The sequence below is a fragment of the Pongo pygmaeus genome, chromosome 15, assembly GCF_028885625.2.
Source record: "Pongo pygmaeus isolate AG05252 chromosome 15, NHGRI_mPonPyg2-v2.0_pri, whole genome shotgun sequence".
NCBI lineage: Eukaryota > Metazoa > Chordata > Mammalia > Primates > Hominidae > Pongo > Pongo pygmaeus.
In genome coordinates this window covers 69,256,137-69,540,826 of record NC_072388.2, presented here as the reverse complement: position 1 = coordinate 69,540,826, position 284,690 = coordinate 69,256,137, and the positions used below count along the sequence as shown (strand labels likewise).

The 284,690-nt window shown below is 39.7% G+C and overlaps 6 protein-coding genes and 2 non-coding genes across 18 annotated transcripts; 5 read left to right on the top strand and 3 right to left on the bottom strand.

Annotated features, from left to right (window-relative positions):
* Window positions 1-6,490: 6,490 nt before the first annotated feature.
* On the top strand, window positions 6,491-23,790 carry MED6 (mediator complex subunit 6). The gene is made up of 8 exons (XM_054447397.2): window positions 6,491-7,423; window positions 10,250-10,409; window positions 11,325-11,416; window positions 14,663-14,745; window positions 15,043-15,151; window positions 16,635-16,750; window positions 22,248-22,275; window positions 23,087-23,790. The coding sequence occupies exons 1-8, from the start codon at window positions 7,312-7,314 to the stop codon at window positions 23,215-23,217; spliced, it is 831 nt and encodes a 276-aa protein (XP_054303372.1). The 5' UTR covers window positions 6,491-7,311; the 3' UTR covers window positions 23,218-23,790.
* Window positions 23,791-68,285: 44,495 nt separating this feature from the next.
* Window positions 68,286-81,367, top strand: ADAM20 (ADAM metallopeptidase domain 20). Of its 2 annotated transcripts, none has more exons than XM_063651744.1 (2): window positions 68,286-68,324; window positions 78,798-81,367. In XM_063651744.1, the coding sequence occupies exon 2, from the start codon at window positions 78,824-78,826 to the stop codon at window positions 81,152-81,154; it is 2,331 nt and encodes a 776-aa protein (XP_063507814.1). In that variant the 5' UTR covers window positions 68,286-68,324; window positions 78,798-78,823; the 3' UTR covers window positions 81,155-81,367. The 2 variants fall into 2 exon arrangements, with proteins under 2 accessions (XP_063507814.1, XP_054303361.2); XM_054447386.2 differs by lacking the exon at window positions 68,286-68,324 and adding an exon at window positions 75,743-76,045.
* Window positions 81,368-101,365: 19,998 nt separating this feature from the next.
* On the bottom strand, window positions 101,366-101,469 carry LOC129013511 (U6 spliceosomal RNA). The gene has a single exon (XR_008493970.1). It is a non-coding gene; the product is annotated as a U6 spliceosomal RNA (small nuclear RNA).
* A 15,841-nt stretch (window positions 101,470-117,310) lies between these two features.
* LOC129012082 (disintegrin and metalloproteinase domain-containing protein 20-like) lies at window positions 117,311-122,757 on the top strand. 2 transcript variants are annotated; one of them, XM_063651745.1, is made up of 2 exons: window positions 117,311-119,125; window positions 122,702-122,757. In XM_063651745.1, the coding sequence occupies exons 1-2, from the start codon at window positions 118,619-118,621 to the stop codon at window positions 122,741-122,743; spliced, it is 549 nt and encodes a 182-aa protein (XP_063507815.1). In that variant the 5' UTR covers window positions 117,311-118,618; the 3' UTR covers window positions 122,744-122,757. The 2 variants fall into 2 exon arrangements, with proteins under 2 accessions (XP_063507815.1, XP_054303364.2); XM_054447389.2 differs by lacking the exon at window positions 122,702-122,757 and having other exon boundaries at window positions 117,311-120,957.
* An 8,165-nt stretch (window positions 122,758-130,922) lies between these two features.
* On the bottom strand, window positions 130,923-172,580 carry ADAM21 (ADAM metallopeptidase domain 21). Of its 2 annotated transcripts, none has more exons than XM_054447387.2 (2): window positions 172,363-172,580; window positions 130,923-133,477 (listed from the first exon to the last, which is right to left on the bottom strand). In XM_054447387.2, the coding sequence occupies exon 2, from the start codon at window positions 133,324-133,326 to the stop codon at window positions 131,158-131,160; it is 2,169 nt and encodes a 722-aa protein (XP_054303362.1). In that variant the 5' UTR covers window positions 133,327-133,477; window positions 172,363-172,580; the 3' UTR covers window positions 130,923-131,157. The 2 variants fall into 2 exon arrangements, with proteins under 2 accessions (XP_054303362.1, XP_054303363.1); XM_054447388.2 differs by lacking the exon at window positions 172,363-172,580 and adding an exon at window positions 138,583-138,733.
* On the top strand, window positions 171,598-223,165 carry SYNJ2BP (synaptojanin 2 binding protein). The gene is made up of 4 exons (XM_054447391.2): window positions 171,598-172,651; window positions 200,744-200,880; window positions 213,844-213,939; window positions 216,495-223,165. The coding sequence occupies exons 1-4, from the start codon at window positions 172,588-172,590 to the stop codon at window positions 216,633-216,635; spliced, it is 438 nt and encodes a 145-aa protein (XP_054303366.1). The 5' UTR covers window positions 171,598-172,587; the 3' UTR covers window positions 216,636-223,165.
* A 3,984-nt stretch (window positions 223,166-227,149) lies between these two features.
* On the top strand, window positions 227,150-263,503 carry LOC129012084 (cytochrome c oxidase assembly protein COX16 homolog, mitochondrial). Of its 8 annotated transcripts, none has more exons than XM_063651748.1 (5): window positions 227,150-230,195; window positions 246,942-247,013; window positions 250,732-250,878; window positions 260,437-260,499; window positions 261,373-261,490. In XM_063651748.1, exons 1-5 carry the CDS (start codon window positions 230,079-230,081, stop codon window positions 261,385-261,387), a joined length of 414 nt encoding a protein of 137 aa, XP_063507818.1. In that variant the 5' UTR covers window positions 227,150-230,078; the 3' UTR covers window positions 261,388-261,490. The 8 variants fall into 8 exon arrangements, with proteins under 8 accessions (XP_063507818.1, XP_054303370.1, XP_063507816.1 ...); XM_063651746.1 differs by lacking the exon at window positions 261,373-261,490 and adding an exon at window positions 263,131-263,503 and having other exon boundaries at window positions 229,406-230,195; XM_063651747.1 differs by lacking the exon at window positions 261,373-261,490 and adding an exon at window positions 263,131-263,503 and having other exon boundaries at window positions 229,612-230,163.
* LOC129013481 (U2 spliceosomal RNA) lies at window positions 228,619-228,815 on the bottom strand. Its single transcript, XR_008493950.2, has one exon. It is a non-coding gene; the product is annotated as a U2 spliceosomal RNA (small nuclear RNA).
* Window positions 263,504-284,690: the final 21,187 nt, after the last annotated feature.

The window sequence follows — 284,690 nt, the reverse complement described above, 5'->3', positions numbered from 1 at the left end:
GACAGGTCACTTTCTTCTGGCAGGAAATGGAACAAAAACCCAGAAATTTTCTTCCTATTAATAAATATCTTGTAAATGTTCTCATATAAATATACACTATACATGAGCCTATGAAAATAAAATATTTCTTTATGTCCACATATTGTAGGTTTAGAAATAAATGTAAACTTCAGGAAAACTCAACAGGAGATAATTATAAGAGAATACAAACAACATAATTACTAGGAAGACAAGCCTGGGATCAGGATTACCAGGTGACCAAACCCAGGGGAAAGTAACATGAAGGTGAATTGGGATATAGAGTCATCCATATAGAGTTATCCAATTAGCCAAATGCCTGGGCAGCTAGGTGTCTGAGAAGAAGTGGAATTGAACATGATATTTTATGGTGGCTTAAGAAAATTTCCTATCAAGTCAACAGAGAAATGATGAAGAGAAGGGGACTATATGCTGACATGTTATTTCCTGTTTCCTGCCTTCTCCCTACCTACCTATTTGTCTCCAACTAAAATTTCATTAATCATCAATTGTCAGCATCTACAGAATAACAAACCTTTTTTTTAAGTTTTTTTGTTTTTTTTTTGAGACGGAGTCTCGCTCTGTCACCCAGGCTGGAGTGCAGTGGCATGATCTCGGCTCACTGCAAGCTCCGCCTCCCAGGTTCACGCCATTCTCCTGCCTCAGCCTCCCGAGTAGCTGGGACTACAGGCGCCTGCCACCAGGCCCGGCTAATTTTTTTGGTATTTTTAGTAGAGACAGGGTTTCACCATGTTAGCCAGGATGGTCTCGATCTCCTGACTTCGTGATCCGCCTGCCTCAGCCTCCCAAAGTGCTGGGATTACAGGTGTGAGCCACCGCGCCCGGCCAGTTTTTTTTTTTACGTAGTCTAATCTTGCTTGCACATGAGTAGAATTTTCCAGATAAATTTATGTTTGTGTGTATGCGTGTGTGCATACACATTTGCTCTCCTGTGTGCTGGGTTAAGGGTGTGAGTGAGGATAGAGACACAATAGCATTCCAAGTTTCCAGGTAGAACCATGTCCAAAGACCCAGAGATATAAACATCTCAGACAGTCCGGGGATCTGTGAGAAGCTCAGTGTTGCAGGGGTTCAGTGTGTGCAGTGGTGATTTGGGGTTGAGAGATAATGCTGAAAAGTAGGTTGGGGCCCATTTACATTTCATGTTGTGGGCTGAAAATAGAGTCGGTAAAGCTTTTAGAGCGAGAAAACACTATTTGTGGAAAAATTACCCTGGCAACAATGTTCAGGCAAGACAGAATGGGCATTGGGATGGGAAGAATAGCAGTGGAGATGCAGAGGAGAAGCCCTATTCGAGAGAGGAGCCTGAGAAGAATGGACAAGACTTGGCACTAGATTAGTGTGGGAGGTAAGGAAGAGGGAGTGGCAAGGTTTCTTAGTAAGATCAAGAATACAGGTAAGAGTGAATCTCTTGTACTTTGAAACAGAACAGCAAGTTAGAGCTATCCAGTATGCAGTTACAAATACGTTCCTGGGACTCAGGAGAGAGGTCTAGATTAGGCTGTTTTGTGAGCCATGATAACATAGACGAAAACTGCAGCCACAGTGTGAATTAAATCATCCAGAGAGGAGAGTGAAAAGCAGGAAGATAGGAAAGATGAGGGGCGGGTCTGAGGATTAGAGGTCTTATAGGTAAAACAGAGGAAGAGAAGCCAGTGTAAGGAATAGAAAAGGAGTAGTCTGAGAGGTGGCAGAAATACTAGTGGAGGGTAGTGCCGTGGAGACCAAGAAAAGACAGTATTGAGAAGCTGGGGTGTCTAACACTGCCAGATTCTGTATCCAGCACTTAGAGAATGCATTGCTTTCTTAAGCACACATGATCATATAAGGCATGAAGCAAAACCAAATAAAAATTAAAGAATAGGTATTATGTAGAACATGATCCTTGAAGACAACGCAATTGAGTTAGAAGTTAATAACAGGCCGGGCATGGTGGCTCATGCCTGTAATCCTAGCACTCTGGGAGGCTGAGGCAGGTGGATCACCTGAGGCCAGGAGTTCGTGACCAGCCTGGCCAACATGGTGAATTCCCGTCTCTACTAAAAATACAAAAAATTAGCTGGGTGTGGTGGTGCGCGCCTTTAGTCCCAGCTGCTGGGGAGGCTGAGGCAGGAGAATTGCAATGGAGCGAGATTCTGTCTCAAAAAAAAAAAGTTAACGAAAAGATAAATTTTAAAATTCCATATACCTGGGAATTAAAAAATAACTCACAAATCAAAGAAAAAATCAAATCAAAACTTAAAAAAACACTTAGAACTAAATGATAAAGGAAATATTATACATCAAGACTTAAGGTATACAATGAAAGTGTTTCTTTGGGGGAAAATTTATAGCCTTACATGCTTACTTAAGAAATGAATAAAAGGCTGGGAATGGTGGCTCACGCCTGTAATCCTAGCACTTTGGAAGGCCAAAGTGGGGGCAGATCACTTGAGGTCAGGAGTTCGAAACCAGCCTGGCCAACATGGTGAAACCCCGTTTCTACTAAAAATACAAAAAAAATGGCCAGGCGTGGTGGTGGGTGCCTGTAATCCAGCTACCTGGGAGGCTGAGGTAGGAGAATTACTTGAATCCCGGAGGCGGAGCTTGCAGTGAGCCAAGATTGCACCACTGCACTGCACTCCAGCCTGGGCAACAGAGGGAGACTCCGTCTCAAAAAAAAAAAAAAAAAAAAAAAAAAAGAAGCTGAAGATTAATTGATTAATGTTCATCTCAGTAAATTAGAAAAAGAACAACAGAATAAAGCCCAAGGAAATAGAATAAAAATATGAACAAAAAAATGAACAGAAATAAGTGAAACAGAAAAAATACAATAGAATGAATTAATCAAGATAAAAGTTCATTCTTTAAAAATACAATCAAATTGAATAAATCTTTGGTGACATTCATCATGAAAAAAAGAAGAAAGAAATATAATTAAAAAGGGAGACGTGGGTTTAGATATAGCCCAGATTAAAAGGACAATATGAGAGTACATTGAGCTACCTTATTACTGATAAGGTCACAGAATTACTACTTTCTTCCCTGCATTTTTCTTCAGGAAACCGTCTAATCCTCTATCCACAGATCCTTAAGAGTAAAGCAAGAACTACCAGCAGATTTCCAAGATACTGCCACAGCCACCTCCCTTTTGGGGTTTGCTGGGATTGTTACTTCAGATACAGCAATTTGACTTTGAGCCCCTACCTGCCGTATTGAGTTGGCAGTCAAGGATCTTCCTTGGGATGCTTCTCTTTGCTCTGCTCCAGAATTAAGCAAGCATCTCAGGGGCATACTCACCCCAAAGAATGTGGGGGTTATTAAATATTTTCTAACCCCATACTGGAGTACGATTATCTAGTTTGCTTTTGTTATTGCTTTTTGATGCCTTGATGGAGTCTCGCTTAAAGTTAGTGCTGTGTAATCTCATGGGCCCTTGACAACTATCCTGCAATGAGAGGAAAATCCACAAAGGTTCTTTGAGGGAAGATAATTCTGTTTGGACTAAGCTTATTTGTACTCTATGTTTAGGATTCTAGGGTTAAATCTTTGTGATTAGATTTTTTTTGTTTATGATTACAGCCACTTCCTAAGGTGAACAGCTGCTTTCAGAATTACTGCCACAGGTCAGGTTTTGGCATTTGCCTTAAGGGGTTGTGTAGCTTTTCTTGTAACCCTTAAATCACAAAAAAAAAATGGTACCATACCTCTCCCTAGACCACTGGGGCCAATCTCAGAGTTTCCAAGGTAACTTTTCAGAGATAATTCCTCAGTATTTCTAAGGCAATTTTCTGCTTTGTATAATGAAGTAGCTGGACTTTTCCTCACTAAATAAGAAGGAAAAACACCCCACACATTTGTCATTTGCTAAAATACTTTCCTGATAGGACACCAAACAAAATATAACCATGTTGTTTTTATTTAGAATATTAGTATAAATAAAGTTGTGCGTTTGGCATTATTCTAACATCAGGAGAGATTTTAAGAATTTTCTTATAACTTCCCATAAATCAATTTCCATCAACAATTTCATATTCCATTTATTATTGAATTAATGAAGTTTATTATTTATCTGAGGGCCATCATATCATCCATTCATTTATACATGAATTTGTTCATTCAACAAATATTTGTTGAACACCTACTATATCAAAAACACCCTGCCAGAGACTAAGTAACACCAGGCAAACACAGACATGACCATGTCCTCACAGAGTTTACAGTCTAGAGAATTTTTTTTTAGAAAACAGCCTGAATTCAGGCCATGCAATTATAGAGGTATTCCTATAAGGAAGGGCACACATTTCTATAGGTACAGAGTGGGATGACATGACGTGTAAATTTAGAAGATTGGAGAGAATGTTAGAGAAAGAAAAACATAGTAATGAGGATCATGGTGTCAGGTATTTAAAGGGAGCGTGTGTGAAGAAAAGCTGTTTTTCTAGATGGTGATCTTATGGAGGAAGATGAGTACCACACATTATCAATTATCCATGAGCATCATTTCATCTTTAACCAATCAGAAATCATTCCCACTTCCATACTGAAGATCTTGTTTTTTCTCTTTTACTTGCATTCTCACACTTACATATTAAATTATCTAAGTTTCCAAATCATAAAGCCTCAAAAGGTCATACTGCATATAGCGGAGGCAGGTACACATTTTAATATATCCTACAGAAAATAGATTACACCAGTATTACTGATTTTATGGAAGAGACGGTACATAGCAATTTTGTGTGCATGTGTGTGTTTTAACACAATAAAGTCTTATTTCTTGCTTTGGATCCAGTTTAGGTCAGCAAGGTGGCTCAGCACCTGTGGTCAGTCATTCAGAGACCCCAGCCCCCCAACTCCCCATCACCACCACTTTCAATCCATGAGCTTAGGTTTTTCTGGCATCTAGCTGGTGAATACAGAGGGAGAAAGTGAAGATGGAACCTGTGTTTTTCACTATCTTGGCCTGGAGGTAACACTTATCATTTCCATTCACAGTCCCTTGATGAGAACTGGCTACGTAGCTCCATCCAGGTGCAAGGGTGGTGGAAAATATAGCTTAGCTGTATACCCAAGTAGATAATAAGTTTGGTGAAAAGCTAGCTCATCTGCTTCAGTCAGTCTCCTCATTTAAAAATGGGAGTAATAGCTTCTGCCTCATAAAATTGTTTTGAGGGAACAACTAGATAGTTCGTCAAAGTGCTTAGCACAGTGCCTCATCCATTGTAAGTGGCTCAATAAGCACAACAAATACTTTTGACATCCATAAACAAATTTCTAGTCAGAACTAATACCTTTGTGGCATTCTACTCTTTCAAATCTTTTAATAGCTTCCTATGTTCTTTGAATAAAAAATAAATTATTGACCAGGCTCTCTATCATCTGGCCCCTGCCTTCATTCCCAGTCTCTTTTCCCATCATTCATCCTTCACTCATACAACCCGGCTTACACTGGCCTTTCTATGGTTCTCAGACCAACCCCTTACCCACTGTAGGGTCCATGGTCCCCTCTGCCTGATATGCTTGTGCCCCAGCTCTTCACATGAGTGATTTGCTTTCATCTTCCAGGTCTCATCTCAGGTATCACTTCCTCAGAGAGGCCTGTCCTGACTGTCCTATCCAAAGTAGCTTCCTCCCTATCTTGTCTTCTCTTGTTTTTGTTACCACAATCTTTTTTATTTATATTTCTTTATTAATTGAAACAATTAATATAAAAGAAATAGAGATGGGATCTCGCTATGTTGACCAGGCTGGTCTCCAGCTCCTGGGCTCAAGCAATCCTCCCATCTTGGCCTCCCAAAGTGCTGGGATTACAGGCGTGAGCCACCTCGCCCTGTCTTCCTCAAGTTATCTTTCTAAAATGGAAGCTTGATCACATTTCTCCCATTGCCTATAAAATAAAGGTTGAGCTTCCAGGTCTCATTTACCATGCATACCATATGTTTTATTATCTACAGATCTGCATTCTGTCACTATTCTTCCTAATCTCCTTCTAGCCTAATCAAAACACAAGGAAACAAAAAACTAGAAAAACAAAACAAAAAGCTTTATGTATCACACTTCTTATTGGACACGATACTCCTCCTTTTTGCAATGTCTTCCCACTAGGCTCCCAACCAGGCCCTCCTGAAAAATTCTCTCTCAAAACTGTACTCTGTGCATGCACATACTTCTGTTGGGACACCTATTTTATACATACCATCTCAGGCAGAAAATTCCCAAACTGAAATGTACAGGCAATGTACTTTTATTCTACAGAGTTAAAAAATTTTGAATTCCTTGTCTATGAGGTTGAGAATCTCAATTAAATTTATGGTCTTCCCCTCTTGCTCCTGGGTTGTGGTTAAATTCTTGGGGAGTCTTCACAGTACCTAAGTTTTGGAGAAGATGTAGGCGCCTGCCCTCATCCCTCCTTCAGATTTTGGCATCCTCTTCCTAGTATCTGCGTGTTGTTTGCGTATTTCTGTATCGTTTTGCTTTTACAGAACCACAGTGAAGCTTGAGATTCTGAGGCTTTCTGTAGCTTCCCCGTACACAGAATCATTCCCTCTTTGGAGTCTTGCTACCTACTCCAGACTACTTGGAATGCAGACATTTGCTCATTACTCTGGGACCCAGGGGTATTCCCTTTCTCTTAATCTTATTAATATTTCACTTCAGAAGCATTTCCTGTGTTGTGAAATTTTTCTCAGAGGCTTCTTTAATTGGTTTAGATTTTTAATGGATTTAGTCACATAAAAGCCAATGACTCCCAAATTCTTAAGTCCTGTCCCATCCCAATACCTGATGCAGGGAGAAAAATATAAATGACCATCGTTCCTAAATCTGATAGCTCAGTGGATACACCCGAGCAGCTTTTAAAATTGAGACGCTCCCAAGCACAACTCTACAGCATCAGAATTTGTTTTCTTGACGATCACAGACGATCAAGACAGAATTCTTCCATCAGTGGTGGGCGTGGGGCGGGACTTCACTTGGTCTTTCTGTCCCCTAAGTCTTCTAATTTTTTCCCAGTAATCCGCCCTCCCGTTTTCCTTCTTTGGCCCATCCCTCTTCTAGTCTTTCCCTGCTCCCCTGCACCAACCTTTCTGCGTCCCGTCCCCTCCCATCCCCCTACCCCACCCCACCCCACCCTACCCTACCCTACCCCGCGTTTCCCGCCTCCCCCGCCTCTCCCGCTTTCCGCTCCCTCTCCTCCCCTCCCCTCCCACCCGCACCTCCCAGCCCTGCCTCTCTCCTGCCCGCCCCGCCCCGCCCCGCCCCGCCCCCTCTTCCGCTCTACGTCCCTCCTCACCCATGCGCACTCTCTTCAACCCGCTGCTTCCGGCGGCCGAGGCTTACGTTTACTTTGCGCCGGAAAGAGAATCTGTGAACGCTTTCGGAATTATGGCGGCGGTGGATATCCGAGGTATACTGTATTGCTATATTTTGTCTCTTGATTGTCTGTGGACTAGTTTGGGATGTTATAGCTCGCGGTTTCAAGGTTTAGGTTCCTTTGTGTGAGGTCTCAAGCTTTTTTGAGTGGTTTTTGTGGACAACCCAAGGCTGTGATCTAGCGAAACGTTGACGAGTTTTTTTTTTCCAAGTTCTTGGAGCGTCTCTTGGAAGCGTCGGAGAGAAGGGGTTGGAAGAAGCTCTGGGTTTTGAGCTTTCAGAGCTGGAGTATTGTTCTACACACGTATCTCTGCAACAACATTAGGGCTATTCTATTGGAGTGAAGGAATGGCGTTTAGGCAGAGAAGGGAATGGGATAATGAGCCAACTTTATTTGATTCATCTCTTGGGGCTTGGCATGGTGGCTGCCTAATTCTTTAGACCGCACCGCACGGGTCCCTGAGCATGAATCCCAGATATTTTCTTTTTTTTTGAGTCGATAATACTTTACATCGAACGTCCGGCAATTATTATGGGCAGGGGTCGTATTTTTTTCACAGCTGAACTGTAGAGGTACTCAAATATTGAATCAGTCAGTGAATAAATGTATGGAGATGTCACCCCTTAACTGCTGCTTGATCTTGGGGAGCACGTAGAGTTGTTTTTGTGTATACAGTACTTGATTTTTAAAGGGAGGTGTTTGAGATGCCTTTTTTTAATATTAACTGGATTGGGGTCTAACACATTTATTACAAATATTCTCATTTATAGTTATCCGGTGATCTTCAGCACTTCTGGATCATGATTTTACATACGTGTCTTTCATTATTTATTTCATCACTTGCTGATGGTTAGAATGCTGTCAGAATGCTTGGGCTATGTCAACATGTTGCCTTGCTACAGAATAAAAAAGAGAAACATTTAGTTTATAAAATGTTTTACTTATAATTCAGATTGTTAGGATCATGGCAAAGACTCTAAAATAAGAATGTGTTTGGTGTGTTAAAGGAACAGCAAGGAGGCCAGTGTGGCTGGAGGGAAGTGAGAGAGGGTGTGGGAAGGAGATGAGGTCAGAAAGGTGTTGAAAGCTGTGATAACGTCTTTGGCTTTTCCTCTGAGTAAAACGGAGAGCCATTGGAGGAGTTTCCATCAGAGGAATGATGTGATCTGACTTTTTTTTAGGACTACATTGGCTGCTGGGAACAGTGTAGGAGGGCAAGGGTAGAATTAGGAAAACCGGTTAGGAGGCCATTTCTGAAAATGTTATTTCCTGGCCTGTTGTGTATTTGGTTATTGCATGATCCAGTTATGATGAACTATCTAAATGGTCTATACTAATTATTTGGTTATTAACGCACTTTATCTGTCTCCTCCTTTATTTTATAGCACACAAAGTACATTTTACCTTTATATAATTTTTCTCAGTTGAGTCACTTGGCTCAAAACTGCCTGTCACTTAGGTCTGACTTCTTTGAAGATGCCTGAGGTAATGACAGTATAAGAGAGAGAGAAGTTTTTCAACCAGTATTGTATAGGCATTTTGATGTTCATGATTTACACCTAGTGATGTTCAGTACAGTCAGTGGTATGAAGCATCATGAAAGCCAATAGCCAGTACAAGCTCATTTATTAAAAGTATCTAGCTTTATCATGTCTTTTTAAAAGCTATGATTTAATTCTACTCTAAATATGAAACCGTGTGGCTGTAGTTAAGGGAACTCTACTTCCTGTTTATCCCTTAGCTTTTACATCATTATCATCTCATCTACAATAATAGCTTCCTAACTTCTCTATCCATAATTGAGAGATCTCAAACTGGTAGCTATAGATGTGTTCTCTTGGGCATACATGTTATTTGAAAATTTTGAATTCCTTGCCAGCATTAAGGATTTCCAATTAAAAAAAAAAAGTCCTTTCTAAATTTTAAATCTTATCACTTCTTCACCTAATGAAATTATTCTCTAAAAATATAATATACTTTATATTTTTACACCTCTGTATATACATTCTCTCTGCTTGGAATTACTTTGCCCTTTTCTCTGTGTAAGTTTCTATTTATTCTTTAACATATCATGCTAAAACCCACCTTCTCACCACGTGAAAAATGATTTTCGTTTCCCCAGGTCCTCTGTAGTCTCGTAACACATTTCTTCATGTCTTTTTTTTTGAGACGGAGTCTCGCTGTGTCGCCCAGGCTGGAGTGCAGTGGCGCGATCTCGGCTCACTGCAACCTCCGCCTCCTGGGTCCAAGCGATTCTCTTGCCACAGCCTCCCGAGTAGCTGGGATTACAGGTGTCCACCACCATGCCCGGCTAATTTTTTGTTTGTTTTTTTCTTTTTTTGAGACGGAGTTTCACTGTTGTTGCTCAGGCTGGAGTCCAGTGGCGTGATCTCGTCTCACCACAATCTCCACCGTCTGGGTGCAAGCGATTCTTCTGCCTCAGTCTCCCAAGTAGCTGGGATTATGGGCATGCGCAAACACGCCCGGCTAATTTTGTATTTTTAGTAGAGACGGGGTTTCTCCATGTTGGTCAGGCTGGTCTCAAACTCCCAACCTCGGGTGATCCACCTACCTCAGCCCCCTAAAGTGCTGGGATTACAGGCGTGAGCCACCGCGCCCAGCCAGAATTTTTTGTATTTTTAGTAGAGACAGGGTTTCACCATGTCTTTATCATAACACTTAATCATGTTATTGCTTTCTTGCATAATCTCTTCTGTTACATCATGAGAGTGTGTTGGTTAGGATCTATGTCATCCTTATATTCACAGTGCCTACTACATTCGATGTATAATAAATGTTTGTTGGATTGGATTCTTTCTGTTTTTCTAATCCTTTATCATTTTGTTTTTTTTCCCATAGACAATCTGCTGGGAATTTCTTGGGTTGACAGTTCTTGGATCCCTATTTTGAACAGTGGTAGTGTCCTGGATTACTTTTCAGAAAGAAGTAATCCTTTTTATGACAGAACATGTAATAATGAAGTGGTCAAAATGCAGAGGCTAACATTAGAACACTTGAAGTAAGTTATTTTAAGAAGGTAGCACTTTTTCCAAATACAAGTTTTGCAATGAACAGTTCTTTCAAGCTGTGGATCATGAAGTGCAGAGTAGAACTTTTAGAAGAAAAACTGGAGTTTTGTTTGGGTTTATGCAAATTTGACATGCAAGGTAACTATTAGTATTCACTTTTAACAGAGATCTTTTCTGTATAACTTCATAATGTTTAATTACAATATAACAGGTTTAGATTTGGATCTGATGAGTGATTTTGGCAATGCTGTTATTCTCAACCAGGCAACTATAATTATTGTCTCTTTTATATCTAGTTTATATTACAAAAGTATTTGAAACAACTGTTCATATAATTTTCCTATTGTCAGCTAAATATTGAGGAGGAGCTTATAAAATTAAATATCTGTTATATTTTAAATGGCTTTTGTTATGGGGCAAATACAGCTATTGAGACAACTTATTGTTGCTTTTAACCATAATATGTCAGGTAAAAAAATTTGTTGGGATGAGGATAAAGTTTTTGATGTTTTCTAGTTTGGTAGTATATATAGTTGTATCTTCATGTTTATTTTTATATTTTGTATGTATTCGTAGATTTGGTTAGGAAGCATCATGGCATTTTGATTGCCTTTTTGAAACGGACACTCTTCGGTGTACTTTTCTGACTGAAAATACTTAGATTTAAATTTATAATACATTTTTGTAGAGAAATTTTGTTGTTTAAAAACAAATCTTACTTTATCTATATGCCACCTGTCTGGGAAAACAGCCAGTTTTACTCAACAGCCAGATTATAGCACCAAACATAGGGAGTTTTAATCCTATTTAAAGTGTTGCTGCATTTTTATATAATAATTTGAATGTCTTATAAAATTATTTGTAGGGCATTTATAGATCTTTGGATGTCTGTGTTCTGTTTTCAGTCAGATGGTTGGAATCGAATACATCCTTTTGCATGCTCAAGAGCCCATTCTTTTCATCATTCGGAAGCAACAGCGGCAGTCCCCTGCCCAAGGTAAAATGTGTAAACTTTAGGCATTGTTTTCTTTTTAAAATACCATAATTTATTTACTTCCTGACCTAACTTGTTTTTTTGATTGGTTTCTGTTTCGGGGGTCTCCAAGACCACATACATGTTCAGTACTATGCTGGAGGACTCACCAGACTTAGCATGTGGTTGTACTTACAGCTAAGATTTGTTATGACAACACAGTAAGGGTACACAGCCAGATTAGTACTGGAAAAAGACATGTCAGGTGGGGTCTGTAGGAATCCATGTGCAAGTTTCTTATGCTTTCCCTCTTGCTTGTGAAGGGCCACAGAGTGTGCCCTCCATCCAGCAGTGAAATGCAGCTGCATTCAATATGTCTGCTCAGGGAAGTCCATTTAAGACTCTGAGCCAGGGATTTTTATAGAGGGTTGGTTGCTTGGACATCCTCTGCCCACCAGATTTTTAGATTTTCCAAAAGAAATCTGGTGTCTACTATAATCACATTGTTTGTACAAATTGTCTGCAAAGGCTGGTACAACCAGCATAACTATCATGTAGGAAATGTTTCAAAAGCCAAGTTCCACTAGTTGTATACTTGGATACCAGGACTCTTCGAGCATGCCCAAGGACAACTCTTCAAGCACTAACAGTCAGAGCAACTCACTGCATCAAAGGTACCTCTTTCTGTGAGCACAGTTGGTATACCGACTGAATGTCAAGCATCCCAAGTAACTTTGTTTTGTTTTTTGACCTCTGAACTTTTTATTGGCCTCCTGCTCTTCAAAGGGTACCCTGCTTCTGCTGGCTTAATGTCTCAGAACTTTGATGTTGTTGGTCTCAGACACCACTCTGCCATCCACTACCTGGCAGGTGGGGTCTTTTGGATGGTTTGCAAGGAGTTGCTGCTGTCCAGGGCATCACCAAGATTGAAGTCCTGGCTGTCTTCCAGCAGGCGGCGGTAGGTGGTGATCTCAGCCTCCAGCTTGACCTTGATGTTCAGCAGGGCCTCGTACTCCTGGGCCTGTGCTCCTGCCTCTCTGCCCCGGCCTGTGCCAGCTCCAACTCCAGGTACGGCAGGATCCTGTTGAGCTGCTCCATCTGCAGGGCGTAGCAGGCCTCCACCTCCCTCAGGCTGTTCTCCAAGCTGGCCTTCAGATTTCTAATCGAGTCCAGGTCTGTCTCCAAGGACTGGACCGTACCTCTCAGCTCCGTGAGCGTCACCTCAGCAGCTCCAACCTTGGCAGACTGCATAGTGACCACTGTGGTGCCCTCCTCAGTCTGCTGAGACCAGTACTTGTCTAGCTCCTCTCAGTTCTTCTGAGCCAGCTCTTCGTATTAGGCCCAGATGTCTCCTGTGATCTTGGCAAGGTCCTGAGATTTGGGGGTATCTACCTTCATCGTCAACCCAGAGCTGGCAGTCTGGGCTTGTAGGCCTTTACTTCCTCTTCACGGTTCTTCATGAAGAGCAGCTCCTTCTTGAGAGCCTCAATCTCTGTCTGTAGCTGAAGCCGAGTGACATTGGTGTCATTGACCTTGCAGAGCCCATGGATGTTGCTCTCCACGGACTGATACATGGCCAGCTCTGTCTCATACTTGACTCTATCAGCAGCAAGATGGGCATTGTCGATCTGCAGAACAATGTGGGCATTGTCCACAGTATTTGAGAAGATCTGAGCCCTCAGGTCCTCGATGGTCTTGAAGTAATGGCCCCAATCTCTGACCTGGGGTCCCTTCTTATCCGGGTGCTCCTGGATTTTGCTCTCTAGCCTCTGGTTCTCAGTTTCCAGTCTCCTCACTCTGTCCAGGTAGGAGGCCAGGCATTGAACCAGGGTAGGTTCAGGCTTTGCATGGTCTCCTCCTCGTTCTGGATGCCTCCCATTCCTGCTAGAACCCTGGCCATCCCATGGCCAGGCCCCTGTACCCCAAGCTACCCTGAAAGCTGGTGGAGCGGGACATGGAGATCTGGGAACCAGAGCCTCCAGTGCCTCTATAGACGCAGGCCGTGCTGCTGACTGGCTGGGTGCCGCGGCTGGGTGCCTCGATGGAGCCCAGGGACCAGTAGTTGGTGGAGAAGGTGGAGTGAGTGGTGAAACTCATGCTGTCTGGGGAGGAGAGTGAGAGGACAGGACTCAGGCTTTGCTGATAACCACAATTAACTTTTTTTTTCATCTCAGTCCACTGAGTTAATTCTTTTACAAAATGTGTGGTAGATCCGGTCATATCAAATTAATAGAGGATCAATTGAAAATCTTCAGTGGTGCATTCAACTAAAAGCCTTGCCTGGGTTGTACTACCTACTGAAAACTTGATTTAGAAACAACAATGAAGAGTGTAGAGTCCAGATTTGGTTTTGAATCAAAGAGCTAGACACCTTTTCCAGTGATGACCAGAAATTGAAGACATTAGAATCAAGCCAAGACCATGGATAAGGTCATACTGAAGAGAAGATTCAAGATAGGGGAGCCAGATGGGTGTTATTCTAGCTACATCTCTCAATTAGATACCCTCATTAAGACATTTATGGACAACCTTTAACTTGGCATTGTTTTCAGAGAATGACTTGATTAAAGAAGTTGTGATTCTGGAATCCAAATTTAGTTTCAAAATAAAGATCTAGAGTCCCTGCCCAGAGTAAAAGAGAACCTTAGAACCAAGGCAAACCAGCGACAAGACAAGATTTCCATGGTGAGAGAATTCAAGGTATAGAAATTACACAAGATGGCAGTAGCCTCACTAGCAGCTATCTTATTCCTTAGGACCCAGCACTGGGGCACAAAAGCAAGCTCATTGCATTTGATATCTTTACACTGGACCCCCAGTCTGTCTTGCTCCAAGGTCTTACTCCCTTAAGTAAGGTTGACTGACAACAGTATTGGCATCTTTTGGGAACTCGTTAGAAATGCACTATCCCTACTGAATAAGAATCTAATTTTAACAAGGTCCCCAGGTAATTCAGATGCACATTAAAATTTGAGAAGCACTGCTGGAGGGCAACAGTGGGCATACTTTATCTGAAAAGGGCCAGTGACTAAATACTTGGGGTTTGTGGGCCTCGTAGTCTCTGTGACAGTGCTCAATTATTGCCAGAGCAGCCATAGATAATATGTAAATGATTGGTTGTGGCTGTTTTCTAGTACAGCTTTACCAAAACAGTAATTGCTAAACCCTGCCTTATGGGAAAATGTCAGATTTTAGTTCTTTTTATGAGAATCTGTTTAGCAGTTTGTGTCCGTAGCTGTATTTATAAACCTTTTTTCCCCACTGTTTTAGTTATCCCACTAGCTGATTACTATATCATTGCTGGAGTGATCTATCAGGCACCAGACTTGGGATCAGTTATAAACTCTAGAGTGGTAAGTGTCTTCACATTCTTTAAGCACTAAAGAAAACTTTTAATTAGCTACCTTGCTTCCAGTAATCAAACTGGAGCTCCTCTGCCTTGTGTAAAGTATTGACTATTAGAATGTCTTGAACTTTGGTTACTGTGAGCCAAGTCGGTGCTCAAAGTATATTTCATAGTCTCAACTATATAGTAATTTAGGTTCTGAAAAATAGGTTCTGTCTTTGCATATGTAATATTTTGTGAGTATTTACTTTGGAAATTTTGGTCGACCTAATGATAAATTTAGAATTTATTTTCCTTTTACAAGCTTACTGCAGTGCATGGTATTCAGTCAGCTTTTGATGAAGCTATGTCATACTGTCGATATCATCCTTCCAAAGGGTATTGGTGGCACTTCAAAGATCATGAAGAGCAAGGTAAGTAGAACATCCAGACCCTCCTAAAACACTTTTTGATCCTCTGAGAATGAAGCTGTTTTCTTTAGGAAAATGGCTGTTGATCTTTTCTAAGTGTGTTTCAGTTTTTCATGGGATGATGGCTTTGTTGCAGCTGAAATTCATGTAACTAGATGTGGTAATAATAGCTTTCACATAGGAACAGATGCAGGTTCACTCACTCTGTTAGGTAACTGGTAGTCTTTGTTAAAGTGATTCAAGATTTTAAAATATTTGGGGCCAGGTGTGGTGGCTCACTCCTGTAATCCCGGCACTTTGGAATGCCAAGGCAGGTGGATCACCTGAGCCCAGGAGTTCAAGATCAGCCTGGGCAACATAGTGAAACCTGGTCTCTACAAAGAAAAAAAAAAGGAACATAGGAGAGACATTGGTATGGAATGAGCAGAGATGATATTCCTTCCTTACCTGACTGTTGAGTTATCTTGGTATCTGGAACTCTTTATTCCTCCAGTCTTCAAAACAGAGGAGATGAGAGAGATTGCTTTTTAGAGCCCTATCCCCAGATGGCCAGTCTGTTTTCTGATCTTCCCATCTCATCACCTCTTGTGGCTCCAGGTCCTCTAAGTTTCCATGTAATCTGCTACTGTCTTCATCATATTTTACTGTTCGACTACCTCCAGAAATGTGCCTGTAACAGCATACTTGTATTCTCCATTTCCTTTTCTGAGAAATAGCAACTCAGAATAAATTACTGAGGGAAACAGCATTTGAATAGAATTCAGACCTGTATCTTCTTAATAGTAGGTATAAGCAGGAACATTTGATGAAGGAAAGTTTGCCTTTGTTGACTAAAATTGGCCCAATGGCTCTTTTCCCCTACGATAACCAAGTGTTCGGAGTAACACTTATCTGGAATCCTTTGCTTAGAGACAGTTTCCCAATACACCTCCCTCCCAAGGGCAAATCCCACATGTGATTAACTTCAGAATTTCTCTTTCAGGTTCTTTTCTTTTTTGTCTTCATGATTTTCTGTTTTATTATTTTTTTTCAGTGAATTACAGTCTTAGTAATTGAATATGGTAGCTTGAGTTTGTGAAACCTGCATTTCCATTTGTTCCTAGTAGGTTTTGTGGGAAAAGACCATTTAATACACTTAAAATAACAAAGGTAATTTCAAGCCAATAATTTGGATTGTGATTTAGGTAATTATGAAAAACTTTAGCTTTAAAACTCTTATGGTTGTGCATGCTTATATACCAAAACTGAAGTATCTTTAAAAGACATATGTATCAGCTTAAATGTTAGAATTTAACTTCAGTTAAGAGGGAGAGTTAACAACACTTCTGGTATATGCTGTGTTTACCTTATTTTGGGAATTATCTTTGGTACAGCAGCCATTAAAAATAATGAAGTTTGGGTATATTCATGGTGGATTAAGATTTGTAAAATATGAGACACCAAACTAAGTAGGCAATGTTTTGATTTGGACTTCATATTTTAATAGATAAAGTCAGACCTAAAGCCAAAAGGAAAGAAGAACCAAGCTCTATTTTTCAGAGACAACGTGTGGATGCTTTACTTTTAGACCTCAGACAAAAATTTCCACCCAAATTTGTGCAGGTAATGAGAATATGTGTGGTTAATCTTGATTTGACACTTCTTTATGGCATATATATTTATTTTTAATTGAGAACTGTTTCAGAGGTGACCTAAAATTACGATTTTCGTCATTAGTTAAAAAATGATCTCTGTATCAAAGGAAAGGTTTCGAAAGACTTAATGGAAGAAATGGGTAAATGGAATGGAATTAACACTGTTTTGTGTTTCTTACTGAATCTTCACAAACTATGAGGACTGCATGTAGATAATATTCTCATTCAAAAGGTTGCTGAAAGTGTCACAGGTGGTAACAAAACTAGAATATGAAACTCATGCTGTTTTTACTCTACGTGCCACCTTCCAGCCTGATGTAGTAGATATCTGAACAACCTAAATGATAGAATAGTTAACACTTGTGTAACAAAAAGAACAGAACATCTGAGGTAGAGTGTTTGGCATAATAAACAGAGGAGACAGGAGTGATTAATAGATACCCTATGTTGGGGTTTTAAGTTATATGAATTCCACTGTGTGATTTGGAGGGGCAGGGAGATTTCTAACAGCAATAGCAAATCCACCTGCCATTCTACTAAATGAGCTTTTGGAGTCTAGTAGATATGGAATGGAATAGATGAATATGCTGTTCTCATGGCTAGTCTCAATTCTTCTGGACCTTTACAATGTACATACAAGATCATATACCCTGTTTTTGTTAGGAGCTCTTTAAGGGATTTTCAAGGGAAATTTTAAACTAAATGAAATTTTTCACATGAGATGACTTTAGAACAGGCCTCCCCTTCTCTCTTCCCTAACTCTGCTGTAGTGAGAGATAGGTGCTATTGGAATTGTGATGTAGTGGTGAAGAGACCAGAGGACATAAGATGGAACTCAGGACAGGAAAGCCAGTTTAGAGGAATCTCATCAACTGCACTTGAAGATGGAACATTGTCTGTTGAATAAATAAATAAATGAATTATAGCTGTATGTAGGGTGATGAGTGACCTCTACAGAATGTAAGAAGTTAGGTGTAGTTGACCATTCATTTGGTGAATACCTACCTAGCATACATAGTGTATGCTAGGTAGGCCAGGGGAAGACACCTAGACATGTGCTGTCCAGTACGGTAACCACGAGGCACATGTGACTATTAGCATTTGAAACACAGCTAGCCCAGATTGAGTTGTGATGTAAGTGCAGTATACATACTGGATTTCAGACTTGTATGAAAAAGAATGTATGTAAAATATCTCAGTAGTTTAAAAATACTGATTATATGTTGAAATATTATTTTAGGTATATTTAGTTAAATAAAATACATGTTTCTTTTTAAAAATGTGACAAGAAAATTTAAAAAATTACATGTATAGCTTGCATTTGTGGCTCACATTTCTTTTGAACAGTCGTGATCTAGAAAATGGTAATAGAACATGCAAAACCAGAAACATGAGTTAGTGAACATATGTTCAGAAACCAGAAAAATCCTCTGAAGGTTTACTCTGTGTTTGTGGAGGGGAAGAGTAATGGAAGATGAGACTTAAAAAATGGATTAAGGTCAGTTGAGAAGGATTTTGTATGCTATGCAAAGGAGCCGGGATTTAATCCTGGAGGCCTATGTTTCTTCTCTATTTTAAACTTACAACCCATTACCACTCCCATAAACACAACAGGCCTCCAGATGCATTCAGAGTTATTTTAAGTTTTAAACCAACAGCTATCATAACCAAAGACAGACCAAACCAGGAGAAATTTTGTATAATGTTTTTCAAGTATATACTCTAGGAGTGTATTCTCACTAAAAACTCCTCTACCTCATCTTCAGGTGACTAGTTGAGAATTATTGCTAATGGTGATAAGGACCCATTGGGTATTTAAAAGTAGTTGCAAGGGAGTAGTGTAGTCAGTTTTGTGTTTTAGGAATGTAACTAGTAACAGTATGGGGGGGATGCTTAGGAAATCACGTGAAGTTTGGAGTCAGGGCACTTAAATTGTGGAAAGCTTGAATTCTGTGGCCATAGGATAGAGAGGAGACAGATTCAGGAGGTATTTCAGAGTTAGGATTGCGTTAATTTGGTGGTTGGATTTGGAGAGATTGGACAAAGGGTGATTCTGGGGTTTTAGGCCTAGAATTAGACTAGGTATTGTTAACTAAAATTCAGAATACAGGGAGAGAAACAGGTTTTGGTTGAAATACAGTTGTTAGGGGTTTGGTTTTCATTGACTGACCTAAAGAACATTCGGTAGTTTGCTGTTGTATTTGAGTCCTGAGGTACTCCAGTGAAAGACAACTTTTTTTCCCGCCCCCCCCCCCCCCCCCGTCTAGGGATGCTGCCTTGATTCTTGTTTGCTGTCCTGTCCTGGTGGGCTAGGCTAGACATTGTAGAAAGCTCAAAGACTCTCTTGATTCTTAAAATAAAAACTCTTTACTTTATAGAAAAGTATGGTAATTTTAAAAACATGAAAGCAGAGAGAATAATTAAAAATAAAACCCCCTCTACCCTTTAGCCTGCCTCAACAGTTACCAAAATGGCCAAGCTTGTTTTATCTCTTCTTCCCCTACTTCCTCCCAATTATTATTATTATTATTATTATTATTATTATTTTTGAGACGGAGTCTCGCTCTGTCGCCCAGGCTGGAGTGCAGTGGCGCAATCTCAGCTCACTGCAAGCTCCACCTCCTGGGTTCATGCCATTCTCCTGCCTCAGCCTCCCGAGTAGCTGGGACTACAGGCACCTGCCACCACGCCCGGCTAATTTTTTGTATTTTTTAGTAGAGATGGGGTTTCACTGCGCTAGCCAGGATAGTCTCGATCTCCTGATCTCGTGATCTGCCCACCTCGGCCTCCCAAAATGCTGGGATTACAGGCATGAGCCACCACGCCTGGCCCCTCCCAATTATTTTTAAGCAGACTGCAGATTTCATATCATTTCAGTGAGTTTTTTACCTTTTTCTTTTAAAGGTTTAGCCACATTCATACTTATATCATCATATTCCTGAACCCTGCATTTCTTTTACCATCCAAGGGCCAAAACCCAACTCCCAAAGATAGAGTATATCCAGCTCTGTGTAACATAACTAGGAGAAAGATGGCTTTCTCTAGAACTATTAATAATCTTTTTTGCTTTTCCTAACAAAAAATTTTCCAGCCTCAGATCTAGAGAAGAAAATAATCTACTTCAAGTCTCCCAGAACTTCTTTTAGTTCATATGAACTCCTCTTTACCCATTGCATCCTCCAGAACTATTTGTAGTTCGGATAAGGATACAGCAGGTATTCCTACTAATCAATTTTATCGAGCAATTGGGCTTGTGGTACCCAGGGATGTTGCCCCTATAAGGGGATGCTCAGGAGAATATTGGAGAAGTCCTGTCTGCTTCTTTGAAGCTCCTTTTTCCATATTTTAATTCTTGTTACTGCTGGAAGTTGCACTAATACTGATGTGATGAGAGTTTCGGTCCTTGGAGCCTTTTATGAGGACTGTCTTTTTATTGCTGGTTTTAGAAGCTGCTAGAATACCATAGGATATTACTTCAACTAGGATTATCTAAACCAAAGCCACCTGATTAAATTTGCTCCAAGAAGCACTCTTGTTATATATCCCCATCTCAAACCATGTTCTACTAGTCTGGCAGGATTTACTAGAAAAGATTAGACAGTGTATTATGTTGGGTAAATAATGACATTATTCCAATGTCCAAATATAGTTCAGTGTCCAGTGTAGTTTAAATGTAGTTCAGTGCTGACAGTAGAAAAATCCCCCTTTTCAATTTTTTTACTCTCCTCAATGTTCCTCCCTATGTTTCCTCTCCTATTTTAAAGAAAAACAATTTCCCTCAAAATTACTTTGGACATGTTTAAGTATTGATATTTTCACAAGATAATGTGATATGTGGCTTTGTTGGGGGTTCTCATGATGACTCCCGTATTTGGAGATTGCTAGCAGGACTCAAAGGACTCAGCATGTAGTTGTACTCAGCTAAGATTTATTGCTATAATATAGTAAGGATGTATATAGCCAGATCATAAGGGAAAAGAACGCAGCAGAGTCTGGAAGAATCTGTGTGCAGGCTTCCTTATACTTTCTCCTTCCCTTAAGAGGTTACACAGAGTGCACTCTTCTCTCAACAGTGAAAATGCAGCAACATATGTGTGATATTTCTGCCCAAGGAGATCCATTAGAGACCTGGTACCCAAGTTGTGTTTTTGGAGTTGGGGGAGCTCTTCATGTAGGTATCCTCTATGTAGCACATACCAACATTCCACAACCTCTGAAGAAAGCAGGTATTCAGCCTAAATTGCATTGTTTGTGCAGTCTAGGCACAATGAGCCACTATTATCAGGGAATGGTGGGAACCCTCCAAAAATCCAAGTTTCTAGACACTAGCCAAGGGCCAACCTTGCAAGCAGGCCTTTCTAAGTATAGCAGCCTCAGGCCTTCTGTAGTAACCTTTTTATTGCACAGTGGATAATAATATGAAACTCAGTTTTGGTCTTGTTAAGTGTAAAGATTCCCAGGACTTGCAGTTGGAGTAGGATAGTTGGCAGTTGTCAGCATGAACCCGGAACATGTAATATCAGAAAATTTTGTAGTTGTTAGGAGTGGGAATAGGTAAGAAGGCCTAGGGAGGGCATGTAAATCCAGAAAGATTCAGCACACAGATGGAGGCATTAGAAATGAAGAGACTGCTTTTTTCTTCTAAGATGATATGGAAGTAATAAGGTATTTTAAATATATATGTGTATATGTATATAAAGTTATAATAAGTTTGAAGATAGATGGTAAGGAAGTTGGTGGTGTTGGCATCCTGGTTTTGTTGTTGTTGTTTTTAAACATGGGAGACAGTGTCATCGGATGAGAATGAGGGGTAGAAGAAGACAAGGATGTTGTAGAGCATTTATCTTGGGGAATGGGGCAAAGGAGATGACAGAGCTTAATCAAGTGAAAGAATTGCTCTGCAGAGTGAAGGACCTGACCTTGTTTCTAACCTCTAATGCTCTTACCTTTTTTTCCTATAGATTGGTTTTTAATAATAGACTCATCGGAAATCTCTTTTCCCTCCAAATTTCCCATGCCTGCCAACTTTAAAAGTCATGGTTCATCCATACTTCATTCTCCCTTCCCATAATTCATAACCCCTAAGTAAATAAGACTCTGGAGTATTGAAAGACTTCATTATTTGTTCCCATTGGATTCTACTGAACTGCTTTTTATAAAGCATTGTAGCCTGGGTGTGGAGGTGGAAGTCTTTGTTAAATGTTCAAGTGTTTTTATGGTTGGTTGACTATCTTGTTCTAGTTTTTGATTTGTGTCTTTTCTGGAATGGGGAATAAGAAGTAGAAAATGATAAATTTACTTTATAGTACATAAATAGTAGTTTTTCTTCACAAAGTCATTTGAAATGTAATTTGGATGAAGCTTTCATTTTATTAATATGACATCAGGAAGAAGAAGTTTTGCCAACTTGACCTGTTTTCTTCTTTTTCCTCTTCCTCCCCTCCCTTTTTTCTAAAAAATTATAGCTAAAGCCTGGAGAAAAGCCTGTTCCAGGTATGGTTCATGTAATATTCTTACTACGCTTGAAATAAGATCAAACAGCCTGTAAATCAGTAACAACTATAGCATGTGAAATGAGCTGTGGTCATTTTGTCCTTCTAGAGCTGGGGCTGGGTCTCATTGGAAGAAGACTTGTCTTGGGTCACATGTAAAATAACACTAATGATGGCTGATGAGCTGAAAAAAAAAAAAAGAAAAAAAAGTCTCATAATGTTTTAAGAAAGTTTACAGATTTGTGTTGGGCCACATTCAAAGCCGTCCTGGGCCACATGCTGCCCGTGGGCGGCGGATTGGACAGTCTTGTTCTAGAGTCTCCCATTGTAGTTTTTTACTCTTAATCTTTGAGATCTGCTGAACTGTCAGCAGGTGGTGCCATTGTGGTAGTGACTGTGGTAGTGAAAAGATGAATTGGGAGGGAAAAAGTAGGTATTGAGGAGGTGTGAGGGAGCCACTGTGATTCGAGGTTTCTTCATCAAATCTGTATTTTTACACAATGATGTTTTCTGTTACATTATTGAAAACAGGTATTGAACCATCATGGTACTGGGTTAGAGTAATTATATATCTTGTTTTTCCATACTGTCGTACTTAAATGCTGTGTAGTTTCATTAATTTCCTTGAGTTATCAGGTTGTTAGGTTTGTAACGGGGTTGTTGTATACATCTGCCTGGGGAAACAGCTAGATCTAGAACTTGAGATAAGCAGTTAAAAATGAATTTGAAAATGTGAACCATTCATATTAACCATTTATCTCATTCCCCCCACCCATATCTCCCTCCCCAAAAAATCTACTTTTGATATCTAGTGGATCAGACAAAGAAAGAGGCAGAACCTGTACCAGAAACTGTAAAACCTGAGGAGAAGGAGACCACAAAGAATGTACAACAGACAGTGAGTGCTAAAGGCCCCCCTGAAAAACGGATGAGACTTCAGTGAGTACTGGACAAAAGAGAAGCCTGGAAGACTCCTCATGCTAGTTATCATACCTCAGTACTGTGGCTCTTGAGCTTTGAAGTACTTTATTGTAACCTTCTTATTTGTATGGAATGCGCTTATTTTTTGAAAGGATATTAGGCCCGGTGCGGTGGCTCACGCCTGTAATCCCAGCACTTTGGGAGGCTGAGGCGGGTGGATCACTTGATCCAGAAGTTCAAGACCAGCCTGACCAATATGGTGAAACCCCGTCTCTACTAAAAATACAAAAATTAGCCGGGCGTGGTGGCGGGCGCCTGTAGTCCCAGCTACTCGGGAGGCTGAGACAGGAGACTTGCTTGAACCCAGGAGGTGGAGGTTGCCCTGAGCTGATTATCATGCTGTTGCACTCCAGCCTGGGCGACAGAGCGAGACTTTGTCTCAAAAAAAAAAGAAAAGATATTATTCCCATCATGATTTCTTGTGAATATTTGTTATATATCTTCTGTAACCTTTCCTCTCCTGGACTTGAGCAACCTACACACTCACATGTTTACTGGTAGATATGTTTAAAAGCAAAATAAAGGTATTTGTATATATTGCTTCATCATGACTTTTTTCTTCATCATAACTGATATTTTTCAGATGCACTTTGACGACACAAAAGATGTTAAAGTAGTAACTAAGCATATTTCTTTTTGTTCAGTTACATAATCCTCAGTATTAAAATAAACAGTTGCTGACATTTTGGAAGATGAAGAAAAGGAAAAGCCTCACTCACCAATACCATTACCCTATAAATACTGTAACAGTGTTGTGAATTTTAATCTTATTCTGTGTGTAGATACTTTTTTTTTCAATAAAGAAAAGGAATTTATTTTTTTAAAAGTTATGGAGGCTGAGAAGTCCAGCATTGATTGGCTCCATCTGGTGAGGGGCTTCTTGCTGGTAGGAAGTCTGCAAAGTCCCTAGGCAGCACAGGGTATTTCATGGCAAGGGGGCTGAGTGCTTGCTGCATGTAGATGCTTTTAAAAATGTACTTTAATCATTCCTTTCATACAATTTTACTTTATTATATCTGTTGTAAGCTTTTCCCCATGTTTATGTAGTTTTTATAGACTGTTTTAGTGTCCGAATTTCTGTAAATGATTGTATCTCAGTTTTCTTTCTGTGTTATATTTGGGATTTTTTCCCAGTTTACATTATTTTAAATAAGACTGCTGTGATTATATCTTTGTATAATGCCTTTTCAATGTTTGGTATTTATTTCCTTAGGGTAGAGTTCCAGAAGTGGAATCACTAGAGTCTCTGCATTTTTATTGCTCTTAGTCCATATTGCTAAGTTGTTCCTCAAAATCTTGGACTAGTGATCACTCAAACAGCGAAGTTTGAAAGTATGTATCAGGTTTTCCAGAATTGCTACCACTGAAATTTTGTCATTTATGTTTTTAGTGTTAATTAAGTAGCAAAAGTGGTATTTTAGTATTTAAAGTGGTTGAAGAATTTCTCATCTTTGTTTTCTGCTTTTATGAAATGTCTAATTTTATGTATTGTGTGAGATTTTTGTCTTTCAACTTCTTATTTTGACATAATTTCCGGCAAACAGAAAAGTTGTAAGAATAGTACAAAGAATTCCTATATATACCTTTTACCCTACTTCTCTGTTACCATTTTTCTGTATTTTAGTCTTTATTTTCTTTCTCTCTTCTGTCTCTGACTCTTGCTCTCCTGTCACTTGCTGTTTCTTTCTCCCTCTCTCTTTCGATGTTATTTGTGTTTCACCAGTGGTGCCAATAATGCCATTTACAACAGAAGAAAATCCTGAGTTATGGGCCACATTTAGTTGTCCTGTCTTTTCAGTCTCCTGTAACCTGGAATAGTTCTTTAATCTTGCTTGTTTTTCATAACCTTGATATTTGTAGTTGAAGCCATGTGTTTTGTGGAATGTCTCTCAATTTGGGTCTGTTTGATGTATTCTCATGATGAAATTCACCTCATGCATTTTTGTGAGGAATGCCATAGAAAAGATGCTTACGGAGGCACATGCTGTCAATTTGCTCCGTTTCTGGTGATGTTAACATTAATCACTTGGTTAAGTTAGTGTCTATAAGGTTACTCCACTGTAAAGTTATTTTTCCTTTTATAAGTATCTTGGAATATTTTGAGGCTCTGAGTATCCTGTTATTTCTCAAACTTTTACCCACTAGTTAGCCTCCATTGATAAGTCTTGCCTGAATCATTTATTACTCTGATGGTTGCCAAATGGTGATTTTCTGATTTCATTGTTTTATGTTATTAGTTAGCTTTCTGCTATAAACAGCTTTCATTTCTCCCCCCTTTCTAAAAATATCATTGTGGACTCCTGGATTCTTATTTTCTTCAGTGTTTATATTTCTTTACTATCATTCATATTGATGCCCAAATTGTCCTAAATCGGGCCAATGGGAGCTCCGTCAAGCTGATCCCGTGTCCTTTTGATATGACTTCATCATCCATTGAGTGATTTCTTTGCTCTTTAGCACAATCAGATATTCCAGGCTCATTTCAACCCTGGAGCCAGGCACTTCTATTTCTTTTAGTGGAGAATAGCATTTGGAAATCAAGATCTGTGTGCTGGGTATGTTCATTGCTACTGGGGTGTCATTGCTTCTAGGCCTTTTCAACTGACAGGGTCAGTAATGGAGTAAAACTCATTGTAATTGTGTAACTTATGTGGGTTAAGAAATTGAACTTTGCTAGTACCCCAGAAGCTCCTTTATGTCCCCTCCTGATTTTAACGCTTAATCATCTTCATCCTCAGTTTTATGGTAATCACTTGTCTTTGCAGTTTTAGTCTGTAACCATGCATCCCTAAATAAATGTTTAGATTGCCTATTTTAAAAATTTAATATAATTGGTTCAGTGTGTGCATTTCATGTATGGCTTCTTTTATGTCTGTGAAGTTCATCAGAGTTGTTTCATTTGTAGTTATTTTAACTTCTGTGTAGTATTGCATGAACATATTACAACTTTAGAATTCATTCTAATGGTGATAGACATTTGTGTTGTTCATAGTTTTTGGCTATTAAAATTGCTTGTATGAATATTCTATTTTTATGAACCTGTAATATGCAATTTCAGGAATATTCTAATCGTGTGAATATTATATCGCTTTTTGGTGTATATTATGGGCTGAATTGTGTCCTCTTCTTCAAACAAGGTATACAGAAATCTTAACCCCCAGTACCTTAGAATGTGACCTCATTTGAAGACAGGGTAATTGCAGATGTTATGGGTTAAGATGACGCCATACTGGAGTAGAGTGGGCCTCTTATCTGATATGACTGGTGTCTTTATAAAAGGAAAGCTGTGTGAAGAGACAAAGGGAGAATGCCATGTGAAGATGGAGGATCAGAGTGATGCATCTACAAGCCAAGGAATGCCAAAGATTTCCGGCCAATCACCAGAAGCTAAGAGGCAAAGAAGGATTCCCCTACAGGTTTCAGAGAAAGCATAGCCCATAGCCCTGCTGACACTTTGATTTTGGATTTTCAGCCTCCAGAATTTTGAGACAATAAATTTATTGTTTAAGTCTCCCAGATTGTTGTACTTTGTTAGGGCAGCTCTAGGGAACTAATGCAGTGTACATAGGCTCATTTTACTATTTTATTCAAATTGCTGGCTCATGAAGCTCCCTTTATTCAACTTTAGTTGATGATGTGAAAATGCTTACCAAAGTGGTTATACCAGTTTATACTCCAGCCAGCAGGGTATAAGGCTCCAGTTGTACCACACCTTTGTTGACCCTTGATACCCAAGGAAAAATTTAGTCATGTGTTCAGTGGTATCTTTTTAGGGGTGCAATTTACATTTCCTGGTAATTGGTGGTGAACATTTTTTCATATGTTTGGCTACTTGGATACTCATTTTTGTGTTTTCAGGTCTTCTGCACATTTTTTTTATTGGTTCATCAATGTGAAGTACATTCATGTTTGTACTTTCACTTCAACATTATTCATCTCCAGAACTTTGTTATCCCAAATGGAAACTCTGTACCCATTAAACAGTAACTCCACTTTCCCTTTTTCCTCCAGCTCCTGGCAACTACCATTCTACCTTCTGACATTGACTAGGTACCTCATATAAATGGAATCTTACAGTATTTGTCCTTTGACTTAGCATGATGTCTTCAGGGTTATTCTGTGTTGTAGCGTGTGTCAGAATTTCCTTTTTAAGGCTGAGTAATATTTCAGTATCTATGTGTGTGGACACACGTTGTGTTTATTCATCTTTCAGTGGACATTTGAGTTGTTTTCCACCTTTTGGCTATTGTGAATAATGCTTCTATGAACACTGATGTACAAATATCTGTTTGAGTCCCTGCATCCAGTTCTTTTGTGTATGTATTCAGAAGTGGTAATTCTATTTTTAACTTTTTGAGGAACCACCATGCTGTCTTCAATGACAGCTGTACCATTTTACATTTCAACCAGCAAACCCTGAAGGCTCCAGTTTCTCCACATCCTCACCAATTCTTGTGATTTTCTGTTAATAGCTGTCCTAATAGGTGCAAGCTGGGATCGCACTGGTTTTGATTTGCAATCCCTAATGACTAGTGATATTAAGATTTTCATGTGCTTTTTGGCTACTTGTTTAGCTCCTTTTGAAACATCTATTCAAGTGCTCTGAACATTTTTTTAAATTTAATTTTTTAGACTGGATGTGTGTATGTTTATTTTTTATTATTGTTTATTTTTGTTGACTTTGTCAAATAATTGATTGTAGGTGTGTGGCTTTATTTCAGGGGCCTCTATTCTGTTCCATTGGTCTATGTGTCTGTTTTTGTACCAGTACCATGCTGTTTTGGTTACTGTAGTCTTGTAGTATAGTTTGAGTTTGAATAATGTGATGCTTCTGACTTTATTCTTTTGTTTAGGTTTGCCTTGCCAATCCATGATTGTGGAATGCATTTCTATTTATTTGTGTCATCTATGATTTCTTTCAGTGATGTTTTGTGGTTCTCCTTATAGAGATCTTTCACCTCCTTAGTTGGATGTATTCTTAGGTATTTTGTTTTGTGCCTATTATAAATCGAATTGCATTCTTGGTTTGGTTTGCAGCTTGAACATTATTGGTGCATAGAAATCCTACAGATTTTTGTATGCTGATTTTGTATCCTGAGACTTTGCTTAAATTATTTATTATGTCTAGGAGTCTTTGGCAGAATCCTTAGAGTTTTCTAGGTATAGAATCATATTGTCACTGAAGAGAGATATTTTGACTTCCTTTTTTCCCTATGTGTATGCCTTTTAATTCTTTGTCTTGCCTAATTGCTCTGGCTAGGACATTTTGAACAGACACTTCCAAAAAGACACACAAGCAGCCAAAAAACAAAAAAAAAGCTTAATATTACTAATCAGAAATGCAAATTAAAACCACGACGAGATACCATCTCATGTCAGTCAGAATGGCTATTATTAAAAAGTCAAAAAACAGATGTTGGCAAAGATGTGGAGAAAAGGGAACACTTACACACTTGGTGGGAATGTAAATTATTTCTGCACCTGTGGAAAGCAGTTTGGAGATTTTGCAAAGATCTAAAAATAGAAGTCCCATTCGACCCAGCAATCCCATTACTGGGTATCCTACCAAAGGAAAGTAGATCATTCTACCAAAAAGACACCTGCATTTGTATGTTTATTGCAGCACTATTAACAACAGCAAAGGCATGGAATCAGTCAAGGTGCCCATCAACAGTGGATTGGATTTAAAAAATGTACATATACACCATGGAATACTATGCAGCCATAAAAATGAATCAAATAATGCAGCAACATGAAAGCAGCTGGAGGCCATCATCCTAAGCAAATTAACACAGAAATGGAAAACCAAATACCACATGTTCTGACTTACAAGTGGGAGCTATACATTGAGTGCACATAGACACAAAGATGGGAACAATAAGCACTTAAGATTCCAAAAGTGGGGAGGGAGGGGGGCAAGAGTTGAAAAACTTATCAAGTACTATGTTCCCTACTTTGGCAACAGCATTGTTAGAAGTCCAAACCTCAGCATCACACAATATACCCTTGTATCAAACCCCCATGTGTACCTCCTGAATCTAAAATTTAAAAAAGAGGCATCTGTTCATGTCCTTTGCCCACTTTTAATGTTGTTTTATTCTTGTTCATTTATTTAAGATCCTTATAGGTTCTGGATATTAGTCCTTTGTTGGATGCGTAATGTGCAAATAATTTCTCTCAGTCTGCAGGTTGTCTGCTTATTCTGTTGATTGTTTCTTTTGCTGTGCAGACGCTTTAGTTCAAGTAAGTCTCATTTGTCTATTTTTTGTTTTTGTTGCATTTGCCTTTGAGGTCTTAGTCATAAGTTCTTCACCTAGGCCAATGTCCAGAAGAGTTTTCCCTAGATTTTCTTCTAGGATTTGTATAATTTGAGGTCTTACATTTAAGTTTTTGGTGCATCCTGAGATAGTTTTTGTATTTGGTGAGTATTAGAGGCCCAATTTCATTCTTCTGCATATGCCTAGTCAGTTTTTCCTGCACCACTTACTGAATAGGGTATCCTTTCCCCAGTGTTTATTTTTGTTGACTTTGTCAAAGATCATTTTTAAAAATGATTTTTTTTGGTGGTTTTGAATTGTAGAAGTTCTTTTATATAGTCTGGATGTGAATTCAGTATTAGTTTTATGATGCACAAAGATTTTCTCCTATTCTGTGTGAGTTGTTTTTCATTCTGTTGATAATGTCCATTGATGTACAAAAAACTTTAATTTTTCTAACGTCTAATTTATTATTTCTTCTATTGCTTGTGCTTTTGGTGTCATCCAAGAAATCACTGCCAAATCCAATGTCATTAAGTGCTTCCCCTATGTTTTCTTCTAAGTGTTTTGCAGTTTAAGCTCTTACATTTAGTTCTTTGATCCATTTTGAGTTAATTTTTGAATATACTGTGAAGTAAGAGTCCAGCTTGTTCTTTTGCATGTGTATATCCAGTTTTCCCAACTCCATTTGTTGAAAAGACTATTTCTCCATTGAATAGTCTTGGCACTTGTCAAAAACCTTTGACCTTGTATTTGAGAGACTCTGTTGTATTCCATTGGTCCATATGTCTGTCTGTATACCAGTACTACGCTGTTTTTGATTACTGTAGTTTTGTGGTAAGTTTTGAAATCAGGATGTTTGAGAACTCCAATTTCGTTATGTTTCAAATGAATTTTAGGGGTTATAGTTCTGCGCCAACCATTTTTCTTTCAAGGCTTGAAAGTAGTTGTTTCATGTATTTGTTCTAGTGTTCTAGTTCTTATGATGTAAGGACATATTTGGTGCCAGTTACTCCACTATGGCAGAAAGTGGAAATCTAGTAGTTTTCAATTTTATCAAACACATTTTATATGTACTTTTTTGGGAGGAGCATCTGTTGAGATAACAGATGATAATTCTCTTTTCTTCTGATAATATGATGGATTACACTGTTTTCATTTTCATCCAAATGTTAACCGATGTTGTATTTCAGGAATAAACCCCACTTTTTCATGATACTATCTTTTTATGTACTATTGAGGTTAATTTGCTGAGATTTTGTTTAGGATTTTACGCTTGATTTAGCATTTAAGATTAGCCTGTAATATTCTCTTTCCTGTAACTTCTTTTTTATTTTGGTAGCAAGGTTATGTGAGCATTATATGAGTTGGGAAATATTCTCTTCCATGAAAGAGTTTGCATACCAAACAGTGTGGTTCCTGGAAGGGCTTCTAAGACCTTTATGCCTTTGAATGCCTGTTCTTGTACCTAGGCTTTCTTACCCTTCTCTTTGTCTTCCTTCTTCTTGCTTATTCTTCACAGCCCAGCTCAGAGAACATTTACTCTGGGAAACATTTCCTGAGTTTTCTGGTCTCACTGGGTTGTGAATCCCCCTTCTGTCTGTTGTGAAGGCAGCTTAATCCTAGCACTTTCTCTAGTGGGAAAACGTTAGCAAGTCATCCTATTATTTATTTTTGTAAGTGCTTCAGTGGCATGCTTAACACAGGGCACTGCTAATACCTGCTACAAAGCCCATTCTCCTCCTCCATCGTGTCCCTCTTCAACCCTCTTTATGTACCCTACGTAGTTCTGACCTCCTTCTGTTACCCTGCTCTCTGTGAATTACTCCATGCACATGGCACATGTCGGATATTGCCATCTGCTTGTTAGTATCCACTGTTGATCTTGAGTTTCTGAGGGTCAGTTGTTGGCTATTGAGTACATGAATGAATGAATGAGTTTTATTATTTCTTCCTCATACGTAGTAGAATCTACCAATGAAACCTGTATTATATTTGGATAGAAGACTTTTAGTTATAGATTCATTTTCTTTCCTATTCAGATTTTTTTTAAAAAATTTTATCAGCTTTCGTAAATTGTATCTTTCTAGTTAGTAATTTGTCTATTTACATTTAAAGTTAAGGCTAAATTAAAGTTAAGGCTAAAGGTTGTTTGTAATAGTGTGTGATATTTTAATGTCTGCAGAAGCTGTTATGCCCCCTTTTAAAATTTCTGACAGTTGCATTGATAGTTGTCTCTTTTTCTGATCAGTGTTAGTAAAGTTTTACTTTTTTTTATCTTCGAAGAACAAACCTACACTTTTGTTGATATCTCTATTTTATTTTATTAACTTCTGATCTTTATTATTGCCTTAATTCTACTTTCATTTATTTTAATTTTTATTCTTTTTAAACTTTTTGAAATGGATACATAGCTTGTTGATTTTGCCAGCTTGATTTTCTTTTGCACTTTTAGAATTGAGTTAAACATGCTAACTGCATTCTGTAAGCTTTAGTCTGTTGTATTTTCTGTAACATGTAGTTTTAAATATTTTTGAAAAATCTCACACAACACTGTTAATTGACTCTACTTGGGTCTTCTGTCTATCCATATTGTATATTCAAATTTTTGTCTCTTTTTTAAGGCTTATTTTGAAATGCAACCTTTTCTGAAAAGCCTTTCCTGAAAACTTTCCCTCTTCTAAAGATCTATAGTTTTCTGGTAATACCTTCCTTATGACACTTATTTTTACCTAGAATTATAGTTACTTATGTATATCTCAGATCTCACTTTGAACAGCATGTCCCTTGAGAACAAACTCTCACCTGAAAATTTTAATAATATGCATATTTTTTAGTTTTACTGAGGTATAATTTTAAACAAAAAATTTTACAACTGTAATATGTATGTCTTGTTTAGTTTGTATATATGCATATACTAGGTGATACCATTACCACGAACAAGGTATTAGACATATCTGTTGCCTCTAGATTTTTTTGTGTGTTCTTTTGTGGGTGTGGGTGTGTTGTAAAGAATAGTTAATGTGGGATCTATTCATTTAATATATTTAAAAGCAGACACGGGGTTTCACCATATTGGCCAGGCTGGTCTCGAACTCCTGAAACCCCATCTCTACTAAAAATACAAAAATTAGCTGGGTGTGGTGGTGTGCACCTGTAGTTCCAGCAACTTGGGAGGCTGAAGCAGAAGAATCGCTTGAACCTGGGAGGTGGAGGTTTCAGTGAGCTGAAATCACGTCACTGCATTGCAACCTGAGTGACCGAGCAAGACTCTGCCTCAAAAAATATATATATATTTATATTTTATATATAATACATATATATATTTTGAAGTACACAATACAATATTGTTAACTGTAGGTACTATGTTGTGCAGCAGATCTCTAGAACTTATTTATCTCGTCTTACAGAAAATTTATACCAATTGAAAAACAATTTCATGTTTCTTACCCCTCTATCCTCTGGCAACTGCCATTCTACTCTCTGCTTCTGTGAGTCTAGTATTTTTTTTAGGTGCTTCATTAAAGTAGCTTCATCTAGTATTTGTGTGTGTTTGTGACTGGCTTTTTTTACTTAGCATAATGCCCTCTAGGTTCATCTATGTTACTGCAAATGGCAGAATTTTCTTATTTTTTAAGGTTGAATGGTATACCATTATATATATATGCTGCGTTTTAACAATTCACTTGTTTCATTTGTTTTTCTAGTCTCTATTTCATTTATTTCTGCCCTGATCTTTGTTGTTTCTTCCTTTTGCTAACATCAGGCTTTGTTTTTCTCTAATTCCTTGAGATGTAACATTAGCTTGTTTGTTTGAGATCTTTCTTCTTTCTTTTTTTTTTTTGAGACGGAGTCTCGCTCTGTCCCCCAGGCTGGAGTGCAGTGGTGCGAACTCCGCTTACTGCAAGCTCTGCCTCCCGGGTTCACGCCATTCTCCTGCCTCAGCCTCCTGAGCAGCTGGGACTACAGGCGCCCGCCACCATGCCCGGCTAATTTTTTGTATTTTTAGTAGAGACGGAGTTTCACCGTGTTAGCCAGGATGGTTTCAATCTCCTGACCTTGTGATCTGCCCACCTCGGCCTCCCAAAGTCCTGGGATTACAGATGCGAGCCGCCGCGCCCGGCCTCTTCTTTCTTAATGTAGCATATATTGCTATAAAATTTCCCCTTTGTACTGCTTTTGCTGCCTGTTATAAATTTTGGTATGTGGTGTTTTCATTTGTCTCAAGACATTTAAATTTTTTTTCTTTGACCAATTGGTAGTTCAGGAGTATTAATTTCCATATTTGTGAATGTTTTACCTTTCCTCTTATTGATTTCTAGTTTCATATAATTGTTGAAAAAATATTTCAGTCTTCTTTAATCTGTTAAAACTTGTTATGTGGCGTAAGGTGATCTAAAGAATGCTCTGTGTGTGCTTGAGAAGAACTGCTGTTGGCTAGACTGTTGTGTATATAATCTGTTAGATCTATTTGATTTAATGTATTGTTCAAGTTTGCTGTTTCTTTATTGATTTTCTGTCTGGATGACCTTTCCATTGTTGAGTGTGGGCTACTGAAATCTGTTATTGTATTGGTATCTACTTTCCACTTTGTTCTGTTAATATTTGCTTTATATATTTAGGTGCCCTGATGTTGGGTATATGCAATTGTGTCCTCCTAATGAGTTGACCTTGTAGTCATTATACGATGATCTTTTCTGTGTCTTGTGACAGTTTTGGATTTAAAGTCCATTTTGTCTGATATAAGAATAGCCACCTCTCTGATCTTTTAATTACCATTTTCATGAAATATCTTTTCTATCCCTTCACTTTCAGCTTAAATGCACCCTTATAGCTAAAGAGAGTCTCTTGTAGGCAGCATCTGGTTGGATCTTGTTTTTGTAGTCACTCAGCCACTCTGTCTTTTTAAAAAAAATTATAAATTCAGGTGATGCTTGTTATGTTGGCGTATTGGGTAATGCTAGGGTTTGGGCTTCTAATGAACCTGTCACCCAAATAATAAACATAGTACCCAACTCTCTCCCATCTTCATCCCCCACCATTGGAATCCCCAGTATCTATTGTTTCTATCTTTATGTCTCCTGTGTATCCATTGTTTAGCCAACTGATAAGTGAGAGCATGCAGTATTTGATTTTCTGTTTCTGCATTAATTCTCTTAGGGTAATGGCCTCCAGCTGCATTCATGTTGCTCCAAAGGACACAATCTCATTTTTTATGGCTGTGTAGTATTCCATGGTGTATATGTACCACATTTTCTTTATGCAGTCCACCTTTGACAGAAACTTAGGCTGATTCCATGATTTTGCTATTGTGAATAGTGCAGTGATAAACGTACAAGTGCACATGACCTTTTGATAAAATGATTTCATTTCCTTTAAGTATATACCCAGTAGTGGGATTGCTGGGTCAAATGGTAGTTCTATTTTAGTTCTTTGAGAATTCTCCATACTATTTTTCTAGAGGGTTGAACTAATTCACATTCTCTACCAACAATTTATAAGCATTCTCTTCTCTACAGCCATACCAACGTCTATATTTTTTACTTTTTAGTAATAGCCATATTACCAGTGTGAGATGATATCTCATTGTGGTTTTAATTTGTATTTTTATCTGATGATTAGTGATGTTGAGCATTTTTTCATATGTTTTTTGGCTGCTTGTATGTCCTTTGAGAAATCTCTGTTTATGTCCTTTGCCTACTTTTCAATGGTTGTTTTTTTTCTTGTTGATTTATGTTCCTTATAGATCATAGATATTAGTCCTTTGTTAGATGTGTAGTTTGCAAATATATTCACCCATCTGTAGGCTGGCTGTTTACTGTGTTGAAACTGTTTCTTTTGCTATGCTGAAGCTCTTTAGTTGAATTAAGTCTGATTTGTTTTTGTTGCATTTGTTTTTGAGGTCTTAGTCATAAATTCTTTGCTTGGGCCAATCCAGAAGAGTTTTCCCTAGGTTTTCTTCTAGGATTTTTATAGTTTGAGGTCTTACAGTTGAGTCTTTAATCTGATTTGAGTTAATTTTTGTATATGGTGAGAGGTAGAAGTCCAGTTTAATTCTTCTTTATATAGCTAGCCAGTTTTCCCAGCACCATTTATTGAATAGGGAGTCCTTTCACCATTGATTGGTTTTGCCAGCCTTGTCAAAGATCGGATGGTTGTAGAGGTGTGGCTTTATTTCTGGGTTCTCTATTCTATTCCATTCATCTATGCATCTGTTTTTGTAGTGTAGCAGTAAAATTTGAATTTGGATAATGTGATGCCTCCGGCTTTATTCTTTTTGTTTGGGATTTCTTTGGTTAATCAGGCTCTTTTTTGGTGCCATGTGAAGTTTCCATAATTTTTTTGTAGTGCTGTGAAAAATGACATTGGTAATTTCCTAGGAATTGTGTTGAATCTGTAGATATCTTTTGGCAGTATGGCCATTTTAGTTATACTGATTCTTCTAATCCATGAGCATGGAATGTTTTTCCATTTGTTTGTATCATCTATAATTTCTTTCAAAAGTGTTTTGTAGTTCTCCTTGTAGAGGTCTTTCGCTTTCTTGGTTAAACATATTCCTACTTATTTTTTTGCGTGTGGCTATTTCTAGGTGGAATTGAGTTCTTGATTTGGTTCTCAGCTTGAACATTATTGGTGCACAGACATTCTACTGATTTTTGTACATTGATTTTTGTATCTTGAAACTACTGAATTTGTTTATCAGGTCTAGAAGTCTTTTGGATGAATCTTTAAAGTTTTCTAGGTACAGGACTGTGTCAGCAGTGAACAGAGATAATTTGACTCCCTCTTTTCCTATTTTGATGTCTGTTGTTTCTTTCTCTTGTCTGATTGCTCCAGCTAGGACTTTCAGTACTATGTTGTATAGGAGCGAGGAGAATGGATGTATTAGTCAATTCTCATGCTGCTTATAAAGACATACTTGAGACTGGGTAATTTATAAAGGAAAGAGGCTTAATTGACTCACAGTTCAGCATGCATAGGGAGGACTCAGGAAACTTACAATCATGGCATAAGGGAAAACAGACACATTCTTCTTCACATGATGGCAGGAAGGAGAAGTGCAGAGAGAAGGCGGGGGGGAAGCCCCTTATAAAACCATCAGATCTTGTGAGAACTGATTCACTATCCCGAGAACAGCATGGAGGTAACCACCCCCATGATTCAATTACCTCCTACCGGGTCCTTCCCACAACACATGGGGATTATGGGAACTACAGTTTAAGTTGAGAGTTGGGTGGGGACACAGCCAAAGCATATCAGTGGACATCCTTGTCTTGTTATCATTCTTAAGGGGAATTCATTCAAATTTGCCCATTCAGTATGATGTTAGCTGCGGGTTTGTCATAAATGGCTTTTATTATTTTGAGGTATGTTCCTTCGATGTCTAGTTTGTTGAAGGTTTTTATGAAGGGATGCTGGATGCTATTGAATACTTTTTCTGTGTCTGTTGAGATGATCATACGGGTTTTGTTTTTAATTCTGTTTGTGTGGTGAATAATATTGATTTGTGTATATTGAATGATCCTTGTTTCCCAGGAATAAATCCCACTTGATCATGATGAATTATCTGGTTGATATGGTGTTGAATTAAGTTTGCTAGTGTGTTATTGAGGATTTTTGCATCTATGTTCAAAAAGTATATTGACCAGTAGTTTTTTTTTTCTGTGTCCTTGCTAGATTTTGATACCAGGATGATGCTAGTTTTGTAGAATGAATCAGAGAGGAATTGTCCTTGATTTCCTATAACAGTTTCAGTAAGATTGGTGCCAGCTTTTTGAACATCTGGTAGAATTTGGCTGTGACTCTGTCTTGTTCAGGGCTTTTTTTGGTTGGTAGATTTTTTATTACTGATTCAATTATCTAACTCATTGGTCTGTTCAAGATTTCAGTATCTTTCTGGCTCAGTCTTTGGAGGTGTGTGTTTCCAGGAATATATCCATTTCTCCTAAGTTTCCTAGTTTGTGTGCATAGAGGTGTTCCTAGTAGTCTCTGGTGATCTTTTGTCTTTCTGTGGTATCAGTTGTAATGTCACGTTTATCATTTTTTATTGTGTTTATTTGAATGTTCATTTTTTTCTTGAGTAATCTCGCTAGCACTCTATCAATTTTGTTTCGATGAACCAACTTTTCATTTCGTTGATGCTTTGTTGTTGTTGTTTTGGTCTCAGTTTCATTTAGTTCTCTAAGATTTATTTGTTTTTTTCTTATACCTTTGGATTTGTTTTCTGGTTTGTTTTCCTAAGTCCTTTAGATATGACCTTAGGTTGTTAATTTGAGATCTATCTTTTCACGTAGGCATTTAGCACTATAAACTTTCCTTTAAACACTGCTTTTGCTTTACTCAAGAGGTGTGGGTGTGTTGTCTAAGAAGATAATTTGATATGATTTCAGTTTTTTTGCATTTATTGAGACTTGCTTTATGACCGAGCTTGTGGTCAAATTTAGAGAACGTTGCATGTACAGATGGTTAAAGAAGTGGGTATTTCCGGTTCTTGGGTGGAATATTCTGTAGATGTCTGTTAGGTACTTTTGGTCAAGAGTCCAATTTAAGTCCAGAGTGTTTTTTTTTTTTTTTTTTTTAGTTTTCTGCCTCAGTGATCTGTCTAGTGCTGTCAGTGGGGTAGTGAAGTCCCCCACTATTATTGTTTCACTGTGTATCTCTGAAGTGCTACTAGTATTTGTTTTATAAATATGGGTACTTTGACATTGGGTGCAGGTATAGTTAGGATAGTTAGGATAGTTAAGTCTTCTTATTGATTGAATTGAATGTTTTATCATTAAATAATGCCATCTTTTTCATTTTCTTTTTTTAGCTTTGTTCATTTAAAGTCTGTTTTATGTGCTACAAGAATAGCAACTCATCCTCTTTTTTGTTTTCCATTTGCATGATAGATGTTTCTCCATTTCTTTACTTTTAGCGTGGGAATGCTGTTCCATGTGAGATAGATCTATTGAAGGCAGCAGAATACTGTTTTTTAAATCCAATTTGCCATTCTGTGTCTTTTGAGTGGAGTATTTAGACCATTTACATGCAAGACTAATATTGATATGTGAGGTTTCATTTCTGTCATAGCTTTCTTAGCTAGTTGTTTTGTAGTCTCAATTGTGTAATTGTTTTGTAGCATCTGTGCACTTTATACTTATGTGTTCTTTTATCGTAGCAGTTATCATTTCTTTCGTTTCCATCTTTAGAACTTCTGTGAATATTTCTTGTAGGGCTTGTCTGGTGGAGACAAATTCCCTTAACAGTTGCTTGTCTAATAAAGGCTTTATTTCTCCTTTATTTATGAAGCTGTTTGGCAGGATATGAACTTTTTGGCTGCCATTTTTTTTTTCTTTAAGAAGGCAAAAATAGGCTTCAGTCTCATCTGGCTTGTAAGGTTTCTGCTGAGAAGTCTGCTGTTAGTCTGATGGGACTTCTTTTATAGGTAATTTGGGCCTTTTCTCTAGCTGCCTTTAAGGTTTTTTTTTTTTGTATTAAACTTGGGGACGGTTGTGTTGTATAGTATTTCTCAGGTGTACTCTCAGTTTCTTATATCTGGTTCTTCACCTCTCTAGCAAGATTAGGGAAATTTTCCTGAATTATTTCCTCAAATATGTTTTCCAATTTGCTTGCTTTTTCTTTGTATTTCCAAAGGCTTTGTTCTTTTTTTCACTTTTATCTGGGTTAATTTGAAGGACCAGCCTTCAAGTTCTGAAATTCTTTCTTCTGCTTTGTCTAATCTGTTATTAAAACTTCCAGCTGTATTTTGAAATTCCTTTAGCAAAATTTTCAATTTCAGAAGTTCTATTTGTTTTTTTCTTAATATAGCTATCTTGTCTTTCATATCCTGAATTATTTTTCTAGTGTCTTTGTGTTGGATTTCAATTTTCTCTTGGATCTTATTGAGTTTCCTTGAAATCCTTATTTTGAATACTTTATCATTTCAAACTTTTCAGTTTGGTTAGTATCCATTACTAGAGAGTTGGTGCAATCCTTTGGAGGTGTCAGGACATCCTGGCTTTTTATACTGCCAGAGTTCTTGCTGATTCCTTCTCGTCTGAGGAGCTGCTACTTCTCATTTTTGAGTTTGCTGTCATTTGCATGGGATCTTTTAATTTTTCAATCCTTTTTTCCCTTGAGGGTATGACTGTGATGTATGTTGTGTGTGATCTTTTTGTTTCATTTATTGGCACTTTCAGGGGGCCAATGCTGTATATGGGTACCTTGGTTGCGGACAGCCTCTGTGTAGTGATTTTCTTAGATGCTGATTGTTGTAGCAATGTATTGAACATATGAGTGGACATACTATTTCCTGTGGGGTTGAGAGTGCAGGTGCACAGGTCTCAGGAAACTTATCTCAAGACTAGCACTAAGCCCTTCTGGTAGCAGGTTTTTTTTTTTAATTATACTTTAAGTTTTAGGATACATGTGCACAATGTGCAGGTTAGTTACATATGTATACATGTGCCATGCTGGTGTGGTGCACCCATTAACTCGCCATTTAGCATTAGGTATATCTCCTAATGCTATCCCTCCCCCCTCCCCCCACCCCACAACAGTCCCCAGAGTGTGATGTTCCCCTTCCTGTGTCCATGTGTTCTCATTGTTCAATTCCCATCTATGAGTGAGAACAGTGAAAAAAAAAAAAAAAAAAAAACCAAACACCGCATGTTCTCACTCATAGATGGGTAGTAGGTTTTTTGTTTGGTGGTGCAGTTCAGGCTGTAGTCCAGTAGATGGAGATGACACTTAAGAGTAGGAGACAGCTCATGCTCAGGCTGATGTCAAGTGGTAGCACCTGTGTTGACAGGAGGCGTGAGAGGGGTTAGGGGGCCAGTGGGGAACAGGAAGCAATCTTGTTGGGGCCTGCTGAGATCTTGGAGGAAAGGTTGGGAAGGTGCACCAGGTCCTTATCCTGAGTCAGCAGGAATGCCATCTGCTTCCCTATCTTGCCCCTGTTGCAAAGCTCACGACCTTAGTTCGTAAATACTTTTGGTTCCTGGTTGCAGAGCAGCTGTGGGCCACCGAAACACCCTGTTGAAGGCTGGGACAGAGCCTCTTCTCCCAGTGCAGGGCAGGAAACTCTGTGATTTCTCTGTTCTCTGTTGCTGGGATGCTGCCATTCTGTGTAGGGAGGGTGAGTTAGGCCCCGCCATTCGAGTAAACCCCATGCAGCATGGGCTTATTTTCGGTAGGGATGGAGCTGCGGTGAAAAGCTTAAAAAATGCTTTCTCTGAATGCATTCCCCAGCCCCCAGTGGAAAGAACCTCTGCTGTGTCTGCAATAGTGTATGGCATTGGGTGGGTGGGAGATGTCCCTCTCTCCATGTTCATTTCCTGGTGTTGGCACTGCCTCCTTCAGCAATCAGTGCTGCATCCACATTCCCTTTGTCCTAAGGGGACTTTGGCAGGCTGCACTCCCTTGTTGGTAGCCCATGCTGCTGGTTAGATCTCCAGGGGCCTCACAACTTCCTGGGGGCCCATCAGTCTCCTTTGCTTGCCAAAGCCAGAGTGGGTTGTAAGTTATATTTGTGAGGGTTCTGCTGGTGTAATGACTCAAGGGCGGAGAAACCCTAGGCAGGGCAGAGGTCCACTAGGTGTCTACACCAGTATTGCACCTGTCATCTCAGTTTGGGTCAGGGGAGTACATGAATTCCTACAGGAGCTAGCCAGCTGGTTCTCTCTCCCTGCGAAATTCTCAAGTCACCACCAATAGCTTTGCCCTAGGTCATGAGGACAGAGGGGTTCCCAACAGTTTGGTGGTCAGCAGATTGTTAGAGGGGTGAAGGGAACAGAGCAGCATTCCCACCTCCTGTTTTTTTTTTTTTTGGACGGAGTTTTGCTTTTGTTGCCCAGGCTGGATTGCAATGGCATGATCTTTGCTCACTGCAACCTCTGCCTCCTGGGTTCAAGCAGTTCTCCTGCCTCAGCCTCTTGAGTAGCTGGGATTATAGGCGCCTGCCACAACGCCTGGCTAATTGTTTCGTATTTTTAGTAGAGATGAGGTTTCACCATGTTGGCCAGGCTGGTCTTGAACTCTTGTCCTCAAGTGATCTGCCCGCCTCGGCCTCCCAAAATGCTGTGATTACAAGCGTGAGCCACTGCGCCCGGCCTCCCACCTACTTTTTCTGCAGGACTCCAAGTTTCTCTGGGGTTGATCTCTGCCAGATTCTTCCTCTTTGTCTTTTGTTTGGGGAATTTAATTGATTTACATATAAAGTAATTATGGATGGGTAAGGGCTTACTATTGCAATTTCATTAATTTTTTTCCATCTGTTCTGTAGTTCTTTTATTTCTTTCTTCTCCTCCCCTTTTGTCTTCTTTGGTGACTTGCTTTTTGTAGTGTTATGCTTTGATTTTTTTCTCTTTCTCTTTTGTGTATCTCCTATAAGGTTTTTTCTTTCTGCTTACCATGGGACTTACATAAACATATTTCTAACAGTCTGTTTTAAGCTGATAACAACTTAACTATGCTCACATACAAAACTACCCATTTACTCTCCCCTAATTATTTGTTATTGATGTCACAATTTGCATGTTCTTAAATTGTGTAACCATTAATTGTTATAGTTCTTAGTACTTTTGTCTTTTAACATTTATATTAGGGTTAAAAGTGACTTACATACTTTACAATATTAGAAGATTCTATATTTACTTATATATTTACCCTAACCAGTCAGTTTTATACTCCTGTGGTCTTTCATGTTGCTATTTAGTGTCTTTTTGTTTCAACTTGAACAACTTTGTGTAGCGTTTTTCTTAAGGTAAACCTAGTGGTGATGAACTTCCTCAGCTTTTGTTCGGGAAATTTTTTTCTTGCCTTCATTTCTGAAGGACAGCTTTGCTGGGTATAGCATTCTTGGTTAGTAGCTTTTTTTTTTCTTTCAGCACTTTAAATATGTAGTGATCCCCCAGTACCTGTGGGGTTATTGGTTCCAGGAAACTCCACAGATAATATAATCCACAAATTCTAAAGTCTGTTGTATAAAATAATGTATTTGCATATAGACCATGTACATCTTCCTGTATACTTTACATCAGCTGTAGATTACTCATAATACCCAATAAAACGTAAATGCAACATAAATATTTGTTCTATGTTACACTTTATTTAAATTTTTAATTGTTAGATTGTTTTTGTTTTGCTATACAGTTGCTTGAATCTCCAGATGCAGAACATGTGGATATGAAGGGCTGACTGTATATATCATCTCACTCTCTTGGCCTGCATAGTTTCTGATGAGAAATCTGCCAGTAGTCTTAGGGAGCTCCTTTGCCTGTAATGAGTCACTTTTCTCATGCTGGTTTGAAAATTCTGTAGTTGTCTTTGATTTTTGACATTTTGACTATAATGTCTTGTTCTAGACCTTTTTGGATTTATTCTGTTTGGGCTTCGTGAATCTGGATGTTCATTTCCATGCCCAGATTTGGGAATTATTGAGTCATTATTTTTTTAATTAGGGTGTTTACCGCTTTATCTTTCTCTTCTCCTCTGGGCCTTCCATAATGTATATATTGGTTTGATGGAGTACCATGATTCCCTTAAGATTTCTTCACTGCTTTTCATTATTTTTTCATTTTGCTGTTCTGACTGTATTTTCAAATTGCCCATCTTCGAGTTTTCAAATCTGTCTTCTGCTTGATAAAAGTTTGCTGTTGAACCTCTCTTGTGATTTTTTTAATCCAGTTATTCTTTAATAAAATCCAATTTTCATAATAAAAAAATAAAAAAATAAAATCCAATTTTCTAGTATTTTAAAAATTTAATTAAATTATATTTATTTTATTTTATGTTATTTTTGAGATGAGGTCTTGCTGTGTTTGTTGCCCAGAGCTGGAGTGCAGTGGTGTGATCATAGCTCACTGCAGGTTCAAACTCTGGGGCTCAAGCAATCCTCCTGCCTCAGTCTTCTGAGTAGCTGGGACTACAGGCATACACTACCATGCCTGCCTATCAAAAAAAATTTTTTTTAGACAAGGGGTCTTGCTGTGTTACCCAGGCTGGTCTTAAAATCCTGGCTTCAAGCAGTCTTCCCACTTCAGCTTCTTGAGTAGCTGGGATTACAGGTGTGAGCCACTGTGCCTGGCTAAAAAAAAAAAAAAAAAAATTACGTCTATCTCTTTGTTGATATTCTCAGTTTGTCCATGTTTTATTTTTTGATTTAGTTTAGTTGTCTATCAACATTATCTTTTATCTCACTGAGCTTCTTTGGGATGATTAATCTGAATTATTTTCAAATACTTCATAAATTCCCATTTATTTTGGGTCAGTTGGTAGAGGTCTATTTTTTTTGCTTTTTTTCAATGTTTTCTTGATTCTTCATGTTTCTTATATGATTGTATTCATGCCTGCACATTTGATGAAACAACACCTTTTCCCTGTGTTGCAAAGCAGTGTAAGCTGTAGAGAGGCACCCTCCCTTCTTCTCTTGTTCCTGACTGGTCCAGTCATCTAACTGTCCCAGGCATCTAGATTCTACTGTTTTTAATGCTAAGTATGAGATAAGATGGAAATCAGGCCCTTGGAAATGCACTGAACATTTGGGGACAAGGCTCAGTTTGCTTTTCCCACTCCCTCCTGAAGAGAAAGCCTTAGTTCTCTGACATTTACCAATCTTGCTCGGCAGTGCTGGTGTAAGAGGATACTTGCCCCCTCTCTTTTGCTCCTAGTTGTCTCAGGCTCACAGGCTCTACCAGTCTTTCGGTGCTTCAAATGTGAGATGACAGAAATTAGCCCTTGGGGAGTACACTGAAATGGCAGTAGGCCAGGCAGCTGGCACACTCTTCACTGTCTCCTTCCCACTCATGGGAGAAGTCATGGGCTGAGGTGATCCTCTGGCTCTGAACTAAGCCAGTTTGGGGGACGGACTGATGCGGGAAAATTAAGTTTGCTCTTTGTATTAGGCCCTTTTTGCATTGCTATAAAGAAATACCTGAAATTAGATAATTGATAAAGAAAAGTGGATTAATTGGCTCATGGTTCTGCAGGCTGTACTAGAAGCTGCTGGCATCTGCTTGGCTTCTAGGGAGGCCTCAGGAAGTTTTACTAATGGCGAAGGTAAAGTGGGAGCTTGCAAGAGATAGAGTGGAGGGGGGCAGATGCCACACTTTACAGCAGCCAGGTCTTGGGAGAATACACTCACTATTACAAGGATACCACAAAGCCATAAGACATCCAGTCCTGTGACTCAAACACCTCTTAACAGGCTCCACCTCTAAACTGGGGATTACTTTTCAACATGAGTTGCAGTCGGGGACAAATGTCCAAACTATATCACTCTTCTTCCTATGTTGGTTGCAAGTTTTCTCAGCTTTGTTGTTGTGTAGAGTAACAGTTTTTTAACTGGATTAAAAGTTTCTCACACAGGTATTTCAGTCCAAATATTATTTTTGTGTTTCTGAGGGTAAACCAACACCAGAGTTCCTGCTCTGCCATCTTGATGTCATCTCTACACATCTACTTTTTTTCCCCCAGAATGTCTCTTCCCTGCCTGCAATATAGCAAACCTTTTCCTTTGGGGAATTGTTCATTTCTGTGTACTCCAATCGTGTGGTTGTAATGAGGGCTGCTAATTACCTGTCACTCTCCTTCTGGCTTCAGGGAAGGGTTGTGTGACTTAGACCTGGCCAAACGGGTCATCTCATTTGATCCAGTTATGGTCATGTGACTCAAGCAGTGACAATGTGTTCATTTCTGGATTTCTAAATGGTAATCATGAGAATTCTTTTCTTCTCAGATTGCTAAGGAATATGAATCCAAAGCTGATTGAAAGTTGTCAAGTTTCATTAATGAATATCCTACTGTAGGGAGTATGGTTGGCAGACATTGAAATAGATGTAATTTAGAGAAATGACAAGCTACCAACATTGAGAATTCTTACTCAGAAACATATATTTCTCCATTTATTCAGAAGTTGTATTAGTTTGTTCTCACACTGCTATAAAGAACTACCTGAGACTGGGTAATTTATAAAGAAAGGAGGTTTAATTGACTCACAGTTCCACAGGCTTAACAGGAAGCATGACTAGGAGGCCTCAGGAAACTTACAATCATGGCAGAAGGCGAAGGGGAAGCAAGCGCTTTCTTCACTTGGTGGCAGGAGAGAGAGAAAAAAGGGGGAAGTGCTACACACTGTTAAACCATTGATCTTGTGAGAACGAACTCACTATCATGAGAACAGCAAGGGAGGAATCTGCCCTATGATCCAGTCACCTCCGACCAAGCCCCTCCTTCAACATGAGATTTGGATGGGGACACAAATCCAAACCGTATTATTTCACCCCTGGCCTCTCTCAAATCTCATGTCATTCTCACATTGCAAAAATACAATTATTCCTTCTCAACAGTCTCCCAGCCTTAACTCATTTCAGCATTAACTCAAAAGTCCACAATCCAAAGTCTCATCTGAGACAAGGTGAATTCTTTCCATTTATGAGCCTGTAAAATTAGAAACAAGTTAGTTACTTCCAAGATACAATGGAGATACATGCTCCCATTCAAAATGGGAGAAATTGGCCAACACAAAGGGGCTACAGGCCCCATGCAATTCTGAAACCCAACAGGACAGTCATTAAATCTTAAAGCTCCAAAATAATCTTTTGACATGATGTCTCACATTCAGGGCATGCTGATGCAAGGGATGGGCTCCCAAGGCCTTGGGCAGCTCTGCCCCATGGCTCTGCAGGGTACAGCCCTCCTCCCAGTTGCTTTTGTGGGCTGGCATTGGGTGCCTGTGTCGTCTCCATGTGCTCAGTTCAAGCTGTCTGTGGATCTGCCATTCTGGGGTCTGGAGGATGGTGGCCCTCTTCTCACAGTTCCACTAGGCAGTGCCCCTGTGGGGACTCCAATCCCACATTTCCCCTCTGCATTGCCCTAGTAGAGATTCTCCATGAGGGCTCTGCCCTTGCTGCAGACTTCTGCCTGGACATCCAGGCATTTCCATACATCCTCTGATATCTAGGCAGAGGTTTTCAAACCTCAACTCTTGCCTTCTGCATCCTGCAGGCCCAACACCATGTGGAAGCTGCCAAGGCTTGGGGTTTGCACTCTCTGAAGCCATGACCCGAGCTGTACCTTGGCCCCTTTTACCCATGGCTGGAGCTGGAATGGCTGGGATGCAGGATGCCATGTCCTAAGGCTGCACAGAGCAGTTGGGCCCTGGGCCTTGCCCACAAAACCATTTTTCTCTCCTAGGCCTCCAGACCTGTGATGAGAGTGACTGCCAGGGAGGTCTCTGAAATACCCTGCAGACATTTTCTCCATTGTCTTGGCTATTAACATGCAGCTCCTCTTTTCTTATGCAAATTTCTGCAGCAGGCTTGAATTTCTCCCCAGGAAATGTTTTTCTTTTCTACTGTATGGTTAGGCTACAAATTTTCTAAACTTTTATGCTCTGCTTCTCTTTTAAATATAAGTTCCAATTTCAGACCATCTCTTTCTTCAAGAATATGTGCGTACAGTTTTAGAAACAGCCAGGTCAAATCCTGACTGCATTGCTGCTTAGAAATTTATTCCACCAGATACCCCAAATCATCTCTCTCAAGTTCAAAGTTACATAGATTTCTAGGGCAGGGGCAAAATGCCACCAGTATCTTTGCTAAAGCATAGCAAGAGTGACCTTTACTCCAGTTCCCAATAAATTCCTCATCTCCATCTGAGACCACCTCAGCCTGGACTTCATTGTTCATATCACTATAGGCATTTTGGTAAAAAACCATTCAATAAGTTTCTAGAAAGTTCCAAACTTTCCCATATCTTCCTGTCTTCTTCTGAGCCCTCCACATTGTTACAACCTCTGAATGTTAACTAGTTCCAAAGTCACTTCCACATTCTCAGGTATCTTTATATCAGAGCCCCACTCCTGGTACCAGTTTTCTGTATTAGTCCATTCTCACACTGCTATAAAGAACTACCTGAGACTGGGTAATTTATAAAGAAAAGAGGTTTAATTGACTCACAGTTCTGCAGGCTTAACAAGAAGCATGACTGGGAGGCCTCAGGAAACTTACAGTCATGGTGGAAGGTGAAGGGGAAGCAAGCACTTTCTTTACATGGTGGCAGGAGAGAGAGAGTGAAGGGGGAAGTGCCACACACACTCTTAAACCATCAGATCGCATGAGAATCACTATCATGAGAACAGCAAGAGGGAAATCCACCCCATGATCCAATCATCTCCCACCAGGCCCTTCCTCCAATTCAACATGAGATTTGGATGGGGACACAAATCTTAAACCATATGTTTTCTGATTTTTGGAAACATTTTATAATTTTTTTCTATGAGTCTGTCACGTTTCTTTTCAGGTTTACTCATAGGTATTTTATAATTTTACTTGATATTGTGAATAAGATCTCCCTCCCCACCCCCATTACATTTTCTAAATGGTTTTTGGTATGTTACTGGAAAGCTGCTGGTTTTGGAGTGTTTATTAGCATCTTTATTCAGCCATGTGCCTGGACCATTATAAAATCTTTTTTGATTGAGCCTTTTTTGTATTCTAGGTAGACTATCAGAAAGTTCATAAATAGTGATAGTTTCATGTTTTTATTTCTATTTCCTTTCTTTTTGTTTTAGTAATACATTTAAGATTGCCATTAAAATATTGACAAACAGTTATTCCAGGCAACATCTTTACCTCATTCATGAATGTCTTTTAATACTCCAGATTATTTTCTATGAATATTTTTTATTCACAGCTTGTAATAAATTTTATATTGGGTGAGTATTGAGTTGGATGAAAACATATTTTGAGAATGCTTTAGATTTTCCTACATTATCTCCCCTTTATTCTTAATGTAGTGAATTAGACTAATGGATGACACAATAACATAATTATTATTATTAACACAAGAGCAATAATAGAATAACCTCCTTATCTTGGTCATAGGCTAGTCATTTAAATGCATTCCTTTATTCAAATGGATTTACTTTATGGATCATCCCTCCCTTGCTTTCTTCTTTCCTTTCTTCATCTTTACCTCTCTCCTGCTTTCCTTCCCTCCATCTACACAGGTCAAAGGAGCAACAAAAATAAAGACCCTGAGGTGGGTGTATGCTTTGGTCTGTTAGTGGATCTGCAAGGAGACCAGCTGAAATGAACAAAGGGAAGAATAAATAGGACATGAATTAGGTAAAAAAGGAGAGACCGATAGTGATGGCAGGAGGTATATTGGGTACAACCTTGTAAAGCATTGTACAGACTTTTACTATGAATAAGATGGGAAGCCACTGGAGCATTCTGAGCAAAGTAATGATACGATATGATATGACTCATATTAAAACAGAATTTCCCTGATATGTGGGAATTGAGTGTCGAGTATAAGAATGGATGCAGGAGACATGTTAGGAGGCTAAGGCAATAATCAAGGTGGGAGACAATGGTGAATTTGACCAGGGTGATAATGGTGGGGTTGGTGAGAAGTGATCAGATTTTGAAGGTCAAAACAACAGGATTTGCTAACAGATCAGTTGTGGGGTATGATGAAAAAAAAAGGAATTAAGGATGACTATAAGCTTTTTTTTTTTTTTTTTCTGGGCAACTTGAAGGATAGAATTGGGATTAACTGAGATGGGGAAGGCTGTGTGTTGAGCAGGTTTAGGGAGGAGGTGGTGGGAGGAGGGAGCTAAATAATTCACTTTGGACATATTTATTTTCAAATGCCAATTAGACATTTCGAGTGATGATGCCATGTAGGCAGTTTTTAGGTTGAATTTAGGTTTTACAGAAGTCCCAGGCTGGAGATATACATTTTGGCATCATAGAATATATATGGTCTTTAATACCATGAGATCGATGAGATCATCAATAGAATGAGTACAGAGAGAGTTAAAAAGATGTCCAAGGACTGAGCACTGGAACTCTAACAACACTTAGTGTTGGGGAAGATAGGGAAGATATAAAATAATAGCAAATGAACATGAGAAGTAGCAGCTACTGAAGTGATCCCATGGAAACCAAATGAAGAAGTCAATTCAAAGAGGAAGAAGTCATCAACCCTGTCAAATGCTGATGATAGTTTTTTGTTTGTTTGTTTATTTGGCAAATGTTTTTCCCTTTGCCTGAAATGTGTGTATTCTGCCTCCCCACTTTTATTTATTTATTTTATTTATTTTTACTTCATTTTCATGTCTCCAGTAACTTGTACTTCCAAGAACACTGTGCACACCCATGTTATAGCATTTACCCCACTCCACTGTAGTTCTGTACTCTCTTATCTGTTTCTCCCAGCTAGACAGTGAGCAACTCTGAGGGTAGGAGAGTCTCTACAACTCTGAACACTGTACTTGGCACCACCCACACACACACACACACACACATTCATACATGTATAACACACAGACACACAGATATATATGTTTGAAAGTTAAGTAATTCACCAGCATCATTATCCAGACATCTAACTGGCAGCTAAAGACAGCTAGAATCTCCAGGGTTCCTTTTTAGTAGCCAGGGTAGTAAATATCAAATCAAATATCAAATCTGATCTATTTATGTTTTCTTACCAGATTCCTTTTTGAAACTACTTCACTGGAGATCCTGGGCTTTCTACAAAATCCTTGTATTTGACTACAAGACTTTTTATATCTCTTTATAATTTTTTGTCCCTTTATGGCTATTTTGTTATCCTTATTCTTTGCTTTGATTACTTCTACCATTTCTCTTTCAAATTTTACAAAGGGAAACTGTACCTATCAATATTCTGTCTCTGTGATTGTGCCACACACTTGTTACCTTATATCTGGTTAAAGGGTATATCCACAGAGCTAATATGATAAAAATAGTGGAACACATTCCAGGATTTCCTACTGAGTGCAGTCCTTCCTTAAATGGAAAGACATGAGTCCTTTTTAAGGACAAGATGTTTAATTTCAAAAATTCAGCACCTGTTTGTCTTTCAATTAAATACAAGGAACCAAGAAAATCTGCCTTTGATCTTATCTTCTTAATCAATCCAATCTTTTGGCTTCCCTGGGTCACACTAGAAGAAAAATTATCTTGGGCCACACATAAAATACACTAACAATAGCTGATGAGCTAAAAAAATTGCAAAAATCATGTTTTAAGAAAGTATGAATTTGTGTTGGGCTGCATTCAAAGCCATTCTGGCCCACATGCAGCCCATGGACAAGCTTGTCTTAATTAATAACCTGGAAGTCACTGGACAGTGATCATGCACTATCTTCTCTTTCCAAAAATGTTTTCTTTGAATCAGTGAATACTTTGTAATACTTCTATTTCCTATTTAAATTCTAATGACATTTTCTTGAGTAAAAACTTTGTTGAAAGCAGTACTCTGATAAAAGTGTAAGATAATGAGGCAAGGCAAAAGAGTGTGAGTAGAATTACTGTGCAAAGAATTGTTAATAGTTGGGGAAGGAGACTACCCTGTAGAGCTGAGCCACTGTTTGAGCTTCTTCCATAGCCGGTAAACTCACAGTAGGTAGGGTCCACCCATATAAACCTTGGCAATCTTATGACATTTCTCCAATTTGCAGTCATATATAGAATAATTGACATAGCCCCTTCTCATATGTATCTTTTCTAGACCACACAAAGTGCCATCTTTTACTTGCCCAGTATCAACTATATCTCTTCCAAAGTAATAGTTCCCCAACACCTGGGACCATTAACTGATTTTTTAATTATAGCATTATGTTGTTTTACCTTGGAAATTGTTTATATATTTTCACAGTGCACTCTCACAAATTATTTGACGAAGGGCATCTTTTGTATATTAAACCTTCCATGCCACAGGCACTGAAATGATCTCATTGTATATTAATTTTTATAGCAGCTCAGGCATTCCTTGCTGTCTGGCCAAAAATATATCAACATTGTTTATTGTGACTGTTGCATATTTTGTGATAGGAGTAGACACTGTAGACCACAAAGTGTCCTATCTGATACACAGGGATCCTCAGGGCACCACGTTGCCCTTTCTTTTTTTTTTTTTTTTTTTTTTTGAGATGGAGTCTCACTCTGTCTCCCAGGCTGGAGTGCAGTGGTGCGATCTCGGGTCACTGCAAGCTCTGCCTCCTGGGTTCACGCCATTCTCCTGCCTCAGCCTCCTGAGTAGCTGGGACTACAGGTGCCTGCCACCACGCCCGGCTAATTTTTTGTATTTTTAGTAGAGATGGGGTTTCACCGTGTTAGCCAGGATGGTCTCGATCTCCTGACCTCGTGATCCGCCCGCCTTGGCCTCCCAAAGTGCTGGGATTACAGGCGTGAGCCACCACGCCAGGCACCACCTTGCACTTTCATAGCACCATTCAAGAAGGTCACATGCACTGATGTGTGCTCTACATAGCTTTCCCAGAGAAGCAAATTTACATTTCATACAACAAGGCCCCAAATCACAGTCTGCCCAAGGTTTTAATTTACAATTAGAGTCATGGCAAGGATCCTTTCTGCACTGAAGTTCTGACTACAGTCACACTCTTCTTCATCTTCCAGTATCTGGGTACCACACTGTTCCAGTGGGTTAACATTTCAAGAAGACAGTGTGTTTATCAGACTCCTCTGTGGTTCATGAGGTTAACCACAATGCCTAAACGCTGGTATTTGTATTATAGGCATTCATGATGCAATGTTTTTTTCCTGCATAAGCAGAATTCCTCAGTGTGAGACATACCAAGATTATGGCCCAGTGGGTGAGCAGTGGTTACTGCAAAATGAAAGAAATCTCTCTTTTTACAAACTGCTGACCCAAAATGAGGGGAGCATATTCCTGGATCCAAGCCAATCCAAAGATTAAAAATTACTGCCCACAGAGAGTCCCAGAATCACATGGCAAAATGAGGATAAAGATGAACACTTCTGCATTCACTGAAACTGTCAGGAAGTTGACTTACGCCTTGTTCAACATTGATAAGATTCCCATTTCCAAATCTCAGTCTCAAAGAAACTTGAAGGCCTAACTGTATTGAAGTAGAATCTACTAAATTGATCACATTTATTTTTTGTTGCCTTTGAGTAGCTGAAACTATAGTTACCCACCACTACAACTCCACAAAGGGCCAGCAGTGAGTCCACCAGCCGACAAAGTTGTGGTGATTTTGAATTCTCTACCTCAAACCGCAGCTTCTGATACTCTATACAGTTGTCCCTTGGTGTACCATAGAGATTGGTTCCTGAACTCCCATGTATACCTAAATCCATGCATACTTAAGTCCTGTAGTTGGCCCTGCAGAACCTGTGTATACGAAAAGTCGGTTTTCCATATATGTGGGTTTCACGTTCCGTGAATACTGTATTTTCTGCCTCTGCGTTTGCGGAGGGCTGACTTTATTGAAAAAGTCGCACATGAGTGGGCCTGTACAGTTCAAACCCACGTTGTTCAAGCGACAACTGTATTTCCTCTTTTATTAAGCCAATTTCATGGCGACAATTGAATCCTATCTTATCTGGTGTTCGAACATATGTGGTAAAATGCCTTATGGGCTCGATTTCATAAGTTTGCTTGGTTATCTGTATCTGTGCATCCCTCCAAAGTTTTCCAAAGGGGTGCTGAGAACTCCCAGAGACTCGGGGCTGGGGGCTCCATATAACCGTGATAGTAGCAGTCATCTTGGACGAAGGGCTGATCCTCGTGGGGAGCGTGCTGCTCCGTGCAGGTGAACACTAGGAGGTGCCTGGAAAGGAAGAGCGTTTTAGGCCTTAAACGAATGATGTGGCTATGGCGCCGCAGGTGCAGGCCATTAAGACAGCCCTCAGACTTGTTGAAGGCCCCACTTCGCCGGGGGAAATTCTGGGGAATCACCACTTGGGCGGGGGCAGAGCGCCAGTAGGGCCTGGTTTGTGAGCCGCTGGCAGGGGCCAGGAGCGTCTCCTGAACAGCAGGAGAGCGTCCTGCTGCAGGCTTCCGGCTGCACATATTTCAGGCAGCTGCCTTCTGGAAAGACTTGGTTGGTGACTGCTAGGAAAGTGGGCGTTGGAGACTGGAGTCGGAAAATGCTCTTCGGAGGAGGGAGCCCTGCCTCCTGGGTTTGTTGGCCGACACCCCATCCGGGGAGTGGTTTCTCGTCCTTGGTCCGTTAAAAGGAACTGTTGCAGGTAAGGCCGGGATTCTAGGGACAAGAAGCTGGCAGGAGAGAGGTTTAACGGAAAAAGTAGATGGTGAAAACAAGAGGGAATTGAACCAGAAACTAAGTGGTTTGGAAGGGAGAAGTAAGAGGGTGCAGAGGGACGAGTAGAGACAGCAGAAAAAGTTGCACTGGGGTGATGGAAATTAAAGTAAATTCAGAAGAGAGAAACTTAGGGAATCTTGGCCACACTGTAAGAGGCTATGGAAAATTAGAGCCAAGGCTGGTTCACCCCTTAATGTCTGTCGTGAAAAAAAGAAGGTAAAACTAAATTTTCAGTAAGTTGTTTCCACAGAGAACTGATAAAGGTTTGCTAAATCTAGCTGCTGGCTGTCCCTAAAAGGGATTTAATGCAAGAGTTTCCCAAGAAAGACTAAGAGGGTGTTCGTATATTTTCACCAAATTCCTGCAGTAAATAGTGTGCGTGTTACAGAAAATTCTCTAAACAGTGTGATTTTTCACCTTTTTTTAAAAAAATTGACAGTTAAAATTGTATATATTTAAGGTATACAACTTGATGATTTGATATACATTTGCCTTGTGAAGTAATCACCACAATCAAGCTAATTAATGTATCTACATCTCACTCAGTTATCATTTTATTTCTTTTCTTTTTTTGTGGTGAGAACACATCAGATCTACCTGCTTAGTAAATTTCAAGTATAAAATACAATACTGTTAACGATAGTCATATTGTTTGTTGTACATTGGATTTCCAGAACTTATTCACTTTCATTACTGAAACTGAAGCAGGTAAATAGGGTCTGGAGGCCAGGAACATAAGGGCGATTCACACTTCAGCTATAACTGGAAATACTCTCTCCGTCGAGTGTATGCCGTAAATGACTTTGTAACTTTACTTCATCCTCTCCATTTACATAGGGCATACCCGAAGCAACCAATGGAATACTCTGGGGGGCATTTAAACTCCTAAAAATTCTGTCACGGGGCCTTTGGGCCCCCATACTCGGGCCCTCTCCCACACTGTGGAGTGTACTTTCATTTTCAATAAATCCCTTCGTTCCTTCCTTGCTCTGTTTGTACGTTTTGTCCAATTTGTTCAAGATGCCAAGAACCTGGACACCCTCAACTCTTAACAAAACTTTGTACTCCTTGACCAACGTCTTCCCATTTCCTCCTACCCCTAGCTCCTAGCAACCACTATTCTATTCTCTGCTTCTGTGAGTCTATTTTAGATTCCACTTATAAGAGATCAAGCAGTATTTGTTTTTCTGCATCTGGCTTATTTCATTTAGCATGATGTCCTCCAGGTTTATCTATGTTGTTATAAATGGCAGGATTTTCTTCTTTGTTAAGGCTGAATAATATTCCCATGTGTGTGTGTGTGTCTGTGTGTGTGTGTCTATCACAATTTCTTTATCCATTCATCTGTCGACAAGACATTTAGATTGTTTCCATATCTTAGCTATTGTGAATAATGCTGCAGTGAACATGAGAGTGCAGTTATCTCTTTGAGATCCTGATTTCAGTTCCTTTGGATATATATTTATAAGTGGAGTTGTTAATGTTCTAGTTAGTAGGTAGTTCTATTTTTAATTTTTTAAGGAATCTCCATACTGTTTTCCATAATGGCTATGCCAATTTACATTCCTTCCAACAGCGTACAAGGGCTCCATTTCTCCACATCCACACCAACATTTGTTATCTTTTATTTTCCTGATAGCAGCCATTCTATAAGGTATTTTATTTTATTTGTGGCTATTGTAAATGGGATTACTTTTTTATTTCATTTTCAGATTGTTCACTGTTAGCATATAGAAATGCTACCAATTTTTGTACCCTGCAATTTTACTAAATTTGTCAGTTCTAATAGTTTTTTGGTGGAGTCTTTAGGTTTTCTGAATATAAGATAATATCATCAGTCAACAGTAATCATTTGACTTCTTCCTTTCCAGTTTGGATGCCCTTTACTTCTTTCTCTTGTCTAATTGCTCTAGCTAGGACTTCCAATACAATGTTGAATAACAGTGGTGACAGTGGGCATCCTTGTCATGTTCCAGACCTTCAAGGAAAGGCTTTCAGTTTTTCCCCACTCATGATGCTACCTGTGGGTCTGTCATATATGGTTTTTTTTATGTTGAGGTATGTTCCTTTTATACCAGTTTTTTTTTTATCATGAAGGGATGTTGAATTTCATCAAATGCATTTTCAGCATCAGTTGAAATGATCACATGGTTTTTGCCCTTCATTCTGTTGATATGATGTACCACATTGATTGATTTGCATATGTTGAACCATCCTTACATCCCAGTGATAAATCCTGCTTGGTCATGATGAATGATCTTTTTAATATGCTTTTGAATTTGGTTTGCTGGTTTTTTTTTTTTTTAGGATTTTTGCATTAATATTGATTAGCGTTATTGGCCTGTGGTTCTCTTTTTCTTGATGTGTCTTTGGTGTTGGTATCTGGGTAATACTGGCCTTGTATAATGAGTTCGGAAGTATCCCTTTCTCTACTTTTTGGAACTATTTGAGCAGGACTGGTATTAGCTCTTTAAAGCTTGAGTAGAATTCAGCAATGAAGCCATCACATCCTGGATTTTTCTTTGCTGGGAGACTTTTCATTATGGCTTAAATCTCATTATTTTTTATTGGTCTCTTCAGGCTTTGGATTTCTTCATAGTTCAATCTTGTAGGTTGTATGTGTCTAGGAATTTATACGTTTCTTCTAGATTTTCCAATTTATTGGCATGTAGTTGCTCATAGTAGCCACTAATGATCCTTTGAATTTCTGTGACATCAGTTGTGATGTCTCCTTTTTCATCTCTGGTTTTATTGATTTGGGTCTTCTGTCTTTATTCCTTAGTCTTGCTGAAGGTTTGTCAATTTTGCTTAACTTTTCAAAAAACCAGCTTTTTGTTGTTTTTTTTTTTTTGTATTTTCTTCATTTCAATTTCTTGAAATGTTGATCTTTTGTATTTTCTTCATTTCAATTTCATTTATCTTTGCTCTGATCTTTATTATTTTTTTTCTTTTACTAATTTGGGGTTTGGTTTGCTCTTGCTTTTCTAGTTCTTTAAGATGCATTGTTAGATTGTTTATTTGAAGATTTTCCTTTTTGTTGATGTAGGTGCTGTGAAAGGAAAGTATCTTGGACCCCCAAAATCACTAAGCTAAAGGGAAAATTCAAACCCAGAACTGCTCAGGGCAATCATGCCTTCCATTCTATTCAAAGTCATCCCTCTGCTCACTAGATAGATGCATATTCTGATTGCCTCCTTTGGAAAGGGTTGTCAGAAACTCAAAAGAATGCAAACATTTGTCTCTCACCTATCTGTGACCTGGAAGTCCCCTCTTTGCTTTGAGTTGTCCCCGCCTTTCTGGATGGAATCAGTCTACTTCTTACATACATTGATTGATGTTTCATATCTCCCTAAAATGTATAAAACCAAGCTGTGCCCCAGCCACCTTGGGCACATGTCATCAGGACTTCCTGACACTGTGTCATGGGTGCACATCCTCAAACTTGGCAAAATAAACTTTCTAAATTAACTGAGACCTGTCTCAAATTTTGGGGGTTCACAGTGCTTATATCTGTAAACTTCTCTCTTAGTATGGCTTTTGCTGTGTCTCATAGGTTTTTGTATGTTGTGTTTCCATTACCATTTGTTTCAAGAAATTTTGCAATTTTCTTAATTTCTTCATTGATCACAGTGGTCATTCAGGAGCTTATTGTCAAATTTCCACATGTTTGTACAGTTTCCAAAATTCCATTTATTATTGATTTCTAGTTGTATTTCATTGTTGTCAGAGGAGATATTTGATGTTATTTCAGTTTTTTGAATGTTTTCAGACTTGTTTTGTGGTCTTGTCCTTGAAAATTATCCATATGCTGAGGCAAAGAAGGTATATTCTGCAGCCATTAGATGAAATGTTCTGTAAATGTCTTTTGGGTCCATTTGGTCCATACTGCAGATTAAGTCTGATATTTCTTTTTTATTTTCTGCCTGGGAGATCTGTCCAATGCTGAAAGTGGGGTGTTGAGGTCTCCAGCTATTATTGTATTGGAGTCTATCTCTTGCTTTAGATCTAATAATATTTGCTTTATATATCTGGATGCTCCAGTGTTAGGTGCATATATATTTACAATTGTCATATCCTCTTGATGAATTGACCCCTTTATCATTAAATAATGACCTTCTTTGTCTCTTCTTTTTTTCTTGAAATCTATTTTGTATGATATATGCATAGTGACTCTTGCTCTTTTTCGGTTTCCATTGGCATTGCATATCTTTTCCCATCCCTTTATTTTCAGTCTCTGTGTGTCTTTATAGGTGAAGTACATTTCTTGTAGGCGGCAGATTATTGATGCTCCCTCTTTGGTCAGGTGTCAGGTGAGCACAGCCCAGTTCTGCTTTCTGCTGTGACAGGGAAGCACTGAGTTCAATGCAAAACCTCACAATCTCTGCACTATCCCTCTCCCAAGTGCACAGATTCTCTGTGCCAGGTGGGATGGGGGAAGGGTCATGTCAGCAATTCAGGATTGTCTTTCCTACCCTCTTCAGCAATAAGAAGTCAAAACGGGGCACTGTGAATGCTCACCTGATTTTTGGTTCCTATGAAGGTGCTGCCTTTGTGTAGATAGTTGTCAAACTTGGTGTTTCTTCAATGGGGATGTTTGGTGGAGTTTTCTATTCAGCCATCATGCTCCACCCAAAAATCTTTTCATTGTATTTTTAAAGATATTTTCTCATGTTGCTTAAATTTTCAAGTTTATTGCCATAAAGTTGTTCCTTAGTACCTTCTCATTGTTTTGAAAATATGTATAGAAACTAGTACTTAAAATTTGTTTTCCCTATTAATATTGATCAATATTGCTAGATATTCATAAATTTTATTATTCCTTTCAAGAACCAGCTTTTGTCTTTGATTTTTAAATATTTTTTAAAAATTTAAACATCTATTAATGTTGAAAATTTATTTTTAATTGACATGTAATGACTATACATATTTATGGGATGTAGTGTGATGTTGATATATGTTTATAATGTGTAATAATGAAATTAGTGTAATTAGCATATCTATTACCTTAGACATTTATCATTTCTTTATGATGAGAAAATTCAATATTTCTAGCTATTTTGAAATTTACATTATTGTTAACCCTACTGTGTAATGAATTATTTTGTACTTTCATTCTTAGTTTTTATTTTATTCTGTTAAAAGTTTAATTAGGTGTTTTCTCTGTTATTTTTAAAAATCACTTTTTATATAAAATATTTTCAGTCTTTCTCCTTTCTCATATATACCCTGAAAGCCAGAATTTTCCATGTAAGCACTGCTTTAGCTACATCCTACAAGTTTAATATGTAATATTTTCCTTACTAGTTATAAATTTTCTATTATGCATTTTGAATATATTTGGACCATGGTCATTTAGAATGATGTTCTTTAATTTTGAGGCATGTAATTATTTTCTAGCTGTAAGAGTTAAAGAAAGAGGAAAGAAACATGAAAAGCGGCTCAACAGTCAAAGACAGTTTTATTTTGGAGAATAAACCTGAGAGGGGCTTCTGGCCGATTTTTGGTCAGGAGTGCTCTCTCTTACAGACTAAGAGTTTCTATTGGTTTTAGGATAAGAGAGCTTATCACAGGCTTGGAATGTTTCTGTGTAGGGGAGAAGTTTATGGCGGGGTTGAAATGTCTCTGGTCGGAGGGGAGGTTATCTTGGGGCTGACATCTCTCCAGCTGGAGGGGAGGTTATCTCGGGGCTGGCATGTCTCTGGTTGGGGAGAGGTTTATCTTATGGTGGGAATGTTTCTGGTTGGAGATGTCATTTGTGGTTTATGGTCATGCTGACCTTAGTCATTAGGCTGATGCACTTTGGATTTAGGCAGTTTTTGATCAAGGTGAACCTTAAAATGGCAGTGCTTGTCCAAGATGGTGATGCTCCAGCTCTGTCAATCCAGACCCTATAGTTATAAAAAGGACAAGGGGTGGCGTGTTCTTTCTGGCTACTTCCTGTGGATGAGGGATTGGAGAGTTTTCTGGTCTCAGAGTGACTGTAGGAGTAATGCCACCTCTAGATGTTTTTGAGTAGTTATCTGTGAAATGGCCATGATCCTGTCAGTTAAAAATCTTAGAAAAAGGTTTAGTAGGCAGGGTAAGAACATTAGTCCTGGGCATATTATTAGGAAAGGGCCCAGGAATGGGATGACCCATGCTATTGTTTTGTTCCCAAACCAATAATCTATTTGGTTGTTTTGGTATTCCTTTAGCTTTTTAGCCCTTTCTTTAAATTATATAGCAGTGTTTCATACTAGACCCAACTGGTTGAGATAGAAACAACATTTCTCACCCAATAAGAGGCAGAGATGCATGTTTGGAAAGGCTCATGTATTATTTTCTATTAATAATTGTTATTCCTACTACGAGGATAATAATTAAGCAAAATGCTACAGTAATTGAGATTCTGTCTGCTATTCCACCCTAAGGGTGCTACAGTATATATAGTCCTACTGCAAATAGTAGAGTTGGTAAAGCATTCCCAAGGGTAGCATAGTAAATAATTTCCATTAAAAAGTTTTAATATTTGGCTTAAAAAGAGAGGTAGGAATGACAAGAAGTATTTGGTGAGGTAGGGGGTACTGGAATGTAATTTAAACATTAGAAAATAATAAAAATTGAAGAACATTAGGCAGCACTAGAATTTAGCAACAGGTGTGCAATAGTTTTTGAAACATAATTTTCTTTCTCCAGTTTCCCATTTTTATTAAAAGACAAATCACAGTAGGACTGGTTTGCTTTATTATACTTTGTTTAATTATTTGCATACAATACAGCAAGAGTAATTATTTGTTAAATAGGCCTCTTTTTTTTTTTTTTTTTTTTTTTTGAGATGGAGTCTTGCTCTGTCCCTTAGGCTGGAGTGCAGTGGTGTGATCTTGGCTCACTGCAACCTTCACCTCCCAGGTTCAAGTGATTCTTCTGCCTCAGCCTCCCAAGTAGCTGGGCTTACAGGCATCTGCTATCACGCCCAGCTAAGTTTTGTATTTTTAGTAGAGACAGGGTTTCATCATGTTGGCCAGGCTGGTCTTGAACTCCTGACCTCAGGTGATCTGCCAACCTTGGCCTCCCAAAGTGCTGGGATTACAGGCATGAGCCACCATGCCTGGACATAGGCCTTTTAAATTGGCTTTGATGGAACTTTTTTCCATAGATGGAATCTGATAAGACCATTTTAAAGCCAAGCCCAGCCATGGATTTGTACCATCAAATACCTATGAGTTGGGTGAATTCCTCTCGTCTTGAGGTTCCAAGATAACTTGGGGTTCCTGGCCTGTCAGAAAGTGACATTCTTTACTTATCACAGGTCAGAAACCCTGTACAGGGACTGTGTACACAAAATATGAGGCCAGTTTCCAAAGGGGTTTATTAGCTTCATAAGTCAAGTTTGATTCCTTAAAGGAAAGCCACCATTCCATTCAAAGCTTTGGTAAAAATAACCAGTTTTTCCAATTGTGTCCTCTTATAAAAGAAAACAGATTCTTATTAAACTTATGCATGTAACTATATTGCCATAACTTAAGAATACTCACAGATAGTTTCCAAATTCTGGAGAAAATCAGGTAGAGAGAAACAAGTATGCTCCAAATTTTGTTCATGGGAGTATACTACATTTTTAAAAGCTGGCAGTAGCTCAAAAGAAAAGTTTATTTGACTTTGAAAAGCAAAACAAAGGATTAGCAATGTTTTAAACAAAACATCAAAAAGATCACTCTAGTCTCCCTATTAGTTCAGTTCATGCAGTTAATTCCTGTCCTACTTTTTATCAAAATCCTTCATTCAAGGGCACCTGTTAGAGCTTCACAGCAGTTATAAAACCACCTTCTAAAGGGTGGTTTTATATAAACCAGACAAGAATTGTTTATGGATGACAAAAAGTTTTAGGGTAGCCAAAGTTAAAGACACAATTACCTTTGTGGCACACAATAATTTGAACATAACAATTATAATTATTACTGTACTGATAATGTACAGTGTAATTATTACTGATAATGTACAGTAAGATATCAGAATTATGAGTCTTCCATAACTTTGGAACACATACCAATAACATATTTATACAAATATAGCCCAAAGAAAACCAAACACTATTTTATATTTGACAGTGCTTCCTGTATGCTTTTATACCAAATAAGCCAAGTTTTACCTTTATATTAGTGTGCTATCAATGTTAAACTCAATTTTTAATAAAACCTTGTAGACACATGTACCTCATTTTAATGTTAGACCATAAGGTAAGACTTTTATAGACCTTTTTTTAACCCTGTATAATTTTTGTAAAAGAGCAGGTTAGTGTTTTAAAAAAACCCATTGTGCTTTTAATGCTCAATTTACAGAATTTCCTTTACAATTAACCTTTCAAAACTCGCTTAACCCTCCATTTTTATTTTACTCAACTTAAAGCAATTCTTTAACCTTTTAATCTAGGTAAAAATGTGTCCTAGGTCTTACCTAGCTGCAAAGCATGCAAATTTTACAGCTAAGCGTATTAGTGGCATTTTATAAAGCATTGAGGGGCCTAATCACCTTTAAATTGTACATTTCTTGCATAAATTGCCTTTTATAAAATTTTTCGTGACCTTCACAGACAATCTCTCACATGCCTCGAATTTCTGACTTGTTGTAAACATTCCTTTCCTTAAACAACCAGTTAATTTACTTTAGGACAAGAATTTACCATATAAGATTATTTTTTGCCTGGGTGTGGTGGCGCACACCTGTAATCCCAGCACTTTGGGAGGCTGAGGTGGGTGGATCATGAGGTCAAGAGATCAAGACTATCCTGGCCAACATGGTGAAACCCCATCTCTATTAAAAATACAAGAATTAGCTGGGCATGGTGGCATGTGCCCATAGTCCCAGCTACTCAGGAGGTTGAGGCAGGAAACTCTCTTGAACCCGGGAGGTGGAGGTTGCAGTGAGCCAAGATTGCACCACTGCACTCCAGCTTGGCAACAGAGCAAGACTCTGTCTCAAAGAAAAAAAATTATTTTTTATATAAATTCTCTTTAATATCAAAGATGATGATAGTCCTTTGCCAAAGCAAACTTCCTTCATGTCTGTGGACTAGACTGCCTAAGGCCACAAGATTAGAAGTTAGGGCATTTCACTAAATAGTTCAAGATGTAGCTATCTTTATTAAACCAATATTAATGTTTCATTTGTTAAAAAAAATTACACAAGCAAAGATTATTCTGTTTGGGCTGAGTTATAGTCTTGTAGCCTCTATGACAAATTTTGATACCTTATAGTATTTGGCAGAGATAAGTATAAAATTGCTTGATCGATAAATGCAAATAAAAATGTATGGTGGCAACTCTTAAGACATTTCTAATCTTACTGTGCCAGTAAGTTTTAAACGTTAAAGTCATGTGAACTGAAAGTTTCCATGGCTTTTACTTTTCCCTTAAAAATATTTGATTCAAGCACTTATTTTTCTTAGGCCAATTAATTAGAGCTTTTTTAAAATAGACATTGTACACATAACACATATATAGCCACACACACACAACCAGAAGAAGATCCAATAGTTATAATTTTTTTTTTGGTTAATTACCCAATTGGATTATTGGCCTTTGGGTGAGGCCCTTTAAGAACAGGGCTAGGGGCCAGGCGCAGTGGCTCACGCCTGTAATCCCAGCACTTTGGGAGGCCAAGGCAGGCGGATCACGAGGTCAAGAGATTGAGACCATCCTGGCCAACATGACGAAACCCCGTCTCTACTAAAAATACAAAAATTAGCTGGGTGTGTATTGCGGGACCTGGCCAGCAGCCCACAATGCAACGGGGCTCTCTCTTTGTTCCCAGGCGGATCGGCAGATTGAGAAATAATAGAGACACACAAGATAGTGAAAGCTGGGTCCAGGGGGGTCACCACCTTCTGGTCCCACAGTGCTGCCAATGCACTGAATATACCAGCATTTATTATTAAGTTTAGTGAGGGCAGGGGTAGGTTAGTGAGGGATTTAGGGTCATTTGATTATGAGGTGAGATGGTCACATGGGGATGAAGTAATTCTTTAACATAACATCTGTATGCAGAAGTACAGTATACAGAGATAAGAATTTACAGTATAGTGTGTGCATCAGTAATTTCTAACAGAGCCTTAAAACAGAAACAGTCTTTCCATAACCTATGATTAGCAAGATATTAATCAGCAGTAACAGTTGCAGCAAAAGCTGGTTACAAACAATCCATAGAAACAGGATGTGAAGCTAGACAACCAGTTAGACCAGAAATTCTCAGAAGGGAGTATGTCTTAACCCTAAAGAGGCCTAGAAGAGCCGTGGCAAGATGAGGGCGTTTGTAGCCTTATCTTATCCATATGGACAGGCGCCCCTCATGCGTCCACTTATAAGCTCTCCACAAGGGTTGCATTCCATTCCCAGAGCTATGAACATCTGCTTTTCTGGGATAGGAATCTTGGTGATGTGAAACCTCCCTGACTGCACGTCCATTCATAGGCTCTCTGCAGGGGGAAGCACATCACACACTGTTGGCTCGTCTGGCAGTCCAACCTGGCATTGTCTTTACACAATCCTGCATGCAATTTTGTATTTACAATAATCAGGAGCATTTCACCTTTTATTTCATAGCAATAGTTTCAGGGGGTCTCCCTACAGGCATGGTGACACATACCTATAGTCCCAGCTACTTGGCAGGCTGAGGCAGGAGAATCACTTGAACCTGGGAGGTGGAGGTTGCAGTGAGCTGAGATCGTGCCACTGCACTCCAACCTGGTGACAGAGCAAGACTCCATCTTAGAAAAAAAAAAAAAAAAAAAAAAACACCAGGGCTAGGAAAACAGTTTCCAGGGCCTAATAAACAAGTATAGCTGGAAGACAAAGATGATTCTGAGAAGTACTTATCCACCTCTAATTCCAGGGGTTCTGTGAAGAAAACAGATTTTTCCTGAAACAGGATTTTTGGTGCCTTTTCTGTTTTCCCAACGAGTCCCAGGACACCAGAAGTCATTTTAGTGTTCTTCATACATGCACCAAGAATGGGAAGACAAAGTGGAAAAAAGTAATTCAGTTAACTGGGAAAAAACCTTTTCCAGGAAAACAAGATTTATGAAGAGAAAAACATAAAGGCCTTTTGAATATACTCAGCTTGGATATTCATTTTAATTAATCTGAGCACTCTTTTTCATCGGGGTGAGGGTGGAAGTTAGAATTATATAAATATCATGCCAAGTTAAATTAAAGGATTAGCTTATGTGCCAGGAATTCCCTGAGATAATGAGGGGAATTTTCAGAGAAAGATCCCAGATGCTGTTTGATCTGTGACAAATCAGACATGGAAAAAGCCATATGAATGCGAGTAGTGCCTTCAACCCCAGCCACTTCTCAGAAAGGGAGAATAGCAGAGATGGTTTTTGAATGGGTAGCAGGTGGAGAAGGAGGAGGAGTGGGATTTGGGGCTGAAGGCTTGGGGGCAGGGCGGGACACCGGGGCAGAGAGTTCAGACAGGTGAGGAGCATCATGATGCAGGGGGATGAGAATACAGAGGGGATTCATCTGCAGGGTCAAAAGGGATTTCGGAGGAAGGAGTTTTGAAGGAAGAAGTTTTAAAGGAAGGAGAGACCCAGGGAGGGTTTTCATTAAGAAAAAGGATTTCATGAGGGGTACAAGCTTGACACAGGGAGGGTTGGGATCTAAGGTAGAAGAAAGCCTGAATATAGAGAACCTCTTGCCGTTTACTGTTCCTGGTTATAAAGTTGTCAAGGTCCCTGAGAATTTGAAAGTTAAAGGTGCAATTTTTGGGCCATCAGCTGTCATTATCTAATTTGTATTGGGTCCAGGCCATGTTGCAATAAAAAACTAAACGCATATGTCAAGTTTGGCGAGGTTGTGAAGGAGACAGTCCAGTGGAGAGGACGAGGAATGTGGGATTGTTTGGCACCCATGTAGACTGGCAAGAAGAACCCAAGGGTGTCTGTTTTTGTTCCAGTTGTCCCCAGACAAAAGACAGAAACCTGGAATCCTCTTTCTCAAGAGGACGTCAAGCTGAGAAGAAACTGGACGTACCCAAGATTTCTTCTAGCTTAGTCCCACTGGTCCTCCAAGGACTGGGACAGCAGACCTGACCTTCCCCAGGTACTGTAAGAACAGCAGGGGAGGGCAGATCTTACCAGCTGGCTGAATTAGTGGCCAATGTTGGATGTTCCGGTTGGAATCAGCAAAGGGCCTGTTGGACTGGAGCCGTACAAGGAAGAGAGTGAAGGAAGGATGAGGAAAGAGGAGAGGAGAAAGCGAAATACCCGTTATGGGTGGTCAGAGGTGGATTCCTGAGACCTGAGGATTTTGAGGGCTCACTGGAGAGTAGCCCCAACCTGAGCCCTCACAGTCCCCTTGAGGTTAGTTGTCCTCCTCATGCAAATTGCTCAAAAAGTGAAGTGAGAGACAAGACAAGGTAGGTGGCCAGAGGCTCTCAGGATCCGGTGGGATGAGCAGCTGCTGTCCACTGCTTCCTGGGTTGCATGACAGCCTGTATCTCCAACACCCATCCCGGGTTTCAGCACCAAATGTAAGAAGTAAAGAAAGAGAAAAGAAACATGAAAAGTGGCTCAACAGTCAAAGACAAGTTTATTTTGGAGAATAAACCTGAGAGGGGCTTCTGGCCGATTTTTTTTTTTTTTTTTTTTTTTTTTTTGGTCAGGAGTGCTTGCTCCTATGGACTAAGAGTTTTTATTGGTTTTAGGGTGAGAGAGTTTATCACAGGCTTGGAATGTTTCTGTGTGGGGGAGAAGTTTATGGCAGGGTTGGAATGTCTCTGGTCGGAGGGGAGGTTATCTTGAGGCTGACATCTCTCCAGCTGGAGGGAGGTTATCTTGGGGCTGGCATGTCTCTGGTTGGGGAGAGGTTTATCTTATGATTGGAATGTTTCTGGCTGGAGATGTCATTTGTGGTTTATGGTCATGCTGACCTTAGCCATTAAGCTGATGCACTTTGGATTTAGGCAGTTTTTGATCAAGGTGAACCTTAAAATGGCGATGCTTTTACAAGACGGCGATGCTCCTGCTCTGTCAATAGCTCTTTGTATTTATATAATTTTCTTTTTAAATTCTGTAGTCATTAAGGGACATACACTGTGCAATTCTTTTTTTTTTTTTTTGAGATGGAGTTTTGCTCTGTTGCCCAGGCTGGAGTGCAATGGTGTGATCTAGGCTCACCGCAACCTCTGCCTTCTGGGTTCAAGCAATTCTTGTGCCTCAGCCTCCTGAGTAGCTGGGATTACAGATGCCCACCACCATGCCTGGCTAATTTTTGTATTTTTAATAGAGACAAGATTTCACCATGTTGGTCAGGCTGGTCTCGAACTCCTGACCTCAGGTGATCCACCTGCCTCAGCCTCTCAAAGTGCTAGGATTACAGGTGTGAGCCATCATGCCTGGCCCCAATTCTTATTTTTAGGATTTGCTGATACTTCCATTATACCCATGGATATTATGTATTTTGGTATATGTCCTATGAACATTTGAACTTCATAACTGTGCTGCAATTGTTGGATGTTTTTACATGTGTACATTGGGTTAATTTGATTAACATTTCTTAAGTTTTCTATTTCCTTACTAATTATTTTTTAAATTGTTCTATCAGTTACTGAATGAAGCATGTTATACCAACAAGTAGACTTTGAAGTTTTCTATTTATCCTTTTATATCTCTTAAAATTTCGTTTATATATTTTGAAGCTATTTTGTTAAATACAAATTCCTGTTGAATTTCATTCTATGAGGTATATCCACTTTTGTTGCTGCTTCATCATTTCTGTTATTAATATGGTTTCTTTGGCTTTGTTTTGCTAATATGAATTAGTAAAATGTTGCAAATCTTTTGGAGTAGAAGTTATTTCCTTCCAATTCAGATTTGGAAGTTTTTGCTCTGGAGCGTGTTGAGATCTGATTTTTCTTTGCATCTAGAGCCATAAGGGGTGGTAGGAGTATGTCTTGAGGAGTCTAGGCATCCGTTTTCAGGATAAGTTCCCCAGCTGAGCTCATTGTAAGGTCTGAAGCTTGAGGTGCATAGACTTCTCAGACAGGAGAGCTCTGGGCTCTTTCACTAGTAAAGGGGACTCAGGGATATTTTGGAGTGTTTACATGTTCAAAATCATCCAAATTCACCAGGAATTCTCCATTTCAAGTCTCAAGGTTTTCCCCCTTCCCAATCAATGTCTTCCCTTTCCCTTGACGTATCTATGTATTCAACTTATGTTGTCACTCTGCAAGCATTCCAATTAAATTTTGTTTTCAGTGAGCTTGGTTGTATGGCTAAAACAAAGGAGAGATTCTTTTAGGTGAATTTCAAGCCTTTGGCCGCATCATGTAAATTTCCCAGTATACTTAAATATAGCTATTTCACCTCTCAGTCTTTGAGGTACTCATAGTAATTATCACAGCAGTCACTTCATCCCCTTACACACTTGTGTCAATAGGGCAGTTCACTGCAATCAACATTGAGTAGTAACTAATTGTGATGTCATTACATGCCATTCTCCATTGGATGGGAGTTCAGCAGTGTGTTTAAGACTAGGGTCATGCCCACATCAATCTCAGATTCCCATTTTATCTTTCTTTTTTGGTATCACTCCTAGTACCAAGTCTTGTGTCTGTCAATATCCTGTCCAAAAAAGAAAAACACACCAAGGAAACTTAATATAGGAAAAATTTAAAAAGTTATTAGAGGACTGAAAATATAAAAATGGAACACTGAAAGACACAGAGGTAAGATTTGCTAGAAGGAGCTACAGTATTATTAACTATATGCACATTATTGTACAGCATATCTCTAGAACTTTTTCATCTTGTATGACTGAAATTATATATCCATTGAATAGGAACTCCTCATTTCCCTAATCCCTCAGCACCTGGCAACTAACATTCTGTTTTTTTTCTTCTAAGAGTTTTACTACTTTAGATACCTCATAAGTGGAATCATTCTGTATTTGTCCTGTGACTGGCTTATTTCACTTAGTATAAAATTCTCAATGCTCATCCATGGTGTAGCATATGACAGGATTTCCTTCCTTTTTTGGGCCATGCATCTGTTGGGAAACATTTACATTTTTTTTCCACCTTTTGGTTATTGTAAATAATGCTGCAGTTAACATGGGAATGCAAAGATATCTTCAAGAGCCTGATTTTGATAATTTGGATAAATACCTAGAAATGGGATTACTAGATCATATGGTAGTTCTATTTTTAATTTTCTGAAGAACCTCTATATTGTTTTCCATAGCAGCTGTGCCATTTTACTTTCCTACTTCCAACATTAGAAGTCACATTTTTTTAAGCATGAGAATTTTATGTGATACATGGGAAGGCTTTTATAAGTATAAAATAAAACATAAAATAATTTAGGATAAGATTAATACATTTAAATGGTTTTTTTTTTTTTTTTTGAATCCTGATTCAAATAAAACAAGTTTATTTTTTTAAAAAACTACAAGGTACTCACATAAATGTAAACAACTAAATGAAAATTTGATTATATGAGGAAACTATTTTTTCAGTATAATAATCTTGTGTGTTATGGCAGTTATGTCATTGTTTTAAAAGAGTCTTTAATCTTTAAGGCTACACACTGAAATTTTTTTTTTTTTTTTTTTTGACAAACTATTTCAATGGGTCACAATCTTTACTTCAGAAAGTGTTTTTGTTGTTTTTTTTTTTTGTTTTTTTTTTTAATTTATGAAGTATTTATTGATGATTCTTGGGTGTTTCTCGGAGAGGGGGATATGTATGGCAGGGTCACAGGATAATCGTGGAGAGAAGGTCAGCAGATAAACACATGAACAAAGGTCTCTGGTTTTCCTAGGCAGAGGTTTTTTTTTGTTTGTGTGTGTGTGTGTGTGTGTGTGTGTGTGTGTGTGTTTTTGAGATAGGGTCTTGCTGTCTCGCCCAGACTAGAGTACAGTGGCCCGATCTTGGCTCACTGCAACCTCTGCCTCCCAGGCTTAAGCGATTCTCCTTCCTCAGCCTCCTGAGAAGCTGGAACTACAGGTGCCCACCACCATGCCCAGCTAATTTTTGTATTTTTAGTAGAGATGGGGTTTCACCATTTTGGCCAGACTGGTCTCAAACTCCTGACCTCAGGTGATCCACCCACCTTGGCCTCCCAAAGTGCTGGGATTACAGGCATAAGCCACCGTGCCCAGCCTGAATGTTATTTTTTCTAAGAGGGTTTTTTTTTTTTTTAATTTTAAGTTCTGGGATACATGTGCAGAACGTGCAAGTTTGTTACATAGGTATACATGTGCCATGGTGGTTTGCTGCACCCATCAACCCATCATCTAGGTTTTAAGACCCACATGCATTAGGTATTTGCCCTAATGCTCTCCCTCCCCTTGCCCCCCATCCCTCAACAAGCATTGGTGTGTGATGTTCCCCTCCCTGTGTCCATTTGTTCTCATTGTTCAACTCCCACTTATGAGTGACAGCATGCAGTGTTTGGTTTTCTGTTCCTGTGTTAGTTTGCTGAGAATGGTGGCTTCCAGCTTCATCCATGTCCCTGCAAAGCACATAAACTCATTCTTTTTTATGGCTGCATAGTATTCCATGGTGTATATGTGCCACATTTTCTTTATCCAGTCTACCGTTGATGGGCATTTTGGTTGGTTCCAAGTCTTTGCTATTGAAAATAGTGTTGCAGTAAACATATGTGTGCATGTGTCTTTATAGTAGAATGATTTATAATCCTTTGAGTATATACTCAGTAATGGGATTGTTGGGTTAAATGGTATTTCTGGTTCTAGATCCTTGAGAAATTGCCACACTGTCTTTCACAATGGTTGAACTAATTTACACTCTCACCAACAGTGTAAAAGCGTTCCTATTTCTCCACATCCTCTCTAACATCTGTTATTTCCTGACTTTTTAATAATTGCCATTCTAACTGGCATGAGATGGTATCAGAAGTCACATTTTAATGTGAAATTTGGAGCATACAGAACATCCAAGCTAGAGGTGAGATCTCTTTGTGCTTTTGATTTGTATTTTCTCATGATTAGTGATGTTGAGCATCTTTTCATATGTTATAACATCATTCATAAATGGTGTTGGCCATATATATATATTTTTGGATAAATGCCTATTCAGGTCATTTGCCCAACTTTGTATTTTGAAAAAACTTAATTTATTGCTTTTGAGTTTTATGGGTTTCTTATATATTTTGGATAGTAACACTTATCAGGTACCAGATAGATGTTTGGCAAATACTTCTCCCATCATGTAGGCCACTGTAAATTTAGGGCCTTGGGCCTTATCATGTAAAATGCCAATATGGTTAAGTATAGCTATCTCACCCCTCCATCCTTGATGTACTTATAATTACAGCAGTCACTTGGTCACCCTACATACTTGCATCAATAGGGAACTTAATCACAATTAACATTGGGTGGTAATTTAAATAATTATGATGCCACTACATGCCCATCTGTTTCCACTCTGTTGATTGTCTCCTTTGCTGTTAAGAAGATTTTTAGTCTGAGGTAGTCTCATTTTTGCTTTTATTGCCCGTGCTTTTGGTGTCATACCCAAGAAATCATTGCAAAAACAAATGCTGTGAAGATTTCCTCGTGTGTTTTTTTAGAAGTTTTATAGTCTCAGGTCTTATTTTTATGTTTTTATTTCATTTTGAGCGATTTGTGTGTTGTATAAAGGTTCAATTTCATGCTTTTGCATGTGGATATCCAGTTTTTCCAATACTGCTTATGGAAGAGACTGTTTTTCCCCCATTGTGTAGTTTTGGCACCTTTATCAAAGGTCATTTATTCATACATGTCTGGGTTTACTTCTGGGCTCTGTATTCTGTCTGTTTATATGTCTGTTTTTATGCCAGTACCATGCTGTTTTTATTACTGTATATTTATAATATATTTTGAAGTCAGATAGTATGAGGCTTCCAGCTTTATTCTTCTTTCTCAAGATTGTTTTGGCTGTTTGGGCCATTTGTGCTTCTTTATAAATTTTGAATTGTTTTTCTAATTCTGCTAATAATGCCACTGAGATTTTGTTAGGGATTCTATTGAATCTGTAGATTGCTTTGGATAGTATGGACATTTTAACAATATTAAGTCTTCTAATCTATGAATGAGATGTCTTTCCATTTATTTATGTCTTCTTTAATTTTTTTCAGCAAGGTTTTGTGATTTCAAGTGTACATGTCTTTAATTTTTTAAAGTTAAGATTATTCCTAAGTATTTTATTCTTTCTGATGCCATTGTAAATAGAATTGTTTTCTTATTTTTCAGGTGATTTATTGTTAGTATATAATTATGCACGTGACTTTTGTAGTTGATTTTGTATCCTGCAACTTTGTTGAATTCATTTATTAGCTATAACAGGTTTGTTTTTGTAGAATCTTCAGAGTTTTCTACAGATCAAGTCATCCGTGAACATAGATCATTTTACTTCTTCCTTTCTGATATGGACATTTTAATTTCTTTTTCTTGTCTAATTTCTCTGGCTAGGACTTCCCATACTGTTTTATAGAAGTGGATAAAATGGGTATTCTTGCCTTGTTCCAGATCTTAGAGGAAAAGCTTTTAGTTTTTCATCATTGAGTACAATGTTAGCTGTGTACTTTTCCATACATGCCTGTACAATGTTGAGACAATTTTCTTGTATTCCTAGAATGTCAAGTATTTTTTACCAGAAAAGTGTGTTGGATTTTGTCAAATGCTTTTTCTACATCTATTGAGATGATTATGTAGTTTTTATCCTTCTGCCTGTGAATGTGATATATCACAATGATTGGTTTTTGAATGTTAAACTATCCTTGTATCATAGTAATTTCTTTTAGACCTTTTTATTTCTGAGTCATTAGTTATAATGTCTCCTTTTCATTTCTGATTTTTGTTTTGTTTTTCATTTTCTCTTAGCTGCTCTAGTTAAAGGTTTGTCAATTTTGTTGATCTTTTCAAATACCAATTTGTATTGATTTTTAAATTGTCTATTCTCTATTTTATTACTGCTCCAATGTTTATGTCTTTTGTCTGTTGACTTTGAGTGTAGTTTGTTCTTCTCTCCCTCTAGTTCCTGAAGGTGTAAAGTCAGGTTGTTTATTTGAGATTTCTCTCTCTCTCTCTCTTTTTTTTTTTTAATGTCAGTATTTATCTCTGTAAACTTCTCTTTTAGGACTGCTTTGCTGCATCCTATAAGTTTTGGTATGCTATGTTTTCATTTTTATGTCAAGGTATTTGCTAATTTCCCTCTTAGTTTCTTCTTTGATCCGATGGTTGGTGTTGTTTAGTTTCCATCTGCAGTCATGAACCACATAAGAATGTTTTGGGCAATGATGGATCGCATATATGACAGTAGTCTCATATTACAATGGAGCTGAAAAATTCCTACTGTCTAGTGACTTTGTAGCCATCTAATGTCACATCGTAATGCATTACTCATGTGTTTGTGGTGATGCTGGTGTAAACAAACCTATGCATTACCAATCATGTAAAAGTATAGTACATGCAATTATGTATAGTACATAAAGTTGATAATGATGATAAAAGATTTCCTATACTACACTTTTTATCATTATATTAGAGTATACTTCTACATATATTTTTAAAAAGTTAGCTAACTGTGAAACAGCCTCAGGCAGTTCATTCAGGAGGTGTTCCAGAAGAAGGCATTGTGATCATAGGAGATGACAGCTCCATGTATGTTATTGCCCCTTCCAATGGGACAAGATATGGAGGGAGAAGACAATGATTATTGATTATCTTAACCATGTGATGACCTAGGCTAATGTTTGTGTTTGTGTCTTAGTTTTTAATAAAAAATTTTTAAAGTAAGAAAAAATAATTTTAAAAATAGAAAAAGCTTATAGAATAAGGATATAAAAATTTTTGTATTTTTAGTAGAGATGGGATTTCACCATCTTGTCCAGGCTGGTTTTGAACTTCTGACCTCATGATCCACCCGCCTTGGCCTCCCAAAGTGCTGGGATTACAGGCGTGAGCCACCATGCCTGGCCTACGATGTAAAAATTTTTGTACAGCTGTACAATGTTTTTATGTTTTGAGCTAAGTGTTATTACAAAACAGTCAAGAAGTTAAAAAATTAAAAGTATAGGAAGTAAAAAAGTTACAGTAAGCTAAGTTTAATTTGTTATTAAAGAAATTTTAAAAAATAAATTTATTGTAGCCTAAGTGTGCAGTGTTTATAAAGTTTACAGTAGTGTACACTAATGTCTCAGGCCTTTACATTCACTCACCATTTACTTACTGACTTACCCAGAGAAAGTCCTAGTTCTGCAAGCTCCATACATGATGAGTGCCCTAAACAAGTGAACCATTTTTTATCTTTTATGCCATATGTTTACTGTTTCTATGTTTAAATGTGTTTATATACACAAATACTTACCATTGTATTCCAGTTGCCTATAGTATTCAGTATAGTAGCATGCTGTACAGGTTTGTAGCATAGGAACAATAGGCTATCCAATATAGCCCAAGTGTATAGTAGGCTATACCATTCTAGGTTTGTAGAAGTACACTCTATGATGTTTGCACAATGACGAAATCACCTAACAACACATTTCTCAGAATTTGTCCCAATTGTTAAGTGATGAATGAGTGTATTTGTTAATTTTTCAGATTTCATTACATTATTGATAGCTAGTCTCATTCTATTGTGGTCAGAAAGATGCTTGGGGTGATTTCAATCTTAAATTTGTTAAGACTTGTTTTATGACCTAATATGTGAACTATCCTGGAGAATATTTTGTGTGCCCTTGAGAAGAATGTGTTTTCTGATGTGTTGGGTAGAATGTTCTGTGTGTGTTTGTTAGGTCCATATGGTCTATAGTGTGGTTCAAGTCAGTTTCTTAAATTGATTTTCTGTCTGGATATTCTATCCATTATTGAAAATAGGGGATTGAAATATCTTACATTATTGTGTTGCTATCTATTTCTCCCTTAAATTATGTCAATGTTTGCTTCATATATTTGGGTTCTCCAATGTTGGGTGTGTATATTTCTAATTGTTATATCTTCCTGATAAATTGAGCCCTTTTATCATTATATAGTCTCATCCTTTGTCTCTTGTAACAGTTTGTTTTGCTTTTAGATGCATATGAAATTATTTTTACTACAAACAAGATGTAGTCAAACCTGCTTTAGGAAGCTTCAGTCATTGTCTAACACAGATGTTCCAGGTGACTGCCCATTCTGTCAGACTCAAGGAGGCTCTCTCTTTTCATGTGGCCATCTATCAGCCTGTTTATGGTTTTCTCTTCTCGATAGCATCATCTACTGTGTCCTTGTCAAAACCTTTCCAGGTTTGGGTTTGTGTATTTTCCCAAGCCTCTCATTTCTTGGACAATTTCTTTCATCATTGTCAGTCAAATCTGGCATGGTCAGATTATCTCCACTAAGCTCTAGAATGAGGAAACCTTTTTGTTTAACACATCCTAAGAGAGGATTCTCCAATTCTACCTGGACATATGGAACAGTTCAACCCCCTACACATTAGGGGAAACTTATGTATCCAGTGATTAATATAATCATGAAAAGAAATAAAGTATCCAGTTACTAATACAATCATGAAAAGAAAATGAAAAGGACTTTCTTAGAAGATGGACCTAATCAATCCTTATCTATTCACTTTCTGATCCATTTCCTCACAACCATATCTAAAAAAGAAGATAGTAGATGGCAAAGATATAAAATTATCTCCCAATTGTTGTTCCAAAGCCCCCCCACTGCGAGTGCATCATCATTCAGTTGCTTTTAATATTGTATTGAACTTCACATTCACCTTTGTTTTATGCAGGTTTAACATAATTATATTAAAGATACTAAGCTTTCTTTAGCCAAAAATATGAACACTTTACATCAGTAACAATACTTCTGCTATATTTTTCTACAAAATTATAGTTTAACTGGTGATGCGGTAGAACCATATATAAAAAAAGCGGACCATATACATAAATATTTCAAACACAGGATATGATGCTTATTCAGAAGTTTACAGAATATTAATGATGCAAAGCAGAAGTTGAATTTAATCTAAACATTGAAGGATACTATAATGTGGTTCAAGAATGAGGAAAGGTTTTGATGATTTAGATAAGGGTAGAATGTGAACAAGGTTCCTATAGCAGAAGTGAGCATATGTTGTGTGTGGAGCTCATAAGATGGTGTTGAAGAGGCTGACCTGACACTTGCATGTGGGGGAGGGATGGAAAAAGAAAACTGGATAGAGGTGGTGGAGGCAGAGTCAATTGACTTTAAGAGCCACATGGTGTGATCTGTAACTGAGAGGACCTTGTTGCTAAGCAGTGAGATCAAGAACTTAACCCTCTGTGAGATCTACAGAGATTTGTTTACTTTTGACATGTGAGATGTCAGTTCTTATATTTGTTTTTTGAGAGGGGCAGTACAGACCACTGATGAGCATGGCCATTAAAAGAACTATGGGCATAGTTGTTCAGTTTGCTGGTAAGTGATTTTTGTCCACTGAAGAGAGAAAGTTCTAGTGGCAAGGTGGAAGCCACGGGAGTATGTGAGAATAAAGGAAGATAAGTATTTTAAGGTTAGTAGAGATTTGAGCATGTTCATGTACTGGAGGTAAAGAGAAAGTAATGAAGGAAAAGTTGAGGATAAATCTGACAGTCGAGTCAATCTTCAAGTAGGTAAGGCTGTAGGATTCATAGCACAGATAGAGGAGCTATGAGCTGGAACTGGAGGAAGACACATCTTTCACTGAAATTGAATCCAAGATCCCAGGGAGAGATAAGAATGACTGTAGTTTCAGATAGGATTTTATTTTCAGAAAAGAAAGAGGGACAGAGTTTTCCCCAAAATCTTTCATTTTCATTATTTGGCTACTGCTCTTCCAGTGGATTTTGACTGTGACCCACAATAAGAAATTTAGCTTAGTTTACATTGAGACTCAGTGAGCATGGGAGTGTGCAGATACAAACACAGACACAGAAAATTAAATATAAACTCTGGTTACAGTGTGTGAAGGTCTTGCTAAGGATCTGTGTAAAACCCTCTGATATTTTCTACACAATTGTGTTTCCTTTGGTTGTGGCCCGCTACGTTGATTTACAGTTTGTGACCTGAGTTTGAGAAACACAAAATTAGGCTGTGACTGTGAGTGAGGGGACAGATCATAAGGTAGGGTGTTGATGAGTTTTAAATTGTTACTGGAATTAGAAGAAAGAGTTAATAACTGATGCAGAGGAAGATTCTCACAGTGGTTGAAATCCCAGTAATATTAGAGGGAAGGCCTTCGGAATACACCCGTTCACAAAATTAATGGGAAGGCAATGTTCCTTTAAGACTTGGCTTTGGAGTAATGCATTGATGACAAGGACTGGCCTATCACAGATTCTTTGGAATAAACTTTTGTATTATAACCTCATCATATTTCTGACTGTATGTAATATAGGTTTTATCTTCTCTACAAGGCTTTTTCTTTCATGATCCTCTCTCAATTCACCCATTTCCATCTTAATATTCCAAACTCTATGACACATGCCAAGGATATTATGAGGAGAGCTATGGAGAGGAAATCTAAATTGGGATTTCACCTCTATCAGATATACTTTCCCTAAGAGGTCTCATCTAGTGATCCTGATTTCTCTTTGTGGCATCTGGTGGCCATTAGTTCTGGATACCTACACGGAGGGATACAGGTTTTCTTGACATCATAATGCTAAGGATGTTGCAGATGCTCATTTGTGCTCTTAGAATATTGAGGCCACCAGTATGTGTTAACAACGTGTCTCCAAATTTGTTTTAACATTTTGGTTTCAAATATTGAGCAAATCATTAACAACATTTTTTTTCCTTTATTTATTTATTTATTTTTTTTATTATTATACTTTAGGTTTTATGGTACATGTGCGCAATGTGCAGGTAAGTTACATGTGTATACCTGTGCCATGCTGGTGCGCTGCACCCACTAACTCGTCATCTAGCATTAACAACATTTTTAAGTGAAAGTCAGGAACTGAGCAAAGTTAGCTTTTACTTGAGCCAAAATTTGTTTTCAACAGTAATGAGGTTTTTAAATCTACTCAAATTGTGGTCTTCTGAACATTATAATGAATGGACTCTAGGCTTAAGCTCCTCTGTGTAGGCTTTCTTTGGAACATTGAGATTGAAATGTATAGATCCAGGTAACTCATCAGCCATGTGAAAAGTAGAATCAAATGTGTATTGACATGACCAGGAGGAGCCTCTTATGATAGAGATCATGATGCTAGTTGGCTGTGTGCCCTGTCCCAAAACAGCTGCCTCACTCCCTGTTACCCCATCACATGCCTTCCTTCCTTGGAATGCCCAGGGCTTTTCTGCAGATAAGAATATATTATAAAATTAAAAAGTCTTGTTTGGAGGAGGTTTCTCAATACTAATAAGCCCTTTTAGTGGGGCTTTTTTGACTATCAATTTAGAGCAGAATTAGGTATACATAAAATGTCTGGGATAGGAGAGGGGAGATGGAGCAAACTACACGAATAAAGGAACAAAAAATGGTGGATTTTGGATGTGTTGTCCATATACTTATTGAATGTGCAGGTTGCCAATAGGTTTTTGGTTCGAAGAAAGATTTGTGTCAGAATCCAGTGTCTTTAAAATGAACAATTTTGCCCAGTATGACAGCTCATGCCTGTAATCCCAGTACTTTGGAGGCTGAGACAAGAAGATCACTTGAGACCAGGAGTTTGAGACCAGCCTGGGTAACATAGTGAGACTCCATCTCTATCCCCCCCCAAAAAAAAACAAAAAGAAAAATTAGCTGGCTGTTGCAGTGCATGCCTGCAGTTCTAGCTACTTGGAGGCTAAGGTGGGAGGATCTCGTGAGTCTAGGAATTTGAGGGTGCAGTGTCCTATGATTGTGTCACTGCACTACAGCCTGGGCAGCAGAGCAGTACCCCATCTGTAAAATAAAGAAATAATAAAAGAAATACATACATTAAAATAAAATGGAAAATTTCTAGCCATTTTACAAATTTAAAGAACAGTATGTAATGAATCTTTAGGTATCCATCATGAAAATTTGGTAATAACTCACCTATGTGCAATCTCCCCCATCTGGAAATCTTCTTGGCCATATGTATTAAGAGAATCCCATGCATTTTATTGCTTCAAATATGGTCCAAATGCAGTAATCACTTTGCCTTTTTTCTCTCTCTCTTTCTCCCTTTCTATCCCACCCACCCCATCCTGGCTCTTTCAGTTTTTATTTTTAGCACTGCAGCTCTGATGGTCCAGCTCCACCAGGACACAGATCGCCAGATCCCTAAAGGTCAGCCATGCACCCTGAACAGCTCAGAGGGAGGAGCCAGACCAGCAGTGCCTCACACCTTGTTCTCTTCTGCTCTAGACAGATGGCTCCATAATGACAGCTTCATAATGGCAGTGGGTGAGCCCCTGGTGCACATCAGGGTCACTCTTCTGCTGCTCTGGTTTGGGATGTTTCTGTCTATTTCTGGCCACTCTCAGGCCAGGCCCTCCCAGTATTTCACTTCTTCAGAAGTGGTGATCCCTTTGAAGGTGATCAGCAGGGGTAGAGGTGCAAAGGCTCCTGGATGGCTCTCCTATAGCCTGCGGTTTGGGGGACAGAGATACATTGTCCACATGAGGGTAAATAAGCTGTTGTTTGCTGCACACCTTCCTGTGTTCACCTACACAGAGCAGCATGCCCTGCTCCAGGATCAGCCCTTCATCCAGGATGACTGCTACTACCATGGTTATGTGGAGGGGGTCCCTGAGTCCTTGGTTGCCCTTAGTACCTGTTCTGGGGGCTTTCTTGGAATGCTACAGATAAATGACCTTGTTTATGAAATCGAGCCAATTAGTGTTTCTGCCACATTTGAACACCTAGTACATAAGATAGACAGTGATGATACACAGTTTCCACCCATGAGATGTGGGTTAACAGAAGAGAAAATAGCACACCAGTTGGAGTTGCAATTGTCATATAATTTCACTCTGAAGCAAAGTTCTTTTGTGGGCTGGTGGACCCATCGGCGGTTTGTTGAGCTGGTAGTGGTCGTGGATAATATTAGATATCTTTTCTCTCAAAGTAATGCAACAACAGTGCAGCATGAAGTATTTAACGTTGTCAATATAGTGGATTCCTTCTATCATCCTTTGGAGGTTGATGTAATTTTGACTGGAATTGATATATGGACTGCGTCAAATCCACTTCCTACCAGTGGAGACCTAGATAATGTTTTAGAGGACTTTTCTATTTGGAAGAATTATAACCTTAATAATCGACTACAACATGATGTTGCACATCTTTTCATAAAAGACACACAAGGCATGAAGCTTGGTGTTGCCTATGTTAAAGGAATATGCCAGAATCCTTTTAATAGTGGAGTTGATGTTTTCGAAGACAACAGGTTGGTCATTTTTGCAGTTACTGTGGGCCACGAGCTTGGTCATAATTTGGGTATGCTACATGACACCCAGTGGTGTGTGTGTGAGCTACAGTGGTGCATAATGCATGCCTATAGAAAGGTGACAACTAAATTTAGCAACTGCAGTTATGCCCAATATTGGGACAGTACTATCAGTAGTGGATTATGTATTCAACTGCCTCCATATCCAAGGAATATATTTAGACTGAAGTACTGTGGGAATCTAGTGGTTGAAGAAGGGGAGGAATGTGACTGTGGAACCATACAGCAGTGTGCAAAAGATCCCTGTTGTCTGTTAAACTGTACTCTACGTCCTGGGGCTGCTTGTGCTTTTGGAATGTGTTGCAAAGACTGCAAATTTCTGCCATCGGGAACTTTATGTAGACAACAAGTTGGTGAATGTGACCTTCCAGAGTGGTGCAATGGGACATCCCATCAATGCCCAGATGATGTGTATGTGCAGGACGGGATCTCCTGTAATGTGAATGCCTTCTGCTATGAAAAGATGTGTAATAACCATGATATACAATGTAAAGAGATTTTTGGCCAAGATGCAAGGAGTGCATCTGAGAGTTGCTACCAAGAAATCAACACCCAAGGAAACCGTTTCGGTCACTGTGGTATTGTAGGCACAAGATACGTAAAATGTTGGACCCCTGATATCATGTGTGGGAGGGTTCAGTGTGAAAATGTGGGAGTAATTCCCAATCTGATAGAGCATTCTACAGTGCAGCAGTTTCACCTCAATGACACCACTTGCTGGGGCACTGATTATCATTTAGGGATGGCTATACCTGATATTGGTGAGGTGAAAGATGGCACAGTATGTGGTCCAGAAAAGATCTGCATCCGTAAGAAGTGTGCCAGTATGGTTCGTCTGTCACAAGCCTGTCAGCCTAAGACCTGCAACATGAGGGGAGTCTGCAACAACAAACAACACTGTCACTGCAACCGTGAATGGGCACCCCCGTACTGCAAGGACAAAGGCTATGGAGGTAGTGCTGATAGTGGCCCACCTCCTAAGAACAACATGGAAGGATTAAATGTGATGGGAAAATTGGGTTACCTGTCACTATTGTGCCTTCTTACTTTGATTGCTTTTTTATTATTTTGCTTACATGTGCTTTTTAAGAAACACACAAAAAGTAAAGAAGACGAAGAAGGATAAGAGAAATGGGAAAAAGGAGGAGACTAAACTTCATACTTCATTTTTAATATCCAATTTTTCTTAATAGAAAAATATGAAGGCATGTCTCACTGTTTAAGTAAAACTTCGTGGACATTTCATGTCAGGATTGCAAGCATTAGCTATCACAGCAAAGGATTCCTAGCCTATTCTTACTTCCTCTACAGTGTCTTAAGCAATATTAAAGGTTCCTTTTCCCAGAAGTTGTATCTTTATATTTCCTGAGCAAAGGCACAGAAAAGATAGTTTCAAGCTTTGTCCCTCAGTTTTAACCCTCCTCTCTCTCTCTCTCTTTTTTTTTTTTTTTTTTTTTGTCTGTACTATGTAATGTTCAGGATGTGCCTATACACAACTCATTTCTGTTTGGCACATTCAGCTGTGCCAAAGGGGGCAGTAGAAGTAGCCTGGAGTGATGAGGGAAGAAGGGAGCTTTCTTTCCTGTGTGCTTACCATGAGTGCCACTATTATTTTGGCTGGAAACATTCACTCTGGCAGTCATATTTGGTTTCAGATTCCAGTTCTGTTGTCACTTTTAGAACCACCCTCATTTTTCCTTAGAAATACCAGCAGCAGTTGGACACTGACCTCCTCAGGGGTCCGGGAGTGAGCAGGGTTGTGGTCCTCTGAGTTCTTGAAGCAGCAGCAGCTGTTCACTGTACTGTCTTTAGAGGTCTGGGTCCTTGCTCTGCAGGGAATGTTCTTTAATCATCTCCACTCTAGTAAACCCAACTTCTTTCTTCTCTTCTCCTGGCCCTAGGAGTGTTAGGTGCCTTCTGTAGCTACTTTGTTGTTGGTTGAGTTCTCCAGAAGCAGATACTGAATTGGAGTTTCAAGTACAAGATTTTGTTAGGGACCAACGGCTGTGAAAAAAGGCAAGGAAGTTGGTTGTGCAGATGAGAAATACAAGTACAGGCGTACCTTGGACATAATATAGGTTCAGTTCCAGACCACTACGATAACAGGAATATCATAATAAAATGAGTCACACAAAATTTTTGGTTCCCAGTACATAAAAAAGTTATATTTACGCTATACTGTAATCTGTTAATATGTAGCATTATGTCCAAAAATGCAATACCTTAATTAAAAATATTTTATTGCTAAGAAATAGTAATAATCCTCTGAGCCTTTAATGAGCCATATGTTTTTGCTGGTGGAGGTTCTTGCCTCATTGTTGACAGATGCTGACTCTTCAGGGTGGTGGTTGCTGAAGGTTGGGGTGACTGTGGCAATTTCTTAAAATAGGACAACAATTAAGTTTGCTGCATCGATTGACTCTTCCTTTCACAAATATTTATCTAGCATGTGATGCTGTTTGATAGGATTTTACCCACAGTAGAACTTCTTTCAAAATTTGAGTCACTCATCTCAAATTCTACCACTGCTTTATCAACTAAGTTTATGTAATATATTAAGTCCTTTGTTGTCATTTCAACATTGTTGACAGCATCTTCATCAGGAATCAATTCCATTTCAAAAAACCATTTTCTTTGCTCATCTATAAGAAGTAACTCCTCAACCATTCAAGATTTATCATGACATTATGGCAATTCAGTCACATCCTCAGGCTCCACTTTTAATTCTACTTCTCTTGCTATTTCCACAACATCTGCAGTTCTTTCCACCACTGAAGTCATCTGTGAAGGTTAGACTCAATGTCTTCCAAACTCCTTTTAATGTTAATATTTTGACCTGCTCACATAAATCAGGAATGTTCTTAATGACATCTAGAATGGTGAATACTTTCCAGAAAGGTTTCAATTGATTTGCCCAGATCCATCAGTGGAATTACTATCTATGGCAGCTATAACCTTATGAAATATATTTCTTAAATACAAAGACTTGAAAGTCAAAATTACTCCATCCATGGGCTGCAGAATGGATGTTGTGTTAACAGGCATGAAAACAACATTAATCTCCTTGTACATCTCCATCAGAGCTCTTGGGTGGTCAGGTGTATTGTCAGTGAACAGTAATATTTGAAAAGATACCATTTTTTTTTTCTGAGCAGTAGGTCTCAACAATGGGCTTAAAATATTCAGTAAACCATGCTGTGAACAGATATGCTGTCATCAAGGGCTTTGCTGTTTCATTGACAGAACACAGGCAGAGTAGACTTAGCATCAACCTTAAGGGCCTTCAGATTTTTGGAATGACAAAGGAGCATTGGTTTCAATTTAAATTCACCACCTGCATTAGTCCCTAACAAAACCATCAGCCTGTCCTTTGAAGCTTTGAAGCCAGGCATTGACTTCTCCTCTGTAGCTGTGAAAGTCCTAGTCTTCTTCCAATAGAAGGCTGTTTCATCTACACTGAAAATCTGTTGCTTGCTGTAGCCACCTTCATCAGTGACCTTAGCTAGACCTTCTGGATAACTTGCTGCAGCTTCTACATCAGCACTTGCTGCTTCATCTTGCACCTTTATGTTATGGAGATGGCTTTTTCCTTAACCCTCATCAACCAACCTGTGCTAGCTTCAAATTTTTTCTCTGCAGATTCCTTACCTCTGTCTGCTGTCATAGAATTGATGAAAATTAGGACCTTGCTCTGGATTAGGCTTTGAGTTAAGGGAATGTTGTGGCTGGTTTAATTTTCTGTCCAGACCACTCAAACATTCTGTATATCAGCAGTAAGGCTGTTTTGCTTGCTTATCATTTGTGTGTTCACTGGAGTAGCACTTTTAATTTTCTTCAAGAATGTGTCCTTTGCATTCATAACTTTGGCTGTTTGGTACAAGAGGCCTAGCTTGGCTTTTGACATGCCTTTCTCATTAAGCTTAATCATTTTTAGCTTTTGATTTAAAGTGAGAAACGTAAGACTCTTCCTTTCACTTGAACACTTAAGCTATGGTAGGGTTATAAATTAATGGGCCCAATTTCCATCTTATATCTTAGGGAATAGGGAGGCCCAAGGAGAGGGAAAGAGATGGGGAAATGGTCAATTGGTGGAGCAGTTGGAATACACTTAATTTTTTTTGCTTAAGTTTGTCTTCTTATATGGTTGGGATTTGTGGCACCCCAAAACAATTATTATGGTAACGTCAAAGTTGACTGATCACAGATCACCACAACAGATATGATAATAATAAAGATTGAAATATTGTGAGAATTACCAAAATGTGACACAGAGACACAAAGGAAGCACTTGCTATTGAAAAAATGGTGCCAACAGATTTGCTCAACAAAAGATGGCCACAAACCTTCAATTTGTAAAACAAAAGCAAAAGAGTATCTGTGAAGCACAATACATTGAAGTGTGATAAAATTAGGTATACTTGTATATTGCAGCTTCGGCCAATCTGGCAGTGAGCTCTGGACTGAATATTGCTTGACAAATTTGTCTGAGTTGGGCCAGAATGGTCTGGTCTTCCTCCCTTCAGTTTGTTCATTCCCGTGGATGTGGGAGAAGGGCATGAGCTTGGTAGGATGCCTCTTTGTAACTGACGCTGACCCCAAAGAGCTAACATCTGGATGCTGTCTTCTGATCATAATTCCTGCAGATGGTCAGAAAGTCCTCTCTTGAAGGAGGAACCAAGAGGCATATTTGTGTATTCTACAGTCCAATATTTGCACTGCTCTGACCCACTTTTTTGATATATATTGTGGGAACAATGCTTCCAGGGTTATGGTGGACATCCCTTTCTGTGGGGAACCTTAGAAGAAGGAAGTTAATGGGATAAACCATTTGGTTTATGGTTATATAAATTTATGGTTATATAAAAACCACCCCAGTGGAAGGCTGTTTGCATCACAACCTGGACCTGGTTTATATAACCATAAAGTTAATGGGATAAACCCTCTGTAGCATTTGGGATTGAGGCTGAAATGGATACTTATTGTCTCACTCCTCCACTGTCCATTCTAGTTTCCTTGACTGTGTGATATGACCCAGGTCTTTATCTCCAAAAGGCCTGAGCACCGGGTCATCATGCCCTTCTCAGGCTGTGATTGCTGAACCTGTCCATTTATATTCACAATCAGGCTGGGGAGTACCATTAGGCACCTAAGGAGATCACCTGGGTTCTGTGCATACACCCTTATGTTTCCATCTTGTAACAGAAGCCCTGCCTCCTCCTGATGATTAGGGTCAATCACTTCTGTCAAGAATGAGATCATCTTCTTGGTTGGTGCAAGGACACAGTGAGTTCTAGTGGCAGCTTTAGCTTATAATTTATTGGGACTCTAGCTTTGCCCTGGTGACAATATGACCCGTTTAGGGACCAGGACCTTTGGGCCACAGAATCCAGAGTTGCAGTAGGCAAGAAGCACAAACTACCCCAATGAGTCACTGTGAGTGACAGTAAGTGGGGCCACTTCTGTTTCCAGGCCTTGGTTCCCAGACCCATGTAAAGATCTGTAGTTCAGTGCACACAATTCATTCTGTGAAAAGGTAGTATATTGCCTCTGAACAAGTGCTTCAGCTTTAGCTCAGTTGCACCATCAGTAGATATTTCCAATGCTTTATTAGGCTGGCAGCCCCTAGATTATGTTGTCTGATATACAGCCAGTATATACCATGTTCCTTGGTCCCCTTCCAAAACTTCTTCACTGTAAAGTGGTACCTTGGTCTGATATGATATTATATGGAAACACCAGACCAGTGGGTCAAATACTCCAAATGTCTTTGTATATTGGTGCTCACTGAGGCTCACTGCCTTACCTCAGTGAGATAAGGCAAATTCATATCAAGAATATGTGTTTATTACTGTAAGAATGAACCACTGGCCCTTCCAGGATGATAATGACCAATTGTAGTCAATTTCCCTCTACGTGTTCTTCTAGAAATTATGCCAGATTAGGGGATCAGCTTGGTCTTTATTGTTAGTTGGCTGATGGCATGCCTCTGCTGCAGAATCCCAGAGGCATACACTGTGATTCTTTCTCTGGGGCTTACCATAAACTCCACTCAACAACCTTTTCTGTCACAGATACTTTCAACATCATAGGGTCTACTAGAGAGTATGACCCCAGTGGAAGGCTGTTTGCATCACAACCTGGACCTGGTGCAGAGCTCTTTCCTTCTATGGTTTCCACTCAAAGATGACATCATTATATGTTACCAAATATAAGGACCAGAGTTGTGGTCCTAGGTGTCAAATTTGCTGCCTCCAGGAACCAAAGCAATCCCCAGGCACTGTGTTTCCTTCTTCATGATAGGAGATGCACAAAGGAATAATTTGGCCTTACTTTGGAAGGGATAACCCAGCATATTCCTGGCTCTTAGAAAACTAAAAATTTTACTGACACAGCATGTCCTTGATTACAATGTATTATTTTTCACAGAGCTTATCTTCCATTCTCAGAGCTCATGTGTTTTACCAAGGCCTTCAATGTCATTACCACGTCTTGTACACCTGGCTTGATCAACATAATGTCATCAATGTACTCGATCAGTGTGATGTTCTGTGGGATATCCAGACAGTCCTCTCACTATACTATGTTATGACAGAGGGTAGAAGAATTATCATAGCCCTGTGTCCATAAGACCAGTAACCCACTGTAAGTCAGAGTGTTGCTAAGACTTTATTTATTACCCTGTCCTCATATATGTCTTCATTCTAACAGGAAGGCCATCAAAATGTTTTGAGTACTTGGACATTAATGTCAACTCAGTCCCTGTGTTCAATAGTCCTTGAAATGTATAGATATTCCCCCTTCCTTATGCACAGCTATGTAAGTGGCCACAGTTCCCTTTGGTGAAGGGCTGGGGGAATCATTATTATTTATATATTTGCCATGGTTTTATAGCATCCTGGGCCCAAGGCTCTGTCTATGTCATCAGGGAGTGAGTTCCAGGTTTGAAAGAAGTTCAAGTCCATAAACTGGAAAAGTGATTAACTTTTGGGGAGGCAACTGCTTTTTGCTTCCCAGTCATCTGTCTTTGGCTTCTTCTGTTGGCATAAAGTAAGTATCCTTGTTGGCTCCCTATCTATTTTGCCCTTAAGGATTCTAGAATCCTTCTACTACCATCTCCTTAGGTCTTGGCTGCCATTCTGACCTTGCCAGTCTTTATGACAATTGCGACTTCTTATTCTTATTCCTTGGGATGGTTATGTATTGCTTGCTGACCTCTAGGTGTCAGAGTCATATTAACACCAATGCTATCAGCGAGCAAAGTTCTGTAACACCCTCTCCTACTCTGAGCCTGGCTTGCAAAGACTCAATAGTGGACCTTTTGGTAATCCCAGTGCTCCTCTTATTAGCACATTCTTTATGCCTTTGGTAAATGGTGTATTTTCTGGACATTCCTATGGAACATTATCTTCTGAAGGCCATGTATAATTCCATTTCAGCATGCCCATTTCCATGAACGTTTTAATCCCATAATCATTCATTATGGCAATTCTGGCATTTCAGCTTCTCTGTATGAGCATTACTTTTTCCATGCTTCTAGCAGCCATCCCAGGAACAAATTTACAGCATGCCCTAGGGTCCTTGCCAAGGTGTAAAATCCTATATTTTGGGAGAGTGAACATTTTTCCCTTCCCAATTTAATGTTTGCCATTTGATTATGCATCTCAATGTAGTGCCTTTTCTCTGAGCATGCTGAGCACTTTTCCAGTTGATTATGCTGTGACTCAATCCTAGCTTTATGCCTAGTGGCCAAAAAAGGAGGTGGGGGAAGACTCTGCAAAAGACATCTATTGCCTCATGGTGGAGTGGCGTCTGCATTCTCCTTCACTATACAGGGGTGAATCACTCCCGTGGATGAGTATATGGAGCATGAGTGTTCAAAGGATCTAGTCAGATGTTCCCATCCTGTGTGTTAGAGTCTCAGGTTTTCTCCACCAAGGTCCTGATTACAGCGCTCCCTTGGTTGGGCATTTAACTTTTATTAATTTATTTATTTTTAGGTTCAGCCACTTGGATTTCTTTACCCTCCCCGGGAAGGAAATGAGGATCACTTTGTATGCAGTCAGAGAGGACAGGGACATTCATGCCTGGATTTTAATTGCCTGTTGCTCACCATCAGCTGTTCACTATCTTGCTGTAGTATATCAAAGGCACTTAGCAATCCAATGCTTTTATTATTCTAGCTCCGATTTCCTCCTTACCTCTTGTGATAGGCAGAATTCTAAGATGCCCCCCTTGCATCCCATCCCCCTGGTATCTGCCTTTATGTATTCTTCTCCCCTCAAGCTTGAGTGAGACCAGTAACTTGCTTCTAACCAGACTATGGCAAATGTGGGAATTTTGCAGATGTCATTAAGGCCCTTAACTAATTGACTTTAAGTTAATCAAAAGGGAGATTTTCCTGGGTAGGACCAGGTGGTCCCTTTTAAGAAGGGTCTGGAGGTAAGACTTAAAGCTGCAGACACTTCTGTTGGTGGCTTTGAAGAAGCCAGCGGCCATGAGTTCTACAACTGCCAGAAAATGAAACCCGCAACAACCTGAGTGAGCTTGGAAGCCGATCTTTCCCCAGTCCAGCCTTTGATGAGAATGCAGCTCAGCTAGTGCCTTGATTGTAGCCTTGTGGGACCCTGAGCCAAAGACCTAGCTAAGCCTGCCCCAACTCCTCACAAATGGAAACTGTGAGATAATAAATGTATTTTGCTTAAGACACTGAGCTTGTGGTAATTTGTTATATAGTTTAGAAAATGAATACAACTCAAACCCTTGCCCTGTCTCCTCTGTCAGTGATTTCTTCCTCAGTGGCACATATCCCTAGTCACTACTTATGAGAGTTTTAACCATTGGAATGTCCACCTTGTGCCAGGGGCTGTTTGTGCTCCACCTATCACCAGAAATAGAGTCCCTGTTACCAGTTCTTGGGGGCAGGCTAACTCACTGAAGCTGTGTCAAACCGTGAAGTAGCTGAAAGCTCAAGTCTGGCTGCTGACCCCTGGGGACACCTTGCCTTTCCATGAGAGGGAAACTGGGCTTCTCATCTTCTGTTACATTTTTGTTATCTTAGTGTTTCCTTTCCACGTTTCAGTCCTCTGATACTTGTTTAGCCACTTTTGTATTTAACCATTCTGTATATTGAATTATTGCTTTTAAAGTAACTGACATGTTTTGGTTTTCCTATCTGGGTAATGACTCATATAGCATCTTGAATATATTCTTTCAATTTTTAGCAGGCATGATGTCCTTTTGTCACTCTTTGGCTTCATGGTGCTCTTGTATAATCCTTGAAGTCCACAGACATGCATGGAGAATTGGCTTCTAGGAAGCCTGTCATTAGGTAGCTGGGATTCACCCATTCAATTCTCCTCAAAGTTTATATGTAACTCAAACTGATAGAAGTACATAGGTCTTTAGTTCCTCAGAGGTCCTAATCTTAAAGTGACTAGGGTACTGGTGTCATAACCTTGATGGGGACTCGAGCACAGTGAGCAAGGTAGAACCCCACTAATCAACATTAGGGAACAAGCTAGCCTCTAATCTCAGGAGAAAGCAGAGAAAATAAAACTTACACATAAGTGCAAGGAACAGCTGGCTAGGAGGAAGAGGAATTTTATATCGAGCCCAGGATGTTAGTCTAAAGCTGTTTAGCCAACATCAGTCTCCATTCTAGAAAGAGGTGCCAGCGTTGGACCTTCCTGCTTGGGTTACAGCTGGAGCTACAGGAAGAATGCAGAGACTGGGGAGACAGGGACTGACAGAATAGGGAAACCACTCACTTTGGACATGGGTATAGGTGGCTAAGTGACCAAAACAAAACAAAAAAACAAAAAACCTTCCCTTCCATTCTCATGTGAATTTCTTTTTAAAAAGTTTTTATTTAGATTCAGGGGGTCCATGTGTATGTTTGTTACATGGGTGTATCTCATACTGATGGGATTGGGCTACTAGTGTGTCCATTAGTGAACATTATACCTGATAGGTAACTTTTCAACTCACCCCACTTCCATCTTCCTCTGTTTTGGAGACCCTGGTGAGTATTGTTTCCTTCTTTATGTTCATGTGTACCCATTGTTTAGCTCCCACTCAAAAGTGAGAACATGCAATATTTGATTTTTTGTTTCAGTTAATTCACTTCCTCCTCCCTTTCACCCTCTGCTTTCTTTCTCCTCGTCCTATTTTTCCTTTTTCTCCTCTGGCTTCCCTTTCTTCTTCCTTCTGTTCTTTACCTTCCTTACGCTGTTCCTCTCTGTCTTCCCTGTTATTTTTTTTATTATACCAGAAGTAAAGACATGAACATTCGTTTTGTGAAACATTAAAATTTTGTAGATAGAATTGTAATCCCATTTTACTGTCCGCCTGTCAAGAGGAAACTTTATCAGCTATTTGGCAAGATTCCAGACTATTTCCTTTATACATACATTACAAAATAATACATAATTTTGATGGACATGTAGATGTCCATTATTTGGATTATTTTTGTTATCGTTATAGATTTTCATAGTACCCAGACTGTTCTATTTTATACTATCTATGCTTTTTCACCAGATTAAAAAATATCCTTTACTTTGTTTATGGTGACAGAATTTAAAATTTGTTAAGTAGTTGTATTTATTTTCTCTAACACTGAACTTTTTAAAAAAGATTCTTAGACAAGAATTTTTTTTTTTTTTTTTGAGATGGAGTCTCGCTCTGTCTCCAGGCTGGAGTGCAGTGGCACAATCTCAGCTCACTGCAATCTCCGTCTCCTGGGTTCAAGCGATTCCCCTGCCTCAGCCTCCTGAGTAGCTGGGACTACAGGTGTGCACCACCATGCCCAGCTAATTTTTTGTATTTTAGTAGAGACAGGGTTTCATCATGTTGGCCAGGATGGTCTCGATCTCCTGACCTCGTGATCTGCCCCCCTCGGCCTCCCAAAGTGCTGGGATTACAGGCGTGAGCCACCGTGCGCAGCAGGAATTATTTTTCTACCTCAGATCATAAAGACATTCCTTATTTTTCTAGTAGTTTAAGAGTAGTTTTTTTTCATATTTAGGTCTTTATTCTTTTTGAAATACATTGTGTCTCTGTGATGTATAGGTAGAATTTTATTTTTCCATATGGAAAGCCAATTTTGCCAAACCCTGATTTTATATGTGTGTGTATATATATACATGACTATTTCTAGGGATTTAAATCTTTTTTTCTTTTTCTTTTTCTTTTTTTGAGATGGAGTCTCACTCTGTTGTCTGAGATGGAGTCTCACTCTGTTGTCCAGGCTGGAGTGCAGTGGTGAGATCTTAGCTCACCACAGCCTCTACCTTCCGGGCTCAAATGATCCTTCCACCTCAGCCTCCTGAGTAGCTTGGACAGCAAGCACATGCCACCATACCCGGTCAATTTTTCGTATTTTTAGTAGAGATGGGGTTTCACCATGTTGCCCAGGCTGGTCTTGAACTCTTAGACTCAAGCGATCTGCCTGCCTCAGCCTCCCGAAGTGCTGGGATTACAGGCGTGAACCACCTCACCCAGCCTATATTTTAAATCTTGATGTATGTTTGTCTGTTCCTATACCAATTCCACATTGTTTTAATTATCATACATTAAAAATAAATCTTGATATGTAGTTGGTATAGATGCCAATCCCCTTGTCTTGATTTTCTTTTCAATTTGTTTGGTTTTTACTTAATGTTTTACTCTTTCAAATATATAATTTTAATATTTTAAAATTTTCTTCAGGTTTTTTTGATTGAATGATTGAAAAAAATTGCATGTATTTAGGGTATACAATTTTTTTTTTTTTTGAGACAGAGTCTTGCTCTGTTGCCCAGGCTGGAGTGCAGCGGTATGATCTTGGCTCACTGCAGCCTCCACCTTCCATGCTCAAGCGATCCTCCCACCTGAGCCTCCCAAATAGCTGGGACAACAGGCATGCACCACCACACCTGGGTAATTTTTTTTTTTTGGACTTTTGTAGAGATGGGGTTTTACCCTGTTGGCCCAGGCTGGTCTGGAACTCCTGGGCTCAAGTGATACACCTGCCTCAGCCTCACAAAGTGCTGGGATTACAAGCGTGAGCCACCACACTTGGCCTGATGTTTTGATATAGGTATATATTATGAAATGATTACCACAATCAACTTAATTGGCATATCCATCACCTCACATAGTTTGAGTAAATTTGTCCATCCTATGAAATATTCCCTTGGGATTTTGACTAGAATTTGACTTGTTTTAATCACCAATATGATACATATCTCAATTTCCTAAATTCTTTTTTGTGCTTCAATAGTGTTTTAAAATATATCTCTAAAGGTATGCACATCCTTTTAAAAAATATTTATTCCTCAATAAGTGAAGACATTTTATTTTGCTAATGTGTGTATTTTTTTCTACTGCATTTTATAATTATTTCTTTTGTATAATAATGGTATTTACATTTGCATGTTGGTCTTGTATTTAGGAAATTTGTTTAGCTCTCATTAGTTTTAATGGTTAGTTTCAAGCTTTTTCTGTTTGATTTCCTATGTGGACAATCATATTATCTGCAAATAATGATATGTTTTCCTTCCACTGCAAGCATTATACCCCATTTTGTGTTCTTGGCATGTTTGTCAAAGGTCAATGGACCATAAATATGTGTTTATTTCTAAGCTCTCTATTATGTTCCATTGGTCTATGTGTCTGTTTTTATGCCATTACCATACTGTTTTGATTACTATACCTTTGTAGTATATTTTGAAATCAGGTAGTATGATGCCTTCTTCAGCTTTGTTCTTTATGCTCAAAATTGCTTTGGCTATTCTGTTTGTGTGTGTGTGTGTGTGTGTGTGTGTGTGTGTGTGTGGTTCCATACAAATTTTAGGGCTGTTTTTCTATTTCTATGAAAAATGCCATCAGGATTTTTTTTATTGTACTTTAAATTCTGGGATACATGTGCAGAACATGCAGGTTTGTTACATAGGTATGCACGTGCCGTGGTGGTTTGCTGCACTCATCACCCCGTCATCTATATTAGGTGTTTCTCCTAATACTATCCCTCCCCTAGCGCCCCCACCCCGCAACAGGCCCTGGTGTGTGATGTTCCCCTCCCTGTGTCCATGTGTTCTCATTGTTCAACTCCCACTTATGAGTGAGAACATGAGGTGTTTGATTTTCTGTTCCTGTGTTAGTTTGCTGAGAATGATGATTTCCAGCTTCATCCACGTCCCTGCAAAGAACAGCTGAGAATGATGATTTCCAGCTTCATCCATGTCCCTGCAAAGGACATGAACTCATCCTTTTTAATGGCTGCATAGTATTCCATGGTGTATATGTGGCACATTTTCTTTATACAGTCTATCATTGATAGGCAAAAAATGCCATTAGGATTTTGAGAGGGATTGCATTGAATCTATAGATTGCTTTGAGTAGTATGGACAGTTTTTAATTCAATTCATGAGCACAGAATATCTTTCCATTTATTTGTGTCTTCTTCAACTTCTTTCATCAATGTTTTATAGTTTCCAAGGTACAGATTTTTTTCACCTCCTTGGTTAAATTTATTCCTAAATATTTTATTTCTTCATAGCAGTTGTAAATGGGATTGTTTTCTTGATTTACTTTTTCAGATAGTTTGCTGTTGGTATAAGAAATGCTACTGATTTCTGTATGTAGATTTGTATCCTGCAATTTTATTATATTCATGTATTAGCTTTTGATCAAGTCTTCAGGGTTTTCTGTACATGAGATCGTGTCATCTACAAACAGAGATAATTTAACTTCTTCCTTTCTAATTTAGATGATTGTTTTTCTTTTGTCTGATTGCTCAGGCTAAAAGTCCCAGTACTCTATTGTACTGAATTAGTGAGGGTGGGCATCCTTGCTTGTACTGCATCTTAAAGAAAAAGCTTTTAGTTTTATCTTACTGATTATGATGTTAGCTGTGGGCTAGTTATACATGGCCTTTATTGTGTTGGGGAAATTTTCTTCTATATCTAAGTTGTTGGAATTTTTAATCATGAAAGGATGTTGAGTTTTGTCTATGCCTTTTCTGCATTCATTAGAGAATCATAGTTTTTACCCTTCATTCTGTTAATGTGATGTATTGCATTTACTGATTAGTGTATTTTGACTATCCTTGCATCCCAGAGATAAATCTCACTTGATCATGATGAACAATCCTTTTAATGCGCTATTAAATTTGCTTGGCTAGTATTTTGTTGAGCATTTTGCACCCATGTTCATCAGATATATTCGTCTGTAATTTTCTTTTCTTGTAGTGTCCTTAGCTGGCTTTGGTATCAGGGTAATGCTGACCACATAAAATTAATTTGAAACTATTTCCTCCTCTTCAATTTTTTTGAAGAGTTGGAGTAGCGTTGGTGTTAGGTCTTTTTACATGCTTGGCAGAATTCATCAGGGAAGCCATCAAATTCTGAGGCTTTGATGGGAGATTTTTTATTACTAATTCAATCACCTTACTTATTGGTTGTTCAGATGATCTTTTTTTATGATTCTCTCTTGGTAGGTTGTAATGTTGTAGGAATTTATCCATTTCTTCTAGGTTATCCAATATTTTGGCTTATAAGTGTTCATAGTAGTCTCTTATGATCCTTTGTATTTCTGTAGTACCAGTTGTAATGTCTCTTCTTTCATTTTTGATTTTATTTATTTGAGTTTTCTCTATTTTTTTTTTAGTTAGTCCATCTCAAGGTTTGTCCATTTTGTTTATCTCTTCAAAACCCAACTCTCAGTTTTGTTGGTCTTTTCTATTTTCTATTTAATATATTCTAGTATCTATTTAATTTATTCCTCTCAGATGTTTATTATTTCCTTTCTTCTGCTTGCTTTGGGCTTAGTTCTTGTTTTTCTAATTCTGTCAAGTGTCAAGTTAGGTTGCTTTTTCAAAATCCTCCCCTTTTTTGATAAAAGCATTTATTGCTATAAACTTCTCTCTTAGAACTGCTTTTGCTGCATTCCATAAGTTCTGGTATGGTGTGTGTCCATTTTTGTTTGTCCCAAGATATTATTTAATTTCCCTTTTTAATTTCCTGTTTGAAGAGCCATCAGTTGTTCAGTAACATGTTTAATTTTCACGTATTATGTAAATTAAAAAAATTCCTCCTGTTATTGATTTCTAGTTTTATTTTTTATTTTTTTAAGGACTGTTAAAAATTTCATAATAGTTTTAACATTAATATGGCTTGTCTTTTGGATACATTTACTTTTTTCTTTTTTATTTATTTATTGTACTTTAAGTTCTGGGATACAAGTGCAGAACATGCAGGTTTGTTACATAGGTATACATGTGCCATGGTGGTTTGCTGCACCCACCAACTTGTCATTTAGGTTTTAAGCCCCACATGCATTAGGTATTTGTCCTAATGCTCTCCCTCCACTTTACTCCCACCCCTGACAGTCCCTGGTGTGTGATGTTCCCCTCCCTGTGTCCATGTGTTCTCATTGTTCAACTCCCACTTATGAGTGAGAACATGCGGTGTTTGGTTTTCTGTTCCTGTGTTAGTTTGCTGAGAATGATGGTTTCCAGCTTCAGCCATGTTCCTGCAAAGGATATGAACTCATTCTTTTTTATGGCTGCATAGTATTTCATGGTGTTTATGTGCCACATTTTCCTTATCTAGTCTATCATTGATGGGGATTCGGGTTGGTTCCAAGTCTTTGCTATTGTGAATAGTGCTGCAATAAACATACATGTGCATGTGTCTTTATAGTAGAATGATTTATAATCCTTTGGGTATATACCCAGTAATGGGAATGCTGGGTAAAATGATATTTCTCGTTCTAGATCCTTGAGGAATTGCCACACTGGCTTACACAATGGTTGAACTAATTTACACTTCCACCAACAGCATAAAAACATTCCAGTTTCGGCCGGGTGTGGTGGCTAACGCCTGTAATCCCAGCACTTTGGGAGGCTGAGGCGGGTGGATCATGAGGTCAGGAGATCGAGACCATCCTGGCTAATATGGTGAAACCCCGTCTCTATTAAAATACAAAAAATTAGCTGGGCATGGTGGCAGGCACCTGTAGTCCCAGCTACTCGGGAGGCTGAGGCAGGAGAATGGCATGAATCCGGGAAGTGGAGCTTGCAGTGAGCCGAGATTGCGCCACTGTACTCCAGCCTGGGCGACAGAGCGAGACTCCATCTCAAAAAAACAAAACAAAACAAAACAAAAAAGTTCCAGTTTCTCCACATCCTCACCAACATCTGTTGTTTCCAGACTTTTTAATGATCACCGTTCTAACTGGTGTGAGATGGTATTTCATTGTGGATTTGATTTGCATTTCACTAATGATCAGTGATGATAAGCTTTTTTTCATATGTTTGTTGGCCACATAAATGTCTTCTTTTGAGAAGCATCTGTTCATATCCTTCATCCACTTTTTGATGGGGTTGTTTGTTTTTTCTTTTTTATATATATACGTTTTTATTATACTTTAAGTTCTAGGGTATATGTGCACAATGTGCAGGTTTGTTACATATGTATACATGTGCCATTTTGGTGTGCTGCACCCATTAACTCGTCATTTACATTAGGTATATCTCCTAATGCTATCCCTCCCCGCTCCCTCCACCCCATAACAGGTCCTGGTGTGTGATGTTCCCCTTCCTGTGTCCAAGTGTTCTCATTGTTCAATTCCTACCTTTGAGTGAGAACATGCAGTGTTTGGTTTTTTGTCCTTGCGATAGTTTGCTGAGAATGATGGTTTCCAGCTTCATCCATGTCCCTACAAAGGACATGAACTCATCCTTTTTTATGGCTGCATAGTAGTCCATGGTGTATATGTGCCACATTTTCTTAATCCAGTCTATCATTGTTGGACATTTGGGTTGGTTCCAAGTCTTTGCTATTGTGAGTAGTGCTGCAATAAACATACATGTGCATGTGTCTTTATAGCAGCATGATTTATATTCCTTTGGGTATACACCCAGTAATGGGATGGCTGGGTCAAATGGTATTTCTAGTTCTAGATCCCTAAGGAATTGCCACACTGACTTCCACAATGGTTGAACTAGTTTACAGTCCCACCAACAGTGTAAAAGTGTTCCTATTTCTCCACATCCTCTCCAGCACCTGTTGTTTCCTGACTTTTTAATGATCGCCATTCTAACTGGTGTGAGATGATATCTCATTGTAGTTTTGATTTGCATTTCTCTGATGGCCAGTGATGATGAGCATTTTTTTATGTGTCTGTTGGCTGCATAAATGTCTTCTTTTGAGAAGTGTCTGTTCATATCCTTCACCCACTTTTTGATGGGGTTGTTTGTTTTTTTCTTGTAAATTTGTTTGAGTTCTTTGTAGATTCTGGATATTAGCCCTTTGTCAGATGAGTAGATTGCAAAAATTTTCTCCCATTCTGTAGGTTGCCTGTTCACTCTGATGGTAGTTTCTTTTGCTGTGCAGAAGCTCTTTAGTTTAATCAGATCACATTTGACAATTTTGTCTTGTGTTGGTTTTCAAAGGGAGTACTTTCAGCTTTTGCCCATTCAGTATGATATTGGCTATGGGTTTGTTAGAAATAGCTCATATTATTTTGAGATATGTTTCATCACTGCCTAGTTTATTGAGTGTTTTTAGCATGAAGGGGTGTTAAATTTTATCAAAGCCTTTTCTTCATTCATTGAGATAATCATGTGGTTTTTATCATTGGTTCTGTTTCTGTGATGGATTATGTTTATTGATTTGCATATGTTGAACCAGCCTTGCATCCCAGTGATGAAGCTGACTTGATCATGGTGGATAAGCTTTCTGATGTGCTGCTGGATTCTGTTTGCGAGTATTTTATTGAGGATTTTGGCATTGATGTTCATCAGGGATACTGGCCTGAAAATTTCTTTTTTTGTTGTGTCTCTGCCAAGTTTTTGTATCAGGATGATGCTGGCCTCATAAAATGAGTTAGGGAGGAGTCCCTCTTTTTCTATTGTTTGGAATAGTTTCAGAAGGAATGGTACCAGCTCCTCTTTGTACCTCTGGTAGAATTTTTCTGTGAATCTGTCTGGTCCTGGGCTTGTTTTTGTTGGTAGGCTATTAATTACTGCCTCAATTTCAGAACTTGTTATTGGTCTATTCAGGGATTCAACTTCTTCCTGCTTTAGTCTTGGGAGGGTGTATGTGTCCAGGAATTTATCTGTTTCTTCTAGATTTTCTAGTTTATTTGTGTAGAGGTGTTTTTAGTATTCTCTGATGGTAGTTTGTATTTCTGTGGGATCAGTGGTGATATCCCACTGATGGGGATCCTTTTGTAGGTGACCTGCCCTTTCTCTCTAGCTGCCTTTAACATTCTTTCTTTCATTTCAACCTTGGAAAATCGATGATTTTGGGGATGATCTTGTGTAGAATCTTGCAGGAGTTCTCTGTGTTTCCTCAATTTTACTGTTGGCCTCCCTAGCAAGATTGAGACAATTTTCATTCATGATATCCTGAAATATATGTTCCAAGTTGTTTGGTTTCTCCCCCTCCCTTTCAGGGATGCCAGTGATTCATAGATTTGGCCTCTTTACATAATCCCATACTTCTCAAAGAATTTGTTAACTTTTAAAATTCTGTTTTCTTTATTTTTGTCTGACTGTCTTATTTCAGAGAATCAGTCTTCAAGTTCTGAAATTCTGTTTGTTTTTGTTTTTCAGTTTTGTTTTGTTTTGTTTTGAGACAGTTTTGCTCTTGTTGCCCAGGCTGGAGTGCAATGGCGCAATCTTGGCTCACTGCCACCTCTGCCTCCCAGGTTCAAGCAATTCTCCTGCCTCAGCCTCCCAAGTAGCTGGGATTACAGGCACCTGCCACCATGCTCAGCCAATTTTTGTATTTTTAGTAGAGAGGGGGTTTCACCATTTTGGCCAGGCTGGTCTCGAACTCCTGACCTCAGATGATCTGGCTGCCTCAGCCTGCCAACATGCTGGGATTACAGGCGTGAGCCACCATCCCCAGCCTGAAATTCTTTCTTCAGCTAGGTTTATTCTGCTCTTAATACTTGTGATTGCATTGTGAAATTCTTGTGTTATTCAGCTCTGCCAGACCTGTTAGGTTCTTTTTTATACTTGTTATTTCATTCTTCATCTCCTATATCACTTCATTGTGATTACCATTTTCCTTGGATTGGGTTTTGCCATTGTCTTGAGTCTTGGTGATCTTTGTTCCTATCCATATTCTGAATTCTATTTCTGTCATTCCAGCCAGTTCAGCCTGGTTAAGAACTATTGTTGGAGAACTGCTGCAGTCATTTGGAGGAAATATGACAGGTACTGAAGTTCTTACCTTGGTTCTTTCTCATCTGTGTGTGTGAGTGTTCCTTTAACTGCAGTGCAGATTGAACACAGTCAATAGATTTCTTTTCTGGATGTTTTCACTGGACCAAGACTTTGTGTAGGGTCTTTATTTGAAGCTGACTTCTTGTCTCTGATTTCAGAGGGGGGTATGTTAATGAGGTATTTTTGGTGTTGAAGCCTTGGGGTGTGATCCAGCAGGTGACACTTAGGCTTATTGGTCAGTTGGTAGACTCTTGCCCCGTTGTGTGGCTCCCCTATGTTTTCCTGCAGTTGCAGTCATGTTCCCTCTCAGTGCTCTGAAAATGTGGGTTCCTCTCCCCCTTAAGTACAGGCTGTAGTTCACGATTTGTCAGTCCTGGGCTGCCCACTGCAGCTCTTGGGTGATTTCAGTGTTTATGTTCTTTTCCCAGCTTAGAGGCGCAGAGGAAGAGATCTTAGTAGTGGCTGTGGCCAAGGGTCATTTGCTTGATTCCTTGGGGCTCCAACTCAGAGAGATGCAGGTCAGCAATTGCTCAGTGCAGTCAACCCAAGATGGAGAGTTTGTGCTGTGGGCCCAAGCCAGGGGTTCCCTGTCTGGTGACAAGCCATGGGGCTATATGGGACCCATGTGAGATGGACTGACCTCTTCCCCTTGGGTCAACTGCAGCTCATTGGAGGTATGAATAAGATACTTAGGGTCTCTACTTCATTAATCTGAGGGTGGCAAGGGCAGTTCCCTTGGGAGCTTTGTCAAGGGAGGTATGGACCTGTTGCTGGCCCAAAGACACCTATAGGAAGTGGCTAGAGACCCCGGTTGGGAGGTCCTGCCCAGTAAGGAGGAATGGGATCAGGACCCATTTTAAAAAGCAGTCTGGCCACGTTTTTGTAGAGCAGCTTTTCTGTGCGGCACTGGGGGTCCACTTCAGTGCCCAGTCACCCCAGATGCTCCAAAGCCCAAAGGCTGGAATAGCTAAGTCACCCAAACAGTAAAGATGGTGGCCTTCCCCTCCCTCTGAGAGTGCCATGCCAGGAGTAATTCAGATTTCTGTTGGTTGGAGTGCTTAGGTGGGTTGGCTTGAGGCCTGAGTTGGGAGGTCCTGCTCAGTAAGGAGGAACAGGATTGGGCACCTGCTTAAAGCAGCAGTCTGGCCACATTTTGGTAGAGTGGCTGTACTGTTCTGGGGGATCCCTTCTGCCCTAGGTCAGCTCAGACTCTCCAAAGCCTGAAGGCTGGAATGACTAAGGTGCCTGAACAGCAATGATGGCAGCCCACCCCAACCCCGGGGAGCTCCTTCTTAGGGAGGTGCAATGCCACTACTGGTAGCTGCTGGAATTCCAAGTCAGTGGGTCTTATCTTGTGAGGTGCTGTGGAAGTGGGGTCCGTGGGCTGTTGCTGCTCAGCCCCCTGGATTCATCCTCTTTCCTAGGGGTATGCACAGGAGTCTAACCTCCCACTTTGCTGGAGCTGCAGCTACGTTTGCTAGAAAGCCTCAGCATCTAAGGCTGCAGGGTCTCCATGCATGCCTGAACAGCTGCTATGCCAAGACTCTACCTAGTTCTGTCTGTCAAACTGAAGACTGAAGGCCCTGGTGGAGTGCGTTCACAAGGAGACCTCTTGACCAGCAAGTTGCAAAGATCTGTGGGAGAAGCATGGTTTCCCAGGGCTGCTCATTCACTCACTGCTTCCCTGGGCAGGGGGGAATCCCATGGCTCCATGTTGCTGCTAGGTGGGCCCTTGTCCTGTCTTGCTTTTGTTTGTTCTCTGTGGGTCAGGCTGTTTCCTTGATTAACCCCAGTGCGAGTACCTGGATGTTTCAGTTGAAGGTATTGTATTTATTCACCCCTTCTCTTCCTCTCCATGAGAGCCATGCACACTATCTGCTTCTATTCGGCCATCTTGGCCACTCCTTTTTTTTTTTTTTTTTTTTTTCTTTTTACTATGCTATAAGAAGCAGTTCTTACAGCATTGGTCTATTTTTACTTTTATTTTTGGAAATTAAAAATTATTTATTATGTTATTTTTCACTATGGGCTACTTAGAAACTATATTGCATGTTTTTCCAAACTGTGTATTAAAATTCTTTAGTTTTTAAAAATTTTTAAATAATAATTTTATTTAATATAAAAAATATAGAGCACTTCACAAATTTGTGTGTCATCCTTGTGCAAGGGGCCATGATAATATTCTCTGTATTATTCCAATTTTAGTGTTTGCTTCCAAAGTGAGCACTGCTAGTTTTTTTAGTTTTTTTTTTGTTTAATTTTTGTGGGTTCATAGTAGGTATATGCATTTGTGGGGTACATGAGATGTTTTGATACAGGCATGCAATGTTAAATAATCACATCATGGAGAATGGAATATCCATTCCCTCTAGCATTTTTCCTTTGTGTTACAAACAATCCAATTATGCTTTTTAAGTTATTTTAAAATGTACAATTAATTTATTATTGACTATAGGCACCCTGTTGTGATATCAAATAGTAGGTCTTATTCATTCTTTCTATTTTTTAAAACCTATTAGCTATCCCAACCTCCCCTCCACCACCATGTCCCCTTCCCAGCCTCTGGTAACGATTCTACTGCTGCTCTATGTCCACAAGTTCAATTGTTTTGATTTTTACATTCCACAGATAAGTGAGAACATGCGATGTTTGTGCCTGGCTTATTTCACTTAACATAATGACCTCCAGTTCCATCCATGTTGCTGCAAATGAAAATGACAGGATCTCATTGTTTTTAATGACTGAGTAGTACTCCATTATGTATATGTACCACATTTTCTTTATCCATTCATCTGTTAATGGACACTTAGGTTGCTTCCAAATCTTAGCTACTGTAAGCAGTGCTGGAACAAACATAGGAGTGCAGATATCTCTTTGATATACTGTTTACTTTCTTTTGAGTATATACCCAGGAGTGGGATTGCTGGATCATATGGTAGCTCTATGTTTATTTCTGTGCGGAACCTCCAAACTGTTCTCCATAGTGACTGTACTAATTTACATTCCCACCAACAGTTACGAGGTTTCCCTTTTCTCCACATCCTCACCAGCATTTCTTATTGCCTGTCTTTAAGATAAAGGCCATTTTAACTAGGGTAAAAAGATATCTCATTATAGTTTCGATTTGCTGATGATCAATGATGTTGAGCATATTTTCATACACCTGCTTGCCATTAGTATGTCTTCTTTTGAGAAAGGTCTATTCAGATCTTTCGGCCATTTTTGAATTGGATTGTTAGATTTTTTTTCTATAGAGTTGTTTGAGCTCCTTATATATTCTGGTTATTAATCCCTTGTCAGATAGGTAGTTTGAAAATATTTTCTTCCATTCTGTGGGTTGTCTCTTCATTTTGTTGATGGTTCCTTTGCTTTGCAGAAGCTTTTTAACTTGATGTGATCTCATTTGTCCATTTTTGCTTTGATTGCCTGTGCTTGTTGGGAATGCCTCAAGAAATTTTTGCCCAGAGCATTGTCCTGGAGAATTTCCCCAATATTTTCTTGTAGCAATTTCATAGTTTGAGGTCGTAGATATAAGTCTTTAACCTGTTTTGATTTTATTTTTGAATACGTTGAGACATAGGGGCCTAGTTTCATTCTTCTGCATATGGATATCCAGTTTTCCTAGCACCATTCAGTGAAGAGACTGTCTTTTCCCCCAGTGTATGTTCCTGGCACCTTTGTAAAAAATGACTTCACTGTAGGTGTGATGATTTGTCTGTGGGTTCTTTATTCTGTTCCATTGTCCTATGTGTCTGTTTTTACACCAGTACCATGTCATTTTGGTTACTATAGCTTTGTAGTATAATTTGAAGTCAGGTAATGTGATTCCTCCAGTTTTGTTATTTTTGCTTAGGATAGTGTTGGCTATTCTGTGGTTCCACATAAATTTTAGGATTGTTTTTTCTATTTCTCAATTTTTTTTTTTTTTGAGACAGGGTCTTGCTCTGTCACCCACGCTGGAGTTCAGTGGTGCGATCCTGGCTCACTGCAACCTCTGCTTCCCAGGCTCAAGCCATCCTCCCACCTCAGCTTCCTGAGTAGCTGGGACTACAGGTGCATGCCACCACACCTGGCTAATTTTTGTAGTTTTTTGTAGAGACAGGGTTTTGCCATGTTGCCCAGGCTGGTTTCAAACTTCTGAGCTCAAGCAATTCACTCACCTCAGCTTCTCGAAGTGCTGGCATTACAGGCATGATCCCCTGCATCCTACCTTTTTTTTTTCCTGTGAAGAATCTTCATAGATGATAAAAATATAAATTCCATATAAATTTTATGATTTTTTTATTTCTGTGAAGAATCTTATTGGTATTTTGATAGGCGTTGCACTGAGTCTGGAGATTCCTTTGGGTACTATGCACATTTTAACTATGTTGATTCTTTCAATTCATAAACATGGAATATTTTCTATTTTTTGGTGTCCTCATCAATTTATTTCATCAGTGCTTTATAGTTTTCATTATAGACATCTTTCATTTCTTTGATTAATTCCTAGGTAGTTAAATTTTTGTTGCTACTGCAAATGGAATTACTTAGTAAATTTCTTTTTCAGATTGTTCACTGTTGGCATATAGAAATGCTACAGATTTTTGGATGTTGATTTTGTATTCTGCAATTTTACTGAATTTGTTTATCAGTTCCAACAGTTTTATTGTGGAGTCTTTAGGTTTTTCCAAATATAAAATTATATCATCTGTAAACGAGGATCATTTGACTTCTTCCATTTCAATTTGGATGCCCTTTCTTTCCTTCTCTTGTCTGGTTGCTCTAGCTAGGACTTCCAGTACTATATTGAATAACAATGGTGAAAGTGGGTATCCTTGTCATGTTCTAGACCTTAGAGGAAAGGCTTTCTGACTTTTCCCATTCAATATGATACTAGCTGTGAGTCTGTCATATATGGCTTTTATTATGTTGAGGTATGTTCCTTCTATACCTAGTTTTTTGAGTTTTTATTATGAAGGGATATTAAATTTTATCAAATGCTTTTTTAGCATCAATTGAAATGATCATATGGTTTTCATCCTTCATTCTACTGATCTGATGATGTATCACATTGATTGTTGTGCATGTATTGGACTGTCCTTGCATCCCAGACATAAATCCCCCTTGGTCATGATGAATGATTTTTCTAATGTACTGTTGAATTAGGTTTGCTAGTATTTCATTGATGATTTTTGCACCAATATTTATCAGAGATATTTGCCGGTAGTGTTTTTTTTTTTTTTTAATGTGTCTTTGGTATCAGGGTAATACTGGCATTATAGAAAGAGTCTAGAAGTATTCTCTTCTCCTCTACTTTTCAGAATAGTTTGAGTAGGATTGGTATTAGTTCTTCTTTAATGTTTGGTATAATTCAGCAGTGACACCCTTGAGTGCCAGGTTTTTCTTTACTGGGAGACTTTTTATTACAGCTTCAATCTCATTACTTGGTTTTGTTCTGGACAGGTTTTGGGTTTATTCATGGTTCAATTTGATTTTTTTTGAGACAGAGTCTCACTCTGTTGCTCAGGCAGGAGTGCAGTGGTGTGGTCTCAGCTCACTGCAACCTCCACCTCCTAGGCTCAAGCAATTATTGTGCCTCAGCCACCCAAGTAGTTGGGATTACAGGCACGTGCCACCATGCCTGGCTAATTTTTTGTACTTTAGTAGAGTCAGGGTTTCACCATGTTGGCCAGGCTGGTCTCGAACTCCTGGCCTCAAGTGATCCACCCACCTTGGCCTCTCAAAGTACAAGCATGAACCACCATGCCTGGCCCATGGTTCAATCTTGTTCTCATAATAGTGAGTGAGTTCTCACAAGACTTGATGGTTCTATAAGTAGAAGCTTCCCCTGCTCTTGCATCTCTCACCTGCCCCCATGTAAGATATGCTTGCTTCCCCTTCCCCTTCTGCCATGATTGTAAGTTTCCTAAGGCCTCCTATCCATGCTTCCTATTAATCCTGCAGAACTGTGACTGAATTAAACCTCTTTCCTTTATAAATTACCCAGTCTCAGGTAGTATCTTTAAAGCAATGGGAGAATGGACTAATACAGAAAATGGGTACTGGTAGGATAGGGTACTGCTATAAAGATAACCTGAAAGTGTGGAAGCAACTTTGGAACTGGGCAATGGGCAGAGGTTGGAAAGTTTGGAGAGCTGAGAAGAAGACAGGAAGATGTGGGAAAGTTTGGAGCTTCCTAGAGACTTACTGAATGGTTTTGACCAAAATGCTGATAGTGATATGGACAATGAAGTCCAGGTTGAGCTGGTCTCAGATGGAGATGAGGAACTTATGTTTAAAAGGAAATCAGAACATAAAAGTTTGGAAAATTTGCAGTCTGACCATGTGGTATAAAAGTAAAACCCATTTTCTGGGAAGAAAGTCAAGATGGCTGCAGAAATTTGCACAAGTAATGAGGAGCCAAATGTTCATAGCCAAGACAATGGGGAAAATGTCTCCAAGGCATGTCAGAGACCTACTGGGAAGCTTCTCCCATCACAGGCCTGGAGGCCTAAGAGGGAAAAATGGTTTTGTGGGCCAGGCCAGGGACCTGCTGTTTTGTGCAGCCTCAGGACTTGGTGCTCCATGTCCCAGGCACTCCAGCCTTAGCGGTGGCTAAAAGGGGCCAAGGTATAGCTTAGCATTGCTTCAGAGGGTGCAAGCCCCAAGCCTTGGCAATTTCCACATGGTGGTGGGCCTGTGGATGCACAGAAGGCAAGAGCTGAGGTTTGGGAACCTCCAACTATATTTGAGAGGATGTATGGAAATGCCTGGAAGTCCAGCCAGAAGTTGCTGCAGGGGTGGAGCCCTCATGGAGACCCTCTGCTAGGTCAGTGCAGAAGAGAAATGTGGGGTTGCAGCCCCCATCAGAGTCCCCACTGCGGCACTTCCTAGTGCAGCTGTGAGAAGAGGGCCACCATCCTCCAGATCCCAGACCCACTGACAGCTTGCACTGTATACCTAAAAAAGCCACAGACACTCTGGGTTTTGAACTTGTATGGGTCTTGTAGCTCCTTTAGTTTGGCCAATTTCTCTCATTTGGAATGGGAACATTTAACCAATGCCTGTACCCCCACTGTATCTTGGAAGTAACTAACTTGTTCTTGGTTTCACAAGATGAGACTATGGATTTGGACTTTTGAGTTAATGCTGGAATGAATTAAGACTTCGGAGGATTGTTGGGAAGGCATGATTGGTTTTGGAATGTTAGGACATGAGATTTGGGAAAGGATGGGGCAGAATGATATGGTTTGGTTCTGTGTCCCCACCCAAATCTTATCTTGAATTGTAATCCAAATTGTAATCCCCGTGTGTTGAGGAAAGGACCTAATGGGAGGTGATTGGATGATGGGGTGGTTCCCCCATGCGCTTCTCGTGATAGTGAGTTCTCACGAGATCTGATGGTTTTATAAGTAGATGTTTCCACTGCTCTCACGCTTCTTGCCTGCCACCATGTAAGATGTGCTTGCTTTCCCTTAGTCCTGATTATAAGTTTCCTGAGGCCTCCTAACCATGCTTCCTGCTAAGCCTGCAGAACTGTGAGTCAATTAAACCTCTTTCCTTTATAAATTACCTAGTCTCAGGTTTTATCTTTATAGTAGTGTAAGAATGGACTAATACAGATATGGACAGTGAAGTCTGGACTGAGGAGGTCTCAAATGGAGATGAGGAACTTATTGGGAACTGGGATAAAAGTCACTCTTGTTCTGCTTTAGCAAAGAGACTGGTGGCATTATGCCCCTGCTCTAGAGATCTGTGGAACTTTGAACTTGACAGAGATGATTTAGGTTATCTGGCAAAAGAAATTTTTTTTTATAAGACAAGGTCTCACTCTGTCACCCAGGCTAGCATGCAGTTGCGTGATCTCAGTCACTGCAACCTCTGCTTCCCAGGCTCAAGCAATTCTCCAGCCTCAGCCTCCCAAGTAGCTGGGCCTACAGGTTCACACCATCACACAGAGCTAATTTTTATATTCTTTATAGAGAAAGGATTTTGCTGTGTTGCCCAGGCTGGTCTCAAACTCCTGAGCTCAAAGTGACCTACCCACCTTAGCCTCCCAAAGTGCTGAGATTATAGGCATGAGCCACCATGTCCGGCCAGGTGGAAGAAATTTCTAAGTAACAAAGCATTCAAGCTGTGGCCTGGCTGCTTCTAAAAGCTTATGCTCATTTGCATAAGCACTGAAATGAATTGAAATTTGAACTTATATTTAAAAGGAAGCAGAGCATGAAAGTGTGGAAAATTGCAGCCTGGCTATGTGGTAGAAAAGAAAAACTCATTTTCAGGGGGGGAATTTAAGCCCAAGCTGGCTGCAGAAATTTGCATAAGTAAAGAGGAGCCAAATGTTCATAGCCAAGATAATGGGGAAAATGCCTCCAGGGCATTTCAGAGACCTTCACGGCAGCCCCTCCCATCACAGGCCCAGAAATCTAGGAGGGAAAAATGGTTTCATGGGCTGGGCCTCAGTCCTCAGGCCTCACTGCCCTGTGCCACCTAAGGATACTGCTCCCTGCATTCCAGCCACTCCAGCTCCAGTTGTGGCTAAAAGAGCCCCAGATATGTCTCAGATCACTGCTCCAGAGGGTGCACACTGGAAGCTGCCAAGACTTCTATGTGATGTTAAGCCTGTAGGTGCACAAAGGGCAAGAGTTGAGGCTTGGAAGTGAAGTGACACAAGCACCCCTGTGGCCACCACCACTATGACTTTGTTGGGTCAGATGTGCAGCCAGAACAGCACTGGGTCTCACCCAAGGCCTGCTGTAACCAATCCCTTGCTACTGTCTGTGTTTACACAAGGTCCTGGGACTGTACAATTAGCAGGTGGAAAAGCCACCCAGGCCTGTGTTTTTTTTTTACTTCAGGAAGCAAGTTCCTCAAAACCCCAGGTGGGTCCAGAGATGCTCTCTGGGAGTTGAGGACTAGAGTCAAAAGCTTTAGCAGCCTACCTGGTGTTCTATTTTACTGCAGCTGAGCTGGGACTCAAACTACAAGATGCAATCTTTTTCACTATTCCCTCCCCTTTCCAAAGGCAGGGGAGCCTCACTCCATAGCCACCACCATCACATGCCACAAGGAGTACTGCCAGACTACTGGTAACGTTCCCTTAAGGCTCAAGGGCTCTTAAGTCAGCTGTGGTGAATGCTGCCTGGCCTGGGACTCACCCTTCAGTGGGCTCCCCTCCAGCCCAGGGCAGGTCCAGAAATGCCATCCAAGAATCCAGTCCTGGAATCAAGGACCTCAAGAGCCCACTTGGTGCTCTACTTCTCTGTGGCCATGCTGATACTTAAGGTAGAAGACAAACTCCCCTTTACTTTTCCCTCTGCTTTTTTCAAGCAGAAGGAGTTTCTCCCAATAGCCACCACAACTGGTAATGTGCTATGTCTCACCTGAAGCTGGGAAGTCTCAGAGGCTCACCCAAAATTCTTGACATAGTACCTGGGTATTGCTGCTGGTTATTCAGGGCTTAAGGGCTCTGTAGTTAGCAGGTGATGAATGCTTCCATGTCTGGGCCCTTTTCTTCAAGGCAGCAGGTTTCCTTCTGGCCCAGGATGTGTCTAGAAATGTTGTCCAAGAGCTAGGGCCTGAAACGGGGGCCTCATGACTCTGGCCAGTGCCCTATCCTGCTGTGGCTGAGCTGATATCCAAGTTGCAAAACCAGTCCTCCCCATTCTTCCCACTCCTCTCCTCAAGTGGAAGGAAGGACAACCAGGTGTCTTGCAAGCTGTGAAGTGTGATTTTAGAGGAGTGATGCCAGCTCTCCCCTAGCCACCCTGGCTGGTGTCTCAGTTGGTCACGTGTCCCCAACACCCCCCCTCCCCGCCAACCCAGTCCACTGACTCTGGGCCTAGTTCAGTGCTAGGACTTATCTTAGAGTTGCAGTCCTTATAGCCTATACTGCCTTTCAAGTTTACTTAGAGACATACAGCACTGTAGCCCCCAGTGGTGAGGTTTGCAGGTACTCAAGTACAGACTGCTGGGACTAGCAATTCCCCTCTGGCTAGGGCTTATTTAAATGCTCCCTCTATGGGCAAGTGTCAGCTGAGTTCAGTCTGATTTTCCTTTCTGCTTTAACAGGACAGCACTGAGTTTAATCCCTCCAATTGCTGTGCTCTCTCTCCCTCAGCATCCAGAGATGCTCTCTGCACCCCACTACAGTTGCCTGGGGCAGGAGTGGTGGTGTCGGGAATTCAAGACTGTTTTTTTCTATTTCTTCGGTCCTTCTTTCAGGGATACAAAGTGATATGAAGATAAAACCAGGTACTAGGAGTGCTCTCGTGATTTTTGGTTCTTATGAAGGTTTTTTTTTTTTTCTGTGTAGATAGTTGTTAAATTGGTGTTCTTGCAGGGGTGACAATCGGTAGAGCCTTCTGTTCCACCATATTGCTCCACCTCTGCTCCTGCTTTCACATTGGGTTATTTTTTAATTTTTTAAATTAATATACTTTATTTTTTGGAGAATTGTTAGGCTTACAGAAAAACTGAATAGAAAGTACAGGAAGCTTCCATTTACTTCCTGTCTCCCCTACCCACATTCTCCCCTATTATTAATATCTTGCATTGGTAGGTACAGTTGATACAATTGATGAATCAATATCAATACATTGTTACTAACTCAATTCATAGTTTACATTGAGGTTCACCCTTTGTGTTGTACATTTCTATGGATTTGAAAAACACATGGCATGTATCTACCATTGCAGCATAATACAGAATAGTTTCACTCCATAAAAATCCCGTGTGTGCCAGCTATTCATTCCATCTCTTTAACACTGCCCCCCCAACTCTGGAAGCCACTGATATTTTTAATCTCTATAGAATCACCTTTTACAACATTGGAAACATAAAAGTATGTCAGCTTTACACCTATTCAAGGATATCTTTGTTGCTTTCAATTTTTGAGTAAATCAGCTATAGATATATGTACACAGATTTTTGTGGACAAGTTTTCAATACATTTGTGTAAATACCTAGGAGTGTGATAACTGGATTATATGGTAAGACAATGTTTAGCTTAGTAAGAAACTGCCAAAATGCCTTCCAAATTGGCTGTATCATTTTGCATTCCCGCCAGCAATGAAGGAGAGAGTTTCTGTTGCTCCACAACCCTACCATCATTTCGTGTTGTTGGTGTTTTAGATTGTAGCTATTCTAATAAATTATGTGTGGTGGTATCTCGTTGAGGTTTTAATTTGCAATTCCCTAATGACATGTGATGTTGAGCATCCATAAATATGCTTATTTGTTATCTGTATATCTTCTTTGGTGAAGTATATGTTCAGATTTTTTACTTATTACTTAATGGGTTGTTTCTTCTTACTGTTGAGTTTTAAGAGTTCTATCTATATTCTGTTTCTATCTATATTCTATATTTGTTTCTGATTAAACAAATGTTTCATCAGATATGTGCTTTGCAAATATTTTCTTCCAGTTCATGGCTTGCCTTTCCATTCTCTTAACAGTGCCTTTTACAGAACTGAAGTTTTTCGTTTTAAAAAAGTCCAAATGATCATTTTGTTCATACAAGGAACATTCATGCTTTTTGTATGGTATATAAAACTCATTGCCAAACCCAAAGTCATATACGTTTTCTCCTATATTAGTTTCCAGAAGTTTTAAAGTTCTTTTAAAAAGTTATTTATTTATTTAATTGAAATGTTGTAATTGTATATATGTATGGGGTACAATTTAATGTTTTGATACATATCTATGTTGTATAATGATCCAATCTGGGTAGTCAGTGTATGTATCACCTCATGCATTTACATTCCTTAAGGTGAGAACCTTCAAAAGCCTCTCTTCTAGCTATTTTGTAGTATACAATATTTTAATGTCAACCATAGTCACGATACTGTGCAATAGAACACCAGAATTTACTCCTTCTATCTAATTGTAACTTCGTACCCATTGACCAACTTCTCCTATCCTCCTCTTTTCCTCCGTCTGAAGTCTTTGGTAACCACTGTTCTATTCTTTGCTTCTATGATATCAGCTTAAAAAAACAGATTCCATGTATGAGTGCGATCATGCAATGCTTGTCTTTTCTGTGTCTGGCTTATTTCATGTATCATGATCTCCTCCAGGTTCATTCATGTTGTCTCAAATCATAGGATTTCATTCCGTTTTATGGCTGAATAGTGTCCCATTGTGTATATATACCACATTTTCAATGTCCATTCATCCATTGATGGACACTTAGATATGTTTCATATCTTGGCTATTGTGAATAGTGCTGCAATAAACATGAGAGTGCAGATATCTCTTCAACATACTGATTTCCTTTATTCTGGGTATAAACTCAGCAGTGGGACTGTGAGGTCATATGGTAGTTGTATTTTTACTTTTTTTCTGAGGAACCTCCATACGATTTTCCATAATGGCTATACTACTTTACATTCCCACCAACAGCATATGAGTATTCTTTCTCTCTATCCTTGCCAGCATTTTAAAAAAATCTTTTTGATAATAGCCATCCTAGCTGAAGTGAGGCGTTATCTCCCTTTGGTTTTGATTTGCATTTCTCTGATGATTAGTGATGTTGAGCATTTTTTCATATACCTATTGACCATTTGTATATCTTCTTTTTAAAAATGTCTATTCAGGTCTTTTTGCCCTTTATTAGGTTGAGGTATTTGGTTTTTAGCTGTTGAATTGGTTAAGTTCTTTATATATTCTGTATATATTAACCTCTTGTCAGATAAATAGTCTTAAAATTTTTTTACATTCTGCAGGTTGTCTCCTCACTCTGTTAGTAGTTTCTTTTGTAGTGCAAAAGTATTTTAGTTTGATATAATCCCGTTTGTGTATCTTTGCTTTTTTTGCCTGCGCTTTTGAGGTCTTATTTTTCAAAATTCTTGAAAAATTCAGCCCAATATTGGGAAGCATTTTCTTTATGTTTTCTTCTACTAGTTTCATAGTTTTTGTGTTCTATATTTAAAATTTTAATCCATTTTAAGTTCATTTTTGTATATGGTGAGAGTTAGGGATCTGGTCTCATTCTTCTGCATATGAATATCCAATTTTGCTAGCATCATTTATTAAAGAGACTGTCTTTTCTCCAATGTGTGTCCTTGGCACCTTTGTCAAGGATCAGGGTTGTTGATTTGTTTCTGGGTTTTACATTCTATTCTATTGGTCTATGGATCAGTTTCTATGTCACAACCATGATGTTTTGGTTACAATAGCTTTGTAATATATTTTCAAGCCAGGTAGTGTGAGGCCTCCAGCTTCACACTCCAGTGGAATCTTTTATGATTTCACATAAATTTTATGGTTTGTTTTTTCTTTATCTGTGAAGAATGTCATTGGTATTTTGATAGGGATTGTATTAAATCTCATTGCTTTGGGTAGTATGGCCATTTTAAAAATATAAATTCTTCCAATCTATGAACACTTCTACTTATCTGTATCATCTTCAATTTCTTTCATCAAAGTTTTATAGTTTTCAGTGTAGAACTCTTTCACCTGCATGGTTATGTTTATTCCTAGGAGTTTGTTGTTGTTGTTGCGATTGTAAATAAAATTGTTTTCTTGATTTCTTTTTAAGATAGTTCACTATTAGCATATTGAAATGGTAATAATTTTTATGTTGATTTTGTAGCCTGTAACTTTTCACTGAATTTGTTTATTATTTCTAGAGGTTTTTTGGTGGAGTCTTTAGGGTTTTCTCTATACAAAATCAAGTCATCTGCAAACAGGACCAATTTGACTTCCTCTTTTCCAATTTGGATGCCTTTTACTTCTTTCTCTTACCTAATTGATCTGGCTAGGACTTCCAGTACAATACTGAAAGTGGGCCTTCTTATTTGGTTCCTGAGCTTTTCCCTGTTCACTATGATGTTCGCTGGGAGTTTGTCATATATGGTCTTTATTGTGTTTAGGTGCATAACTCTATACCTAATTTGTTGAGAAATTTTGTCATGAAAGGATGTTGAATCTTGTCAAATTATTTTCTGCATCTATTAAAATATCACATGGTTTCTGTCACTCTTTCTTGTAATGTGGTGTAGTGCATTTGTTGATTTGTGTATGCTAAATCATCTTGCAACACTGGCATTAATCCCACTTGATCATATTGAATAGTCTTTTTAATATGCTGTTGGATTTGGATTGCTAACACCTTAATAAGAATTTTTGCATGTACATCATCAAGGAGTTTTTGTTGACCTGTTGTTTTTGTTGTTGTTGCTGTGTTGTTGTTTGGTTTTGGAATCAGGGCAGTAGTGGCCTGGTAAAACTAGTTTGGCAATACTCCTTCCTTTTCAGTTTTCTGGAATAGTTTGAGGAGAATAGGCATTAGCTCTTCAAATGTTTGTAGAATTCAGCACTGAAGCCATTAGTTCCTGAGCTTTTCTTTGGTGAAAGACTTTTTATTACTGATTCAGTTTCCTCGCTCATGTATTACTGATTCAATTTCCTCACTCATCACTGGTCTGTTCAAATTTTCTATTTCTTCATAATTTAATGTTGGTAGGTGGTATCTGTCCAGGAATTGATCCCTTTCTTCTGTGTTATGAAATTTGTTGTCATAATAGTCTCTTATGACCCTTTGTATTCCTGTACTACCAGTTGTAACATCTCCTTTTCATCTGTATTTTATTTATTTCAGCCTTCTCTCTCTTTTTTTCTTAGTCTGGATAAAGGCTTTTGGATTTTGTTTTTTAAACCAGCTCTTCATTTCATTGATCTTTATTTTATTAGTCTTTTTTTGTTTGTTTCTTCTCTGAGCTTTATCATTTCCTTCCTTCTGCCAATTTTGAGTCTGGTTTGTTCCTGCCTATCTCTAGCCTAAGTCTTAAAGATTAAGAGCTTGTGAACAGAATATTGGCAGAAATATGGACAATAAAGGCCTTTCTGATGAGGTCTCAGATGGAAATGAGGAATATCTTATTAGAAACTGAAGGTAAGGTCATCCTTGTTATAAAGTGGCAATAAACTTGGCTGAATTATCCTCATGACAGAGGACGTTGTGGGAAAAATAATGAAAAAGCAATGAAGCAATGCCCTGGCCAGGCCTGGTGGCTCATGTTTATAATCCCAGCACTTTAAGAGCCTGAGGCAGAAGAATTTCTTGAGCCAGGAGTTCAAGACCAGCCTGAGCAATATAGTGAGACTTCGTCTCTACAAAAAACAAAACAATCAAATGATAGATAGATGGTAGATAGATAGACTACATATATACGGTATATATGTACACATGAATATATAGACAAAAATATTTTATTAATATTTTGCTTAGATATTTCTGTTATACACATACACACATACACACACACACACATATATATAAAAAAGACATATATAAAAAACAACAAAATAAAAGTAATACATAATATATATGTATAGACATCTGGCCATAGAAATATCTAAGCAAAATATTAATAAAATAATCTGTATGGCTTCTATCAACTGCTTAGAGTAAATGCTAGAAGAAAGAAAGAATTTAAAGACAGAGTTTATCACTAAAAGGGAAGCAGAGCATAAAGACTTAGAAAATTCTCAGCCTGGATTTTCCTCTCCATCTAAGACTCCTATAATGCACATGTTGTTTAGCTTGATGGTATTTCACTATTTCTTTATGTTCTGTGTACATTTCTTCATTCCTTCTTGTTTCTTCTACTGAGATCAGATAAGTTCAATTGTCCTATCTTCAAGTATTTTCAAGAAAAGAAGACTTTTTTCCTCTTTGAACAAATCTGCTGTTGAGCAACCCTACTACATTTTTCATTGTAGTTACTGTGCCTTTCCAATCCAGAATTTTCATTTATTCCCTTTTTGTAATTTTCTTTGTTAAAAATGCTCATTTTGTTCATATATTAGTTTTCTGATTCTTCTGGGTTGTTTTTATTTTTGTCCATGTTTTCCCTTAGCTCTTTGACTATACTTCAAACAGTTGTTTTATGGACTTAGTCTAGTAAGTCTGATGTCTAGGTTCTACTGGGGATGATTTCTGTCAATTATTTTGTTCTTTTGAATAAGCCATGTCTTACTGTTTCTTTGTATACTTTGTACTTTTTGTTGTTCATGACAATAGGGTATTTGATTATTATAATGTGGTAACTGAGAACATATTCTCATTCCTTCCGGTAATGCTTTTGAAAAGTTTAATTGTTGAAGGATATAAGGCATTTGTTTAGATATTTTTCCAAACAAATTTAGTCAAGACTGTCTGGTTGTGTATGCTCAGTAAAGATGCTGTTCCTTTAGCTTGCATTAACTAATGTTTTGGCAAAGGTTTCTTTAATTATTGGAGTATTTTGAAGATGGCATTTTCTTGATGTCTGTTTGTTTGTTTGTTGTAAAGCTTTGAAATTTTTTCCAAAGCTCTTACACAGTTGATTCAGATAGCTGAATTTCTAGGTTTTTTTCTTTTTCAATGTTTCTGTGGGGGAAGGAGAGCTTGCAATTTTCCAGCCTGATATTTTACTGATGTCACTTTCGCTTAAAACTTTTGAAAACATCTATGATTTCAAAAATAATACATACTAATTCATGAAAAGCCAGATGAGACACACAAAGATAGAACTAAATTCAAGAAGATTTTTAAAAGACTAAACACAATACACACACACACAAACGATTACTCAAACATAACTCATTTCTAGAACTTCTCTGTACCCCCAAACAGTCCTCTTCACATCATTGAAATAGTCTGCTAATTTATACAACATTGTGACTAGGGGGTTTCCTGGCTGTATCTTTTCAGTATCTGTGATATTATGATTTTATATATATACACACACACACACACACACACACACACACACACACATACACACATAGGTTTTCATCCATAGTTCCTGGCTTACAACGCCCACAACCTTGTTATAGTTTTGTTATAATTAATGTTGGAGTGCTTTAGGCCTCAGAAACAGACCTGAAGAAACAGAATCCCTCTCTCTCTCTCTGACCTTTTCCTGTCCTTTTTCACCTATCCAAGGCAGGACTAATCTGATTATGGGGCAGAAGACCCTCATTCCAGAGGGGGTCCTGCCCAATATCCTAAAGGAAGAATGATAAACACAGAGGCCAAGACTGAACAGACAGGCCTTGCTGGGTTTAAACCACGCAGTTTTTCCAATCACATTTCTGTGTGGTTGTCAATCATGCCTATGTAATGAAGCGTCCATACAAACTCAAAAGGGTAGGGTTCAGAGAGCTTCTGGATAGCTGGGCATGTGGGGGCTCCTTGATGATTGTGCACAAGGAGGGCATGGAAGCTCTGTGCCCCTTGCACCATACCTCACCCTATGCATCTCTTCTTCTGTATCCTATATAATACCCTTTATAATAACTGGGTAAGCGTAAGTGTTTTCCTGAGTTCCATTCCAACAAATTAACCAAACTGCAAAAAGGAGTCATGGGAACCCCAAATTGAAGCTTGTTGATCAGACGTTCTGGAGGCCTACACATGTGACTGGTAGCTGAAGCTGGGGACTGGACGCCTAACCTGGGGAATCTGACGCTATACCCAGGTAGATGGTGTCAGAATTGATTTGAAGGACACACACCTGGTATCTGCTGCTTGGTGTGTGTGAAAAAAAAAACAAAAACACTTTTGGTCACAGAAGTCTTCTTTAGTGTTGATTGTTGTTGCAGTGTGAGAGCAGAGGACAAAAACGGTTTGACAGTTTGCTGAAAACAGTACCTGAATATAAAAAGCAGCCTAATTATCTTTCTAATATCACTTCCCTCATGTCATCCCCATTCTTACAGATTTCAGTCAAAATTTCCCGTCATGTCAAATAATAAATGGATAACTAGATATTACTCCTCCCCAAAGGGCTCAACTCTTTTTATCTGTTCCTACTTTTCAATAATTCTTAATATACATATAATGTATAAATTAGTACATTTTATAATTCTTACCATTACAATTACTTTTATTCCTCTTTCTACTTTTATTACATTACTTTCTTCTAGAAATTATTTTTTTTTTATTGTGGCCAGTTTATTTCAGGCTGAGATCAACTCATTCTTGTACTTTTAAAGTATTTCCGACTGCACTGAATTTAAAACAAATCTTTCAATGTTGCACACATTTAAATATTAATATATTCTTCTTTTCTAAATATTACCTTGTATAAATCCTCCCAACTAAAAGGTATGACTCATAAGAGGAGAAAAATAAATGAGGTAAGCTGCTGTAGGTAACTTCCTTATACCAAATGGAGTCTGTTTTCATGCAATTCTATGTTAAAACTATTTTTGAAAAGGAAAGGGAGATGGTTTCTGAGATAATTTCATGATGTGCTAATTCTGGATTGAGTCAGAAAGAAGCTAAAGTCAGATCTTTTATAGAAAATTAACTGTTGAGGTGTACTTAGCTTATGATAAAATACACAGATTTTAAGGGTGCAGCTTGATGAGCTTTTATTTGAAATCACCATTGCAATCAAGATATTTGACTGATACTTTACCTTTTTCCAGAAAGGTCCTTTTATGCCCCATTCCCCTGCTCACATATCTAGAAACTAATAATTACATTTCTATTTCCATAGATTAATATGAAGTATCCTAGAACTTCATACAAATTAAAACATAAACTACTCCATTTGGTCTGGCTTCTTTGTCTCATAATTTCTTTGAAATTCAACCATGATCTTGCATGTTTCAGAAGTTTGTTCATGTTATAACAGAGGAGTATTTCAATGAATGAATATATCAGTTTGTTTATCCATTCACCTATCAAGGACTGGTTCTTGGTTTCCAGATTGTAGAATACATTTATGAATAATACTGCTATGAACATTCATAGACAAGACTATGTGGTAAGTTCCTAGGACTGGAATTGCTGGATCATAGCGTAGGTATATGTTTAACTTGATAAGAAATTATAGTTACACACCCTAATTTTTCTCATAACATTTTACTCTCCAGTCCATCCATTACCCTCAACTCCATTTGATTTCCATAACCTCTAAGTCTATCCTCAAAATTCTTTTAAGAAGTTTCTACTTTCCTTATCATTGTATACGCTTCCCTCTTTTAATTACATGTTGAATCCTTCCCTCATTTAGGTTTGAGAAAAATGTCCTTAAGTGTCATAAACTTGCATCAAACCCACTTACTCATCAAATCCCACTTATGACTTCCCTTAGAGGACAAGGGACATTTCAGCTCAGTTATACACTGCTATTCTCAATTCCTGCCATTTTTTTCTCTTCCTTTGCCCCCTGGCCTAGGTCTCCAGCTCACTGAAAACAGCCTCCCCTGATGAGCACACCATTGTTATGTAATAGCCTAACCCTTACCTCTCACCTATCAGGGGGTGCCAAGCCTGCAGACTCACTCTGCTTTCCTCATAACTGCCCTGAGGAGAAGGCTGAAGACTGAGGAGTCCTCTTCCTGCCTCCCATTTGACTGCCTTTTCTTTGGTCAAAGGCTTCCTTATTCATGGGACCTGCCTGGGTCCAGGACCCCTTGACAGGTGCTCTCTGGCTGCCTGTCCTCTGGGCACTCTTGTCCCAGGTCTATTGTTTTCATGACCCACCAGGATGGCGCTTCACTTCCTCAGAAATTGTGATCCCCAAGAAAGTGCCTCACAAGAGGGGTGGAATTGAGATGCCAGAGCAGCTCTCTTACAGCATGCGTTTCCGGGGCCGAAGACACGTGATTTACATGAAGCTCAAGAAGAACATGATGCCCAGACATTTACCTGTTTTTACTGATAATGACCAAGGGGCCATGCAGGAGAACTACCCTTTTGTCCCACAAGACTGTTACTATGACTGCTACCTGGAAGGGGTTCCTGGGTCTGTGGCCACATTGGACATCTGCCGTGGAGGTCTGCATGGCATGCTGCAGGTGGATGACTTGACTTACGAAATCAAACCCCTGGAGGCTTCTTCCAAATTTGAGCATGTAGTATCTCTGCTTGTGTCAGAAGAAAGACCAGGAGAGGTTAGTAGATGTAAGACCGAAGGGGAAGAGATAGATCAAGAATCTGAAAAGGTAAAACTGGCTGAAACTGCCAGAGCAGGCCACGTTTATTTGTGGAGGCATCATAGAAAAAACTTGAAACTTCACTACACGGTTACCCATGGATTATTCATGCGCAACCCTAATATGTCACACGTAATAGAGAATGTAGTGATTATTAACAGCATCATACATACCATTTTCAAACCAGTTTATTTAAATGTCTATGTACGTCTTTTGTGCATATGGAATCAAAAGGATGCAGTAAAATTAATTGGCAGGCCAGGCCACGTTGCTGTAGATCAGTTTGGTTTGTGGAAATATTACACGGTGTATCAAAAAATTTCACATGATACCTCAGTTGTTTTTACATCAGCTCGACTTGAAGACAGTGAGTGTTATGCCAACTTTGATGGAATATGCAACCCCAACTGGGGAGCAATGTTTGTGTATTTAATGAGGTATCACCTATTTAGGGGGGCATGTGTTACAGCACATGCACTAGGTCATAACATGGGCTTGAGACATGATTCTGTTGGTTGTTATTGTTTTCGACGAACCAACTGTCTCATGGCTCCTGTTCCTGATCTTAATGATATGATGAGCAATTGTTCTTATGAGGTAATTCAACACAAGTTTAATCAATGGGATCCTTGTCTGAGTCCTCCAAATGTTCCATACACTAATTTTCCATACGTAGCTCCTCGTTGTGGAGACAAGATCAAAAATCAGAGGGAAGAATGTGACTGTGGCTCCCTTAAAGACTGCGCCAGTGATAGATGTTGTGAGACCTCTTGTACCCTTTCTCTTGGCAGTGTTTGCAATACAGGACTTTGCTGCCATAAGTGTAAATATGCTGCCCCTGGAGTGGTTTGCAGAGACTTGGGTGGTATATGTGATCTACCGGAATACTGTGATGGGAAAAAGGAAGAGTGTCCAAATGACGTCTACATCCAGGATGGGACCCCATGTTCAGCAGTATCTGTTTGTATAAGAGGAAACTGCAGTGACCGTGATATGCAGTGTCAAGCCCTTTTTGGCTACCAAGTGAAAGACGGTTCCCCAGCGTGCTATCAAAAATTGAATAGGATTGGTAACTGATTTGGAAACTGTGGGGTTATTCTTCGGTGAGGGGGAAGTAGACCTTTTCCATGTGAAGAAGATGATGTTTTTTGTGGAATGTTGCACTGTAGCGGTGTCAGCCACATTCCCGGTGGAGGTGAGCACACTACATTTCGTAATATATTAGTATATGACATAAAAGAAGAAAAATGCTTTGGCTATGAAGCACACCAGGGGACAGACTTGCCAGAAATGGGGCTGGTAGTGGATGGTGCAACCTGTGGCCCAGGGAGCTACTGTCTTAAACACAATTGTACTTTTTATCAAGACCTGCATTTTGAGTGTGATCTTAAAACATGCAATTACAAAGGAGTATGTAACAACAAAAAACATTGTCACTGTCTGTATGGGTGGCAACCACCAGCATGTGAACTGAGAGGAAAAGGGGGTAGTATAGATAGTGGACCTCCACCTGACAAGCAATATCGTATTGCAGGCAGCACACTTGTAAATACAAACCGAGCACTAGTTTTAATGTGTATTCGTTACATCCTTTTTGTGGTTTCGCTTCTCTTTGGTGGCTTTTCACAAGCAATACAATTTTAGGGAAGAGAAAGAGAAAGAGCCCACACAATGGAGTAAATTACATTGACACTTACTGGGAGATATAATCAATAGTCACTCTGACAATTACATCATCTTTTAGCAATTCTGATGTCATCTTGAAATAAAATCACTTGGCAATTTAAAAAGGTTTGTGTGTTTAAATTTACTTAACACTTCATGTCTGGTCATATTCTCAGTACTTCTATAGATGATGGCAGAAACTCCTAGATTCACTAACAAGAGGACTTGTACTCATTTAAGATTTGAGGTCTAATGTTTTCTAGATACCCCTGTGGCAAATCCTGTTTGTACTAATATACATTTGCTTTGCTTTAACACTCTTAAGGTCTTTTTCTTTTTCTTATTTTTTGAGACAGGGTCTCACTCTGGCGCCCAGGCTGCCAGGCTGGAATGCAGTGGTGCAATCTTGGCTCACTGCAACCTCTGCCTCCTGAGTTCAAGCAATTCTCCTGCTTCAATCTCCTGAGTAGCTGGGATTACAGGCACACACCACCACGCCTGACTAATTTTTGTATTTTTAGGAGAGAGAGGGTTTCACCATGTTGGCCAGACTGGTCTCAAACTCCTGGCCTCAAGTGATTCACCTGCCTCGGCCTCCCAAAGTGCTGGGATTACAGGCGTTAGCCACCGCACCCAGCCTTAAGGTCTTTTTCTGATTGGTTACATTTGAGATGTTTGTTATTTGTCCATTTTATTGTTAGTGTTAAACAAATAAACATAAAAGGCTACTTTGGCAGTTATACAGTAGGAAGATTTTAAAAATCTTTTGTGTCATAGGCACCTTGAATTTCAACAGTGGTTCTACCAACTGCTGATTATGTGATTATAGGCAGTCTTAATATTTCAGAGTTTCAAGGTCCACATTTTACATTCCCAGTTGAAATGTACTTTTCCAAAGCATTGTGACAATCAAAAGAAAGCACTTAGAAAAGCCTGAAACATTTTCGGCACTTGGTACCTGCTGTCTGCTATCATTTTCATTATTCTCAGTATTTCTGTATTGTGTTAAGTCTGGGGAATCCCATATGTAGTTTCTCTGGCTTTTTGTCTTTACCGTTAAACTATTACAGAAAGGGTCATTAGTCACTGATAAATCACTTCTCAATTTCTCTGGAAATTAAAGGTATGGGACATCATATTTTAAATCTCCAGGAATTGCCTAAGCCCAGCCTATCTATAAATTACAGGATGGAACTGACAGTCTGATAAATGTACAGACACAAAATCTTACCTAAAGGGAAACAGGAAGAATCACTTCAGAAATAGTGCACTAAGGTCGGGCACAGTGACTCATGGCTATAATCCCAGCAATTTCGGGGCCTGAGGTGGGAGGATTCCTCGAGGCCAGGAGTTTGAGACCAACCTGGGCAACATTGTGAGAATCTGTCTCTATAAACTATCAAAAAAAAAAAAAATACCCAGGCATGTTGGCATACACCTGCAGTCCTAGCAATTCAGGAGTCTGAGGAGGGAGGATCAGTTCAAGACCAGCCTGGGCAACATAGTGAGACCTTGTCAACACAAAATATAAAGAAATTGGCTAGGCATGGTGTCACGTGCCTGTGGTCCTAGCTACTCAGGAGGCTGAGGCAGGAAGATCACTTGAGGCCAGGAGTTCAAGACCAACCTGGGCAAGATAGCAAGACCCTGTCTCTAAAAAAAATTTAAAAATCATCCAGGTGTGATAGTGTATCTCTATAGATCCAGCTTCTTGGGAGGCTGAGGCAGGAGGATCACTTGAGACCAGGAGCTGGAGGTTACAGTGAGTCATGATCCTACCACTGCACTCCAGCTGAGTGAAAGAGTGACACACTGTGTGTGTGTGTGTGTGTCTGGGTGTGTTTTAAAAACTTTTCCCTTGTTTTTAAGGCTTGTCATATCCAACAAGAGGTGATGTTCCAGGTCAAATAATAAGAGGGAGCTGGAGATGTGGAAGAAAAGAAGCAAGGGGGATTTTAAGAAGATAGGGATCGGGATAGAAGGGAGGTGAGAATCAGAAGCATAAACTGAGGTAGACAGAAGGGAGGAGGCCTTTGGGAAAGGAAGACCATGGAAGTTGTTGAAAACAGGACTCAAGACCAGAGACTGTTCAAAATATTTCTTTTCTTGGTTTCTTCATACCAATTAAAGTAAGTTATTCATGGAGTGTCAGCTATTCTGCTACCCTTTTCTTCTAAGGTGACACAAAAATGCACAAGTTCGACATGCCCCAAGTAACCAAAGGCAGTGCATTTCAAATTTATACCTGATGAAATCACGCCACTTAAGAATTTAACAGATCGATCAACACTGCACCAGACCATATGTCTACACAGATCTGGCCGGGTGTTTGGGTTGAATAGGAGTTTCCATAGTAGAAGAAATTTGAGATAATAGAAGAGTCTTGTCCCACCTTAGGAAAGTTGCCTAAACTCTGCACATCTAAAGAACTCTGAAAGACGGAAGGAAAATGCTGACTTCAGTCTGACAAAAGGGTACCTAGAAAAAAGTCAAAGCATGCAACCACCATGCTCGGAAAGAAAGTCAGGTGATGGGATGATCTGTGCGGCAAACCACCGTGACAGTGTTCACCTATGTAACGAACCTGCATGCCCTATCCTGCACATGTACCACTGACCTTAAAATAAAAGTTGGAAATCAAGAATAAAAATTTAAATGAGGGAAAAAAAGAAAAGAATCAGAGACCAAGAGCAGGGCTTATCTCTCCACCCAAGAATATATATATATATATATATATATATATCACTTGAGACCAGTTATTTTTAAGTGACTCAGACAGAGGTTAAAGGCTTTATTCAATTGAACTACATGAGGGAGTACCTGAAGACCAGGTGATATCACAAGTGAAGCAGGGTCAAGGTTTTTACAAGATGGGAATGTTTTGGGTAGCTGTCCTTGTCCTTTCAATTTTACCATCAGTGTTCACCTTAACCAAAACTCATAGATGGAGACTATTCGTATTTCCTTGTCCCTTCTTTGGAGTCTAATAACCAACAGAACAATAATTCTGAGAACTGTCTTTACAAACCTTGTGGGTTTTTGGATAGCCATGGGCTGTGAGAGGTATATAGTTTTTTGTTGTTGTTGTTGTTGTTTTTTAAAGGGTTGTGGAGAGGGCGCTGGGCATGGTTGCTCATGCCTGTAATCCTGGTACTTTGGGAGGCCAAGGTGGGAGGAATGCTTGAGCCCAGGACTTTGAGACCAGCTTGGGCAACATAGCAAGACCCCATCTTTATAACATTAATTTTATTTTAACTTTAAAAAAATAAAGAGAAGAAGGAAAAAGAAAAAGGTCAAAAGTGGGAGTCAGGGAGGACCCAGAGCACTTGCTATAATGTTTGTTTTAAATCTTTTGCACCTTCATCCCAGGAGGTCAACACTGCTGCACATATCCATTCACAGTTACCATTGCGTTGGGTGGTTCCCAGTGGCTCCCAAGTGAATCCCCTAGTTTCTCCATATAATCCTCCATGCCTCTACTGGGGCTCAGCAGCCTTACCTCCCCCTGCTATCCAGGGTCAATTACTCCTGCCAAAATGACTCTTCTTTTTACCTGCTTGTCCTTGAACAGAAGATGTCCCAGATGCCCTCAGGGCAGCTTGCAGGTCTGTGGAACTTATACTGGGTCCCCTGGCAAAGATGCATTCTCTTTGTGGACCAGGACCTGCCTAGAGAACAGATAGTTGCAGAGAGGGAAGCAGATCAGTGGATCATCAAGTGTGATGATAAGTGAGGCCACCCAGCTTCTCTTCCTTGGTCCTGGGCCCCATATATTCTTTCTATTGCATATACAACACCTTGTAGGAATCTCTGACTTAATATACACAATGCATTGTGAAGGCTGGCACTCAATTCTATTCTTTCAGAATATTGTTTCTGAGCTGGCACTCTGGCCCTGCCTTCTGCAGGCCATTCTAAGCAGTCTAGAAGAATAGATGCTACTAAATATTTGATATATGATACAAACAATATAATTCATTGCTACATACCATTCTTGCACCTCATACACTAAAGAGTGAATGAATCCTCTATTCATATGCCAAGTTGCATGAGATTCCATGCTTAAAGATCCCACAATCCATATACCCCCAGTAGTGATGCTGGCTCAAGTTCTGCAGACAATATCATAACTAGAATATGTATATTTTCTTGTGTGAACTAATCACTGGCCCTCCCAGGATAAAAGGTGCACAAAGTAGTCAATGTCTCACTAATCTGCTCTTTGGTTTCCTCGAAGAATAGTACCTTCCCAGAAACTCAGCCTTGATCTGTGTCACTGGCAAGTTGGACATTCATGGCAGAAGTGTCTTGATTAATTCTCTTGGCAAGTGGGAGTCCATGCTATTGAGTCCAATGTACCTGTATCTCTGCCACCATGGCCACTTGTTTGTGTGCCCCGTGAAGAACTCATATATATAGATATCCTCTCAAGAGTGTGAATACCGAAAATAATGGCTAAAGCAGAAAGCTTTTTTACCTTTAGAAAAAGAACAATACATTTGTGAAGAAATGACAAAAGGATCTAAGCTAGGGACAGTGAATTCCAGGGAAGTCACTAGGAGATATATTGGTAGGGAGGAGGAGTTATAAAGCTAGGGAGAGATAAGAGTTACTTTATTTGTAGAGGTCTATTGAAGCAACAATTTCCAATCTTTGGGGATAGGGTTATTTTCTTGTCCTGGTACAGGGAAGGCATCTTTCTCCATGGAATTTTCTTTTTTTATTATACTTTAAGTTTTAGGGTACATGTGCACAATGTGCAGGTTAGTTACATAGGTATACATGTGCCATACTGGTGCACTGCACCCACTAACTCGTCATCTAGCATTAGGTATATCCCCAATGCTATCCCTCCTCCCTCCCCCTACCCCACAACAGTCCCCAGAGTGTGATGTTCCTCTTCCTGTGTCCATGTGTTCTCATTGTTCAATTCCCACCTATGAGTGAGAATATGCAGTGTTTGGTTTTTTGTTCTTGTGATAGTTTACTGAGAATGATAATTTCCAATTTCATCCATGTCCCTACAAAGGACATGAACTCATCATTTTTTATGGCTGCATAGTATTCCATGGTGTATATGTGCCACATTTTCTTAATCCAGTCTATCATTGTTGGACATTTGGGTTAGTTCCAAGTCTTTGCTATTGTGAATAGTGCCGCAATAAACACACATGTGCATGTGTCTTTATAGCAGCATGATTTATAGTCCTTTGGGTATATACCCAGTAATGGGACTGCTGGGTCAAATGGTATTTCTAGTTCTAGATCCCTGAGGAATTGCCACACTGACTTCCACAAGGGTTGAACTAGTTTACAGTCCCACCAACAGTGTAAAAGTGTTCCTATTTCTCCACATCCTCTCCAGCACCTGTTGTTTCCTGACTTTTTAATGATTGCCATTCTAACTGGGGTGAGATGGTATCTCACTGTGGTTTTGATTTGCATTTCTCTGATGGCCAGTGATGGTGAGCGTTTTTTCATGTGTTTTTTTTTTTGCTGCATAAATGTCTTCTTTTGAGAAGTGTCTGTTCATGTCCTTCACCCGCTTTTTGATGGGGTTGTTTGTTTTTTTCTTGTAAATTTGTTTGAGTTCATTGTAGATTCTGGATATTAGCCCTTTGTCAGATGAGTAGGTTGCGAAAATTTTCTCCCATTTTGTAGGTTGCCTGTTCACTCTGATGGTAGTTTCTTTATGGCTTGCTATATGTGGGAAAAGGCAGGTCAGATAGTCACTTCTGGAAATAGTTTCCCAAGTGCTTTGAGCTTTGAAGTAATCAATATACTAATTTGGCATATTTTAGAGAAGCAAACTTTTAACTCCTTTATTTTCCCTGTCTGAAACTTCCCTAACAGTTTCAAATTGAAAGCTGAGTTAGTGTTTGTGGAGAGAAGAGTTGTGTTAGTAGCTGAGTGGCAAGGGGTCTGAAAAGGGTTAGAAGAACACAGATTAGAAGGAGAATTAATAAGCAGAAAAGAACAACTCTAAACACATTTACCCATACTGCATTCAACCAGTCTCCTGTCACTGGCCATGGGTCAGTCCAGTTGAATGGTTTAGCCTCATTTATAAGATGAAGAGTGTTTATTTTGTCTTTCAAATAGTTCAGATTAGATTCTATTTGTCCCTAGTGATTTACACATAAGCAGGGTTCCTCACCAATGATTGCTCAAGCTCCTCCTTCTTGGGCTGTCATTGTATCAGGACATGGTGATTCTGAAGTACAACAGAGGCTAAACTGTTAACTTCTGATTGAAGTCTTCTCAGTGCTTGCATAGTAATACTGACTCCTGTTCTATTAGTATGGAAACATTGAGAATTGCCCTTTCCCTCTCATAAGTTCCAAAGCCTGGGAAAATGGATCTCAGCATGGAAAGGAACTTAGAATTGTGACATATAAGTGGATTTTCTATAAAATCTCATTTAGTACGCGTGTGTGGCACTACTTTATAAACGAAGGAGCCCAAGTTTATAATTTGGCTGGCATTGAAGGAGGAGTACCTGGTGGCAAAGGCGTTAGGTATCTGAGTCCCCATCGTTCTGACCATGTAGGTGGGAACCCTTCATAGACCTTGTCACCACACAAGATAAAAAGACCAGTGTGGTTCACAAATAACGTCAGAGTGAAACTCGTGACCCTACAGATTGGGGTTTGTTGTGCTTTGTCTTCCGTCATATTGGCATCTGTGTATCTGTATGTGCCCCTGTCAATCCGAAGGAGTAGAATAGATTGCAGAATATCAATTTAGTTTGGTTTTGGGAGCTATAGGGCTTGATTTTGTCACCTGGCCAAGTTATTCCACGTTTTTTGAATACTCACCATGCTATCACCATGTAATCTTTGGTGCCTATCAGTCTAATGAGAGGAGCAAGCGAGCGAATCCAAGTTGCACAGGGCTGACTTCTGGGCCATCCATAACATGTGGTGATGTGGCAAGTGTTTGTACCATAAGAGTCAGTGTCAGGACCATTTGTGACCTTTGTGAGAGGCTTATATGTGTCATCTGTGGCATCAAGTCACAGGGTTTGATTGTACTACTGCCTTGGGAAGTTACCTATGAAAGGTCCTGCACCATCTCTGCTTTCAGTACAAAGGGAAAAATTCCTTTCTAATGTCTTTACCTAAACAAATGACAGTCCTCAACCTTCTATACAGGTGTCCAACTCACCAGAAAGAGAAGTAGTGTGACGTTGTTTTCTTTTCATGGAAGCCATACCTTTTCATGCGTCCGTGCTCCAGACTTGACCCACCAGGCATTTGCATCAGCAGGAACAAAAATAAGTTCAGATAATTTTGCATAATCTAGATGCTGATATACCCAGCAATCAGATGGCTTAGTTCACGTGGCCAGGGTTTGGAAAACTCATGCAAAGCGATGTCAGTTCTGTGCCTAAACTGTTAAGAAAACAGTAAGGGTTAATAACAATAAGACACAGTTTGAAAGAAAGTCCATAGTGGAGGATCACAGGGAGAATTGAATAGACTGAGACAGTCTCCAGTCAGCTTTTTCAATAGGTGCTCAAAGAACAAAGAAGACTTTGTGAAGAAAAGAATAGAGTTTTTTGAAGTTTTCTTTGGGGGGAAAGTAGAGAGACCCAGTTCCTGTTATACTAACAATGTACAGCCTCACTTGGGCCCCAACACCACAGAGAAGTTCCATGAGGACTGGGGAAGCTGTCATGCTCATTCACACAACATTTCTCATCAGTTGAGAGTTGTTTTCACATGCGTTAACTCCTTCTTGCTTCCAGCCTGCTCCATGAATGGGCTGAGCTCACCCCCGTAAAGTAGAATGCCATTAGTGTACATAGTTGTCATCAGTACTACAGACAACCTCAAGGTTCAGCCTAAGAGGATACAGGCAGGTACCACTAGAATCTGCTGTACCATGCTTTCCAGCCCTAAACACCTTTACTTTTACTCTCATTTCCCTAGGATTGTATTTTCCAAATAAACCATTTAGATTTATTCCTTGCTTCAGCATATTTTGTCTAAGGAACCTGGGTGCAGTAGATGCTGAAAGCCCACCCTACATCTTCTTGTCCCACTTGAGTTCACTTGCAGCCACAGTAGACAGTCTCCATGCTCTGAGAGTTTACTACTTCACGTGCTTATATCTCAGATATTCCTTTCCTTACAGCTTTCTCCTGAACCATGGAGTATTAATCAAAGGTGTGTTTCACATGACTTCTCAGAAAGCCCACAGGGATGACTCCAGTAGTACACAGAGAAAAGTTGTTCATTAGTCTACCCTGTTTTGTGCTTCTCCAGAAAACTAACTCCACCTAAATCCTGTCTCTGGGTCTGCTTTTTGGGCAATCCAAATTAATACAGGAGGTAAGACTCTATGCTTGTTATAAAAGGGTTAATTCTACCCACCAATCCTGATATAATTGACTGATATAGCTGTAATTAATTCAATGAATATAAAATAACTGTGCAGCTTTTCTTAAAATAAGAATATTGCAAAATGCACTGCTTCTTGTAAAAATTTACAAGTAAAATAAGGTGACTCTAACAAATTAACTTTAAAATACAATACAGGATACCAATTTACCAGCAAAGCAGTGATAAAGGATTTATTCTATGAAGTGTATCAGGACAACAGGCTACCCATTTGGAAAAGTATACAATTAGATACCTATCTCATTCCTTATAGCAAAATAAATTCCACAATTAAGCATAAGAGCTGAAACCAACATAATCCCAGAAAAGTAATCTCAAGCAGAAATACAAAACTCAGCAAATATAAAAGAACATTAGGCTGACAAATTTTACTGTAATCAACTTCAATGGCTTTTTACCATAAAGCTTTTCAAAAAAGAACCAATAAACTGGAGCAGCTATCTTTTGTCTCCATATGGATGTGTACTCTTACAACATGTGGAGCTTTCTCTGATTTGACCAGATTGTATTCTTGATTCACTCCTCCCTCCTTGTATGGCTCCAGTAGCTGTCCTCTGCTTCTTTTTGCTAGCACATTGTTGGACCCTCTCCATCTCTAATTCCTAGAGGACATCAAATCATAAAGGGGTGACCACAAAGTGACGGGGCACACAAGTGGAACACTTACCATTTCATAAGGAATGCTTCTACGAAGATATAACATTTAACCTCTATTGAGAGAAAATAGGAGTTTTCCAGGGCAAGGGAGTAGGGGCAGGGTGGTAAACAGCATTTTGGGAATGGGGATTTCATGTACAAATATGCAGAGAATGACACAGCCAAATATATTCTAAACATGAAATAGATAGAAGATGCAAAGTTGGCAAAGCATAATGAAAAATGATATGCAAAAAGTATTTTGACTCAATTTACAGAGTGCCATTCAGAAGTTAACTGATCAATACAAAGGGTATCTGACTCACTCTGTGTTTTCAAGAGACAGGCTTTCCAAAAACACTGAGAATAGGCGGAGAAGATACATTGGGGGAAGAAAAGACCAGCAAAGTGCGCCAGGTACAAACAGCAGCATTTTAAATATTCAAAGTTTAATTTTGAGCAAGAGCCCCAGTAGTTTAAAAAAGAGGATCAGAATGACATCCCAAGGTATCAAAATATTATTTTTACTTTTCGTAATTTCATTTATTTAATACTCCATTCAGATTCATGATTTCATTTAAGTATTTATTGTGTAGTAAGCACTGTGCACTGTTCCGGCTATCGAGGATACAATGATGAGCATCACAGATGAAAACAACCTCGCCCTCATGGAGATTATATTTTGGTATGTGAAGCAAGCAAATGCTCCAAAAGGATATCCAAACTGCCAAATTAAGACAAAGAGCTAGGAAGCACACAGGGAGCAAGATCAGGAGATTTCATCAGATAACAATCTGTTTATACTTAACAAAAATTCACTTATTTCTCTCTTTTGGTTACCAAATAAAACCAAAAAGTTGGGTGGGACAAATATTATTATCACCCCTACCCCTTTTCAGATTTTGAAGCAGAACATCAGAAAATTTAAGTAATTTTCCCACATTGATAAATGTCAATAGAGAGGTAAGCCTCACCCCTGGACACTCAGGCAGACACATCTCATACATTTCCCATAAGTCATCTCTATGCACAAGAAACACAACAAGGACTAAAGGGAGGGAAGGATGTAGCTTTATTTGCTGCTTAAAACAATGAACAATAGATAGAAACATGTTAAGAATAACTTGAACTTAATGACAATGTTTGTGGTACTAATGTAAGGGAAGATCTTTGCAGCTTTCTGGAAATGGTCAGAAATGTGCTCAGTTTCAGGGATGTACTAACGTTTACTGCCAAGAGACTAAAGTGTACTAATGCATGGAATATTAAGTTAGAGACATTTTCTTAACCTGATGAATGAGCCTTAGTTTCTCTGGGACCAGAACATTGTCGTAGATACATAAGAAGCCCGACACTAAACAGGAAAATCAAAACAGACAAAGAAGGAATCACAATCAGCGGCAAAAAAACTCTTCTCTTTGCAGATGCTGGGCCACTGTCAATACTGCCCCCATAGCCTCTGTGCTGGCAGTAGGGCGGGGACCACCCATAGCCACAGTGGCAGTGATGTTTGTTATTGCAGATCCCCTTCATATTGCAGGTCTCAGGAAGGCAGACATGTGACAAGACAGACAGACTGACACACTTCTTGTGGATGCAGATCTTTCCTGGGCCACACACAGTACCATCTTTTACTTCACCAATGTCAGATATGTTCATCCTTAAATGATAGTCAATACCCCAGCAGGTGACACCATTGATATGAGTGTGCTGCAAAGTAAAATGATCTTGGAGAAGAGGAATGTCTCTCACATTCTCACATTGAACTCTCCCACAAAAGACATCAGAGATATGACATTTTAGGTATGTTGTGCCATTTATACCACAGTGACCAAAACGGTTTCCCTGAGAGTTGATTTCTTTATAGCAATTCTCAGATGCACTTTTTGCATCTTTACCAAAAATCTCCCTGCAATGCTGGTCACGGTTATTACACCTCTTTTGATAGCAGTAGGCACTGTCACTACAGGGGATCCCGTCCTGCACATATCTATCTTCTGGACACTGATGAGATGTTCCATTGCACCATTCTGGAAGGTCACATTCATTGACCTCTTGTCTACAGAGTTCCCCTGATGGCATGAACTTGCAGTCTTTGCAACAAAGCCCAAAAGCACAGGCAGCCCCAGGCCTTAGAGTGCAGTTCAACAGACAACAGGCATCTTGTTCACACTGCTGTACAGATCCACAGTCACACTGCTCTTCTCTTTCAACCACACCATTCCCACAGCGCTTTAGCGTAAAGATTTCCCCCAATCTTGGAGGATTATGCAGACATGATCCCTGGTTTAAGGTGGTCTTCATAAAATCAGCGTAACTGCAATTGGTGAACTTCTCTGCTGGCACTCTAAAAGTATTCATGATGCAACCTCTTTCCCCACAAAAACAGAATTCTTCATCATGCTGCATACCCAACGTATGACCTAACTCATGGGCCACAGTGTTGGCAAAAAGAGACCAGGTATCTCCTTGAAAATTGTCAACTCCACAATCAATAGGTGGATGACATATTCCTGCAACGTAGGCTAGGCCAAGTATACTTATAAGTGAATTTTTAATGAACATATGTGCAGCATCATGCTGTAGCTGGGAAAGACTGATTTGTTTCCATTGAGAGAAATCGTTCAGGACCTGTTCTATGCTTGTCATTGGGAAAACATTTCCTTGATTCCAAATTTCAATTCCAATCAAAATTATATAAGTACCTAACTGCTTATACATGGAATCCACTATGTTGACAACAAGAAATACATCCTCTTGCACCTTTGAGATGTTGCTTTGAGAGTAAATGAAGAAATCATGGTTCACCACAACAACTAGCTCCAGAAACCATGCATGAGTCCACCAGTCACCAGCAGATTTTGGTTCCAGAGCTAAGTTCTCAGCCTCTTCAAATTCCAACTGTTGGTGTGCTACTTCCTTCTCTGTTAAGCCACATCTCATAGCTGGGAATTGTGTCTCATTACTGTTTATCTTATAAACCAGGTGTTCAAATGTGGCAGAGTGCCTGATGGGTTCAATTTCATAAGTGAGGCCACTTATTTTTAATACTCCTCGAAAGCCCCCAAAACAAGCACTGAACACAACCAGAGACTCAGGGGCCCCCTCCACGTAACCATGATAGTAACAGTCATCTGGGATGAAGAGCTGATCCTCCAGGAGTGCACGCTCATCTGTATAGGTGAACACTGGGAGGTGTCTAGAAAGTAAGAGCTTCTTGACCCTCACATGAACGACGTGTTTCTGGCCCCCAAACCGCAGACTATAGGAGAGCCATCCAGGAGCCTTTGCACTTCTGCCCCTGCTGATCACCTTCAAGGGGATCACCACTTCTGGGGAACTGAAATGATGGGAGAGCCCAGCCTGACAGTGGCCAGAAATGGACAAAAACACCCCAAGCCAGAGTAGCAGAAGAGTGACCCTGATGTACACTAGGATCCCATCCACTGCCATTATGAAGCTGTCGTTATGGAGCCATCTGTCCAGAGCAGAAGAGGACAAGGTGTGAGGCACTGCTGGTCTGGCTCCTCCCTCTAAGCTGCTCAGGATGCAGGGCTGACCCTATGGATCTGTGTCCTGGCAGAGTTAGATCAGAACTGCAGTGCTGGAAGTAAAAATAAAAAGATGAGTTGGAAAGGTGATAAGTAAGGAATCAGGAGAGAAAAAGAATGGAGTGGTGAAAAACTGGTTGATGAATCAAGAAAATGCTTTGGATTTGCTTTTAGTAAATGAGGGTGGGGAGTTAGGGGGTATAGAGGAGACAACATTGGCCACATGGTGATAATAGTTGAAGTTGGAAGATGGGTACTTAAATAGTTATCTCAATCTTTACAGGCAGTATGAAAATGTCCATAATAAAAAGTAAAAGCAAAAGTAAAGAAACTTAAGAGTAGGGTGGCTCTATATATCAAATTGTCCAAGATAATATTAGTTTCTGCCTGTTGCCCTTGCAATATCTATTGATAGTGTCTCCTTTGACTGTCAAAACTGGAGACATCAAAAATAATCACAATTCTGTGTCAAGTTGCATAGTCTTATGATTTACTTTAGTTTATCTCAAAGTTATTTACTATTCCTCATTGTATTCATCTTTACTCATAAGTTCATTAGACTGAAAGATTCTTGACTGCAGGGTTTATGATTTTCATTCATTTTAGTATCCTCTGTAATGCCTCATATAGCTCTATGTACAATGAAAAATGGAAAAACGGAGGAGGGATTGCGAAATGTCTTGGATTATAAATGAATGCTACCAAAATGTGTTCATACTGTAGTATAATTTTTAGAAAAGAAAAAAAAATTCATGAAACACTGACATCATTTAAGGGTATGGAGAGAATAATGTTGTTCTCTCCAGTTAGCTACAGGAGAAACCCAAAGACAAAAGGAAAAGCTTTCAGAAGAGAAAATGAGAATCTGTGCAGTTTAAAGGTCTTTGGAAAAGGAACTCTTTTCTTATTAGGGCAAAAACCATTGTAGAGTCTAGTATTTTAGGATTGCCAGGGAAGGGTCTGAGTGTTTGCTCAAATATATTTACCAACAGTTTTTGAAAGTGGGGAATTTCTGCACCTGTCATACAGTCTGGCTGGCAACACTTATCCATTTCTTTTTCTATTTATTAAACAAGTCTTTATGTGTTTGGAGCATACAAAGTGCAGGACATTGTGCTAGATATTAGAGAAAGAAAATCAAAATACAGAGCATTAAATAAATTATCAATTTAGTGCAGAAACTTGTGGCAGGAGCAAGAATAAGCTTTAGGAGGTCTATAATATTGTATTCAATATTTTATGTATTTCATGACTTTTTTTGCTGAGGAGAGTGTCCATATATTTCATCATAGTCTCAAATGACTGTCAAAAGTGAGGCTAATAAGCACTGAGCATGTGTAGAAACAAACAAAAAACAGATAATTATAATATAATATGATCAAAACCAGACAAAGTTTACGCTTCAGGGATCCTCACTGTACAGACCTCTATAAAGACCCTGTAAGGGGCTCAGCAATGGACTTTATGAAAGTCATATAATTATGAGTAATCAAAATTAGTCACTATACAAGAAAAATCTCAAACACCCTGAAATATTACATCGCATACATAAAAGACTTAATAGAGGTCTTCTAAAATTTGACAATAGTAAATTTAATTATTTATCTCATTACCAATAACAAGCGTGAAACTGAATTTTCTTTTCTAAACTATTAATAATACAAAATGAATTTTTATTAAACACACTAGGGAAAGGCAAATGCCTTTCAGTTCTTGCCTTAGAAATTATAACAAAATAATTCTCTTAAGGGAGGTAATTAAATAAGCAATTTAAAAACTGTAGGGAAAAGGTATCATAAAAGTGAGTTAGGAAGTTGATTAATAATGAGGGGATTAAATTTTGTGATGTTTATGGTGTTTTCAACCTTTTAATATTTACAATTTGTTGCAGCTTCTTTCTTATGCTAAATAAATCCTGATTTTCATACTTATTTTCTGCAATTGTAACTTGGTATTATTACCAAGTTTCTTAAAGTGGGCTCCTCATCTTGCATCAGGCCCAAAAACTTAATTTCACCTCTGACTGTGATCAACATATTGATGAAGGTAGGTGCTGTTTCTTATAAGAACAAAAAGGAAAAGCATTTAAATCAAGCTAATCTAAGAAGACTTACACAGAAGATATAAAAATGAACATGCCTGACCCAACACCAATCATCTCCTGGATTTTGAATCCATTTCTAATCAATGCTTTCTTTGCCCTGAGTCAAGTTTCCTTATATTATCTTCTTATACCTTCCCTTGTGCTTTCCAGAGTCTTCCTTTAAAGACAAAAGGAGAGAGAGAGAGAGAACCAACTCCATCCTGTACCTCTTCACAGAAAGCTCCTTACATCTACTTACCATATTAAACCTGAGCTTTAATAGAATTTACTGCTGCCTAAAGGCTTCCTCTTGAGAAACCCCATCCTCAGAAGTCACATGCACCGCAAGGTCCAGAGTTCTGTTCTCCACAGCCCACAACATCAACACCAAATCATTTATCCTGCAATATCTGACTACACTATTTTTAGATGTCTCTTCAACCACCCTTATCACACTTGGACAAAATTCAAAGGCTCTGGCCCCTGACTGATAAAATTATTCTCCACCAAAATTCCTACCCTCAACTTAAAGTAATATTAGCAAGTATATAGAAAACCCATCTGAAAACAAGACAGGGTTTTTTAAAGTTTTTTTTTTTTTAACCTCTTCAATTCATCTTCAGTGTAATTCAGCCCACCCACTCATAGTCATAATGTATACCTTGTCAACACACAAAAAATTTCATATATCCTAATCAATTTACCAACAATTTTAGTTCTCCCAGCTGTCCCCCTTACTTCTGCTATACCTGTTTCTCAAACCCAAAGAAAACCCAAACACTTTTCTTTCATCATCCGCCATTTCTCTTAATGTTCTTGTCTTCCAATCCATTCAAGCTCTGCTACCAGTTTCATCCCTTCAAGCACTGTATGCCAAAATCTTTAACTCTCTAAAGTCCTAAATGTGACAGAGATTGTCGGGGGATGGGGGTGGGCAGGAACTGCATTAATCCTTCACATACTTTCTCCACTCCTACATCAAAGCTACTAATGCTGCTCTGAAAAAAAAAAAAAAAAAATCCCAAAACCAATGTGTTTGTGAAAGGCTTAAAAAGAGAATATAGAAATCAAAACTGAAATGGCTTGTCCTGGATCCCCAGCCTAAGGAATAGAGATATAAAATCCAGTAGATATTTCAAAACTTCCTATGCCATATTGCTCTTTTCTTTATTCTCCTGGATATTGCATTCGCACCTCCTCAGTCTTCTGAGTTTTCCTCATTTATGTATAGTGCCAGCAGCTGAAAATCCATTCTCATTGTCTCTTAATCACAGTAGAGTTAGTTAACCGAGTACCTTTCCTTTCCAATATAAAGTATTTAAGGTTTTTTTCCTTTTCTTGTCCTAGATTGGCTATGTGGATGCTGGAAGATGGGGAAAACTTGTTTCAAGCTGAACATTATCCTTGCCATTAACTTGCCTAAAGAGGCTGGATTCATCTGGGCAGTTTTCACTGCTGCAAGTTAGGCACCTTATTCCACAAGGTGCAAGTAGCATGGAAGAGAAAAGCAAAGTTCATAGGCAAAACTTCCAAGAACAAAGATCTCTGAATTGGGATGAAATTCTAACTGCCAGATTTGCTCTCTATATCTCTCTTGATATGTTTTCTACTTACTATGGAGTGACAGTTGTTGTGGATGGCAGGATTGAAAATGGGAAGAACTAATCAAAGATATAATGTGGAAAGGACTGATGAGCTACACAAACCTGTGTCATATTATTCTTTTTCTTGGAGCTCAGCATGACAGCAGGCAATAACAGGAGAATAACTTCCAAAAAATCTTTAAAGCCAGACTCATTGTCTTCATTCCTAGGACTTACAGAGACCAAAGCTCCTGAAGTACCGTCATTCTACCATGGATACTGTGAAGTGGTACCACCGTAAATCCATGTCCTCTAACGTCAGTGGACTGTCAAGTGAGCCAACAGCCCTCTTCTGCATGTTTGATAAACTCTTCCTTTCCCCACAGCTATTTCAAATTCATCAAGACCCCTCTCTACCCATCTTCCCTCTTATTCCAGTGCCCTAATGCACTGTTTTCCTATCTGTCTGTCACTAATACCTGTCCCATTAGAGTCATGGAAGTAATTCAGCTGGCTATAGCCTGCAGTTTTTTTCCTTAAGGAAATAGAACAGAAATATCAGAAGGCATCCCTAGAAGATCCTTAGCAACTCTTGCACACACAGTGCCAAATATGTGGGGTCTAAGTGTGTGTAAGGCCACAATGTCACAATGTAAAATGGATTTCTTTCTCTGGAATATGATACACACACACACACACACACACACACACACATATATATGCCAAATTCAAAGACAAAATGAGTTTCTGGGCCTTTCACCATCTGAATCCGCCTATATCTACCTCTTCTCTACCTTACTACCTCTCTAGTCTCATTAGCCCCTCATGGTTCCAGATCATCTCTCCCACCTACTTGAGGACTGTTTCTATCAATTTTCCCTACTCTCAACTGCATCTTCATCTTCTACTACTTTATCTATTCCTTACTGGCAATTGAGGTGACTGCCTCATCCTGATTTTCCCAGAACTGTCCTGGTTTTAAAACTGAAAATCCTGCACCCAGCAATCCCCTCAGTCTCAACCAAACTGGAATGGTTGGTCACCCTACCTACACCCATGCTCAAGTCACTCACATCTTTAAAAATGAAAACATGCTGGGTGCGGTGGCTCACGCCTGTAATCCTAGCACTTTGGGAGGCCGAGGCTGGCGGATCACGAGGTCAGGAGATCGAGACCATCCTGGCTAACATGGTGAAACCCCATTTCTACTAAAAATACAAAAAAATCAGCCAGGCGTGGTGGCAGGCACCTGCAGTCCCAGCTACTCAGGAGGCTGAGGCAGGAGAATGGTGTGAACCCAGGAGGCAGAGCTTGCAGTGAGCCGAGATCGCGCCCCTGCACTCCAGCCTGGGCGACAGAGTGAGACTCCATCTCAAAACAAACAAACAAACAAAAAAATGAAAACAAAACAAAAATTAAGAGACTTCACATTATCCAGTGGACTACTCTGGATACCAAATTATGCATAGAACGAAACTTTTGAATGACTTACCATCAGAAGAAACAGTAGTTTCCATGGCCATTTCTGTCTAGATGGTTTATACCATATGCTTTATCAATGGTTTGTAGCCGAGGCTACAGAACAAAGGGAAACATAAGCCCTCTCCCTTTTGTCTCTCAGGTGACTAAATTCTAGATGTAGCTACTTAGCAACAAGGAACTTTCAATTCTACAGAAATAATAATAGGCTCTGAAGAATATCTTGTTCTCATCCTGCCATTTCTATACTCATTTCCAAATTTAATACAATTGGAATTGGGTTGTCTCCTCACCTCCAGTCTATGTCCCCTGACAGCACAGGTTTGTAATTTTGCTGGTGCCATTGCATTGGTCTAGACTGTTTAATCACTTTTCCCATTGAACTGAATTATGGTAACTTTCTAGGGCAAGATCAAATTCCACTTCCATTATCAAATCCTTCCTAAATAATCCAGAAAACATTAACATCCTGTAACTCTCCTTATAACTTTAATATGCAATACATTTTTGTGTGACAAAATTTATATCCTTGCCATTTTCTGTTTCATACATGAGTTTTAAAAATTGCATCTCCTATTAGACTATAATGTTTTGGAGAAAAGTATGCTCAAAATGGTTGGTGGAGAATTTATGGTATAGTGTTTGGTAAAATATATCATCAATAAGATGAGTTCAATTTATAAAAACTACATAGGATAAAGACTAATTTAATAAAATATTAACTCTAACTTTGGGAATTTCTGTTTTAGATTTTTGTCAACTCCTAATTTACCTGGTAGAATCAGAGCCTCATGAGATAACCATCAATTAGAAGCAGTTTTAATTACAGACCCCTTCCATTTCCTGCCAGGAAAAGATTCTACTATTTATGCTGGTTTCTTTAGAAATCTGACAAGGTTCCTTTTTTAAACTGTTTTGCTCATACATGCAAGACTGGAGACACCTCTGCCTTAGGAGGGGTAGATACAAAGAGGTTTGTCTTCCGCTGGACTCAGTGGATAACATCTACTTCTATACCAGACGTCATTTACTATGAAGTATACATAGCCCCAAAAAATTAGAGTAGAGGAAACCACATACATTCAATTATGGAAAAAGCTTAGTAGCAAGCCAGTAGCACTAGGAAGCAGAGCGAAGGAACTCTATGCAGGGAGAAAGATAATTGAGGAAAAATAGAATGCCTGCTTCAGGCAGAACAAATAGTAACCTGCAAGATCCATAGGTGGGAAAAGAATGAAAGCTTCCAAAAGCAGCTTGGCTTGATCTCTCTAGCTGTAAGAAGGAGTAACATTTATTTATTCTTCTTCTTTTTCTTTTTTTTTTTTTTTTTTGACAGGGTCTCACTCTGTCACCCAGGCTGGAGTGCGGCTGGTTTTTGTTTGTTTGTTTGTTTGTTTGTATCTTTTATAGAGATAGGGTTTCTCCATGTTGGTCAGGCTGGTCTCAAACTCCTGGGCTCAAGTGATCTGGCCTCCCAAATTGCTAGGATTACAGGCACCCTGACAACATTTATTTCTTTGTAGAATCAACACTAAGAACTTCTGGTTCCAGAAAAGATAGAGTAGACACATTTCTTCCTATTACTCCTAGTAAGTACAGTAAGTCCTCAATGTCATGAATAGGTTCTTGGAAACTGCAACTTTAGGTGAAACAATGTACAGTAGGTCCTGAAATAACATTGTTTTGTCCGATGTGTTTCATTATAACAGTGATGAGACAAATAAAAATTTGTTTTGTTGTATGTTACTTTGCATTGTTAAAGTCACAGTTTCTGAGAACCTATTGCTGATGTGAGGACTTACTGTGCAAGTAAAAACACTGTAGTTTAAATAGAAAACAAACATAAGAAGGTTAAGAAAGGTAGAGAAAATCATGCAGAGAAGCTACCTACCCTGGGATCTAAGGAATAACATGGTGGTGCATCCCTGAGTCTTCTTTTAACCTCAAGCAATCTGGAGAAGCCTGTAACATTTTAATGCCAACAGACATAGAACAAAAAGACTCAAGAAGTTTGCTGTCTCTAGCCAAAGGACTCAGAAATGAGCAGTCTGGCGAGACAGAAAACTTTTAGAAAATAACCATCCTTCTCCACCCAAATGTCATGGGAAAACTTGTATCCCCACATGCACTTCATCAGCAGAAGCCACATGGGGAGCTTAAACTTTCAAATCTTGCCAGCTGTAACATGGCATCCCCTCCCCCACGCCACTCATTGGGGTGGTGTCAGAGAAGGTCAAGTTGAGTTCTGAGACTTTCCTCCTTGTCATGCAGTAAATGAGGCCCTGATATAGTTTGAATGTTTGTTCCCTCAAAATCTAATGTTAAAATATGATCCCCAATGTTACAAGTGAGTGTGATAGAAGGTGTTTGGCTGGATCCCTCATATATGGCTTGGTGCTGTCCTTGCAGGAATGAGTGAGTTCTTACTCTATGAGATCACATGAGAGCTGGTTGCCTAGCCGAGCTCTAGGAACAGGGCTACCACCCTTCAGACCCCTGAATGATAGAGCCACCAGCAGCTTGTACCCTTAGCCTAAAAACACTGCAGGCACTCAATACCAATCTGTGAGGGCAGCCACAGGCGCTGCACCCTGCAAATCCACAGGGGCAGAGCTGCCCAAGGCCTTGGGGAGCCCGCCCCTTGCACTAGTGTGGGCTGAATACAGGACATGGAGTCAAGGATTATTTTAAAGCTTTAAGGTTTAATGTCTGCCCTGCTGGGCTTCAGACTTGGATGGGGCCTGTTGCCCCATTTTCTTTTGGCCAATTTATCCCTTTTGGAATGAAAATGTTTGACAAATGCCTGTGCCACCATTTAATCCTACAGGCACATAGGTGGAAGAAACTTGCCTTGAGTATCAGATGAGACTTTGGACTTTGGACTTTTAATTGAATTGATGCTAAAATGAATTCAGACTTTAGGGGACTACTGAAAAGGGATAATTGTGTTTTGCAATGTGGAAAAAAAAACACGAAATTTGGGGGCCTGTGAAAAAATGATATAGTTTGGATGTTTTTACCCTCCAAGTCTCATGTTAAAATATAATCCCCAGTGTTAGAGGTGGGGCCTAGTGGGACACGTTTGGAGCATGGGGGTGAGTCCTTCATGAATAGATTGGTGTTGTCCTCATGGTAATGAATGAGTTATTCCTCTATGAGTTCATGTGAGATCTGGTTGTTTAAAAGAGCCTGGCATCTCCTCCCTCTCTCACTTTTTTCCTCTCTCACCATGTGACACACTGGCTCCCCTTTGCCCTTTGCCTTCAGTCATGATCATAAGCCTCTTGAGGACCTCGCCAGGAGCAGATACAAGCACTAGGCTTCTTGTACAGCCTGCAGAACCATGAGCCAAACAAACCACTTTTCTTTATAAATTACCCAGTCTCAGGTTGCTTCATAGCAACACAAAACAAACACTGGCTCCTATTTCACAATGTCAGTGGAGGTCACTTGGACAGCTGTAATGAGGCATCTTTCAACTTCCCAGCTAGGAAGGCGTCAACAGAGGCCTAGAGAGGAGGCTGAACTTTTCCATTTGAACAGCAGATGTGAGCTGCCCTTTACCCCTGGCATATCAACAGAAATTAAGTGGAGAACCTGGAAAGATGCCAGCGTTTAGCAACAGCAAAATAATGCCATTCTTACCCTACTGGTGCAACATCATAAGGATCCTGATAAAAGAAAAAATTTAATAAAATCTAGGGCCTCACAACATAATACCCAAAGTGTTCAGAATACAGTGGAGGCCAGGCGCAGTGGCTCACGCCTATAATCCCAGCACTTTGGAAGGCCAAGGTGGGCGGATCATGAGGTCAGGAGTTTGAGACCAGCCTGGCCAATATGGTGAAACCATGTCTCTACTAAAAAAAAACAAAAAATACAAAATTAGCCAGGCATGGTGGTGTGTGCCTGTAATCTTAGCTAACAGGGAGGCTGAGGCAGGAGAATCACTTGAATCCTGGAGGTGGAGGTTGCAGTGAGCCGAGATCATGCCACTGCACTCCAGCCTGGGCGACAGAGCAAGACTCCATCTCAAAACAATAAAAAAACAGAATACAGTGAAAAATCACTGGTTATTTATAAAACCAGGAAAATCTTAACTTGAATGACAAAAAGACAACAGATGCTGACTCTGAGATGATGCAGATGTTAGTATTATCTGATAAGGATTTTGAGACAGCCATCATGAACTGCTTCAATGAGCAATTACAAATACGACTAAAATGAAAAAAATAGAGACTTGGAACAAGAAAATGAGAAAGTCTCAGGAAAGAAATATAAAATATAAAGATGAAAATAATAGAAATTTTAGAACTGAAAACTACAATAACCAAATCCAAACTCACTGGATGGGCTCAACAGCAGGACAGAGAATAGAGAAAATTATCAGCAAACTTGAACATGGAGAAAGTTAATACCAAATCTTTTGTTAGATTTATACCTAAGTATGTCACTTTTGGGAGGTGTTAATATAAATGGTTATATTCCAAAGAGATCAGATCTGTAGAAAACTGTTTATTGTGGGATAATGTGTACTACCAAAGTTTGTGCACAATTCTAATTCCATCATTAGAAAGCTATTAGGTAAACAGCAATGCTTCTACATCATGAATAATGTGCAATCATAAATGAAAAATGATTATCTCTTTACATTAATATTCAGTGATTTCCAGGGTCAGTAAGTTTAAAAACCAAGATTAAGAGAAGTATATATGGCATACTACATTTTGTGTAAGGAAGGAGAAAAAGGAGAATTCTGAGAAGATGACAATGATGAGACTTCGATCCATCTATTAGGAAAGATAGAGCTGACAGATGCAGGAGGCAGATACGGGAACCTGCCCAGGATCTTGCCTGGGCATGCTCACAATGAACTGGGGGCCCGTATGTTCACTGGGAGAATGGGGTGGAGCCACCAGGAATTCACACCTTATACTGGGGGAGGGGCCTGGCCTCTTCAGCTTGTGTGAAGTGGTCTGGTCTTCAATCTGTGAGGTGGTAGCATGTTGGTGGGACCCCTTCTTTCTTTGCTGAGCTTTCTTTTTGCCTAATAGATCTACCCTCCTCATCCTTCAATTTGTCCATGTGCCTAATTTTTCTTGGTTGTGAGACAGAAACCTGGATTTTAGCTGAACTAAGGAGCAAAAAATCCTGCATCATTTGGTAGCCTGTAGAGGGACATGAGGAGGGGTGAGTAAAGTGCGGACCCAAAAATCTCTTTCCCTTTCATTTCTGAGCCTTTTTGTCCTCACACTTCTTCTGACGGTAGAGGAAACTGCTCCCCCGCCCCACAACACCCATCGCTCTTGGGGGTCAGGAACTTTGGCCCTGGTCCAACCCAGTCTTTTCTATGGCATTTTCCTTCTTTTTGGGGGAACTGTAATGGCATCTATCATTTATTTTACAATATTGGGGATGTTCCACCCCCACCCCAGTGGCCTCAGGTACACGTACAGGATTGACAGGTGAGCAGTGGCTCCCTGCCCCCCTTCCCTTTTGGCTGGGGCACATGGCCGTGTCTGCTGCATGTGCGTGCCAAACACACACACACAGGGCAACAGCCACGCAGGGCAAAAATGAACCACAGCCACTACCCAGGCCCCAAGGCAGCCTCAGGGTCCCATGCCCTGCACCGACAGCTGGCCAGCGTTCCCCACCACATACCCCTGGAGTCTTCCCCTCCCCTGGCCAAGGGGTCCAGCTCAGTCCAAACCCCAGGGAAGAAATAGCAATTAAAAATTTCTCTCCCAGTTGAAGAAACTCATTTGCATAAGAATAAGAGTTTCCTTCTCCAGGCATCTTTTTCTTTTCTCCATTTTTCAGCAATTAACACGGCGCTGTATTTAGGTTTTTTTTTTCCTTTCTCCACCAGGTCAGAAGTTAACTTTTATGTGAGAGGCATTTTTTTTTTCCTTTTAGAAGATGTTTTATTAGGTTGGGACCCCAATTCACAAGACACCCTTTTCTATCCTTTGTTGGAGGAAGACTCAAATCCACAGCTTCACCTTAGCATTCTGCTTATAAGGAGTTCATGCAACCCAACCCGCCAGAGACATTTTTGTCCCAAATTCAATTCCAAGTTCAGGAACTCAAAGGCTACTGACAGCAGGGGAGATAGGGCATACGTGGGCAAGAGAGGATGATCCCACCCCCAGACCCCTCTGTTAACATGGGTGAAAGCTGCTTTGATACCCATGGGTGGCAACCTGTTGTGATTGCTGGAACTCAGAAATATAAGGATGGAATAAAGAAAGAGACATGGCTTGCTTTCTCTACCTCACGTACCATGGGTATTTGCTAGGAAAAGAAGGGAACTGGGGACACCTTGCTCCTCTCTTACTAGATGAGTAGCCATTCATCTTCCATCTGTACCTCTTTGAATGCATCCTGAGTCCTGGGTCTCCTTTGAAAAAATGCCATATTTTTCCTTTTTCCTCCTCTGTTCACAGATGTAGCCTCCAAACTGGGAAAAGTTAACTTCCCAAGCTTTAAACTAGTTGTCTTGGGATTGAGCTCAGTGGGGAGGGAACACAGAAGCCTGACATGCTGGCAAAAGGGGCCTGACATGCTGGCAAAAGGGTAAGAGGTGTTTTTTTTTGTTTTTTTTTACCAGTTGAGCTTTTGGCCCCACTCTCCCTGTGCAAACTGGTAAAGGGAATGATAAGGATCACTGTTTATATTCTCTGTAAAGTTTTAATTATGAAAAAGGATTCAGGAGGTTGGTCTTAAGCTGTAGCCAATCTGGTGTGCTTTGCATGCTTCTCTATATGGTTCTGTAAGAAAGAGGGGTACCTTAGATTGGGATGTGGGCCTAGGACTCCATAGGCCTTCTGCTCAAGCCAGCCTGGAAAACTGGTCAGTGGCAAACTTTGCTGAAGGCCTCCATCATATTTTATGTACTTGGAAGCATGACCTGTAACCATGTGGCAGTGCTTTGTTTTAGCCTCTGCCATTTTACAATGGTGGCCCAGGTTCAATCCTGGCTTAGGGAATGAGTTCTTTCTGGTTCGATATCTGTGTGACCTTTACCATTTGTTGATTCTCTTCCCCTCCATGAACTACCTTGAATTTTCCTTTCTGTGAGCACCTGGGAAGTTACCTTTCATAAAGTTCAAAAGCTAGAAATATTGGCTGCTTGGCATGGCTAAAGTTGCGTAATAAGGGATTTAAAAGGACTTTCTTAAAGAGTGCTCATCTTAACTAAAAGCGGATATCCAAGTTATAGGTATATTTAAAAGGCTTTTATGTTTTTCTCTTCTTGGATCTTGTTTTGCTGGAAAAAGGTTTTTTTTTCTCAGACAGCTGAATTCTTTTTCTCCCTTAAGGCATGCATGAGAGGCCCTAAAATAATTTCTGATGGCCTGGGGCTGCTTGGGAAAAACAGAAAAGGTGCCACAGATTCCATTTTGGGAGAGACCTCTATTTTCCTCATGGAGCCCCAGGAATTGGAGGCAGATGAATCCCTCTCAAAATCTGATTTTGTCTTCCAGCTATACCTGTTTTTTAGGCCCTAGAAACTGCATGCTTTCCTAGCCATGCTCTTAAAGGGCCCACTCAGAGGTGAACAGTCCAATTAGGAGATTGCAGAACAGAAAATCTGATAACTATTGGATCTGCTTCTGCTTGTCTGTGTGGTTACATAGATGTAGTGTGTGATGTCTATTTTAAAAAAGAGCTCTAATTAATTGACTTGAAGGATAAGCACTAGGATCAAATATTTGTGAAGAAAAAATAAACGCTGTAATGCCTTTTAGTTCATGTGACTTTAATCATCAATAAATAAAAAGAGACTTATGGATTCTGAACCCCAAAAATTTGAGACAGGTCTCAGTTAATTTAGAAAGTTTATCTTGCCACGGTTGAGGATGTGGCCATGACACAGCCTCAGGAGGTCCTGAAGACATGTGCCCAAGGTGATTGGGGCACAGCTTGGTTTTATACATTTTAGGGAGACATGAGACATCAATCAATATATGCAAGAAGTACATCAGTTCCATCCAGAAAGGTGGAGACAATTCAAAGTAAGGCCCCCCCACCACTGGGGGCTTCCAGGTCACAGGTAGGTGAGAGATAGATGGTTGCATTTTTTTGAGTTTCTGATAAGTATTTCCAAAGGAAGCAATCAGAATATGCATCTATCTCTGTGAGCAGAAAGATGACTGAATAGAATGGGAGGCAGATTTTCCCTGAGTGGTTCCCAGCTTGAGGAGGCCAAGATATTTTCCTTTCACATTTCCCCCCTTTTCTTTTTAAAAATCTTTTGGACAAAGTATTTTACAAGGAAATGAGTCTGTGGTCTTGTTTCATCTGATCTCTCATGGCTAGGATGGTTTATTTCTAGATGTGTAGGTTGCAATAGCTCATTTTTAGCAGGTTGTAAAGTCTCATGTCCTGTGAAGAGAAAACAGTGGTGTGATGGTTAATACTGAGTGTGAACTTGATTGGATTGAAGGATACAAAGAATTGATCCTGGGTGTGTTTGTGAGGCTTTTGCCAAAGGAGATTAACATTTGACTCAGTGAGCTGGGAAAGGCAGATTGGGTGGGCACAATATAATTAGCTGCCAGCACAGCTAGAATATAAGCAGGCAGGAAAATGTGAAAAGAGAGACTGGCCTAGCCTCCATCCTCCCGTGCTGGATGCTTCCTGCCCTTGACTATCAGACTCCAGGTCCTTCAGTTCTACAACTTGGACTGGCTCTCTTTGCCCCTCAGCCTGCTGATGACCTTGTGATCATGTGAGTTAATGAAGCAGAAAATGTAAAAAGAAAAATAAGTAAAGGGAAACACAAGTTTTCCTGTACTTGGCTAACTCACTCCAAGGCCAGCAATAGGCAGAGCCCTAGTGGGGCCTTGATAAAACTATCTGAAAAGCCGGAGCCCAAAGGAATGAGCTCCAGAGACTCTCCCAACACCTCCCCCACCCAGAGCAAGGATAAGAAAAACAAGTTCTTCTTATCAGTTTCCCCCTTTGAAATTCTTTCCCTATACCATTATCCTTTGATCTCTTCTCACAACTACTTTTGTAACTATTTCTGCAAGTTTGCAAGGATTTTGTAAGTTCCTGTTTTCCAGCTGTGCAGTATGGCAACGGTCACAAGACATGCCTGAGTTGTAAAACCTGTCACTGTTTGAAAAACTGCCTTTGTTCTGCTTCTGTAAGCTTGCTTACCTACCTTACAGGTTTTGCACCCTTTTCAGATGTATGTATAAAAGTCAAGCGCTGTCTTTGTTTGGTGCTCAGCCTTTGGATATGAATCCGCTGAGTCGGTGGCCACCTAAAAAAATCCTTCTGTTCCACCCATTGGTCTCTCTGGTCTCCTGATTCCTGCAACATTTTGGTGAGCCAGCCAGGGGCGGAGACAACAGGTTTGCTGTCTCCTTTGCCTGTAGGTCTGGGCTCCTGGGCTGGGGGAGACCCGTGACCTCACGTGCCACTGGGGGAACTCAAACCCAGAGAAGGAAGCAGCTCTCCCACGACTTGGTGCCCCTCCCTGACATGGTGTTAATCCTTACCATCCCGCAGGCTGAGGAATGGAGACCATACACAAAAAAGACACAGGCCCAGACCTGCCTCATATGCTGGGGATAGAGGAATTGTTTGGGTTACTTACTAAAATTCCTGGAGTATGGGCTGAAGATAACCCTCTGGGATGGCTGTAAATTAGGCACTGGTAGTAGAAGAATTAAAACGAGGAGCAACTCTGGTTCAGGTTCACCAGTACCCACTCCCCTGAGAAGCCATTTGGGGCATTTACAACCACTTAAAGTGGCTCTATGATCCTGGAATCTTAGTCCAATACCAGTCACCCTGGAACACTCCACTTACTAGTACAAAAACCAGGGTCTGGTGAATATAGGCTGGTGCAAGATTTACGTGCTGTAAACCAGGCTACAGTTACCATCCCTCCAGTGGTACCAAACCCGTATACTTTAATGGGACTCATTCCGGCAAGTGCTGCTTGGTTTACTTGCCTAGACTTAAAAGATGCCTTTTTCTGCCTTTGCCTAGCACCAAGTAGTCAGCACCTCTTTGCATTTCAATGGGATGATTCAGTCACAGGCACAGGGGAGCAACTCACCTGGACTAGGCTCCCACAAGGATTCAAAAACTCTCCCACAATTTTTGAGGAAGCATTGGCCTCAGACCTCAAGGCCTACACCCTGCCAAATAATAACTGTGCCTTGCTCCAATATATAGACGATCTCCTTTTAGCAGCCCCAACCCATGAGGACTGTTACCAAGGAACCCAAGACTTCCTCCACCTCCTATGGAAAGCTGGTTATAAAGTATCCAGAAAGAAAGCCCAAATTTGCCAGGAAAGAGTTAAATATTTAGGCTTCATAGTGAGTCAAGGGGAATGCCAGCTCAGCAATGAACAAAAACAGCCTGTTTGTGCACTCCCAACTCCAACAACTTGGCACCAAATAAGAGAATTCTTGGGGGCAGCAGGGTTCTGCCGTATCTGGATCCCAAATTTCTCATTAATGGCCAAGCCCTTGTATGAAGCCACAAAGTTGGGGGGAAAGGAACCCCTCCTCTGGGAGGCTGACCAGGAGAAGGCATTTAAACAAATTAAAGAAGTCTTAACCCAGGTCCCAGCCTTAGGACTGCCAGATATAACTAAGACTTTCTTTCTATATGTCCATGAACGAAAGGGAATAGCTATAGGGGTCCTGACTCAAGTCATGGGATCATGGCATCGCCTGGTGGCACACTTATCCAAACAATTGGACTCTGTGGTGCTAGGATGGCCTCCTTGCCTCAGGGCACTAGCTGCCACTGCCCTATTGGCACAAGAAGCTGACAAAATGACTCTAGGGCAGCAACTAACCATCCAGGTACCACACTTGGTTATAACGTTAATGGATCAGAGACGGCACCATTGGTTATCAAATCCGAGGATGACTCAGTACCAGGGGCTCCTACGTGAAAATCCCCACATAACTTTGGAAACAGTAAACACCCTTAACCTGGCTACCCTGCTCCCAATCGAATGGGGATCCCCCTCCATGACTGTGTGGAAACAGTAGATGAGGTGTTCTCAAGCCAGGGAGACCTTACAGACCAACCCCTCAGGGACCCAGATGTTGAATACTTTACAGATGGAAGCTCTTTTATGCTGGAGGGGGTCCGCCAAGCTGGGTATGCAGTAGTAACACTGGACTCAGTGATAGAGGCTCAACCTTTGCCTACAGAAACTTCCACTCAGAAGGCAGAGCTAATAGCCCTGACAAGAGCTCTTTTGCTGGCAAAAGACAAAAAAGTCAATGTTTATACAGATTCCAAGTATGCCTTTGCCACATTGCATGTTCATGGAGCTATATATAAGGAGAGAGGACTAATAACTTCTGGGGAAAAATAAAGTACAAAGAGGAAGTTTTACAGCTCTTAGATGCTGTATGGGCCCCAAAGAAGCAGCTGTTATGCACTGTATGGGGGCACCAGAGGTCCAGGACACTAGAGGCCAAAGGAAACAGAAAGGCAGACAGGGAAGCAAAACAGGCTGCAATGACTACTTCACATCCTGGAGAGGAAGCCCTGGCTATGCCTCTCCTCCCAGAACCTCCCCTCCTGGAGGTCTCAAGTTACTCTCCAAATGAGAAGGCCTGGTTTGCCCAAGAATCCGGAAAATATATTGAGGGAGGATGGTGGAAATTCTCTGATGGGAGACTAGCCATTCCTGAAATGGTGGCTTCCAAATTTGTAAGACAATTCTATCAAGGAACTCACATGGGGAAAACAGCACTAGAAATGTTACTGGGACACCATTTCTATGTGCTGCGGCTCACTGCCATCACCTAAGCTGTTTGTGAACAATGTCTAACTTGTGCCCAGAACAACCCATGACAGGGGCCCACTCGGCCCCCAGGGATTCAGGAAATGGGAGCCACAATCTGTGAAAATCTGCTTATGGACTTCACTGAGCTGCCCCGAGCAGGGGACTATCGGTACATGTTAGTACTCATCTGCACCTTTCCAGGATGGATTGAGGCTTTCCCCACCAGAATAGAGAAAACATGAGAAGTGACTAAAGTACTGTTAAGAGACATTATCCCCAGGTTTGGACTGCCCCTAACTCTAGGGTCAGACAATGGACCAGCATTTGTAGCCGCAATAGTTCAAAAACTAACACAGCTGTTAAAAATAAGAGAAATTACACACAGCCTACCAGCCACAGAACTCAGGTAAAGTGGAGCACATGAACCAGACACTCAAACAGCCACTGAAGAAATATTGCCAAGAGACCCATCTAAGGTGGGATCAGGTCCTACCCATGGTCCTCCTCCAAGTCAGGTGCACCCTTACCAAACAAACTGGGTATTCACTCTATGAAATCTTGTTCGGCCGGCCACCCCCAATCATAGGTCAAATTAAGGGTCATCTCCGGGAGCTAAGGGAATTAACCGTAAGAAAGCAAATGCAGGGCTTAGGGATAGCCATGCAAGATGTTCATGGCTGGGTACGGGAAAGAATGCCCATAAGCCTGGCAGACCCAGCACACCCCTTTAAACCCGGGGACTCTGTTTGGGTCAAGAAATTGAATCCAACCACTTTGGGACCCCTATGGGATGGGCCCCATACTGTAATCTTGTCCACTCCCACTGCTGTTAGAGTTGCAGGAATTGTTCCTTGGATCCACCCCATTTGGCAGAAACCAGCAGTCCAAGACAAGTGGACCAGCCAACAGGACCCAGACCATCCAACCCGGCTAATCCTATGATGGGACTGAGTTGCCATTAAGGATGGTGACAGCCCTGCTCTGGTCACTCCAGAAGCTGACCAGTCTACACATGGCTGAAGCTTGAGGAGACAACAGCCGTGCTCTAGTTACCCTGGAAGCTTACTAGTCTATGCATGGCTGAAGCTTAAGTTGTCATCAGGGAAGTAATGTGTCTAGAGATCTTAAGCCTAGTAATTTTCCTTATAATATTAATTGTTTTACTGTTGTTCTGTTGCTTTGCTCAACCTCCTCCACTGGGTAAAAACCTCTTTTGTCCTTGCTGGGTATAAAGATGCTGCTCTTTACTTTGTTCCTACTCCTCCCCATCAGGGCACTCCCTTTACCTGTGCCAGGGGATGGGCCCATAGAAGGGTGCCCCCACTGTACTCACACCACAGGTTCGGGGAGCACAGTAACTAGAACCCTGTTATATCACACTTACTGTAAATGTACAGGGACTTGCCGAGGAACTTGTATTCACAATCAGATGACCTACTTAGTCTGTGACCTGGGAAATGACCAGCCTTATATATGTTATTATGCTAATTCCCCACCTTATGAGTCCATCTGGTTTGAGGTCTATGTTGGGCTAAAAGAATGGAACCTTCTAACCCTAACCAAAAAGGTCCCTCCCTCCTACAGGGGGCCTATTTCCTTGTATTTTGATGCCTGCCAAGCTGCATACATCAGCTACTCTTATCCTGTAGTTTCTTGTGACGGCCTATCATGGGAAAGATACTATAGTAACTGTCACAAGTATATATGCGCACCAAGGAGAGGAAGCTTTCAAGAGAAGACCCCTCTTTGCTCCCTGAGATCTCTGGAAGCAGACTGTCAGGCCAGCATGATGTGGTCCATTGACCCTGTAGAAAGTCAGGGACGACCACAGGAGACAGTCAGGCTTACCAAAATGCCAGCAAAACCATATTGTAAGACGAGAACCTGCAATCCTTTAAATTTTACCATCTTGGAGCCAAATCTGCCCATATGGACTACAGGTTACCCCATGACATTATGGATCAGTGGTCAGGGAACTGACCCAGGAGTCTATTTATATATTATAAAGAAAACTCGGACCCATTCAACCCAACAATTCTGGGTTTTTGAGTCATTCTATGAGCACATCCACCAGGAGTTGCCTGAACCTTCTACCTTGGCCAGATACCTCTTTCCCCAACTAGCTGAAAATATAGCTAGCAGCTTGCATGGCTCCTCATGTTACATTTGTGGGGGAACCAACATGAGAGATCAATGGCCATAGGAAGCAAGGGAGCTAATGCCCCAAGATAACTTTACTCTGAATGTCCCCTCCCCCAAACCAACACTCACAAGCTCAAGCGTCTGGCTCTTAAAAACTTCTATTGTTGGGAGACTCTGCATTGCTCACTGGGGAAAAGCCTTTACAGACCCAGTAGGAGAATTAACTTGCCTGGGACAACAATATTCCAATGAAACAGTAGGGAAAACTTTATGGTGGGACGGGAAATATAATTCTGCATTGCCCCACCCAAGCCCGTCCAGTTTCCCTTCCTTAAACAACTCTTGGTACCAACTTAATGTTCCAAATATCTGGCAGGCACCCTCTGGCCTCTATTGGATCTGTGGACTGCAGGCATATTGGCAGCTGCCAGCTAAATGGACAGGAGCTTGTGTACTAGGAACAATTAGAACGTCCTTCTTCCTAATCCCTCTAAAGCAGGGAGAAGCCTCAGGTACCCTGTTTATGATGAAACTAAAAGGAGAAATAAAAGGGGGCATAGCCATAGGGAATTGGAAGGATAATGAATGGCCCCCTGAGAGAATAATCCAACATTATGGCCCAGCCACCTGGGCAGAAGATGGAATGTATGGATACCACACCCCTTTTACATGCTCAACCACATCATAAGGTTGCAGGCGGTGCTTGAAATCGTTACTAATGATACTGCAAGAGCCTTAAATCTGCTGGCCAAGCAAGCCACGAAAATGAGATACGCTATTTATCAAAATAGATTGGCCTTAGACCACCTCCTAGCCCAGGAGGGAGAGGTATGTGGAAAGTTCAATCTAATTGTTTCCTAGAAATCGGTGACAATGGAAAAGTCATTGAAGATATAACTGTAAAAATCCAAAAATTAGCCCATGTTTCAGTCCAGATGTGGAGGGGATGGTCTCCAGACTCCCTCTTCGGGGGCTGGTTTTCATCCCTCGGAGGATTTAGGACCTTAGTAGGAATAGTTCTGGCCATATTAGGAGGTTGCTTAATACTCCCTTGTCTCTTACCCCTCCTTGTCAAAAACATCCAATCAGCCATAGAGGCTCTTGTAACAAGCCAAACTACTCAGCTAATGGCTCTAACCAAATAGCAGCCCTTGCCAAGTAAAGAACTAACTCCCCATGAAGAATTAAAATTTGATGATGATGCTTTCTATTAAACTTCATTTATAGGAAGCACCAAAGGGGGGAATAAAGCAGAAAACGTAAAAAGAAAATTAAGTAAAAGGAAAAACAACTTTTCTGTACTTGGCTGACTCCCTCCAAGGCCAGCAATAGGCAGAGCCCTAGCAGGGCCTTGATAAAACTATCTGAAAAGCCAGAGCCCAAAGGAACGCACTCCAGAGACTCTCCCAACACCCCCCCAACCCCGAGCAAGGATAAGAAAAACAAGTGCTTTTTATCAGTTTCCCCCTTTGAAATTCTTTCCCTATACCATTATCCTTTGATCTGCTCTTACAACTACTTTTGTAACTATTTCTGCAAGTTTGCAAGGATTTTGTAAGCTCCTGTTTTCCAGCTGTGCAGTATGGCAATGGTCACAAGACATGCCTGAGTTGTAAAACCTGTCACTGTTTGATAAACTGCCTTTGTTCTCCTTCTGTAAGCTTGCTTACCCACCTTACAGGTTTTGTGCCCTTTTCAGATGTATGTATAAAAGTCAAGCGCTGTCTTTGTTTGGTGTTCAGCCTTTGGATATGAATCTGCTGAATTGGTTGCCACCTAAAAAAATCCTCCTGTCCCACCCATTGGTCTCTCTGGTTTCCTGATTCCCACAACATTAATACTTAATAAGCTCCTATCTATCTATCTATCTATCTATCTATCTATCTATCTATCTGTATGTATGTATGTATTCCATTAGTTCTGTCCCCCTGACTAATACAGATTTTGGTACCAGGAGTGATTCTAGAGGAACAGAATATTAAGGATGGAGTTCTTTTGTTGGTTTTGGGGTTTCTGTGGTTGGTTGCTTAATATGATTAGAACCAAAAATGCTAAGGACTCTACTTCTAATAGTATGGAGAACACTGATAGTACTTGGCACGAACTGTTTAGAGAGTTATGAAAAATAAATGCATTTGACACTCCTGATTCATTGCTCATGAGAGGCAAGAAGTTTAGTGACTCAATACATGATACCTTTGACCATATGTGGAGAACAAGGGAACATAATGAAACGGTTGGTTGCTCCTAAGTCTAGCAGACAAAGTGATGAAAGAAAATGATGAACTCAGGGATTTTATCTCCTGGCCTCAGAGGCAGATGCTGAGCCTCAAATCTGCTAAGATTGCCCTGAGTGACAGTTTTATCTCCTGTAGAGAAAGAGCTGAAATTATGGAAAAACAGAGACAAGCTCTTATCATGTGAGTGGCTGACCTGGAACAAAAGTTGCATACACAGCCTTGTCAGGTGTCTACTGTTAAAGTGAGGACATTGATTGAAAAAGAATGAGACCCTGCATCTTGGAATGGGGATGTGAAGGAGGACCCTGATGAAGCTGGGGACACTGAGTTTGTAAACTCTGATGAGGCTTTCTTTTTTTGCCGGAAGAAACAGCTACCCTATCCCCAGTAGCAGCAGCATCCCCTCCCTGACCCATGCTGCAATCAGCATTTCCACCTTTGTCTGAGGAGATAAACCCTGTGCTGCCTGAGGCAACAGTGATGGTCTCCCCTGAGGCAATCACCAGGCAAGATAATGTTTATTCTCCTCAAGAGCCATTCCCAATGCCCCTGTTTGCTTCTAGACCTATAACTAGACTAAACTAGCAGGTACCTAAAGGTGAGATTGAGAGTGTGACCCATGAGGAAGTGTGTGACACTTGAACTGCTTGAGTTTTCTAATTTACATAAACAGAAATCTAAATAACAGGCATGGGAATGGATATTAATGGTGTGGGATAATGGTGGAAGGAATATAGTGTTGAATCAGGCTGAATTTATTGATCTGGGCCCTCTAACTAGGACTCTGCATTTAATGTTGCAGCTTGGGGAGTTAAAAAAGGGTCTGATCAGTTTTTTTTTTGTTTTGGTTACCTGAAATATGGATTTAAAGATGGCCCACTATGAGTGAACTGGAAATGCCTGATCTCCCTTGATTTAATGTAGAGGAAAGGATCTGAAGGCTTAGGGATATTGGGATGGTGGACTGGATTAGTCACTTTAGACCTACTCATCCCAGCTGGGAGGATCCAGAAGATATACCCTTGACCAATGTCTTGAGAAATAGATTTGTGAGGGCAGCACCTGCATCTTTGAAGAGCCCTATAATTGCTCTTCTCTGTATGTCAGATCTAACCATGGGAACTGCAGTCACTCAACTACAAAATTTATATACAATGGGAATAATTGGATCCCAAAGTGGCAGAGGCCAAGTGGCAGCACTCAACCATCAAAGTCAAGATGGGCATAGCTATCGTAATGGACAGCAGAGGCAAAGCAGCAATCAGAATAGTCTGACTTGTGTAGTCCTCTGGCATTGGCTAATTAATCATGGTGTTCCTAGAAGTGAAATTGATAGGAAGCCTACTGCATTTCTACTTAATTTATACAAGCAGAAAACTTCTAGGTCAAATGGACAAAAGACTAATTCCAATTATAAAAACAGAGAATCACAGCCCCTCGATCAATTTCCAGACTTGAGCCATTTACAGACCCAGAACCCCTTGAATGAAGGGGAGGCTGAGTCCCCTTGAGGAAGGACCCCACTACCTTACCAACAATTTATGCAGTTAATCTTTCTCCCATCCTTCCCCAAGGAAATCTCCAAATCCAGCCTTTTACCAGGGTAAGTGTGTATTGGGGAAAGGGAAAATGATCAGACATTTCGGGGACTACTGGACACTGGCCCGAGCAGGTCCTGAAGGCACAAGTAAGTTACATGAGGAAGTAGCTCAAATGCCCATGGTCTCCACTCCTGCCACCTGCCTTCTCTCCCGCAGCCTGCACCAATGGCCTCATGGGAAATTCCCTATGATCAGTTGACAGAGGAAGAGAAGACTAGGTAGGGCCTGTTCACAGATGGTTCTGCACGATATCCAGGTACCACCCAAAAGTGGACAGCTGTAGCACTAGGACATCCCTGGAGGACAACAGTGAAAAGGAGTCTTCCCAGTGGGCAGAACTTTGAGCAGTGCACCTGGTTGTGCACTTTACATGGAAGGACAAATGGCCAGATGTGCAATTATATACTGATTCATGGGCTGTAGCAATGGTTTTGCTGGATGGTCAGGGACTTCGAAGAAGCATGGCAGAAAAATTGGTGACAAAGAAATTTGGGAAAGAGGTATGTGGACAGACCTCTCTGAGTGGTAAAAACTGTGAAGACATTTGTATCCCATGTGAGTGCTCACCAACGAGTGACCTCGGCAGAGGAGGATTTTAATAGTCAAGTGGATAGGATGACCCGTTCTGTGGACACCACTTGGCCTCTTTCCCCAGCCACTCCTGTCATTGCCCAATAAGCCCATGAACAAAGTGGCCATGGTGGCAGGGAAGGAGGTTATGCATGGGCTCAGCAACATGGACTTCCACTCACCAAGGCTGCTTTGGCTATGGCCACTGCTGAGTGCCCAATTTGCCACCAGTAGAGACCAACACTGAGCCCTCGATATGGCACCATTCCTCAGGGTGATCAGCCAGCTACCTGGTGGCAGGTTAATTATATTGGACCTCTTCCATCATGGAAAGAGCAGAGGTTTGTCCTCACTAGAATAGACACTTTCTCCAGATATGGGTTTGCCTATCCTGCATGCAATGCTTCTGCCAAGACTACCATCAGTGGATTCATGGAATGCCTTATCCACCATCATGGTATTCCATACAGCATTGTCTCTGACCAAGGCACTCACTTTATGGCTAAAGAAGTGGTGGCTTAGTTTCATGCTCATGGAATTCACTGGTCTTACCATGTTCTCCATCATCCTGAAGCAGCTGGATTGATAGTAAAATGGTCTTTTGAAGTCACAATTACAACACCTACTAGGTGACAAGACTTTGCAAGGTTGGGGCAAAGTTCTCCAGAAGGCCGTGTATGCTCTGAATCAGCATCCAATATATGGTACTGTTTCCCCTATAGCCAGGATTCATTGGTCCAGGAATCAAGGGGTGGAAGTGGAAGTGGCACCACTCACCATCACCCCCAGTGATCCACCAGCAAAATTTTTGCTTCCTGTTCCTACAACATTACGTTCTGCTGGCCTAGAGGTCTCAGTTCAAGAAGGAGGAACGCTGCCACCAGGAGACACAACAATTCCATTAAACTGGAAGTTAAGATTGCCACCTGGACACTTTGGGCTCCTCCTACCTTTAAGTCAACAGGCTAAGAAGAAAATTACTGTGTTAGCTGGCATGATTGACCTGGACTATCAAGATGAAATCAGTCTACTAACACACAATGAAGGGAAGGAAGAGTATGCATGGAATACAGGAGATCCATTAGGGCATCTCTTAGTATTACCATGCCCTGTGATTCAGGTCAATGGGAAACTACAACAGCCCAATCCAGGCAGGACTACAGATAGCCCAGACTCTTCAGGAATGAAGGCTTGCGTCATTCCACTAGGAAAAAAACACGACCTGCTGAGGTGCTTGCTGAAGGCAAAAGGGATACTGAATGGGTAGTAGTAGAAGGTAGTCATCAATACCAGCTACGACCATGTGATCAGCTATAGAAATGAGGACTGTAATCGTCATGAGTATTTCCTCCTTCTTTTGTTAAAAACATGTTTGTGCATGTATACACTTGTACTAAGAAAACATCTTCAGTTTATTTCCTTTCTCCTTTATCTTGTGACATAAGATTTATTGACTTCATATCAGCATTTAAGTATTGTTAACTTTATATAATAGTATTTGGGTTGGGGATTGGTGCGTTTCCAGTTGTATGAAGAATAGTTGTGTTATGTTAGGTGTAATTATGACCTTACTATTATCTTTATTTGAAGATTATGTATGATCTCAGGAGTTGTATATGGGTTCAAGTTGACAAGGGGTGGTCTTCTGATCGTTAATACCGAGTGTCAACTTGATTGGATTGAAGGATGCAAAGTATTAATCCTGGGTGTGTCTGTGAGGGTGTTGCCAAATAAGATTAACATATGACTCAGTGGGTTGGGAAAGGCACACCCACCCTTAATCTGGGTGGGCACAATCTAATCAGTTGCCAGCATCGCTAGAATATAAACAGGCAGGAAAATGTGAAAAGAGAGACTGGCCTAGCCTCCCGGGCTACACCTTTCTCCAGTGCTGGATGCTTCCTGCCCTTGAACACTAGCCAGACTAATAAACAAGAAAAGAGAAAAGAATCAATAAATACACTAGAAAATCTAGACAAAATGGATAAATTCCTGGAATTTATCCCCTCCCAAGACTAAACCAGGAAGTCGAATCCCTGAATAGACCAATAAAAAGTTCTGTAATTGAGGCAGTAATTAACAGCCTATCAAGCAAGAAAAGCCCAGGACCAGATGGATTCACAGCCGAATTTTACCAGAGGTACAAAGAGGAGCTGGTACCATTCCTTCTGAAACCATTCCAAACAATAGAAAAAAAAGAGGAACTCCTCCCTAACTCATTTTATGAGGCCAGCATCAACCTGATACCAAAACCTGGCATAGATGCAACAAAAAAAGAAAATTCTAGTCCTGATGAACATCGACACAAAAATCCTCAATAAAATACTGGCAAACAGAATCCAGAAGCATATCAAAAAGCTTATCCACCACGATCAAGTCAGCTTCATCCCTGGAATGCAAGGCTGGTTCAACATACACAAATCAATAAACGTAAATCCATCATATAAACAGAACCAATGACCAAAACCACATGATTATCTCAATAAATGCAGAAAAGGCCTTCGATAACATTCAACACACCTTCAAAAACATTCAGTAAACTAGGCATTGATGGAACATATCTCAAAATAACAAGAGCTATTTATGACAAATCCATAGCCAATATCATACTGAAAGGGCAAAAGCTGGAAGCATTCCCTTTGAAGACCGGCACAAGACAAGGATGCCCTCATCACCGCTCCTATTCAAGATATTATTGGAAGTTCTGGCCAGGGCAATTAGGCAAAAGAAAGAAATAAAGGGTATTCAATAGGAAGAGATGTCTCTGTTTGCAGATGACATGATTGTATATTTAGAAAACCCCACAGTCTTAGCCCAAAAACTCCTAAGCTGATAAGCAACTTCAGCAAAGTCTCAGGATACAAAATCTGTGTGCAAAAATCACAAGCATTCCTATACACCAATAATAGACAAACAGAGAGAGCCAAATCATGAGTGAACTCCCATTCACAATTGCTACAAAGAAAATAAAATACCTGGGAATACAACTTACAAGGGACATGAAGGACCTCTTCAAGGAGAACTACAAACCACTGCTCAAGGAAATAAGAGAAGACAAACAAATGGAAAAAAATTCCATGCTCATGGATAGGAAGAATCAATATCATAAAAATGGCCATGCTGCCCAAAGTAATTTATAGATTCAATCTATTCCCATCAAGCTACCATTGACTTTCTTCACAGAAGTAGAAAAAGCTACCTTAAATTTCATATGGAACGAAAAAAGAGCCCATATAGCCAAGAAGCCTAAGCAAAAAAAAAAAAAAAAAAAAGCTGGAGGCATCATGCTACCTGAGTTCAAACTATTCTACAAGCCTACAATAACCAAAACAGCATGGTACTGGTACAAAAACAGATATATAGACCAATGGAATAGAACAGAGGCTTCAGAAATAATATCATCTACAACATCTACAACCATCTGATCTTAGACCAACCTGCCAGAAACAAGCAATGAGGAAGGATTCCCAATTTAATAAATGGTGCTGGGAAAACTGGCTAGCCATATGCAGAAAACTGAAACTGGACCCCTTCCTTACACTGTATACAAAAATTTACTCAAGATGGGTTAAAGACTTAAACGTAAAACCTAAAACCAGTAAAACCCTAGAAGAAAACCTAGGCAGCACCATTCAGGACATAGACATGGCAAAGACTTCATGATTAAAACACCAAAGAAATTGCAACAAAAGGCAAAATTGAAAAATGGGATCTAATCAAACTAAAGAGCTTCTGCTCAGTGAAAGAAAATATCATCAGAGTGAACAAGCAACCTGAAGAATGGGAGAAAATTTTTGCAATCTATCCATCTGAAAAAGGCCTCATATCCAGAATCTACAAGGAACTTAAAGACATTTCTAAGAAAAAAATAACCCCATCAAAATGTGGGTGAAGGATATAAACAGACACTTGTCAAAAGAAGACATTTATGAGGCCAACAAACATGAAAAAAGGCTCAACATCACTGGTCATTAGAGAAATGAAAATCAAAACCACAAAAAAATCAATACCACCTCACACCAGTTAGAATGGCGATCATTAAAAAGTCAGGAAACAATAGATGCTGGAGAGGATGTGGAGAAATATGATTGCTTTTACACTGTTGGTAGGAGTATAAATTAGTTCAACCATTGTGGAAAACAGTGTGGCAATTCCTCAAGGATCTAGAAGCAGAAATACCATTTGATACAGCAATCCCATTACTGGGTATATATCCAAAGGATTATAAATCATTCTACTATAAAGACACATGCACACATATGTTTACTGCAGCACTATTCACAATAGCAAAGACTTGAAATCAACCCAAATGCCCATCAATGATAGACTGGATACAGAAAATGTGGCACATATACACCATGGAATACTATGCAGCCATAAGAAAGAATGAGTTCATATTCTTTGCAGGAACATGGATGAAGCTGGAAACCATCATCCTCAGCAAACTAGCACAAGAACAGAAAACCAAACACCGCATGTTCTCACTCATAAGTGGGAGTTGAACAATGAGAACACAGGGAGGGGAACATCACACACTGGGGCCTGTTGGGTGGTTGCGGGTAAGGGGAGGGAGGGCATTAGGACAAATACCTAATGCATGCTGGCCTTAAAATCTAGATGATTGGTTAATAGGAGCAGAAAACCACCATGGCACATGTATACCTATGTAAAAAACCTGCACATTCTGCACATATATCCCAGAACTGAAAGTAAAATAAAAATTAGAAAAATTAAATAAAACTTTCAGGAAAAAAAATCAAAAAGTAACAGACGCTGGTGAGGTTGCAGAGAAAACGTGACCCTTATACACTGTTGGTGGGAGTGTGAATTAGTTCAACTATTGTGGTAAACAGTATGGCAGTTCCTCAAAGAGCTAAAAGCAGAACCACCATTTAACTCATCAGTCCCATTACTGAGTATATATCCAGAGGAATATAAAGCATTCTACCATAAAGACACATGCACGTGAATGTTCATTGCAGCACTGTTCACAATAGCAAAGACACAGAATCAAGATAAATGCCCATTAATGACAGACTGAATAAATAAAATGTGGCACATATACCCCATGGAATATTATGTGCCAGAAAAAAAGAATGAGATCATGTCTTTTGTGGGAACATAGATGGAGCTGGAGGCTATCATCCTTTGCAAACCAACGCGGGAACAGAAAACCAAATACCACGTGTTTTCACTTATAAGTGGAAGCTAAATGATAAGAACTTATGAACACAAAGAAGGAAACAACAGACACTGGGGAATACTTGATGGGGGAGGCTGGGAGAGAGAGGAGCAGAAAAGATAACTATTGGGTCCTGGGCTTAATACCTGAGTGATGTAATAATATGTACAACAAACCCCCGTGACACATGTATCTGTGTAACAAACGTACACATGTACCCCCAAACCTAAAATTAAAACTAAAAAAAAAAAAAAGAAACAAGATTCCAAATTCATATTCTGAGGCTAGCCTAATCCTGATAATACAACTTCATAGTAAAGCATATGTTATGTGCTCTCATTTTAGCCTCTTCACCAGAGAAGTTAACATGCTGGATCAGATTAATACAGTCTCGGGTGCATAGGATGCAACCAATGAACTGAAAATGCGTTATTTTCTATTCCGATAATAAAAGAGCCATCAGAAAAAAATCTGCACTCATATAGCATAGACACAGATATTTATTTATCGACTTGCCTCCAGGGCTATGTTATTTCACCTGCCTCTGGCATAATATAATCTGAGGAGATCTAGACTGTTTGAACATACAGAAAACCTTATATGGATTCACTTCATTGAGTATCATGCTGATGGGGCTGCATTGTTGGTTCACTGGAGGTCTTATTAAGAGATATGCATTCCAGGGGTAGGAAAGATTTGGGGACATGATACTTTATTGGAGTATTTAAGGGTATAGTGGTTAAAACCATGGTGGGATATACCCTCAAAGTAAAGGCAAATTGCTGCGTTTTGCATTCCCTAGCGCAAAGAAAAAGGTGGTGCTTGCTATATGCCTCCATGGGTTGTTGAAGCAAACATTTCACACCTATGAATACTACTCTGGCCCATATACTAGACAATAATGAAGTGATCATCTTTGAGTAGGGCCCAAAACAAGAAATGACCTTGCTGTGGGTCCAGGTTGTTATGTGAAGGAGTTAAGGATATGCCACCCCAAAATATGCCAAATTGGCATATTGATTATTTCAAGCTGAAAGCACTTCAAAAACTGCATTTGCAGTAACAGCCATTTAACCTGCTGTTTTCCACATGTAGCAAACCATAAAATTTCCATATAGACCAGGAGGTCAAGACCAGCCTGGCCAACACGGCAAAACCCCATCTCTACTAAAAATACAAGAATTCCTTTGGGAGGCCGAGGTAGGTGGATCACTTGAGGTCAGGAGTTCGAGACCAGCATGGCCAACATGGTGAAACCCCATCTGTACTAAAAATATAAAAATTATTTTTCATATTTATATATAATACACAATATAATATTTTATATAAAACATACATATGAATGTATATAAAAATACAATTAATATTTTATATAAAATATAAAAAATATACAGGCATGGTGGTGCATGTCTGTAATCCCAGCTACTCGGGAGGCTGAGGCAGGAGAATTGGAGAACTGCTTGAGCCTGGAAGGTAGAGGTTGCAGTAAGCCAAAATTGCACCACTGCACTCCAGCCTGGGTGACAGAGTAAGACTCTGTCTCAAAAAAAAAAAAAAATTTAGCCAGATGTGGTGGCACATGCCTATCATCTCAGCTACTCAGAAGGCAGAGGCATGAGAATTGCTTGAGCCTGGGAGGTGGAGGTTGCAGTGAGCTGAGATCACACCACTGCACTCCAGCCTGAGTAACAGAGTGAAACTGTCGAAAAGAGAAAAAAAAAGTTCCATAGATGTTGGGAACAGGCCCCCAAATCTGGCCATAAACTGGCCCCAAAACTGGCCATAAGTAAAATCTCTGCAGCACTGTGACATGTTCGTGATGGCCATGACACCCACACTGAAGGTCGTGGATTTACCGGATGAGGGCAAGGAACACCTGGCCCACCCAGGGTGGAAAACCACTTAAAGGCGTTCCTAAACCACAAACAACGGCATGAGCAATCTGTGCCTTAAGGACATGTTGCTGCTGCAGATAACTACCCAGAGCCCATCCCTTTGTTTCCTGTAAGGAATACTTTTAGTTAATCTATAATATATAGAAATAATGCTTATCACTGGCTTGCTGTCAATAAATATGTGGGTCAAACTGCTTGGGGCTCTCAGCTCTGAAGGCTGTGAAATTTCCCACTCCACATGCTGTATTTGTGTGTGTGTCTTTAATTCCTCTAGCACCACTGGGTTAAGGTCTCCACGACTGAGCTGGTCTCAGCACATAGAGAAAGATGGTTTTCCTGTACTAGGACAAGACAATAATCCTATTACCAGGGACTGGAAATGGTGCTGCAATGGACCTGTACAAATAAACTTAGTAACACTTAACCTTCTACTAGGTTTACCCCTCCCCTGTATATCTCCTAGTGACCTTCCTGGAATTACTGCCCTTAGCCTAGATCCTTTTGTCCTGTCATTTCTTCATAGACGTATTGTTCTTCGTCTAAAAAAATATAAAAGCTTTCTGCTTTGGCCATTTCTTCAGATCTTCACTCTCTTGTGAGGATCCCCCTGTACATGTAAAAAGTAATAAAACTTGTATCCTTTTCTCCTCTTAATCTGTCTTGCATCAATATCATTCCTAGACCCAGTCAGAGATGGGTGGAGGTGATCCGTAACATTCCCTACAAATTTTGGTGCCCAACGTGGGGCATCCTTCACTGGCTGGAACACTGCTTGCTCAAAACTGCTGCACCTGAAATCCTGGCCCTCTGACAAAAGGCCAGCAAAGGTAAGAATTCTTAATACTGTCAGTCTGCTGGATCTCTGCCTGTGGGCAAGGTGAGAGTGGTAAGACTCTTTTCTTCCTCTTTTCCTCTCTAAATTTAGACTGGCAGGAGAAAATATTTATGTGAACTAGTTTTGGGGGCAAAGTGACTTTGGTGTTTGTGAGTAGTCTTGTTTTCTATTTGATCTTCTCCCCCCAGAGTTAATCTTTGCTTTCCTTTTGTCTTTTGAGGTAGTTTGTTATAAGGGGGAAAATAATATGAATATTCTCATTTCATCTTGTTTTATGTCTTGAGAGCTTGGCTTTGTAACCAAGTGAGAAGTTCTCTCTCTCTGGTCTCTGCCACTTGGGGAACATGATTGTCAAGTCATGTCTGGCAGCCAGCCAAAGGGCTGGGAACTTGAGATGCAAAGTGACAAGCAGGACTCTCCTTGTCTGACTGTGCCAGCTCTCAGGGGTGTTTTCTCTTAAGAAGAAGCTCTAATTTATAAGTAGCTTTTGTCATCTCAAACTTTGTTGCTTAGTGCAACATGGAGGTCACACATAATGACCTCCATTGTATGTCCACATATATGTAATACATATACAATGTATATTACATATATGTAATTGTATATGTATTACATATATGTATATTCTATACATATGTGTACACTGTATACACTGTATATGTACATTGTATACATATATGTATACATACATACACATCATATATGTATTACATATATGTGAACATACAATGTATTACATATATGTGGACATATATGATGTATATGTATATGTGGGCATATACTTACATGTGTACACTGTATATGTGTATGTATATGTATATATATATACACAAAATTGAGCACTGTAATGCATATACACATACATTGTATAGGTATGCACGTAGACAATGTAGCACACCATAAAAGTTCCATAGAGACCGGTGTTGTGTAATACATATACACAATGGAGTACTATTTTCCTTATCCATTCATCTGCTGATGGACACTAGGTTCCTTCCAAATCTTGGCTATTATGAATAGTGCTGCAATAAACACAGGAGTGCAGACATCTCTGACATACTGATTTCATTTCTTTTGGCTAAACACCTACCAGTGGGATTAGTGGATTTTATGGTAACTCTACCTTCAGTTTGTTGAAGAACCTCCAAACTCTTCTCCATAGTGGTTGTACTAATTTACATTCCCACCAACAGTTACAAGGGTTCCCTTTCCCCCACATCCTCGCCAGGATTTGTTATTGCCTGTCTTTCAGATAAAAGCCATTTTAACTGGGGTAAAAAGATATCTTATTATAGTTTCCATTTGCTGATGATTGATGATGTTGAGCATCTTTTCACATACCTGTTTGCCATTAGTATGTCTTCTTTTGAGAAAGGTCTATTCAGATATTTTGTCCGTTTTTTAAATAGAAATATTAGATTTTTTCACTATAAAGTTGTTAGAGCTCCTTACATATTCTGGTTATTAATCCCTTGTCATATGAGTGGTTTGAAAATATTTTCTTCCATTCTGTGGGTTGTCTCTTCATTTTGTTGATAGTTTCCTTTGCTTTGCAGAAGGTTTTTAACTTGATGTGATCCCATTTGTCCATTTTTGCTTTGATTGCCTGTGCTTTCGGGGTATGACTCAAGAAGTTTTTGCCCAGAGCAGTGTCCTGTAAAGTTTCCTCCAATATTTTCTTGTAGTAGTTTCATAGTTTGAGGTCCTAGATATGTCTTTAATCCATTTTTTAAATTTTTATGTATGTTGTAAGACAGGGGGTCTAGTTTCATTCTTCTGCATATGGACGTCCAGTTTTCCTAGCACCATTTATTGATGAGACTGTCTTTTCTCCAATGTATGTTCTTGGCACTTTTGTCAAAAAATTAGTCCATTGTAGATGTATGGGTTTATTTCTGGGTTTTCTCTTCTGTTCCACTGGTGTATGTGACTCATTTTGAGCGCATCAGCAATGTCAGTGAGAACAGCTGAGAGGAATTCAGGCAGTAGAACTAGTACACTATTGACTGCAGCAGGTGATGAGACAGCAAATGACAACTGCAGTGTGATCTTTAGCAAGTGACTGAGTTTAAGTTTCATCATCACTAAAATTCATTCATTCATTGAAAGCCTATTATAAGGCCAGACACGATGGCTTATACCCATAATCCCAACCCTTTGCAGGGACTGAGGCAGGAGGATTGCCTGAGGCCAGGAGTTTTAGATCAGCCTGGGCAACACAGCAAGACCCTATTGCTACAAAAAATAATTCAAAAAAATAAACAAAAAGAAAGCCAAGTTTGTGTTGGCAACTGTTACAGGTACTGGAGATAAAGCAGTGAACAAGAAGCAGTGGGGCAGATGGCACAGCAAATGCAAAGATCTAAACTAAACCAAATGTATTTGTTTGAGAAACAGAAAAAAGTTCAGTGTAGATGTATTGAATGAGGGAAGGGGGTTGTGGTAGTAGACGAGTTAGAGAGCTTGACAAAAGCCAGATTATCTGGTCTTAGAGGCAATGTTAAGGATATCGATTTTTTTCTACCTGAGATGGAAATGACTGAAATATTTAGATTGGGGCATGACATGATCTGATTTACATTTTTGTAAGATTGCTCCAGCTGAGGGAAGAATAGATGGGAGATATCGAGTGAGCAGCAGAAAAAACTTTCAGGAAGAACAGTAGAAGTAGAGGCAGTACATACTGGTGGTTTGTAATAAGCTGGTAGTATCAGAGATGGTCAGATAGACTGTATTTCATACATAGCAACAACTATACTTTTGATGGGTTGAATGTAGAATGCAAGGGAAAGAATGGAATCAAAAGCTGTTCTTAAGATATTCATATGAACTGAGTAAACTGAGTTACTCAAGAAAGGGGAACAGCTAAGAGAGGTATCAGTTTAGGGGTATAAGGGTTAGAAATTCTCATTTTATCATAATTTAAGATGCCTGCTAGGCATCTAAATTTTGAGATGTCAGGTAGGCAACTGGGTTACACAAGACTGAAGCTCAGTGAAGAGACATGACAGCTGGCATATTAATGGCATTAGAGCCAGGGGTCTGAATTAGACTTCTTATAAAGATAGCATATATATACAGAAGAATAAAGAGTACCAATCAAAAAGGACAATAGAAGATAAAACAATTATAAATGCCTTGTGGATATCTGCTGTCATCAATAGCTGGGGTCAGCAGTGCAACTTGCAGCGAGCACTTGAAAATTAAAGCAATAATACTGCTATCAGGTCTAAACTTTAAAATCAACATGTAATAGGCCAGAGCAGAGATTTGCAATGCTAAAGGCAGTGACTTCACTGTAATCTGTGTTATGGGCTGTGTTGTATGCCTGCAAAATTCATCTGCTGAAGTACCTCAGAATGTAACCATATTTGGAGAAAAGGTCTTTAAAGAGGTAAGTAAGTTAAAATGTGGTCCTTAGGGTGGGCCCTAATCTAATATGAATGATGTCCTTATAAGAAGAGGAAAGTTGGAAACAGACATGTGTGCACACAGAGGAAAGACCATGTGAAGACAGAGGTAGAAGATATGGCCATCTGCAAGCCAAGGAGAGAAGCCTCTGAGGAAACCAACTCTACCCGCACCCTGATCTTGGACTTCCAGACTCCACAGCTGTGAAAAAATAAATTTTCATTGTTCAAATTACACAATCTGTAGTATTAGTTATAGTAACATTAACAAACGAATATCGTCTGATTAAATGTAATAATAATACAACAAAGAAAAAAGTGTGTCAATCAGAAAAGAGTTTCATCACCTAAGGAAGCATAGAAAAAATAAAATATGCAGGAATTTGAAACTAAATAGGTAAGGGCAAAAAGTTGGAACAAATGCTATGTCAAAGGAGAGGTAGGTAAGTCCCAAATACAAACATATTCATGAGTTGGTCATCAAAGAGGCTGATAGACTAAAATACTGAAGTAGGAGGGGACTGAAGGAGACAAGAGAGATTAGAAAGACAAAGTGAATATATGACAGGAAATGTGCAAAAATAGAGCAAGGTGTGATTAAGGTGAGGCAAGGTTTCCACTAATTTTGTAAATGGTAGATTGAAGTTTCCACTACATTCTACATTTTTTACATAACTCAAGGTCATAAACAGAAAGGTTAGTTCAGACAGAAAGTGTCACTTCTTGTGTCAGAGACTGCCAATGGCCTCCCAATATCCATTCTCCCATTTTCAGTTAATAATAATAACCTTGATTTTTATGGTTGGCACATTTCTATCCCTGAGATTACAAGAAGTCTATGACATTTCCAGGAGGTCTTCTTTGCCCTTCCTTCATTACCTTCCTGGAATGTAGATATGATGGTTGAAGTTCCAAAATCCATCTTAAGCATCTTGGACCATGAAGTAAACGCTACACTCCAGGGGTGAGCCACTGCACCCGGCCTGATTCCATAATTTTTCTCAATTGTTTCCTCTGAGTAGAATCTCGTTTTCTCTGTCATTTGCTTTCCTACATATTAAAGCTCCCTCATTGTTTGTTTTTTTTAAATTTATTTACTTTTATTATTTTTTAATAGAGATGGAGTCTTGCTCTGTTACCCAGGCTAGAGTGCAGTGCTTCAATCACACCTCACTGCAGCCTCGAACCCCTGAGCTCAAATGATCCTCCCGCCTCAGCCTCTAGAGTAACTGGGACTACAGGCATATCACCACGCCCAACTAGCTTCCTTGTTCTTCCATTGTTACTGGAAAGGGGTCCTGATCCAGACCCCAACAGAGGGTTCTTGAACCTTGTGCAAGAAAGAATTTGGGGCAAGTCCATAGAGTAAAGTGAAAGCAAGTTTATGAAGAAAGTAAAGGAATAAAGAATGGCTGTTCCATAGGCAGAGCAGCCCTGAGGGCTGCTGGTTGGCTATTTTTATGGTTATTTCTTGATTATATGCTAAACAAGGGGTGGATTATTCATGAGTTTTAGGGGAAATGGGTGGGCTATTCCTGGAACTGAGGGTTCCTCCCCTTTTCAGACCATATAGGGTAACTTCCTGATGTTGCCATGGCATTTGTAAACTGTCATGGCACTGGTAGGAGTGTCTTTTAGCATGCTAATGCATTATAATTAGCATTTGATGAGCAGTGAGGATGACCAGAGGTCACTTTAATCGCCATCTTGGTTTTGGTGGGTTTTGGCTGGCTTCTTTACCACATTCTTTTATCAGCAAGGTCTTTGTGACCTGTACCTTGTGCTGACCTATCTCATCCTGTGACTTAGAATGCCTAACTTCCTGAGGATGCAGCCCAGTAGGTCTCAGCCTTATTTTACCCAGCCCCTATTCAAGATGGAGTCGCTCCAGTTCAAAAGCCTCTGACACCATTATTCCTATACTTCTATTAGGGAATAAAGGCAATTTACATATCCCATCTCTCACTCTACTTATTACCAGCATTTCCTCAACTTGTTTAGGATACTTTTTTCTTTCACTGCCCTATGTATTTCTTTTGAAGCTGTGTGCTCAGATGAAAAGGACAATTTTCCCAGGTACTGAGAGGTGATGCCCCCACCACCATCCCCACAGTGGTCTAAAAGAAACCTTGTGTTTTTTTCCTTACAAATCTCCTCATTGATGACTTCTTGATCTTCCCCCCATTTCTATTTGATCTTTTCTCTCTTGACATTCCAATGTCATTTATTTTATTTTATCTATTTATTTTTTGAGATGGAGTCTTGCTCCATCACCCAGCCTAGAGTGCAGTGGCACAATCTCCACTCACTGCAACCTCCGCCTCCTGGGTTCAAGCGATTCTCCTGCCTCAGCCTCCCATGTAGCTGGGACTACAGGCCCGCGCCACCACACCCAGCTAATTTTTTTGTATTTTTAGTAGAGATGGGGTTTCACCATGTTGGTCAGGCTGCTCTTGAACTCCTGACCTCAAGTGATCCGCCCACCTTGGCCTCCCAAAGTGCTGGGATTACAGGTGTGAGCCACCCCGCCCAGCCGCCAATGTCATTTATTTATATTATACTTTTTTTCATTTATCATTCTCTGCCTTTTATAACGATCATTTTATTCACTAATCCAACCAACATATGAAGAGCTACTATCAATCCCGTTTTAGGATGGGGAAACAGAGTTCAGAGATGTTGGATTCCTTGCTCAATGACAGACAAGTTTAAGGGAATGGCATGGAAACTTGAGCCCAAGTTGTAAGTCATAATCTGTGTTATTTCCACTATCCCATCTTTTTTTTTTTGAGACAAAGTTTCACTCTTGTTGCCCAGGCTGGAGTGCAATGGCGCAATCTCGGCTCACTGCAACCTCTGCCTCCTGGGTTCAAGCGATTCTTCTGCCTCAGCCCCCCGAGTAGCTGGGATTATAGGTACCTGCCACCACACCCAGCTAATTTTTTGTATATTTAGTAGAGACAGGGTTTCACCATGTTGACCAGGCTGGTCTTGAACTTCTGACCTCAGGTGATCCACCCGCCTCGGCCTCCCAAAGTGCTGGGATTACAGGCGTGAGCCACTGTGCTCAGCCTCCACTATTCCATCTTAATTTCTCTCAGAGTGAGCAAATAAGAGGCCTTCCTGCGGAATCTGCCCCATCTCCTTCTGTTTGGTAAACATAGTAGCTGCTGCTTTGGTTTTTTACTCTAAATTTAAATGTCTTTACATTGGTCTTGCACTTTCTAGTCCTCTAAGATCCCCACCAATCCCTGTGGTCTAACTCCAGGTTGCTTCACAAGGTTGTCACCTTCCTGGCTCTTTAGGCTTTTGTGTTTTTGACCCCTGAAGTTTCATTCAAGTTCAGTTTGGAATGTCTCATTCCAAAAGTCAGGAAGACTGGCCTAAAGTTATACCTAAGTCGTGCATTAACCTTATTGTAAGAGTTAAAACATTAAAAAGATTGAATTTTCCCAGTTGCCAAAAGAATGAGACATTCCCCCACCCCCCTTTCTTAAAACATTTTCTTGAGCAAATTGTAATTGTAATCCGTGTGTGTGTGTGTGTGTGTGTGTGTATCTTTTTAAAAGCTAAATAAGCCTCTTGTCAGATAAAACCCAGGAATCGTTTTCTTCAGGTCCCAGGAGCCAACTCCTTGAAATTTAAGTATCAAGGTAGACAGTGTCCCTAGGTTCCAGGCTCGCGGGAGTTACCCGAAGCGCCTTGCTCCAAGCCGTAAGTACCTGTTTGTCACAGAGATAACGTTTTATTTTTCCTTTGGATAAAGGCAATTAACCAACACAGGCGGCCACTCCAACGGTGAACTACCAAAAACTGAATACCAAACCATGTTAACTCGTCTTACATGAGAACATGCGTGTGCTTTGGCTACATAAAAGGTGAGATTTTTGTCTCTCTTTGCAATCTCATTAGTGGATTGCCTGTAACACCCATTCCGGTCTGGTTCGATGCTTACAGAATAATACAACTTTTTTTTCTCTTCTACATTTGTGGAGATTTTCTAGGATGGCAGGAGATTTTTTTTAAATTTTTTTTCTCGACAATATTAATTTATTTAGGTCCCTTACTTTTACTAGCCACCCCCTTCCCACTTGCTTCCAATGGCAAATTAGAATGGTAACTTGTCCCTTGCTCACCTCATGCTTGGCTTTGGGAACCCGTGAGAAACTGCAATCCGTTGGTGATAGGAACCACGATTCCCAGCATTCCCAGTGCTCCGAGTCCTTCGGGCTTCCTTTTCCGGGTCTCGAGGCTGCTGAAACCGAAAGCGCTGTGCTGTAGGCGCAGCGCCGAGATTGATTCACCTTCACCTGTGCTGCACTCCAGCTGACCCAAGTAGGAAGCCAGACGAGCTCTAAAACATGAACGGAAGAGTGGATTATTTGGTCACTGAGGAAGAGATCAATCTTACCAGAGGGCCCTCAGGTATGTGCGGAACGGGTCATATCTGATAGTAGGGGATTAGAGGGTGTAATTGCAGACATCTCTGCTGCTGAGCCGGATTCACCTGGCCTCGGGGCGGACAGGCCCCAACCTAGAGGTTTCGTGCAACGCTTTGGGGTGCTTAGAGAAAATATATTGAAATCCATCATTAGCCAGATACGGGTCTGAGGAATCCACCTCAAAATCCAGTCGGATGACCACAGATATATATAGTCAAGAAGGGGTTCTTTGTGCAAATCGTGCTAGAAAAGCCTTTTTAAAAGCCTGCTTTTTTAGCCTGCTTATCGTGGACTCCACATCCTTCTTTCCGTTGCCTGTTCTATCCCTTCCCCTATGAGGGACCGTTTAGTAAAATGGGAGCATAAACGGTGTGGTCTCTGAATGCATAGCCGTTTTCCTGCTGCTAGGATCCCTCCCTCGCTCCTTTGATTTCTGGGAAATTCATTTACAATGTCAACTAGAATGTTAAAGCAGGAAGAGCCCTTAGAAATCTTTTATTACACAGGTTCCCAAACTTGGTTCCGCCACAAAATTACCCAGGGCTTTAAAAAAAAGAAAAGAAAAAGTTAAATCTTATCTCCCATCTGCAGGGATTTGGATTCAAACGGATTTATTTTATTTATTTATTTTTTTTTTATGAACGCCTCATGTGATTTTGAGCAGCCAAACTGCTATCCTCTTCCCCACTGAGGCTCTTCATTAAACCGGGCTCTTGACATTACTACATTCTGCCTTCTTTCGACTTTGTTTACTTTCCTTTACAGCTATTTAGTTGATCAATTAAGAGCTCTTTAGCTTTGGAATTACAGTATCTGGGTCCAAATCTTGTATCTGACCTCTTACTGATTCTTTGATACTTATTGGCTAACTTAACTGATGTAAGCCTTAGTTTATCATCTCTAAAATGGGGATGGTTATAAATATACTTCATAGTGTTGTGAGAATGAAGTGAGTTAATCCATGTAAAATGTTTACAACATTGCTTGACCTATGGTAAGCAGTATATGTTTCCTACTATTGTTATTGTTAATGGATAAATAGCTAAACTGACACAGTAAATCCTACTAATACTGTATTCCAAGAGTCTCTAATAAATCAAGTACTCTGAGCTCCATCTCTGAAATGTTCCTGAAATTCTTTCACTCCTGTTTCCCTTGCCACTACCTAGGACAGTCCATCACCTTTTCTCATCTGCAGTTCTGCAGTAGCTTAATCATCATGGATAGATTATTCTTTATAAAATATAACTTTCAGAATTATCCATACTTTGTGTCTCCTTTTCATTTCTTTCTCTTTTTTTTTTTTTTTTTTTGAGACAGGGTCTCACTCTGTTGCCCAGGCTAGAGTGCAGCGGCACGATCTCAGCCCACTGCAGCCTCTCCCTCTTAGGCTCAAGCAATCCTCCCACCTCAGCCTCCTGAGTAACGGATACCATGGGTGTGCATTGCCACGCCCAGCTAATTTTTTTGTATTTTTGGTAGAGACGATGTTTCACTACGTTGCCCAGGCTGGTCTCATTTAAACTCCTGAGTTTAGATGATCCACCCACCTGTGCCTCCCAAAGTTCTGGGATTACAGGTGTGAGCCACTGTGCCCTGCCTTCCTTTCTATTATTAAAAATTGGAAGTTGGTTTTACTTAATGGAATATAACTCATCACTAATATCATTATTAATATATATATTTTTTTAGGGACGAGGTCTCACTTTGTTGCCTAGGCTGGTCTTGAACTCCTGGACTCAGGCAGTCCTCCTGCCTTGGCCTTCCAAAGTGCTGGGATTACAGTCATGAGCCACCATGCCTGACCTATCACTAATCTTAATGGATTAGTGTCATGCTCCATATGTGCGCCTAAACTTTTGTCAAAGGCTCATTTGGTATGCCCAAGTTTCTTGGATTCATTTTTTTTGCTATTTTATATAAATTTATCCTTCACTCACTGTTAATATTTATTGACTTTTGAGGCTAACATAGAAAGTTACTTTTAAATCAAAGTCTGTTTTTTTGTACTTTTCATCCATTGGTAACTTGTTCTCTTAGGACCAATTAAAACAATGCTAGTTCCTTTTCTGATTGCTGTGCAAGTATTTATTTAAAGGCTCTAGTTGTTCTGCTCCTGTTTTACCTCTTTCTTCTTTATCCTAAATATCTTCAGTTATTTTACTACCCTTGAGATGTTTGAGATTTGATTCTTGCCTTTTGCTTAAGAATTTAATGTACTTTGACATAGTCCTTTTGCTCTGGCATCCAAAGTATTTTCAGATCTCCTGTCTAGAGCAGAGCAGGACCCTGATGTTATCTCTTGTTCTAAACATGAAATCTTTTAAAAATTCAATATAATATCACTTCATCTTTTTTGGCATTTGCAGTCATAAATTTCTTAGTGTTAGTATTTTCCCAAAACATTGGCATTAGGACAAGCTTCAAGGACTAATTAAAGGGAATAATTATATCTAGCTAATATATTTCACCCAAAAATGGTTTGATTTCTGTATCACATATTTACTACAAATGAATGTATTTATTCACTCAGTGGCTTCCTAAATTTTCATAAGCATTTCCATGTATTAATTATATAAGTCAGTGAACTTACTGGGAGAGTAAAGCCTCAAGTTTAGGAATGAACTTGGGTGAAAACAGTCATTTGAAATTTGGTTGGTTCAGTTAACAAGGAAAGGTTTCAAGTTCATGTCAATTACTTACCAGAACTGGTTTCCTAGTATGTGATACTCTTCTTCTCAGGGTCTAATTCAGCTTTTCTTCATGGTATCATCACAAAGATATATAGGGAGGAGACTGTGTCTCAAAATACCACTAGAAACAAAATACCACTAGAAACAAAATACCACTAGAAACTAATCACCACTAGAAACTTCCACATAATTTTGGTAGTTCTATAAGGATCTTTCTATCTATAGAAGAAATAAGAAAATCCTCTAATTCTAAGTATGCATTTCTTTCGTAGACAGCATTGCCCACTCTTTGTCTTTGTATAGCTGTGTACTCAGGAACCTGATGTTTAATCAGATCCAAGAACATGTGTACCATTGCCCCTTTGTGTTCTGTCAGGGACAAGAATTGTGGATATTTCCAGTGTTTGGGCCCATATTATAAGGCAGTTGAACCTGTTCCTGACTGATCTGCTTACTGCAAGGGAAGTAATGAAATCTTGGGGAAATTATGACAACAGAGTGAAGAGGCAAAAGAAGCTTGACATGTATTAGGTTGGTGCAAAAGTACAATTACTTTCTTTTGTTCTTCTTTTTTTTTTTGGAGACGCGTCTCGCTCTGTCACCAGGGTGGAGTGCAGTGGCACGATCTTGTCTCACTGCAACCTCTGCCTCCCAGGTTCAAGCAATTCTCCTGCCTCAGCCTCCCATGTAGCTGGGATTACAGGCATTTGCCACCATGCCCGGGTAATTTTTGTATTTTTAGTACAGACAGGGTTTCACCATGTTGACCAGGCTGGTCTTAAACTCCTGACCTCAAGTGATCCACCCACCTTGGCCTCCCAAAGTTTTGGCATTACAGGCGTGAGCCACCCCGCCCAGCCATAAGTACCACTACTTTCAATGGCAGAACCGCAATTACTTTTGCCCCAACCTAATAGCATGGAATCTCTCCTGTTGTCTGCTTTCTCAACTGTAAGGAGGGACTTGGGCTAGATGATTTCAGAGGTCTCTTCCATCTCTAAGAGTTCATCATTCTTTGGCTCATTCCACATGTTATGATTCCTACCATTTGGGACTGTTTTGTTTTTGTTATTTCCTGCCATTTTAGACTAATAGTATGAGCTGAAGAATTTCAAAGGCAGTAGCTACAATCTCAAATGTCTTCAAGGGTGGAACAGTTTACCTTTTATATTCAGTGGAATGTTGTTTTTTTCTATAGGAGTCCAGCTTGATTATAGTGTCTAAGGCTCTCACTTTTTCTTTATCAAATTGAAAGTCTCTTAATGAGTCTCAAAACTCAGTTACTCTAAAAAGTGTGACAAGACTCTTTAATATGTTTTTTTGCACTGCAACAGGTAAGAGATTGGCCATAAAGACAACCTTACTGTACATTGAGTACTATGATTAGGAATCTTGTTTTTAGGTCCGAGTCCTCAATGGGTTTCAGCAAGTTACTCCTGATATGCCATCTTTAAAGAGGGAAGAGAATATTTATTTTCTTACTTTCTTTAAAGGCCTTAGAAAAGATGATGGGTTGATGGCAGTGTTTTAATAATGAATACTAAAGGAGGTATTGTCTTTCTGGTAGTGTACTAGTTACTATATATACATATATTATATATACTGTATATATACTATACATACATATATACTGTATATATATACTATACATACATATATATACTGTATATATACTATACATACATACTCATTTAATCTTCACAGCAACCCTGAGTAATAAATATTTAATCCACATTATTAGATTGGGAAATTGCCTTAGAGAGGTTAAGGACTTGCCCAGTTTCTAATGCCAGTAAATTTCAAAGGATTTTAACCGAGGTGTGTTAATTCTGCTATACCATATACTACTTTCCACTGCAGTAGCCATGTTTAAGAAGTTGACTGCCAACTTTTCCCTGACCTTTATTTTATTATATCATGCTTTATTCCCAGAAGCATTTGAGGCATCTTAAATGACTAACACAACCTACAGTGGAAAGTTTTTATTGCTTGCTCTTGATAGAGCTGAGGGCATATCAAGGTAAGTACCTAAAATCAAGATGCCCCATTAAGTTCTATCATTTAAGCCCTTGTAGACCTGTCATAGGCTTTGGGTTTCATGCTAACTGAAACTATTGCTAGCAGTTTTCTGATCTATTCCTTTCTTCACGTATCAAATAGATGTGAGACTAAATGCTGTATCCTTGCCCTATTTTCTCTTGCTTACACAAAGTCTCGCCTTCATGGAGTTTACAATCCAATAGAGATATGATGTTCACATATGAAAAATTAAATCTCACTGCAAAGGTGCAGATAGTTAAGGAAAATGATGAGCAGGTAGTTAGTGGGAGGGCAAAGGAAGTGCAGAAAGGAGCATGGTAATCTGACCCTGTGTTGGGAAAGTTCAAGAATGCAGACACTGCTGAGAACCATTAAAATGGTCAGTTAAAAGAAGGTGGAACTTGTGGGTCTTCTGGAATGGACAGGCCTTAGGCTAGGGCCAGAGTCAGGGATGAGTATGGCCTAAGCAATAATGGAGAGAAGAAAATAAGCAGAGCATATTCTGAGGTTAGTGAGTAAACCAGCCTGGACAAAAGGAAAGTTTTCTTTAGGAGATTCAAGAGAGAAGAGGTAGCTGAGTAGTAACCTGAGTAGGTGGAGATCAGATTATGGAGAGTCTTTAGTGTTAGTATGGAAACTTAATCTTTCTCTAAAGTTCTATCTGGATTCTTTCTACTTCCTAGTCATTGATTAGGACTCAGTTCAAGAGTTAGCTCCTCCAGGAAGCAGGCTTTACCTAGGATAGATGTTCTCTTATTGTCTATATTATACATCATTTACAGATTGCCTGTAATGTATTCCCATGTATTGCCAAGCTAAGCACTCTATCTTGTCCCCTTGTAAAAAGGAAGAGATGAAATGGTTATTATCCCCATTTCAGAAATGAGGAAACCTTGACTTCTACATTATACAACTCTTTAAGTGAAGATTTGGGTCCAGATCCGTGTGACTTAAAATTCCAAGCCCTGAATCACTATAAATAACTTTTTTTTTCTATATGCTTTCTCACTTATGTTTCCTCCTTCTACTTCACTTTGAGCTCTTCTGATTCAAAGAACGTATATTTTATTTCTTATTTTCTTTCATTTAACTATTATTTTAGGTTCAGGGGTACATATATAGGTTTGTTATATAGGTAAACAATGTCATGTGGGTTTGCTCTACAGATTTTTTTCATCACCCAGGTATTAAGCCTAGTATCCATTAGTTATTTTTCCTGATTCTTTCCTCTCAACCTCCACCCTAAGTAGGCCCCAGTGTCTGTTCTCCTCTATGTGTCTATGTGTTATTATTTAGCTCCTACTTATAAGTGAAAACATGTGGTATTTGGTTTTCTCTTGCTTTGTTAGTTTGCTAAGGATAATGGCCTCCAGCTGCATCCATGTTCCTGTGAAGGACATGATCTTGTTCTTTTTAATGGCTGCAAAGTATTCTATGGTGTATACGTACCACATTTTCTTTGTCCAGTCTACCATTGATGGGCATTTAGGTTGATTCCATGTCTTTGCTATTGTGGATAGTGCTGCAGTGAACACACACATGCATGTGTCTTTAATGTTTTTTTAATGCTTTGTCTAGTGCATGACACACAGTGGTCAGTAAATGTTCATTAAATGACTGAGCAAACCGATAGATATCATAATAATATAATGGAATGTTTTTATATTTATTTATTCATGACATAGGGTCTCACTTTGTCACCCAGGCTGGAGTGCAGTGGCACGATCTTGGCTCACTGCAGCCTTGACCTCCTGAGTACAAGTGATCCTCTTGTCTCAGCCTCTCAAGTAGCTGGGACTACAGGTGTGCATCACCACACCTGATTAATGTTTTTATTAGCCATATTTTTCATAGAGACGGGGTTTCACCATGTTGCCCAGGCTGGTCTCCAACTCCTGAGCTCAAGTTATTCACCCACCTCAGCCTCCTAAAGTGCTGGGATTACAGGTGTGAGCCACCACACCCAACGTACTTATTTATTTTTGAGACAGGGTCTTGCTCTGTCACCCAGTCTGGAGTGCAGTGGCACTATGACAGTTCACTGCAGCCTCGACCTCATGGGCTCAGGTGATCCTCCTGCCTCAGCTTCCTGAGTAGCTGGGACTACAGACACACACCACCACACTTGACTAATTTTTTTTTTTAATTATTTGTAGAGACGAGATCTCACTACGTTGCCCAGTCATGCCTTGGACTCCTGGGCTCAAGTGATCCTCCACCTCAGCCTCCCACAGTGCTGGGATTCCAGGCATGAGCCACTGTGCCTGCCATAATGGGATGTTTTAAATAAAAAGAAGCAGTAACATGATCTGTTTCAGCTTTCAAAAAGTGGTAAACATGGTTCTTCACTAAATACAATTTGAGAAAGAGAGAATGAGGATGGACACATTGTATTATGATGGATAGGAAACTGGCTAAGATATCAGAAACAAGGAGAAGGAGTAGATGGAACACCTCTTGGAGAGAGTCAGGTAAATGGAACAATTCTCTAAAGATTGCTTCAAGGATCAGTATTAGATCTTTTCAAAACAATATTAAAGAAAAACTGTACAGTAAAATATCTAGGAATTACTTTGGGGAAATAGAAAGGCAAGCTGATAGATGTTCAACTGCAGAAACATTTTGTGAAGCCATGTGACTAGCCGGAAAAGTGGTCAATGATTACATGTGATAAGTACACAATTATTTATTGAGGGAAAAATAGCCAAACTATACTTAGGTGATAGGGTGAGAACTGCTGGTTTCAGAAGACTGAAAAGTAAAGTAAAACTATTTTTTAAAATTTATTTAGCATTTATTATGTGCCTACACTATGATTAGGAATCATGGACACTAGAATAAAGAATAAGAAATGATCCCCGTTTTTAAGAATTTTGCAGTTCAAGCCAGGCACTGTGGCTCTTGCCTGTAATCCGAGCACTTTGGGAGATCAAGGAGGAGGACTGCTTGAGGCCAGAAGTTCAAGACCAGCCTGGGCAACATAGCGAGACTCCCATCTCTGCCAACAAAACAAAACAAAACATTAGCTGTGTTTGGTGGTGCATGTTTGTAGTCCTAGCTACTTGGGAGGCTGAAGTGGAAGAATTGCTTGAGCCCAGGAGTTCGAGGTTGTTGTAGTCCTAGCTACTTGGGAGGCTGAGGCAGGAGAATTGCTTGAACCTAGGAGGTGAAGGTTGCAGTCAGCTGAGATCATGCCACTGCATTCCAGCCTGGGCGACACAGTGAGACTCAGTCTCAAAAAAGAAAAAGTGCCAGAATGCTTGAGTTCAAATCCTTACTCTATCACTCACTAACTGTGTGACCTTGTGCAAGTCACCTCACTTCTATCTGCCCCAGTTTCCTCAGCTATAATATGAGAGTATTATTAGAATCTACTTATAGAGTTGTGAGGATTAAATGATTTTTTTTTTTTTTTTGAGACGGAGTTTTGTTCCTGTTGCCCAGGCTAGAGTGCAGTGGCGCAGTCTCAGCTCACTGCAACCTCTGCCTCCCGGGTTGAAGCGATTCTCCTGCCTCAGCCTCCCAAGTAGCTGGGATTACAAGTGCCTGCTACCACACCTGGCTAATTTTTCTGTATTTTTAGTAGAGATGGGGTTTCACCATGTTGGCCAGGCTGGTCTCTAACTCCTCATCTCAGGTGATCCACCCATCTCGGCCTCCCAAAGTGTTGGGATTACAGGTATAAGCCACTGCGCCTGGCCGATTTTTGTTTTATAAATAATTTGTAGTGACGATTCTGTACTGTCTTAAGCACTTTACCACAAAACAACTCATTTAATTCATTGAAGTGCTTTAAGGGTACTGCTATGTGGGGAGTAGACTTTATGGGGCAAGAGTTGAGTCATCTAGGAAGGGTAGGGTAAGCTGTGTCAGTAATTTCAGGGATACAGGGCTTCTATTTCTATTTTTCCCTCCTTTTATGCCTTAGTTTATAAAAAATGCTGTTACTGCAATAGTCCTTCCCCCTCCTCCAAAAAAACAAAAAAAAAACAAAAAAAAACAACCTGTTAGAAGTTCCCAGAAACATTTTTAACCTTGTGAGATTTCCCTAGAACTGGAAATGTTAGAAATTCCTGACCTAGGTGTAATTTTCAATTCCAATAATAGTCAATTGACACCAGTTGGGCTTTGTGTATGTACTAGGTACTATATTGGCACAGGAGGTACAAAAATGAATACAAGCTAATACTTTGTCTTCTAGGAACGAATATTGCAATAGGGTAATGAGACAATTAAACAAGTAATTTCATGTTTTCAGGCAAAGGGAAGAAGACATCCAAAGTCATGTAGATAAGCAGTAGCTGTGGGTGGGGATGATAGGGTGAAAAGTGATAGCAAATATTAAATTTTGTTTACTGTATAATGCAAAGTAGAGAATGTCCAAAGATGGCTAGAAAGGTAGATTATGGGGATTTTGAGTTTAAACTTCATCTTCTACATTTTTTTTTTTACTTTGATTTTATCTTGGGGATATACTTAGAATTTCTTTAAAAATCATTTTATCATATTTGCATAGGAAATAGTAGAAAAAGTCTACTGTAAGGAGGATACTATAACAAATTTTTTTTGCTTAATTAACACAAAATTGGTGCTTTGAGAAACTTTAGCCTTTTATTATTGACTAATACTAAGTTGGTGCAGAAGTAATTGTGGTTTTTGCCTTTTTTTTTTTTTTTTGAGACGGTGTCTCACTCTATTGCCCAGGCTGGAGTGCAGTGGCGCAATCTCGGCTCACTGCAAGCTCCGCCTCCCGGGTTCACACCATTCTCCTGCCTCAGCCTCCCAAGTAGCTGGGACTACAGGCGCCTGCCACTATGCCCAGCTAATTTTTTGTATTTGCAGTAGAGACATGGTTTCACTGTGTTAGCCAGGATGGTCGTGATCTCCTGACCTCATGATCTGCCTGCCTTGGCCTCCCAAAGTGCTAGGAGTACAGGTGTGAGCCACCGCACCCAGCCAGTTTTTGCCATTTTTTATAGCAAAAACTGCAATTACTTTTGCACCAACGTAATAAGTAGGTGTCATTAATAAATGTTTAAAATGCTTGCATTTTTGTACGCAATCACCAGGTTCATCTCAACTTTTTTGAGGCATGATTCACATTCAGTGAAGTGCAGGTGTAATCACCCAATGGGTTCTTCTTGCTCGCTGCCTAGACTGAGCCAATTTATCAAGGCAGGGGAATTGCAATAGAGAAAGAGTTTCATTCACACAGAGCTAGCTGTACAGGAGGCTGGAGTTTTATTATCAGTCTCCTGAAAACTCAGGGATCAGGGTTTTTAAGGATAATTTGGCAGGTGGGGGGTCGGAAAGTGGGGATCACTGATTGGTCAGGTCAGAGATGAAATCATGGGGAGTTGAAGCTGTCCTCTTGTGCTGTGTCATTTCCTGGGTGGGGACTACAAAGACTAGATGAGTTCGTTTATAGATCTAAGTGGTGCTGCCTGATCCATTGAGTGCAGGGTCTGCAAAATATCACAAGCGCTGATCTTAGGTTTTACAATCGTGATGTGATCCCCTGGAGCAATTCGGGGAAGTTCAGAATCTTGCAGCCTCCAGCTGCATGACTCCTAAATCATAATTTCTAATCTTGTGGCTAATTTGTTAGTCCTGCAATGGCAGTATAGTCCCCAAGCAAGAAGGGGGTTTATTTCAGCAAAGGGCTGTTATCTTTGTTTCAAAGTTAAACTGTAAGCTAAGTTCCTCCCAGAGTTAGTTTGGCCTACACCCAGGAATGAACAAGGACAATTTGGAGATTAGAAGCCAGATGGAGTCAGTTAGGTCAGATCTCTTTCACCATCATAATTTTCGCAGTTACAATTTTTGGAAAGGCAGTTTCATAAGCATTTTAAATATAAAGTTTATTTTGTAGTTGTTGGGTGTGTTATTCTGCAAAGGTAACCTGACGTTCCTGGTGTGTGTGTGTGGTGGTAGGCCCCCTCCTGCCCTGCTTATGCCTAACTAGCTACCTACTGTAACAATATGGTTTTAACATATAAGCCTAATACATATCTGTTGGACTTCCAGGGGTTCCTTTTGGAAAAGACTTAATGTTAGAATTTGAAATTTCGTTTTGGAAAGCATGTCAAATAATGCAGGTTGAAAATACTTAATCAAAACAGAATCACAAGACACAATAAATAATAGTCATTAATTAAGTCAAGGTGATAATTGAAAGCAAAGACCTTTACTCTTTAATAGAAAGGAGACTTGGTTTCCCAGACAATCAAAAGACCTAATAAAGACAGCACAAGACCAACACATCTTTCTCTCTTTTTATTTTTGTAGATTACTCAAAAGGTGAACAAGTCTTTTATTATCTCTTAGTATATGAAAATATTGTTTAAAAGAGAAAACCATATTCTACCTTTGCATCAGTATGTTGTTAATGCTAAAGCTAACTTTAATAAACAAATCCATCTAATCTCAATCAGCTTTGAACACACAAGATTCCCATAACCCTTTTATAATCTATTAAAGAGCAGATCAGTGGCCCCCAAAACCCATTATTTTGAGTCTGGCCTCGCATCAGTGTGCTTTTGATATTAATGCTCAGTTTTGATTTTGATGCTTAATTTTTTAAAAAGTGAAATAATCCCCTTCTAATTTTAGCCAACTTGATCGCTCACAAAATTCATAAGATTCACGTTCCACAAAACTTCTATTCGGTTGGTGCAAAAGTAATTGCGGTTTTTGCCATTACTTTTGCACCAACCTAATACAACCTGTTCAAACCTTCAGTTTTGTCCTATACTTCCTTTTTGATATTGGCATTCTACCTTAGGACAGAAATTTATTATACATTTATTTCCCTATTATCATTCATTCATTAATTTTTTTCCATAGACATTCTACAACCTGTTTAAACCTTTAGTTTTGTCCTATACTGACTTTCTGATATTGGCATTCTACCTTAAGACAGAAATTTACATTTCCTTCTATCTTATCATTGATTGATTTGATTGATTGATTAACTGACAGGGTCTCACCCTGTCACACAACTTGAAGTGCAGTGGCGTGATCACAGCTTACTGCAGCCTCATCCTCCTGGGCTTTGATGATCCTCTCACTTTAGCCTCCTGAATAGCTGGGACTACAGGCACACACCACCACACCCATATAATTTTTTGTATTTTTTGTAGAGATGGGGTTTTGCCGTGTTGCCCAGGTTGATCTTGAACTGCTGTACTCAAGCAATCCATCCACTTCAGCCTCCCAAAGTGCTGGAATTACAGGCGTGAACCGCTATATACCTGGCCCTCCTTATTTAATTTACATTTCTTTCCTCCTTATTTTGTCCACACAAAGTTACCATGTAAAGAAAAGTTATCTCTACTGTCAACTTTCTTCACATCTTACTTTCTTTATATGCACTGTATTTAGAATTGTTTCTCTTGTATTCAGTAGTTTTAATTGTATATATTAACTATAACTTTAACTCTTAGTAACCCTAATTTCCGGTGAAGAACCTAGGAAGTAAGGTAATTTTGAACAGTTTTATACCAGTATTTGCAGATAGAACCATTTCATAATTTCTAGAAAGATAACCTTCTCAATCTGTTTATTAACAGATCTAAATATATTTAGCTTTTCTATACCATGTAAATGACTCAGACATTTTATAATTATCTGTTACTTAATTTAGCATAACATGATTTTAAGTTTCTGAAAAAGATTCTTAAAATTATGAAAAATTTGCTTATACACTTGTATACCATTTACATTCATTTAATTTATTCATTCTTAAAAGTTAGACTTGTATAGATTATTAAACAAAGCTGGCCATCATCCCAAGTTATTTATCTTTTTGTGTTTGTCTTTAAGACAGGGTCTTGCCCTGTCACCTAGGCTGGAGTAGAGTGGTGCTATTATGGCTCACTCCAGGCCTACAGCAGTGCACCACCATGCCCTGCTAATTTTTTTAAATTTTTCATTTTTGTAGAGACAGGATCTTGCCATGTTGCTCAGGCTGGTCTTGAGCTCCTGGCCTTATGGATGTTAGCTACCGTGCCTGGCCTCAAGTTATTTCTTTGTTAATAGTTTCCGCAGCTTGTGAAACCCTGACGTTACATACATGCATATTTTGCTGATCAGAAGAAACAGCTATTTTCATTAAACCAACAAAGTAGTCTTATTTTTGTAATGTGAACTAAAAGGCATTTGAGTTACTTTCTATATTTCTGATAAAATACTTGATTTAAGTGCTTACCTTTAAAGCCATTTTGTTACTGGAAAGTGGTCCTGATCCAGACCCGAAGAGAGGGTTCTTGGATCTCACGCAAGAAAGAATTTGAGGCGAGTCCATAAAGTGAAAGCAAGTTTATTAAGAAAGTAAACAAATAAAAGAATGGCTAATCCATAGGCAGAGCAGCCCCGAGGGCTACTGGTTGCCCATTTTTATGGCTATTTCTTGATTATATTGCTAAACAAGGGGTGGATTATTTATGCCTCCCCTTTTTAGACCATATAGGGTAATTTCCTGACATTGCCATGGCATTTGTAAACTGTCTTGGCGCTGGTGGGAGTGTAGCAGTGAGGACAACCAGAGGTCACTCTCACCACCATCTTGGTTTTGGTGGGTTTTGGCCGGCTTCTTTACAGCAACCTGTTTTATCAGCAAGGTTTTCATGACCTGTATCTCGTGCCAACCTTCTTTTTCACGCTGTGACTAAGAATCCCTTAACTTACTGGGAATGCAGCCTAGCAGGGCTTAGCCTTATTTTACCTAGCTCCTATTCAAGATGGAGTTGCTCTGATTTAAATGCCTCTGACAAAGTCATTAGAATGTTTTCATGTATTTTGATAGTGAAATATCACATACACATGACACATAAACATAGAGACATACAGACACAGAGACAGAAACAGATCTTATAGCTTTATAAGATTCTTCATTTGCCAGTTTGCAAATAATCTCTCCCTGTTTAGACTACCAGTTCCTTGATTACTATTCCATTGCCCTAAACAGTTGTTTAGCTAGGTAACCCTAAATTGCAAACATTACTCTTAGGTGAAAATTGATACCCCCAGAGGCACAGAACTTATAACTATATACCATTATTTGCTGGAACAAAAAGAATCAGTCAAGATAAAATTGCCAGGAAAAGTATCTTTAAACATAGGTAAGGTTTGTTATGTAAACTTTAAGCCAGTGCCTTTCCCATTGTAAAAATTTCTGGCAGCTTGGGTATAGGGGGATGTCCTCACAAATGGAGATTTCCTTTATAGAAGTAAATTTATTTTACATAGAGTTTCAAAGTAGCCAGCTAAGTGCCAGAAAGTTGTATTTTGGAGACTAATCTTGTTAGATACTTAGTTCATTTCTTGATTAGATTACTGACTTCAAAGTAGAGCCCTTTCATGAATGGGACCAGGAAAGTATTTGCAGTTTCCAGGGCCTAATACATATACATTTTAAAATTTTCTTTCCTTCTTTCTTTCTTTTTTTTTTTTTTTTTTTAAAGCAGGCTCTCATTATGTTACCCAGGCTGGTCTTGAGCTCCTGGACCCAAGTGATCCTCCCACCTCAGCCTCCCTGGGACTACAGGTGCGCCACCTGAGGACTGCCTCAGGGCCTGATGTTAAATGTCTAAAAACCAGACAGATTTGCAGGGCAGTGCATCTGGATCTTTAAAAATCAAGGAAACCACTTTTAGAGTGAATCTTGGGTCTCCACAAAGAGCAAAATGCCATGATACGAGGCCACACAAACCTCCACAGTGCACCTCACTACAAAGACATTAAGCCACACCTTTCTTAGCTAAATGTTTAAAAAAATAAAATAAAATGAGTAGCTGCCTGTAGTAACAACCATTTACCATAAACAACTGCTGTTAGTCACCTCCAATACTGTAGCTCTTGTCAGTGACTTACCAGCCATAACATACACAAAGGTCTCTCTCACAGTACAAAGTAATCTCTGGTATTCTCAGAAGCCAACAAGTAATGCAGTACGGAAGAGAGCAGAGTTTTAGACCTGAGAGGAACCTGTCCATGACTTTTCAGATTCCACAAGACGACAGAATACCCCAAAAAGGGAGTGAATGGTGTGTTCTTTCTGCGTTCCTTGAGGGGTCTGAGTCGTTAGAAGTCTCCTTTAGATTTCTTCCTGTGGTATCAAAATAGCAAAAGGAAGGAAGAGCAGAGTGGAAAGAAATAGAACAAGTTTAGCCAGGAACAGTGGCCTATGCTTGTAAGCCTAACTGTTTGGGAGGCAGAGGTGGGAGGATCACTTGAGCCAGGAGTTTGAGACCAGCCTGGGCAAAATAGCAAGACCCTGTCTCTACATAAAAAAAGAAAAGAAAAACATTAGCTGGGTGTGGTGGTGTGCTCCTGTAGTCCCAGCTGTCTGGGAGGCTGAGGTGGGAGAATCACTTGAGCCTGGGAGATTGAGGCTGCAGTGAGCTGTGCCACTGCACTCCAGCCTGGGCAACAGAGCAAGAGCCTGGAGATTTTAAATTTTGTAAAAGGCCAGTGAAGTTTTATATTTTTCTCAGCAAAAATTATGCCAGCAAGATTGGAAACAAACAGAGGACTCAAAGTATCAAACATATTTTAAAAGGAGTCTCAATTGACTGAAAAAAAAAAAAAAAAAAGCCAAGAACCAGGATCCAAGAGAGGAAAAAAGCAAAAAGTCCTTTCCTCCCCACAAAAGATAGCCTAAATATTACTTTTAATTAAGATTTTTTCTTTTATTAAAAAAAAAATACATTGCCCAGGCTGGTCTCAAACTCCTGGCCTGAAGTGATCCTCTCTCCTTGGCCTCCCAAAGTGCTAGGATTACAGGTGTGAGCCACCATGCCCAGCCCTAAGTAAGCTGACTTCCGACCAGAGAACTCTAAAAAATAATCTTTTCAAATCTCTTATTATCAGATTTTAACCAAGACAATTATAAAGTAGGTCTCTCATTCAGTTTGTATGGTTCTAAAACCAGCTTTTCTTTTTTTCCCCCTCTTGTGCTTGCAAATGAATTATTTTATACATTTCAGAGGATCCCTGTTTTGGCTGTTGCTGCTTATGACCATCCCAAGTTAGGTGGGTCCACTTTCCTAGATATTTACAAGAGGATGTCCAATAAGTGTTATATATAAGTCATGCTGGTGTTTCTAAAAAGAGCACTCGAATTTTGAAGCTTAATTTTTCATATTTTACGGACTTTTCAAAAGTCATAAACTGCTTCTTTGGCTTTTGAAAATTCTTCAACTTGCCTGCTTTACAGTTTGGTAAGGCTGGGGAACATATGCCACACCCTAGCTATGTTAGAAATAGACCTTATCTACATCTAAGTAAATAATTAAAATAACTTACCAGATTTTTCATCAAAATTAAGAATTGCTAACAGTTGTCATTATAACATCTAATTGAGACTACTGAAAATAGATTTACCTGCAAGGTGTGTAAAGAATGTAAAACGTGTCTTCAGTAAAAGAGTATAAGAAGGCATGGGAATATACATTTTTGCCTAGTTTAGGGGGTTAAACGATTGTTTTAAATTAGATAAGATAAAGCTAAAGGTTTAAACAAGTTGTGGAAGATTTGTAAAGGTTAATCTTAAAATTCTGTGTGGGAATACTAAATTCAAAAGGGTATTGTTTGTTTTTTTTTTATAAAGTGAACTTTGGAATAAAACCACAAGGGTTTCTAAAGGCACTGTTCTACTCTTTAACAAAAATTTATAAAGGGATTGTCAAGATAAAGATAGGGTTTAGTCTTCTTCAGGTTATATTTTGGTGAATAATACTGATGTATGTTCCAAAATTGTATGGGACTTCAAAAATCCAAATGTCTGAGTATATGCTGTCAATCATAATTAGGGTTATCGTATTGGGTTATTGTAATCCACAGAGGTGACCAAATTTCTTAGTCATTTGTGTTTTTGAATGAAATGACCCTAGGATATTTTGGCATTCACAGACAATTGTTGTCTTGTTTTGTTCCTCTTCAAAAGATGGATTATAGTCCTTGAGTACAGGTTTCTGATAACCTTGGAGATTGTGAACAGGAGTTGACTGAGTGAGCTGAACTAATGGAAGACTGAAATAATCCTTTTTGACTTTTTGCTTGGAACATTGCTGATCATTTGTTTTGTATTTCAGAGTCAAGGAAACTTTTCTCTTTTTTGCAGCTTTTGACAATTGTAGGGGTGAACCAACCAGTGATCTCTGACTGCAGCTCAAAAGAAATAAAAGGGGTGGGCCGTCAAACTCCAAATGGTCATGGAAATGGAGCCTCGGATGATGGCTCCCTTTTACTGGGGACCCTTAGATAGGACCCTGAGAGAAAATCTGCTGTTTTCCCCAAAACAACGCCCATCAGCATGAAGCTGACCCTTAGATAGGATTCTGAGAGAAAATCTCCTATTTTCCACAAAACACCACCCTCTGTCAGCATGAAGCAGTTAAGAGCAGTCATCATCCCTATCTTAACAGCAGTTAGATGTTCCTCTTCAGAGGGGGAATTGATGGCAGTGCCATCACACTGGCTGCAGCGGGGAGGCATGGGCGGTGACAGCAGGAGCGGCTGCGGGAGCAGCAACGGCAGTGGTGGGTCTCCTATGCCTTGTGTCCCTGAGGCAGCCAACTGTGTGTCCCCCACCCTCACATGGCCAGGCAGGACCCATCCCCAGGTCCAGAGCCTCTGTTGATCCAGACCCTGGCCCTGCATTGCCACTCTTGCCTGCTGCCGCTGCAGGGAGAGCGTGGGGAGGAGGCAGAGCTGGGCCCGGGGCAGTGCCTTGCTCCATGGAGCCAGTGGGAGCCAGGGACAAGCAGGAACCCCACTGGAGCCTGCTGCCCTGGGGGCTGTGTTATGGGGCTAGGCCAAGATGTGCGCCAGCAGGTGAGCAGTGCGGTTGAGCAGAGAGGGGCCCTGAGGCCACGGTGGGCCTGGGGCAGTGCCATGCTTCTACACAGAGCATGGGGGCTGGGCCAGGGGTGCAGAGCTGGGGCCGCACTTTGGGGCCCCAGGGTGGGAAGTGGGAGCGGCGCCTGCTTTGGGGACCTGGCCAGCGGAGCACCCACCACACCCACCCACCAAGGCCACTGCAGTGGGTTCTTGCACCTTGGGAGCAGCCTCCGCGGGGCCGCATCCCCGGGGTCCGCCCTGCATCGGGGTGACTTCCGAGCCTGACACTCGCCATGGCCGGGCCTGGGGCCCACTATCTGCTCCTGGAGGCCCCCTACAGGCAGGGCTGTGAGCCAAGCGACAGGGAGTCCCAGGGCACCCCTCAGCGCCAGGGCGACAGCGGGGAGCTTGTGGTGATGTCACTCCTGCTCTGAATATTGGCCCCGGCCCAGTGAGGACCTGGAGCCCCCGCCCCAGGCTGTGAGGAGGCACAGCTAGTGCTGGCTGCACACTTCATGGAGCAGATGAGAGCTCCGCCTTCCCAGGTGCAAAGACCTAGGCATTTCTGCACTCTTCACCCTCGGGCCCAGGAAGGTTCCCCCTGCGCCCACAGGCTCAGGGGTGCCTTTTCCTGCTGCCTGGCCTTTCCCTGCTCCCAGTGCCTGCTCTGATCTCAGTGCAGAGTTTGGGCCAACCTGAGTGCTGTCAAAGCGCGGCCCAGTGTGCACACACTCAGGGCAGTGCTGACACGCCAGCCCCCTGCTGCCTCGGCCCCCTCTGGACTTTGGGCACCAACAAGCATGAGGGGAATCCTGGGGGTGCTGAAGGCAGCTCAGCACTGGCCTGCAGGTGCCCCTTGGCACAAGCAGCCTGGTCGCCATGGATGGTGGCAGGAGGCAGTCTCCTGGGTGGATGGGGATTGGTGCCTGGTGAGGCCCCACCTTCAGGCCAAGGTGGGCCTGAAGGCTGGGGGCTGGGCTGCCAGTCCCGCAGACTGGAATGGGTACTTGTGGTGCCTTTTCTGGGCTGTCCATGGCTGCCCATGGACCAGTCGGCACACACTTCTGCTCTGAGGTCTATAAATGCCCCAGGTTCAGCCACAGCAGAGAAGATGGGATGACCAGCTCCAGAGAGGAGCTACCCCCTACCCTCTCTGCTGAGAACTGAGTACTTGTTGAGATGACCTGCCTACAGAGAGGAGCTGCCCTCTCTGCTGAGAGTTGAACACTCATTGGGATGACCTCCCTAGCAGAGAAGAGCTACTCTGTCTGCTAGGAGCTGAACACTCATCAAGACACCCTGGATGCTGAAAGGAGCTGCCCCCTGCAGGTCCCTTCTGAGCTGTTCTGTCACTCAGTAAAGCTCCTCTTTGTCTTGCTGACACTCCACTTGTCTGTGTATCTCATTCTTCCTGGTTGCTGGACAAGAACTCAGGATCCATCGAATGGCGAGGCTACGAGAGCTGTAACACAGTCAGGGCTGAGACATGCCCCTTGCTTGCCCCATTGCGGGTGAAGAGAAACAGAGAAGAGCTGCAGCCCTTCATGGATCCGAGACCTGGGAGCTCCCTGAGGCAGGGCTGTGACTTTCTCCTTGGGACCCTACGGTTCCTGGCATCTCCAAGCTTCCAGATGCCATCGTGTTCCCCAGTGCCAGCTGTAGAAGCTGCTGGCACTACGCCTGGTCCAGCGGTAGCCTTGCAGAGAGCTGGCACCTGGAGCTGCCCACCCTGCTGCAGCGGCCACACAGAGGTCTCCTGCCAGAAAAGCGACACCCCAAAGTTCCCGTAACAAAACAACAGAGTGCCAAAATGTATCAAGCAAATGTTGAAAAATTGATCTGGAGAAGTAGACCATTTTATAATAATAGTTAGACCTCAGTATCCTCATTTTCAGTAATGGATAGGACAACCAACAGAAAATCAATAAGGAAAGAGAGGATTTGAACAACACTAAAAACAAATTAGACCTAACAGGCATATATATATAGAACACATCATCAGATAACAGCAGAGTACACATTTTTAACATATGGTGTTTGGAAAACTGTATATTCACATGCAGAAGTATGTGAAAGTTGGATTTTTGCCTTAACATTATGTACAAAAATTAACTAGAAATTTATTAAATACCTAAATGTAAGAGCTAAAACCATAAAACTCTTAGAAGAATGGAAAAAGCTTCAATACCTTCGATTTGGCTGTGATTTCTTGGATGTGATACCAAAAGCACAGGCAACAAAACAAAAGATAAACCGGGCTTCATTAAAAGTAAAAAATTTTGTGTTTCAAAGGACACTATGGGGAGAGTTAAAGATAGCCCACAGAATGGGAGATAGTATTTGCCAATTATATATTTGCTAAGAAGTTAATATCCAGCATATATAAAGAACTTTTACAGCTTAGTGACAGAAAACAACCCAATTCAAAAATGAGCAAAGGACCTGAGTAGACATTTCTCCAAAGAAGGTAATACAAATGGCCAATGGCCAATAAGCACATGAAGAAAATATTTAACATCACTAGCTATTAGGGAAATGCAAATCAAAACCACAATTGGTTACCACTTCACACCCATTAGGATAACTATTTTATATACATATATATATATACACACACACACACACACATACATACATACACACATATCATTGGGGTAGCTGTGCATTGCTTGTGAGGATGTAAAATGGTGCAGCCACTGTGGAAAACAGTTTGTCACCTCCTCAAATTATTAAATATATAATTACCATGTGATTCTGCAATTCCACTCCTAGGTATATACCCAAAAGAATTGCAGGAAGGGGCCAGGCGCGGTGGCTCATGCCTGTAATCCTAGCACTTTGGGAGGCCGAGGCAGGTGGATCATGAGGTCAGGAGATGGAGACCATCCTGGCTAACACGGTGAAACCCCATCTCTACTAAAAATACCAAAAATTAGTCGGGCGTGGTGGCAGGCGCTTGTAATCCCAGCTACTCGGGAGGCTGAGGCAGGAGAATGAGTGAACCTGGCAGGCGGAGCGTGCAGTGAGCGGAGATCGCGCCACTGCACTTCAGCCTGGGCGACAGAGCAAGACTCCATCTCAAAAAATAAAAAAAAAGAATTTCAGGAAGGAACTCAGAACAGATATTTGTACACCAATGTTCATAGCAGCCAAAATGTGGAAGCAACACAGATATCCTCTGACAGATGAATAGGTAAATAAAATGTGGTATGTACATACAAAAGATTATAATTCAGCCTTAAAAAAAGAATGAAATTCTGAAATGTGCTGCAATGTGAATGAACCTTGAAGACATTATGCTAAGCAATATAAACAAGACACAGGATAACAAATATTGTGTGATTCTAATTATATGGGATACCTAGAATACACAAATTAATATAGACAGAAAGTACAACAGATGTTGTCAGGTGTTGAGGGAGGGGAGAATAAGGAGCTATTTTTTAGTGGGTATAGAGTTTTTATTTGAAGAAAAAGTTCCAGATATAGGTGGTGGTGATGATTGTTCGACATTGTGAAGGTACACTGAATGCCACTGAATTATGCATTTAAAAATGGGTAAAATGTTAAATTTTATAAGTTTATTTTACCATGATATAGATAAAGACAGACAGGGGGGTTGTGTATCCAATGTAGTTTGATTGATGTCTGGGAGAAAATTAGTCGGATTGATCTTGGGAAAGAAAAGGGAAAATAGGGTGTTTGTTACTCTAGTCTTCATAACTCAACAAGTGGCTATAGTCCTTGGTGTTAATGAACTATTTTGTTTCATTTTAATTATGTCCAGAATTGTTATTTCTAGACTAACAGGTTAACACTGGTCATTTACTTTATAACTTTTAGATTTTGTAGATAAGAATCTGAACGAAATGAAGGGCTTTTCCTTTTCTGGTCTGAAGGTAAATAATAGGAACCTTGACAACAGTTACAGAACTCTATAGTGGTAAATTCTTCCTCTAGAACATATTACCCTTGGGGCCTGTTCTACAGCCATTATCCCAGCATTGCTTGTTCAGAGCCAGCCTGGAGACCAGTTAGCGCCTAAGATAGCCAGCAATGCTTAGAAGACTTTTTTTCTTAAAGCAGTTTATGTTTTCTGCAAAGATGTATTGTAGCAAAATGGTTAAAAATTCATGCTTTGGAATCACACAGCCTGACTTAAGTCTTGGCTTTGCAAAGAGCTGTGTGACGTTTTTGTAAAGTTGCTTAATCTGTCCATGCCTCACCTTTTAAACTCTTTGAAAAATGAGTACTTGTGTTTGTCAAGAAGATTAAATGAGATAATATATATAAAATACATAGCATATTATTTGGTACATAATAAGGTCTTGGTAAACATTAGCTGTTGCTTCTGCCATTGCTCTTTTAAACAGGCTTAGGGTCCAGACCTATAGTCAGGAGTTCAAAAGAAGGTATGTATTTCTTGTTTAACTTTCCAAGGTTCTTCTATTAGGCACACTTTCTTTCTCTCTTAATCCTATAGTGGTGTCATTCTTACGCTACCTTTACTGTTTTGCATTTAGACTGCAAAATAGACACCCAGCAACCCATTTTAATCTTGCCATATTTTAAAATTTGTTGGCACATTATAACCAGAGCTCACTAAGCTCTTCACTCATTCACTAAAAAAAAAAAAAAAAAAAAAAAAAAAAAAAGTTGAATCCCAGTCTTTTTTCTTCCTCCCTCTCCCCTCAACTCCTTTTGGACCTTAAATGCTAAGAGCTGAATTAATTATACCCTTTAGCTCCAAAGTACACTGTTATCATCAGTATGTTCCTCTCAGTTTCTTTTTTTACCCTTCATACCTAAACTCTATCCTGTATCTTTCTCCCCATAAGTACCCACTCTAATGTGTCTTTATATTTCTTTAAATATGCATGCATTTTTGTAAATAGTTAATATTTGTGTGTATGTTTTTATTTATAGAAGGTGTTGTGTTATGAATATGAACATTACATTTTAAAACTCTATGTTTCTTTTTTTTACATTTTTATATTTTTACAAGCCTGGTTACCTTGTAAATAGCTGTAATAGGTTTCTGTCTCATGGGTGGTCAGACTTTTCCTGTGAGTTAATGAAAAACTAAGAATATATTATTAAGGATCTTTTTTTTTTCCTTTGGTTTCAAATCTTTTTTTTTTTTTTTAATTTTACTTTAAGTTCTGGGATACATGTGCTGAACGTGCAGGTTTGTTACATAGGTATACGTGTGCCATGGTGGTTTCCTGCACTATCAACCCGTTATCTAGGTTTTAAGCTCCGCATGCATTAGGGATTTGTCCTGATGCTCTCCCTCCCCTTACCTCCCACCCCCTGACAGGCCCTGGTGTATGATGTTCCCCTCCCTGTGTCCATGTGTTCTCATTGTTCGGCTCCCACTTATGAGTGAGAACATGCAGTGTTTGGTTTTCTGTTTCTGTGTTAGTTTGCTAAGGATGATGGTTTCCAGCTTCATCCATATCCCTGCAAAGGACATGAACTCGTTCTTTTTTATGGCTGCATAGTATTCCATTATATATATATGTGCCAATTTTCTTTATCCAGTTTATCATTGATGGGCATTTGGGTTGGTTTCAAGTCTTTGCTAGTGTAAACAGTGCTGCAGTAAACATATGTGTGCCTGTGTGTTTATAGTAGAATGATTTATAATCCTTTGGGTATATACCCAGTAATGGGATTGCTGGGTCAAATGGTATTTCTGCTTCTAGATCCTTGAGGAATCTCCACACTGTCTTCCATAATGGTTGAACTAATTTACACTCCCACCAACAGTGTAAAAGCGTTCCCATTTCTCCACATCCTTGCCAGCATCTGTTGTTTCCAGACTTTTTAATGATCGCCATTCCAATTGGCATGAGATGGCATCTCTTTTGATTTGCATTTCTCTAATGACCAGTGATGATGAGCTTTTCTGTATATGTTGTTGGCCGCATAAATGTCTTCTTTTGAGAAGTGTCTGTTCATATCCTTTGCCCACTTTTTGATGGGGTTGTTTGTTTTTTCCTTGTAAATTTGTTTAAGTTCCTTGTAGATTCTGGATATTAGCCCTTTGTCAGATGGATAGATTGCAAAAATTTTCTCCCATTTTGTAGGTTACCTGTTCATTCTGATGATAGTTTCTTTTGCTGAGCAAAAGCTCTTTAATTTAATTGATCCCATTTGTCAATTTTGGCTTTTGTGGCAATTGCTTTTGGGATATGTGGTCAGCCTACTTATGCAAGATTTTTCTGGGCCATAGCCAATAATTAGCAAGATACATATTGAATAGCCTTTCCCTTTCTGGTGGTTTCCAACTGGCATCTGTTTCAATTGGTTGGTCCATATGCTGGATGATTGCCGCAGAGTTTAGATATCACACTTGCTAGAAACTACTCTTAAGGGGGATTTCTAGGTCACATGCCATAGACATACTTAATAAGTTTGAGTTCCTGTTTATAGATGGGTGGAATTTTAAAATCTGTCTTCCCATTTTTTAGGAGATTTTGCATTTCTACTGTATATTTATTCATCCTTTCTCTGTCAAACTATCTAGTTTGGAGCTTTAGCAGCCATTAATTTATTGACAACTACTCCTAGCGCCTTATCCCAATAGAGCAACTACTATGTAGTTTATGAAGATTTTTTTTCATATTTTATGTTACTGGCCCCTAACACTTACCCATTGAGGTAGAGGGCAGAATTTATAATTCTTATTTTATAGAAAAGGAAGCTGAGGATCAGAGGTAAACTGACTTGCTTCAGTCCACATATCTGGTAAGTTATAAACTTAGAACCAAGTCTTCTGACTTTGATTTGCTTCTACAATATCTAAAAGGGACAGAGAAAAGGATAAATTTGGGTTTGTGGTTAAAATAGGAACTGTCCAGGTTAGCTTTATGTCTTCCTCAGAGCATAACGTAATGCCTAACACATAGTAAATGATGATTTGCTTCTGCAGTATCTTAAAGGGACAGGAAAAAGGAAAAACTCCAGTTTGTGATCAAAGCAAGGAGTGTGCAGTTTAACCTCAGATGATAACACAACATCTTACACATAAGATTCAATCAGTAATTTTTCCTGAGCAAGTGGACTGGGGATTATGTAGGTATCCGTACAGCCCAGGTTCAGTTGGTCATGCCACTACTCAATGCTGTGGTGACTCTTTTATTGCAGCAATGCTTTGGCTTATAGATACACCCAGTTCTGTAAATATTCTGGCTGAACAAAGGGCTTCAGGTCAGTCCAGGAGTTCGCATGTTAAATAGTTTGGTTCATTTACAACAGAAGTAGCAACGGGCTATAAATATACCTATATAATATGACTTTGATGGGGTGTGTAGTAGACGGCTCTTGTTTGTTTATGGTAAATCTCGGTAAAATTTCTTCTCTTCCTTTTTTTTCTGCAGTTAGCTTTGAATAACCAGTAGCAAAGTCCTTTCTGTTGCTAACTACTATATTGCATTCAGCTGCTTAACATTTGCTTCCTGTTCCCAAGATCACCAGAGGCAACTGTAGTGTTTGATGAGGATGTTGGATTTCATCAAAAGATTTTCTCTACATAGTTTGTTCCAGCTTGGGAAAGGCGGGTTGGCCTTGGCCCCCTTGTTCAAAGCTGTCACAGTTTTGAAGTCATTTCAAAACCTTCGATAATCTTGTTCCATCTACTTTTCCACCTTATCTTAAATTTCTGTACCTTCTCCAATACTTCCTACCTTCTATGATACAAATTGAGGGTGCTCTAAGAAAATCATTTAGTAAGTTAAGCTACTATTTTTAATACCCAGCCCTTCAAGGAAGTTAAAATAGCATCTTCCAGAAGTAGTACCTTCTTATTTATTTTTTTAGAGAATAGGGTCTTGCTATGTTGCCCAGCCAGGTCACAAACTCCAGAAGTAGCACTTTCTATTATGTATATTATTTTAGAGAATAAATTCTTTCTATTCTCTAGCTGCAGAGATTTTATGCACAAGGTATGCTTTTTATTTATTTTATTTTATTTTTGAGATGGGGTCTCACTCTGTCACCCTGGCTGGAGTGCAGGGACACAATCTTGGCTCACTGCAACCTCTGCCTCCCAGGGTCAAGTGATCCTCCTACCTCAGCCTCCCGAGGTTGGTCATGTGCCACCACACCTGTCTAATTTTTTGTATTTTTGGTAGAGACGGGGTTTCACCACGTTGCCCAGGCTGGTCTCGAACTCCTGAGCTCAAGTGATCCACCCACCTTGGCCTCCCAAAGTGCTGGGATTATAGGCGTGAGCCACCATGCCTGGCTAAGCTATGCTTTTTAACTTGAATGTTTCCTGTTGTGTCTTTGTTTGGTCATGTTTTTCTTTAAATTACAAATTGATTTGCTAGTGCTTATGTTAAACTGTGAGCTTCAGGTGTAAGCTTTTCTCCCACCAATGGGAAGAACTTTCAGAAAGCCTGCATATATCTCTTTTTTTTTTTTTTTTTTTTTTTTTTTAGACGGAGTCTTGCTGTGTCGCCCAGGCTGGAGTGCAGTGGCGCAATCTCAGCTCACTGCAAACTCTACCTCCTGGGTTCACGCCATTCTCCTGCCTCAGCCTCCTGAGTAGCTGGGACTACAGGTGCCCGCCACCATGCCCAGGTGATTTTTTGTATTTTTAGTGGAGACAGGGTTTCATTATGTTAGCCAGGTGGTCTCGATCTCCTGACCTTGTGACCCGCCTGCCTTGGCCTCCCAAAGTGCTGAGATTACAGGCATGAGCCAGCGCACCCGGCTCCCCGCATAGGTCTCTTTAAGTATCTTTTCTATTGAGAACAGTGTAGGCTGGTGATTATGGTTATTCCTTCCAATTCCACCACCAGATTTTTGGTTCGTTTCCAAACTATCTCCTTTGTCTTACACTGTGGCCCTGAATTCTACCAGTAGCTGACATTAAGAAAGCCCTAGAGAAGTTCCTTTTTCCTTTTTTTTTTTTTTATGCATAGGTAAAATCCCTTCATAACAACGGGTTCTGTACAGTAAAATTCTTTCCAGCACTTAGTCATTGGTCCATGGAAAAAGCACTTTGGTACTCAGTTTTCTTTCCTTCTCTTTTTTCTTTCTTTTAATATTTTGTTTTACTGTGGTAGGAACACTTAATGTGAGATCTACTCCGAACAGATTTTTCAGTGTAAACTATAGTATTATCTGTAGGCACAATGTTGTACAGCAGATCTCTAGAACTTAATTCATCTTGCATAACTAAAATTATATGCATTTAAAATAAACTCATAAAAACAAATATTAGAATGGTGGTTTCCAAGGACTTAGGGAAGAGGAACTGGGGAGTTGCTAATCAACGAGTAGTCAGTTTTTTCTACAGTGAATAAAACTTGTCAATTACTATGCCCAAGTATAGATTGAGTAGCCCAAATCCAAAAATCTGAAATTTGAAATGCTTCCGACTCCAAAACTTTTTAAGGGCCAACGTGATGTTCAAAGGAAATGCTCATTGAAGCATTGCAGATTTCAGATTTTTGGATTAGGGATATTCAACTGGTAAGTTTAATTCAAATATTCCAAAATCCCCCAAATTCAAAATTCAAAACACATTTGGTCCTAAGCATTTTGGATAAGGGATACTCAACCTATATATGGTTGTACTTGAAGTAGCGAAGGAAGTGAGAGTAAATGTGGTGATTTAGTCCTACCACAAAATAGCAGTTACCTTTCTGGTTCTGAGGTTTCTCTGCCAATACCTACACCACTGCCTCCACCAACCAAAATAGAAAAAAAAAAAAAAAAATGAAACTCTCAAGAGATTTTTCCAAAGCACTATCATACATAAATTCTCCAGAATCTTGGGAGAAGGAAAGTGTGGAAGGGAAGGTATGGTTAGAAATCTCTCACACTAGATTAGGAACAGTTCATTTGATAATTGGTAAAAATGCATAGCTTCTTCTGATGAACACAACTAACCCTGCTGTAGTAATATCAGGAATGTCAGGAATTGGGTCCTTTGAATACCATCAACAGGATCAAAATTAAATGTGAGTAGAAGAACTTACATCTAGGCTGGGCATGGTGGCTCACACCTGTAATGCTAGAACTTTGGGAGGCCAAGGCAATAGTGATTGCTTAAGGCCAGGAGTTCATAAGCAGCCTGGGCAACTGAGCTATGAACTCCTGAGTAGCTGGGATTACAGGCGCCCACCACTATGCCCACTAGCAAGACTGAAAAAAAAAAAAAAAGAAAAGAAAGAACGAACTTAGAGTAATCACCATTATTCTTTAAGTTCTATATAGATCTTTCTTTATATATTCAACAAAACAGGTGGATCACTGTGTTTATATTTTCAGTCGTGCCTCATTTGAGTGAGCAACTCAATACTCTTCATATGGCTGACCTTGTTCATGACCATTCACCAGCTCCATCACAGGCTGACTCGCCAGCGTCTCCTCTCCATCAGCCTTTCCTCCCCAGTAGGCTTTCCCTCCCTTTCTCTTCATCTTCTCTAATCCCTTTCTTTCTTCTTCACCCCCATCTTTTTACTCCTCCATGATTTTCTCAGGGCTGGGCTTCAACATCGTCGGTGGGACAGATCAGCAGTATGTCTCCAACGACAGTGGCATCTACGTCAGCCGCATCAAAGAAAATGGGGCTGCGGCCCTGGATGGGCGGCTCCAGGAGGGTGATAAGATCCTTTCGGTGAGAATGGGCTTCGGCCTCCTTCACTGTCCTTTGCTCCCTAAGCCCTAGGTCCTACCCCTATCCCTTTTCCTTGAAAAGATTTGGATCTGGAAATATACAGGTTGTAGAGTTGAACGGGAACAACTTTGATCAGTCATTCTTTCCAACCCTATCATTGAGCATGGAGGGCAATATTATGCTCACCTGATAGATCAGAATGTGAAGTTACTTGTTCAAAAAGCACGAAGCAGGAAGCAGCGAGGGACTCATATAGGGAAAAGAGATTTAAAATCCACAAATTTTGTCTTTCTTCCATTACTTTATCACCTCCTTTTGTTGATTAAAACACTAATGTGTATCTTCCTTTGGGGGAATGTCAGCCCTTACAATTGGATTTAACTTCAAAAAACAGAAAGAAGGAAGGTTGGAATTAAGTGTCCTTTTCGGACTCAGAGCCCTTTTTCACCCATTATTAACATGAAAATTTGGAATGGAGTTGATTTGGGTATCTGTCCACTGTGTTCCCATTTCATCCTGCTAATGTCTCTACGAAGACATACTACACGGTAATTATTAATTTTACTGTTTTCCAGAATATTTCCTCAAGGGCAGTGACAAGATCCTTTTTTTTTTTTTTTGAGATAGAGTCTTGCTCTGTCACCCAGGCTGGAGTGCAGGGTTGTAATCTTGGCTCACCGCAACCTCTGCCTCCCAGGTTCAAGCGATTCTCCTGCCTCAGCCTCCTGAGTAGTTGGGACTACAGGCCCCTGCCACTACGCCCAGCTAATTTTTTGTATTTTTAGTATAGACAGGGTTTCACCATGTTGGCTGGGCTGGTCTCGAACTCCTGACCTCATGATTCGCCCACCTCAGCCTCCCAAAGTGCTGGGATTACAGGCGTGAGCCACCGGGCCTGGCCTAAGATCTTTTTTAACCTTTTGAATCATAGCACAGTGCTTAATAATGTTTAAGAAATGAACAAGTTAAGAAATTCAGGCAAACCTAAAAAGGTTGATTGATAAATATGGGCCCACAGACCTCAGATCTTAAAATAAATTAGAACAAGCATACAGTCAAAACTATTAAAATGCAAAATATAACTCTGGCCCTATTGTTCATTTCTCTACCTTACCATCGGCCACAGTAATCCTATGATACTATCAGTTGCTGGGGGATAAGGGAGTATAGTTGGAGATAATTATTCTGTAGAATTTCTTTTTTTATTAATCTTCAGGGCTAGTGAAAAATGGCCAACTTATTACTTCTATGGAAACAGTACAGATGATTGGTATAAAGAATGGAAAAATGCTGAGGGGGTGAGATATTATCTAGAATATTCTTGGGAGAGCTGGCTTCAAAGGGCTAGACTTAAAGGAAATTGAAATAGGATAGGGCTTCTCCGAAGCCCTGTCCTCTCCAGATGGGCCATAAGCCCATGGTCTGAAGAGGAGAAAACTATTCCCTGTTTTCTTTTAGAACTGAATAGGGCAGGATGGCCACGTTGGGAAAACGTTGAAATAAATGAATGAAGTACAGACAGGAGAAGTCTTGATTGGCAGAATTAAGTATTGGTCTCAGATACATGATTTTGAACCTACCTCTATAATGAGTTAGCTTCATCCCTTAAAAATTTTTTGCTATATAGTTTCATTTGAATTTTCCCTTTCACATTACTTCTCATGCAGTTCAGGTGATTAGTGATTAAAGGTCATATGTGTGAAATCTCTTGCTCTTCTTAGTTGCCAGCTTATTGAACACCTCTCTGCCATGAAGCCCATTTGGTAGCAGAACCTGAAGGCAGAGATACAAAGGAAAAGAGACAGAGAACATCCACCTTTTCTTCATTTGGCATCTGAGTATTTGAGTGATCAGGCTCAGCAGTATGGTTCTGAATGCCTCTTCAGGAAGACTGTGACTCCACTTAGTCCCCCAAAAAGAAAGAAAATCAGAACAAGTAGCTATTAGAGCCACCTAAATTAGCTCAAGAATGTCTAAGCATGTGTCCTCACTGATCCATAATACAAATATAGTATCAAGCACTGCAGTATTTCAGTCCTTCTCATTGACTATTTTGCCTCTCTTCAGTCCATTAAGCTTCTCCTAGACCCTGTTTATTAATCAGTGAGATGGAGACAGTGATAATATACCTGTCTTCTCAAAAGGATAGTGAAAAGTTTAGAAGCAGATTATTTCCTTTAGCTCCCAAGGAAAGACATTCATCCTATATGAATCAACTTGGCAGTGGTACTGTAAGGAAACGCTGAGAGTGGATCAGCTTGGCAGTGGTACTGTAAGGAAACGCTGAGAGTGGATCAACTTGGCAGTGGTACTGTAAGGAAACGCTGAGAGTGGATCAGCTTGGCAGTGGTACTGTAAGGAAACGCTGAGAGTGGATCAACTTGGCAGTGGTACTGTAAGGAAACGCTGAGAGTGGATCAACTTGGCAGTGGTACTGTAAGGAAACGCTGAGAGTGGATCAACTTGGCAGTGGTACTGTAAGGAAACGCTGAGAGTGGGTTGTTAAAATAAAGGTGTAGCATGTAGTTAGAATCTATGCAGCTTAATATTTTGACACATAAATTACATTATCCTCAGAACACTGGAACCTGGGCTCTGTGGGTGAAGAATAGTATAGGAGTTAAGAAGAGAAAGAAGAGAGCTGTATTATTTTAAAAGCTTTGGTTAAGGGTAGATTATTGCAAAATGAGAGTGGTGAGAAGTATTTGAGCACTAAATGTCAGGTAACATGCTAAGAACTTGAAATTTATTTTGTTTAATATTATAGTAATCCTATGAGGTGGGCATGATTATTGTGCCCAAACCATTTGCCCAAGGTCACACAACTAGTAAGCAGCAAGGGACTCAAACTGGTTTGTCTGAATTTGTAGCCTTTTTTCTAACCACTATGTTATACTGTTATACTGCCTCCTAAAAGGTAAATGAAGAGCTAGGATTAGTTATCCTAAAGACAAAGTTACATGGTGAATTATTAGTAGATTGTATGTATGGTTTTATATAAAAACTAAAATTAGCCCAGGTACAGTGGCTCATGCCTGTAATCCCAGCACTTTGGGAGACCGATGAGGGTGGATCACTTGAGGCCAGGGGTTGAAGACCTGCCTGGCCAACATGGCAAAACCCCGTCTCTACTAAAAAAAAAAAATACAAAAAATTAACTGGGCATGGTGGCACGTGCCTTGGTGCACGCGCCTGTAGTCCCCCAGCTACTCAGGGGGCTGAGGCACAAGAATCGCTTGAACCTAGGAGGCGGAGGTTGCAGTGAGCTGAGATCATGCCAGTGCACTCCAGCCTGGGTGACGGAGTGAGACTCTATCTCAAAATAAAATAAAATAAAATAATAAAATAAAATAAGATAAAAACTGAAATTCATCTTTCTATAAAGGGTAGGATCAGAAATAAGGAAATAAACCTCAATGTAAAGCAAATCATTAGATACAAGTTGAGAACCTTATGTGGACCATTTCCTCACAGAGAAAATAAATTATTGAAAGGCCTCTCAAGTTTTAAAAAAGGGCTGGGGCTGCTGATAAATGATGGGAGATAAATGTCAATGAAGAGAAAAGTAGATGTCTAAATTTATAGCAAAGAGGATTTTACTTTACCAAAATATAAGAAATATAAAGATGTAAAAAGATATTAAATACTACAAAGATATGTTAACAAGGAATGATATGTTTATGTTCTGGCCATTTAAGGAAAAGGCATGCAAAAGAAGAGAGGGGAAAAGCCAGGGGAAGGAGAGGCAGAGAGAGAAGACATATCAGGGGCTGTATCAATCTGTTTTCACACTGCTATAAAGATACTGCGTGAGACTGGGTAATTTATAAAGAAAAGAGGTTTAGCTGACTCACAGTTCCACTTGGCTGGGGAGGCCCCAGGAAACTTAAAATCATGGTTTTAAGTTTTAAGTTTAAACTTAAAATCATGGTTTTAAGGTGAAGGAGAAGCAAGTACCTTCTTCACAAGGTGGCAGAAGAGAGAGAGTAGGGGGAAGTGCCAGACACTTATCAAACAACCAGATCTAATGAGAACTCACTCACTATCACCAGAACAGCATGAGGGAAGTGGCCCCCATGATCCAGTCACCTCCCACCAGGTCCCTCCCATGACACGTGAGAATTACAAGAGTTTGCTTCAAAATTCTTTCTAGATCCCATTCCTTAAGAAATACTATGAAACAGCCTGTTCCATCACTTACCCGTGACATCCTATTCCCTCTCTGTCCTTAAGTGAACTTCTAGGCCATAACTATGAAATGTACTTAAGTATTCATTTATTATTGGCTTTGAAGTCTCTGTAAAAATGATGCTAAATTATGTATTAGTCTAAATTCCCATTTAGTTTTTATGTATTTTCCTATTCTCCACGCATAGGTTATTTCTCCATGTTATAAAATATACCCCATTTTTCCCCTAGTAATGTTTGCTAGATAAACTAAAAATGTATCTCTTCCTTAGCACATATCTATTTTAGATAGCTGATTTAAGTAACATTATGTGACATGTAAATTTCCTGGAGTTATTATTAGCTATTAATTTAACCTTTCATTCTCCCCAAGTAATTCCCACATATTATCTTGCTTTCAAGTTCTAAAATTAAATAACTGCATGGTTTATCATGTAGTTTCATGGCGTGAACCCGGGAGGCGGAGCTTGCAGTGAGCCGAGATCGCGCCACTGCACTCCAGCCTGGGCAACAGAGCAAGACTCCGTCTCAAAAAAAAAAAAACGTAGTTTCCTCTTTCTCATCAGAAGTGAAATTTCATTTTTTATGATCACTGTAGATGATTTAAACTTAAGAAAGAAAAATAAATTTTCTTAAATAATGACAGTAAATGATTTCTAAGGCCATGTTGCATCTGACAACCATGAAATAAAAATGGCTATTACGAAGGCTGGAAACTCCTCACCCATGGTTCATTTTGTGTGTTTATGCTGGTGAGAATGGTTTATTATTAGAATAAACCATTATGGAACCTGGAATAATTTTATTTTTATTTTTAGAAAAGTAAACTAAGTTTCTCATTCCTTGTGTGTCTGCCTAAATGAAGGGAGGTGAAGAATAATAGTCATTCCTCAGTGAACATGACATTTTTATTAAGCTAAGGGTGACGTAGCTGGTCATACTACACAGTTGAATGTTCCATTTTAACATGGAACAAACCCCTTATATAACAAAATGGCACAGATTGAGCCATTAGCCAGCTTCATTTCATATTCTGTGTGAGTACAGTTTTTAATTTGTTGAATGAAAGAGTTGGTTAGTCATCAACATTTATCAACTATTGTACTTAATGGCCTTCAGAGCACTGTGCCAAGTGCTGTGGGAAAGTTACAAAGAAAATGAAACACTGGTCTCTGCCCTTACCTTAGAAATCAGTGAGAAAGACCCAGCAGAAACCCCCATCCAATCAGCTGCAGAGATGTTGAAATATACAGCAGCATTGTTTAAATAAAATACCTCCAGGCAAGGATCTTTGCCTTATCATCTCTTTATCTCCAGCATCTAGTCCTGTACCTGGCCCTGAGTAAGCATCTAATAAGTTAGTTCAGTGAATTAACCCCTCCATTATAACACACTGACTTTTTTGGACTGGATCTAAGTAATCTATTTTTATGGTTTCTTCAAAAATTGATGAAAAAAGAGACCAAAAAATGTGGTTCATTGCAGGATCTTAGTAGAAAATTACAATATCCAGAGTATATTCTCACATGTGTTGCTTATTAAATTGAGCCCATTCTTTCTCTCTGTCTCTACATTTACAAGTCAGAGATCTTGTTTTAGATTATCCTGAGGCAATTCAAAATTCTTAATCAAAGAAAACTAATTTTAACTCAGCTGATTTCATAAGGCAGGAAATAGGAAACACATTTTAACATGCTAACAACCAGAGTTAAAGTTAAAAAAAGTATGTTTCCTCATCAGTTAACTAGAACACCATGCTCATTCTCTGAACCTTCAGAGTCAGCAAAATTTTCTAGCACATTGCAAATCTGCCATATCTTAGGTTCAATAAACCGTATTATGTCATGAGTTAAGGAAGCTGAAGTAGCAAGTTAATTCTGGGATTACTCAGCCAAGTAGCTCCTGGTACTAAAAGTGAGGTTCAAGGACCAGCAGTCTGGCCATCACCTGGGAGCTTGTTAGAAATGCAGAATCTCAGGGCCCTTCCCAGACCTACAGAATCAAACTCTGCATTATGAGATCCCCTGGTGAGCCTGTGCACAGTAAAGTTTGAGAACCACTGCTGTAGGCAGGTGTTTTTCAAACCTTTTAAATTATAACCTATAACAGGAACGAGATACATTTCCTATTCATCAAATAAGTGTGTGTGTGTATTTGAAGCAAAAGTTTAACACAACAATACTTTTTTCTATATGTGATGAATTTTGATATTTTGTTTTCTTCTAATTTCACTTTTTAAAAAATAAACAACTGGTTTTTGTTTTGTTTTGTTTTGTTTGAGACAGAGTCTCCCTCTGTCGCCTAGACTGGAATGCAATGGCACAATCTCAGCTCACTGCAAGCTCTGCCTCCTGGGTTCACGCCATTCTCCTGCCTCAGCCTCCCGAGTAGCTGGGACTACAGGCGCCTGCCACCACGTCCAGCTAATTTTTTTTATTTTTAGTAGAGACAGGGTTTCACCATGTTAGCTAGGATGGTCTCGATCTCCTGACCTCGTGATCTGCCTGCCTTGGCCTCCCAAAGTGCTGGGATTACAGGCATGAGCCACCGCGCCCGGCCAAACAACTGGTCTTGACCCACTGGATTGATTTCACAATATTTGAAAAATTACTACTCCAGTGAATGGAAAAGTACTAATGAAATCTGTAGATGCAAGGGATATGTAGAAAGGGGTATATTAAATAGGGGAAGTAGTCTGGGAGTGGAGACCAGTTAAAAGACTGTTTCACGCAGATTAGGTAAGAACTAACTCAGACTTGAGAATCACTTTGAAGGCGTGTTAAAGTGCAGCTAGGATGAGGCCTAAACATTTGCATTTTTAACAGGTTCCCAGGTGATGCTAAGGCTGCTGGTCGTGGGACCACACTTTGAGAACCACTGGTCTATGTTAGTAAGGATGGTAATAAAAAGAGTGGATTCCACAGATATTTAAGGGTGAAATCTACAGAACTTGGTGGTTAGTCACTGAGCAGCTGGAATCTAAAAATGCTTAGAGGATGTCAGTATTGGAGAGCAAATTCAATTTTGGAGTAGAAATGACATTGTCAAGGGAGAAAGTCGTAATCATGACATGTTTTAGGGGCTGGTTTACCTTGGGTAAATGATGAGAAAGGGTTCTTTAAGAAAGAATTGTCTTTGCATTTCTAAAAGGTCTCTTATTTGGGGTTTTAAAGTAGTCATTAGAATAACGTCTCTTAAATTAGAATACCTTTAGCCTTAACTAGGAGGGTTGAAAGGCATAATTGGCTTAACTGGCCTATGCCCTTTATAACATCTTCTTTTGCCTGATGTACCAATGTCTCTCTTCCCTGTTAGCAGAAGGAGACTCAGATGGAGGGGCAGGATTACACACTGAATCATTGGCAGGTAAAGCTACTATTAGAATCCAGGCCTTGCAGCTTTATGTAGTACTGAGATTATGTCAGTCAGGCTTTGTGTATTTATGGCTTTTTCAGGGTGCACTCTGCAGCCAAACTTCAGGAAAGCATGTGCTATTTATTATGCTCAAGTGTACAAAGTTCTCTTAGGTATTGTAGAGTTATAATGATCAGCTGAGATACATCTTGAAGTTACAATAGAATGTAAAGTGGTGTCAGGCAGAGTTCAATTTGGACTTTAAGAGAGTTACACAGTATTCAAAGTATATAGTTGCATAGTATTCAGAGTTACAGAGTATTCAAAGAAGTAAATCAGTCATATCTAGTGACGTTATCTAGAAAGGCCTTGTCAATGAAGTGGCACCTAACTAAATTGCTTTTTTAATTTTAATGCTACTTCTGTATATACAAATGAATAGTAATATTAATATATGAATACCTTGTTTTTATTCAACTCTAACTTTTTTTTTTTTTTTTTTGAGACAGAGTCTTGCTCTGTTGCCCAGGCTGGAGTACAGTGGCACAATCTTGGCTCACTGCAACCTCTGCCTCCCGTGTTCAAGTGATTCTTCTGCCTCAGCCTCCCGAGCAGCTGGGACTACAGGTGTGCGCCACCACGCCCGGCTGATTTTTGTATTTTTAGTAGAGATGGGGTTTCACCATATTGGTCAGGCTCGCCTCGAACTCCTGACCTCATGATTCGCCCTCCTTGGCCTCCCAAAGTGTTGGGATTACAGGTGTGAGCCACCATGCCTGGCTTCAACTCTTAACACTTTTTAAATGTGTAGCATTAAATACAAACTAAATGGCAAAACCAATAAAAATTTAATTTACAACATATATGTGATAGGCAGTAATATGTTGCTGAAATAAAATCCTTGCTTGCCATGTAAATTCATATAGGTTAGTGTTTTAAAGTGAAGGCTTTTGGGCCAGCCTGCTTGAGTTTGAGTCCTTGGCTTTGCTGCTTTCATTCTGTTTGCTCACAGATAAATTGATAGCCTCTCTACACTTCAGTTTTATCACTTATAAAATAGGGGTTCCTAACTTACAGAACGATTGTGAAGACTAAATGAGTTAATACATGTAAGATGAACAAACAGCTCCAGACTTGGTTATGTTCAATAATTCTCTGCAATTATTACTGACTACTATGGCAAAGATTATTTTAAGCCCAGTATTTCTACCATTTAATATAGTGACCCAATTATTTCATTTGCATTTATATTACTATGAAACCTTGGCTCTGATATTGAGCTGTGACATCATTTGGCATTCATTGACATGACTGCATCATTAACTTACTTGTCTGCCTCTAAAGAAAATACTTATTTCTTTATAATGAGAAATACAGCTATCACATGGGCTAGATTACTTAAGTGAGCATTCTCATGACAGTCAGCAGTCTCACACCTATTCTGTCAGCAGTTAACTAGAAAATTGAGTCATTGAGAATTCATTGTGATAGTTACAGAAATCCTGAAGTTCTTTCCCTACAGCATATCTAACAAGAAAACCAAGGCATAACATGAAATTAAAGTCCCTCAACTAGAAAACTGTATTCATTTCTACACTGTAGGTAGCAGGACTGATCCTTTTTAAAGATCGATCTTGGAAGATAAATAGAATTTTTTAAAAGGGAAGGGCATTTAGGTGGTAGATACAGTTTGAGCACAGGTATAAAGGTAAAAAATATGTTTTATGTCCCAGTCAGTGAGTTATGTGACTTAGCTAGAGTATAGGATATAGGAAAGGAAATAGAAATTAACCTGAGAAGATGGGTTAGAGTCATTTCCTGGAAGACTTGCCATATCAGCATAAGAAACGAGGTATGTACTCTTTCCTTGCTCCCCAGTTTTGTTTTTGTTTTTTGAGCAGTAAAGTGGTACTAACAGAATTGAACTTTAGGAAGATTAATCTGGAGACCTAGTATTTGAATCGGTTCCAACCTAGAGAAAAGTAAATGAGAGAGAAGTGATCACAGTAGTTCAACTAAGAGTATTTTAAACCAAGAGTCTTCTAAATTGATTGAAGTTTCTTTTGCCAAGGTTAAGGACATGCCTGGGAGACAGGTATGTACCTTTCTCCAAAGATGATTTTGAGGGCTTTAATATTTAAAGGGGAAAAGTAGGCTGAAGAGCAAAGAGGGAAGGTATGGTAATCCACATGTTGCCAGAGGAAAGGAGCAGGCAAGGGAATAGTCAATTATGTATTTTCTTTTGCTTAGTAAGTTGGGACTTTACATAAGATAAGGTGAACATAGAGTAATTACCTGTGGAGATATTTAACCTGTTATCTGTAGCTATCTGCTTAGGAACAAAAGGAAAAGCAGTTTATTGCATGACTCAGCTTGCAGCTTAATTTTTTCTCTTGACATAGTGGATTGGGGTCCCAAGTTTTTATTTTGTTTTTAGTGTCAACAGCCTAAAATAGGCAATAGGAAAGAAAATACTATATGAGAGATGTCATAGTGTTAGACTGTGGAGTTTGGCAATCTATTATATGTGAAAGTTGACAGCAGAGAGAGTTTAAAACTATTATCAAAATTTTACCCTGGGCTGGGGCACAATGTCTCACACCTATAATCCCAGCACTTTCGGAGGCTGAGGCAGGAGAATCACTTGATCCCAGGAGTTCAAGTCTCCAGTCAGCCATGATCACACCACTGTGACAGCCTGAGGGACAGAGCAAGACTCTGTCTCAAAAAAAAAAAAAAAAAAAAAAAAAAAGTTTGAAGGAATGATAGTGGCAATAAGAAGCAAGGTATGTATTCTGATTTTTGTGGGAAGTAATAAAGAGGTTTTGGATATGTTGAATTAGGGTCTAGCAGAGTATACAGGTATAGGCATCCAGCAAGAAACTGGCAAATCCAGAAGTACAAGTAGGGATACAAATTTGGGAGTTATCTTACAGATTATGGTTGAAATTGTTAAAGCTCACAGTGGGAGAGAAAGAAAGAAGATAGAGGATTGACACTGAACAACCTTGACTCACCTTAAGAAGAAGGAAAGGGAAGAGGAAATCTGGAAAGGAATAATTTAAGAACAAAGGATGCTAAGTGTTCATATGCCAAGATAGGAGAAAATTACAAAAGAGAGGAGGTGGTCTGAAGACAAAAATGGCTATAGGATTTGGTGATTGGAAGTCATTGGTGACCTTTAGAAAAACATGTTCTTCCTTTCTACCTCATACATTGTGAGATTACAGGGGAATAGAGAATGAATGCTGAAGAAATATAGGTAGTGCATGCAAACAGTTCTTAGAACAAATTTTGCAGTCAAAGAAAGAGGAAAGAAGATGGGAAGAGAGTGATAATGCATTCCAAGAAATAGTTGTATTGTTTTCTTTATAGAGTTGTATAATTTTAGTTGAGAGAAGGAGCAGAGAAAGATAATAATTAAGTAATCAAGAGGACAGAGTGTCTGTGTGAGTTTTGTAAGGAGGCTAGAAGAAGTATGATCAAGATCATCAGTGGATGGTTTCACCTTGAAAAGGAAATCTAATTCAGAGACTAGGGGAAAGGAGTAGTGAGAAGATATAAAGAAACTTTGAGGGAGAAGGAAAGAAAATGTAGAAAGCATTTATCAGAAGTCCTCAGTGTTCTCACAAAAGATAAAGGAATCAGCTAGGGAGAGAGGTAGAAATGGGGTTGGAGCTGGTGGTGGAAAAAGGTCTGGAACAGCTATCACTGCGTGTTTATTAAGGAGTTCAGTAAATGAGTAGAAGGGGTTTTAAGGATGAGCTGGAGTCAGCTAGTATGGGCCTATGGTGGAGAATGAGAATATACCTTTCTCCCAGAATATACCTTTCTCCCAGAATATTCAACTCTATGATGGCAAGAAAAGGATTGCAGAATATGGCCCAGGACTGGAAAGATGGCAGAAGATCATGGGGACAAAGGATTCTAATGATTTACCAAGTGCTTTGTTGAGATTACAACAGGAACTCCTAGAAGAGCAAGGATGCAAGTAAAGTCTAAAAAGGTTACAAGGAGGAAATTCAGTAGATGAATAGAAAGTGTGAAAAGAGTGGAAATTGTTTTCAGGTTTTTTAAGAGTTTGAGATATTGGAGCTGAAGCATGTCTAATATTGAAGTCTAAGTTTACGTCAATTGGTGACTGAAGTGGAATGGAGTTGGAAACTATTGGTTTACAAAGATAGACTGTCTATAGGGCACAAGTGTTGGTAGATTCATTCACCAAGTGTATTGGCAAGAGAGAGAGTAGAGGGAAGATTATGAGTGCCTTGGAGAAGGAAGATTGTGACAAAGAAAATGAGAGAGTTGAATAAGGGAGTGACTTGAGCATTAGCTGAGCAGAGGATAGTTGGTGAGTCAAGATGGAAGAATAACAGTGCAGAAGGAACAGTGAAATGCAAGGACACTTTGATCTTTATTTCATTATTTACAAATCCTAGCCCTAGCTCCAGCACGAATCTCACTGAGCTTCAAGTTTCTTTATCTGTGGAAACGAGATAAAAATAATGTCTACCTCATAGGGTTATCATGAGAATTAAAAGAAATAATGTATGTAAAGTACAGAACCTATCAAAATAAATATATCAGATGTTCTTATTGCTGCTACTGTTAACGATGACATTGACATGTATAAAAGATATGTAATCTTGCACTAAGTGGGCTGTGCTGTGCCACTGAATACAGCATAGGATAGATTATTACTTGTGGCCGATGTCACTCCTAACTGCAAAAAGTATTAATACAAGTATTCCTTCACATCTCTCACCTCTAAGTGGTAGGAGTGACCTACACTGAAATTTTTTTAAGGATTTATATCATCACAGGAATATGGTTTTTACTAAATTTTGATTAAAAAATGACTAATTTACTAATTTGGATATAATGGATAGGAGTATCCGTGGAATCACAGGAAGTTGTTCACTGTGAAAAGCCCAATAGAATGGGCTAGTATAGATTTATATGACATCAAAATAAATTGGTGGAGAGTTTCATAGAGTTATATTTCTACAGTTGCAGCTGGCAATGCCAGGGCTTAGGAATATAAAGGATAGGGTGGTAACCTGGAAGACCATGCTATCTGTAAGGAAGCAGGTTAACACTCATGGAAGAAAAACTAATACAGTAACAGATTCCCAAGTGTCAAAACGAGACAGGCATAGAAGCTAAGAGGAAGGAGAGACCACTTTTTATTTTACCTAGGTTCTCTTCAGATGGCCTGTGGAACTTCAGTTCTAGGAAAACATAGTTTTGAAAATGAAAAAAGTTCTAAGTTCTGAGCTCTAAGTAACTTTGCCCATACTCCTAGTCCTTGCAATTTGCTCTGAAGGAGTTTGTTATTTAATGTTTGGCCATTTGAAAATAAATTGTTGACTTATAATGGCCTTCTTCCTTTCTTACTACTCTTCTTTGGTGTTTTGACAGGTAAATGGCCAAGACCTAAAGAACTTGCTGCACCAGGATGCTGTAGACCTCTTTCGTAATGCAGGCTATGCTGTGTCTCTGAGAGTGCAGCACAGGGTAGGTATCACTTCGAGCCAGAAACCTGGCACCAGGCTTTTGCACTGTACTTCTGAATAAACCCAATGTGTGTAATCTTCAGTGTTGCTTTTTGTTTGTTTTACCCTCACTCCCCTGAAGAGTTTCTCAGGCAAAGGGAGGGGTCCATTGGTACTTCTGCTTATCATTGAAGGACATTCAGGCCAGGCACGGTGGCTCACACCTGTAATCCCAACACTTTGGGAGGCCAAGGTGGGTGGATCACTTCAGGCCAGGAGTTCGAGACCAGCCTGGCCAACATAGCAAAACCTGATCTCTACTAAAAATACAAAAAATTCAGGCACGGTGGTGCACACCTGTAGTCTCAGCTACTTGGGATGCTAAGGTGGGAGGATTGCTTGAGCCCAGGAGGTGGAGGTTGCAGTGAGCCAAGATCATACCACTATACTCCAGCCTGGGCAAGAGAGTGAGACCCTGTCTCAAAAAAAAAAAAAGAAAAAAAGAAAAAAAAAGAGAAATTCACAACAGTGTGGCTTATAACCAAGGTCCTTGCTTCAAGGTAATATGTCTTAAAGATGAAGCTTGACAACCAAATTAAAACAGATGATTAAAGAAAAGCCAGGTGTGGTGACTCACATCTGTACTCTCAGCCCTTTGGGGGGCCAAGGTGGTATGATTGCTTGAGCCCGGGAGTTCAAGACCAGCCTGGGCAACATAGAGAGACCTCATCTCTTAAAAAAATGATAATAATAAAAATAAATAAAAAATTTTAAGAGTGACATGAACCAATGGAAAATAAATTAATTAGTTAATTAATTAAAAAGATGGTAAAAAAAATGTAGCCAGTTTTACTTTTTGGTAGGGAAGGAACCATATGTCTACCCTTGAAAACTTATTTATAAAACCACTGGATAAAACACTACAAAGATGGTGGGTTTTCTGGTACCCACTATATGCTTTTCCCTGTCACTGCCATGAACCCTTCATTTATCAACTTGGTGACCCTCTTAACCAAATCTTTAGTGTTCATAGGAGAACTCCAGGAAAAAGGAAATGGAATTCAGAATTCAGTCAAGGCAGCACCTATCCCTGCATCTGTTTCTTATTTCCTAGTTGTTTTATAATTTGGATGATGATGTAAAGGGAAGCCTGGGTAGATATAATTCCTCCTATAGCATTGAGAATTTCTGAGCATATTCACAAAACAGGTTCCATGTGCCTTTAAATTAAATCAATTTGCTACTTCTTAAACAGGTGCACTCTTTTCCTCACTCAGTGGCTAAGGATTTAGAAACTTAAGAACATTTAGAGGAGTTCCTAAAAAAGTAGAGAAGGCAGAACGTGAAGGTACCTGAGAAAACAACCAGTTGCAAGCAGAATCTGGGTGTAATGGATTAGAAAACAGGTTAATAAGAGATAATATTGGTCATCAGTTGCTTCTGCCTTGGCTCTTCTCTTTCTAAAGCATGGGAGCATTTGTGCAGTAGATAAAAACAAGTAAATATAGGGACACACTTCAATATGATTACAGTTCTTTTGGAAGGTATGTGAGAAGTTATTTCCAGTGTTCACTTTTAAGGAAACGTCCGTAAATAATTCCTAATAAAAAAGACCCTTATGTTCAGGGAATTGGCCTAGCCCTAAAAACCATGGCTTCCTATTGAGCATGTCCTTTCAGGACAGCTCATCAGCAAATGAATGAAAAACGTAGAGGTGGAATAGAGGGTATAATGGTATTTCATGCAGTCTTGCCTTTCAGATTGAAGTGTCAGTTTTATAATGAGGAAGTTAACTCTAACTGAAATACGATGGTGCCATAATTATTGCAAGTTAGCCACTAAAAGTTGATATTAAGAAGAGCTACCCTGAAAACCCATCACTAAAATGAAGACCATCCAGCCTCAAAAGGAAACACTTAGCCAATAGAAAATTATAACCACTAGGATATAATTTCTTTTTGCTTTTTTACATCTGTTCCATATATAGTCACCTTCATCTCTCTCTAGTATTAGAAATGAGCAGATGAAGGGCAAAACCCCATCTTTGGAGGGAGTTGGGTGTCTTCTGGGATTTGGAAAGCATTTTTCAAGTAATGGCATTGGACGTATGTTGGTATTGCACCTATGTTGACATTGCCCACATCTGCTCTTACTACATTTTGATGACTGATTATCTAAGTAAACATTTCCAGAAAGATCCCCCTTCTTCCTCACCAAGTAATATCCAAGTTCCCTATAAGATCATAGGTTTTATCTCATGTCTTCATTTTCCTGATACGATACACAAATAGCAAGGTAGAGGCAGTACAGAAACAGAAATTACCTGACTTGCCCTCAGGGGTCCCTTTAGGTCAGCAAGGTTAAATGCCTCCCCATCAGACCTATTTTCTTTCCAAAGATCCTGTGACACTGATGCATCAGCTCAGGACAAAGAGAGGACTCCTTCTGCTAGGTATTGCTGGGGGTTACAGTTTTGGGTGGTCTAGAGTCTACAAACCCAGGTGATGTATCAACCTGGGCGTTTCAGTTGCAAACACACATTAGTCACTAGAGTTAACATTTTTCTTTCCCTTCCAGTTACAGGTGCAGAATGGACCTATAGGACATCGAGGTGAAGGGGACCCAAGTGGTATTCCCATATTTATGGTGCTGGTGCCAGTGTTTGCCCTCACCATGGTAGCAGCCTGGGCTTTCATGAGATACCGGCAACAACTTTGAAAAACTTGCTCTCTTTCAATACTTCCAATGAAGATACATTTCACTCACCCTTCACCCCTGCTATTCTGCCATGTCTTTCCCTCTCTCTGCGTAGCCAGATTTGAAGTGACTGATACCCACCCCAAACCTTGCTGTTCACAATCTCCAATTCTTCATATTCTAATGGGAAAGTAAAGGTATTGTTTGAAGGAAAACTGAAGAAAAGACTTGCTTAGAACAAATGAGGAGTTACATATTTTACTAGGACTTTCGATAGAAATTCAGCTACAACCCAAAGAGAGAAAGATTGAGTCTTCCTGTCACCATAGGCGATACCTTTTTTCTTAGCTGGCATGCCATAAAGGCCAGCTATGTGGTATTAGAGGAAGAAAGGATTTTTCTTTTTAATGATCTTCCTTGGGAAATTATTGTGGCCTTTATTTAATTTCTAACTACATACCTGGGTGCCTATATCAGACAAAGGAGAGTGAGAAGAGCATTTTTACTTTTTTAAAAAAGCAAATACATATATACACATACATATGCAAATATTATAGTATAATAGTGATACCTATGGAGAATTAAAGGTGAGAAAGCTACTTTATGGTGTCTAGGTTTCTGATAAAAGGGATGATGTTAACTGAAGAATTTAAAGAGATACTTACAGAGCAAATGTAGTAGGAACAAGGGAGTGAGCCTTATAAGAAGACGTTCAGTCTCATTTATTAAAATAATAACTGAGACTGGGAGAGGTGGCTCATGCCTGTAAATCCCAGCACTTTGGTAGCCTGAAGTGGGAGATTGCTTGAGTCCAGGAGTTCAAGACCAGCCTGGGCAACATAGCAAAACCTCATCTCTATTTAAAAAAAAAAATAGAAAAAAATGTAATAACTGAAGCAACTAATTAAAAATCTTAGAAGAACAATATTTATTCTTATAACAACCAACTACGGTGAGTTATTATAAGGTAAATTGCCATAATCCAGCGCTGCTCACATCTAAAAAATTTTGAGGTGTAAAGGTAAATCGTACCAATCTCTGGGCTGCACTGGGGACTTTTTTGATACTTCAGAGTCGTATTGAAGAATCAGGTGGAATGATTGTGGTAAGGGCTATAGTGCTGGAGCCAAACACCCCAGCAAGAAAACTCTAAAAGGACAAAAGATAAGGTAATGCCTCTAAGGTGGCACCTGAACCCTCTCAGGCTACTTTTTGGTTTCTAGTAACAAACAAAGCTGAGGGAAGGAACTGCCTCCCAGGCAGGATGGGCATCAAATCAACTCTGCTTCAGATTTAGTTAAAATGAGGCCGGGCGCAGCAGCTCACACCTGTCATCTCAGCACTTTGGGAGGCCGAGGCAGGCAGATCACAAGGTCAGGAGGTCAAGACCAGCCTGGCCAACATGGTGAAACCCCATGTCTACTGAAAATGCAAAAATTACCTGGACATGGTGGCACGTTCCTGTAATTCCAGTTACTCAGGAGGCTGAGGCAGGAGAACTGCTTGAACCAGGACCTGGGAGGCAGAGGTTGCAGTGAGCCAAGATCATGCCACTGCACTCCAGCCTGGGCTACAGAGCAAGACTCCATCTCAAAAAAAAAAAAAAAAAAAAAAAAAAAAAAAAAAAGGCATGGATTGCTAGTATTTTTGAAAGGCTTTATACACTACATATGGCTTTTAATTAATAAACCTTTTTGCAGCAAGAGGGAGGAAAAGAGTTTTGTTTGCTTTAGGAGGTAGGGAAATGTGGTAGGTGTTTCATGCAGCCTAGGAGGAGGATATGAATGAATGGATACTATGGAATGCCAGTGATCTCGATAAGGTGGGAACCATCCTGTTCATGTTCTTTTAAGGCTCGTTTTAAGCACTATGGGTAGCTGAATTTTCTGGCTTTAAGAAAATCATTTCCATTAGCCAAATATATTGGCCATACTATAGGCCTTTTATAATTTTGGCAGCAAGATTATCAGGACTCAGGCAATCAACTGTATTTCATTTCTAGCTTGGACAGTCTGATAATTAAACAAATGTTGATTGGACATCAGCTTTGTCAAGACACTTTTACAAAGAAGTACAGTGCATATCCTCCATCCCGTAGGGCTTTTGGGTTCCAACTGCGAAGACAACACTCTTATTGGCCACATAGGTAGGACAGTGTAAGTAGGGGTCATGTTTATATTACAGACAGCAAAAGAGAAAAGTTACTGAGAACTGGGGCATTTGAGAAAGTTACGTGGAGGAAAGGGACAAGTTAAAGACCCTTAAGGACCTCACAGCCTAGTTAAGAGAATTCATAAACAGGTGAGAAGTTAAAAGTATATCAGCAGGCTAAGTATTGAAAACAGTATTAAAGAGGTACCATGCAAAACACGATGCAGCAACAAAGAAGATATGCAGATAATCACATTTTCTTTTAAAAATTCAGGGGAAAAAAGATGTCACATAATGGCATCAGGCTAGATTGGAAAGGGAAGGCTTTTGAAAATAAGAGATCCAGTAAGACCTTGCCTCTGGGTCACTATTGGTATAGGGAGAAACTTGCTTTAAACAGTCCTGACATAAAGTGCCTTTTGAAATCAACTATTCAATACCTTTGAGACTCAGACAACTGGACTCATTGTAGGTTCCACAGAAAAACACGGACAATATTCTAGTTGTCATTCCAACCAGCCACACTAGGAGGGCACAGCCTCTGGTACCCTTCCTGTTTCTGAAGGCATGTACAGCGGCTTCTACAGCAAGCTTGCTTATCTCCCAGGATTCACCTCATGGTTTGGACACTGATTCCTGAGAGAACCTTGAGATGCACAAAGTGAAAAAATGTCAAGCAAGAATGAAAGCTCTAGTTTTTTGCTTGTTGGTATATGTAAATTTGTTTAAAAAGTATCCATCCTGTCGTTGGTAGAAGTTTTGCTTTTGTTGATAATAGGGATTCTGATGTACTCTTATAACTTAGGTTTTCTCAGAAATTAAATAGCATTGAAGATCAATGTAATACAGTTTTAAGCAGGTACACTAATTATATTATTGATTCTATAGAAAACTAAAATTATAGACGAGGTATCAGAATTCATTATAGGTTTTAAAAAAATACATGTTCTTCATAGATTGAGTCTAATATTTCTTCTATAGATTGCATCTAATGTTCCTACTACCTAAATTATTACGTTCAAAGTTTTGAAAATTGAAGGAAGGTATTTTTAAGTACTTAAAACATTTCTCTATATTTATAATTCTGTATTACATGTATAATTATAAGATATTGTTTGCTTCAACTAGCTGTACTTTGTTTTCCTGTGAAGTTTCAACTTATGTGTTATTGATTTAACTTAATTGTTCCATCTAGCCATGTATAATGGAAAAAGGAAGTTAATATTTGTTATTGTGTTCTATGCCAGGGACTGTACCAAACTCTGATTGGTACATTATTTCATGTCTCACAACTCTGGGATCTAAGTATTGTCAGAAAGAGACTAAAAATGAGAGAAAAAATTACTTGACTAGGATTACATAGGTGGTAATAATAGAATCAGGATTTAAACTCAGGACTTCAGATGCCAGCATCAATGATATTCTCTCACTGGAAGTGGTTCTCAAAGCAAGGTCCTGACAAAAGCATCAGCATTACTGGGGAACTTGTTAGAAAAGCAAGTTCATAGGCTGGGCATGGTGGCTCATGCCTGTAATCCCAGCACTCTAGGAGGCCTAGGCAGGTGGGTCACTTGAGCTCAGGAGTTTGAGACCAGCCTGCACAACGTGGTGAAACCCGTCTTTACTAAAAGTAAACAAATTAGTGGTGCATGCCTGTAGGCCCAGCTACATGGGAAGATTGCTTGAGCCCAGGAGATTGAGGTGCAGTGAGCCGTGATTGCTCCACTTCATTCTAGCCTGAGCAATGGAGTGAGACCTTGTCTCAAAAAAAATAAAAACAAAAACAAAAAGCAAGTTCCCAGAAAAGAAAAAAGAAGTCCCAGACCTAGTGAATCAAAAACTCTGAGCGTGGCATCTCGCAATCTGTGTTTTAGTAATCCTTCCAGGTGACTGATTCGTGCTAAAGTTTGAGACTCATTGCTCTATGCCAATCATCATTCCCTTTGCTCAGGTTAGAATCATCTGGAGAGCTTATAAACGTCCCCATGCCCAGGCTGCACACAGATCAATTAAAAGGAACCTCTGAGGGTGGGACTCAAGCAGCAGTAAAATAAAGTTCATTGGGTGATTCTGGTGTGCAGCCGCAGTTGAAAATGTTATATAGCATTTAAACAAGACACTATTTAATTAAACTAAACACTATTGAAATTATTAAATTACATACATTGCTTCAGGCAAAACAACAACAACAACAGCAAAAAAAGTTGGGCCTTTAGAGCCCAGCTTTCTGAGCTTCTGCACGAAGTAAGTGGAACATTCATTTCTTCCTGATTTGCTAAGGATTGATCAACCTTCAGCAAAATGTGTGATTAGTGAGTGTTTCAGTTGGTGCATCTATTAAATGAGAACCAATCATAGAACATTGAAGCTACAAAGGACCAGAGAGCTTCTAGGATGAATCTGTCTTAGAGATGAGAAAAATCAAGGCTCAGAGAGGGAAGCTAACTTAACTCTGATCAGACTTAGTTTGTTGCAGAAGTGACCTTTCTGTCTCATGTTTATGTCTTGAATATATTCACTACATGAATACACAAACTACCCATTTTATCTTAGTCTACTTCTTTCTTCTCTCTTTGGGCCTGAATAAAGACCAGAAGAACTGATAGACAGCTAAAGGATATTGCAAGCATCATTATTGGAATTGGGAGATTCCACAGAACAATCTGAGAATGATCTCATATCAAATCCAATCAGATGAGTTATTCTGAGACTAATTCCAAAAGTTCTAAACTAGAGACTTTTTTTTATGGTGGACATTGTTTTTATTGTGCAAATAAGCAATTTTTAAAGTATATTTAAAGAAATGAAACATAAGGAAGTATATAGGCTGTCAGGTATGTGGGGAAGTGAAGTTCATGTAGTTTTCATGTGGAGCCTATACAGATTTTATTATAGTCAATTTTAGTGAAATTTATCCTTGGTCAGATGAAGGTTTTTTTCCCTCATTCAGCAAATAACTAATGAGTGCCTACTATGTGCTAGGTGCTGAAGATACAGAGATAAATAAGACTTAGTCACTCTAAGCTGACATTGCTCAGCATATGAAAGTGGAGGAATATTTGTAGGTGATTTTGATGTTAAAGTATTTTTCTAACATCACCTAGTAGTAGAAGATTGAGTTATGAAGCTCTCTACCTCTCACCTATAATAGTTTTAGAGTTGGTTGCTATTTTGGTGTAAGTCTCTTTTGCTGTTCCTCTTTTAACTAAAAATCTTTTTGAGACCAGCACTCACATCCAAAAGGGCAATTGTGATAAAATAGAAGACAGTATTTTAAGGAATTCTGATCAGAACCAGATTCTTTTCTTTTCTTTCTTTTTTTTTTTTTTTTTTTGAGACGGAGTCTTGCTCTGTCGCCTAGGCTGGAGTGCAGTGGCGTGATCTCAGCTCACTGCAATCTCTGCTGCCCGGGTTCAAGTGATTCTCCTGCCTCAGCCTCCCCAGTAGTTGGGATTACAGGTGCATGCCACAACGCCTGGCTAATTTTTGTATTTTTAGTAGACACGGGGTTTCAGCATCTTGGCCAGGCTGGTCTTGAATTCCTGACCTCGTGATCCACCCATCTCAGCCTCCCAAAGTGCAGAACCAGATTCTTAACTGCCACAGACTCTTGTATTATGTAATTTATATACAGAACACAAAGCACTTGATTTGCTTAACTGATGGACTTGATGATACTATAAAACCTATATTATGAGAAAGCATTGCTCCTTCAAAGGAATCAAGTGATAGCAAACACTCGGTCCTGTTTCCAGATTTTCCTCACTGTTCATCTTCCCTTTGTTCTTGCAGGGGGAGAATGAAAGGGGCGAGGGCTAAAGTATGTTCTCAATGCAAGTCAATCATTAACCAACAATAATTTACAAAAGAACTTTATATTTGCTGTAATCATAAAATTTAGTTACTAATCCCAGGAAAAGGATTAGTCCTTCTTCCTAGTTTGTAGATTTGCAAATGGAGATGAATAATTGAATCCTATTTTAATCTTTTATCTGCAGTAATCTGGGCTTCTTATTACCGGATATATTTGCATTTTACCTCCAGGCCATGTTAGTTCTTAGAAGATTGTTTTCCTCATGAACGCTATTTTGTTTTGCTTCCTTTCTGCTTCAATTCTAATGTCACATTGCATACCTGGATGTAAACAGCAGTCAGTTTCTCAGATCAAATAGAGCCCTGTAGCAACTTGGAAGACACAGAAAACATATGGATATAAAACTGTATTTATTATCCAGGGAATGTTGCTACAGATTAATTATGTTAATGAGGCCATCAAAATCTATGGTAATCTTTCAGGCTTTGCTGTTTGATACCAGATACAGCAAATGAGATAATAATGTGTCTAATTGTTCCTAGCCAGTATTGGTATTTAATAAAACTTTGTCATTGAATCTTTACAATCTTTTTTCACCTTATTTTGAAGACCGTTGATTAAATATCTCTTTTTTTTTTTCTTCCAGATGAGGGTTTTTTCCTTCATTCAACAAGTATCTAATAAGTGCTTACTATGTACTAGATATTCTTAGGGTAACACCTCTGACAGAATTGTGGAAAGAGGAAGAAATCTAAATGATCAGTTTGAGGCTTTGACATAGGAGATAAGGAACAGGACATTGATACCCTGTTAACAATTATGGAGCTCTTATCAATATTCCAGCTTTTGTTCTAAGGCCTTTGCATGTATAATATTTATTTAAGCCTCAAAACAACTCTTAAGATAACTGCTGTTGTTATCTTCATTTTATAGATAAAAGGCATAGAGAGGTTAAGTAACTTGCCCAAGTTATACAGCTACTAAGTGCCAAAGCTGTGATTTAAACCCAGGCAATCTGGCTTCAAAACCTGCATTCATAACTATAACACCTTACTGTCTCTACTTCCCATGGTACCAGGCACTGCATGAGGCTGCCCTTTTGTATGACTTAATGCCAAATTCTCATATCTCTGCAAGGCAGTATCAATATTCCATTTTTATAGGTGAGGTAACTTGATGCTTAAAGAAGTTAATAACTTGCTCAAGATACATAACTAGTCAGTTCCAGACCTGGGAATTTACTTCAAGCCAATGAGGGGTCCACTGCCCTTCCACTATTCTAGAAAATTAAGGTTTACTATACTCAATTTGATTCAACCATGCTATCACATCCTTCCATTATGGATAATAGGAAATTGACTGCACTAGGTTAAATATTCTATAATAGCAGTAGCAGTATCATTGTGTATTTATTCGCAATGTTTGCAAGCAATTGCCAACATTTACTATCTTACTTGTATCCCCTTCATCCCCCAAAGCTTTATAAGATACATAGAAGGCAGAAGTGGGTTTGTGCCACAGGACGAAAAAGGACTTGTCAGAACTAAATATTGTTGACCTTTATTCTAAGTTAGTTTGCATATAGCTGACTTTGATATGAAGAGAAAAGGCAGTTTACATTGGTCATCATTGCTCTGTCACCCATGTTAAGCAGTTCAGGCCTAAAGTCAAATTGGTAGTCTATAGTATGTATAGAATGGCCATGTTCTTTCTTGATAGGCAAAGGTGTGTCAGTTACCAATTATGTAACAAACCACTGCAAAACTTAAGTGGCTTAAAGCATATTAATAATTTTTAAAAAGATTCTGTCAATTGACTGTTTGTTCTGCTGATATCACCTGGGATGGTTTTACTAATCCTTGTATTTTTGCTTGTTTCCTATTTTTTTAATTTAGCTTTTATTTTGGTTAATTCCCTCGTTATGCTTTCCTTTGTTTGTGTTTTTGGTTTTGGGCTTTTTTTTGTTGTTCTTTTCCTTTTCATAAGTTGGATATTTGTTTTCAGTCATGTGCAATCATAGGACTTCATATGAAGTTTTTTCCTTTTTATTAACTGCCATATAACATAAGTTCTATTTTGATATCCTCCTCAGTTTGGGGGTTATTCAAAATGTTATTTGATTTGGAATTGATTATTTTAGGAAACAGATTCATTTTTGAGGCATCAAGTTCCCATTCTATTGGATGTGCATTGTGTTTTGTTTTATAGGAAACTTTGTGTGTACAATGGTATTTGACTAATCTTTTTTTTCTTAAACCAGTGGTAGACAATAGATGTTATTCAAGCATTTAAAACAACACAAAGCACACATACAGACAGGACATTTTTTAATGGTTTCCTTTCCAGGAAGTTTATCTTGAGATAAAAGTGCACTTCACTTGCTCTCAATTCAAACATTTGTCTTCATATTTCTAAATATAAGTGTTTCTGTAAAGTTTTTTTTTAAACATAAAGTTCGATAGATAAAATCCTGTTTCACCACTGATTTATATTACAAAAGCACCCATCCACCTACCCAAAAAGGAAACCCTAGTTAATTAACAATATTTAGACAGAAAGCTTTCAGATAGGGCTTCACCCTGTGACAACCAGCAGGCTAGAGTTCCTGCTTTGCTCTATCTGATGAAATTTGTAATCCAGGTAATAGTGTACTTTAAGACATTGCCGTTGTCTTTGAATTCCTTTCGGTTTCTTTTGTCTGTATAGAAGAGACCTCTAGCACTTTTGTATGGAATAGTTACCTTTGATTCTCTCCAAAGTGTTACAAAGCAGGTTTTTGTTTGGTTTGAGAATTACTGGCCGGGCATGGTGGCTCATGCCTGAAATCCCAGCACTTTGGGAGGCCAAGGTGGGAGGACTGCTTGCGCCCAGGAATTTGGGACCAGCCTGGGCAACATAATGAGACCCTGTCTCTACAAAAAATGAAAAAAAAAATAGCCAGGTGTGCTGACATGGACCTGTTGTCCCAGCTACTCAGGAGGCTGAGGTGGGAGGATCACTTGAGCCTGGGAAGTTGAGGCTGCAGTGAGCCATGTATTCTTCATCCTTCACTGTATAGCATGATATGGGAAGATCCTGCCATTTCCTTGTTTTTTTTTGTTTGTTTGTTTGTGTTTTATTATTTTTTTAAGACAGGGTCTTGCTCTGATGCTCAGGCTGGTCTCAAACTCCTGGGTTCAAGTGATCCTCCCGCCTTGGCCTCTCAAAGGTCTGGGATTACAGATGTGAGCTACCACTTCTGGCTGCTCCTGTCATTTCATTTGTTTTTCCAGAAAATTATGCATTGTGGTTTTGTACTATGAAGGAAGTCATGGAAAACAGAAATGTATTAGACATGGTCCCATTTACCCCATATCTTATACTCCATACAAAGTAATAAGGCAAATACAGCAATAATTCTAAACTTGGAATGTTCATGATCACTATCATAAGAGAAAGTGCATTAAAGAAGAAACAGTTGATTTTCTAGCTGAACAATATCAAGGACAATTTTAACTGGTTTCAAGTTGGACTGAACTAGACCAACCCTTAGCTACTCTAGTTCTAGCCATAGAAATTAGATTCAATGGAGAAAAGGATTAAAATAAACCTTGGTGGCATGTTGACCTTGAGGTGTTAGAAAACTGTTCAGGCTCCTGGAAGTGTACCAGAAGTCTTCCATGCTGTGATAAAATTTGAAGCCAGTGTGAAAGTGGAGTTTACCTAGGGAAAGAGAATGGAGCAGTGGTTGTCAGAGTGTGGTCCTCAGACCAGCAGCATCACCCAGAAGCTTGTTAGAAGGGCAGATTTTCAGTCCCCATCCCTGATCTACTAAATCTGAAACTCTGGTGATGGGGCCCAGCAGTCTGTTTTAATGCTCTCCCAGGGATTGTAGTGCACACTAAAGTTTGAGAGTAACTGAGACAGAGGGAAAAAGTAGGACTAAGGACTCCAGTTTAAGGTTTGTAAGTCTGAAGACAACAAAAAGAAGTCTCACTGTTGGAGAGGAGCCATGGCAGTGAAACCTCCATAAAAGCCACAGGAGGAGAGAATTTCAATGAGATAGTTAGTATTGTCCAATTCTATAAGAAATTTAGTTCTGTTTGGGATATTTGTACCACTTCCAAAGTAAGATCTTGTGTTTGCCTCTTAACTTTTCTGAGCCTCAGTTTGTTAACCTATAAGATGAGTCTGGCATCATGTTCTGCCCCCAACTTCGTAAGGTTTTTAAGTGAATCAAATTAGATAGTAAGCCAAGCATGGTAGCACACACCTGTAGTCCCAGCTACTCAGGAGGCCAAGGCAGGAGGTTTGAGCCCGGGAGTTTAAGACCAGCCTGAACAACATAGCAGACCCTGTCTCAAAAAAAAAAAAAAAAAAAAAAAAAAAAAAAATTAGTAGATTCAATGGCATTATCAAAGTAAACAAAGATTTATGAAGTAACTAATCTTTCCATTATCATAGCCATGAATTCTGGCCATAATTCCTTTCTTTCTTTTTCTTTTCTTTTTTTTTTTTTTGAGAGGAGTCCTGCTCTGTTGCCCAGGCTGCAGTGCAGTGGCACCATCTTGGCTCATTGCAACCTCCACCTCCCGGGTTCAAGTGATTCTCCTGCCTCAGCCTCCCAAGTAGCTGGGATTACCATCATGCACCTTCATGCCCAGCTAATTTTTGTAGTTTTAGTAGAGGCAGGGTTTCACCCTGTTGGCCAGGCTAGTCTCAAACTCCTGACCTCAGGTGATCTGCCTGCCTCAGCCTCCCAAAGTGCTGGGATTACAGGTATGACCCACTATGGCCGGCCAGTTCTGGCCATAATTCTGACACCTAACTTCAGGACTAAAGCTGTCAAGAAGACTGGTGTTTTTGCTTTTGTTTTTGTTTTATAACAGTGCTCCCATGTACTTGCATGAGTTAAATGCTGGTAGAGCAGATACTAGAGGATAATATAACCTGCCTGGATATCAAGTACATACCAGTCCTCAGGGACTGGCATAGATGGTGGAGATGCCCCATTTCTTGAATATATATTTTTTGTAACTTCTTACAGTTAAGATAGCTGAGTCAGCATTTTAACTGTTTATTAACGGTGGAAACAGATGGAATTTGAGTCATATTTCTGGAAAGGCAACAGATTCCATACTGGTAAGAAATTTTGTGTTCCCTTTTTGTGAGAATTGTAAAATGATGACAAATATCACTTATTCTGATTTAACAGATGGAAAAACTGAAGTACACAGTAGTGATGCTTATCTTAAGAGGGGCACTATGCATAGACAATGAAATTTACCACCTATGTGTTATGATTTGATAGGTGCTAACATTCCTCAGTGTCACAGATTTTGTCCCCTGACAATCTGCCAGCATACTTGTAATTCCTGCTGTTCACAGTTACTCCTTCAGGGCCATTTCAAGGTTCTCAATAAATGCTTATTTGAGTGATTGAACAAACAAGATACTAAAGACATAGAGTCCCTTAAATTGGATAGATGCCTTATCTGAAAAGTGTAAGATTATCGACTCTAGCATTATTTTGAATATATGTATACGATTTAACCCATTATTATCTACTACTTAGGTGCAGGGTTTTGATGGAGTAGTATCCAGTAGGCTGATGTTTTATGTAGTGAAGATGTAGGAAAACGCTAGAGTTTTAGAGCCGTGCCTTTGGCTTCTAGGATCTTAGGGAGAGTAGGAGATGTGATATGCTTAACTAACCTGGATGCCAGGTGAGATTTATTTATTTATTTTTGAAACAGGGTCTAGCTCTGTCACCCAGGCTGCAGTGCAGTGGCATGATCACGGCTCACTGTAGCCTGGACCTCCTGGGCTCAAGTGATCTTCCAACCTCAGCTTCCCAAGTAGCTGAGACCCCACCATGCCTGGCTAATTTTTTATTATTTGTAAAGATGGGGTCTTGCTTTGTTGCTCAGGCTAGTCTCAAACTCCTGGGCTCAAACGATCCTCCTGCCTCAGCCTCCCAAACTGCAGGTATTACAGGCATGAGCCACCATGCCTGGTCTGCATGAATTTTGAAATATCAAAAGGAAGTAAGTAAGATGGGAGAGATGCACCATTCCTGGGTTTCTGGAGGTATTGAAATACAGGTTGATGTGTAGAGTGGCGGAGCAAACTCCTATTCCATCTCCTTGCTTCAAAAACCCATTTAACATGTCTTCCTTGGATAGAGAATGTGTCAGATATTAAACTGTTAAGAACAGATACTATGCTTGATCTTAGCCAAAAGGATAAGTTTCACTGGAGTAGCCTGCAGTAGATCTGGAGTTTCTCCTCTGGAGAACACTTAAGAGGCTACTTTAATAGGTGAAAAGATGATAAGGAATTAAAAAAGGAACATTTCAGTGGTAACAGAGAGGCAGGGACAGATGGAAATATTTCAGGAATAGCATGGAAGATAATATTCCGCATCACCTGCACTCTGATTCCCTCTGGTAAATGGGACACGTGGGGGATCGGCTTCCTAAGCGATCCCAGTACTTTACACATGTTTGTTTCTGTGCCTATGAAATCGCTAGTGTATTTAAGGTAAGGATTATATATTTTTATCTGTGTTCCTAGAACCCTTTCAGTGACACGCTGAAAGGTGGCCCGTATGGTTGCTGAATCATTGGAAAATAGACATTCATAAATGACGAAAGATTACAGGTTATCTCACAGTAAAATCATTAGCATTAAACTTCAGTAATGACTGATAAGACACTACACTGATTACATTTCAACCTAATCTTTCTAGCGATTTATTTTTAAAAGTCTCCACAAATAGCCATAAAGACTGGAGTACCAGCTTCAAAATACTTTTTTTTCCTTTTTCTTTTTGAGACGAAGTCTCGCTCTTGTTCCCCAGGCTGGAGTGCGATGGCGCGATCTCTGCTCATTGCAACCTCCGCCTCCCGGGTTCAAGCGATTCTCCTGCCTCGGCTCCTCCAGTAGCTGGGATTACAGGCGCCTGCCACCACGCCCGGTTAATTTTTGTATTTTTTTTCTTTTTTAATAGAGACGGGGTTTTACCATGTTGACCAGGCTGGTCTAGAACTCCTGACCTCAGGTGATCCACCGGCCTCGGCCTCCCAAAGTGCTGGGATTACAGGCCACCCACCCAGGCCACCGCGCCCGGCCTCAAAATACTTTTTTCCTTAGCTGATTTTATCGAGTGGCTATGTGCCTAAGGGAGTGTTCTAAGAAGACGTTAGTTGGGACCCAGAACGTGGGAAGTACTGGTTTCCGTATCAATTTGTTGGTGATCGTAAACCGATTCAAATCTCTAACTCCTAACTGCCCGCCGACGTTACGGAACCAAATACGCTGACGCCCACATTTCTGGGCAGACGCACAAGTATGTTACGATGGCTCGATTGCTTTTGCCTAGCGGAAACCATTCAGTGAGGACCGAGCACCAAATAACCAAGGAAAAGGAAGTGAGTCAAGGACGTACTCGTCTTAGTGAAAGCGTGAGCCACTGAGATTTGGAAGTCTGCGCTGGGCCCGCTTGGAGTTCTGAGCCGATGGAAGAGTTCAGTCATGTTTGCACCCGCGGTGATACGTGCTTTTCGCAAGAACAAGACTTTCCGCTATGGAGTCCCCATGTTGGTGAGTGGAGCGAGGAGGATCTTCCGCAAGAGGTGGGACCCTCCTCCTCGGCAGGATCAAGACCTGGGAGGGAATCTGTAAAATGTGAAGTTAAGGGCTTGCACTCGGGCTAGGAAGGAGCTAGCGACGGGCTGAGAGCTTTCGTAAAAGCTCTTCTACCAGTCTTTTCCACACCCCCCACTTCCCCGCCGCTGTCCCCCACTCCCGGCTGGATTTCAGGTGTACTAGGATCTGTCTGCTTGTGAGCGTGGCATCTTTCCCATCGTCGAACGCGGTCATTGTTACTATCCTTGATTCACAGTTAAGTAAATTGAAGCTCAGAGAATTCCGTCAGAACCACAGTTTAAGCCAAGTTTGGATGATTACTAAGCTTGCTTCCTCGCTCCCACCTTAGCTATGTTTTGACGATACTGTGGATCATTGGGACTAGATGTATTCCATTTAACTGTACGAATTCCTGGTATCTTTCTGTTTCATCTTTCTAGTTTGTGAATTAGCTTAATTCTTAGAGTTGTTGTGATGAACTAATAACACCTTGTGAATAAAGTGTTGAGTACGGTGCCTGCCACATTGTAGCCAGAATGGTTGCTGTGTTATAATTTGCAAAGCACGTTGAAAACAGCTTCCGTGTTTATATGGTTGCATCCATTTCCACACTGAGTTCCCTAAGGATGTCATGAAATGCAGGCTGAGGCTGGCTTCAGACAACCAGAGTTGAAGTCCAGATGACTCTTATTTGCTTTTTGATCACGGGTAAGTTATTTGCTTCAGCAAGCATTGATGTGTTAGTAAATGAAATAATTAAAGCATATTAACAAAAGCTGCTTTTAAATACAGAATCGATTTTTATTTTGTATGAATGTTGGCACAGGTGAAATTACCAGCTTTTCCATTTAAGCAGACTAAAGGAAAGAAGTGATCTTAGAAAGGTAATGGACATTTTACACATTTTTGAAAAATCCAGATTCATCAAATGTGGATTTTAGGAATCTCCAAAAGATTCACCCATTTAAAGTATCTGGGCCAAGCACCATGGGTCACACCTGTAATCCCAGTGTTAGCGGAAGCCAAGACAGGAGGATTGCTTCAGGTCAGGAGTTCCAGACCAGCAAGACCTCTGTCTCCCCGCCAAAAAAAAAAAAAAAAAAAAAAAAAAAGTTCAATTTGTTGTTTTTAGCAAATTCGATATTAGTATACTAATATATTTGGATATTAGTATATTCTTAGTTATGGAGCCATGACCACAATTTTAGAACATTTTCATCACCCCCAAAAAAGCATCATAACTAATAGTAGTCACTTCCCATTTCTTCCTACCTCTTATGCTGGCCTGGTAAACCACTAATCTACTTCTACCCGTAAATTTGCTTATTCTGCACATTTCATATTAACACACTAATACAACATGTGGGTTTTTTGTGACTGGATTCTTCCACTTAGAATGTTTTTAAGGTTCATTCACATTGTAACATATATCAATACTTCATTCCTTTTGATGGATATAATTCCATTGTTTGGATATATTTTATCAATTGATGAACATTTGGGTTGTTTCAGTTTTTGACTATTATGAATAATGCTGCTATGAACATTTATGTACACGCTTTGTGTGGAAGTATGTTTTCATTTCTCTCGGGTAGCGAATATACCTAGACGTGGAATTGCTAGGTCATATGGTAACTCTTCAACTTTTCAGGATGTGCCAGATGTTTTCCAAAGTGGCTGCATCATTTTACATTCCCACCAACAATATATGATTTTCAATTTCTCTACATCCTTGCCAACACTTGTTATTGTCCATCTTTTTAATTATTACCCTTTCTAGTAAGTGTGAAGTGATACCTCATTGTGGTTTTGATTTTCATTTCCCTAACGACTTATTATGTTGAGCATCTTTTCAAATGTTTATTGGTCATTTGAATATCTTTTTGGAGAAATGTCTGTTCAAATCCTTTGCCCATTTTTTAATTGGACTGTGTTTCCTTTTATTGGACAGAGGTTTCTTTAAAACCCAAAACCAACAAATCTGCCAGTCTTTGTTGAGAGGCTCTGCATGCTTTTTTGGGCATGCTTTCAACATTCAGCCATGCAATTTACAACTCCATGTATAGCCTTCACTTCTTACTTGCTCAGAGCTTCAAAATTAGTCATAAGTTGAGAATTTAGGGCCTTCTCAGGTCTTTCTTGGGCATATACATTGCTCTAGGCATGTACACAGTTCTAGTTATTTGCATGACTTTCTAAATTCTCAGGAATATATTTGAGCTTTTCAGAGTCCTCTAAGGACACCTTATTCCTATTATCTACCACATCAGACAGTCATAATGTTAAACAATTACTTCTGAATTTTTTTTTTTTTTTGACAAACACTTCCTAGGAGAAGTCTGTTCATACTAGTTGAGCTCCAGGTCAGGTAAACTACAGACAGCTTTGTGAATAACATCTTCCAGGAAGTACCAGACTGGTGAAATGATGACAATTCTCACAGAATGGTGTTTTAAAGAGCTCCAACCTCTCTACCCTCTTCACTTGGTGCCAGGCTTTACATCATGTTTGCAGGCTGTTGGTTTTCATGGTTGTTATGGAGCTTGGGTGGAGGGGTGAGAATATGGCAAATTAAAAATGCCACCAAGCTGTTCTTCCTGAGATTCAGGCATTTTTCTTAGGTAAATACTGTGCACATTGTTGCAAGTTTTTCCTTAATTTTCAGAGTTCTAAAAAAGTTTGACAATTTTTTACAAACATTCTCATTGTTTTTGTGGAGGAAAGGATTTTTGGAGATACTCCACCATGTCATTGATACCACCCTTTGGTTCTTCTTTATATCTTCTATGTCTTTGGCGTGATTTTCTAATTTTCCATTTGTTTCAAGAAAATCTGTTGTTGTTTGAAGTATTTTTATGATATTTCCTTTGAGGTCTTTGTCATCTTTGTCAGATAATTCTAATCTCTGGTTTATCTCTGTGTTAGCATCTCTCCATAGCCTTTTTAAAATTCAAGTTTGTCTTAGTCCATTTATGTTGCTAGAAAGCAGGGGTCCTCAACCCCTGGGCCACGGACTAGTACTGGTTTGTGGCCTGTTAGGAACTGGGCTTCACAGTAGAAGGTGAGCAGTAGGTGAGTGGGCATTACTGCCTGAGCTCCACCTCCTGTCAGATCAGAGGTGGCATTAGATTCTCATAGGACCGCGAGCCCTATTGTGAAGTGCACATGTGAGGGATCTAGGTTGCATGCTCCTTATGAGATCTAATGTCTGATGATCTGAAGTGGAACAGTTTCATCCCCAAACTGCCATCCCGCCCCCCACCCCCGCCACCATCTGTGGACAAATGGTCTGCCATGAAACTGGTCCCTGGCGCCAGAAAGTTTGGGGACCACTATTGCTATAAAGGAATACTAGAGGCTGGGTAATTTATAAAGGAAAAAATTTTCTTTTGGCTGATGGTTCTGCAGGCTGTACATACTGTGAAGCACGGCACAGCATCTGCTTCTGGTGCGGGCCTCAAGCTGCTTCCACTTGTGGCAGAAGGCGAAAGGGAGCCAGCACGTGCAGAGATCACATGCCAAGAGAGAGGGGAGGGAGGTGGCAGGCTCTTTTTGACAACCAGTTCTCAAGGGAACGAATAGAGTGAGAACTCACTCATTACCACAAGGACAGCATCAAGCCTTTCGTGAGGGATCTGTCCCCATGACCCAAACACCTCCCACTAGGCCTTCCCTCCAACATTGGGGGTCAGATTTCAACAGGAGGTTTGGAGGGTCAAATATCCAAACTGTAGTAAAGTTATTTTCCTGGTTCTTGTCATGACAATGGAATTTGTATGATATCTTGAACATTTTAAATATTAGGAAATGATATCCTATTTAAGTCTTCTAGTTTAGCAGGATGTTGTCATGTTTAACTTGTAGGCAGTAGCCTACTATAATATTTTGGGCTCCCTTTCCTGGCAACTTAGGTTCCAGATTTTGCAGTACTAATGTGGTCTGCTTTGTTCACCTGGTGGTACTGGGATTCGTGCTTGATCATGTCTGTATGGAATGTTGTAATCAATATATGCTTTTAAAGCCATAAGATTGATTAAGATTACAAAATAAGTGAATAGAGAAGAAGAGAAAACATTGTGCCCTGAGGTATGCCAACATTGGAGAGTTGAGGTATACAGGAGGAAACAATCAAGGAGACTAAGAAAGACTGACTCTGTGGCAAAAGAAAAACCAGATATGAGGGAAGAGGAGGAGAGTGTGATCAATTGTATGAAATTTTATTCATGAAATCAGATGAAAATAAGTTAGTCACCAGATTTAGTAATGTGGATGTCATTGATGGTTGGAATGGATCTAAGAGAGAGTAGGAAGAGCAGCTAGAATAGGCAACTCATTTGAGAAATTTTTCTGCATATAGGAACAAAGAAAGAGGTTGGTATCTGGTGGGAAAGTGGTGTCCAGGAAAGTTTGTTAATAAGATAGGAGAAATAATATCATTTTTATGCTGGATCCTGCAGTGGTGAGCAAGATGTTGATGATACAGGAAAGGAGAGAATTGATGAATCAGTGTCCTTCAGTAGATAAGAGAAGATTGGAGATAAATGAAGATATTTAGTTAGTGTGGATTCTATGGTAACAGGCAATAAGTGTTGCAGTGCAATTCAAACACCACACACACACACACATATACACACACACACACTCTATGCATAGTCGTGCACAAAACTCCCCTAACTTCCTACACCAGGCATAACCCCAGGATTCTCAGGCCACCCGTGCTTCTGACCAGCTGGTTACAAATTTGGGTGTTTAAGCCACCCCCTCAGGTTCAGTAATTTACTAGAACTACTCATAGAACTCAGGAGAATACTATACTTATGATTACAGTGTTATTATAAAGGATATAAATTAGGAACAGCCAAAAAAAGAGACTCATATGTCGAGGTCCAGGAGGGTCCTGAATGCAGAGCTTCTGTGTTCTCTCCCTATGGGATCAGGGTATGTCACCCTCCTTGCACATTGATGTGTTTACCAACCAGGAAGTTCAACCAAGTTTCACTGTCCAGAATTTTTACTGGGGTTTCATTATATAGGCATGGGTGATTGAACCATTGGCCATGTGACTGAACTGTCTCCAGCTCTCCTCTTCTCCCTTGAGGTTTGGAGGTTGGGTTGATATCACATAGCTCAAAGCCCCAGCCGTCTAGTCACATGGCTGGACTTTTCAGCATGGCCTGCCTGTGTCTTTTCATTGAAACTGAAACAAAAGTTATTTTGTGTATACAAATCTTACATTTTGACATTGCAGGTATTAGCTGCTTATCTATAACAGATATTTTTTCTGATTTGTTCTCTTTTGACTTTATGATGTTTTTATTTCATTTATTTGTCAGCATAGAAGTTTTATTTATTATTATTGTTGTTGTTTTTTTAAGAGAGGAGGTCTTGCTGTGTTGCCCAGGCTGGTCTTAAACTCCTGGCCTCAAGTGATTCTCCCACCTCAGCCTCCGGCGTAGTTGGGATTACAGGGATAAGCTACCATACCCACCCAGAAGTTTTAAATTTTTATGTGGTCACATATACTTGGTTTTGAAATTTATAGCCTCTGATGATAAAATCTTGTGATGGGAAAAAAATGAAATTCATAACCTCAAGGTTTTGTTGGTATTCTCAACTTCAAAATTATAAATGTTTATGTTTTATACCTTTTAATATTTAATTTTTAAATTGGTATATAAATACATTTATAAAAAAAGGAAGGTAGGGGCCGGGCACAGTGGCTCATGCCTGTAATCCCAGCACTTTGGGAGGCTGAGGCAGGCGGATCACAAGGTCAGGAGTTAGAGACCATCCTGGCCAATATGGTGAAACCCTGTCTCTACTGAAAATAAAAAAAATTAGTGGAGTGTGGTGGCAGGCATCTGTGGTCCCAGCTACTCAGGAGACTGAGATGGGAGAATTACTTGAGCCTGGGAGGTGGAGGTTGCAGTGAGCTGAGGTCACACCACTGCACTCCAGCCTGGGCGACAATGCAAGACTCTGCCACACACACACACACACACACAAAATATATATATGTGTGTGTGTGTATGTGTATATATATGTGTGTGTGTGTATATATATGTGTATATATGTGTGTGTATATATGTGTGTATATATATATAAAATTATATGTATATATAAATTAAATTAAAAGAAAGGTAGGGATCAAACTGTATTTTTTTCCAAATGGCTACATCTTTCAGCTTCAGAATGAGGGATTAAAGCCAATTAGATTTTTTTTTTTCTTTTTTTGACAGAGTCTCACTCTGTCGCCAGGCTGGAGTAGAATGGTGCAGTCTTGGCTCACTGCAACCTCCGCCTCCCGGATTCAAGCGATTCTCCTGCCTCAGCCTCCCGAACAGCTGGGACTACAGGTGTGTCCCACCACACCTGGCTACTTTCTGTATTTTTCGGAGAGATGGGGTTTCACCGTATTGGCCAGGCTGGTCTTGAACTCCTGACCTTGTGATTCTCCCGCCTTAGCCTCCCAAAGTGCTGGGATTACAGGCATGAAGCTAATTAGATTTTTGGATGACATGATAAAGTAGCAATGACAACTTGGGGATCTTTTAAGGTTACCGCATACTGAGAAATGTGGTACATTTCATGAGATTTCTTTTTTTCTTTAGAAAAAAGTGGCAGTATTTACTTAAGAAGTGAAGATGTCATTTATCTGACCCAGAAATTCCATTACTGGATATTTTTTCCCCAGTATATATGTGCAAAAACAAATGTAGTTGGGAGGCTGAGGCAGGAGGATCTCTTGAACCCGGGAGGCAGAGGTTGCAGAGAGCCAAGATTGCGCCACTGCACCCCAGCCTGGGTGACAGAGTGAGACTCTGTCTCAAAAAAAAAAGAAAAAGAAAAAAAAAGAAATATATTTGTGTTAGAAAATGTATGAGTGAGTGCACATAAATAATGTATGTAAAATGCATTATGTTTATATATAATTATATAACATGTAGTTATAAAAATATCTCATGTGTGACACACATACAAATATAAAAAGATCTCCACTGGGCGTGGTGGCTCATGCCTGTAATCCCAGCACTTTGGAGGCTGAGGCGGGTGGATCACTTGAGCCCAGGAGTTCAAGACCAGCCTGGGCAACATGGTGAAACCCCGTATCTACTAAAAATACAAAAATTAGCTGGGTATGGCAGCAGTTGCCTGTAATCCCAGCTACTCGGGAGGCTGAGGCAGGAGAATTGCCTGAACCTGGGAAGTGGAGGTTGCAGTGAGCTGAGATCGCTCCTCTGCACTCTAGCCTAAGCAACAGAGGGAGACTCAGTCTCAAAAAAAAAAAAAAAGTACAGACTAGTATTATATACTATACGTAAGTATCAATTCCTGGGTCAAATAAATGACATCTTCACTTCTTAAATAAATATTGCCACGTTTTTCAAAAGAAAAAAGAAATCACATGAAATTTACCACACTTCCCAATATGCAGTAATCTTAAAAGATCCCCAAATTGTCATGGCTGCTTTATCATGTCATCCAAAAATCTAATTAGCTTTAATCCCTCATTCTGAAGCTGAAAGGTCTAGCCATTTGGAAAAAAGTAAAGTTTGATCCCTACCTTCCTTTTTATATAAATATATTTGTATTACCAATTAAATAATTAAATATTAAAAGGTATAAAACACTATAAAACATAAACTTTTATAATTTTGAAGTTAAGAATACCAACAAAACCTTGAGGCTGTGACATTATTCCAGAAATCGTTCAACTATCAAACAAGAGAATGAGTAAATAAACTGTGTTCTGTTTTTATAATGGAATACCATATAGCAAAGAAAATTAATTAACTATAGCTGCATACAATATACTTTAAAATACATAATTTCTCACTAAAAAAAGTTACACCAAAGAATAGTTTTAATAAAATTCAAAAACAGAAAAGGCTTAATTATAGAATTTAGTTATTATATATAGATGGTAAAGTAAAGAAGAAAATCAAGAAGTGAATGCAATAAAATCTAGCTTTTGTGTTAACAGTAAAGAGAGGAAGGTTACCCTTTTATTTGTAAGGGGTATATGTGTTGGCAGTATTCTATTTGTTAAACTGGGTAGTTAATGCATTGTAGTTTATGTTACAATTATCTCTAAATTAATGCTTTATATACACTTTTGTGTGTGTTTATTAATAAAATATCAATGCAGTGTGCAAGATGGTAAGCACGATGCATATTATTATGTCTCCGTTTGTATTAAAGGGAGAGTGTGGTATGTTTAAAATGTCTGTGCTTATACATGGATTGATGGTTTTTTGAAGGACAACCAGTAAGTTGGAAACGGGTTATATTGGGGGGAAAGACATAAATAAGATAGAAATTGTACCCTTTGAGTTCAGGCAAAATACTACCCTAATGAGGGCTCCCTACCCCTTCATCCCCCCTTGAAGAATGGCTTCAGTCATTTAGTAGAAGGGCTAAGCTTTTGAAAATATTATTTTCTTCTTTTGTTAAATCAGCAAAATGTCAGTTATGTCTGCTTTTTCTGAGTTATGTAAATTCCACAGTTTGGCTGATGCAAAAATATTTGAAGTCCAGTCTATAGAAGTTTTCAATTAGCTACTTTGAGATACAGCATTTGGTATTAACAAAGTTCCACAACATAAACCTTTGTAATACATTGCAGCACTGAAGATAGCAAATTGACCTAAAAGCATAAAAAGATGAATTAACCAAATGAATTGGATGAATTATTGTTTGTTCATTTTTAATTGTACTCAAATTACATTTCTTAATTTATTAGGGGAAAATGATAGGAGAACAGAAAGTAAAATATTAAAAATTAAAATTGTTATTCTACTAAACATTTACAGTTAGTTGTAAATTGGACAAAATCATTTGTGTGTTTTTGTTTTTAGAGAATACATTTATAAATGCAATGACAGTATTGTAAATATGTTTTCTTTGCATAGGAGAAGATAACTCTCTCTTAGTTAGCTGTGACTGCTGTATTGCTTCAGTATGAGGTGAGAGGTGACCCAGCTATTTGTAAGGTTCTTGTATTGGTTTGAACCCCGAGAGCGTGCCAGTGGTCAACACGAGGCGGCGTGGAGCAACATGCTGTTTTAATGAGCGCCTGGGTGCAGGTGGGCTGAGGCCTAAAATGGCGTCAGCCCCAAGTGAGGACGGGACGAAAGTTTTATAGTCTCCTGTAAACAGGAAGTGTCCTAGTCTGACGTAATTGCTAAGTTGTACCTGGATGGCCTCTTTCTCCATCTTCAGGGGTATGTGTCTTCCGGCCAGCTCTCTTCCTGCTTCTGCTATCTTGCTGGCGCACCCTGCTGGCACAAGTAGCCTTGAGTCTTGGGACTGGGCCTGAGAAGAGTTTTTCATCTCCTTAAGCTTTCAGGCCCCAGGGAGAATCTTACATTCCTGTCTATTTGGTTATAGAAAAGGGAAAAGGGATGACTTTCTTAATAACTATTTCAGGCGTGACATAGGGGTGGCGTGGGCACCTTGGAAAAAGAAAACCTTAATTTTTTGGGTATTCTTGAGAGACGGGCTGGTATCCACCGTGTCATTGTATCAGGAGCATCATCTGGATTGTCTGGAAACACATCTGTGCCTGCAAGACAGTTAATGTTGAGAGGACAAGGCGGTGTCGACAGGCAGACGCATGGCCTTATTTGCTGCTTCACAAATCAAAGACCTTGTCTGGATTAAGGAGGGAAGGTAATTCCTGAAGGGCTCAGAGTCTGGTAAGGGTGGAGGCCCCAAGACAAAAGTTCAGCCATACATGATTGCAAAGGGACTATAAAAAGAGGGTGCTTTTGGTGTTGTGCAGAGCCTTATGAGGGCAAAGGAGAGATTTTTTTTGTCCACGACTGCTGGGTTTTTAGAGCCAGCTTGGTGAGTTGGGCTTTAAGGACAGAGTTAATTTTTTCAACTTTGCCTGAAGATTGAGGCCTGTAGGGTGTGTGGAGAACCTAGTTTATTCTTAAAGATATAGAGACGCCTTGGATAATTTGGCTGATTAAGGTGGGCCTGTATCGGACTGGATGGATGTTGGGAGGCCGAAACAGGGAATTATATGCATGATGAGAGTTTGTGTGACATTTGCACCTTCTGAAGTTGTTGGGAACACTTCTGCTTACCTGGAGAAGGTACAGACCAAGACTAGAAGATAGCGGAGCTGCTTATTGGGTGGCATGTGAATGAAGTTTACTTGCCAATCTTGCCTGGGTACCTGGCCCCGGGCTTGGTGGGTAGGAAAAGGCGGTGGCCGGAGGGAGCCCTGGGGTGACACTGAGTGGCAGATAGAGCAGGACTGGGTGATTTCTCGAACATAGCTGGAAAGGTGAGGACAAGTGAGAATAGGGTGGAGAAGTTGCAAGAGAGATTTGTAACCAACATGGAAAGCGCTGTGGAGGCTTTGGAGGTGAGGAAGGCTTTGAGAGTGAGGAGGAATGAAGTGCCTTTCCTTGACATACCATGGTCCTTGCTTTTGAAGGTTTTGGGCTCAGAAGTCCTCCTCTTCTTCTGAGGAGTAAAGAGGAGAGAACAAGGACAGGACAGAAACTGGCCTTGCACGGGTTGCAGGGCTACTTGTTTGGCTACCTGATCTGCTAGCACATTTCCAGCCGATATAGGATTGTCCGGGGTTTGGTGGCCCCTGCAATGAATGATGGCAACTTTCTGTGGGAGTCTGGCAGCTTGAAGGAGCTTGCTGATGAGAGAGCCATTTATGACAGGAGTGTTTTTTGCAGTTAAAAAACCTTGTTCTTTCCAGATAGATGAGTGTGAGTGTACTATATGGAACGCATAATGAGAATCTGAATATATGTTAATTTGTTGTCTGGCTACTAGAGTGAGATCTTTAGTGACAGCAGTGCGTTCAGCTTTTTGGGAGGTGGTGCCTACGAGGAGCGGATTGGCTTCAGTAGTGTATGTGAGGGGGTAACGCTATGTCATAGCCAGCATGCTGGCATCCTTGACATAGGAAGGAGCTGCCATCTACAAATCAAGTAAAGGAGGCATCTGGAAGAGGTTGGGCTATTAGGTTTGGAAAAGGTGTAAGACAGGTTTAAACAGTGTTCACACAGAAGTGTGTAGGGTCTTGGGCGTTGTAGCTTCAGGTAAGAGTGTGGCAGGGTTTAGATGAGAGCTGGTTAGCACGGTGATTTGAGGGGTTTCTATGAACAGAGCGTACAGTCGGAGGAGCCGTGGGGCAGAGATGAGACTTAGTACACTGTGGTGAGCTAGCATGTCTTTGATGTTATGGGTTGAATAAACTGTTAGGTTGGCATGGAGAGATAGTTTTAGGCTTTCAAGAATGAAGACAGCAGCTGCCTCCAGGGCTTGGAGGCAGGCAGGCCATCTGAGAACCGTGGGCTTCAAGCTGTTTGGAGAGGTAGGCGATAACCTGGAGGGTGGGTCCCTTAGACTGGGTTAGAACACCTAGTGCAACTCCACACATTCGTCGGTATAGAGGGAGAAAGGTTTGGTGAGGTCTGGGAGAGTGAGGATGGGGGCCGAGATGAGAGCCTTCTGGAGTAGATGGAAAGGTTGGGTGATAGGCTATGCAGGGTTTGAAGGCTCATGGAGAGGGCCTTTAGTGGCTTGGTATAACGGTTTGGCAAGTAGAACAAAGGAGGGAACCTAGAGCCTAAAATATCCCACTAGTCCTAGGAAAGAGAATTTCTTGCTTAGTTTTCAGAGGTGGGAGGGACTGGTGGAGGGATATGCGGTTGGTTGTGAGCCCTCGGGTTCATGGGATAAGAGCCAGGTCTAGATAGGTGACTAAGAGGGCTCATATTTTTGCTTTCTTAGGGGAGACCTGATACCTCCGTTCTGCCAAGAAGTTTAAAAGAGAGAGATAGCATGGGCATTGCAGTCTCTTTGAGAGGGGCTACACAGGAGCAGATCATTAACACATTGAAGGAGAGTGGATGGTTTTAGGGATAAGGTACAGAGGTCATGAGCAAGGGCCTGTCCAAAAAGATGGGGGATGTCTGTGAAACCTTGAGGTAGGACGCACCAGGTGAGCTGATGTGAAAGGTGGGTGTCGGGGTTTTCCCACGTTAAGGCAAAGAGGTTTTGGGAATCAGGGTGTAAAGGAATTGTGGAAAAAAGCATCCTTTAGATTTAGAACAGGAAAATGGGTGGTATTGGAGGGAATTGCAGAAAGTAAAGTATATGGGTTAGGAACTATGGGACATACTGGGAGTACAGCTTGGTTAATGAGCCTGAGGTCCTGTACTAAGTGATAAGTTCCATCTGGCTTTGTAACAGGTAGAACTGGTGTGTTAAAAGGAGAGTTTGTTGGGTGGAGTAGGTGACTGGTGAGGAGGCGAGAAATGATAGGCTTTAGGCCTATGAGAGCTGCTTGGAGGATGGGATACTGCTTCTGTGATAGGAACTGGGTGGACTCTTTAAGGGTAATGCGGACGGGGGTGTGGTGTTTTGCGACTGAAGGTGTGGAAGTATTGTAAACAGCGGGGTTAACTACGGATGGGGGATAAGGTAAATTTGCATGTTTTAAGGTGGGAGGTTGGAGGAGTAGAAGAAAGATGCCCCGAGGGGTCTGGGTTGATGCGTTGAGTACTATGGGGAATGTGCAAGTGGAGAGTAGTGTGGAGTTTTGAAAGGATGTCTCTGGCATGAGGGCAGGACTAAGAAAGGGCGACTGAAGGAAAAGGTGTGCAGGGAGCAGAAAAGTGGAGGGGTGGCTCAGGGTTTGGAGACTTGTCTGTCAATTCCCACAACAGAGAAAAGGGAGGACTGGGTGTGTCCTGAAAAATTAGGTAAAGCAGAGTAGTTTGCCCAGTATTAATTTAAAAAACCATACTGGCCTACCTGCCACCATCAGGGTTACCCTTGGCTCGGATGAAGCGATGGTAGTTGCCGGGGCATCCGTTCCAGGGCACCATCAATCTTCAGCGGCAAGGCCAATGAGATCCAAGTAGGAGGTTTTGGCCGGCTTAGGAAGTGATGGGGGCGGTCTTTGCAGGGGCCGCTCACAGTCCAATTTCCAGTGGGGTCCTCTGCAGAGGGGGCATGGCCTGGTGGGCTTACCTGGATTTGGGCATCGTCTGGACCAGTGGCCTTCATTGCCGCACTTGAAACAGGTGCTAGGTGGAGGCAGGTTGCTAGGAGGCTTCCCTGTGTAGCTGCGGACCCGTGGGCCTGCAGGGCCCCTGATGGCGGAGGCAAGCATTTGAAACTCCGCCTGTTTTTGCCTTTTACTTTCCTTATCATGATTGTTAAAGACTATGAAGGCTAAATTAAGAAGGTCTTGTTGTGAGGTTTGAGGGCTGTCATCAAGCTTCTGAAGCTTGCGCAGAATATTGGGGGTGGATTGGGAGATGAACCAAAGGTTTAAGATAATAGTTCATTCTGAGGGTTTGAAGGGGGAAGAAGGGTTAACAGGCAGTGGAGGATAGGCAGGGGCGTAAGGTGGCGGGATGGGTTTACAAGCTTTAGGAGAGGGCAGTGGGGGAGGAGAATGGGTACAGGCAATATTGGAATTGTCCCGAGGAGGGGATGGTGTAGGAAAAGAAGTGGATACAGCTGACTGGGAAGATGGCAGCTGAGAAGACAATGAGGAGGCTTGGGGGTTAAAGAAGATGGTTGAGAGGAAAAGGTAGGGGTTGGGAGGGGTGGATAGCAGTCAGCTGGATCAAACGAGAAAAAAGAGGTAGGGTCGTGAGGAGAAAGGCGATCAGGGCGGTGAGAATGGAGGGGAAGGATTTGAACAGGTAAGCAAGAATTGCAGAGGTTGGGTTGTGATCTGAGTGCAAAAAGGCCTGGACATAAGGAATTTCTCCCCATTTTTCCAGTAGTCGGCAATAATTGCTTAAGTCAGTTAAAATTGTAAAGTTGAATGTTCTATTTGCGGGCCATTTGGACCCATTATTTAATTTGTACTGTGGCCAGGCTGTATTGCAAAAAAGACAAGGTACTTAGAGCGAATATCTTGCCTGAGGCCTAAGGTTTGCAGGTTTTTTATGAAGCAGCCTAGAGGGCTGTTGTTTGGAATGGAGGACCGGGAGTTTCCCATTAACAGAGGGTAGGCTCGGGAGAAGAGGGAAAAAGGAGACCGTCCTGGAGGGAGATGATAAAAGGAGCAATTGTCACCGCTGCCTTTTTCGTTCCTGGAACACGATCAAATGGCTTAGAGGCGTCCCCCTAAGACTAGATGATCAGCGAGTGCCTGGCACACGCCGGAGCCTTCTTGGACCAACATTGGATATTCGGACCAGAGAAACTAAGAGAGGCCGTGCGGATTTTCCCTGTTAACTGGGCCCCTGAGGAAACTTACCAGTAGGCAAGATCAGTGACCAATGTGCATGCACAGAGAGGCAACTGGAGATCGAGGAGCTTCCTTTGTCTGGCTGCTGTGGCCTGCTGTCTGGGGTGGAGGGGTAGGTTCACAGGGGACGTGGACCAGAACCCCTCCCGGGTTTCAGCACCAGATGTAAGGTTCTTGTATCGGTTCGAACCCTGAGAGTGCACCAACAGACAACATGAGGTGGTGAGGAGCAACATGCTGTTTTAATAAGCGCCTGGGTGCAGGTGGGCTAAGGCCTAAAATGGCATCAGCCCCAAGTGAGGATGGGACAAAGGTTTTATAGTCTCCTGTAAACAGGAAGTGTCGTAGTCTGACATAATTGCTCTGTTGTACCTGGATGGCCTCTTTCTCAATCTTCAGGGGTACGTATCTTCCGGCCGGCTCTCTTCCTCCTTCTGCCATCTTGCTGGTGCACACTGCTGGCGCAAGTAGCCTTGTGCCTTGGGACTGGGCCTGAGAAGGGATGAGTTATTCATCTCCTTAAGCTTTCAGGTCCCAGGGAGAATCTTACACTATTCATCCCTGCTTTGAGATGTCAGGGAAATCTACAGGTGTCTTCTGAAATCCAAAGTCCATTCTAAGCTTGTTTTATAAGAGCAACACACAATAAGTAATGGTGAGTGAGTTTCTCCTTGTGGTCATGAAGTTTTGTAGCAATACTGAAACTGCCTTTGCAAAATTATAACTGAGGAAATTATGACAGTGAAAGAAATCAGACCTAACTGACTCCATCTTGCTTCTAACCTGTAAGCTGCCCTTGTTCATTCCTGGGCACAGGCCGAACTAACTTTGGGAAGGAATTCAGTTCATGGTTTGACTCTGAAACAAAATTGATAATAGCCCTTTCCCAAAAAGACTCCCTTCTTGCCTGGGGACCAGTCTGCCTTTGCAGGACTAACAAATTAGCTACAAGATTAGAAATTACGGTTTATGGGTCATGCAGCCTCTGGTTCCAAGAGTCTGAACCTCCCAATTGCTCCTGGGGATAACATCCCTATTGTAAAACCTAACATCAGTTCTTGAGATATTTTGCAGACCCTGCACTGGATGGATCAGCTGACATTATGCAGACGGGTAATCGGGCTCAACCAGTTCTGCCATCCCACCCAGTGACAGAAAACAGCAAGGAAAGCTCACTTCGCCCCCTATGAGTCCATCTCCAAACTGACCAATCAGCACTCCCCACTTCCCAAGCCCCTACCCACCAAATTATCTTTAAAAACTCTGATCCCTGAATGCTCGGGGAGACTGATTTGAGTAATAATAAAACTCCGGTTTCCACACAGCTGGCTCTGCAATTCCCCATTGTTATTCCCCATTGTAATTCCCCTGTCTTGATAAATCGGCTCTGTCTAGGCAGCACGCAAGGTGAACGCATTGGGTGGTTACAATTCTTTATTATGAAGTTTAAATCTTTTGAAAATACTGTGCCTCAAAGAGGTGCCAGCAAAAAAATGAAAGTGATTCTGTATATCTTAAGATGATGTTTCAGAATTTCAGTATATAGTAAGAATTTGAAGACTTTCTTTACCTGTGATCTGTATAGCCATATTGTCCCTGGGAATACAATGTGATATAGAGAATATTCTGCAGCAATTTTTCATGAGATTTCTTTATCACTTGGTAAGGTAATGAGAACTCCAATTGCCTTATTTTGAAAAATCATAACATCAAAAGAATTCTGGTCTTGAAGGAAAAAATGGCGAGTTTTACTGCTGGGTTTACCTTGTGTAATCATAGTATGAAAAGAAAGAAAAACCTTAAACAAAAAAACAGAGTAATTTTATAGAGTTTATTTGAACAAAGAAAATTCATGAATCAGGCAGCACTCAGAACCAGAAGAAGTTGAGAGAGCTCCATTCTGCAATATGGGGAATGAGTATAGACAAAACAGGAAAGTGAAGTACAGAAATAGCTTGATTGGTTATAGCTAGGCATCTGCCTTATTTGGACATGGTCTGATCAGTTGATCAGGTTTCAATTTCATTACTAACTAAGGAAGATCGCATAGCAATGGAATTACAGAGACATCCCTGGGCAAAATTTAAGTTAACAATGGGCAAGTCATTTAGTTGGCTGTGCTTTTATTTCCTCATTTGTTGATTTTTTTTTTGGTTTTTGTTTTTTCTTAGCAAAAAACAAAAATAGGTCTATTTTAAGAGTCAAATAATATAATGCTTGTTATGATGTCATTTAAATCATAAGGTCAAATACAGGTATAGGGTGACGATTTTGGTATTTGGTAATGATGTGCTATAATGGTTTCCTAGCCAGTATATACTGCATTTACTCTAAAAGATGAATGGTGACTCACCAGGAAAAATAATCTATAGAATTTTTGTATAATGTGCCTCTATTGTTGTTTAGAAAAACAATCTATCGATAGGCTGAATTTGAATTCTGGTCTTCTGTTTTGCTTAAATGTTTCCTTTCTTTGTTTTAGTTGCTGATTATTGGAGGTTCTTTTGGTCTTCGTGAGTTTTCTCAAATCCGATATGATGCTGTGAAGACTAAAGTAAGAAATATAATTAGAGTTTGACATGTGTCTGTCTATATGTATGTTCTGATTTAGGAGAATTGTATACTCAGTATACTAAGCAGTTTGAGTTTGTCTTGCTTTTCAACACTAAGATGTGATCTTTGTTTTTTTCTTTAAAATAACATTAGTGATCACATGGCAGTGAATCATGAAATGTAACTAATTTTGTAATCTTTCTTTTTTTTTTTTTTTTTTTTGCCACGGGGTCTCACTCTGTCGCTCAGACTGGAGTACAGTGGCCTATCCTGGTTCACTGCAACCTCTGCCTCCCAGGCTCAAGCAATTCTCTTGTCTCAGCCTCCCAAGTAGCTGAGATTACAGGTATGCTAATTTTTGTATTTTTAGTAGAGATGGGGTTTCACTATGTTGGCCAGGCTGGTCTTGAACTCCTGACCTCAAATGATCCACCCGCCTTGGCCTTCCAAAGTGTTGGGATTACAGGTGTGAGCCACCGTACCCAGTCTAGTAATCTTTCTTATTTCATTAGAAAATTTGCAATGTTGTTAGCATTCTCCCCCAAAATATGATCTGGTGTAGCTGTTTTTAGAATTTAGAAGGGATTAAAAAACAGAGGTCAATAATTTTGCTTTATTTTATTTCTCTTAATTATATTTAATATTAATATCAGTAATTGTATAAAGTATATTGATATGTATCTTTAATAACTGTTACTAAAAGGAAAATTATTTTTCAGTATAAATAAAGACACCTAAATTTATAATGTCTACTTTGTAGTAGGACTATATTAGTTCATACACACACACACACACACACACACACACACACACACAGATGATCCTTGACTTATAATGGGGTTATGTCTTGCTAAACTCGTTGTAAATTGAAAATATCATAAATAAAAAATGCATTTAATACCTGATTAAATGGATCGTAAAGTAAAAGAACCGTACATTGAAACATTGCAAGCTGGGGACTGTCTATATGTTATCGTCTTTATTTTACAGGTGAGGAAACTGAGGGGGTCTATACATTAACTATAGTGGGTCTTTACTTGAAAAAACTGAAGAAAAATAAAGAAAGCTTATCTAAGTTGGCTAAGGTCGCATAGCTACTTAGGGGTAGAGCTAGGATTCTCACCCTCTGTAATCACACAACTGTGAAATTCAGGACACATAAGAACTCTGGTTTTTTCATTCAGAAGTACATAGCTTTTATTCATGGCACATATCTGATATTTGTAGGTTTTTTCCCAAGTAATATATGTATTTTATTAGCAGACCTCAGTAATATTGATAGAAAAATAGAGTATAAAGTCCTATTCAGTTTCCTCAGTTAATTTTATGGTTTTAGAGAAACCAACATCAGCTAGTTTTAAGGACAGTAGGTATTAGGGTAAATTTTAAATTTAAAAAATGTACTTTCTATGAAGGACTAGAACAATTTTATTTAATGAGCAATTTTACTTAATTTTCAGTTAACAACTTTCAATTTAACTGTGTTAAAAGCTCTCAGTTAGCATCCCAATTACTTTATCAAGGAATTTTTTTCTTTTTCCCTTTAAGATGAAAATTATGGTAGTATATGACGTTTGGAAGGGAGAAAATGAGTATATATTTGAAAAATAATTGAATAGTGGTCATGTGTTAATATTTGTTAGATGCTGCAAGTATTCAGAAACTAGTACTTATAAAGTTTATAATTGAGGCTGGAAGACAGCTAATTAAAAAAATGTACCCAGACATATAATATAGCAATGCCAGTAAAAGGCCATTACTAGACGTTCAAGGAGAGGTGTGTAGTTTTAACTTGGAAAAGGAGAATCAGAGAAGATTTTCTAAAGGCATTAGCCTTTGAACTAGGCTTTAAGAATGAGGAGGAATTAGCTAAATGATAGAAATGACTTATATTCTATAAGGTAGAGGGATTATTGGGCACACGGTCAGTGTTTCATTTTAGAAATAACTCTCTGGCAGTGGAGTACAGGTGGATGGGTATTGGGGGAGCAAGAGAGAAGAGAAAATATTGTTTAGGTTGGAAGTAAAGAGATCTGTTAGGATTCTGGGGCAGTAGCATAGATGAACAATAATGGAACCTGAAATAAAATATTTGCAATGATGATAAAGAGAAATTAATGAGTTCCAGCAATAATTTTAGCAGCAAATTGATAGTATTTGATGACTAATGTATGTAATAAAATATGAATAAATCTAGGATGTCTCAAGGTTTTGGTTTTGAGGACTAGGTAAATGGTGGTGCCAATAACCCAGTGTATTAGTCTGTTTTCACACCGCTAATAAAGACCTACTCAAGATTGGGTAATTTATACAGAAAAGAGGTTTAATTGACTTACAGTTTCACAAGACTGGGGAGGCCTCAGGAAACTTACAGTCATGGCAGAAGGGGAAGCAAACATGACCTTCTTCACATGGCGGCAGGAGAGAGAAATGAGAGCCTAACAAAGGGGGAAATCCCTTATAAAACCATCAGATCTTGTGAGAACTACTATCATGAGACTAGCATGGGGGAAACCATGTCCGTGATTCGATTACTTCCCATCGGGTCCCTCCCATGACACATGGGAACTACAATTCAAGATGAGATTTGGGTGGGGACACAGCCAAACCATATCACCCAGTTAAGGAGAACAGGGGAAGCTGAGCTTCCAGATGAGGTTTAGGAAATGGAGTCAAAGTAAATGGAACAAGGTTAAGTAAGGTTAAGAGAATGAGGTTGATTGAAGTTGAGAGGACGAGGTCAGTTGAAGTCAAGGGAATGAGGTTAAAAGAAGGAGGATGGTTAAGGTCTGTAGGAGGAAGATGAGAGGACATGGTTGAGGTGAGAAGGATCAGAAGACAAGGCCTATGAGATTTAGAGGCCGAGGTTGGTTGATGATGTTGAAAAGTCAAACTCAGGTGATCAAGAGTCAGTGTTTGGGTGAGGTTGAGTTCCAGTTAGGTAGAGAGGATGAGGTAATGTTGAGGTTAAGCGGTTGAATTTTATCCTTGAGGATTGAAAGGATAAGACTGTTTGAGGCTGATATGGTTGCATGGGTTGAGAGATTGAGGTTAGGGTGGTCAAGAGGGTAAATTGCTGAGGTCAAGGGGGGTTGACACTGTGGTCTAAAGGAAAAAATTGGATCAAGAGAGGATGGGTTCAGTTGAGAAGTTTGGAAAAGGATGTAGGAAGCACAATATGGATTTGGGGTGACCAACCATCTTTGTTTGCCTGAGACAGTCCTGATTTTTGTACTGAAAGTTTGACATCCCAGGAAAAAAAACATCTTGCTTCCCAGTAATGGATGTGCAAAGTTCATGGGAAAGTATAAGCCTAAAAAAGTAAGAGCTGGAAGCAACAGCTTTCAAGTTTTAGAAAATGATTTGGAATAGTTTATCTGCTGTCCCTAGTGGCTGTTGCTGTTTTTTTCTCGTGAGTGCTGATACTAACAACCAAGGATCCACAATAATGGGTCATACATTGTTGGATCACACCAAAAGATGTGATGTAAGTGTGCAATATAAGTACATTGCAGTTGCGAGCAGTAAGTCTTCGACTTTGCCTGCCTGTTGTGCTTTGTAACAGATGGTGTTAGTTTAATTTTTAACATTATAAATATTGTGACCGTGTTTTCTTAGATAATGAAAATGAGAACAATTATAATACCAGTGCCAGTATGATTCAGACATCACTGAAAAAGAAAGCTAAATGACTCTGTTATTTTAATGACATATGGAAGGACACATACAACTGGATTAAGGAGTTAAATAACCAAAACGGAGCATACTGCACAATACACAAACAAGAAATTGAGATTGGGCCTGGTGGAGACAGGGATGTGAAAGCAGATATGAAGACTGAATCTCACAGGTCCAAGATGAGGCAGGCAAGTACTTATAAATCAATCATAAGTTTACTCATCTCCCCAAAATACAATACTATACTCAGTCTAAAATAGAGCTGCTGAGTTAGCTTGTGTATACCATACCAGTGAGAACATGCATTATCATATTGTTCTCTTGATTGCTCTATGAAACTGACTAAAGTGACATTTTTCTGATTCAGAAGTTAGAACTACTAAAATATCCTATGAGTGAACAAAAGGGAGACTGGTACCAGGTCTGTTGACCTCCTATGTATACTGTTAAATTTTACCAAGGATCGTGCTATTGTATATCAATGCTAAACAGAAAAATGGCACCAAGAAATGTCCACCTTAGCTCTTAGGTACTTGATTTAGAAAAAATTGAGTTTCAAATTATCTTCTGGGGCTGGGCATGGTGGTTCACATGTGTTAATCCCAGCACTTTGGGAGGCCAAGGTGGGTGGATCACTTGAATCAGGAGTTCAGGACCAGCCTGGGCAATATGGTGAAGCCTCATTTCTGCAAAAAATGCAAAAAAGTAGCCAGGCGTGGTGGTGCGTGCCTGCAGTCCCAGCTACTCGGAGGCTGATCTGGGAGGATTGATTTAGCTCAGGAGTTTGAGACTGCAGTGAGCTATGATCGTGCCATTGCACTCCAGCCTGGGTGACAGAGCGAGACCCTGTCTCAAAAAAACAAAAGACTCAAAAAGCCAAATTATCTTCTGATTTCTATGAAGATTTTAATGAAACCACAGAAAATGTAAAACCAAAAATTGTTCATATCTTGTCAGTTGTTGCTTTTGCCCAGTTTTCCTTATAGGATACCAATCAGATGTGTGTTATATTCTTTATGCCCAACATTTCTATTACGATTTTTCAATGTTTTGTTTTCCCCTCATTATTTTTTTTTGTACTTTATTGTGTATATTTTCTATTGTTTTATCTTCTAGTCACTAAACCTCTCTTTTGCTGTGTTCAATCTCCACATGAAGCCATCCCTTGATTTCGTGATTTCAGTTACTATATTTTTTAGTTTTAAAATGCACATTTAATTCTTTATTACACATTCTAGTAGTCTGGAGAAATCTTCTATGATGCCATATTTTAATCTATTTTTTCCTTTGATATCTTGAACATATACAAATTATTGTTACTTAAAGGCCTGTCTCCAACATAAGGATCACTATAGATCTGCTTTTATTATCTAATTTTTCTCGTTTTTTTCAGTTGATGATTCTATCTTTAAACATGCCTCATAATTTTTAAATACTAGACATTATTTATAAACAATTATAGAGGTTCCAGATGGTATTGTTTTCTTCCATAAAAGGCTTATGCTTTTTTCTGCAATGCAAATAGATTGAGGGCTGCTCCATCTTAATATCATCCAGGAGTGAGCCAGGTCCTGGCTTGACTTCAGTTAATTAAGACTTAGGCTATCCTCTCTATTTCTTCCCTATTCCTAGCCCCCAATCTGTTTGTCTTGCAGAAAAAAGGATAAGTCTTTCCTGGAGGAAAACAATATCATCTGGAACCTCTATAGTTGTTTATAAATAATGTCCATGGACCTACATGGCTTTAAATTGATGCTCCAGGAAATTCTGCTCTACTTTTCAGAGAATTTTCAACCTAGTGGTATACTTCTATTTTACGCAGTTCTAGAATTTCAAAACTGTTGTATGTTTTGATCTCTATTTTTTGTCATTATAGCCCTGTGTGGTGGTTTCTGTGACCTCCAGTAGCAGCCATCTGCCTGGTTTCAAACCTTTGTTCTTATCCTGTGGGTTTACCAGGTGTGTCAAGGGTTTCCAGGGAAAAAATGGGCTTTCAACTCTAAGCTCTTTTGGAACCCTTTCTTTAGTGGGTCTTTATCTCTTAAACTCCAAGAGACTGCAGGTAATAGCGTTTTTTGGTTGATTATTTTGTTTTGCAAATTACTTGGACATTATTGGATAAATTTTAGATTATTGGAGAAATTTTGTACAGAAAATAAAGATACGGGAAGAAAGTTTATCAAAGCATTATACCATAGAGTAGCATCTTAGATAGAGGTTTGATTTTAATGTATGCTGGTAAGGCAGAAATTTCACACAATCAAAATTAGCACTAAAAATTTCTTTTAAATCACACAAAGTACAGATATATCTCTCAATAATACAGTCAGTTCCTCGCGCCCACCAACAGTAGGTCATTTGCTGTTTTCTTAGTTGAAAGCATATGAGGAAGTTAACTTGTATTGTAGGTTTGTGTTTTATCCCTTTTACATACATGCAATTATTAATATAGTAATTCATTATTTTATTTTTATTTATCTAAGTTGTTTTGTTGTGAAACACAATACAGAAACCAAGGAGTATATTGAACATACATGTACAATTTAATAAATTATCATAAACTGAAAACCCAAGTAACCACCATCTGTGTCAAAAAGTAAAAATTGTTAAGCATTCCAGACCCATTCTGTGTGCTGCTTCCTAATCTCTCTTCCTGCCGCTCCATGCCTTCCTCTTGGCCCTAGGATAAACACTACTGCACTTTTTTTTTTTGTTTTGTTTTTTGTTTTTTGTTTTGAGACGAAGCCTCACTCTGTGGTCCAGGCTGGAGTTCAGTGGTGCAATCTTGGCTCACTGCAACTTCCACCTCCCGGGTTCAAGCGATTCTCCTGCCTCAGCCTCCCGACTAGCCGTGCATGCTACCGCACCTGGCTAATTTTTCGTATTTTTAGTAGAGACAGGGTTTCACTGTGTTAGCCAAGATGGTCTTGATCTCCTGACCTCATGATCCGCCTGCCTCAGCCTCCCAAAGTGCTGGGATTACAGGCATGAGCCACCACGCCTGGCCCTACTGTGCTTTTTATAGTAATTACTTCCTTGGTTTTACCATTTTAGAATACATCCCAAAACCTTTTGATTAATTTTCTTTGTTTTGAATTTTATATCAGTGGAATTATATATATCCTTTTGTGCTGACTTCTTTTATTCAATATTATATATGTGAAATTCATTTGTGCTTCAAATCTAAGTCAGGGATCAGCAAGCTTTTCCTGTAAAGAGCCAGATAGTAAATTTGAACTTTTGCATTTACTGAAGTTTGCTGTTGTAGTACAAAGGCAGTCATAGACAAACGTAAATAAATGAACATAGCTATGTTCATATGTTTCCATTTTTATTTGTTTCCATAAATTTTTAAAATTTGGTCCTTTTTTTTTTTTTTAACTCTTTGGTCGTTCTGGAGCGTTGTGTATAATTTCCATGTATTTGTACAGCTTCCAAAGTTCCTCTTGTTATTGATTGCTATTTTTATTCTGTTTTGGTCAGAGTAGACACTTGATATGATTGATACTTTTTTGAATTTGTTGAGACTTTGTGGCCTAACATATGGTCTATCCTGGAGAATATTCCATGTGCTGATGAGAAAAAGTGTATTCTGCAGCAGTTTGATGACACATTCTGTAAGTTTGTCTTAGGTCCATTTGGTCTAGGGTAGAGTTTAACTTTAATGTGTCTTTGTTGATTTTGTACCTAGATGATCTGTCCATCGCCAAAAGTAGGTTGTTGAAATCCCCCAGTATTATGTATTGCAGTCTGTCTCCCTTTAGATTTGTTAATATTTGCTTTGTATATTTGGGTGTTCAGGTGTTGGGTGCATATATATTTACTGTTGTTATATTCTCTTGCTGAATTGACTCCTTTATCTTATATAATCTTATATAATTTCCTTCATTGTCCCTTTTTAGTTTTTGACTTAAGTCTATTTTATCTAAGTATAGCTACTTCTGTTCTTTTTTTGGTTTTCATTTCCATGGAATATCTTTTTCTATTCCTTCACTTGCAGTTTATGTGTATCTTTATAGATGAGGTGAGTTTCTTATAGGCAGCATGTACTTGGGTGTTATATTTTAATTCAGTGAGCCACTCTGTTTTCTAACTGGAGAGTATAGTCCATTTACATTCAGTGTTATTATTGATAGGTAAGGCCTTACTACTGCCATTTTGTTGCTTGTTTTCTAGTTGTGTAACTCCTCGCGTCCTTTTTTCATTCCTTTTTATGTGATTAACTGATTTTTATCTGGTAGTATATTTTAACTTGTTGCTTTTTATTTTTAGTGTATCTGTTACAGATTTTTGCTTTGCAGTTACCTCAAGGCTTACAGAAAACATCCTGTAGATATAACAACTTATTTGAAATGGATACCAACTTAACTTTGATTACAGAAAAAGGAAAAACCAAAATAAAAACCTATACATATTAACTCTCTTTCCCCCAACATGTTGAATTTTTGATGTTACAATTTATTTATTTTTGAGATGGAGTCTTGCTTTATTGCCTAGGCTGGAGTGCAGTGGTACAATCTCGGCTCACTGCAACCTCTGCCTTCCGAGCGATTCTTCTGCCTCAGACTCCCAAGTACCTGGGACTACAGGCGCGCACCACCACACCCGATGAATTTTTGTAATTTTAGTAGAGACGGGGGTTTGCCATGTTGACCAGGCTGGTCTTGAACTCCTGACCTCAAGTGATCCATCCACCTCAGCCTCCCAGGATGCTGGGATTACAGATGTGAGCCACTGCGCCTGGCCACAATTTACATTTTTGTATTGCCAATCTCTTAGCAAATTGTTGCAGTTATTATTTTTAATAGTTTTGTCTTCTTACTAAAGATAAAAGTGGTTTAAACATCATGATTGCAGTATTAGTATATCATGCAGTGTTCTTATCTTTTAGTATGAAGAACTCTTTTTAGCATTTCTTTTGGGACAGGTCTAGTAACAATAGATTCCCTCTGCTTTTGTTTGGCAGTCTTTCATCTCTCCATTTCTGAAGGATGACTTTGCTGGATACAGTATTTTTGGTTGTTACAGTATTTTTGTTTGTTTTCCTCAGCACTCTAAATATATTGTCCCACTCTCTTCTGGCCTATATAGTTTCTACTAAGAAGTCTGCTGCCAGGCATATGATGCCCCTTCTATCATTTGCTTCACTTCTCTTATTGCTCTTAGCCTCTTATCTTTGACTTTGGTGTTTGAGAGTTTGATTATAATATGTCTTGGGGTATTATTTGGGTCGAATCTGATTGGTGACATTTTACCTTGCTTTTCCCAGATATTTATGTATTTCTCCAGGTTTAGAAAGTTTTCTGTTATTATTTCTTTGAATAAGCTTTCTGCACCTTTGTCTTTCTTAGTTCCCACTTTAACTCCAATAACCTGAATATTTGCTGTTTTTATGTTGTTCCATAGATCCTGTAAGCTGTTTATTACTTTCATTCTTTTTCCTTTTTTCTCTTCTTACTATGTATTTTCAAATCGTTTCTCTTTGAGCTCACTGATCTTTCATCTGTTCGCTGAATTCTTCTGTTGATGCTTTGTAGTGCATTTTTTTGTTTCATTCATTGTATTTTTCAGCTCCAGGATTTCTGTTTGATTTTTAAAAAATTATTTCAACCTCTCTGTTCAGTTTCTCTGATAAATTTCTAAATGGTTCTCTGTCTTTTCTTGAAGTTTATTTAACTTCCTTGAAACAGCCATTTTCAGTTCTTTGTCTGAAAGATTACACATCTCCATTTTAGGGTTGGTTTCCAGTGCCTTATTTTGTCCATTTGATGAGGTCATATTTTCCTAAATGTTTCTGATACTCGAGGAAATGTGACAATTTGTGTGCATTGAGAGCCTCTGTATTTATCTTAGTCTGTGCAGTCTGGTTTTGTTTGGGCCTGTCCTTCAGAGGGTGTTCCAGGGATTCTAAGCACACTGACTGTTGTCTTCCCTGAGCCTGTGACCACTTGAGCTGCCTCAGCACTAGAGTGCCCAAAGCCCAGGCTTGCCATGAGTCTCATGAAGGCTCCAAGGTTGGCATGGCTTTTTGGCCCAAATGGATCTGTGGAAGATCCAAGGTAGGTACTGGGGCTGTGTGGGAATGCTGACCAGGTACTTGAGTCCAGAAGACTGTCTCAGTGTATCAGACAAGCATGCCTCCCAACAGTTCTCTGCGTAGGCAGGCTGGGTTCTTGACTGTAGCAAGAGGGACTGGAGTTGAGACTGGACCCCTTTTGGATCTGCTGTGGGGAGGCTGATGACCCCCTCTCATTGCCACGGATGAGCATGTGTCACTTGGCAGGTCACTGCATCAGTGGGATAGTTCCTCAACTTCCATAGGAGGGGCTGAAGCTGAGACTGAGCTGTCTCAGGATCTACTGTAGAAGAGAGGATGGCATACCTGTCAACATTGGCTCAGGTGGGTGTGCATTTCCCAGCAGGTCCCTAGACAGACCAGATAGTTCCCCAACTGTGGCAGGCGAGGCTGGAACTGAGACTGGGCCCCCCTGGGATCTGCTGTGGCCTGGAGGCTAGAGAGCTGGATCTTGTTGGCTCAAGTGGGGCACTTGTCTCCCTGGAGGATCCTGCACAGACAGGATCGTTTCTCAACTACAGCAAGAGGGGCTGCAGCTGAGGCTGGGCCCCCTCAGGATCTGCCGTGACAGGAGGTTGGCAAGCCCACAGGGGAGGCCTATACTCCTGGGCTGCCAGATATGGTTGAGTCTCCCTTTGGGTCCTTGTGTAAACAGCTCTGAGCTGGGACCTGCAGCTGAAGGCTGGAGCAGAGCCATAGGGCCACTTTCAGGCTCACTGTCAAGACCAATATCAGCAGGCAGACAAGCCTTTCTGTTAAGTCACTAGCATGTGTGATTCCTTCTGGACCTCTTGGCAGCTGGTTTTGGTTGTAGACTGAAGGCCAGATGGGGCTATAGCTAAGCCCCTTGAAGGACTGGGCTGTTTCCAGGCTTGAACTTAGAAGCAAGCTCAGTGGATCATCCACCTAGGTGTGAATGCATTCAAAACGACCTTCCTAGGTCTTTGGCTCCATCAGGGTTTGACAACCTCCTACCTGAATTCTGAGGCTCCTGCAGCAAGACTTTTTACTGTGGATAGGTGCAGGATTCTTGTTGCTATGGGGGGATATGAACAAGTTACCTTCTATTCTGCCATCTTGGTGACATCCTGAACATTCCATTCTTGTATGCTTTTCTCCTGTACATGTATAAAAAGGAATTGCTAGATTATAGGGTGTTGTATCATACTTCAGTTTTATTTGATAATTCCAAACTGTTTTTCAGAATGACTATCCATCTATACTGTGACCAACAATTTATTGTTAAGGCTCCAAATACTTTGTATTGTCAGTTTAATTTTGTTTTGTTTTTTAAAATCATTCTGGTGAGTGTGTTATGAATTGCTATCTAATTATGAGGTGAATTTAAATTTTCCATGGTGACTGATGAAGTTAATCACTTTTTATATGTCTGTTGGCCATTTTTATATTCTATTTTGTATATTCATTTTTATGTGTCTATTGAGGCCTCTTGCTCATTTTTTCTACTGGATTATTGGGTTTTTTTGTACTATTTTTTAGGAGTTTTTTTATGCATGCCAGAATATAAACCTTTTAGTCTTCATTTTCTTAATGGTATCTTTTGATGAACAAGTTTTCTTAAGTTTAATACAGTTGGTTGGGTGCCGTGGCTCATGCCTGTAATCCCAGCACTTTGCGAGGCCGAGGCGGGTGGATCATGAGGTCAAGAGATCAAGACCATCCTAGCCAATATGGTGAAACCCCGTCTCTACTAAAATATAAAAAATTAGCCGGGCGTAGTGGCACATGCCTGTAGTCCCAGCTACTCGGGAGGCTGAAGCAGAGGAATTGCTTGAATCCAGGAGGCAGAGGTTGCAGTGAGCCAAGATTGTGCCACTGCTTTCCAGCCTGGTGACAGAGTGAGATTTCCATCTCAAAGAAAAAAAGTTTAATACAATATATTTTATTCCTCTTTTACTTTATGATTTTTCTTTTAAGAAACATTTTCCCTACTCCAAAGTATAAATATTTTTCTATGTGAATTACTAAAAGTTTTGATTTTTGCCTTTCATATTTGGGTCTACATTCTATCTGGAATTGATTTTTTTCTTTTTTTGTATGTGATGTGAGGAATATATTCTCTAATATATTAATAGATAAGAAATTGTGCAATCATCATATATTGACAATTGCATTGTTTCCTGACTGCTCTTCTGTGCCTAATTTGTCATAAATCAACTGTTCATGTAAGTTTTTAAGTCTGCTTCAGGATTCTCTGTTCTGTCGCATTAGTTTGTTTGCAAATTACATTGTGATTTCCAAATTAACTTCGCCTTTCTGGAATAAATTCAACTTGATCATGGTATGCTCTCTTTTTGGTATGTTGCTGAATTCTTTTTACACTATTTAAGAATTCTGCATTTGTGTTCATATATGAAACTGGCCTGTTATTTTTATTTTCTTCTGAAATTTGATATCAGGGTTATGCTTACCACATAACTCATACAGAGTATTTGTTAACATTGGCATTATTTCTTCCTTGGGAGAATTCACTGGCAAAGCCATCTGACCCTGGAGTTTTCTTTGTGTGAGGTTATTCATTACAGATTTCATTCTTTATAGATTGTAAAACTATTCAAGTTGTCTATTCTGCCTTTGTCAGTTTTGGAAAGTTGTATTTTTCTATTAATCTGTCCATTTTATCTAAGTTTTCAAATTAATGGCATAAAATTATTCACATTATTATACTCTTTATCACCTGTAGAATTTGTGCTGTTGACCTTTTCATCTAAATACTCTTTATTCTCTTAATCAACTTCACTTTGATTAAAAATGTTTTTGTTTTGTTGTGCTTATTTCTTATTATGTTCTTTCAGTCTGAGGACTCATTGCTATGTAGTGGGGAATTCTTTGCTATTTTTATTTAATTATTGCTCTCCCTCCCCTTTATTTTCTAATTCTGGAACTTCTAGCTATGTGTTAGAACTTTTAGGTCTAGCTTTTGTAAAATACTTTTTTTCATTCATCTCATTTTTATCTCTTCATGCATTATTCCAGTGAAATCCTCTGGTTATGCTTCTATTTTACTTATTTGATCTTTGCTTTTTTGTAGTTGTTGTTTATTAATTTCAGCCATCATACTCTTTTTCCTGAAGGCTTTGCCACATACAGAAAGGCTTTTTATACAGGTAATATAGCATTAGCTTCTTTTTACCTCTATGGATTTTTTTTTTTTTTTTGGTAGATATCTACTTCTGGCCCATGGAAGGTATTCCTTTTTGTTTTCAAGTGCAGCATTATATTAGTATTTTTGTTATTTCTCCATAATATAATTTAGGTTGGTGGTTAATAGTGTGAACTCTGGAGGCAGAGAACCAATACTCAAAGCCAAGCTCTGCCTCTTTGACATGTTATTCAAACCCCGTGTCCCATATTCCTTACATATGATAATACAGATAAAGATAATACATATTTCATGGATTTTGTGAGGATGAAACAATATATGTCAAAATGCCTCTCACATAACAAGTAATCAGTAGATATTAACTCTTGTTAGTTGAATAATGGTGGCAGTAGTACATTAGTTATTATGTGATCAGAGTAGATGGTGGAGATTTTGCCATGTGTTTGTATTTGGCTATAGTATTTCAGCCATCTCTTCTATAACTTAAAACTGAAAATTGAGTCTAACAGACTTAGATAACTTATTACTTTTTTTCCTTTTCTACAGATGGATCCTGAGCTTGAAAAAAAACTGAAAGAGAATAAAATATCTTTAGAGTCAGAATATGAGGTACGGTATGTTAATATAGTCTCTGTCTTATAACAATCAGTTACTGGTTTTATCTGCCTTAAAAGTATTAGTAGTACAGAAAAAAATTATGTTGAATATATGGTATTTGATAAACTGTATAGTCATTTGAAAAGAAAGATGGATCCATACTTATTATACTACAAATAAATAAATTCCAGATGGATCAAGAATTTAAAAGTAAAAAACAAAATGCTAAAAGTACTAGGAGAATATAAATGGAGAATTTTGTTTGTTGTCTTGAGTCAAAAAAGCCTATTTAAATGTGATATAAAACCCAGAAGCTCTAAAAGTAAAGATTAATGGGTTCATACATACAAATTCAAAAGTTAAGAAAAAAATGTATATAAAGTCACAGGTTACATGAGAAATCCTATAGATATAGTTTAATCTTATCATGGCACATTAATTTACTTAAATGTGAAGACCATCTCCAAATCAGTGTGAAAAAGTTCAATTCATTTGTTCAGTAAGAACATGGGAAAGCATAGCATGTAAAACTTTTGGACAAAAGGAAATAAGTATCATTCTTAAACATATGAAGAGATGCTCAATTTATCATAATAGGAATGTCAAAGTCTAACGAGGTATCACTTTTCGCCCATCTAATTAGCAAAAATCGAGTTTAATAGCACGCTATATTATGGGATGTGGTGAGGATGTTCTTCATGTCTTTGAGTTTGTAATTTTTTTGACTGGATTATATTTTCCTGTTTCTTTGTATGTCTGGTCATTTTGTATTGAAAGGTAGTCATTGTGAATAATACACTGAAGAAAATTCTGAAGAGTGTTGATTTTTATTTTGACAATTTAATTGTTAGCTAATCACCTTAAACTTCGTTTTGTGCTTTGTAGGGAAGTATCTGTTGAAGGGCTACTATCTTTCTTTGGCCCTTCTCCCTTGTTGGGACTCAATCTCCAGACTGTCTCCCCAGAGAATCTTGTCAAGACTTGGCTTTAAGCTTTGTTGGGGGTGAGTCTAAAGAAAATCTTATTCTCAGGCATAATTTTTACTCCTGAAGAACAGTCCTTTTGGCGTCTTAGGTGGATGTCAGGGTAGCAACAAAATGTTAAAAGAAAGGTCTCCACTCTGGCAGGCATGAAAACTCCATATTCTTGACACTGTTTTTTCTCAGCATTTCTTGACGCCGTTCCACACTCAGGCCTATACCAGTTGGCTGTGAAGTGTTATGTCTTGGGTGGTTTTTCTCAGCACATTTACATAGCCCATTCTTCAGCCACTGTGCACGTTTTGTAGAATTCTACAAGGAATCTCCTTCACCAAAGATCTGTAAAGACTAGACCACTTTTACATGAACTTGTTATATAAGAATTTTCTTCAATTCTGTTAAGCATATATATCTTACGTTACCTGGATAGTGGCCATTATTCTTTATTAAAATCTTTTAATAACTTTAGATCATTTCATAACTATACTCGAAAATACTTTAAATTCTTCTTGTATGCTAAATTAGTTGAATTTTGTTCCTTCATGTATATATGTAATACAGACTCCTGGTAAAACTATAAGTGAACAGTATTTGCATTTACTACTTTCCCATTGATTAAGAAAAAAAAAATCCTGTAACTTGCTAACTTGTAGTTCTACAAGTGCTATACACCAGTAGTGATGCTATGGAGAGTTTGTCTGGGAGTAGATTTTCCTTCTAGTTCTTCTAGGACCTGTAGAATTTGAGAGCTGAAGACTCTCAAATGTAGAGTATTTGGTTCAACCTTTTCATTGTTACTTATGAGAGAGTTAATGCCCAGGTGGCTTAAATCACTTTCCAAAGGTTATATAGCTAGTTAGTAAGAGAGTAATGCTTAGTATCCAAGTGTCAAGGTAAATTTATTCCATTTCCCTGTCTCTGGATATAAGCTGTCCTGTGTTTTCACAGCTTTTTGTTTTTTCTATCTTAATTATTTCAGAACAACCAAAACAGCAGATATGTAAAAGTTAATGTCAGAGTGGTGGTCAGTAGGAGAAAGGTGAAGAAACATTTATTTCTTCCCTTTTATTCCAACTTTATTTTTGTGCTTGAGAGGTACTTCAGACTAAATGAAGGTAGGATGATCCATAATGTAGTTGCAACTAGTTTCAGTTGCCCAAAAGTGTTTTGCTCATGATAGCTGTAGGAAAAGTCTTTTCATTCCTAAGCCCAGGCATAAGACAAATTATCTTGATCTCTTTTCTTTTTTGTAGAAGACTTTAGGGTCTCCACCTTTGTTCTTTTCTTCTTCTTGTCTACCATCATCCCTGATAACCCTTTCAGTCACTGTGCTGGATCAGCCTTCAGATTTGTACTTTTGTTTTCCCAGCTTCGGCCTTTAGCTTGTCCTCTCAAAAATAAGGCATGTAGACTCTTTCTCTATTTTAATAGTTTTATGGTTAAGGTGGAGTAAGATAGGCATTAACATCAGTAACAAATGAAAAGTTCTAAATCTTAAAATGACATTTCATCAATGATTATGATTGTAGTTGACTTATTTGCTACAATTGTAATTGAGGACCTATCGGATACTTTCTACTCATTTATTCATTGAGTTAGTTGTGTCCTAATCAAAGCCACAAGGCTCTTATACTAATATTTATAATTTTTTGTGGTTCTGTAGAAAATAAAAGACTCCAAGTTTGATGACTGGAAGAATATTCGAGGACCCAGGCCTTGGGAAGATCCTGACCTCCTCCAAGGAAGAAATCCAGAAAGCCTTAAGACTAAGACAACTTGACTCTGCTGATTCTTTTCTCTTTTCTTAATAAAAATGTTATCAACTGGACTTCCTAATATATACCTCTATCAAGTGGAAAGGAAATTCCAGGCCCATGGAAACTTGGATATGGGTAATTTGATGACAAATAATCTTGATAAAAGGTCATGTATAGGTTTTTATACTTCCCAGCTGTTCCATCTGTAGATGAAAGTAACAATGTTGGCCACGTATATTTTACACCTTGAAATAAAAAATGTGAATATTGCTCCAAAAACAGTCACGTATTCCACTCTCCAACTACCCACATATTCCTTTTGCAATAGCCACTAGGGCATCATTTTGATATTTCATTCTGATTTCTGATTCCTAATGAGGACAGTAGGTCTGGATCTAAATTCTCACAGTAAAATCAAGCAGTAATTTTCTCTCATATCTATTAGGGAAAGAAAAATGATCACAATCTGCTAAGAGTCTTGATTTTCTTTGTAATGCCTCACATGGTATGATAATCAGTCTCCAAAGCATCACCTGATAATTACAATGATACCATTAACATGTCAAGGAAATTTTATGGTTGTCAAAAATTATGAAGTAGTGTATGATTATAAGCAGATATGGCGAATTTGTTCAGTAAATCCATAGATGACTATATTTTGAGAAATACTAAGATAATACTAAAAATTATGCCTTAGCATAATTTGCATGCAAAATTGCCCTCTAGTGTTTGTTGTTGTTTTGTGTTTTAATTTGGGGTTTGCAATGATCTGATCCCTAGGCAAAAGGATTGAATTGAGGAAAGTTAGTTGTTTTTGTTTTGTTTTGAGACAGAGTCTCGCTCTGTTCACCCAGACTGGAGTGCAGTGGCACGATCTGTGCTCACTGCATGTTCCGCCTCCCGGGTTCACGCCATTCTCCTGCCTCAGCCTCCTGAGTAGCTGGGACTACAGGCACATGCCGTCACGCCTGGCTAATTTTTTGTATTTTTAGTAGAGATGGGGTTTCACCATGTTAGCCAGGATGGTCTCCATCTCCTGACCTTGTGATCCGCCCACCTCGGCCTCCCAAATTGCTGGGATTACAGGTGTGAGCCACCGCGCCTGGCCAAAAGTTAGTTGTTTTGAACTCATTTTCTCCTTTTTACCCGTCTTTATCAGCTTCTACCTTCTGGTTTCATGCTGAGTTCTAGTTGCCTAAAGTCTCCATTGAAATACTCCTGTTATAATTGCCATAAAATCCTAAATCCACCTCCACCTTTCTCCTCCTAGTCAAAATTTGTATTCTTTTCAGCAGGTTGGTTTTAACAAAAAGTAAATGAAGCTGATTATCTAGTGATAATAATTTGTGATAGACATGATTCATAAGATAGTTACCTGGGAGAGCAATTGGATTTCAGAGAAAAGAGTCTCCACTTATTATTCACTCATTAAACAAGTAACTCAGAAAAGATCATTGATTTAAATGTAAAACATAAAAGTATAAAACTTTTAGGAAAAACCATAGGAGAAAGGCTTCAACTTACTGAATAGCTCTTACCAAAGAATATTCATAAAAGAAAAACTTGACAAATTGACACATCAATATTACAAACTTTTGTTTGCCAAAGGCCCTGTTAAAAGGATGAAAAATGTAGAGACTGAGAGAAAACACATGTAAACCACATATCTGGCAAAAGACTCATACCTAGAATAAATAACTCTGTAAACTCAGTTAAAAAATATCCAATTAGAAAATGGGCAAAAAACATAGAGACATTTCACTACAGAGGATACACTGATGGCAAATTAGCTCTGAAAAGAATGTTTGACATCACTATGAAGGAAATGCAATTTTAGACTACATTGACATCACTACACATCTATTAGAATACCTAAAAAAAAAAATTAGTGACAGTATGAAATGCTGGCAAGGATGTGGAGAAATGAAATCTCTCACACATTGGTGGTATCATGTAAAATGGTACAACTCGTCTAGAAAACTAGTTTCTTTAAAAGCATAAAGGACTTCTGGTTTCCAGTTTGATATGTAAAAAGTTTGAAAAATTTAATTCCCATCATAACAAAGAAAAAAGCTGAACAACTAAACTCTTACTTTGAGTTGAAGTCACAGGACAAACCACCACCCTGAAAACTGGAGACATAGGCAGGTACAGAAAATCATAGTTTACCTGGAGGAGCACCTGCCCAGAAACCACCACTGGAGCCAGCATTGGGTAGGAATATCTAAAGGTAACTGAATACTTCCTGGAGGCTGATCATGGACTAATTAATTGAGAGAAAATCTCTTAAGAGGAGGCCAAGCCTTGTGTGGATTGGAGAAGGCACACTTGTGAGTTACCTCTAAGAGTCCCACCTGGTTTTCATAATGAATATCAGAAAAATCCCCTTGTGCTTCTAGCAGGTGTAGGTGAGAGTAACTATTCTGAAATATGCCCAGAGAATTCTGTTTTCTTTAATGTAAGCCTGGCCCAAAGTAAACACTTTTGCTAGAACCTAATTGTATTGGGTTTTACCAGTGCCTAGCCAACTGGAGGAAGGGGAATAACCAACTCCAGCCTCCTCCAACCTTCCTGTTTTACCTAAATGGGGGTGAGGAGAGGTGGAGGAAGACTGAAAAACACTTGTGAATGTCCAGTCCAGGGACCTAGGCTTATTAAGAAGCCTAATCATAGGACTTACAGAATGCTCCTCACTGCATATATTACCACCACATCACTAAAGGCCTATTCACTCGAGTTCATTTTACCCAGTACATCATGTCCAACAGTCAACAAAAACGAAAGACAAAAAGCACAGTTTGAAGAGACAAAACGAGCATCAGAATCAGATTCAGACATGGCAGCGATGTTGCAATGATCACACTGGGAATTTAAAATATGATTAATATGCTAAGAGCTCTGATGGAAAAAGTATACAATATGCAAGAACAAATGGGCAATAAAAGCAAAGAAGTGGAAGAATTAAAAGGAAATTCTAGCATTAAAAAACTAACGAGAACAGTGACTGATGAGATCATCAACAGAGTGGACGGAACTGAAGAAAGAGGGAGAAAAGTACATATAGTATGTTAACACTAATCAAAAGAAAGTTTGAGGAGTTATATTAATCTCAGACAAATCAAACTTCAGAGCACTGAAAATCATGGAAGAAGAGGAGCATTACGTAATAATAAAGAGGGCCCATCCTCTCCAAGAAGACATAAAATTCTCAACGTATATACACCAAAAATACATGAGCAAAAACTGGTAGAGCTGCAAATATATGAGAAATATAGGAATAGACTTACAGAGACTTACACAATCAATCTTCTTATCAGCAATTGACAAATCAAGTAGGCAGGAAATCATTGAGGACATAGTTGAGCACCATCAATCAGCTGTATCTGACATCCATAGCATACTCCACAACAACAGAATAGGCATTCTTCTCAAGTTCAAACAACATTCATCAACACGGACAACCATATAACGCACCTCAACAAATTTGAAAGGATAAAAATCATACAAAGTATGCCCTCAGACTATTATGGAATTAACCTAGAAATCAATGACAGAAAGATAGCTAGAAAATCCCAAAGTACTCATAGATTAAACGACACTCTTCTAAATAACGCATGCGTAATGAAATTTAAATAAATCAAAGATATTTTGCACTAAATGAAATAGAAAATAAAACTTACCAAATTTGTTGGATGCAGCAAAAGAGGTGCTTTGAAGGAAGTTTATAGAATTGAATGTGTTCAATAGAAAAAAGAATACATACATCAGAGATAGGGTCTTGCTCTGTTACTAGGCTGGAGTACAATGCCACAATCATAGCTTACTGTAGTCTCAAACTCCTTGGCTCAAGCAATCCTCCTGCTCATCCTCACTGGTCATTAGAGAAATGCAAATCAAAACCACAATGAAATGCCATCTCACGCCAATTAGAATGGCAATCATTAAAAAGTCAGGAAACTACAGATGCTGGGAACATCACAAGCCAGGGCCTGTTGAGGGGTGGGGGGCTAGGGGAAGGATAGCATTAGGAGAAATACCTAAAGTAGATGATGGGTTGGCAGGTGTAGCAAACCACCATGGCATGTGTATACCTATGTAACCTGACAAAAACAAGCAATGTGGAAAGGATTCCCTATTTAATAAATGGTGTTGGGAAAACTGGCTAGCCATATGCAGAAAACAAACTGGACCCCTTTCTTACACGTTATACAAAAATTGACTCAGGATGGATTAAAGACTTAAATGTAACACCTAAAACCATAAAAACCCTAGAAGAAAACCTAGGCAATCCCATTCAGGTATAGGCATGGGCAAAGATTTCATGACTAAAACACCAAAAGCAATGGCAACAAAAGCCAAAATTGACAAATGGGATCTAATCAAACTAAAGAGCTTCTGCACCGCACAAGAAACTACCATCAGAGTGAACAGGCAACCTACACAATGCAAGAATATTTTTGCAATCTATCCAACTGACAAAGGGCTAATATCCAGAATCTACAAACAACTTAAATTTACAAGAAAAAAAAACCCCATCAAAAAGTGGGCAAAGAATATGAACAGACACTTCTCAAAAGAAGACATTTATCTAGCCAACAAACATGAAAAAAAGCTCATCATCACTGCTCATTAGAGAAATGCAAATCAAAACCACAATGAGATGCCATCTCACACCAGTTAGAATGGCGATCATTAAAAAGTCAGGAAACTACAGATGGTGGAGAGGATGTGGAGAAACAGTAACACTTTTACACTGTTGGTGGGAGTATAAATTATTTCAACCATTGTGGAAGACAGTGTGACGATTCCTCAATGATCTAGAACCAGAAATACCATTTGACCCAGTAATCCCATTATTGGGTTTATACCCAAAGGATTATAAATCATTCTACTATAAAGACACATGCACACATATATTTATTGCGGCACTGTTCACAATAGCAATAGACTTGGAAGCAACCCAAATGCCCATCAATGATAGACTGGATAAAGAAAATGTGGCACATATACACCATGGAATACTATGCAGCCACAAAAAAGGATGAGTTCGTGTCCTTTGCAGGGACATGGATGAAGCTGGAAACCATCATACTCAGCAACTAACACAAGAACAGAAAACCACCGCATGTTCTCACTCATAAGTGGGAGTTGAGCAATGAGAACACATGGACATAGGGAGGGGAACATCACACACTGGGGCCTGTTGGCGGGTGGAGGGCTAGGGAAGGGATAGCATTAGGAGAAATATCTAATGTAGACGACAGGTTGATAGGTGCAGCAAACCACCATAGCATGTGTATACCTATGTAACAAACCTGCACGTTCTGCAGAACTTAAAGTATAAAAAAAAAAAAAAAACTCTTAAAACTGTTTCAAATAAGAAATAAAGACAAAATTACGACAAATATTGAAGAGTCTTTAGGATATGTTGCAAATATGAATACATATGCCACTAATCATCTCCACGTAAGCAGTTCCTCTCCAGTAAATTTACATTGCAGTAAAAAGTGATGTCTCACAGTTCTCACAGATTTTTTCATCATGTTTACTGCAATACCATAAACCTTGAAGAACACCATGGGACCCATACAGAGTGCCACTAATGATGCTCAAAGTGCTCCAAGAAGCAGATAAAAGTCATGACATTATAATAAAAAGTTGAAATGCTTGATAGGTACCATAGATTGAGGTCTGCAGCTGCAGTTGCCCACAATTTCAAGATACATGACTCCAGCATAAGGGCCTTTGTTAAAAAAAAGAAAAAAAAAAGAAAAGAAAAAGAAAAAAAGAAAATTTGTGAAGCCATCACTGCAGCTATGCCAGCAGATATGAAAACCTTGCACTTTTTGCAAACTATCCTTTTATCTCATTCTGTAAATGCAGGTTTTATGTGGGTGCCGGCTTGCTATAAGAAAGACATACCTATAGACTAATATGAGTCAAGAGAAAGTGAAGTCATTATATGACAACTTAAAGCAAAAGGAAGGTGAAGAATCTAAAGCTGAAGAATTTAATGCCTGCAAAGGATAGTTTGATAATTTTATAAAGACGTTTGGCTTTAAAAACAACACAAAACAAAAAAACAGTCACTCCCAGCCTGACCAATAAGGTGAAACCCCATCTCTACTAAAAATACAAAAATTAGCTGGGTGTGGTGGCGTGCGCCTGTAGTCCCAGCTACTCGGGAGGCTGAGGCAGAAAAATTGCTTGAACCCAGGAGGCAGAGGTTGCAGTGGGCCGAGATCGTGCCACTGCACTCCAGCCTGGGCAACAGAGCGAGACTCCATCTCAAAAAAACAAACAAAAGAACACTCACTCATAAGTGTGGAAGTACACTGGGAGTTTCCTTATTTGCTGCTTGACTGTCCTAATTATACTACAGCAAAGAGGTAGAGATATGAGAAATAGTGCTCCAACCCTACTGGTCAGTTTCATAAGAGGCATCAGCCTAGGACTGGGTGTTTCATGGAGTATAAAGGGTAGAACTGAGTGTTGGCATATCATTTGATTCAATGGGGCCTAAAAAGCAGGGCAGTTGGGAAACTGGGAGTTTGCGTAGACGTAGCCAAGTTGTCGCCTCCTTCTGGACTTCATTTTCTCTAACTGTACAATAGAAGGTGGGGTAGTAAACAGCTACAGGAGTGGCATTAGGATATGGTAAGACTGTAAGCATAAGGGCAGGGAATGTTTCTTTGAAATGTTCTGCCTCATTTCTCTTCCTCTCCTCTCTCTCTACCACAACAGCAAAGCTGAGCTGACTTGATGTGGAAGGTATTTTTCTTGGGCTTTCCAAGATCCTGGTAAGGTATTAACATTTCAGTTTAAGATGTGGATTTCTTTTGTTTTTGAAAGGCCATGGGAACATTTAAATTTACAATGCAGTTAATTGGTTGTTTTCTACTATTTTCTACCACTGTCTTTGAGTTCCCCACCCTAAAAAAAATTTACTTCAACACAAAGTATTAGTAATCAATGTAACATTTACTAATAATTTCATAGGGAAGAGAGATGGTTTATACTGTACCACACAAGAAGTAACTCAAGAAATCCCCGTCAGCTGGATGTGGTGGCTCACACCTCTAATCTGGCACTTTGGGAGGCTGAGGCGGGTGGATGACTTGAGGTCAGGAGTTCAAGACCAGCCTGGCCAATACAGTGAAATCCCATCTCTACTAAAAATACAAATTAGTGCTCACGCCTGTAATCCCAGCACTTTGGGAGGCCGAGGTGGGCAGATAGCCTGAGGCCAGGAGTTTGAGACCAACCTGGCTAACATGGTGAAACCCTGTCTCTACTAAAAGTGCAAAAATTAGCTGGGCATGGTGGTGGGCGGGTGCCTGTAATCCCAGCTACTTGGGAGGCTGAGGCAGGAGAATCGCTTGAACCCAGGAGGTGGAGGTTGCAGTGAGCCGAGATCATGCCATTGCACTCCAGCCTGGGCGACAAGAACAAGATTTTGTCTCAAAACAGAAACAAAAACAAACAAAAACACACAAAAACACACCAAACCAAACAAAACAAAACAAAAACTACACAGCCTGGTTTGGTGGTGGGTACCACCGTGACTGAGACAGGAGAATCCCTTGAACCTGGGAGGCGGAGGCTGTGGTGAGCCGAGATTGCCCCACTGCACTCCAGCCTGGGTGACAGAGCAAGACTCTGTCTCAAAAAAAAAAAAAAAAAAAGTTCTTATCAAAATGTCACACCTAAAAAATAATATTTTAATAACATTACTCAGTAGTCTATTCAATTAGTAGCAATAAATTCTGTGTGGGTGGAAGGATCTATCTAAACGTTTTTGTATATCTCTTTTCTGCAAACAGTGAAGTTCAATGGAAAACCATGTAAACTGGTAGCCCTGAATTGGACTCTGGACTTTGTCACTTACAAACTGTGTAATCTTACACAAATTACATAACCTCTTTGAGTTCCAGTTGCCTCATCTGCAAACTGCAGTTTTGACTGTGTCAACAGTTGTGTGACTGTGTAAGGTATACATGGAACTCAATGGAGAGACAGGAAAGAAAAGATAGGTAATAAAGGAGTAGTTATTGATCAGTACAAGGAAAATAGTCTGCTTACAGATGATAGATTGTTCTATAAGCATTGCTTCATATAATACAGTTTAAAAAAAAATTCTGGTTTTCTGCCTTTTGAAACTTAAACAACGTTTAGCCTACTGTAATCATTACTAGAATAATAGAAGGAGAGTGGACAAAAGGTTTCTGAAATAGGACTTTCAGTTGGATGACATTTGTGTGCGTTCCTTTTGTGAGAGTGGAGACCAGATTTTGAGGATGGACTTTGGTCTATGATACTCCCAACAGAAATGATCCTGGTCTGGGCAAGCCTTCATGAGTCACTGCTCACTCCACAAGAGGGTGCACAAAGACCACACAATACTGAGTTTTGAAGCCAGAACTCTTAGATGATGTCCAACTTTCGCTAGGGCCTTGCCCTCCACAGGGAGTCCCATAATCAAGAATCCTGACTTGTTCTCTCTGCATTTTCCCTTTAGATGCTGTGAGGCCAGAAGATTCCTGGCTGGATGAATTGGCTCCCCCAGCTACTGTATCCTCTTTGTGCAGAGCTGCCTCCCTCAGGGCTGGCTGATGCCTGTAGTCCAGCAGAGCCTCACAAACCCTGGACCCCAAATGAACTGCTAATCACCTGTGTCTGAGCTGGGCTCTTCTGTCTTCTTTCAGCTATTTCCTCCTGCCTTCATCCTTTTTGCTCAACTTTCTCTGATTCCTTCTCAGCTCCCTTTTCCTTGCCCAGGTATATCAACCACAAGAAACCAGGGCTCCCCTGCATCAGATGTCTCTAGACAGTAATAATCAAATCCTCCTGCTGGTCCCTTGGACTGCCTGCTTCACAGACATACTGACACAAAACACAAACATACACACACACACACACACACACACACCAGCTACAAATCCTCCTGCAGATCCCTTGGACTGCCTGCTTCACAGACATACTGACACAAAACACACACACACACACACACACACACACACACACCAGCTACAAATCCTCCTGCTGGTCCCTTGGACTGCCTCCTTCACAGAAATACTGACACAAAGACACAAACATACATACACACACACACACACACACACACACACGTGCGCGCTAATCCCTCCACGGTGGCCAGTGTGTGGGAAGGGGCCATCTGGGACAGTAGCCTTGGGAGGTAGCTGTGAGGCCTGACCTCAGCATAAGTCTCAAGTCTGTGCCACACCTGAAGGGGGCATATTTACTCCCATGCACCAAGGATACAATGTCAAATAGCATTGCCCTGGACCTGGGCAGTCTTTTTGGGGCAAATCAAAGTTTTCCTCAGGTGCTGGGAATGGGAAAACAAAGTAAGAAACTCCAAAGCCAACGCTGGCCACTGTGTGTGAGAAGATGCCCAGCTTCCAGAAATCCTAGCACTCTGCTGGCAAAAAGCCCCGCAGTAACATTCTTCCAGGCTTGTTTGATGATTTTTATGGCAGGGGGTCTGGGTGAGCAGACTAATTCAATTGTAGTATAACTCTGTTTAAACACACAGAAAAAAGAATCTTGACAAAACCCTCGTTCTTGGACTTCACAACACTGTGAAGCACAAACTGCCCCAAGGGCAGCCTTGTCTGCCCCACCTGCTAGATTCCCCTTCCCATCTCATCAAGGCGGGGCAAGAAGCCACTACAGTTGTCACCTCTCTTCTCTTCCTTTGCTATGCTATATTAATTGCTTGTAATGTGAGCTTTCTCTGAAGTTTGGGTATGTGAAGGTCTGAGAGGCCTGTACTATACCATTCCTTGAGCTAAGGACACAGTTCCTGATGTGGCTCAGAAAATATACTAGTCCCTACAGTTCACTAGGAAAAAAAATCTAGGTTTGTTATCAATTTCCCCCAGACAATAATCTCAGCTTTTCCTACAACAGATACAGGGCCTATATTTATTAAAGAATGACAGAGTTACAAAATGTGAAATTGAGAAAGAAACTTAGAGATCACCCATCCTAGACCAAGGGTCTCACTTTACAGAAGGCGAAGATGAGGCCTGAAAAGAGAGGTGACTTGCCTGAGGTCCCATAGCTGGTTGGTGGAAGATTCTGGGCTGAAACCCAGTTACCCTGACTACCAGGTGAAGACAGTCTTGTTCACCTCAGTTTAAAGTGTTGTGTAGGAGCCAGTTAATTTTTTTTCCAATAAAGTCTGTATGTCTCTATTTGTGAATGTGGCTGAGAATATGAGGCCCTGAGAAGTGGTACAATATCTCTGGCATTTATAACCATGCTTGGCAGGTAAATGCTAAGAAAATATTTATTGAATGAATGGATGGACCTGTGTGAACGCAGAGAAAGGGAGTGGCTATATGCCTAATATTACCCATGACTCAGGACTCAACAAAAGCAGACAAATCAGGGACATATAGATATCAGGAGCACATTTTTCCACTGGGTATGAAGCCTGAGTGAGGGAAGGGAGTATCTATTTATAAGTGATGTCTGAAAGCTTCATGTGTGCTGAGAGTCCAGTCTATGATCCCAGCATTAGACTTAACTTTCTTGGGCTCCATTTCCTAATGTTCCTTAACATTAAGTAACTAGAGTGTATCTCCCAGATTGTCCCAGATCTATGTCATGCCACAGACCTCAAGGAGGGAATGGATTTCATAGGAAAGTCATCTTATCTTGCGATGGTGTGCTCTTTGGTTGGTGGGTCCTCGTAGTGGGTAGAAGGTCAACATTTCCACCTCTTAGCCTCTAACACATCTATTCCCAATCCCAAGCTTCATTTCTCCCTTTCCTCTGTTCACAAGAGTTCATTCTCTGGACTGAGAACTTGGAAGAGAGATGCAGGATTCAGTTCTGAATTGCATGTATCTCATGAAACAATCTTGGTATAACAAATGAACTATTTAAATTCTTAGCACCTGTCTGGACATTTATTTCATTTCATATACCAGTCCATATCCAGTAACAAAGTATTGAAATCCTGTAACCATTTATTCTTCTCTTATCTGCTATAGAAAATATCTCCCCAACCTCTGCCAAAGAAGCTGGTTATTTAAATTGCATTTCATACTTCCCTCCCTGTACCACCCACCACCACTTAGGAATACATCTGCCACAAAGCTCCAGCGCTGCTGCATCAGATAGATAACAGGACTAGAAGAGGAGGGCCAGCATAAAATGGCCCTTCTCTTTTGCGTATTAGGTTCCAGACACTTGACAGATTCCCTAAGGATTGCTGGGTAGATTCTGCTGCTTACTTTCAGTATCAAGGAGCAGGCTTGGCCTGGGTCCATAATCCCTAGAATGAGGAACTCTACCATCATGGCTGGAGAGCATCTCAGGTGCTGAGCCAAATTATACTGTGTTTCTCTAGACATGGGAATTAACCGGAGTTAAAGTCTTATCTTTGTAAAGTAAAAACCAGATGAACTACAAGGTCAGATACTCCAACTCGCCATGATATGCACTGAATTTTGTATGCAGAATGGGTTCACTTAAGTTCTCTATGATCTTATCACTTAACGGATAACATGCTTGTGAACCCCAAAAATCTGAGACAGGTCTCAGCTAATTTAGAAAGTTTATTTTGCCAAGATTGAGGATGCATGCCCATGACATAGCCTCAGGAGGTCTGAAGACATATGTCAAAGGTGGTCAGAGCACAGTTTGGTTTTATAAATTCTAGGGAGACATGAGACATCAATCAACATATACAAGATGAACATTGGCTCGGTCTGGAAAGGCGGGACAACTCAAAGCAAAGGCGGGAGGACTCAAAGTGGGGAGGGGGCTTCCAGGTCATAGTCAGATAAGGGACAAATGGTTGCATTCTTTTGAGTTTCTGATTAGCCTTTCTAAAGCAGGCAACCAGATATGCATTTATCTCAGTGAGTAGAGGGGTGACTTTGAATAGAATGGGAGGCAGGTTGGCCCTAAGCAGTTCCCAGCTTGACTTTTCCCTTTAGCTTAGTGATTTGGGGGCCCCAAGATTTATTTTCCTTTCAAATTTCCCCCTTTTTCTTTTTAAAAATCTTTTGGAGAAAAGACTTTAGAAGAAAATGAGTCTCTGGTCTCACATTTTGTCTGATCTTTCATGTTTAGGATGGTTTATTCCTAGACAGGTAGGTCCTGAGTTATTAAGAAAGCTCATTTTCAGCAGGTTGTGAAGTCTTATATTCTATGAAGAGAAAATAGGGGAGGAAGGGAGAAAAGCAACATCAAACTAAAGAACAATCCTGGGAAATCAATACAGGCCACATTACTATGAAGTCCACATATCAGTAGGCAGGAAAGAAAGTGGCTTATGTATGTAAACAGGTGGCTGTTATTTTCTTCTGAAGTTTAGTCGTCTAGCTTCAGTTCACAGGGCTTTACAAAAGCACAGCTTAGTTTTTGGTGGTTCCAAATTAGGAAAAATGGGGGAAAAAAGGAAAAAATGGAAAACATTATTTTGCAGGCTTGTTAGCCAAGAAAAATTATTCAGTCCAAACTGTAGAAAATAATAAAAATTGAAAAACATTAGACAAGACTAGAATCTAACAACAGGTGTTGTATGCATCCATTTTCATGCTGCTGATAAAGACATCATACCCAAGACTGGGTAATTTATAAAGAAAAAGGGGTTTAATGGACTCACAGTTTCACGTGGCTGGGGAGGTCTCACAATCATGGCAGAAGGCAAAAGTCATGTCCTACATGGCGGCAAACAAGAGAAAATTAGAACCAAGCAAAAGGGATTTCCACTTATAAAACCATCGGATCTCATGAGACTTATTCACTACCATGAGAACAGTATGGGGGAAACTGCCACCCCCAACATGATTCAATTATCTCCCACCAGGTCCTTCCCACAACACATGGGAATTATGGGAGCTACAATTCAAGATGAGATTTGGGTGGGGACACAGCCAAACCATATTAAGTGTACTACAGTTTTTGAAACATAATTTTTCTCTCTCCAGTTTTCCATTTTTACAAAAGACAAATCATGGTAGGACTGATTTGTTTTATTATACTTGGCTTGATTATTTGTATATAGTGCAGCAAGAATAATTATTTTTTACATAGGCTTTTAAATTGGCTTTGATGGAATTTTGTTCCATAGAAGGAATCTCACATAAGACTTTTTTAAAGCTGAGCCCAGCCATGGATTTGGACCATCAAATACCTATGAGTTGAGTGAATTCCTCCCCTCTTCAGGTTCCAAGATACACTTGGGGCTCCTGAGCCTGTCAGAAAGTGACATTCTTTACTTACCACAGGTCAGGAACCCCGTACAGGGACTGTATAGACAAAGATATAAGGCAAGTTTTTCCAAGGGGCTTATATTGGCTCCATAAGTCAAGTTTGATTCCTTAAAGGAAAGCACACCATTCCAGTCAAAGCCTTGGTAAAATAACCAGTTTCTCCAATTGTGTCCTGTTACAAATGAAAACAGATTCTTATTGTACTTACGCAAATAACTATTATCATAAATTAAGAATACTCACAGGCCAGGTGCAGTGGCTCACACCTGTAATCCCAGCACTTTGGGACGCCGAGGCGAGTGGATCACAAGATCAGGAGTTTGAGACCAGCCTGGCCAATATGCTGAAACCCCGCCTCTACTAAAAATATAAAAATTAGCCAGGCGTGGTGGTGGGTGCCTGTAGTCCTAGCTACTCGGGAGGCTGAGGCAGGAGAATTGCCTGAACCCGAGAGGCGGAGGTTGCAGTGAGCTGAGATCGTGTCATTGCTCTCCAGCCTGGGCGACAGAGCAAGCCTCCATCTCAAAAAAAAAAAAAAAAAAAAAATTCACAAATAGTTCCCAAATTATGTAGAAATCAGGTAGAGAGAAACAAAGGGAATATACTTTACTCAATTGTTAAAAGCTGTAAATAGCTTAAAAGTATTTTTGACTCTGAAAAACAAAACAAAGGATCAGCAATGTTTTAAGCAAAAAGTTAAAAAGATTACTTTAGACTTCTATTAGTTTAGTCCATGCAGTTAATTCCTATTCTGTTTGATATTCAGGAGCATTTCAACTGTCCATGAGCCCTGAAAGTTTCTCCTCTATTCTGATGTCACAATCTCCAAAGTTATCAGAAAACTGCATTCAAGAGCACCTGTTAGAGTTTTATAGCTGATTATAAAATCACCTTCTAAAGAGGACCAAAACAAGACAAGAAGGGCAGCCATAGTCAAAGACATAATTGACAAGGAAATTTGTTACCTCTGTGTCATACAATAATTTAACATAACAATTATAATTATTACTGATAACATACACTAAGTCATATCAGAATTATAGGAGTTTCCCATAATTTTGGAACACATACCAGCAACATATTTATACAAATACAGCCCAAAGAGAAACCAAATACCATTTCATATTTGACAATGCTTCCTGTATAATTTCTATATCAAATAAGCCAAACATGTCATTCTTTGATTTTAGGGATCCTATTAATAATATCTTAAAGGATTAATTAGGTCAGAAATGACATAATTTATAATTTGATTTTGGAAAGTTCGTCAAATATCAAAGGATTAAAATACTTGATACCAGGCCAGGCATGGTGGCTCATTCCTGTAATCCCAGCACTTTGGGAGGCCAAGGTGGGTGGGTCACCTGAGGTCAGGAGTTTGAAACCAGCCTGACTAATATGGTGAAACCCCATCTCCACTAAAAATACAAAAAATTAGCCAGGTGTGGTGGTGCACTTCTGTAGTCCCAGCTACTTGGAAGGCTGAGGCAGGAGAATCGCTTGAACACAGGAGGCAGAGGTTGCAGTGAGCTGAGATCATGCCATTACACTCCAACCTGGGCAACAGAGCGAGGCTCCATTTTAAAAAGTAATAATAATAATAAATTAATAAATAAAACACTTGATATCACAAAATGGGATTACAGGCCATTGTAAAGTAAGTCATTCACTTAACCAAAGTGATAACTCAAGGATTTCAAAAAAGAGAAAACCTTCATTCTTTGAGAGAGAAGACTTAATTTTCCAAACAATAAGCCCTAATAAAAACAGCATGAAGTCAATTAAATTTGTTTTTCAAATTTTACCCATATGCTAGTCTTGCAGAGGTGTGACTTTGACATTAATGGTTAATTTGTAGAGAAACGGAACTTATTTTATCTCTTAAAATCGGCCCTCACAATCTCATATGCCCACCTCTTCCACAATAGTCCCTGGGCCTTGTGGAGTTGAATGGCTTTAATTTCTGGCCCTGTGTCTCAAGAATGAAGTTTATTTTGATTGGCATCTTCTATGGGGCCTGAAGATGAGGCTTTAATTGCTGTCAGTGTTTAAGATTTAGCGAGGGATGGCCGAATAGGAACTGCTCCAATCTACAGCTCCCAGTGTGAGAGACACAGAAGACTGGTGATTTCTGCATTTCCAACTGAGGTACAAGGTTCATCTCACTGGGACTTGTTGGACAGTGGATGCAGCCCACGTGAGTGTGAGCCAAAGCAGGGCAGGGTATCGCCTCACCCCGGAAGCACAAGGGGTCAGAGAATTCCCTTTCCTAGCAAAGGGAAGCCGTGACAGACGGTACCTGGAAAATCGGGACACTCCCACCCTAATACTGCACTTTTCCAATGGTCTTAGCAAACGGCACACCAGGAGATTATATCCCATGCCTGGCTTGGAGGGCCCCACGCCCATGGAGCCTTGCTCACTGCTAACACAGCAGTCTGAGATTGAACTGCAAGGTGGCAGTGAGGCTGAGGGAGGGGCATCTGCAATTGCTGAGGCTTGACTAGGTAAACAAAGCGGCCAGGAAGCTTGAACTGGGTGGAGCTCACCGCAGCTCTAGGAGGCTTGCCTGCCTCTATAGACTCCACCTCTGGGGTCAGGGCACAGCTGAACAAAAGGCAGCAGAAACTTCTGCAGACTTAAACGTCCCTGTCTGACAGCTTTGAAGAGAGTAGTGGTTCTCCCAGCACGGGGTTTGAGATCTGAGAACTGACAGACTGCCTCCTCAAGTGGGTCCCTGACCCCCGAATAGCCTAACTGGGAGACACCTCCCAGTACGGGCCGACTGACACCTCATACAGCCAGGTGCCCCTCTGAGACGAAGCTTCCAGAGGAAGGATCAGGCAGCAACATTTGCCGTTCTGCAGTATTTGCTGTTCTGCAGCCTCCGCTGGTGATACCCCGGCAAACAGGGTCTGGAGAGGACCTCCAGCAAACTCCAACAGACCTGCAGCTGAGGCTCCTGACTGTTAGAAGGAAAACTAACAAACAGAAAGGAATAGGATCAACATCAACAAAAAGGACATCCACACCAAAACCCCATCTGTAGGTCACCATCATCAAAGACCAAAGGTAGATAAAACCACAAAGATGGGGAGAAACCAGAGCAGAAAAGCTGAAAATTCTAAAAATCAGAGCACCTCTTCTCCTCCAAAAGAACACAGCTCCTCACCATCAATGGAACAAAACTGGACGGAGAATGACTTTGATGAGCTGACAGAAGTAGGCTTCAAAAGATCAGTAATAACAAACTTCTCCGAGCTAAAGGAGGATGTTCAAACCCATTGCAAAGAAGCTAAAACATTGAAAAAAGATTAGACGAATGGATAACTAGAATAAACAGTATAGCGAAGACCTTAAATGACCTAATGGAGCTGAAAACCATGGCACAAGAACTACGTGACGCATGCACAAGCTTCAGCAGCCGATTAGATCAAGTAGAAGAAAGGGTGTCAGTGACTGAAGATCAAATGAATGAAATGAAGCGAGAAGAGAAGTTTAGAGAAAAAAAGAGTTAAAAGAAATGAACAAAGCCTCCAAGAAATATGGGACTATGTGAAAAGACCAAATCTACGTTTGATTGGTGTACCTGAAAGTGATGGGGAGAATGGAACCAAGTTGGAAAACACTCTTCAGGATATTATCCAGGAGAACTTCCCCAACCTAGCAAGGCAGGCCAACACTGAAATTCAGGAAATACAGAGAATGCCATAAAGATACTCCTTGAGAAGAGCAACCCCAAGACACATAATTGTCAGATTCACCAAGGTTGAAATGATGGAAAAAATGTTAAGGACAACCAGAGAGAAAGGTCAGGTTACCCACAAAGGGAAGCCCATCAGACTAACAGCGGATCTCTCAGCAGAAACTCTACAAGCCAGAAGAGAGTGGGGGCCAATATTCAACACTCTTAAAGAAAATAATTTTCAACCCAGAATTTCATATCCAGCCAAACTTCATAAGTGAAGGAGAAATAAAATCCTTTATAGACAAGCAAATGCTGAGGGATTTTGTCACCACCAGCCTTACAAGAGCTCTTGAAGGAAACACTAAACATGAAAAAGAAGAACTGGTACCAGCCACTGCAAAAACATGCCAAATTGTAAAGACCATTGATGCTACGAAGAAACTGCAACTAACGAGCAAAATAACCAGCTAACATCATAATGACAGGATCAAATTCACACATAACAATATTAACCTTAAATGTAAACGGGCTAAATGCCCCAATTAAAAGACACAGACTGGCAAATTGGATAATGAGTCAAGACCCATAATCAGTGTGCTGTATTCAGGAGACCCATCTCATGTGCAGAGACACACATAAGCTCAAAATAAAGGGATGGAGGAAGACCTACCAAGCAAATGGAAAGCAAAAAAAAGCAGGGGTTGCAATCCCAGTCTCTGATAAAACAGACTTCAAGCCAACAAAGATCAAAAGAGACAAAGGAGGCCATTACATAGGGGTAAAGGGATCAATTCAACAAGAAGAGCTAACTATCCTAAATATATATGCACCCAATACAGGAGCACCTAGCTTCATAAAGCAAGTCCTTAGAGACCTACAAAGAGACTTAGACTCCCACACAATAATAATGGGAGACTTTAACACCCCACTGTCAACATTAGACAGATCAATGAGACAGAAAGTTAACAAGGATATCCAGGACTTTAACTCAGCTCTGCACCAAGCAGAGCTAATAGACTTCTACAGAACTCTCCACCCCAAATCAACAGAATATACATTCTTCTCAGCACCACATGGCACTTATTCCAAAATTGACCACATAGTTGGAAGTAAAGCACTCCTCAACAAATGTAAAAGAACAGAAATTATAACAAACTGTCTCTCAGACCACAGTGCAATCAAATTAGAACTCAGGATTAAGAAACTCACTCAAAACTGCTCAACTACATGGAAACTGAACAACCTGCTCCTGAATGACTATTGAGTAAATAACGAAATGAAGGCAGAAATAAAGATGTTCTTTGAAACCAATGAGAACAAAGACACAACGTACCAGAATCTCTGGGACACATTTAAAGCAGTGTGTAGAGGGAAATTTATAGCACTAAATGCCCACAAGAGAAAGCAGGAAAGATCTAAAATTGACATCCTGACATCACAATTAAAAGAACTAGAGAAGCAAGAGCAAACACATTCAAAAGCTAGCAGAAGGCAAGAAATAACTAAGATCAGAGCCAGAACTTAAGGAGATAGAGACATGAAAAACCCTTCAAAAAATCAATGAATCCAGGAGCTGGTTTTTTGAAAAGATCAACAAAATTGATAGACCACCAGCAGACTAATAAAGAAGAAAAGAGAGAAGAATCAAATAGACACAATAAAAAATGATAAAGGGGATGTCACCACCAATCCCATAGAAATACAAATGACCATCAGAGAATACTATAAACACCTCTATGCAAATAAACTAGAAAATCTAAATTCCTGGACACATACACCCTCCCAAGACTAAACCAGGAAGAAGTTGAATCCCGGAATAGACCAATAACAGGCTCTGAAATTGAGGCAATAATTAATAGGCTACCAACCAAAAAAAGTCCAGGACCAGATGGATTCACAGCCGAATTCTACCAGAAGTACAAAGAGGAGCTGGTACCATTCCTTCTGAAACCATTCCAATCAATAGAAAACAAGGGAATTCTCCCTAACTCATTTTATGAGGCCAGCATCATCCTGATACCAAAGCCTGGCAGAGACACAATAAAAAAAGAGAATTATAGACCAATATCCCTGATGAACATCAAAGCAAAAATCCTCAATAAAATACTAGCAAACTGAATCCAGCAGCACATCAAAAAGCTTATCCATCATGATCAAGTTGGCTTCATCCCTGGGGTGCATGGCTGGTTCAATATATGCAAATCAATAAACATAATCCATTATATAAACAGAACCAAAGACAAAAACCACATCATTGGGGCTGGGCGTGGTGGCTCATGCCTGTAGTCCCAACACTTTGGGGGGCCAAGGTGGGCGGATCACGAGGTCAGGAGATTGAGACCATCCTGGCTAACATGGTGAAACCCCATCTCTACTAAAAATACAAAAAATTAGCCGGGTGTGGTGGTGGGTGCCTGTAGTCACAGCTACTCAGGAGGCTGAGGCAGGAGAATGGTGTGAACCCGGGAGGCGGAGCTTGCAGTGAGCCAAGATCACGCCACTGCACTCCAGCCTGGATGACAAACCGAGACTCCATCTCAAAAACAAAAACAAAAACAAAAACAAAAGCCCCACATGATTATCTCAATAGATGCAGAAAAAGCATTCAACAGCCCTTCATGCTAAAAACTCTCAATAAACTAGGTATTGATGGGACGTATCTCAAAATAATCAGAGCTATTTATGACAAACCCACAGCCAATATCATACTGAATGGGCAAAAACTGGAAGCATTCCCTTTGAAAACTGACACAGGACAGGGATGCCCTCTCTTACCACTCCTATTCAACATAGTGTTGGAAGTTTTGACCAGGGCAATCAGGCAGGAGAAAGAAATAAAGGGTATTCAATTAGGAAAAGAGGAAATCAAATTGTCCCTGATTGCAGATGACATGATTGTATATTTAGAAAACGCCATCGTCTCAGCCCAAAATCTCCTTAAGCTGATAAGTAACTTTAATAAAGTCTCAGGATACAAAATCAATGTGCAAAAATCACAAGCATTCCTATACACCAATAATAGACAAACAGAGAGCCAAATCATGAGTGAACTCCCATTCACAATTCAAAGAGAATAAAATACCTAGGAATCCAACTTACAAGGGATGTGAAGGACCTCTTCAAGGAGAACTACAAACCACTGCTCAACAAAATAAAAGAGGACACAAACAAATGGAAGAACATTCCATGCTCACAGATAGGAAGAGTCAGTATCATGAAAATGGCCATACTGCCCAAGATAATTTATAGATTCAATGCCATCCTCATCAAGCTACCAATGACTTTCTTCACAGAATTGGAAAAAACTACTTTAAAGTTCATATGGAACCAAAAAAGAGCCCGCATTGCCAAGGCAATCCTAAGCCAGAAGAACAAGCCTGCAGGCATCACACTACCTGACTTCAAACTATACTACAAGGCTACAGTAACCAAAACAGCATGGTGCTGGTACCAAAACAGAGATATAGACCAATGGAACAGAACAGAGCCCTCAGAAATAATACCACATATCTACAACCATCTGATCTTTGACAAACCTGACAAAAATAAGAAATGAGGAAAGGATTCCCTATTTAATAAATGGTTCTGGGAAAACTGGCTAGCCATATGTAGAAAGCTGAAACTGGATCCCTTCCTTACACCTTAAACAAAAATTAATTCAAGATGGATTAAATACTTAAATGTTAGACCTAAAACCATAAAAACCCTAGAAGAAAACCTAGGCAATACCACTCAGGACATAGGCATGGGCAAGGACTTCATGACTAAAATACCAAAAGCAATGGCAATAAAAGCCAAAACTGGCAAATGGGATCTAATTAAACTAAAGAGCTTCTGCACAGCAAAAGAAACTACCATCAGAGTGAACAGGCAACCTACAGAATGGGAGAAAATTTTTTACAATCTACCCATCTGACAAAAGGCTAGTATCCAGAATCTACAAAGAACTTAAACAAATTTACAAGAAAAAATCAAACAACCCCATCAAAAAGTGGGCAAAGAATATGAACAGATACTTCTCAAAAGAAGACATTTATGCAGCCAACAGACACATGAAAAAATGCTGATCATCACTGGCCATCAGAGAAATGCAAATCAAAACCACAAGGAGATACCATCTCACACCAGTTAGAATGGCAATCATTAAAAAGTCAGGAAACAACAGGTCCTGGTGAGGATGTGGAGAAATAGGAACACTTTTACACTGTTGGTGGTACTGTAAACTAGTTCAAACATTGTGGAAGACAGTGTGGCAATTCCTCAAGGATCTAGAACTAGAAATACCATTTGACTCAGCCATCCCATTACTGGGTATATACCCAAAGGATTATAAATCATGCTACTATAAAGACACATGCACACGTATGTTTATTGCGGCACTATTCACAATAGCAAAGACTTGGAACCAACCCAAATGTCCATCAATGATAGACTGGGTTAAGAAAATGTGGCACATATACACCATGGAATACTATGCAGCCATAAAAAAGGATGAGTTCATGTCCTTTGTAGGGACATGGAT

Excerpts from the sequence above, each read along its gene's own strand:
- MED6 (XM_054447397.2), top strand. The coding sequence starts at position 7,312 with ATGCGCACTCTCTTCAACCCGCTGCTTCCGGCGGCCGAGGCTTACGTT. Across the intron at positions 11,417-14,662 it reads GCGGCAGTCCCCTGCCCAAG|TTATCCCACTAGCTGATTAC; the intron begins GTAAAATGTGTA and ends CCACTGTTTTAG. Across the intron at positions 16,751-22,247 it reads TTCCACCCAAATTTGTGCAG|CTAAAGCCTGGAGAAAAGCC; the intron begins GTAATGAGAATA and ends AAAAAATTATAG.
- SYNJ2BP (XM_054447391.2), top strand. The coding sequence starts at position 172,588 with ATGAACGGAAGAGTGGATTATTTGGTCACTGAGGAAGAGATCAATCTT. Across the intron at positions 200,881-213,843 it reads AGGGTGATAAGATCCTTTCG|GTAAATGGCCAAGACCTAAA; the intron begins GTGAGAATGGGC and ends GTGTTTTGACAG. Across the intron at positions 213,940-216,494 it reads CTCTGAGAGTGCAGCACAGG|TTACAGGTGCAGAATGGACC; the intron begins GTAGGTATCACT and ends TTTCCCTTCCAG.
- ADAM21 (XM_054447387.2), bottom strand. The coding sequence starts at position 133,326 with ATGGCAGTGGATGGGATCCTAGTGTACATCAGGGTCACTCTTCTGCTA.
- LOC129012082 (XM_054447389.2), top strand. The coding sequence starts at position 118,619 with ATGGGACCTGCCTGGGTCCAGGACCCCTTGACAGGTGCTCTCTGGCTG.
- ADAM20 (XM_054447386.2), top strand. The coding sequence starts at position 75,997 with ATGAGCATGGCCATTAAAAGAACTATGGGCATAGTTGTTCAGTTTGCT. Across the intron at positions 76,046-78,797 it reads CATAGTTGTTCAGTTTGCTG|TTTTTATTTTTAGCACTGCA; the intron begins GTAAGTGATTTT and ends TGGCTCTTTCAG.
- LOC129012084 (XM_063651746.1), top strand. The coding sequence starts at position 230,079 with ATGGAAGAGTTCAGTCATGTTTGCACCCGCGGTGATACGTGCTTTTCG. Across the intron at positions 247,014-250,731 it reads ATGATGCTGTGAAGACTAAA|GACACATACAACTGGATTAA; the intron begins GTAAGAAATATA and ends GACATATGGAAG. Across the intron at positions 260,500-263,130 it reads CTTTAGAGTCAGAATATGAG|AAAATAAAAGACTCCAAGTT; the intron begins GTACGGTATGTT and ends GTGGTTCTGTAG.